Raw genomic sequence first — 288,358 nt, forward strand, 5'->3', positions numbered from 1 at the left:
CAGACATTTCTCTCAAACAGGTTTTAAACAGGACTTCATAAAATACACACTTTTACCCAGTAAAGCAGTATACCCCCATATACACATATCTGAATCAAAATTTTACAAAATATTTACTGCCACTACACATAAAGTGTGCTTATATAATGTATTTCTTTTGTTCTTAATGCTAGTATAACCTACCAGGTTTATTTTACAACCTAATGGATCATGACGCATGGCTTGACAATCTCTGTTCTAGGATGTATACAAAATGCTACAAATCTGTGCAGAACCACCACTCAAAGGAATAAAAGTTACTCTTAGCTTAGGTTTTCAGAGATAGAGATGGAAGAAAAAGGCTGTTTGTACTTATTTGGTTATGCAGCTCAGACTCTAAGATCCTTCCCCAGCCAAGTCACAAAGTGTGTTTAAGTACCTAACCTGCATCAGGTATATAATTTTCACCTGTGTCTGTCCTTTCCTTAAAGGAGACAGAAAGGCTGTGGCTTTTCATGATCCAGATCGCCAGACCAAGGGAGCTTTCTGTGAGGATAGCAACGCTCCATATCTGTGCCGTCCAACGAAATAACCATTAGCCTCATGTGACTGTTGATCACCTGAAATTTGACTAGTGTACCGAGAACCTGAATTTATTTTAACTAATTTAATTTAGCGTTCATAGACACTTGAGTCTAGTGGCTACCAAAGTGGACAGAGCAGATCCAGATTCTTCTTAAAATATTTGCCGTATTTCTGTAGCAAAAATTTTTGCCAGACAAATCAATACTGAACTTTCTGCCCTGCTATTAACTGAAAAATGTTTCCCTAAGATTCAAATCCATTCAGTTTAGGACTACACAAGTAGGCCAGGATTGTAGAGATCCAAGATCAATTTGCTCCAACAGTAAGATTTAGCTACATCATGGGATGGTCTCATTCCTTCCAGAATGTGTCTACTCTTAACCCAAAGGAGTTCTCATTCTCTCCCTGACCCTACACTAGCTGATTGCCCTGGGACAATCTCTTCACCTGTGCTCTCTTTCCTTATAAGAAACCAAGGACATGCTCAGGCTTGCCATCAAGACTAATCCACAAGCATTATCATTCACCTTTTGTTTGCACCTTTTCACAGAGTGGTAAATCGTATACACAAGGTACAGAATGGTAATAGGCAACAGAGACATATCTTCCCTGGAATTTCTACCAGGGAAATTTCCCCTTGGTCTCTTAACAGTCACAAGTGCTCTGGTGGTGGCTTTTTTATAAACTGCTTCCACACCTTCAGCCTTCGTTTCAAGGTGGCCAGGCATGTCTGCACTGTGACTCAACCCTCTGCTAGCCAGCACAACACTGGATGTCCAGGGTCCCTTTGGAATTCATGGCAAAGTCCAGGAACCATGCTTTTCTCTTGAATGCCCCAACCTCCTCTACTCGCTAGGTTTTCAGTGGGAGCCATAATCTAAGAAGACTAGACAAGATATGATTTGATTTTACTCTCAAGCAAACCATGTGTGCTGAACAACGCTGGTTTAAAGCAGGTATTAAACAAATGAAACTCATCTTCCATTATACTCATCTCCTCTACTGTCGCCCCCCGTCCCATTAAAGGTTGGTCTCTGAAGTTCCTAGTCACTTCCTACTGCTCAGAGTCTCAATGGGAGAAACAACAGTCCAGACACAACACTCTACTTTAAATGAGTGGCTCACTATTTGGAAGTTCTCACCAATCCCTGATTCTCAAAACTTACCTCTTGCAGCTGCAGTGAGTAATGAAGAACCTTGCTAGATAAAGTAATCTCATAAAGCAGCATGCCCAAGATATGAATTTAATAAAATCAGCATACACTGAAGTTCTATGACCTTACAGAAAAAATGTCTTAACTCATTTTATGATTAAAATTGCAGGCCTCCTAGCAGGTCTAGAAGATTTTTTTTTTTTAAGATTTTATTCATTCATTCATTCCTTCATTCATATGAGAGACAATGAGCAGAGGGAGGGATAGAGAGGGAAGGAGAGGCAGACTCCCTACTGAGCAGGAAGCCCAACCATGCAGGGACCCTGGGATCATGACCTGAGCTGAAGGCTGACATTTAATGGACTGAGCCACCCAAATGACCCTAGAAGATATTTTTCAACTTGGAAACATTTTAGAACTCTTCAGTCATATATAAAGAGAGTTCCTCTGCCTGTAGCTACAGCATTATCAGTAATAAATCAAAATTAACTGACTCAAGAGTCCACATAATAAATCCCTCTCTGCTACGGAGTAAATAGTGAAGGAGACTGAATTCTTCCGGGCTTCCAAGTTGTAGTCAAATATATCTGATCCAAGTCAGAGGCATGATCCTTGTTTCAGGTAAGGCATTTCCAAATCTTTGCCATATTCTATCCTGCACCCCTTTACCATTAATGTAGTTAGACTCAGGGGCCTTGAAATGTTAGAAAAAGAATAGCATCAAATCACCCAGTTCACCTTTTGAGAAGTTGTTGACAACCCATGTAAAGGTGGAAAGAAAAGTAAGCAGTAAAGCCAGATCTATCAGAATTCTTGACCCAGACACCTTCTCAACCTGTTCAAGATGAATACTAGATCATGTCTGAACTTGGACTTTCAAATGGTGAAAATGCAGGGGGTTCTCAAAAGCTTAGTAACTGGTTGCAAGCTCCAGAAGAGTTACTGGTATCATAAAGAAAGGAAAGGAAAGACCATCTACATATAAAACATTGGTATTTCCTTCTTAGAGCTATGAGTCCAAGACATTGCTTCTTAAAAGCATGTTTCTGGCGGCACCTGGGTGGCTCAGTGGGTTAAAGCCTCTGCCTTCAGCTCAGGTCATGATCCCAGGGTCCTGGGATCAAGCCCCACATCAGTCTTTCTGCTCAGCAGGGAGCCTGCCTCCCCCTCTTTCTCTGCCTGCCTCTCTGCCTACTTGTGATTTTTCTCTCTGTCAAATAAATAAATAAAATATTTGTGTTTTGTTTTTTTTTTAAAGCATGTTTCTGGGGATACACTATGCTTGCCACTCTGCTGAGGGACTTACCCTGCTCAAGGCTTTCCCCAGCATAAATTTATCTAACCAGAACTTGTAAGCAATATCAGCGACATGACATCACAAGACTTTGCATTGTCTGTTCCGTCTAAGAATTGTCAACACATTTTTTGCTTCCTTTGCTTTGATTCAAATCAAGGTATCCTCTCTCTCAGCAATCTTGCGCACACATGAGCACGCACCAGCACTTAGATGTGTAATGGGCCTCGCAAGTTGACACATTCAAGAAGGAGCCCCTCATTCTACATGTCCTTCCCAAACTTCCCCATCACAGAATATGGCAATTCTACTCTTTGAAATTCTCGGGCCAAAATCACAGGGAGCATCCTACATTTTTCTCTTCATTTCATACCCTACATCCAATCTAGCAGAAAAACTTTTGTATCTATTTTCCAATTATACACAGAATCTGACCACTACTTACCACTCGCTATGCCACCTCCTTGGCCCAAACCACCATCTTGTCTCAGTGGATTATTGCATCACCCAAGTAATCTGCCTACTTCTTCCCTGACCTCCACATTCCCAATGCAGCACCTAGAGTGTTTTTGTTCAAAATGTAGGTCTGATGACATTCCCTCAGAGCCCTGAATTAACTTCCTAGATCACATAGAACAAAAGCACAGAGTCTTACAGTAATGTATATGACCTTATCATCTCTGTTCCTGCCCCTCCTCCTCAGATCTCCTCCCTTGCTTTCCTGCTTCAGCCACCATCATGGCCTCCTGGCCATTCCTCAAACCAGCCAAGAATTCTCTTGTCTAAGGAATTTGCACTTGTTCCTTTTCTGCCTACCATTCCCTTCCCTAGATGTGTGATTCATCTCTCACCTCCTTCACCTTAGACTTGTAGCAAAGGTCACATTTTTAGTGAGGCCTTCTCTGGACTTCTAATCTAAAATTAAAGCCCTGCCATCACCACACACACACACACACACACACACACACACACACACGCTCATCTCCTATCCTCTATTCCCGCTTTATCTTTCTTTCTTTGTCTATGGCTCATATCACTTCTTACCATGCCATGTACCGCCTTTACTTATTTCTCTTCTTTATTGGATTTCTCCCTTATTTGAATATAAGCTCTGTGAAGACAGAAATTATTGTGTGCTCTATTCTACTACTCAATCCCCAGTGTCTAGAACAATACCAAGGTTAAAATAGGTACTCAGTAAATATCTGGGAGATGGGAATACATTGATTACATTGATGTGTATGTAGTTTTTACAAGCCTGTAGCCCCCTCCTGCCTTCTTTCTGGCCCTCACACTTGCTCTCCTACCTCAGGCAGCCCTGGTTGGTATCTGCTATGAGGATGTCCTTAACACAGCTCTTGTCTCTCCCCTGCTGTGCTCCAGCTCCCTCTTCATCATCACAAAGGGGGCCACGGGCTATGCTACCACTGCCCACCTCACTTTTCCTGCACTCAAGACCCCTCCTGAGCTGATGTTCACACTGGTTCTGATCACCACTACCCCCCTGGGCCCTGGCTACCAGTGCCAGTCTGGCACTAAGCCCTGCCTTCCCCTAATACTTCTGGACCAAGCATGACTGCAAGCCTTCTTCTCAATTCCTTGGGGCAACTTCTTTGCTCACTAGTGTAATACTATGCAGATGATTTAACCTCTCTGCTCCTCAGTATTCTCACCTGCAAAATGCAAATAATAGCTATCTCACTGCACCCTTAGAAGGTTGGTGCTAATATATTCAAAGCATTGAACATTCTCCTGTCTGCTGGAGAAGTACTCAATAAATAGTAGCTATCATGTTCATAAATGATGGCCATTGTTATTGACCCAATTGTGGCTTGTTATAATTCTTCTTTAGAAGAGTTCTTTTGGGAACTCACAAGCCATCATCCCCAGCCCCAGGCTCCTCTCAGAGCTGACTTCTTATGGTAAGGCAATCAGCAGCTCCGCCATGCAGGAGAACCCTGAATAATAGTATCTGGGCCTGCATGAGTCCAAACCCAAAAGAGCAAGGCCCACAGAAAGGCAGGAATGACCCCTCCTCTGAATCTAAGTTCTGCCTCTTTTCCTGGGCCCTGACTCCTCCCCACATGAGCACCAAGGTAGAAATCCAATATCTATACCTTTTAAAGGCAGCCCTTGTACCCAAACCACAAAAGCATTATCTATCACTAACTAACATACCACCCAACACCAGTACTCCAGACTCATTGCTTTTAGCTCCCCTTTCCTTTGGGGTGGGGGGGAATACTCATTAGCTCTGTGACCCTGGTCAAGTTCCTCCAATACTCTGTGCCTAGTTTTCCCAGCAAAAGGAGTAGTTAAAATGGTATCTGCCTCCTAACATCGTTGTGCGGATGAAACGAGTGACTGCATACCAAGAACTAAGAACAGTGCCTGACACACAGTGAAAACAATGAAAGATCAGCTATGACCATTCTCCACTAACAATAGTACTGAGACAAGCTCTTCCAGCATGGAACCATAAGAAGCATCACCCGGCTCAACCATCCCCTGCCTCTCCAAGCCTGGAAAGGCTAAGGGCTGGAACAAATTTACTTTCACATTCTTATTTTCCGTGTTGACCAGAAGGTCCAGCACCAGAAGGTCTAGAGTAGACCCTCTGTGCATTTTTAGTTGAGTACAGTAAAGAAAGGATAAATACATTCAAGAATGAGCGATTCTGTTATTCAGGGCCATGGGAAAGCCCAGATTACTGAAGAAAGAGAATGCCTATAAGCAGGAGACAATAAAGAAAATAAAGAGGGAAAGGAAAGCAGCATCTCAAAGAACCAGGCTATTCCTTAAGGATGTGGCAGAACATTCAACTCATGATGGATCGGGGCCCCGAGGAGGCATCCATCACTTCTAATCCTGGGCTCTGCTGGAGGAAATGAACCCCACATGCATAAATTAGTGAAAGGCATGATAGAGGTTCGTGTTCCTTTTGCAATTTCCTCTTCTACACAGCCGCTTATGCAGATTGAACAAGATGTCACTGTTACATCAGGAACAAAGTGAGATGGAAATAGATAAAAATAAAGCTTTATCCTGCGTTTGATCACCCTCTATCTAAAGACTTCCTCAAGAACGAGTCTCCACGATAAAGGAGGATTATTATTTTAAGTCTGATATTTAATGATATTGCAAAAGCCATGTGGAAGTTACTATAGAAAAGCAAAAAGGAAAAAATGTCATAATTATAAAATCAAAGGAAAGAAAGGAGAGTAGGGGCACCTGCTTGGCTCAGTTGGTTAAGTATCTGCCTTCAGCTCAGGTCATGATCCCAGGGTCCTGGGATCAAATAAAATATCAGGATCTCTGCTTAGCAAGGAGTCTGCTTCTCCCTCTGCCCGCCCCCCATTAGTGCACTCACGCACTCTTTCTCCCTCTCTCTCTAAAATAAATAAAATCTTTAAAAAAAAAAAAGAAAGAAAGAAAGAAAAGAGAATAGAGAGACAGAAGCTTAGTTGAATTCCTACAGTTTAAAGGGTACCTGAGCAAAGACAGAGGCATGAGAAGCCACAGTCTTAAGGCCAGAAAACAAACACTGCGGGGAGAAAAATGTTTTTCTTACTGTCCCAGGGAGGTATTGAGTTAATCAATGGGTGCTCCGGGTCACAATACACATCACCAGCAAAGATCCCTAAGAAACTGCGCCCCACACACCTAGACAAATACCAACAAGCAGTTTCACATAAAGGTTTGAACTTGATACTTCATTAATCCACAATATGAGTGTTTAAATTGTTCTCATTTTACAGATAAAACTAAAAGAAAGTGACTTTCTCAAGGCCATCAACAGAAAACGGCATTTGGCCTTGGCATTCTACCTTAACAACTCAGTCTTTTCTTTGTCATGAGTCCTGCGTGTCCAGGCCTCTGATTTAAGCCCCACTTAAAATGATAGACATTCACATGTGAAAAAAATGTACTTCACTCTCCAGTCAGTAAACGTAAAAGAAGAGACTAAGGGTAACTCATGGACCATGTTATAGAGAAGGCCTCCTGGTCCCAGGAACCACCCTAAACTCCTTAGTTGATATTCTTTTTGGAAAAGACAGAGAATAACAATATCTCAACAATTTTGGAGACGGTGACTCTACGTACCTTGGCCATTGTGAACCAAAACAAGACTAATTCAAGAAGCTGAGAATAAGACTTTAGAAAGAAAACCATATGCAACGTCGTCCTGAAAGTGTGAATATTGATAAATGTATCAATCTAATATGGAAAAAGTAGCCAAAATAGTCATTCTCGATTGAAGAAAACCATGTATTCAGGAACCCACCACATATTTATGTAAATTAAAGTGATTTAAATAGTTGAAATGAAAAGATGTGAGTTAAATAGAAATATTTATTATTATTTATCAGATTCAGAGAATTTAGCCTTCTGCAAAATGCTTCACAGTAATGCTTATGCTATTCCTTAAAATTTCCCCCAGATTGGCTCATATCATTGTCTGACAAAATCAGTGTTTACATTAGGTTAAAACACAGATTCAAGAATTTGTTTTTTCAGGGCTCCACTTTGAGAAGAGAGAATGGAAAAACAAACCAAATCCTGAGATGGCACAGAGGTCTCAGCAGAGACAACAGGAAGGGGACTCCACTTTGGCTTCCCCAGAAACCCAGTCAAATGGGCGGGCCCAATGGAGGCAAACTGTTCACACCTTTGCTTCCTGAGCCAGAGAGCCCAGGAAATACCCTTTGTTTTTTCTCTGTTTAAAACAAGAACAGGAAGGGATAACCACCGGAGCACCATTTCCATGACTTAATGACTTAATGACTTCCATTCTCCATGCTGTTATTGCAATAATATGGTCTCTATATCTATTGTTCCACCACGATCCCTTCCTTTGCATCAACAAAGCTGGAGTCTCTTCATCTGACCTCTAACAAAGTAAATAGAGGCTTGGAGAGCTTGATCAACTTGACTGAAGTTGTAAGGCAGGTCAATGACAGAGTTGAGATTTGAACCCAGACCTGGGCCCAGAGGTCACTGTGTTCCTTATGTCTTAACTGGATCATACCGCAGTGTCCTTGCACTGAAGGTAAGGGGCATAGAACTGGAACCAGCAACTTCAGCAGGTTTGAGATATTCTGTTTCTGTTAATTTAAAGGCAACATTCCTGAAAGCTCTTACTTCTGTAGACAATTTTTATAATTGACCCTGAGATTTCGTCTCCTAGAATTCATTCCAGCAATAAAATCATTTAGAAACTAACTACTGAGCTATCATTTCTTGAGCGAAGTGTCTTCCTGGCTCAGAATTCCTTAGGATAGTGGCTGGATGAACAACAAATGGCTCATGAGTATGATAGCTCCTGGCTAGTGGCAGGAAGGGGTGCCCCAACCCTAGAGTTAGAAGGGGTGACATGACTCCCTCATTGCTGGATGTTTCTGGGAAATGAATCATCCCAGCAGGCACCCAAAAATTTTCACAGTTCAGAAAGAATGCATTTGCAGAGAAAACAGAATGGTGTTCGCTAACCAAGTGAAGAAATATAACCCTAGGTTTAAAAGCAGGGGGGAAGAGAGGATCCCTTCCTCTTTCTTCATAACATCATAATTCAGCCTTTCAGCCATGTGCTGCCATGCTTGATCTTTTCCCTTTTAATTTATTATTTGTGCTGCTGCTGCTGCTGCAGCTGAGAAACTTTGATGTTAAGGGACTTGATAGAGGCAAGGATATCATCTTGGGGAAGCAAGGATGTGACTTCAGCACCATGATCTCTTTTTCCCTCACCTGGTTTCTTTCGAGCTTACCCCAATTGTATCATGCGAGAATTGTAAATTACAGGAGAAGAATCTTACCTCAAGGGTCTGCAAGAAACCTAGCACAAGGAGAGGCAACTGTTGAAAACAATTCCCTTAGCCTCAAAGGATTAAAACTGAGGCTATCTGCAGAGGTGCTCATTTACCATATCAGTTTGTGAATCAGTCACCATGCCATCCATTCAACCAGTCTTGAGCATCTGACAGCTGTATTTCAGAGCAATGGGGATACAGCATGTGACAGATAAGTTAATCACTTACCCATTCCTTGCACTTTCCTTGCTTAGAGAACCAACTTTATTTAAGTATCCAACCCTCAAGGAAGGTAGCCCTTTTCCCTCTCCAGGTCATTAGTCTAAGTTAGAAGTCTGCAAATTATGGCTCACAAGTCAAATCCAGCCCACTGGCTGCTTTTATAAATAAGAATATACTACAACTATACCACTCATTTACACATTGTCTATGAATGTTTTTATGATATAATAGCACAACTGAGTAGTTGCAACAGAAACCATATGGCCTGCAAAACCATAATATTTGACATCTGATTCCTTCTGGATGAAGTTTCCTGACCCTTGATGTAAGCCAGTCATAGTGATACCATTCCACCTGCTGCTGATTTAGTTTATAGGTAGGCAAGGGACCCAGTGTGGATTAATGACACTTGAGGAGAAGTCTGTTTGGGGCAATCTCCTTTTTTCCTACTGGATGTTTTCCCTAGAATGATGGTGGCCATCCTGCATTTATTAGGGAAGACAGTCTGAGGACCAAGCTGACATCCTTGGAATGGCAGAGCAGAAATAGGAAAATAACCGAGTCCTTGATGTTGTGTTAAGCTACTGAACTAGATGCCCCTGGAAGCAGATAACTCTGCATTTTCTGTCATGTGTGATAATGTGTCCTCATTGTTCAAAGTGGGTAAGTTAGAGTTATCATCTCCCCTTGATGCATCAAGGCCTTTCTGTTTAAGAAATGACCTTCTTTTATCCGGTAATATTCTTTGCTCTAATATCTCCTTTGTTTGATATTAATATAGCCAGATATTAATTAGTGTCAGCAAAGAAATCTTTTCCCATCCTTTACTTGTAACCTATCAGTGTCCTTATATTTCAAGTGTGTTTCTTGTAGGCAGAATATGGTTGGGTCTTGTTTTTTTAATCCAATCTGGTGCTATTTGTGTTTTCATCAGAGTATTTAGGCCATTCACACTTAATGCGATCATTAAGTCTAAGTTTAATTGTGAAGTTTAAATATATCATCTTGCTCTTTGTTTTTAACTTGTCTCACCTGTGCTTTGCTTCTTTTCCTTTTTTTTTTTTTTCTGCTTCTTTTGAACTATTTTACAGTTCTTAATAGCTCCTTTCTTGGCTAATTTTGGTGGTTGCTTTTGGGTTTAGAAGACATCTTGAAGTGATCTTGTACCACTTCATGTATAGGAAATGAACCTTCTAACCATAGGCTTCTATTACTCCTCTCACAACTTTTGTGCTATTTTTTAATGATTTTATTTATTTGAGATACAGAGAGAAAGCAGAAGTTGGGGGAGGAGCAGGAGAGGATAGAGAGGGACAAGCAGACTCCCCCTTCTGGGTATAGAGCTTGAGGAAGAGCTCAATTCTTGGACCCTGAGATCATGACCTGAGCGTAAGTCAGATGCTTAACTCACCAAGCTAACCAGACATCCTCTTCTGTGTTATTCTTGTTACACATTTTCTTTTACATTTTTGTTACACATTTCTTTCACATTTTTGCCAAATCCATGCTGCATTGGCATTATTTTGCTTAAACAGTGACTGGTTATTGGTTATTTTTAAAGAATAATAAGAAAAAAGTCTTGTAAACAATCAATTATCATATTAAAAATTTTAAGTAATAAGAAAACATTCTTATATATTTAGCATGTTTTCACCATTTCTGATGCTCTTATTCCTTTCTGTAGTTTCATATTTCCAAAAGGTATTATTTTCCTTTACCTGAAGACTAGCTCTAACATTTCTTAAAGTGAAGAGCTGCTGAATAAATCTTATCAATTTTTTGGTATCTTTAAAAATCTTAATTTTGCCTTTATTTTTGAGAGGTATTTTCACTGGACATTGAATTCTTAGTTGACAGCTTTTTCCCCTAGCTGCTCCATTGTCTTTTTGCTTCTATTGCTCCTTATGAGAAAACTGCTATAATCTTATCTTTGTCCGCCATTATACAACATGTCCTTTTCTTCTGGTTACCATGAAGATGATCTCTTAATCACTGGTTTTGAGCTATTTGTATATGTTGGTGTGTTTTTCATCATGTTTATTGTGCTTGAGTTTTATTGAGCTTCTTTGAATTTACAATTATCATCAAATTTGGAAACACTGTGGCCATTATTTCTTCAAACATTTTTCATATCCCCACCTCTTTCATCTTTACTTTGAGGACTCCAATTATACATATGTTAGGCAGCTAGCAGTCAATACTCCACAATTCACTAATGTTCTCTTCATTTTGGTTTTTTCTCCCTCTGTGTTCCACTTTGAATAGTCTCTTTTTCTGTGCCCTCTGTGTTAACTAACCTTTTCTTCTGAAATTTCTAATCTGCAATTAATCAAAAACAAACAATTTTTATCCTACACTGTAGTTTTCATCTTTAGAAATTCAATTTGGGCCTTTTTCATATGTTCCATGTCTCTACCTATTGTCTTGAACCATAATTATTTTAATGACCTTATCTGTTAATTCTAGCGTCTGTATCAGTTTGGAGGCAATTTCAACAGACTGGTTTAGCTCCTCATTAGAAGCTGTATTTTCTTGCTTCTTTGCATGCTTAATAATTTTTTTTCATGAATTCTAACTATTGTAAATAGTACCTTGTTAGATGTTCGATTTTTTTGTATTCTTATAAATGTACTTGAGATTCATTCCACAGAGAAGATGGGCTTCAGGAACAGTTTGTTCCTTTCAGGTTTTTCTTTTAAGATCTATTAATCAGAACCAGAGCAGTACTAACTCCAGGGCAAATCATTCCCTACAGTGAGGCAAGACCCATCTCTTTATTTTACCTAGGGCACCTTGAATTATGAGGTTTTCAGGCCTGGGTACTGGGAACAATCACTATACCCATGTCTATGCAGACATTAGACAATGATATCTCTAATACTTTTGGGTGTTTGGTGTTTTTTTTTTAACCAACCTCTGTTGGCACCTGCATGCAATGATCAAAATCATTGATTACTACTCAACTGAATACTCTGTTATCTTCTCTTCCTCATGTCTCATCAATCTGAGAGCCCCCAAAACCAAAAAATCTCTAAAATTACACCCAACCCTTTCATTTATCCAGGACTGATCTCTCTTTCAAATTGAAGTCTCCTATTTTCCACTACACTCTACCTGGATTAACCACCAACACTTTAAATACAATATATCCAAAGCAGAAGTTTACTATCTTCCTCCTCTAGCACTCTTATTTCTAACCTTCATAACCCAATGGCTCCCCAAATTCATTTCATATTGGTATCACTTCAAGTAAGCCCTAACCCTATAGTCACCTGTGAAATTTAGTATCATTTCAAGGGGACACCAAACCTTATAGTTACCTCTGACATTACCTTATTTCTCACATTCCAAATGTCTCATATATCCTTCATTTATTGCCACTATCCTGCACAGAACCTGTGCTTCAGCCAAACTTTCTAGACACTTTCTGTCAATCCTATTTCTTATACCACTCTCTCTGCCTGAAATGTCTTCCCTCTCCACTGCTGCTATAAAAATTATGTGTATCCTGAATGGAAGTGTGACCAGTACAAGCTATCTGGAGAGCAACTGTCAATAGGCTTTACAATTTCACATACACTTTAATCCAAAAATTTCACATTTGGGATTTTTATCCTACAGAAATTAGGGATATGAAGAAAAAACTTGGCTAAAAGTATGTTTACATCATTACCATTTGTAATGGGAAAAACTGGAAACACATAAATGTTTCAATAATAGGGTATTTAATTACAAAATACACAGTCATTTTAAAAACATAGAGAGATATTTGTCAATATAGAAATACGTTCTCTATATATCAAAAAATAACAGAAGGGATATAATGTAATACCAGTATTATTTTTCAAATATAGTACATAGATTGATATTATCTAGGTAACTAAACAGAAAGATAGAATAAAAAGAATATCTCTAAACTCTCAATAGCATTGTTTCTTTTTTTTTTTTTTTAATTATTTATTTATTTGACAGAGAGAGATCACAAGTAGGCAGAGAGGCAGGCAGAGAGAGGAGGAAGCAGGCTCCCTGCTGAGCAGAGAGCCCAATGTGGGACTCGATCCCAGGACCTTGAGATCATGACCTGAGCCGAAGGCAGCGGCTTAACCCACTGAGCCACCCAGGCGCCCAATAGCATTGTTTCTATGGGGCTGAATAACAGTTGTTCTTAATTATTTGTATCGGCTTGATTTTCTGTAATAAATACATACATATTATAAATACATATTATTTATGTACAACTTGCAAAGCTCTTAGCTATTATTTAAGATCCAGCTGTCAAACAATCTCCTTTCAGGATATCCATGCACTCATTTATCACTCAATGTCACCTGGATCTTATATCATAGACATCTATGTGTCTCTTTCTTCTACACAATCCTCAGCTACTTGATGGCAGAGAATATGTCCTAAAGAGTCATGGTCCTTCATCATCACCCAGACCTAGGCTGGATATAAGGTAATGATCACTAACTGAGTAAATGTTGGGCAATAGTGCAGGGCATAAAGGCTGCAGATAAAAAAGACAACAGCCAATGGTTGATGCAAATATTATATTAAGTTTATTCTTGGGTGTATAAACCCACTTCCCACTCCCTCTGAGAAAACTTTTTTTAATTTATCCTACCTTTCAATTTTTAATTAATTCTACCTTTTATTTTATTTTTTAAATTTTTATTTATTTTTTTAATTTCCTTTCAGTGTTCCAGAATTCATTGTTTATGCACCACACCCAATGCTCTAATACATGCCCTCCATAATACCTTTTAAAACTTTTTATATTATTCCTACCATTAAAAAAAAAAAAAAAATCAGGTCCGACATTTCAGTTCTCCCTTTCCAAAGGAAAAAGTCATGGAATATTTAAGGACTGTTTGATATTTTGAGACCCTGTTAACCTACAATACTGAAAATATAGTCGGTGGCTGGTATCACCATAAACTCTTTCCCTGGAAGACTGTTTACACACCTTCAAAAACACTCACAACCCCACTGCCTGGCAGACTATAGGGAAGTGAGGAGCAGAATTGATCTAATAGACTTTCCCTGGGAGAATAATTACTAAGTGACATACAGCCTGCAGGAAAAACAACTAGGTTGGAAACTATTATTTGCATGGGGACATCATCTCAGAAGGAAGATTTAAACACAATGTTCTGTAGTTCTCTTCCTGAAGGAATTAAGGCTAATATCTGCCAAGACAAGTTTGCCAAGACAAACTCAAATCAAAATCTGCATGAAATTGTCCAATGTGGACTCTTCTTCCTGACTGACCTGTGATCCAGATGTGCTTCCCCAAAATACTTGAAAATGTAGCTAAACACCCTGCTTCTTTCTGGGGGTAAAGCCCCCATCCTGTACCATGCTGTATCTCAGTAGTTAGAGGCAGAATCATCACTTTCCCTTTCAAGTGAGTACAATTGATTGCTAACAAGGTTCTTTATGGTGATGAAGTGTTCCTCCATGCCTCTGGTTAGAACTCCATCTGCATAACCAGTACAGTCTTAAGCCAGGGGTCTCAATTTTTGGTGACAATGAGATTTACCTGGGAAGCTATATTATCTAATGCTATGAAACATGTCACCTCAAAACTTAGTGGGACAAGAATTCTGAAGAGGCACGGCTGGCAGTTCTTGCTTGGACTCTTTCAAGAGTTTATAGCGAGACACTCATAAGGGCTGCAGTCATTGGAAGGCGAGACCAGGGACTTTGAAGACCAACTTCAAAGCTGGCTCATTCACATGCCTGATGCATTAGTTAGTGGTTTTGTTAGAAAGCCTGAGTTCCTCATCTCATGGCTGTTGGGCATCCACACAGCCATGGGACCAACTTCTCAGAGAGAGAGCAGGACAGACCAAGCAGAAGCCACAATGCCTTTTACAGCCTGCCCTTAGAAGTCACTCACCTCAGACATGCTGTATTCCTTTGGCCACATGGGTCAGTCTCATCCAATGCGGGAGACTACACAAAGCCATGAGTCACAGGGGAGATAAGGCTCCTGGGGACAGGCAATTTTAGAGTCTGGCCAACACAGTCTACCCTCTAACCTCGAATCCTAAGCCTGATCCTGTAATGGGGTAAGACCTGGAAGTCCCAGGGGAGGGAATGGGTGTGTTCTATACACAAAAGAATATGAATTGTTGTGACCATAGAGTAGCTGGAGACAGAGTATTCTTCAAAAATGGCCACACCTGTATATTTATCCCATCCCACAGGCTCTTCTTATAATATGATGAGTATTTCTCCTTCCAGGGCATGAAATCTAGGTTTTCTTCCTTTGATCTGGTGCAGGGAGAGGTTGACTGCCCCAACCAATAGACTAGGAGTTCTGGTCAAAGTGATGCTATTACATTTCTGAGGCCAGGACATAGATACAACTTCTGCCTAGTACTGTCCCATACCCCTCTCTGAGAATAACTGCCCTCGAGACATAGCCGCCCTATTGTAAGAAAGCCCAGGCCACATACAGAGGTCCTATCCTATATGGGTGCCATCCTGACCCTCCACAGACAATGTGCATCACTTACCAGACACGTGAGTGAATAGCCCTCAGGTGCTTCCTGCCCCAACCTGAGTCTTCTCATTGAGGCCCCAGGCATCAAGAAGTGACTAGCCATGGGCACTATACTCTGCGGGAAAAACTGAACCACAAAAATCATAAGAGATAATACTTAGGGACACCTGGGTGGCTCAGTCAGTGAAGCGTCTGCCTTTAGTCGAGGTCATGATCCCAGGGTCCCGGGATCGAGTCCCACGTCAGGCTCTCTGCTCAGTGAAGAGCCTGCTTCTCCCTCTACCTCTGCCTGCCTCTCTGCCTACTTGTGATCTCTCTCTCTCTCTCTCTCTCTCTGTGTCAAATAAATAAATGAAATATTTTTTTTAAAAAAAGAGAGAGAGAGAGATAATGCTTACTGATGATTATGTTAAGCCATGAAATTTTGAGGTAATTTGAGGTAATAATTGATAACTAATACCGTAACTTGAAGTATACTTTTAATGGCTATAAACCATCCCCTGCTCGGACCCACTGAATGAGCTCTCCTAGGCAGGGAGAAGCTTGGGAAACTGTTAGTTTACCAAGTGCCCCAGAGGTATCTTATCAGGGATATTATGGCAATTTTGATGACATATCTTCCTATTTCACAAGTCTCAATGGGATGATCTACTTGTTTTTTTACCTTTGTCTGTGTGTTTCACCTTCTTACTGAAAACTACAATTGAATTAGAAGTTGAATCTAAATATGGTTCTGGATAAGATAGAACCATATTCTATTTTGTATTTTTAACTCTCAGTTTTTATATTAAATCATCAGAAGGCCGTGCTTGAAGAAGAAATGTGAAAAATACAATATGAAAGTCTTACTGATTTTCAGATTATAGAATCCTCTTTCTTACATCTTTAACTACAGCACAGTTACTCAACTAACAGAAAAACCTAAGGATAGAGGCAAGAGTTAGCATTTTCTGTGGCAATTCTAAGTGTACTGAGATGGTATGGAATTCCCAGGTTATATTAAGACCAAAAAAATCAAGGTACATAACAGTATCTATGTGTTTTTTAAAGTAACAAATGCATAGAACCACCCCGATAAAGATACACACAAAACTGGTAATCATGTCTATCTTTGGAAAGGAGAACTGGGTGGTTCAGGTAGACATAAAGGAAAGACTTATTTTTCACTGAATTTTCTTTTGTATCCTTTTAATTTTGGACCAAGATCAGTAATACTTTGCAAGAATAAATAAAAATTTTTAAATACGATTTCTCTTTGAGGGTTTTCTCTTGGAAGTCATCCCAGAACATAGATCGTATGACCCTATATTATTACTGGTTATAGTTAATTATTTGGGGTTGGGAGGATTTAACAGGAAAGAGGAACCTGATATTCTTATGGACCAGTGATCCTGATAGATTAAAACCTAGCCAAGTTGATGGTGTTGATACAGTTGACAGACTCATTCCCATTTCTTATTGGATCTCTCATCCATCCTCCACCTCGGCTACCATACAGCCTTTAAACTCTAGATGAGTGGGATGCTTGCGTTGGGCCCCTTGCTTAGAGAACCTTGTTCTGCCCCTTCTGTGGTCCTGCCCGACAAACTCACTAGAGTTGCAGTCAAAGGGATGTGTCCACCCAGAGCCTTAGGATCCAATACTTTTTTTTTTTTGTTTAGGAATATCCTAGGAGTTGGGGTGCCTGGGTGGCTCAGTGGGTTAAGCCTCTGCCTTTGGCTCAGATCATGATCTTGGGGTCCTGTGATCAAGTCCCGCATCAGGCTCTCTGCTCAGTGGGGAGCCTGCTTCCCCCTCTCTCTCTGCCTGCCTCTCTGCCTGCATGTGATTTCTGTCTGCCAAATAAATAAATAATTTTAAAAAACTTAAAAAAAAAAAAAAAAAGGAATGTCCTAGGAGCTATTTTATTTAAAGCAACAACAACAACAACTGAGCCATCTTGTCCTCTGAAGACATGACAGAAAACAATAGTGATTTCTGTAATGCTATTCTCCCACATACTCTGTTTACCAAAGTATATTGGGCTTAAGCTAGAAAAGTCAATACTGTGTATTTATAAGATATTAATGTCTTTTTCAAAATGATATAAAGATATTACATAAAATGAAGCAAATTTCAAAACACTTTTAAAGAAATTTAAACTCTAAACTTATCTGTGGGAGTTACTTGGCATGCCTCTTGTGTTCAAAGATCATTCATAGTAAAGGCGTAACATTCTGACGCCACTAGAAATCGTCAGATAGGATTCAAATGGAAAGGAAATTAGAACCAAGGGATTGATAAAAGAGGAAGTTGATAATTTAGGGCATATTGTTTTTTAAGCTTTTTATGTAGAATTTGATGTTTAAGAAATGGAAGAGTAAATAGTAAATAGTAAATATGTACTATAGCTGGAAATGAAAGGAGTTTAAAAGGGGATTTAGATACAATTTTTTTTTTTTTAAGTAAGCTCCATGTCCTGTGCAGAGCCCGAACCCACCACTCCAAAATCAAGACCTGAGCTGAGGCTGAGATCAAGAATTGACCACCCAACAGATTAAACCACCCAGGAACCCCAAAAGGGAACTTATATATTAAAACTATATATAGTTTATATTTTTAAAGGTATTTTCATTTGTAGGTTAGCATAAAAGCTCTTTTACTAGGAAATATCTCCATTAGGATCAGATGCGAATGTGGAAATCCTCATTATTTTTCATAACAGCTGTAAACTGATAGAAATCTCTTGGAGGCGGAGACCAGGGATGGATCATCTATGCACTAAAAATGGGGAGAAGAGAAAGCCCTGTTTGACGAGACAGAGATTTGGAAAGGCTGACATTTGGACATGGCGCTTGAAACCCAAGGATGGTTAAGTCAGTAGGCACTGGAAGATACAAAGAAATGACTAGTGTGGAGTGCCACCCACCTCCGTCCCTCTGAAAAAAAACAAACAAACTAGAAAGATCTGGAACCATTCTACTGAACCTGGTATCACTTTGTATACCAAATGTATATAGATCTCTGAGAAATCTAAGATGCAAAATTCTTGCCTTTGGGCTGATAACAGATTGGGGGAAATGGTGATCTATTGGAAGAAGATGTTAATGGGGCTCTAAGATCCCACCAGACATGGTGATTCAGAAAATGTCACCAGAAGCAGGGTCCATCTTGAGAGCAGTGACACAGTATGTCCCCTGTCCCATCTATTTATTGACAGTAATTGCTGAACATTTCCCTCAACTGTTTCTGTCTCATAAAAGGAAGGAACTCTTAAGTGCCTAAGAAAACTGGCAATTATAAAGACTTTTGTCAAAGAGATTATTTTCATGTCAGTGCTTAAAATGTCTCTTTCTCCACATTGCCTTGGGAGCAAATGAAACATCTAAGAAACTGGGATCCTCCAAGCTCCTCCTTTTTTTTTTTTTTTTTCTCCTCTTAATTCTTAAGCACACAGTCCACAGAGCTGGCCAATGGGTGATTTTCATGGCATCCACCCAGCCAGTGACCGAGACCACATCCCTTGGCTTGCATACATTCTTGGACAAGCTCACTAACACGTACAGGGGAGATGCTGACATTACTGAAAGCTTCGAGAAGAGGGGGTTATGAGAATCTAGCAAGAGAAACAGCTCAAAGTAAAATACGAGACATCACAATTTCTGGTCTTCCTTGGACCCCATTTACCAAGACACTCATGAGGTTCCTGCAACATGTTTCCAATCCATATTTCAGTTCTCTCTGCCTGGTCCCATCTCAACTTTTTTCTCTCCTACCATCCAAAAGTTTATGTCCCTTGATACAAAATCATTCGGTTCTTTGTTGTCTCTTTCAGACTCATGCCTTGGGGTCTTGTCTTCCCTTCCCAAGCCCTTAGCAAAGTACTGAATACATAAATACAACTTATTTTGTAAAAGAAAACTGGTGCCCTTCACTGAAATGGTTATATTTCTTTACTTCTCAGCATGAAGCACTTTATAAAGAACCAGTGAGTGGAAGGCACTGGTGGTGACTCTTCACACCTCCACAGACAACAGGAACTCTTTGTTCAGGAGTCCCTGGATCCTACAGGGCTCCCCTCTGTGGGCATGCCTGCCCTGCTGACCTCCCCTACTGGCACATGCTTCATCCCCCAGGGGCCTGACTCTCTAGAGACCACAGCCCAGAAGTAGCAAGAATTCAGTCCTAGTGATTTCTTCTGATGTCAGGACCCTTGCTCTGGGATCCCCCCAGAAGTGAAGCCTTCTGCCTCCCAGCCATTTCTGAAAACCTCTATCTCAAGTGCCCACAAACACGCCATGTGGTCTCTGCCTCTTGCCCCTGGCCCACTGAAGGTAGGCTATCTTCTTAATCTCTGCCTCCCCTAAACATTCAAATACTGGTGCTCCTATTGGTACCCAAAGCCAGAGAGCCCCATCCTTGGGGCTCATGGAAACTCCATGTATGGGACCAGGGTTCAAAACCATGCAAAGTACACACAAACCCCGTTTCTCAAGGGGGTAGAAGGAGATGGTGCTGAGATCATCTGTTATGTCCATGTTCTTTCTTCCTTCTGACTTCATTGAGGCTTAAGTCCATGCGTTTCCTTTAACCCTGGGAGAACTTTTCCTACTATATTCTGAGAGATGAGACCACTGCTCGGCACTCCAGGGCTGAGAATTCCAAAGGTCTCTTTAAACTAGAGTCCAGGCTCTCACTCACCAGAAGGCACAATAAAAACAATACCTGGCATTTTAAGGAAGGCTTCCTATGAGCTCGGCAAAGGGTTAAGCACCCCCGCTGTCTCATTTAATTATCCTTAAAGCCCAATGCCATAGGTATAGTTATTATGTCCATTATACAGATGAAGAATCTAAGTTTCAGAGAGGTTAAACAACGTGCCCAAGATCACAGAACTAACATACCAAAGTCAAGTCTGAGCACTCTTCATCACTAGGCCATACTGCCACTGAAATCACTACATTAACAAACCCTCTGAAACCAGCCCTACTATGTTCCCTGAGCTTCTTACACATAACTGGGCCATGCTCAGATGCTCCACCACTACCACCCCCACCCAGGCAAGAGTCCAGCAGATGAAATATCATGGCCCAGTCCCAACAAGGTTTTCAAGGACTTCTAAGCAGAGCTGGAAACTCCCCTCAGAAATAGCTCCCAGGGAAAGATTTAACTGGGGCTTCATGAGCTGCTTTGCCACTCACAGTAGACACAGATTGCCCAGCGAAGTCCCCTGAAGTCAAGGTCAACCCTCGGAGTCACTGCCTATTAACTACAGTCTTCATCATGCCGACTTCCCCCTGAGGAGCCCTCAAGCTCTCAAAATAGCCAGTCTTGGCTTCTGACCAGCTTACTGAATTAACGATGTCTCCAGAGTCTTCTCCCGGATTATCTGACAGTTCAGTGGGAGTCCCCAGGTTTGCCATGCTAATTTTTAAATCTCTAGTCAGAGTAACCAAGGCAACTGATACATGTGACCTAACACTGTAACATATTGGCCAGCCTTGGGGGGCCTCCTACAGGATCACTTAAAAATTCTTAGAGATGTTATAGCTAAGTGGAGTCCCCTCAGTAGGAGCCCTAGAACCTGTGTCCCCCACCCAAACCTGGTTCCACTCAGGTTTGGGCTCCCCGGGAACCCACACCCACTTAGGAAACCCGCAGGCACACAGTCCTACTCTTGGAGTTTGGAGCTGAATGTTCTAAGCTGAATGTCTTTTCCAATACATCTTCCATCTTATACGTCTGCTTTGAAAGGAGCTGTTCTTGAACTCTGCTTCATACTCAAACCTTTGGTGGCCACCCTAAAAACACAATCCTGACCTCTGGTTTGACCTGCTCCATGGATGCCCCAAATACAATTATATTCTCCCACTTTTATTTTCCATGAGACCTTGACAAGACACCTTGATAGAAAACACAAACCAAGAAACATGAGTGGTATTCCCAAGTGTGTCACTAACTTGCCAACTCACTGAATGTTGGTGATGAATGGTCTGAGTGACTGCTAAGGTTCCTTCAGCTCTAACCTTCCAGATTCTCCACTCCCATGCTTCACTGCCATTAAAAGTACACAGCTGTGTGTTCCCTCTCTATCCCTCTCCTCATCATGTCCCAGTGGCTGGCCTTTCCAGTTTGTTCCCTCATGTCTTTATCCATGGGGACATCTTTGATTTTTTTTTTCTTTTTACCTCTGTAACTAGCCTAACAAGGCCAAATTCTCCCAAATTATAAGACTTAAGTGTATCCCTCTGCCCCCTTTTTGTCAACTTCCGTGTCATTTTTACTTGTGCATCAAATTCTCCAACCTTCTTGTGAATCTAGCCCTCCTGCTTTTCTTCCTTCCTGATCATCAACATACAATTACACAGCAGCAATCAACTCTTTCATGTGCTGTTGGATGTCTTTCCTTCTAATGAGAGGCTCCCAATTGCCTCCTGCATTGATTTTATACTTTTGATAGTTTTCAACCAGCCCCCTAAGCATACTCATCTGAGGTTACCTCCAGGATCCCACCATTTTAAATTTGTAGAAAGAAACCAAGAATGAGAAGCAACCTTGAAATAACGGCTGCAATTTCTTTCAGATGCCTAAACTCGGAAAAGGTCACAGGAAGTTAGTTGCTGCTTATTAACATCTAATAGCTTGTGTTATTCCCATGGGCAGAAACAAACAAACAAAGCAATTGCAATTTGACAGTGACATAAACACCTGTCTGGCTAATGAATTCCTTGCCAAGTACGTGTTCCAAAAGAGAAAGTAGTGTCACCTTTAATGTAAATGATTTTTTTCCTAGAATGCTGGAGTTAACACCAAGGGAAGGTCAGATGTGTGAATAGCATAAATGAGAAATTATTGGAGCTATGTCTCTGGGAACATTACAATGGAAACTATCACATCATTTTGGTTCACTCTACTGGTGAACAAACATGGTGCCAATGTTTGTTCCATTGTTGCCATTAAACCTGCACAAGAGCCCTCAGGTCCACTAATTCATGCATTCCATCAAGGCACAATAAAGTGCTCTCTTTGCTAATCCTAGGAGCAGAACTAGCCCAATAACACAAACATGCTTCTTTAAGACTGATATCACCAGAATCTCAAAGTTGCCAAGTATCACCACTAAGAATAGAGACCTCCCCAAGGCCTATGTCTGCTAAGTATCTTGCAGGTATATCATACCACATAGTGAATTTCAAGAAATATTTTAAAACACCTTATCTCACAACCCTGGTGCGGCAGTTCTTTCTGCCCATGGGTCCCTGTGCTTGAATAAACCACCATTTTGCACCAAGCAATCAATTAATCAATCAATAAAACACCATATCTAACTAAAACCCTGCTGTACATGAATTGGGATCTGGCATCAGGGCCACAATATTCTTGGCTAAAGGATGATGATGGGGACATGGAGAGTCATATTACTGAGTTAAGAATGCGATAGTTCACAGAAAGCCAATTGATACTAAAAACAAAACCAACAAACAAACCAGAGCTAACCAACACTTAAAGATCTAAGACTTGAGCATCTGTGCTGCTCTGTGAACCCCATATAGGCTGGAAGCCTTCCATAGCTCTATAGAAGCAGTCTGTGAACAATAGATCTGAAGCACCCATATTAGATCAGAGAGTAGTTCACTGTATCACCTAACTAGACTTGTACAAATTACGAAGGAAATCAAATAAGCTCATCAAATTATTCTCAATATTTCAAAAATACCAATGGAAATTATACATAAAACCATCGTGAAATTACACCAACCAATCCAAGTTTCTTTTTTCTTGCTGTTGTTATTGTTATTGCCTAGAACATCAAGCCAACAAGAGAACAATGATACTGTCAAGATATGATGAGTGCCGTCTTCCATAGATCAGCCTGGCAGATGAAGGATTTCAAAGCAAGGGTTCATAGAGAAAACATTTTAAGAAGCTCTGGCACTGAAAAATCAAAAATTAATGTGTGAATAAAAGATAACTGGCTGCATCTTTGTTCCTGTATCACCACACTGGGAGCTGGCAATGGGAGCCAACCCCTCCATCACAGGGCACCCCTCTGCTCTGCCATCTTCCTGGCCATTATCCTCCCCCAAACACATGGACCAGGATATGCATGCTAAACACACACACAAGATTAAATGGTATGATCCTGGAGATAACTGGATCACAACTGAAGACACTAGTTATTGCCTGCCTTGCCTTCTCCCCAAACTGCCCACAGGGCAAAAGGCTACAGACAGAGGCTGCTCCTAAAAGTTTCAATGAAGGCTTTGACTGTGCTCAAACCACTGCATTCTGGATGTCCCTTTGTGGTGAAGAAACCTCCAAGGGCAGTTCCACCTCTGCAGGGAATGCTATGGGTGACTCGGAACAGCAGAGATAAGAAATAGATAAACCTTCTGACAATGAGGTCTGCATTGGTGGGCCAAGAGGAGACCACTTTAGCATCAGACTCACCCTCTTACAAGCTCCTATTAGAGCAAGCCTTCAGAAATTTGAGATGTCCAACCTAATTCTTCAAAACTATATTTTGGAGAAGTGTTGTTTTCAGCGTAGAACATCTTTCCACGCAGGTAGACCAGCCACTGGAATTTTGCTGCCTTTTTACACAAACATTATTGATGGCACTCTCTGGAGAATATTTCATTTTCTTCTCACTTTGCAAAAATATCAAGAGCTAACCATAAGTGTTTCCCAGCTTGGTAAGCAGTGCGTCGCCTTCAGACTCCCCGAGAGCGTGTTCTTCAAGGGAAAGAACAGAGCCACTGCAAGATTCTCTAATCACCTGGCCTAATTACGAAGACGAGTAAATCACTCAACATTGTGCCTTAAATATAATAAAAAGAATAATTTAGCAATCCAACAGGAAGCTGCTCCCTCAGCAGGATAATGACATATGAGTTTACGTCCAGAAAATGTACCTCGTCATCACCCTGGTCACCCTTATGCATTATTTATAGGTCGTGTTAAGTGCTTCAGGGAGTTTTGCAGGACATACACACTATTCAGGCACCCACGCTGTCCTTACTCAGCTAATACTGGCCAAAGAATCATGGTACTTAAGAAAAACACCTAATGAATTCAGCTGAGCCAGGTACGTTTGTCATTCTCGAGAACAGGATGTTGTTCAGAACCCAAAACCTTTTTCAAACAAGGCTAGACCTCCCCCACTTTGGAGATCAAAGAGTCAAGTTCTTGTGGCTTCAGATTCTGTTACCTCCAAGGGAAATCCTCCTCTTTATATAACACTGACCCATGGTCCAAACCTCCCCACCACCACCCCTCCCCCCACCTCCCAGCCAACAGAGCCCAACCACCTTCATGAGCCCTGCCAGCCCCTTCCCCAGTTATGATAGAACTTCTCTGCAGTTTCTGCCTCCTCAAAACAGTGGGAGTTATCAAAACTACCTCCCATCCAATGGAGAGTTTGACCCAACTGATTAAAGCCTGGGATAGCATGGAGGGTATTAGGAGAAGGAAGGGAAAAATCAAGGGGGGAACCAGAGGGAAGATGAACCATGGGAGGCTGTGGACTCCTGGAAACAAACTGAGGGTTTCAGAGGGGAGGGGGTTGGGAGGATGGGTGAGCCCAGTGATGAGCATTAAGGAGGGCATGTGTAGCATGGAGCCCTGGGTGTTATATGCAAACAATGAGTCATGAAACACTGTATCAAAAACTAATGATGTACTGTATGGTGATTAACATAACATAATTTTTAAAATTAAATTAAAAAAATAAAAATAAAAAATAAAGCTTGGGGTTAACGAAGCCAAGGTCAAAAGTCTCATTTGAACCCATGTGTTTTTCCCCTGCCATGCTAATTGACTCAACTCCAGCCACCAGCCTACCAAACTCATGAAAATGATTGTGGGTGGGGTGGGTAGAAAGGGTAAAGTACCCTCAGAGCCATTCTGTGTCCCATCTTCATCCAACGTAGTGTTAAAAGTATAAAGACACTCTTTTTCAAGAGGAAACTTCTTCTGCTTTGTAATTCTGTCCCTGGATAGCAGCAAATAATATTGGAGGGAGCTGTATCATCACCAAACCTCAGCCTCTATCTTCTCCAAATCCTTGTAGGTCATCTCCTATAAGACCTATCCTTCAGATTCAGGCAGCCCCAAACCTGGGTCCAACACCAAATACTCAGGGCCACCCAACAGGGGTTTGATCTGCTACTAGAATTCCCATCAAGATAGCTGGGCTTTTGTTCAGCCTGCCAACTGGACCCTCCAGCCTAGGCACAGCAGGGTCAAGCCCAGACCTTTCTTTGAACCCCTCGGCCAAGCTCTGCTCAGCCCCTGATCCTGGCAGGTCACAGGCACTGCCGCCTCCTTTGAGTACACTGCTGCCCTATCTAGAGTCAAAGTCCAAACTGGGTCACAGTCCATATGGCTGGTCTGGATACTGTGCCTCTGTGTGGTCTTCTGGAGTCTTCTCCTAGGATGGGGTGCCACCCTCCAAGTAAAGGCAGAGTGCTCCTGCTGTCTGGGAACAGAAGCCACAGGCTGCCTGGTGCCCTGTTCTGCAACCACCCCAAGAATCACCTCTGCTATCCCATTCCCCATTGTGTGTCTGGGGCTGCCCAAGGCGGGGGCTCTATAACTGGACCCTACCTTCTTGCAGGCCCCTCCCATGCCTGGATTTGCCAAGGACCCACTTGCCTCACACCTGAGTTATAACAGAATGGCTAATACTACCAACTTTACTTTGCCAAACTGCAGAATTGGAGAGCAGCTGAATAAGCACATGTTTTAAAATGGTAATGAGGGGATGTTAGAAAGGGAAGTATATGGGAACAGTTGGCGAAATATTCCTTTCCATGAGGGTAAACTGTTTTTATCCCGATGCCTGATTTTACTTCTTACTCCACCTCACTTTTCTGTACTGTGCGTTCTAGGGCCTCATGATTTCTCTTCAAGCTGCTTGGGATTCTCTCTCTCCCTCTCCATTTGGCTCCCCCCAAATGATTGATTATATGGTTGATTATATACTTATATATACATACATACACATATGTATATTTTTGATACACAGCCGCAGAATACAACTGGGTTCATTTGGCTATAAATTTGGGGTGTGAGTGAAAGTGATGCAAGCAAATTTCCCCCTACCACGTAGCCCATCACCGCACTCCCATTTCTTAATGGACCCTCACCTTGGGATTTTCCTTATGACCGTTTCATTAAGAACCAAACAATAGCTTTCTGTCCCCCCGCCCCTTTTAAAAAGGTGGTCAAGGGGCGCCTAAGTGGCTCAGTGGGTTAAAGCCTCTGCCTTCAGCTCAGGTTATGATCCCGGGATCCTGGGATCAAGCCCCGCATCGGGCTCTCTGCTCACCAGGGAGCCTGCTTCCTCTTCTCTCTCTCTCTCTCTTTCTCTCTCTCTCTCTCTGCCTCTCTGCCTACTTGTGATCTCTGTCTGTCAAATAAATAAATAAAATCTTTAAAAAAAAAAAGTTAATTATATTTTGGGGCACCTGGGTGGCTCAGTGAGTTAAGCCTTTGCCTTCAGCTCAGGTCATGATCTCAGGGTCCTGGGATCGAGTCCCGCCTTGGGCTTTCTGCTCAGGAAGGAGCTTGCTTCCTCCTCTCTCTCTCTCTTTATCTCTCTCTCTCTGTGTCTCTCTGCCTGTTTCTCTGCCTACTTGTGATCTCTGTCAAATAAATAAATAAATAAAAATAAAATCTTAAAAAAAAAAAAAAAAGGTCAATTTTAGCCTTTCCCTTCCATGGAAGAGGGAAGGAGTGGCTTTATTTCTAACCATTGGCTTTAGAGCTCAAGGAATGCCAAACCGGGAGTGCAGATGTGTGGGGGATCCTCGGGGCTCCGGGGAGACTCTGCAAGCTGCAGCGGGATCATCCGTCACAGGGCCACCAGGCCTGGGGGGCGCCCTCACTGGGCCAGGTAACACAGGCGCAGCTGGACCCCTGGAAGCTGGGCCTGGGCCCGGAGGCACGCAGCCACCTGCCAGCTCCTGGCCAGCCCTTGCAACTTTCATTTACTCTTTGGGACAATTCTCCACGGGGCTCAGGAAAGCTCATGCTGCCACCACACTGGCTCTGCTTCCCCTTCCAAGCCCTAATGAGGTGCGATAATGGATGCAGGAAAGTGTGCAAATGCAAATCAATACGGAGCATATGCTCAGGCTACCTCTCTTACCTCCCAGCCAGGCTAGAGAGCAAAGGAAATGCTTCAGAAGTATGTCTAGACCTGGGCTCCTTACTGTCCCCTAAAGAATACCAAGAAACGGCGACATCCTGGCTGCCTGGCCCTCTCCGGTCCTGGCCCAGGGGCAAACTGTCAATTCTGATTTGCTCCTCAGGGATGGCTTCACCGCTCATCTGTCTTCATCCCACAACACAAAACACAGCCCACGGGACAGAATGAGAGAAATTTGGCACCAATTTCCCCATTCTACTTCTGCAAAAGTCCCCAGCTGCCCTGGGAACATGGAGAGGCTGTCCCTGGCCTGAAGAGAAAGGCTGGCCAGACCTCCCGGGGCCAGACCTCCTGACTGCTCCACTTTGGCTCAACAGCCCAGGCTCGGGGCCAGGCAGAGCAGGGCCTTCTTGCCTGAGCCATTACGTCAGTGGACTCAGCAGGCCGCACTGCTGGCCGGGGAGATCTTCGCTTTGCTTTCCGGAGTCCAGGGGACAGAGAAGCTGGCGTGATACTCCTCGCACTTGCCAGATCCCCTTCACAGGGAGCTGGCTACAGGTCCTTGCAGTGCTCATGCAAGGCTCTGAAGGAAGAGAGAGGACACCAGCGTTTCTACGGGCTGCCTGCTCTGTGCCTGTCCTCACTTCAACCCAGCAGGGACAGCATCATCCCCATTTTGCAGAGGCGAAAACCAGGAGTCCCCGGGAGGTCAAGGAAACCCGAGTCCTGCCGGTGTCCAAACACCAGTGCTCTCTCCACTGGACGGTGAAGCATTGCATTTCAACCATCCTGGTTACGGCAGAGACATACATCAGGAACAAAAGTCTCAGGAACCTAAAGTCTCCAAGCCATGAGGCAGCAAGGCTGACTGAGATCCCTGCAATGCCCGTCTCTCCCCATCCCGGATCTCAATCATTTCAGAAGTGATCACGGGGCCTTTCCCAGTCCATCTGTAGGCCCTTAGCCCAAAATGGAAATGGCACACAGGCCTGACCTGGACAAGGGTCAAAATCTTCCAATAGGCGGCCAACTCCTGCTCATCCAGAATGCTCAGGAAAGGGGAAGGGGGCACTCCCAGTCCAGCCGCTTCGGTGGACAGGATTCAAGCCTGGTACATTTTACCTGCTGCACAGCCATAGCCAACTCATTCACCCGGGAAAGCTGGGGAGCCTAGAGGGTTTGGCATCGTGTCCCCAACTCCTGAAATGCAAGGATAATGGTGTCTGCCCTGAAGGGCTCCCAGGGTGGATTCGGTATGTTAGTCCCTGGAAGCAGGCTGCCTGCAGTTTGTGCCCCCAGTTTCCCACTGGCTAGTTTATTACCCTGGACAAGATACCTACCCACTCTATGCCTCCATTTCATTGATCATAAAATGGAATTCAGCACCATGCCTACCGCGTAAGCTCGTTACCAGGACTGTATGAATGAACATTTGGAAATGCTTAGAACGGCGCTGGCTCAGAACAGAGCTCTGTGAATTTAAGTTAAGACAAGAGTGACCACGAAGTACCTAGTGGCACATAGGTGACACTCTATAATGGCAGCTACATTTACGAGCGACTCGCAAAGGTTTAGAACGTCCTATCTTTAACTCCCTACGGTAACCACAGTTCTGATTGTTAATTGAGCCATCTGCTGTTGGGAGGGTGAGTCAACAGGCATGTCTCCAATGTACGGCGGGCACCCAGACGGTGTCATGATTGAGGAGCTCTGGTTCCATGCGCCGCTCCACTGGGTCTGATAGTCTCTGAGTCAGCAGGCCTTGCTCACAGGGGGGGAGCTGCAGATAAGTCAGTGGCCTTGCTCTGGGGCAGCCATCTGTCTGGCCTGATGTGTGGGGAAGATTTCAGCAACAATGAAGGAAAGCATGTTGGATATTCCTGAGAGGACATCTACTCTACACCCACTAGCTTAAAAACAACCCACTGGCCCAGTTGATTCCTCCCCAGGGACAGGTTCTTTGACCCCTTGATAACTCTAATGACTACCCAAAATCTGAAATAATGCCCAGATACAAACATGTTTATTTTGCTAAGAATTCACCATGTGAGCAAAAGTCATGATCCTGCAGTTTGAGCTTCTGGATACGAAATGATTGGAGACAGAGACCATGGCTCACCAGAACATTCCAGGACTAAAGGTCAGCCAGTAGGTCTGCAAACATGGTTTTGAACAGACCTGCCCCTAACACTAGTGGGGCCCCAGACAAGGGTCCAAACGGAATCTCATCATTAACAAAGTATGTTCTATCTCCCTACCTTGACAATGACAAGGTGATGAACTAGAGAAGGTCAGATTGACTTACAAGTCTTAGACTCCTCAGAGTTTTGTGCAGGAATAATGTCAGATGAGAATAAACATCCATGGCTCTTGGTTTCAGCCATATCACAGGAGACCTCAAGTGCTGGAGTGGGGGCACTGCAGACCAAATGTCCAACTCCACCCACCCTCCCTTCAAATCGCCATCCCTCAGACAGAGCATCACCCTCTCGGGACAGGCCCAGCCAGGATACAGGATGGGGGCTATTTGTGTAGAAAATGCCAGGAACTTAGAACCCAGAGTATGGCCTGCAAGTAAGCAGCATGGGCTAAGTGAGAGAATGCCCCCTTGGCCCTGCAGATGCTTTGTCCTGTGGGGAGGTATGTGGCTAGAGGAGTCCAGTTCGGGGGCCTCTCTAGCCCAGGTCCAGAGACCTTGATCTCTCTCATTTAAAATGTTTAGTGATGGGGCACCAGCTGGCTCACTCAGTAGAGCATGTGACTGTTGATCTTGGGCTTGTAAGTTCAAGCCCCATACCAGGTGTACAGACTACTTAAAAATAACATCTATAAAATGCTCTGTGACTCCAGGTGAATCGTGTACTGTACAACCTCACTCTCTACCCCAGATCCACATCACCCTCTTCTCTGCCACTTCCCCAGATGTGGACCCCTTCTGCTTCTCTTCCCAAGCGTCTCTAACAATGGTACACAACTTGAAGTTCAACTTCGCTGGTCCTTGGAAAGTTTTGATTGGCTGAGCCTTCTTGAGTCCGACAGTGACATGGTCTGCAGGACATGTTTTTTTAAAGCATCCTGTGCTTCTCCATCACATCTGTCTCAGCAAAACATTGCTACTGAGGGTCTCCTGTCTCTCTTGTTTCCTGTAGTCACCTGGGCTGAGAACCAGGACCCTGGACTTCTGTCCCCCAGTTAACCAGCTCTAATTACGATAAGTCACACATTTGCCTATGGCTATGGCTCTTTTTGTTGCTGTTGTTGCTATTGTTTTCTTCTGTGTGTTCCCAAAAAGACAAGTGATGGAGATGTATATGGAAGGTTTTTTGAGTTGAGAATAACAGAGTTAAGCACTTGTTTCTGGTAAGTTGCATCATGCCATATATATTATTCAAGCTGAGAATTTCCCCTGATGACAACTGCATTTCCAGGTCATAAAAACATTCAAGAGAAGTACTCCCAACAAAGAATTGTTTGTTTGGTTGTTTTCTTGTCTGAAAGCACTTTCTTCCACACTATCTTTTATATCTTGGCAACTTATCCCAGCAATTACTAATGTTCCATCTCTCTCTGTGGTTCTCACCTCCTTTCCCCCATCATATGACTAAGTGATGGACTACAGGAACTCTCAGCCCTTTATCATCTCGGGGCCCCTTTAAACACCTAAGAATTATGGGGGAGCCCAAAATCTTTGTGTAAGTAGACTACATCAATCAATATTTAACATACTAGGATTTAAAGCAGGGAATTTTTTTAAATTAGGTCGAGTAGATCCTATGACATGTTAACCTATAAAACATCTTTTTGGAAAATAACCATCTTCTAAAACAAATTTAAAAATTAGTGAGAAGTGCCTTTAATTTTACAAATCTCTTTAATGTCTGGCTTGATGGGAGACGAGAGTCTCACATCTGTTTTTGTATTCATCTACTGTGATATGTTGTTTAAGTTGGAGTATATGAAGAAGATTCAGCCTCACAGAAATCTATAGTTGGGAAAAGGAGGGATACATTAATAGCCTTTGCAGAGAATTTCCCAGAGTCATCCATGATGCTCTACCAAACTTCATAGGTTGTAGTTCCTTGAAGGTGCAGCCCAGAAGCCCTACAACAAAATTTTTGCATCCTGTTAGATGGACATCCATGGGCCATCTTGCTCTCTGGATGTCACTTTGACTCACATATGAATTTATAAAAGCACTCTTTGGTCACTTGGAAATACTAGTTCACTGGCTTATTTCAGATTCTACAAGTATGGACACATTACTTGTACAACATCAAAAAAATCATGTTCATTAGTGTCATCGCCAGGAAATCCTTATATTATAAGATGCTATTAAGCATAGTGGTAAACACTTGTTATCCAAAATTCCAATTTTTGATTGACAGCTAACATTCTATCATTGGACACAAATACTTTCAGGAGTTTTTCTTCAGCTAGTAGGCTTACTTCTTTTATCTTCAAGAAAATGTCTACCAGCTTCCCAAGCCTGTATAACCATAATTTGTCTACCATTCTTTCAAATAAAAATGGTAAGGGATGAAAGAAAAAAAAAAAGTGGCTAGTTCAGCTTGCAACTCAAACAACTACACAAGTACTTTTCCTAGAGGTAAACTTCATACCTCAGCATGCAGCAGGAATGTTTTCTTGACTACTTCCTGTTTGGCCAAAGAGAATAGTAGAAAGCCACTTCTCAAGGGCCAAATTTTAATAAAATAATTTTCACTGTATCATCAAGAACATTCTTTAAACTGTATTGTTTTTTATTATTTTTTATGGTGGGTGTGCAATGGTGAAAAATGCAAGGACTATGGGTACAGGTTAGGGCCACTGCCCTGATCTGTGTTAAAGCAGCTATGGTTTTACCCACCATTGTTTTTGTACCTTTGATACAAAGCCAATGTGATGAAAGAGACAAATGATATGTTATATTATGGTAAGTTTGACTCTGAAGACTCCCTGAAGGTCTCAGGGACTCCCAGAGGTCTATACATCTGGGACTCACTGGTCTAGATCAATGCTGGGGTCCCTTCCAAGCCCACCATTTTATGCTGTGGACATTTGCCTTTTTATCTGCTGCTATGTGTGACTCATGATTCTAATCCATGCTGTGGATCTCATTCCCTCTCTTCTGTGTATGCTTCTTCAAACCTAATTTACCAGAAGCCTTCTTGCTCTACTTGCTTTAAGTCAACTATTTTCTCATTTCTTGTCATGTCTATTTCTCCTTTCTCAAAGAATGACTCCTCTCTGGACTTGCTTCCATAATCTCTTTGTGATAAATTAACTCATTCATCCATCAGTGAGATGTAGTAAAATCCTATCATATGACTGCCACTATTTTTGTCAACAGACACAGGGATAGGACACAGAGCTCTTCTTCTACAGGAGATACTTCATCTCCCAGCGGAAATGTACATGCAAACATAGGATCACAATGGAGAGCTTCAAGACTGGTTATACCAGTGTGTCCCAGAAAGAACAAGTGCCATTAAAATGGTAGACAACAGGGGGTGAGAAGCTGTATGCCTGATTTTGCCACATGACATGCCAGAACATTGACTATAAGTAGGTGGTGTGTATCCTGCCTAGTAACTGTAGGTAACAAAGTGAACAAGATCTAGAGGGATTTTTCAGCTCATTCATCCCTCATTTAGGGAAATGAGAAAAAGAGTCCCTAAGTATAACAGAACCCACAATCACTAACAGTAATTCTCAACGCCAGAAGTATGTTAGAACTACACATTGTGCTCTGCTTAAGTATCCTATTTAAATATCCTGAACCCTTCTCCATGATTTAGATTTAATTGTCCTGGGGCAAAGCTTTTTTAAAAGCTCCCACAATGTTTGTAATAATACATACTCAAGGTTGAAACCCACTCTACAGTGAGTGAGACTCAGATAAAATTTTTATTTGTTGAGGAAATGTTAGCTGATGTTACAAGCAAACTCAGCAAAACACCTCCTGGGCAGGCAGGTGTTATCCTCCAAGTACTGATTCAGATATGCATGCTCCTTGCATCTTGTGGTTCCACCATCTTTAATGTATGGAAAGGGAAAGAGCTTGGTGATGACACATGGGTGGTCTTAACTGTCCAGGCAGGAGCAGCACCCACCTGCTTCACCAACACTCTACTGGTCCCAACTCAGTCACTAGATCCCATGTAACTGCAAGAATGCTGGGAAATTTGGTTTAGCTGTGTGCCTGAAAGGAAAAGGAAAAGGAAGCTTGGTCAGTGACCAGTGTCTGCCACAGAGATGATCACATCCTTACAACTTAAAGAATATAGTTGTCTTCCACATACTCATTGCAAGGAATAAATAAAAATGAAAGTGAAAGGAGCCTATAGTCTTTAAAAGACCAAAGGACAGATAAACCAATCATAGTGGATGTATCTTTTTTAGATATGGGCTTAAAAAAAAACCAAAAAATTATGACATTTACTGACAATTAGAAGTTTGAATGCTGATGAGCTATTTGATCCACCTGCATTGAAATATTTACAAATAAAGGAGCACCTGGGGGGCTTGATAGATGAAGTGTCTGCCTTTGGCTCAGGTCATGATCCCAGGGTCCTGGGATCGAGTCCCGTATTGGGCTCCTTGCTCAGTGGGGAGCCTGCTTCCTCCTCTCCTTCCCTCTGCCTGCCACTCCTCCTGCATGAACTTTCTCTCTCTCTCTCTCTCTCAAATAATTAAATAAAATATTTTTAAAAATATTTATAGATAAAATAATACAATGTCTGGGCTATGCTTCAAAAATAATATGGGGGGAGAAGGAGGATACAGATGAAAATAATTGGCCATGAGTTGGTAATTGCTGAAATTGAATAATGAGTATACTAGTGTGTCTCTATTTATGGATGACTGAAAATTTCCATAACATAAGTCTCTGTAAGAAAAAGAGAAATTCCTATTGTTTCATGAACTTTGAAACTAAGTCTCGGTCTTTGCTTCTCTTTGCCCAGCTTATGGTCATTGACTCTCCAATTTCTGTTGGAGGTGCTACTTATTCAGCACTGTCTGCAGGATGCACACTGTGCCCAGGAACCCTGCAGCTCCCTGCTTCTCTCATCTGAGCCGTCCACATGAGTAAAGACAAACAAGCATTCTTCAGTGAAGGATGTCTACCCAAAGTCCCTCTTAGTAGAAAGAATCATTTCCTGCTTGAAAAATAGAAACAAAACAAAACAAAAAAACCCAAATACATACCAGTATTTCCTTCATATCATGTATAAACACACCTCAAGAAGCAGAGCTTGAAGGAAAGACTGTGCATCACTTTGTAGTTCAAGTTGAAGAAGAGAAGAGAAGGCTTTATGTGTACAATGATAAAATCCCAGCCCTGTTTCACCTTCTCACTGAAATCACTACATTAGTCAATGCAGTCTTCCATGGGTTTTCCTAATTCCTGAGATGAACCTTTAACAACTCTCCCTCGGGGGCTCTTTCCTCAAAAAGTCAGTGGATGGGCCCATGTTCCAGCTCCTCCTCTATTTAAATAAAGGCTCAAAAACCACAAGTCACACCTAGTTCTTCACATCTACTTATTCTGCGTGGCCAGAGTCTCACCAAAACACAAGCTTTCTTCTCTATCCCAAGATCTTCCCATCTTCCACACCTTAAGGGGCACATCTTTCTGCAGGATGAAAATGAATTTTCTTTAATGGCTTTTAGTTCCCCACCCTCCCAAACACTGAACATGATCCCTCTGGTTCCCTTCAACCTAATCTTACCTTCCTTACTTCTCCCCAGAGGGATGTGTTCTACCATCTCTTTCTCCAGTTCATCAGCTCTTGGGTTCTGGAGCCCTTTCTCCAACTGGGGCAATTGGACAAGAAGCAGAGCGGATTGCCCCTATGTGTCGCAGACAGCTAGTTATTCCCCCTACTTTGGAATGATGATGCTCATGCATTCTTCAGCCTTACCTCGTTGTACAACGAGGTTATCATAAGCAAAGTATAGCCTGTGCTTACATAGAGTAGCGTTAAAGGGGAAACAGCGCCACCTAGAGATAGTGGCAGAAACAATCTTTGCCAATTGAATCCATCTATCCAACCAGGAGTTTTGTGGAAGATGACCCATATTTAAGTAACCAATTTATTTTTTCCGACATGTCCAGAGAAACCTATAGACAAGATTTCTCCAAATGGTGGTCCCATAATTTCCCCTTTACCCATATTCAAACAGACTCAAACATGTCCCCCACCCAACATACCCTCCATTCCTGTCCATCATGATGTAACAAACCGCAGCACCCATGTGTTTAAGCCAGGACCCAGAAGCCATCTTTGATTCTTCCTTTGTCCTCTTTTCCACAATCAATCACTCATCAACTACAATCACTTTAACTTCTAAACTATATCTGTACTTTTTCCACCTCTCTCTGCATCTCCACAGTGTAATCTAACTTCTTACCATCACTCTGAACACTCCCATAGCCTCTGCTTAGTCTCTCAACCTCTCTTGTTCTCTTGCAGTCTAATCACCCTAGTAGTCATAGACCCTCAGAAAGCACAGATCAGGTCACTAGGTGCTTTATATTTGCCATCCTCTGTAATTTTCACAGTAATGTAAAGCACCAAGTTTTTAAATTTTTTTTTTAAGATTTTATTTATATATTTATCAGAGAGAGAGAGAGCACAGGCAGAGAGAGTGCTAGGCAGAGGCAGAGGCAGAGGGAGAAGCAGGCTTCCTGCCAAACTAGGAGCCCGATGTGGGACTCGATCCCAGGATACTGGGATCATGACCTGAGCCGAAGGCAGCCGCCTAACCAACTGAGCTACCCAGGCATCCCTGTAAACCACCAAGTTTTGACCAATATTTCTTTCTTGTTCTTCTCAGCCTGGATCTCATTTCTGATGCGGTGCCCATTTTCTCCATGTTCAGATCTTGAAGTCATGTATCTTTCTCCAACCTCTTTCTTTGTTCCAGGATCTTAACAGCCTGCACAGGCTGGAGAGGTGGGGTGAGGTTGCGTGTTAGAGTAGCTGAAGTTAGTTTACTACCTTCTGAACCACTACCTGACAGACATCAGAGAATTAGCAGCAGGAGACCAAAAGGAAGCATGGCTGTGTTTCCCTCCCTAAACAATTCTGAATCAGAATTCCTATCAGGATGCCTGACACTGTAGTTCTTCAATAAACATGAGCTGGATTCATACATGAACTAATAAATGATTGAACAAATGAATAGGGGGGAAAAACCCACCTGCTGATTGTCTTACTTAGAGCAAAGGACTGTTCACATCTCAGAGTCTATAGGTCCTCATTAGCATTAGCCATAAAATATATGTTGGAAATACTGAATGTCCCCAAGCAGAGCAGAAGCCATGTAACATGTCCAAGTCTTCCAAGAGTGTCACCAATGACAAATGTCTTCCCCAAATTATCCAGACCCCCAAGAGCTGGGTTATCATGAAAGCTCACCATAGCTACGGGTCCTGTCTCTGAACCTAAGTGTCAAAATAAAAAGCAACCTATTCTAAAACCAACAGAACAAAGACCTACTTCTCCTGCAGAACTGGAATCATCAGAGAAGAGATTCACAATAATAATAACTTATTTCATACAGAGTAATTAATAGTCTCAAAGCATTATACACATGGCAAAATGCCCATCTCAAAGGGAGAAGAGCATATGGTAACACTAAACACATTCATAACAAAGAAGCAAAGAATAAACAGAAGGCTTTGGTTCCTAACACCTGTATATTTGGACTGCCCGCTATGGTAGTCTAATTTTAATTTGGGACAGGTTTTGTAAGATAGGCCCATCTCTGAACAAGGTCAAGCTCTGCTAATGCTTATTGTTAGGACACAAGCTTTCACCTCTTCCTTCCTTCCTTCCTCTCTCCCTTCCTCTCCCCCCCCCTCCCCTCCCTTTCCTACCCTAGCCATGGCTAGAATGTGTCCAATCAACTCAGGGTTCGCCAAACTAATACTTACCAACATAAAGTGCCATTTTATAAATGAAAGATACAAGTGACAAATGGATATATTAGAAAATGTACTACCCTACTAGTTATGAAAGAAATGAAAATTGTAAACTAAGAGATACCACTTCATATCTGCTAAGAGAGTGGAACAAAAGAAGAATAACACCAAATTCCGCCAACATCGCAGTGAACCTCCCTCACACACAGGAATATGTTTGACAAACCGTTTCAAGAGCTATAAAAATATCAATACCCAATAATCTCACACACACTTGGGAATATGTTCAGCTTAAATAAAGCAGAAACAAGTAAAATATTACATACGTGAAGAAAAATGCTTAAATATTCAGCGTGGGAGAATGGTTAAAAGCAGCAAATGGACTTTGTCGTAGCCATTAAAAGTTCACAAGACTTTTTACATAATTGTTGATAACAAGTCAAAAGACTAAACTGCCAGAAGAAAACCTAGCTATAAAAGGACCATCTATGCTCAGGTGTCATAACTCGGGGACACTTAACCATAATTAGAGGGTGTGGGGGTCAACGCACTCAGGGAAGAACCTGTCAGAAGCAGGAAAAAGATTCCTTCCCAGCAGCACCAGCAGCTACAGTTCTCTGACGAGAGAGAATGGGATGAAGGACAAGTAAGGGCATTTGGGAAGCAAACTTCCACTCGGTGACACTAGCACCTATTTTTGGTCTTATTCTGTAAAAGGGCATTGCAACGAACTGACCAAAATTAGGTAGAGAACAAACATTTGCATGGAAAAACAATTTAAATGGAAAAAGGGTCACAAACAGCCTCAAATACCTCCCAAAATAGCAGACGATAAAAGAAGCATTTGTGTCCCATTTCTTCCCCTCCTCAACCCCCGCCCCCACCCCTTTCAGAATGAGACAAACTCCAGCAGGAAGTGAGTGGAATAACTCAAGGGAGCAAGAGAAAGGGGATGGCAGGGGGCACACAGGTCCAGGAGGCTGAAAGCTGCAAACACAAGTAACTGCATCTTGGGAGGACCTCTTCTCGCCCCAGAGCATCATGTGATTTTCTGCTTGAGAATCAGGTCTCTCCAGTTCTCAAAGAAGTGTGCTCTTTTATGGTGAGCTTTGCAGGCCAATGTCCTACAATTCCCCAACTCATTAATCAAATGTAATGGCAACATGTTGTCAGGAGGCCTTTCTGGGAGTCTACATTTTATTCCAGTAATTAAAAAGATGTGTTTTGGATTCTCCTTTTTTCTCTTTCACTAAATGGATTCCCTCCCTCTGAGCTTTCGATACAGGAAATAAATCACAGATCAGCATGGACCATTATCTCCGAAGGTGTAGGGGAAACAACATACTGTTTCCTCGCCCTCCCTGGTTTCTGTGCCTTCAGTGTCTGGCAGATCTTTTGCAAATGAAGTCAGGGAGAAGTTGCAGTTTAAAAAGTGATTCCTCACTTCAGCCTTTGGTTCCTTCAATCGATTAGTCATTCTTCAGTGGGGGTGTTTCTCCCTTGTGCTGCCAGAACCTTCTAATCAGTAAATAGCCACCGATAAAGAGAATGAATTCATGTAAATATCACTGTGCCTGGGACTTTCGGTCTTCTTGGAATGAAGGCAAGGAGGGGATGAGACAGACCGGGGCCACTAGTAAGGAGTCAAGTCTATAAATGAACCTGGTGTGAAGGACACAGGATTCCACGAAAAAAGCAATGGAAACACCAATCACGTTGGGATTAAAACAAAAACCCAAAAGACCAGCGGCACTGACTGCACAGAAGAGTGGGGTGAGAAGGTCGTCTTACTAGATTGGTAATTGTCATATTTCAGAAGATGGTATTTCACCCATCATATAACCCAATGTATGCATAAGTTACAGGACCTACATTTGTCGACGGTGCAAAATAAATTGGCAAAAGGACTCCCTGGTAGAAATCCTTGGGTTCATTTTTCCTAAATTATGTTTGGCTGAAAACGGAAACTGTAAAGAAGCATGGCCACGTTCACATTTCAGGTGCGTTGGGTCGCCCGAGCTGGATGTCATGCGGAGGCCGAGATGCATTCCAGAAGTGCATTAATGCAGCACTCCTGGGCTGTGGCTGGCAATCGGACCTTACACTCCCACACCTCCCAGGGGTTAATGAGAAATGGGAATTCTCGGCCGCCCCCCGAACTCCTGAATTAGAACCTCCGGGGCCTGGACCTAGGCATCTGAGAATTCACAGGCCCTCCCAGTTCTTGTTGCGAGCTGAAGTCTGGGGTGTACCAGCAAGCAATGCATGATTCACAAGCCCAACCCCACTCTCAAAAAATCGGAATTACGTCCAATTTTGCAAGACATCTAACTCTGCTCACGCAGCCTGGGGTTCCTCCTTAGACTGTGTGTGTGTCCATGGGTTTCAAAGTCATCCCGGCTCTGCACCATGGCTAGGGAAGGACCACATTTCGCCCAGATTTTGGAAGTTAATTCCTAAACACCAGAATGGCAGAAGGGTTCTTGCAGAGGGAGACCCTAACTCTCCATCCCTGACTCCGCTACCTTCCTTGGAGGGAAGCAAAGCTCCAGGCACAGAGTCACCTCGAAGTGGATTCTGCAAAGGAGGCAGTGCGGGAAAGCAGAGGAAAGGTTATCTGAGTTCCTGCACTAGAGCCACGGACTGGGGTGGGGGAGCCTGACTTCGTGGGCTACGTCAGCAGGCAGCAAGCTCAACCTAGCTTCTCAGAACTTCCATTTCTTCCGACATCAGATGGGCCAGCCGATTCATGCCCTGCAGTGTCTTTTCCAGACTTCACACTCTGTAACTGAGCCTCGGCCAAGCCACGCTGTGAATCTTGCTGTCTTCTTTCTCTCTTTCTCCCAGCATCGTTAACTCACCTGCACATAGGGGTCAAGGAAATGCCTTGTAGGGCCGCTGCGCAGACTAAGGGAAACCATCAACGTTATCTCCCCAGATCACGTCTGGTAGCTGGTGCATAAAGAATAAATATTAGTGTCAGTCTCTTCTACCTTTTTGTGCACAGGGGGTGATCACAAGAGGTACACACAAAGTGTGGTATATACATGGCATCAAGTCCCTGCCATGGGAAAATGAGCTAAAAGACCTCTGGGGCTTCCTCCATCCCCCAATCCCACAAGCACAGCTTTTCAACATGATGCATGAATTGCAAACCTGTGTCCGTACTTGCTTTTACATCAGCATGTGTTATAATTAAATAGAAAGTGATTAGCAGCAGGCCGAATAACCTTCACGTGGTTTAAAGGGCAAAGCTGAAAAACCAATTGATCTCTGTAAGCTGCCAGCTGGGTTAGCTATCCGGGTGGTATGAATTAAAATGATATTGCACATTTTGATCTAATGACGAAAGAAGTGAAATCCCCCTTGGAGGGGGTTGGGGGGTGCTTTGAAGGAAAACATGGAAATGGTGAAGAATATTTCTGCTCCGTTAGGAAGAAGGTGGTTCAGATCCGTCCTTAGGAGGCTGAGGTCTGTGTAGGGTCTTAACAGTCTTTATTAAATATTTCCTAAGATTGCTAAGTTCCCCACACTTGACCATGACTTTTGACCAATGCACCAGGTGGGAAGGGCTGCCTCTTTTGGCTGGTGTACCAAGTCCAATGGATCCTCCTGGATTAGGAAAAATGAAGACATCCAAGTTTTATTTATTCTAGGTTAAAATCAATATCAATAGAAAGCAGCTGTCCTATTCTAGGTCAGAGCTACATGCATTGCTGGGGTGCAGAGCTAACTCTGCACCAGGGCCTATGAAAAACCCCTAGGGAGGTGATATTGGGAGAACTGTTAGGGTGACCAAGTGTCTCCATGTGCCTGGGACTGGCCTGGTTTTAGCGCTGTAAGTCCCCATGTTGGGAAATTCCGCAACCCCAGGAGACCAGGAGAGCAGGTCATCCAAGACACACATGGATGTTTGGTCCAAGAACAAAGCCTCACAGGGACCCATGTACAGGCCTACCTTGGAGATATTGCAGTTCCGTCCTAGAGCACTGCCATCAAGAGAATATCACCATAAAGCAAGTGAAAGGAATTTTTTTTATTTCCTCGTGCATGTGAAAGTGATGTTTCCACCATACTATTGTCTAGGCAAGTGTGCAAGAGCATGGTGTCCAACTGTTGGGCACTGTTCCTACCTTGAAATATACTCTGTTGCCTACAGTAACACGCTAACCATGGTCTGCGCTTCTGGCGAGCCGTGATTACTATTCACAGATGACCGTAACCAACACGATCATAACGAAAACGTTGGAAATAGTGAAATCATTACCAAACGGTGCCACGGAGACATTTGGTGAGCAAGTACTGTTGGAAAATGGGCACCAAAAGTCCTGCTGAGGTTGCGTCTTATAAAACAAAACAACAACAACAACAACAACAAAAGCAAACAAAAAGAAAAAACAAAACAGAGTATGTGCAACATGGAGGAGAGCAGGGAGCGGGGTTTGCCTGTGTATCAAAATGTCTCTCTTCTGGCATTGCCATCTCATGGGCAGCATCTCCTGGGCTCCTTTCTCAATACTCAGAATTGGAACCCTATTAGGGAACTACAGCGAATAAGGAAAAACGAAGCACACCGTCTCATTGTGGAGACACTGGCCACACTGTTTAGGAGTCTCCGGAAGTGTGGGATATCACAAGGGATTCTGCCTTCAGTGGGCTCAGGTCACGTGGGGCCGGGGCTTTGCGGCATCTCATGACCCAGCAACAGTTACCCAAGAGGGACAGGGAGACAGGGCGGCCAGAAGACAGAGGTTGCCCCAGGCTGAGACAGCCTGGCCTCAGGGAGATGCAGCAGCAAAGGGTAGAGAAGCCAAGGCTCCCACAAGCAATCAATGCTGCTGGAACTCTGCCTATAGAGGTGTGGGCAGGAACCAAGAATATGTATCCTTTTTTTTTTTTTTTAAGATTTTATTTATTTATTTGCCAGAGAGAGAGAGCGCACAAGCGGGGTTGGGATAGGGGCAGAGGGAGAAGCAGGCTCCCCACTGAGCAGGAAGCCTGATGCAGGACTGGATCTCGTGTCCCTGGGATCATGACCTGAGCTAAAGGCAGCCCCTTAATGACTGAGCCACCAACGGGCCCCGAAAACAGTTTACTATTTTAAAAAATTATTTTAATTCACTTCTAATGATAAATACTATGCAAACTATAGAGAGCCAGAAAAAGAGGGGGGAAAACTGCCTTATAATTACCAGATATACATAGCATTTTTCAGCTCAGAATGAGGAAAACCTGGTTTGTTCTTTTTTTTTTTTTTTTAAAGATTTTATTTATTTGTCAGAGAGAGAATGAGCGAGAGCGAGCACAGGCAGACAGAGTGGAAGGCAGGCAGAGGGAGAAGCAGGCTCCCTGCGGAGCAAGGAGCCCGATGTGGGACTCGATCCCAGGACGCCGGGACCATGACCCGAGCCGAAGGCAGCCGCTTAACCAACTGAGCCACCCAGGCGTCCCTGGTTTGTTCTTTTTTGAGAGAGAGAGCACACGAGCGGGGGGAGGGGCAGAGGAAGAGAGAGAAGCAGACTCCCTGCTGAGCAAGGAGACCTATGTGGGACTCAATCCCAGGACCCAAGGATCATGACCTGAGCCGAGGGCAGACAGAAGGCCAACTGACTGAGCCACCCAGGCACCCGAGAAAAACCTGGTTCCAGCCAGCTGTTTTGTTAATCCTTGGGTTATGTGGTGCCCTAACTAAGGCTTTTTTCAGTTTCGACAATGTCTGTCCAAGGTTACTTTTCAGTTATCAAACCAAATCTGAGAACATGGGATCCAGAGAGACGGCAAAGATCCAGTTTCCCTGCCTGGAGGAAGATTCACCATCATCATCGTCATAATCACTATTACTGATATTTAACAGAGATCACTACTGTACATGCAGCTCATGCCCTAAGAGGGTGGTGAGGTCATTTGTTCAAGGTCACCCCAGCAGGTGTTTGGAACACAGATCGGAAAGAAGGTTTGGATGATAGCAGTGGTTACCGTTTTCCAGTGCCTTCACTAAGCAAATTCTAGCAACTACACACCTCACTCACATTCCTGTATCTTGTGGGAGAAAACATTTCCATTGCCCAAACCTGACTCATCCGCATTTCCTGGGGTGAAGAGTTACTGCACACTTCTTACTGCCCATCCCTCTCTTGCCCCTTCCTGTGTTCTGAAATAAAAGTACAATCTGGGAGCACCTGGGTGGCTCAGTGGGTTAAGCATCTGACTCTTGACCTCAGCTCAGGTCTTGATCTCAGGGTTGTGAGTTCAAGCCTCACACTGGGCTCCACGCTGGGTATGGAGCCTACTCAAAAAAAAAAAAAAAAAAATGTACAACCTGATCATCTGCGCTTATCTTTAGTTTTCGAGGCCTTCATATTACCTTTAAGAAGAATCACCAGCATGAAGCAAGAGAGAAATTAGCAACATACAAGATAGCAGAAAGGGAGGCCCAATTCTAAAGATGCACTTGGGTTCTTCCCAAGCCACTAACTGCAACCCTACAAAAATCACTTAACACTTCTGATCCTCCATCTCCCCGCTGTAGAAGAATGGACCCTAAGAGGGGCACCTCGATGGCTCAGTCAGTTAAGCCTCTGCCTTCAGCTCAGGTCATGATCCCAGGGTCCTGGAATCGAGTCCCATATTGGGTTTCCTGCTCAGCAGGGAGCCTGCTTCTCCCTCTGCCTGCTGTTCCCCTGCTTGTGCTCACTCGCTTTCAAATAAATAAATAAAATATTAAAAAAAAAAAAAAAGAATGAACCCTAAGAAAAAGAGAAGCAAAATAAAGGTACAGAAGTGTGTTGAGCGTAAAATGAGGAAGAGAAGGGAGAACAAGAAGAGGGGGGACAGGAGAGGTTGGATGGGAAGGAGGGAGAGACCACGAAAGGAAGGAAGGAAGGAAGGAGCTCAAAAATTCAGAATTCAGGTAAATTCATGTGAAATACAGAGAATGATGGGCTCTGGAGAGTGGGGAAGAGTTCCTAAATCTAGAGCTCTCATGTCCCCGTAGGAAAGGTCAGGCCAGAGGACAGAGTGACTGTCCCAGCTCTGGGAATGGCTCTGTTCAGGAGAGCGAAGCACAGCCCCGTCTCCTGCCTCCCTGCCCTCCCCCACCCCCCATCCCCCGTCCCCATCCCCCGTACCCTCTGCCACACGTTTCTCTTTTATTTCACCAAAAATTTGGTGTTGGAACAGACTTCAAGCAATCTTTGACCCAAATAACACTTCCTGAAAAAGGGGTCTTTGTTAGGCTAGAAAATCCTACCCAGGGAGTCTGTTGCCATAACACATTTTGACCTAAAATATGTAAATTTTTTTGAAAACCGATTAGAGCTCCTTCTTAGTTCAAAAAAGAAAGGAAGGTAGAGGGAGGGACAGAGATGGAAGCCCTAATACCTAACTAAATCCAGCCTAAATACTTAACACCTTCTCAGCTTCAGAGAATGGGCTGGGGGCCGAGCCCGGCAGGGTCCTGTGACCTATGGAATGAAGGTGCTGGCCGCCTTAGTGAGTGCAGGGTCCCGCTTCAGCTCAGAACAGGAGAAGCAGGAGGAAAGACACACAAGACCAGGGCCAAAGACCGGAGCCTGCAGATCCATTCGGCAAAGAGAAAACATTGTCCTTTAGGGTAAAAAGAGAGAAAAGATAGAACTTTGTTCCTGGGAACAGCTTGACCCAAAGACCATCATCTAGTGGACAAGTAATGCATGGAGGCAGCCTATACCGGTTACACATAAAATGCAGACAATGAGCGCCTTGGTGGCTTAGTCGGTTTAGCATCTGCCTTCAGCTCTGGTCACGATCCCAGGCTCCCGGGATGGAGCCCCTTGTCTGCCTACTTGTGCTTGGTTTCTCGCTCTCTCTGTCAAATAAGCAAATAAAAATTAATAGAATGAAATGCCAGTGAATAATAGCTAAAGCCTTATGTAGTACAGTAAAATTTTTTATGGTTTAGGTTTTCAGAAAACTCACGTCGTGTCTTTTGAGTTTCTCCCAGAGCTTCTCAAAGGAATGTCTCCCTCAGGGCTTGCTTCTGAGAAGTTTGTTCATTGAGCATCCGTGAAACCTCTGCATGGAACTGGCATCCCAAGCTCCCAAAGAAGCCACATAATTCTGCTCTCATACCTATATAACTCTTCTTTCACAATTCCATCCTCATTCCTCCCTTGAAGATATGTTTGAGAGAGCGAGATGTGAGCTTGGGGGTGGAGAGGTACAGCACAGAAGGAGAGGGAGAGAGAGAGAATCTCAAGCAGACTCCCCACTGAGCTGACTTGGGGCTTGATCCTACCACCCTAAGATCATGACCTGAGCTGAAATCAAAAGTCAGATGCCTAGCCAACTAAGCCACCCAGACACCCATTTGTTTTTTCTAAAATTATCCCACCATAGTTAATAGAAGCCATTCCATATACAAACATCTAAATCCTCAAAAGTTATAGGACAATCCATGGTCTGTCTTTTTGAGACACACATTTCCCCAGCCACACAGTACATTTCTATTGTCAAGCAAAGCAGCTCCTATAAGAAAATAAATCCCAGATTTCAGATGAATTCCTGCATTTTATCTGAAATCACCATATGTAACATATGTAAGTGTCGGTTTCTTTATAAAGTTAATGTTCCTCCTAAACAAAGAAGAGGAAAGAAAAAGATCTGGAAAGACATTAGCCGGTACATCTGTGTCTGGGAATTATTTCTGAGTTTTGCAACTGGTTTTATCATGCAAAGATTTTACCAAGTCCTTGTCCAAACGCGTTTCTTTCTATTCTGTAGAGAAGAGTACGTTTCCTCCTTAAAGATGCAATCCGACTTCAGTGGGCGCTGCCCTCAACTCACGTCCTACCCTGCCTTTCCTTTAACATTCTTTCTAGCTCTCTGAGAATACACAAGGAGGGAATAAATACCCTGTGGACCAACATTATTGTAGGAAAATAGTTGGAAAATGATTGCTTCAGATAGTTCAGGAGGCAGAAGGAGAAGACTTTGTATTATGGGAACTGCTTTTCATTTCTCACTATACAGGACATTCTTTTGATCAATATACTGACCTTTGACACTTTTTTCCCCTAACCTGGCTAAAATAAGGCATCTCCTACCTCCTCTCCCCTTCTCTGCAACCCAGTCAGATAAAATCTCAAGCTGGGCTACTGCCCAAGGAGTCCTTAGTTAATTGCATGTAATAATGTCACAGCCTACTTTCAAATGCTAGAGCCGATTCTCCTATCCTTGTAATACAATATGACTGAGGGCCCCCACTGTCCCGGTAGCCCTCTGAGTGGTTCGTCTCCCATCTGAGCATCTTATGATACCAGAGCACTTTGTTGAGCAGTGGTGATCTTTAAATGCAATGCAGGACACAAGGCTAAATTAGTAATAGCGGCTGCTGACAGTGCTCCCTGACCAGCTCTTTGCCAAGGGACTGCATTGCTAAACCAGTGACACTTCTCACTGAGACATTAAATTTAAATAAATGATCAGCTCTGTCAACTGGCCACCAGCATGTTCATCCTCCCTAGCAAGAAGGCTTCTAGGCTTCTATCGCAATGCAAACTTCAAAAAGAAAAAAAGAGAGAGAGAGAGAGAAAGTCATCTGGGACCAGAGACTATTTTTTAGAATTTCTTGCAGTGTTGGACTGTCTTGGGAGATTTTTCCTTTGTTTTAAGAGTTAGATTGCCTTCCAGCAGACTGGAAAACTTCTTTAGTTAGTGCAAACCTGGAGCCAGAACACTGGAGCCCATCTTAGTACTCATCATACTAAGCAAAGCCATCTCTAGACACTGAGGAGGGTTTTGATTTGGATCTGTATTTTTGGCTGGGAAACAAAAGGAAATCTATTTATCTTCAAGTGCTTTGATTCTTTTTTCTTTTTATGACCTAAGCAAAAACCTAATAATCCTAAATCATTCTGGCAAATAACTAGTAGCATCCTGAGGTCAGAAGGGACACATACTCTCTTCAATCACTCAAAAGTGTATTACTTAAATAGTATTATCTCTTTGCAAGAGGGGATTATTACCTCAACCTGGAGGAAGCCATTTAATTTTCGTGGGCAAGGGCCTCTTGGCCTGCAATTCAGGGACACTGCCAGTAGGTGGTGGTGGTTCCAGGAACTCATCAAGTGTGGTCCACACGCATTTAGAACTGCCTGGACCATCTCATTGAGAATGCAGATTCCCAGGCCCTGTGCCTACACAGTCAGACTCTCCAGAGGAAGAAAGTGAGAAACTGCCTTTTTAATAGGCCCCCAGGTAATTTTTTTTTTTCACTTCAAAGTTTCGGAACTACTTACTCAAACAGTTTTTTCCATCACTGGTTAACAGGGCCTCCCACTAGCTGGTCTTTCCCCTTAATTGTGCTCTTGCAGATCAATCTTGTGATGAAAAGGACAGAAAAATTAACCAGTTCTAAGGAGCATATCAAAATGTGAAAAACACAGCACTGGAGACTAGTGCTCTGCTCCCTCACTCAGGCAACCCCTCCTCCAGTCCCACCCCCACCCTCCAGGAAGACTGCTCTTTTGTGATGTGGCCTTCTGAACCTGAGTAGAGCTGCTCAAGAGCCAGATAGGCCCAGCATCCCTGGGTTGAGTATTTGACTCTGGGCAAGTGATGCAGCATGTCCAAGCCTCTATGTTCTCATCCATATTGTGGAGTTCGTAAGAGCACCTACCTGATTGGATGAAATGAGACACTGTCTAAAAATTCCTCAACACTCAATGACTATAGTTACGCTAGTCATCATTGACAGCCCTTTCAATTTTTAGGTCAAAAATCCTTTTCTCCAGGGGTCAATAGCATATAACCAGTTGCCTGGCTACCAGAAGCCGAAAACTTTCACTCATTTACCAAAAAACAAAAACAGAACAAAAATGACTAGCCTGGGGGTGCCTGGGTGGCTCAGTGGGTTAAAGCCTCTGCTTTCAGCTCAGGTCATGATCCCAGGGCCCTGGGATCAAGCCCCACATCGGGCTCTCTGCAAGTCAGGGAGCCTGCTTCCTCCTCTCTCTCTCTCTCTCTGCCTGCCTCTCTGCCTACTTGTGATCTCTGTCAAATAAATGGATAAAATCTTAAAAAAAAAATGGCTAGCCTGTTACAACTGACTCAAAGAGCAGGGAACAGCTTACTGCCTTTAGAGCCTCTCTGCTATAATGTTTGCTATTGACTAAAGGTTCTTCATGTCTACCTGCCACTGACTCACATAGGTTGGTCAAATTAAGTCAAATAAAGACATTTCCATGTCTGTTTTGTCTGCCTCTGGGAGCACTTCTCCAGAAGCTTATGTATATCCACGGCATCAAAAAGTGATCTGAAGGGATTTACCATCTCTATAGTCTATCGAGTACCTCCAAAGTCACTCCAAATAAAATAAAAGAGAAAATCCTGTGCTTGTTGTCCCAACAGTTTTAAGATCTGTCCTGAAGCCCTCCCGTCCAACAGGCATGGCTCCTCCAAATCCCTTCTATGTAGACGTTCTGGACTTTCCACTGCCTTCAAGAAATCTGTGCATTCTAGTTATGAACTGATTCATGGAGATGCTCCCTGGCATTGGATACAGTGTCTTCACAATTGTTTTCTAATATGCAAAAAAGGAAACAGTCATCCAGGTGTTCATCAGATTAATGGAGCACTCCCACATGTTAGGCACAGACAAGGCAGGGAGGACTCCAAGATCAGTCCCGTGCAGTCCTAAGCCCTTCTAGGAACATGCATTTTAGTGATTAGTCGTATGATACAGAAGTATCTTAGAAATAAAACAGAGCAAACCATGTGACAATACCACAGACTCAGCCCCTGCAAGAACTTAACAAACATTTGGGATGCCTGGGTGGCTCAGTGGTTTAAAGCTTCTGCCTTCAGCTTAGGTCATGATCCCAGGGTGCTGGGATCAAGCCCAACATTGGGTTCTCTACTCAGCGGGAAGCCTGCTTCCTCCTCTCTCTGCCTGACTCTCTGCCTATGTGTAATCTCTGTCAAATCAATAAATAAAATCTTTTTTAAAAAAATAACTTAACAAACATTTAATTTCTTTACTTCTCAAAAAACACAGACCTCATGGGGCATCCAGTCGCTCCATCAGTAGAGCACGTAACTTAATCTCGGGGTCATGAGTTCAAACCCCACACTGGGCATACAACTTATTTGAAACAAACAAATGCACAAAAAAAGAGACCTCTTTCAGAGAAATCTGTTTCACTGAGACTCAGACTTATCAGGGTCTGAAGAGTTCTGAGATAGCTTCAACCACACTGTGACAGCAATTTCAGATCTCCAGAAAACTCGTTTCCAAAATTTCTGCCTGAATATTTTAAGAATCCAAATGTGAAAAACAAAAAACCAAAAGTCCATGAGTCACTAAACCTAGAAACAAATATCTGAATTAGAGAAACTAAGGCAAATAGACTCCAGAGGCTGTTTGCTCTAGGTGATCGGTTAGCCTTTGCATAGATCAGTACTGACTACTAGTTTTGCAGACTCATGAGAAATGTCCTGTGCCATTCTCATTTCCATTCAATGTTATTCTCACAGCACTGGTGGAGAAACCAGGTGCCATAAGGTGCCCAGAGGTGACTCTGGTGACTCGGGGTCATCCAGAACAATCTCAGGTCTGACTGGAGGATGGGAGATGAAAGGAAGAATAGAGTCTCCTCCCCTCTTCACAGAGTTGTATGGGCTTGGCCTTTGCATGTGACCTTGAGCAAGTTCACTCTCCAATCTTGCTTTCTCCTCTCTGAAGTGGGAAAGACATCACATCTTCCCCATGACATTGATGCTAGGTTGGAATGAGGCTGAGCACTGCCTGCCACACACCTTCTTGTTGGGTGCTCTCACAACAGCCCTACTGGTGTGTCCGCCATCATTGTAAAGAGGTTCCCCAAAATGGTCCCCTTATGTCATCATCATCTCCATGCTTCACACTCAGGATTCCCTGAAAAGGGGAAAGAGCTAATTCTGAGGCTTTCTAAAGCTGATTTAAAAGTTTAATGGATAAAATTAGTAAGAAGGATAACTGGGCATTTGTCCTGTGCCTGTCACAGAGCTAAACCCTTTACCCAGTGCCTCATCCAGTCTTGCTCCCAACCATCGTAGGAGGAAGATCCTCTTACTATTCCTATTCTAGAGATTAGAAAATGAAGGACTGGAACATGAAGTCACTTATTTAATGGCCCCCAGCTAGAAATGGCTATGTCCCAAGAGCACAGTAACCTATACAGAGAGAAGAAACACCATACCTCCTTGCTTCCCCCAAATCCATACCATCACATGCAGGACAAACCAAGAAGCTCAAAGTCTGATAACTGAAGCCAGTAATTGTTGTTCTATGTAGGATCTATCCTCACCTCTCCTTTCCCCCAACAAAATGGCCTTGCCATCGTATCAGAAGATAGAGATGGTAACTACTAAAAAATAAAAGTCAGACACATTTTGAAAGGTAGTGTGGAATTATTTTAATTGTATCTCTTTCTTTGAGTTTATGGGTAAAATCCTGGCCTCAGAATAATCCTCCATCATTAAAATTCCCCTGTCTATGTTTTTTCTCTTTTGTATGGTATCAAAGACTGTAGATGATGATCTTTTTCAACAAAAGAAAGGCCCTTGGAAGAAACCAGCTATGGGTCTGTCCACAGCCTCGCTAAAGACAGTGTGTGGTGTGTGATGAAGAGAATGTCTTTCCTCCTTGATGTGTATCCTTGGGTAGAGGAGCCCATCTGGGAGAGAGGCAGAGGCCCAGGACTGCCTGGAATGGGCAATGGCGTCAGAGCAGTAGCTGAATGGTCCTCATCCTGGCAGAGGAAATGCTGCAAAGAAGACTTTTTCATCACCTCATAGCAATGGACCCCACAGAGGGCCTGCCTCTAAAAAGAGGCAAGCTCATTCAGCCGGCAGCTACTGAAGGGAGAACGTTTGTTCTTAAGTTGAAATGCGAAACAAATGTCCACTCTTTTCTCTGAGACACAATAGAGAAGATGCTGTGATCTCCCTTTCCATGCATGCGGAGAAGAAGGGAAGCAAAGGGATGGATGTTTCTTCCAAGACCCACATAACCGTCAGTGTCAGGGACACAAAAAAGTGTGGTTGCCTCTGACTGCCAGAATATCAGAATATTTGAAAGGTCACAAGGCAAAACATTTGCCTCCTATTTCATTCCTGCGAAGTTGAAAATAGAAAAATTAGTAAAACGGATTCCATCTCAATAGGATAAACAACAAATCTATTTTTCCTATTTAAATAAAAATGTGAATCAGTATTAAATTATTTAAATTCCCTACATGGATTGCCATGTGAATGGTCTATTTATAGGTACTATCCATGATATAAAGTAATTACACGTATCTCAATAGGATGAGATTATTTATTTTAGGATCAGATGCTTCCAATGGCTGTCTGTTCTACCACATATCTTAAGTATAACAAGAAATTTTAGTAAGTCATTTATTTTCATATAATTGTTTATAAAGAATATTCACTATTTACTTAGTATGCACTAGATACTGTAATGGATACCAACCTACTCTCATTCTGCTCTGAAATTTCTTGAAATTAAAAAGTGCTCAAAGTCAAATTATGTGGGGCACCTGAGTGTCTCAGTCAGTTAAGGGACTGCCTTCAGCTCAGGTCATGATCTGTCCTGGAATTGAGCCCTGTGTCGGGTTCCCTGCTCCCTCCCCCTTTGATCCTCCTTCCTGCTTCTGCTTTCTCTCTGTCTCAAATAAGTAAAAATATATTTTTTAAAAAGTTAAGTTATGGGGCACCTGGGTGACTCAGTGGGTTAAAGCCTCTGCCTTCAGCTCAGGTCATGATCTCAGGATCCTGGGATCGAGCCCCGCGTCGGGCTCTCTGCTCAGCGGGGAGCCTGCTTCCTCCTCTCTCTCTCTGCCTTCCTCTCAGTCTACTTTGATCTCTGTCTATGAAATAAATAGATAAATAAAAATCTTAAAAAAAAAAAAGGTTAAGTTATGTGATGGAAGGATCTAGAAATTACATGATTCCTACAGAGCCCCAAATGGCAAGTCACTATCCCCCAAAAGTGATGATTGTTTCACTTAGAGACAAAATGGAATCCCAAGGTCATAGTCACTAAAGAGACTGAGGAGCCTGAAGCATTTCCTTGAATAAGGCTCTAGTTTCAGGTCTTGAATTTTGAGTTCCAGTGGCTGGTAGTCATCAAACTTTCAAACAAGAGATCAGGTGGCAATGTTCTCAAGTAACAAAACACAGAAGAGGAGCATTTCAACTTTTTAAACAGTTTTTAACTGTTCTCTAAGAGCTAACTCATTTATAAATGAAAACATACATCCTTTCATTGGATGGCAATCAATGCACTTGCTATACCTTTGTGATCCTTGCTGATTCTCATAGGTTCAATGGGATGATTCCACACACAAAATAAATGTTTGGGAATTTATTTTTTTAAAGATTTTATTTATTTATTTGACAGAAAGAGATCACAAGTAGGCAGAAAGGCAGGCAGAGAGGGGGGGTGGGGAAGCAGGCTCCCTGCTGAACAGAGAGCCCAATATGGGACTGATCCCAGGACCCTGAGATCATGACCTGAGCTGAAGGCAGAGGCCCAACCCACTGAGCCACCCAGGCGCCCCTTGCTTTGGAATTTATTAATTAATCCTCCTTCTTTGGCACTGAGTCTACCCAAAGACAGCATGAGGTTTTAAAAAACTGAATGAAAGTTCACACAAACAGAAAGGAGAATGGTGGTGGCCAGAGGCTGCGGGGAGAAAGAAATGGGAAGCTGTTGTTTAATGGGGTATAGAGGTTTGGTTTTCCAAGATTAAAGTTCTGGAGGTTGGTTGCACAACAATGAGAACCTACTTAACAGCACTGAACTGTACATTTAAAAATGGTTGAGGCAGGGGCGCCTGGGTGGCTCAGTGGGTTGAAGCCTCTGCCTTCGGCTCAGGTCATGGTCCAAGGGTCCTGGGATCCAGCCCCACGTCGGGCTCTCTGTTCGGCAGGGAGCCTGCTTCCTCCTCTCTCTCTGCCTGCCTCTCTGCTTACTTGTGATCTCTCTCTCTCTGTCAAATAAATAAAAATCTAAAAAAAAAAAAAAATGGCTGAGGCATATTTGCAATGATGTGAATGGAACTAGAGGGTATTATGCTAAGCAAAATAAGTCAATCAGAGAAAGATAATTATCATGTCATCTCACTGATATGAGGAATTTGAGAAACAAGACAGAGGATAATATGGGAAGGGAGGGGGAAAAAATGAAACAAGAAACCAGAGAGGGAGACAAACCATAAGAGACTGTTAATTTCAGGAAACAGACTCAGGGTTGCTGGAGGGGAGGGGGGTGGATGGGAGGGATGGGGTGGTGGGTCATGGGCATTGGGGAGGGTAGGTGCTATGGTAAGTGCTGTGAATTGTGTAAGACTGATGAATCACAGGCCTGTACCCTTGAAACAATGCATTATATGTTAATTATAAAAAATAATTAATTAATTAAAGGCAGAAAAGATGGTTAAGGTATGCCAAGTTTATATTATGTGTATTCTACCACAATTTACATCTTTAAAAATAATTGACTGAGAGGAAGCAATGATTCTGATGTTCAAATATTCTGATGTTCAAATATTTATTTCCATCTTTTCCTATTCAGTTGGGTATTAACAATTTAGAGCATTTTCTAGTAACAAGTCCCTCCCAGCTTCCTAGCAAGTGAGATATTTGTTATAATACCTTCAACAGTAGCACTATTCAGTATATTAACATTAGAATAACATAATTTCTATTTTTCACCTAATTCTACTAGACTGTTTAGACCTGCTAAACAAGTTCCTCTCCCTTCTGTCACTCTGATAGATTCTAGACAAAGGCACCAGGTTTAGAGAAATTACCTGCATGATCCTTTGTTTTGTTAATACCACTTCTCCCTTTATAACGCAGTTCTACATACAACTTCTCATCTGTGTTTTGTAACTGCTCTGTGACAGGAGGATAGAGCAGGAGCTCAGTCCCTCTAAACCTGCTATGTGTCAGGCATTGTTTTAAGCATTCTGCACATATTCATTCATCTTCACGAGAAGCTGTGAGGTACACATAACTACAGGTGATTAAAACTGAGGCACTGGAGCTAAGGAACTTGCTCAAGTCTTAGAGGCAGGAAGGTATGGGGCCAGAATCCAAACCCAGGAAGTCTGACTCACATCTATCACAGGTGCATCACACTCTACCACTGCTGATGGGAAAACGTGGGAAAGCTGTGTAGAAAAGAGATTCAGAGACCTGGCAATTACACTAGACCGTACTTTACAGAAAATAAAAGGGAGGAAATAGAAAGTGATCTTAACTTCTGGTAGTGATTGAAAATGAGACTGAGCTTATCCTAGGAACAAGAGCATCATCAGCTCTGCCTTTCTCTTCCTGTTTCCATGCGCTTGCCCTGGTAATACTGTCCCAATCCATGGCTTATTTGAAGGAATTTTTTAAAGCCATTATGTTCTTTGTGTGGGTGTTAACTGAAACTAGCTAATGTAAATCATAAACCCAAATAACCATATGCACGTAAAGCTCCATATCTCAGGCACACCAAAAGCAACAAAATAAATTAGAATGTCATTGTCAACTACCCCCCACCACGAGATAGAATCCCCACTCATACCTTTCAGTACCTCATGATTATGACATTTGGTCACCTGATATATGGATCTGGTGAGCATTCCAATGTCAATCCAGTTATTAATTATGAAAAAAAAGAAAAATTACTGTCTTTCTAGCTTGTTTAATATATAAAGGTATGTTAGGTTGCATAAAAAATGAGATGCCTCCAAAAATGAAAATCATAAAACACAGAAATACTAAATAAAATGTCGTTTTCACCCATTAAAATGTAAAGCTCAGCTTGAAAAACTTAAGGAAAAGTTCAGAAGCAAAGGAGAAGAAGCTATGGTAAAGTAGTGGGTATTAACCACAGCCAACCTATGTATCTTTGTCAATCGTGGCAACCAAGAGCTCTGCCTTCTGACAGCCACAAAGAAGCCAGGAAGGTAAGGAATAAGTTGAAACTAAGAACCCTCTGCAAAGCCCCAGTTGTGTTAGGACTACACATTCAGTGGAAGAATAAAATAGAAAAAATTAATAAAATTGGCTTGCTGGCAAACTGAGAGAATAAGAAAATCTGTCTGTCTTAGTCTGAGCTCAAGAGGAGGGAATTCTCCTCTGAGCACTTTTAATCCCATGCATGAGTTTATGACTTGAACTTGTATGGCCAAAGTAATTTAGGGAAAAATAAGTAAGAAGTTAACTTAAAGATCTCCAAGAATAATAGCTATCCAGAGCACCAATTACAAACAAAACCAGATTGATTCTGCAGAAAAATGTAATCAACCCAAGCTCAAAAGATTCCCAGAGATAAAGCACCACAGAACACAGATTCAAAATCCAAAAGTATATGATTACCCAAGCTTTCATGAGTGAGAATCAACAGAAACAACTGCTGGCAGAATTAAAGCCCTAGGAATGATGAGGTAGGCAATACAAAATAAATATAGTAAAATGCTTACATGAAATTAAATGGAATAAAAAATATTAATAAGGAAAACTGAAACATCAAAAAGTTTCAGAGAAAAACCTAAGAGAGAATTTTTTTAAAATTCTGTGGGTGGGCAGGTGCCTGAGTGGCTCAGTGGGTTAAGCCTCTACCTTCGGCTCAGGTCATGATCTCAGGGTCCTGGGATCGAGCCCCACATTGGGCTCTCTGCTAGCAGGCAGCCTGCTTCCTCCTTTCTCTCTGCCTGCCTCTCTGCCTGCTTGTGATCTCTCTCTCTCTCTGTGTCAAATAAATAAATAAATAAATAAATAAATAAATAAATAAAATCTTTAAAAATTAAAAATTTAAAAAAATAATAAAATTCTGTAAGTGGGTTAAACCACAGATTAGACACAGGTGAAATGAGAATTCTGAAACTAGAAGGCACATCTAAAGAAGCTACGTGTAATGCAACAGAGAGACAAAGTGGGAGAAAATACAGGAGCTGGTAGAGTCTCAGAGTTGTTTGCAGAATCTTTCAGGAGATGGATGAGGCTGATTATTCAGTTTTATTTCCAGGCTGCTTTTATATTGGTTTTCTCTTAAAGTGGTAAGAAAGGAAGTAAACATGATATGGTTAAAGGAAAATTGAGGTGACTGCCATTGCTTTTTCTCTAGTAAGTTTCAGAAGCAAACCAGAAGTCGGTGCCCTTGACAGTGCTTGGTGTGAGTTCCTACCAGGTTGCAGGAGCCTAGAACTGACCTTCAAAGATTAAACCATATCCAAGTAACTTACCCATGTCTAAGAACAAAGCTCAAGAATATTTATAGGTAGGAATAAAAAAGCTACAGAACCCAACAAGGTGAAATTGAAAACACAATTTGTACACTGAGAGGAAAACGGAAAACTGTCATTATTGACAGACAACACAATTGTCTATGTAGAAAATCCAATGAAATCTATAAAATAATCTAGGAGAACTAGCAGGTGAGTTTAGCATGATGAAAAGATAACAAGTTCAATATTTAAAAATCAACCATATTTTAATATACTAGTAGTGAATACCTGGAAATTGAATTTTTTTTAATTTCATTTAAAATTGATTCAAAACCTATAATATTCTCAGGATATAATCCGACAGAGTATGTGCAAGACATTGAAAACCACAAAACATTGCTAAAGGAAGTTGAAGGAGACCTCAGTAAATGGAGAAATGTAATATGTCCATGAATCAAAAAACTTCATAATGTTAACATGTCAATTTTGCCCAAAGTAATTTACAGATTCAACATAATCCCAATCAAAATCCCAGCAGGCTTTCTTGTTGATATTGGCAAGATTATTCTAAAATTCACGTTGAAATGCCAAGTATTTACAATGGCAGAAGGACTTTGAGAAAGAACAAAATTTATTATAAAACACCAACCAAAACCTGAAACAACCCAAAAATCCATCAAAAGGTGAATGGACAAACTGCAAAAGAATGCCCTCTACTATAAAATGGTGGGAGCTATTATTAATACACACAGCAACATAAATGAATTTCAAAATAATTTTGCTGATAAAAGAAAAAAAGGGAGTTTATACTATAAGATTCCATTTACCAGTCTCCAAAATGTAAATATATAGTGACAGAAAATAGACCAGTGACAGCCTCACAGGGTGAGAGGTTGCAAGGAAAAATCATAATGGGGCATGAGACAACTCTTGGTGATGAAGGATATTGTCTTTGTAAAATGATTTGACAGGATACAGAACTAATACACAGGTATCTGTTGTTTCTACATACCAAACACTTAGTAGTAGAAAGAGAAATTAAGAAAGCAATCTTATTTACAACAGCATCAAAAAGAATAAAATACCTAGGAATAAATTTAACCAAGGAGGTGAATATTCTGAAAACTATAAGACATAGATGAAAGAAATGGAATATACAACAAATAAATAAAAAGATATATGATGCTCATGGATAGGCAGAATTAATATTGTTAAAATGTCCATATGACCGAAAGCTATGTACTACCAAAAGCAAGATTCACTGTAATTCCTATCAAGATACCAATGGCATTTTTCACAGGGCTAGAACAAATAATACTAAAATCTGTATGGAACCCAAAGCAATCTTGAAAAAGAACAAAGCTGGAATGATCACAAGGTCTAATTTCAAACTGTACTATGAAGCCTTAGTAATCAAGACAATATGGTACCACACAAAATAGAGACATAGATCAATGGAACAGAATAGAGAGCCCAGAAATAAGCCCATGATTTCATGGTCAGTTAATCTATGACAAAGGAGACAAGAATATACAATGGAGAAAGAAACATTCTCTTCAATAAATGGTGCTGGGAAAACTGGACAGCTACAGGCAAAAGAATGAAACCAGACCGATTTGTTACACCACATACAAAGGTAAGACCTAAATGTGAGACATGAGATCATAAAACTCCTTAAAGAAAAAAATGGGTGGTAAACTGTGGGATATTGGTTTTAGCAACACTTTTTCTGGATCTGTCTGCCCAAGCAAGGGAAATAAAGCAAAATTAAGCAACTGGGGCTACATAAAACTAAAGGCTTTTGCAGAGCAAGGGAAACTATCAACAGCAAAAAAAAAAGGCAACCTACTGGAAAGGAAAAGTCTGCAAATGACATATCCAATAAGGGATCAGTATCCAAAATATAGCAAGCACTCATACAACTCAAAAACAAAATAATAATAATAATTCGTCTTAAAAATGGGCAGAGAAGCTGAATAGACATTTTTCCAAGGACATCCAGATGGCCAATAGACACATGAAAAGATGTTCAGCATCTTCAAGGCAATGCAAATCAAAACCACCATGAGGTATCACCTCACTACCTATCAGCCTGGCTAAAAATCAAAAAGACAGGAAACAACAAGTGTTGGTAAGGATATTGGGGGGTGGGAAAGGATGCCTCGTGTAATGATGGTAGGAGTGTAAATTGGTACAGCCATTGTGGAAAACAGTATGGACATTCCTGAAAAAAATTAGAAATTTCTAGTTCTAAAAATAGAAATACCGTATGATGCAGGATTTCCACTTCTGGATATTAAAGAAAATGAAAAGTTCAAAAAGATATATGTGTATTGCAGCATTATTCATAATAGTCAAGATTGGAAACAATCCAAGTATCTACTCTTAAATGAATGGATAAAGAAGATATGGCATGTATACACAATGGAATTACTCAGCCATAAAAGAATGAAGGCTTACCAGTTGTGACAACCTGGGTGGACCTACAGAATATTGTGTTAAGTGAAGTCAGACAGAGAAAGACTAATACCACATGATTTCACTTATATCTAAAAAGCAGAGCAAATAAACAAAGAAACAACAATAGTGACACAGAAACAGAACATAAATACAGAGAACAAACTGTTGGTTGCCAGACAGGAAGGTGGTCAGGAGATGGGCACAACAGGTGAAGGGGATTAAGAGTACAAATTTCCAGTTATAAAATAAATAAGTCACAGGGATGAATGGTTCATTCTTGGGAATATCATCAGGAAGACTGTAATAACGTTCTATGGTGATAGACGCTAAGTATGCTCATCATGGTGAGTATTTTGTAGTGCATATAAATTCAAATTACTATGGTATATTCCTGAAACCAACATAATATTGTATGTCAACTATACTTCAATTAAAAACAAAAACAAGAACAAAATCAGAGGTGCCTGGTGACTCAGTTGGTTAAGCCTCTGACTTAGGCTCAGTTCATGATCCAAGGTTCCTGGGTTGGAGCCCTGAGTAAGGCTCCCTGCTCAGCAGTGAATCTCTTCCTCCTTCTCCCTCTGCCCCTCCACCTGATCCCTCTCTCTTTCAAATAAATAAATAAATAAAATCTTTTAAAAATGACAAAACACTAAATCACAAGGACATGCACCTATCCCTTCTGCTCGGCCTATAAAACCGGGCCCTGCTCTGAGTGGGAGTTTGCTGGGCTCCAGAGTCTCCCTGATGAAATCAGCTGATCCCTCTATCTTCATTTCAGTCACCTAAATATATATTTTGATGTGTGTGTGTGTGTGTGTGTGTGTGTGTGTGTGTGTGTGTGTGTATAAAACACATAATATATTAAATTATGTCATTTAAATATGTGCGACTTATTATTATCAAAGGAAAAAGAGCAGGTAGAAGCATCCAAACAAATCTGAGTGTTGGCAACAGACTCATGCTGGAGGCTACCATGATATTCCACAAACCCTTTTGTGGGTCCAGAGCCCATTCTGTGAGTGACTCTGTCTTCATTTTCAGCCGCACACCAGAAACCCTTTCCTTTCCCACTGGAGCAGTGTTTACATGAGCAAAAACTGACCTACACATGCAACACACAGAAGAGTTTGCTCCTTTTTTGGCTTCATGAGTCTGCTGCATAATTCCCTCAAGGCCTATAAAACCTGGCATCTCATCACCAGGCTGAAAAAAATAAGAACTCCAGTCCCCTCTTCAGATCAAATACATCTTTTGCCCTTTTATTAAAAAAAGAAGAAGGAGGAGGAGGAGGAAGAGGAGGAGGAAGAGGAGGAGGAGGAGGAGGAGGAGGAGAAGAAAGAAAAGAAAAGGAAAAAATATCTCGGAATTTCTACATGAAATCACATTTTTTTTAATTTTTTATTTTTTTTTTATAAATATGTATTTTTATCCCCAGGGGTACGGGTCTGTGAATCGCCAGGTTTACACACTTCACAGCACTCACCAAAGCACATACCCTCCCCAATGTCCATAATCCCACCCCCTTCTCCCAAACCCCCTCCCCCCAGCAACTCTCAGTTTGTTTTGTAAGATTAAGAGTCACTTATGGTTTGTCTCCCTCCCAATCCCATCTTGTGAAATCACATTTTTTATTATTTTTTTTTTAATGAACAAATGTATTGCCAACCTAGAAAACTAATGTATACAAAAGCATGGGCATGTTCTTAATTCTCACCTTTTCCTGTTGATTTCAGCCATGGTTTCTAGTTTCACAAACACAAAGTACACTGTGTTGTCTTTGGAGATAAACAAAGGAAAAAACATTTCCAGCCTTCTGCAATCCATCAGTTCTCATATGACATGAGGATCCAGGGAAAGAGGAAAAAGGCAAGGATAGGACCTGCCTCCCGTGCCTGGACTCAATGCCTTGTGCACTCACCCCACTCTAAGGAGAGTAACTAATGATCAACCACAAGTAGCCAAGGGTACACATTAATACTGTTTCCTATGGAATGAAGGAAGGTGGCAAAGATGCTGTCACAGGCTATCCTCTTGAATGACCAGGGAAAAAATGGGCAGGAAGAATCAGGATTCCTGTTGAGTTTTGCTTCAAATTGGCCACTTCATGTCCTTCCCAGGCTCAAGGTTAGGGTACCTCAGTAGTCCTGTGATAGCTTTGCACACATACAGAAATAACTGTGAGTGGAACCCAGAAGACAACATTACAATTTATACAAGTCCACAGAGCATGCACCAAATTTGCTTAAAAATTAGAATGACTCAATTCTTGAAATCTACCTGAGCAATCCAGTCCACCTCTTCCTAGGACATGTTTGCCATATCTTTCTCCTATGAGGATTAGCCTGCGGAAATTGTATTTACTCTAAGAATAGTTTAGAAGCTCCCATCTTGCAAAAACCAGGGAATCATTTTATCTTCTACAGTGTCTTCTGGTAACTTCCATCCTGGGACTCTCAACTCTATGTATTCCCAAGGTGGTGAAAAAGGATTAAACAGAACATAACCACAAATAGAGTCCACTGGTTCTTAAATAAGCCACCTGGTTCCCTATAATGTGAAAGGCAAATGACAACTGCAATACAAGCTATGTGACAACTCTTGGGGGTACCATCAGGCTAATTTTAATTGAGATTGGTCCCTGTGTCCTTTCACCTACAATAGGAGTTTGCATAATGGCCGTGACTAGAGGGAAGTTCTGGCCTAGAGGTATGGCATACTTGGGCACACCAACATTTGTTTGTGGGAAATAAAATCTCTCAGATACACCATTTTCCATTCACACCTTGTAATTTGTATATGCGAGGTTAAGGTCTTAATTTGCACTTGAGATGTTAATGAAATATTCTTTACAATTGCTAAACACAGCTTTTCATGCCATAAGCCCTTTCTGATTTCAGAAAGGAATCAGGACACACTAGAGTCCTATATTCATAATTCTGTAGTCTTTAAAATTCTCTTTATTTGCCTTTAGTAGTTAATCCTCATGACTAGCTTAAAATTCTTATTATATTTTCCCCAAATTATTTGTATGACTCTTGTCTCCTGATAGAGCATTGCACATTTCCAAGGGATATATGATTTAAATGATACTTCCTGGAGTTGCATAGTGTGCAACCTGTGCACCTGTACATGATGGCACCACACAGCATCCTGTACATTTTTTTGCAGTAGTCCTCACTTTACACATCATTCACCTCCACTAGAGCACAGGCTAACTCTATGGCAAGGACTAAGGAGGCACTCAAGCGAGTGTTAAAGGGGCTCTCTAGCCCAAATATTGGGTCCACATTGCAGTCCCAACACTTAAAAGGCAATGGTCAGAAAGTGGGGGAAATTGCCTTTCCTTATAAAACTGGCTGTGAGTGGGGCACCTGGGTGGCTCAGTGAATTAAAGCCTCTGCCTTCAGCTCAGGTCATGATCCCAGGGTCCTGGGATGGAGCCCCACATCAGGCTCTGTGCCACAGGGAGACTGCTTCTTCCTCTCTCTCTCTGCCTGCCTCTGCCTACTTGTGATCTCCATCTGTCAAATAAATGAATAAAATTTTAAAAAATCAATAAAATAAAACTGGCTGTGAAGATGAACAGAGGGGGAGAAAAATAACTGTTAAGCATTGTGCCTGGAATAGAGTATGCACACCGCAAGAGCTGGTTGCTTTTTTTCTTAAAGATTTTATGTATTTGACAGCAAGAAGGAGAGAGAGAGAGCATAAGCAAGGGGAACAGCAGGCAGAGGGAGAAGTAGGTTCCCCACTGAGCAGGGAGTCTGATGGGGGACTCAATCCCAGGACCCTGAGCCAAAGACAGATGCTTAACTAATTGAGCCAGACACCCCCAGAGTTAGCTGCTTTGACTATCATATTCATCTGCGTATTCCTAGCATTTTCAACAGTGACTGGAGCCCAGCAGGTGCTTTGTGACTGTTTAATGAGTAAACTCATGTCTATTAAGAAACAAAGAAGGTTTGCCTCTAAGACGAAAGACCAAAACTGTTGTAGAAAGACACTATCTCTCAACTGTTGGAGAGCTTGTGGCTTTGGAAATCCTTTTCCCATGTCCCATATACATTCAACAGGGGTTAGAGATGGTGGGAAGAAAAGGACAGTAGACTAAAAGTGGTGGGAAAGAACGTAAAAAGTAGAGGACCATTCAGAGTGAGGACATGAATCAAATAAGGGAAATGGAAATACATTTCAATTATATTTTTTAAAAATTATTTTAAGAAATATATTTTTTTAAAAACTGGAAAATATTTTTTGAAAAAATAATATATGTGAGGAGAAGCTGAAGGAGGAGGGAAAAATTGAAAATTGTACAGAGAAATGGCTAGCAAAAAAAAAAAAAGAAAGAAAGAAAGAAAAAGTAATACAGATCTGTAAAACCACCTCACGACTTTTTCATAATGGAGAACATTCGGTTGTTCTTCCCCTCCTTGGTTTTGGCCTCATTTGTCTCTTCCTCTTCTTCTGTCTTTATCCACTCCCTTCTTAGGGGCACTGGGAATTCAGCTCTGGAAGAGCTGCTCAAGCAGGGGGCTCTCACCCTGAGACAAGTGTCCTTGTCACTTAGCCACTAGTCTCTGCACCGGGAGCTTCACTTCTGTTCCAGCTGCTTTTTGTAGGCTTAATTTACCATGGCCAATTCTAAGGTTTGCTTGCTTTGTTTTGTGTTAGGAAAACAGAGAGGAGGGGGAAAAGATCTTTCCATTGTGAGAAGCCTGCCCTAGAAGGGGTTACCCCCTTCCCACTGGGGAATTTCCCTGTCTCAAAATGAAACTGGGTTAATTGGGAAGGGCAGGGAGAAATACTGAAGCCCAATTAACAAACTCTACAGTCTCCCAATTAACAAGATAATTGTTAAATGGCTTTGGGGCAGCATTTAGAGCTTTAGAAAAGAAACCACTGTTCTTGGCTTAGAGAGCGGCTTAAGATCTTTTCTGCCCCATAAAAGGAACCTATAAGTAAAGAAGGAGACTTCAAGAAGTTCATATAGAATATCCTTGTGGAAAGCCCTGGATGGATACCATGTGTCCTAAGGAGCCTAAGCAGAAATATTTCTTGCATGGTGGACTTTATTCCAGGGTATCACCAGTCTTAAACATTCCTTTCTGAGACGGGAACTCATAGTCCCTGGGAGCACAAGTCGCGTCCATTACCAAGTAGACACTTTGCTCACGAGGAAAGTTCAGTCCAGGCCAGGACAGACCCAGGCGTCATCTGCCTCCTTCCAGCTCTTGCAAGGTCTGTCTTCTCACCGGTAACAGGACATACGAGGGAACCAACTTTCTTGCTGGATGTCCTGAGGATGTCAAGCCATGGAACCTGTGGTGTGGCCGCCGAGCAACCTGCGGGTCTCCCTGTGCAGCGCATAGGGCAGTTCGGCATACACCTTCCGCCAGCACCCAGGACCCCATTATCAGCGGAGGGATTTCCTTTCACTCGCATGGTGTTATGCTGTTTCCCTTGAAATAGGTTTCTGATTTTGTTTTTAATGCTATTTTACTGGGAGAGGAAGGGAAAACTAAAGCATCAAGACCTGTCACTGAGGCACTGGGAGCTATTCCCTACAGGAAAGCATTGCCCGAGGTCTGAGTTGAAAACACCACGGTCCACACCTGGAGGTACCATTTTGCTACATTCTGTTTCTTCAACCCAGGCTGCTAGCATCATCTTCCCTTTGAATTATTGGGAAAGTTTTTGGAATACAAAGGATAATTTCCACTATGTGGGCAGGAAAACCCTTAACCAACTATAAACTCGGCACTGTTAATTGTTCATATTTTATTCTGCCATGTGGTCCCTGACACCCTGTAAGAAAAAGACTGAGATTTCTTCTCTCAAATCCATGGGATAGTTGCTGATGAGTCAAGTTCCACCCCACTTCCCCAACAACAACAACAAAATGTCCTATGGACTTCTATGCTTGGGGCTTTTTGGAATTTTTTTTCTTTGTTAATACTCTCTTCCCCAATGTTTTACCCCTATAAGCCTGGGAATTAATGAAGATTATTAGGATTCATATATTTGCTTTTTAAAATCTCAAGAATAGTACTCAATAGAGTTCCCACACACTACAGGAAAAGCTCAGAAGCTGAAATGCATCAAAACACGGGTGGCTAATCTGCATGAAAAAAAAATGCCTCCCCACAAGATTTCTATAGGGTCCTATAGGAATACTTTGGTCTGTCTCTTATGGAGGGAGTTTCCTACACAGGAATCTAGCAGAGCCGAAGTTTCATCGTGATCCTTGACCGGCTCTGAATTGGTGGCTTTTTCCCACGGAGTACAAAAGAAACTTGAACCAGGGCTTTGGTCCTCCTGTCACCTCTATATCAATGACAAGCTGCAGCTCAGCTGCCCAAGTGCACTTGACTGGCATGGCTGTTGGAAAGTAATAGGAGAAGTGTCAGGGAAGACTGTAGGTAGCATAAGTGATAATGAGACTGCGTGATCCCCAGCCCCCACCAAGATTAAATGTGCAAGTGTCTTTCTTCCCTAATTAGACATTTATACCGTCCACTTTCCAACCTTAAGAAACATCCAGGGACAGTGCTGAGCATGCCAATTTTTCTATTGACCTTTCACAGCTTTGCAAAGCAAAAATCCCTCTGTTAGGGGGGCGGGCATGGGAGTCCAGACTCAGCACTCCCTCCCGACGAGGCACGCACAGTCTGCCAGTCCTTCAGCAGAGCCCGCTGTCACAGGCGGGGACTCTGGGAGGGAGGGATGGTCTGTTGAGTGTTTGCAGCTTCAGTCCAAAGAATCTATCCCATATGCTACAGGCAGCCTCAGATCACGGAAGCATTTTTTTCTGAGCTTTCTGAACGGAACAGCTTGTCTCTTCCTGCTGCTTTACAAGCATAAAGAAGAGGAAATAAATACTCAAGTTTTTTGGTGAGTTATAGGCAAATGCTTAGGGCTCCACATCTTGTGACTATAAACATTCGTGCTGCCTTCTCTCTCCTCCTCTCTGGCTTTTGGAAGATTTCGAGCATTTCTGAGACACAATGGTCTTTAACAAAGTGTGTATTTTACTCGACCTAGTTCGAACCTTGCTAACCAAGACATGCCAGGTATAATAAGATGTAATGGTATAGAATTAGCGTGATACTGGGGAAGGGGCAGAGGTCAGAGACAGCAGAGACCTTTGTTCCAGAGCTGTTTTCTGCTGCTCGTTTGCTGTTTGGCTTCCAACAGACCACTGTATCTCTCTGGGCTTTGATTTTCTACTGTCCAAAATGAGATGGAAAGCAGAGAAGGGGGACGTCCCAGCTAGCAACATGCTCAAACTAGGCTTCTTCTATCAATTATTGGTACAACTTGCTCATGCCCTTCAGCCATTTATATATTTCCCATAAGACACAAACACACACACACACACACAGATAGGTGCACACACACACAAATGGGCATGCATGTGTGTGTGCACACAAATAAAGTTTAAATTAAATGAATTTTAAAATCAAGAATAGTCTTTAAATGAAGGCAGAGGATGTTAGGGTAGAAAAACTAGAAGAACTGTCAAGGGCCTCCTGAAGGTCTAGAACTGACCATCTTAATGACAGCACTACCTTAAGTTTATGTCATTCTTTCCCCAAAAGTGCAGTTTGACTTTTCCCCCCAAACTGGCTCTACCCACAGACTTTCTCCATCTCAGTGAAGAACAACTCTGGTCTTCTAATTGCCCACGCCAACGTCTGCGATTCAGCTTTGACTCTTTTCTCTGCCACCCCGCTCTGCAGTTATCAACAAATCCTGTCTGCCTCACCTGGAAATACACCTAGACTCAGAATGACCCTCCCTCGGTCTCCTAAGTATCTCCCTATTTTCACTCCTTGATAAGGCTGCCTGCAACACAAAGGCCAGAGTGACTCATTTAGAAAGTAAGACAGATCCTCTGTCATGGTGATGCAAATTCTGCAAAGGTCTCCTTTTCCCTCAGAGTGAAACCCAGCCCACCCCCCACCCCCGATTTCCCAGCAGAGTCTACCTGTTCTCAGTCAATCCCCCATGTCTTGTTCCCCCAGAAAGAGCCTCTTTCTGTTATTCTGCCAACACACCAGGTACACACCCCACCTCAAAGCCTTTGATCAGAACATTCTTTCCACCCTGCCCCTACCTTCAAGGTTTACCGCCCCTCCAAGTCTCTCATCAAATGTGAATGAGAACTCCCCCAACCCCCATCATGCCCTTGACACTACAGACCTCCTTACTATATCTCCTCTTACAGCCCTTACCACCCACTGACAGGCATTTACTAGTATATTCGTTTACACCTGCCCCAGACCAGCCCCACAGGGTATAAGCTCCAGGAGGGCAGAGGCTTTGTTTAGTTGGCATTGTGCTGATCCTCATGGCTAGAGCAGCACATAGTTCTCCCTCTCCTTCCCACTCATGCTCTCTCTCTCAATATTTCTCTTGCTATCTCTCTCTCTGAAATAAATAAAATCTTTGGGGGAAAAAAAAGATGCTTATTCCTCTTTCTCTATAGCATCATTTAAAAAAGAAAAAAGATTTAACAGAATAAAGAAAGGCCAAGGGTAGGTATGACGGGGAAAGACTTTGAGCTGAGACTTGACTGTCAATGTAAGGTTTTATAGGTGAGATAAACATGACACCAGGTGAAGTGGGTGCAAGGCAAGATTTATTAAAGGTAGCCTCCCACGAAGTTTCAGGGCTCGGGAGACGGGGAGCCAAGAAAGTTGCGCCGGGAGGAGGTGGGCACCCTCGGGCGAGGTTCCGCGACTCTGGAAAACAGAGTGGGGGAAGCTGCACTGGGAGGGAGTTGGCGGGGGTCTTCTATCTGTTTCCTGCATAGGTATCGGGTTAACCTATGGAGACGTGACCTGGGCATACATCCTTTTGGCGGGAGAGTCAGGGTGAAGGAAAATGGGGGTAGCGGGGTGGCCTGGAAGATGGTGGGACCCGGCGGTCATTTCTGTTGTTCCTCCTGCATTCCCGGAGCCCGCCGACCCAACATTCCAACCTACCAGTCAAGAAGGAGGCAACCTGGAGCAGAGAAGAATTCCAGGCAGAGCAAACATTAATGTAAAGGTCCTGAGGCTGGAACATAGGTGGGTATGTTGCAAAGAACAGACAGAACAGAGTGCTGCAGCAGAGCGTGGGAAGACGCGAGGACTGGGATGAGCAAAGGGTCAGAACAAAACATTCACACTTTACAGTAACTCTCATGGAAGCCAGTGGAGGTATTTAAGCACATGAGTGATACAGCTTAAATGACATTTTTAGAGATTACTCTGACTTCACTGTGGAGAGTGGTCTTTTTGTAAAGTAATGGTGCGGCCAGTGAGCAGGCTGTCACATGGTTACCCAGGGAGAACCAAGATAGAAGGAATGTCAGAAAGCTAAAATGGGTATTATTATCCCTGTTTACAAAGTAAGACACAGAGCCCTATAGAAAAAGTTGAGACATTCTCAAGATGGGCATGGCAAATGAGTAGCAGAAGGAAGGACAAGAACCTAATTCTCTTGATTACCAGTCTAATAATAAGAAACTAGCAAAAAAAAAAAAAAAATCCACCTATTGAATTAATTAGTCCTAACAGCTAAATAAATGCCTTCATTCCTAACATAATGCCTCCCATAAAATAATTTCTCAGGCTCCTCTCCTCCGGAGCTTCCAGCTTCTCTTCTCAAGAAATCCAATCAGAGACACCTCTGAAATGGACAGACAGGGGGCCACTGAAGGGTGTCCCCTCCCTCCTGGTCATTCACACAGTTTGGCACTGAGCAGTCTGGAAGAGCTAGTTCACCGACAACTGCTTCTGGAAAAGGAAATAACAGATGGAGTTTAACTGACAAGACCCCACATCCTAATCTCCTGGATGAGTCTCCTGGAGGAAGGATGGCAGCTCAATCATGGATGCCCAAGGAGTCACCATAGGGCAGAGAGGCTGGGGGAAACTCGGGCACGGCCATTTGAGTAGTGATGGTAATAATCAGCAGGAGGGACCTTGACAATAACAAATGAGAGGTATGAAGACTCTTGAGGGGGAATGTTGTGAACTTGGGAAGAGTCTACTCAGGAGACCCAGATTCTCATCCAGGCTCTGATATGTGCTGGGCCCCCACTGGGGCAGTCAGTGGAGGGCGGGAGTACGGGGCAGATCAGATGAGTGGCTTGCTCACTGGGGTTCCCAGAAGGATTCTGTGAAGCTAGCTTCATCACCCTCTTCTCTCTTTTCAAGAGTTAAGTAGAAGCAACACGAAAGACAGAAACCTCACATCAACAACGCTGATGGAAGTTTCGTTTTTAGTCAATTAAAGAAATGGAAATTATTTATGTCTCATAGAGCAATTTGGAAGAAATCTTTGTAAAAGGATGTTTTGGAACAGAGATGAAGAAGGAAAGTAGCAGAAGGGATCCTTATGGGTAGATAGGTTCGAAACCACAGGACTTGATGTCCTCTTTGATTCCAACCAGCTTTAACAGCCTAGAGACTCTCTACTACTGAAAATCCCAGGGCTGGGAGAAGAGGGGGGCATTCACAATTCAGTTCTCTAAGTTCAGATATCTCAAAGGTCTTTTGGTGTTAACCTGGGTTTCCTAGAAACCAGATGCTAAGGCAAAGTGGCCATGCTAACATTTTAGTGGGAGCGTATGCTCCCAAGGAAAAGAAAGGAAGAGCAATGAAGCAGAGAAGAGAGTATGTACAAGGGGTTGTGGGGCCAAGTACCTTTGCAACAGAAGGAGGGTATGCCTCATTCTCGTGAACTGCATTTCAGAACCATCCAGAGAGGGGAGCAAACAAGACAGGAGTGTGGCCACCTGAGAGCCCTTGGCTGAGGCCCTCCATGGGAAGGGAAGTCAAACAGAGGGGCCACCCCACCCAAGGCCATACCCCCTGCCAAGGACAACCCACATCCAGTGACCAGTGGATAAGGAGTTCCAAAGGCTCGGCCCCATGACATCAGTATGGGACAGCTTTGAAGGGCCATCCTAATGGCAGACCCCCTTGCATTGGCAGAGGCCTTTCTTGTAAAAGCATCACACTTTGTCCTCACCCTCTGTCCAGCCCCACTCTGCTAGAGAAAATTAGCCTGACCCTAACTAAATGAGGAACAGATAGCAATAATTTTAAGTAAATACAAGGAAGAATCCAAAACCTTATCATTCCTCTCTTCCCTACCACTGTTTTTGGGAGTGAACAAATGTTTTGTGTCATTCTGCTTTAAATTCAAAATCACTATCGAGGACAGAGGACCGTTTGTTTTGCCAGAGAAGTTCCCGCCCAACAAATGACTAGTTATGAATATGCATGTCAAGTAGATGCATTAAATTTCTGAGTATTTACATGGAATATCCATAATAATTTGTTTTTAAATTCCTAATGTTCCTGAGAATCCTGGCCTTCTTCTCAGACTTCTCTAACTCTCCCAGAGTAAAGGCCTAAGAACCTATAAATAAGTATATTTTCTGTATTTCGGGAAAATCCCAGGAGAAGTTCACCTTCTACCATTTTTCAGACCACTAACATATTCTTTGAGCACATGATGGTGGCTAAGAATCCTTAATGTTCTTTACACAAGCCAGGCATGAGTACTTGCTAGCCAAAAACCCTTGCTTTCTCTGCCTCCTCAGGCCAATGTCCCTGCTTACCTGCCAGCAGAATTGAGAGATTTCTAGTATTCTATCCAGTCTACATTACACTAAGGGGAGAAAGGAAATCACATCCAAGCTTCAACATTCAGGACAAAAGATTCACTTTGGAATCTGGATGATCTCTGTTCATTGTTGACACTGATCAAATACACTACTAGCTAACTGTCCATTTTTCCCTTCTCATTCTGCTTTAGGTGGCATTAATCAGAGTGCAGTGCCCATAGGAGAGTCATTAAACCTCTCCTTCTTGTCTGTCATCCAGATCATGCCATGTTGAACTGGCAAAGTACTGGTCTGACTCAGTCTAACACTCTTGAAAAGGGATGGAGAGAACTATTGGATGGTCCAAAAGAAAACATGAGAGTGTGGAAACAAAAAGTATCCTCCAGGGGCACCTGGGTGGCTCAGTAGGTTAAAGCCTCTGCCTTCAGCTCAAGTCATGATCCCAGGGTCCTGGGATCAAGCCTCACATCGGGCTCTCTGCTCAGTGGGGAGCGTGCTTCCCTTCCTCTCTTTCTCTGCCTGCCTCTCTGTCTACTTATGATCTCTCTCTGTCAAATAAATAAATAAAATCTTAAAAAAAAAAAAAAAGCATGCTCTACAAAGAACCAATGAAAGAAGTAGGGAACTGGATCTGTATGAATGAATCAACATTGCCTTTATGGAACTGTGTGCTACGGTCAAGAGAGCAAGTGTGTATTTTGTAGTTCTATCTTTGTTCAGGTTTTTGGTGGCAAGAAGTAGAAACTAATGCATTAGCATAAAAAGGGCGAGGAAGAAAAGGAGGAGATAGGAGAAGAAGATGAAGTAGAACCAGAAGAAAAGCCATCACTTATTTGGAGGATAGGAGATAGTTCAAAGAATAAATGGAAAATTTGAGTATTAGATTAAGAAGCCACTGCAGGAGGGCAGCCCCATGGACCTAGGTAGCAGCTGTGATCAATGGGACAATGAATGGAGCTCCTCTTTCTTTCTCCCCTGTTTCAAATTCTCCAAAGTCAACCTCCCATTGGCCCACCTTGCGTCACACGCCCACCCGTTGGCTGGTAGGTGGTGGAGAGGATTGGCTGGCAGTCTGCCTGCAGTAAGAAACAAGCTAGTCCCCCAAAGGAAAAGGCAGGTGCAGTTCCCAAAAGAAGAGGGAAAGATCTTGGGTAGTCTAAATTAGATGCTCAGTGGTAATCCGGTAATGCACAGCACTGGAGAGCTTATTAGAAATGCAAATATGCTGGCAGGGCCTCGGGCCTACTGAGTCAGAATGTCTGGGGGTGGGCCCCAGGAAGCTGTAAAGCAACAATTTCTCAAGCAAGCTCAAGTTTGAGAAGCCCCGGGCTCAACAATCAGATGCTAATCTTGGCTCCAAAGTGTATGACTAGAACAAACAGGTTGAAGGTTAAAAGAAGAGATGTTAGACAGAAATAAGGAGAGCAATGTCTGGGTGTCCTGACAAGTGTAGTCACTCCCCAGGGAACCAGAAAGCTCCCCACTAGAGAAAGGATTAAAGTGGGAACTCTCAGAATGTTGTGGAAGAGATTCAATGCCAGGTGACCTTTGAAGTCCCTTGTAATACTGAGAGTTGACCTTGTAATGCTGAGTGTTTTGACCATGACTTTCTTTATCTATTTGTCAGTGATCATGACATTAAAGTTTCTCTAGAAGAAACTTTGAATTGTGCCTTGATAGAGAAACCTTGTCTGCCCTTGAGAGGACAAAGAAGAGCTCAGAGTCTCATAGCCCAGGGGCAGGAGGAGACTTTTTTTCCTGACATGTGCCACCATTAGATTTCCCAGGGAGAGGCTGGGCCTTCCTTCATTGGACAGGCTAAAAAGAAGCCTGGACTCTGGAATTTTCCAAGTGGGCATAGGACACAACAGCCACCAGTCCTAATAAACATTCTCTTTCGTGGTCCATTATCCAGTGATAAACCTCACAGGATTCACAAATCCTGTCCAAATGATCCACTGGATCATAGAGCCCAAAAGCCAAAACAATACAATAAACATTTATTTAAAAGACAAATAAAGAAAAATCAAAAAAGGAAAAAAAAATACCTTGGGATCATACACAGACGTATGGCCACACTGGGACATCAGTAGGAGTCCTTTTTTAGATCAGATTAGCATTTCCCCCAATCAAAAATAAGCCTGGAGAGGGTAGAAAGGAAACAGGCACTTCTCTTTGAGCTCGTTGTGCTTGCCTAGAAGGATGACTTGTAGAAGATTTTCCAACCACTCAGTTGGGAAACCTCTTTCACAGAAATAACACATTTCTTCAAAATACGCTCTAAATCACTTGATGAGAGTGACCTTTTATAAAAACCAAGCCAATCCTGATGTTTCCCGTGTTCTCAGAATGGCTGGTGCTGCTTCCAAGCACTGAAATGTTGTTTCCCCCTTGCTTCTCTGCTTACATCCAGTGATAGAGAAAAAGAATTAAAATGCCCCTGACAAAACAGCTATACAAGCCTTCCTTCTTAGGGGAAGGCAATTTTCACTCATAAAGTTTTTCTCTTTTCATTTAGACCTGTAAATGTAGGCACTGACTCTTTGGGGGTGACTATGAATCTCCCACGTTTGTTCATAAATGTCCTGAATGCAGAAATGCAAGCAGTGAGTGACAGAACATAAAAGGCATTTGCAGAAGTCTGTATGCCTTGGTGTTTTTATTCTTGACAGATACATTATGTTGTAAACACCTAAGTGCTAGCTTTATTTCTCTTCTGTAAAAATGAGGCCCAAATCTTGGCAAATTTGAAATCTGTATGGGATACAGATAGTCATTCAATGTTATAAGGCAGAGATCTTAAAAAAAAAAAAAACTTCAGTGGAATATTTAAATGGAAAAGAAAAAAAAATCCTTAATGATATACAGAAAAATAACATGACGGATATAACTCATTTCAGCTGACGTGGCTTGATTTTTTTTTTTTCAAAGAAGAATTGTTCTCATGATTTTTTACTTTGACTGTTTGATTGTCATTCAGCTGTCTTTCCCATAAAAGGGGGCAGCTATGTTATCTTTTAGGTGGCAACAAAGGATGTTATATATTCACCCCTGGGGAGGTAAAAAAGGTGGTTGATGATTAATTCAGACAACCCACTAACAACTGATGCAGGTCCTTGTCCTCACTGATTCAGGAAGCGTGTCTTGGCAGACCGGTTGGTTTGGCTCACTCTCTTAGTCACGTCTATCAGTCCATGACCAACTTCAAACACAATAGTGTGGCATTCAAAGGCCTGATGGGCCTCTGGCTGGCCATCCCCGACTCTCGCACTTTATTTCACCATTCCTCATCTCCCCATATCTCTATATCCTCTTGTCCTACTTCACACTACTCACTCTAACCAGGACTACTTCTCTCTTCACAGTTCATTCAGACTCTGTCTCTAGAGTGGAGTGTGAACATTCTTTCTTGGTTTTTGTGGTGGATACCACAATATGAAGCTTTCTTAACAAATCTATTTCCCTCACCAAACTCTGAGCTTTGAGGACAGAGCCGACCCTTATTCTTCTTTGTAATTCTGTAATTCTGTGCCATGCAAAGTCTTCAATAAAGGTATAGTGATGAATCGGTGATTTAATAAATAAATGAATGTCATGAATGTCTTATTAGAGGTCCAAAAAATACAGAAACACAGTAGTCCAATCTAGAAAGTAGGTTATTCACCAGCAAATGTTATTAATGCAACTGGAATCCTTAGAAATCAACCTACCACTAACTATCTCTTATAATGAACATATATTAATGGCAAATGTCTACAAATTACCCAAGTGACAAATATCCATTGTCATGATAAAAGAGTTAAGTAACATAATCCCTGCCCTTCAAGTCTTTCCAATACACACTCTTACATATTTACCCTCTGGAAGTCAATCTTCCAAAGTTGTAGAAACTTCCACTTTATGCCCATAATTAGTTTTCCATAGGAAGTTACCAGAATTCATGCCTTCCTGGCAGTCTGCTGAAGGCAACAGAAAGTAGACCAGGGCTTCAGCCAGACAACAAGTACCTGCCAACCTCCTCTTTTTTCTCTTTCTCTAGAAGTAAACATTTCACCTCAGACCTGAAGGATGAAATGAAGTTTCAGGCATAGTTAGGGCAGAAGCATTCCAAGAAGAGGGAACAAAAGAATGAAGATCTTGATATTAGAAAGGAGCTTGAGGTGCTCAAGGTGCGGGGGAATACCTGGTGTAAAGTCAGAAAGGGTCCAATGGCCTGAGGTAATGGTCAAACACCCAACTACTGACCAGGGAAACTCAGAGAACACCAACCAGGTTAAATGCCAAGAAAACTATACCTTGGCATATCATACTCAGATTAGAAAATCAAGAATTTTTTTAAATTCTTGAAAGAACCCAGGGGACAAAAAAATTTTACTTATAGATGATCAAAGGTAAGAATCATATCCAACTTCTCTTCAGAAACGACACAAGCAGGACAAGTGTGAAGTAAAATATTTAAGATGTTGTAAAGAAAAACCTCAGCAATCAAGATTTCCATACCCAGGGAAATTATCCTTCAAGAATTAAGGAAAAATATTTTTCTATGACAAAAAAACTTTTTTTGTTATTGCAGTGCAAACTGACTAAGATAAGGGATCAACAAATAGATACATAGAGAACTCCTACAACTCAACAACGACAATAAAAATCCAATTTAAAAAAGTAGGCAAAGGACTTGAACAGACATTTCTTCAAAGAGGATTTGCAAATGGCAGTAAGCACTTAAAAAGATGCTCAGCACTAATAATCATTAGGGAAATACAAATCAAAACCACAGTGAGATACCACCTTACACCCACGAGGATGGCTAGTGCTATGAAGACAGAAAATAACAAGTGTTGACGAGGATGTGGAGAAATCGGAACTAGTGTGCACTCTCAGTTGGACTGTAAAATGGTACGGCCACTATAGAGATTAACATGGTACTTCCTCAAAAAATTAAATGTAGAGGGGTACCTGGGTGGCTCAGTTAGTTAAGCATCCAACTTTTAATTTCAACTTGGGTCATGATCTCAGGTTCATGAGATCAGGGCCTGCCTTGGGCTCTGTGCTGGGCATGAATCCTGCTTAAGATTCTCTCTCTCCCTCTGCCCATCCCCACCTGTGCATTTTCCATTTTGAAGGAAGGAAGGAAGGAAGGAAGGAAGGAAGGAAGGGAGGGAGGGAGGGAGAAATTAAGCACAGAATTACCAACTGATCTTGCTAGACTACCTTTGTGTATATTCTCAAAAGAGTTGAAACCAGGGATTAGGAGGACTCTGCGCATCCATATTTTTAATGGTTCGAGATTGTAAACAATCCAAATGTCCGTCAACAGATAAATAGGTAAGAAAATCCAGGATGGAGATATAGGGAACTAAGACTCAGCCTTACAAAGAGAAAACTCTGACACATGCTACAAATGGATAAATCTGGAAGACATTACGCTCCTTTCACTAAATGAAAAATATTGTATAGTTCCACTTGTAGGAGATCTCTAGACCAGTCAAACTCACAGAGAGTAAGTAGAATGGTGGTTTCCAGGGACTGAGGGGAGAGAAAGCAGGGAGTGTTTAATGGGTCTAATGAGTTTTGCAGGATGGAAAGAATTCTGTGGATGGATGGTTGGTGAGGGCAGCACCAAAAAGTGAATATGCATAACACCGCTGAGAAGTACACTTAAAAATGGCCAAAATGGTAAATTTTACATTGTGTCTCTTTACCACAATAAAAAATACAAGCAAATACATGAAGTGAATGTATAAAGATAAAAATTCTATACACAGAATTATTTAAATTATAACAATAAGAAAAAATAAAATCCTAGGGAATTTTTTTTTTCTAAGTTTGACATCAAATCTTTTTGAAGAGTAGAGTTATGGTCACTTTTTAAAGATTCCATGTACAGAGTTTAAAGTTGGTTTGTAATAACTGTGTATTAATTTTACAGTAAAACAATTTTAGAGAAGTTATGTGACTGAGGGACAATATATTTGGCAGAAACCAAGGAATCAGTAATGCTCGTAGAGAGTTAAATGTCCGTGAGAAAAACAATGTGGACACTAACTTAAGATTGATAAGGTAACTAAAAATCAGTTTATATGTTTGAGCTATGTAAATGCAAACAGAAACCTGATTCTGGTTTTAACAAGAATACCAGACCTATTAAAATAGGGGCAGAGGGAATAAACCAAAGTTGTCAACATCACTTAGGTAAGAAAACTCAAGACAGAGTGTACAAAAAGTGGGAACATCATTTCTATTTCCTTTTACTCTAAAAAAGGCCTGTAATTGGGGTAACTAGGTGGCTCAGGCATTTACGTGACCAACTCTTGATTTCAGCTCAGGTCGTGATCTTTGTATCATGAGACTGAACCCGGCATGGGGCTCTGCACTTAGTTTGAGACTCTCTCTTTCTCTGCCCTTCCCTATTGCACTCTTACTCTCTGCTGCTGTCTTTCTCTCAAATAAGTTTAAAAAAATAAATAAATAAACAAAACAAAACAAAAAAGCCCTGTACCTTTACCATCTTAGCATTTCTAAGAAATCATTAACTATGATAGGAGTGGAACTACCAATGGTAGCCTAGGACCTCCAGCAGGGAGTTGACAAAGTCATTACAAATTACACAAGGCGAGAGGACCACCAAGAGAAAAATGATTCAGTAAAGAAACAGAGAGCCAGAGCAGACCAATAGGAAGGTTATGAGAGTCAGAGACAATCTTCTCAAGGTCCATATGGACTCATGATTTGAAATTGGATTAGGAAAACAAATCAAATTGCTTTTTTAATATTTGGGAAGCAATTTTAGAACAGCTTGAGTAATAACAAATTCAATATTCCCCTCTCTATTTATAAATGCAAACGCGAGTGCCAAGCAGGAAAACTGGCTGGCTGACTCTCCTTTATACAGCAGTCTATCCTCAGACACCCTAGCTTCAAGCATGGCCCTGGCACACTATTATAGATCCATTCTTTTATGGGGTGGGGGAGAGAGAAAAGAGACAAGGATGTTCTTCCATATTTCTATGGTGCTATCCTTGGTATCTATCAAAATTTTAAATGTGCTTAACCTTTGACACAGCAACCTACTTGTAGGAATATGTCCTAAAGAAATTCTTGTACAAGTATCTCCCAGCCATATTCATGTAGTATTTTATTAAGGCAGCCCCCTACGTCAACTAAATGTCCACACATTCGAGAATGGTTAAATAAACCATGAAATGTTCCAACTGGGAATAGCACAAGTCATTAGGCAGAATCAGTTATATCTGTCTGACATGAAAGGATGTCTATGGTATGTTGTTAAATTTTTAAAAAGTCAAGTTTTAATAACATATACAATGGAATCTCATGCACTTCAAAAACACATGCATGTATTTGTGTGAGAGTATGCGTGAACATGTACATGTGTATATATACATGACTGTATAGGAAGAGATAATAATAGCTAACACACATAGTCTTAGTGATTATCAGCAATCACAAATTATTACCAATAACACTCAAGGGAACAAGAATAAATAAGTAAGGATGGGGAGAAACTATCCCTTTTAATTTGTCGCCTTATGCATTGATGAAAACTTTTTATAATTCTGAATATTAATTAAAAGTATTTAAACTTATTTTAAATTTGGCTTTTCTTCTACATCTTTCTAACAGTGTTCAGAAATAAAGCTCAGAAGCCAAGCCTATTACAAAATTAAGAAGCCACCAAGAAGCACATTATTCTAAAATATGCAGTGCATGAGAGCACTTCAGGCTCTTCTTTCATCATGAAAATCTGTCCTCGGGACAACTACAGTATTGCTTTTGTCAAGTCTCCTGAGACCTCTAAAAAGAGGCAGAATCTTCACTCAAAAAGTGAGCATGAGTTAAATAGCATTCCCATGTTCAGCAGAGCCATCCTGCAAAGCCAGGTCATGGGCTGAGCTAGCTCACTACTGCCCTGAACAAAGGACAAAACACTATCCCAGTTCTCCTGGTCCTGACAATAGCCTTTGCGATCTGCAAAGAATGCCACCATTCCCCAGTCTCTGCCTTTGTTACGTGTACATCTCCCTTAGTGTAAACCCTTCATTCCCTGTGTGTATGTGTGCACGTGCCCGTGTGTGAGCAATTTGGTATCTACCCAACCTTCCTACGTCCATGTCATTCTGAGGCTGCTGTCCTAAGTATTTTACATTCCTATGTGATTTTTTTTTTCATTGAAGTGTAGTTGACACCATCTATGAATATTTTGAATCCTTCTGGCAAAATTTGGAATCATTATTAAAGCTGGCACAGCGGGAGAATGAGTCAAACCAATTTACCCCCAAAATCACTGTGCTTGAGGTCATATTTCACCCAGTCCAGCCCTACACTTGTGCCCCCCATGTTCTCCCAGCCACTGGCTTCAGAGTAGACCAGGACCAAGGATCTAGGCAGCCCCCGCAGTCTCAGGAAGAGCCAGGATAAGAATAGGGGAGTAAAAACAAGACTTGGTTACTAAAAAGTTAACTGAAAAATTTACTGAAAAGTTACTTCAGTAATGGCACATTAATACAAAGAAACCTGAAAGCATGAGAGGTCACCTCAGCACTCCCACTGCTGGGAATATTAGCAGTTTCCAAAGAGAAAAGGGAAAAGGTTTCAGCCTCTCTGAAACAAAAACTGAACAACAATGACCATTTTCTCTTACCTCTAAAAGTGCATTTGTTCTTTCCTCTCCTTCCCGCTGTTACTTAGTTAACAGCGGGATTCATCCCTCACATTCAGATCAAGTGTGAGATCTCCAGGCAAGCTTCTCCGAAACTCAGGCATTGGCCCTATGATAGGTTCTCCATGCTTTGTACTGCTTTGATGATAGCATACACCAACAGCACACCTTCTTCTTTATTCATGTGATTGTTTCATTATGATGATGCCTGCCTCCTCATTAACCTCTCAGCTCCGTGAGGACTTAGTCTTCTAGCCGTGTACATAAATCAGTCCTCAAAAATTTATTGAATAGAAAGGCATAAAATAATAACAATAATAAGGAAGAAGAAACAGATGATGCCAATTCATCTCAAGCTGCCAGCCCACCTTCCACTCGATACCACCAAGTTCAGGCTTGACTCCTTCATCAGTACATGGACTAATCATCAATAGCAAATGTAGTGAGGTTGAGGTTCATCTATAAAGTATGTGTATAAGGGGCGCCTGGGTGGCTCAGTCGGTTAAGCGTGCATTCAGCGCAGGTCATGCTCCCAGGAACCTGGGATCAAGTCCCACGTCGGGTTCTCTGCTCAGCAGGGATTCGGTTTCTCCTTCTGTGCTCTCCCTCTCTTTCTCTCTCTTGTTCTGTCAAATAAATAAATAAATAAAATTTTAAAAAATACAATATGTGTATAAGTCATTATGGCCTATGCAAGAGAGAAGACTAAGCTTTATAGGGCTCCTACCTCAGTTTCTCTAGCTTATCATGAGGCTGAAATTAAGAGCAAAATCAGGGGTGCCTGGGTGGCTCAGTGGCTTGGGCCTCTGCCTTCAGCTCGGGTCATGATCCCAGGGTCCTGGAATCAAGCTCCGCATCGGGCTCTCTGCTCAGCGGGGAGTCTGCTTTGTGCCTCGCCCTCCGCCTGCCTCTCTGCCTGCTTGTGATCTCTGTCAAGTAAATAAATAAAATCTTTAAAAAAAAAAAAAAGTAAAATCAGAAAATGTGCTGGTGGAAGAATAGACAGGTGGTAGAGAAAACCATCTGAAAGTAGGAAAAGCCAACCTAGGGACAGTCTAGTGGTAATAATGATGGTCTAGCCTCAGGAAGACAGTTCAGCAGGGATTCAGTGTCAAAAAAAATCCAACCCTTTGGAGGCCTTAATAGTAGACATGAGCTCAACATGCTGGGGGCAGCGGGGTGTAGACTATGTTCCTACAACAAGATGTCCTTCATTAATCATGGTCCCTAACACTGCCAAGAAAGCATTAAGATGACAAAGGACTAATTCGTCTTGCAATAACTTGGGAGATTTTATTGCCCCTATAAAGCCAATGGCAATTCAATGAATCAAACCCATTTTAAAGAATACTTTGACAAATTATGTATCATTTTTAAAACCCTTTCTGTTATTAACATATTACATTCCTTTCCAATTTCAAGTAACATCCCTTCACCATAACAACCTGCGTCCCATGACAAGCAGAGAGATATTATCAGCAGAGAGAGGAGCATTCCCAGTTTAGGTATATCTGCCTTCTTTCTGAAAGATCTCAGCCTTGTAGAATATTTCAAATTTCTTCTGCATTTATACTAATCACGGAAAGCTTTAGAATTGGAAAAATAAAGATTCCTAAGAAAATGTTCTGCTGACATGAAAATAGAACTGGAATATATTTTAAAGTGACAAACATATCAGTCAATTCATGTGCCAGAGAAAATAAATCAGTAATACAAAGGGTAAGGTCTTAAATATACAACACATCCTCTTTTTTTTTTTTTTCAGTAAGTCGGTATTTGTTGAACACCTATAATGTGCTGGATAGTGTGTTAGATGATGAAATACAGACCAAGACACATTGTAACAAAGATGATTAACTGAAGAGGAAAAACAAAAAAAAAAAAAAACAAGCCTTTCCTAGGTACCATGAGCAAAGGATACAGACAATTCCCAAAAGAGGGCATCGTCTGGAACTTGATCTGATTTTATCTTACTTCTCCAAAACAATCATTTTGTTGTGTTGCTTTCAATGTTCAGAGGCTGCTGTTTTTTCCAGAATGCTCAAGCATGTGCCTACTTTCTCACTCTGTAAATAAATGCCTCCCAGTGGACTTCGGAATTAAACGGGAGTATGGGTTTCTGGAGCTACAGCCAGCTAAACTGCCTCAGTGAATAACTCAAAGTGCTTCTTACCTTGAATTATCTCCCCGGTAAAGTTAAGTCATTTAACATAACCATTATAAATTAAGGCTTGTCCCTTTTCAAGTAAGCACAGCCCACGAGACTATTCTTTGGCACTGTTTATAGATCTAGAGACGAAGTAGCAGGGGCAACATTGTCATTCATGCCGCAGAACTGCACTCCCAGGAATGAGAGTGCCAGACGCCGGGTGGGAGGCTGAAGAGAAGAAGATCAGACCAGAACGCATCTGTCTCTCAGGCCTCCAGCAGCTTGATATGGGAGAGCACGCACTCTGTTTTGTTTTGTTTTAAGTTTCGGAATATCATGTCATATGTTTCCTAAGCTCGTTCTCTTTATCTAGAGCAGTAATTCTCCAGGTGTGTGTGGAAGGGATATTCCTAAGGGAGGCGGTACACACCCGCATGATGGGACTGGAGAACGTGTAGCTCGAAAAGACATGGGATACACCTTCTTGAGTAGGAGAAGTAGCGGCCAAGAAGCAGAGAGTGAGCCACAACTTAAGGTATATTCTGTGCAAGAAGCAGCTTGGGTGCAGAGCAGCAAAGCAAGTTGAAGAATACCGCTCTTGATGGTTGAAACCATCTAATGGAGATGTTTATGTGGGGAGACATTGCAAACATGTCCCCCCAAGCCAGGGCTGCTCCTTTTTCTGAGTTATCAGCTCCATGGGATGCTCTAGGCTAGAGCTGACTCTGGGCATAATCATAAATTATGACTTTTGTACAATCCCACCTCTTCTGATGTTAGCCATTTTAACCGACTTGCTGTCTTGTCTCTTCTGGCTCTGATACTGGAGGCCCAGTGCTCCTTTGTGGTACATGCTTGCCCAAACTCTTCCTCACATCCCAGATCCAAGGACAACTTTTCCAAGACACCCACCAAACTTGTTGACCCCATCTTCCCCGTCTATCGCTGAGATGCATACCCTTCTCCAAGACTCTCATTTCTTGGTGCCTCTTGAGCAGGTAATTCACAGTGAATTTAAATGACTGGTTAAATATAACAAAATTGTTTATGATTTCATATCCTCACAGTCATAATTTTCTTTAGACTCACGCATCCTATGTATAATTGAGCTGAAGACAGAATGGCATCCTAAGATAAACCTGATTTGAAATATGACAGGTAACAAAGAGGACCTAGGTAGGTGGATTCCTGGACAGATGTATGTTGACACGAGACATTACATGGTAAGATGGAATGGTAGCAAGCATACTTAGGGCAACAAAGAGGATAAAGTGTACGAGAAAAGATCTAAGAACGTTTCCTAAGCAAGAAAAGCAGACGTGATGATCCACTGCAGAGCTAAAGCAGAAATTCCAGAGCCCAAAACGAGGTCGCTATTGATTTCCACAATATTGACACCAACATTCAACCCAAGTAGGCATTTGCGGCAGTATGCTCTCACCAAATAACAGTTGACAAAACAGTGTGGATCCTGGTCACTGTATCAAACTCCCTGGCCTTGTCTCTTGCTAGCCGTAGGTCCTTGGGCAATTTTACATCTTCGTTCTGCCAAGTTTCTCATTTGTAAAAATGTGTTGACAATACTATCCACCACAAATGTGTTCCATAGTGACTCCATGTAGTGGTAAAAGTAAAGAACTAAATACAGCATCTAGAACATAGTAAGCACTCAAAAACCATGCCACTATTCATGCCAGCACTGGAAATTATCTTTAATTTTCATGCCTTTATATCTCTTTGATCTTTCTCAATTCAATTTTATCTTCAAAGCAATTATCTTAATCGCCAATTCCCTTATAAGTGTAAGTGAGCTTTATCATGTACATTAGCATTTACTGTGTTTGCCCTGGAAATTATTCATATACCTTGCCTATTTTCTCTTTTCTTTCTTTCTTTTTTTTTTTAATTGATTTGTAGATATTTTCCCAAGGTTGATATCTGGTTTTTAAGATTTTTTTTTTTTTTTTAAGGATTAGTCTCATAAAAAGGAATTCTAACAGTACCTTTTCAGACATGAAACCTATTTGAAGTCTCTCCAGATGCCATGATCTTAGGGTCATTTTAAATAAAAAGAAACTTAAAACTGAGGTTTTATGGCTATAACATAAAACCTTATATATGTGTGTGTGTGTGTGTGCATATATATACACATATATATAGATATTTGTGTATATACATTTGTATACACATATGCACATACCAAGGGATTTTGTTAAGAAATGTTTCCAAGCCCTTGTTTATAGAACTCCTATAAACAAGAGCTTAGAAGTACTTCCCGAGTACGGGCTTAGAAGTACTTCCCGAGTACCGGATGTTATAGAAATGTATAACATCACACTGCCCTTTGGTACCCTGCTCAGTGTAGCTGGCTTTTCTTCAACAAGACTCCTCTCCATGAAATGCACAAAGACTATATACTTCAAAACCAACACACATCATCCAAAGAGCCTGGAAGACAGACAGCACCAGAACAGGCAGTTACAGCTTCCTCCCTGTGTTTACAGAGCAAGAAGACCCAGAAAGTTGCCCTCTCTATAAATAGCTGAGCCAAGGCAACTGTTTCAGAGGGGCTATTTCTTTCTTTCTTTCTTTCTTTTCAATTAAAAAAAAAAAAGGCAAAACTTCAATTTAAACAATGCTACCTTGGACTTTATCTTAAATCAATAAACACCAATTAAGCTAATATACCCATCAGGCTGAGTCTCAAATAGGTTTTGAAGCTCCCAGTTAATTGTCCATAAAAGCCTTGTCATTACTTTTACTATTTCCCAGTAAAATGTAAAGTGTTTTGACATCACACACACACACACACACACACACACACAAAAAGCAAGAGCCAGACAGAATCAACCTAACCTCTAGTACACCTCTGTCAGCATAAAGATACTTAGATGTTCTCCTCACTACTTGTTTATAACTTCGTTCAGTGACAGTCATCGCTGTTGGGTCAAACAGTTAATGGTTGCCTGCTATGTACGGGGACTGGAAATCTGCAACACAGATAATAGTTCTTATCTCAATCAATCACAGAATTAGGGAACAATGGGGGGGAAATGACAATGACAACACATTAAGAGGAATTAAGACATTAAGACTCCTAAGCAGCTTCCTAGAGGAAGTGACTTTTTTTTCTCTTTCTCTTCTTTCTTTTTTTTTTTCTTTTCTTTTTTAAGGAAGTGATTTCTAAGAAGAGACTTTAAGAATATGAATAAAAGGGGCACCTGGGTGGCTCAGTGGGTTAAAGCATCTGCCTTTGGCTCAGATCATGATCCCAGTGACCTGGGACAGAGCCCCACAGTGGGCTCTCTGCTCAGCAGGGAGCCTGCTTCCTCCTCTCTCTCTGCCTGCCTCTCTGCCTACTTGTGGTCTCTATCAAATAAATAAATAAAATCTTTAAAAAAAAAAAAAAAAAAAGAATATGAATAGAAGTTGGGGCACCTGACTGGCTCAGTAGGAAGAGCCTTTAGCTCTTGATCTTGGGTTTGTGAGTCTGGGACCCACATTGGATAAAGAGATTAGTTAAACAAATAACTTAAGGAATATGAATATGAAAGTAATCAAAGGGGGAAACAAGGTCCAAGTATAGGGAAATGTAATTGCAAAGGTGAAGGGGAAAAAAACACAAGCTTTGTTTATTATATCTCAGTAAAATGGGGGAGGAGGGAAGCCATGAACAAAGCACTCTGCTTATCCTTGAGGAGTTTACAATGCCAATGGAGAGAAAGATAAGCAGTCAGGTTACATCCCTTAGTGAATAACTCACAAATCATGAACCATGTAAAGCTCTCTAAGAGAACAAAGTTTGTTTTTTGGGGGATTTTTGGGGGGTTTTTTTTGTGTGGATGGCGCATATTCCAATGCTTTTAAATTTAAAGTTATTTTAAATTAAAAATCATTTAAAATATACTTGGCCCTTGAACAAAAGAGGAGTAAGGGGCACCAAGCCCCTTCCAACAGCCAAAAATCCATGAATAACTTTTGACCTCCCAAAAATTCAGCCACTAATAGCGTACTATTAATTATTATGTTATATTATATTATATTATATTATATTATATTATATTATATTATAACTAAGCTGGAAGCCTTACTGGTAATGTAAATAATACATTAACACATACTCTGTATGTTATATGTATTATATACTGTATTCTTATAATAAAGTAAGCTAAAGAAAAGAAAATCTTATTAAGGAAATCATGAAGAAGAGAAAATACAGTTACAGTACTGTATTTATGGGGTTAAAAACTACATATCAGTGGACCCATGCAGCTCAAGCCTGTTCAAGTGTCAACTGTAATCGATTTGGGGGGAAGTTAAACTAGAAATTTTGGAATCAGACCCCTGAGTTAAAAATTCCTGCTTCAGGGAAGGGTATTCTGGCCATCTGGCTGCCCTCAGGAGCCCCAGGATGCTAGCCCTCTTCGGCCTCAGCAATCCCCCCACAGAAGTCCCTCACACCTGTGCCTACTAGAGCTACAGCAGCCCCACCAAGGCAACCCCAGTACAGCACACACTGAAAACGCTCCCAGGCAGTGCACATTACAGCTCCAGCATCTTGCAAAGGATACACGGGCACAAAGCATCCTGGGACACATGAGATTAGAACCCACTTTAGCTCCAGTTGACTGACCAGACCAACCACTGCAAAGAACACCTCAGGACACTCCACCTCAGCATGTACCTGCTTCACCTTCAGCTGTGCTGCCAGGCTGCCCTCTGCAGAGAGCACCCCAAGACCTCCCAGCCCATGCCCATGTTAGCTGCAGACATCTCCCCAAGGCAGCCTCAGCAGAAGTACCCTGAGACACCCAGCCTATGCCCACTACAGCTCCAGCCATCGAGCCCAAACTGCCAAGCACATACAGTCTACACAGGGGATGTTCCTACATAGGCCATTCCTTCAAGTCTAGGGAAAGTAGCTGTTCCATTGAATTAGCAGAAACAAATGCAGAAATCCAAACAAAAGGAGGAGACAGAGGAATACCCTGCGAACAAAAGAACAAGACAAAACTTAAGGAAAATATTAAATGAAACAGAGATAAGCAATCTACCTGATAAAGAGTTCAAAGGAATGGTCAAAAAGATGTTCACATGCCAACTAACTGAACAACCTAAAGAAAGATAAATCTCCCAAGGCTGAATCAGGAAGAAATAAAAAATTTTGAATATACCAATTATTAGCAATCAAACTGAATCAGCCATCAAAAAACCCAATAAGGAAAAGGCCAGAAACAGGTGGTTTTACACACGAATTCTATCAAACATTTAAAGAAGAGTTAATACTTATTCTTCTCAAGCCATTCCAAAAAATAGAAGAGACAAGAAAATTTCCAAATTCATTCCACAAGGCCAACAGCATTCTGATACCAAAGCCAGATAAAGATACTACAAAAAACAAAAGGTACAGGCCCAATATATCTGATGAACATAGATGTAAAACCCCCAAGACAATACCGGAAAACACCTGACTAACTCAATGAGTAGAGCATCTGACTCTTGACCTCGGGACTGTGAGTTTGAGTCCTACATGGGTGCAGAGATTATTTTTAAAAAAAGTTTTTAAACGATAAAAAAAGAAAATATTGGAAAACATATTTCAACAATACATTAAAAGATCATTCACTATGAATAAGCAAGCTTTACTCTAAGAGTGCAAAGGTGATCAATATTCACAAGTCAATCCACACCATATATCCCATTAACACAACAAAGGATAGAAACCATATGATCACCTTGGTAGATTCAGAAAGTGTTTCATAAATTTCAACATCTGTTCATGACAAAAACTCCACAAAAGGGTTCAGAAGGCCTCTACCACAACATAATAAAGGCTATATATGACAAACCCATAGCTAACATCATACTCGACAGTGCAAAAAAGAAAGCTTTCCCTCCAAAATCAGGAATAAGACAAGAATGCCCACTATTGCCACTTTCTTCAACATATTAACCGCACAAGAAAAAGAAATAAAAGGCATCCAAATTGGGAAGGAAGAAGTAAAACTGTCACTTTTACAAATGACATGACACTATATAGAAAACTCTAAAGACTCCACCAAAAAAAAAAAAAAAAAAGAAAGAAAAAAGAAAAAAAAACTACACCGGCGGATAAGTGAGTTCAGTAAAGTCACAAGATACAAAATTAAAATACAGAAATCAGTTGCAATTCTATACACTAATAAAGAAGTAGCAAAAAGAGAAGAAGAAAATAATCCCATTTATAGCTGCACCAAAAAGAATAAATTATTTAGAAATAAACTTAACCAAGAAGATAAAAGACCTCAACTCTGAAAACTCTAAGATACTGATGAAAGAAATTGAATATGACACCAACAAAAGCAAAGATACTCCATCCATGCTCATGGAATGTAAGAATTAATATTGTTAAAATGTCCATACTGCCCAAAGCATTCTATATATTCAAAGCAATCCCCATCAAAATTTCATAATATTTTTTACAAAACTAGGAAAAAATGATCCTAAAATTTGTATCGAACCACAAAAGACCCCAAATAGCCAAAGCAATCTTGAGAAAGAACAAAGCTGCATAACCCAGATTTCAAGATATACTACAAAATCATAGTAATCAAAACAGTATGATATCAGCACAAAAATAGTCACACAGATGAATAGAACAGGAGAGAGCCCAGAAATAAACCAATTATTTATATGGTCAATTAATATACGACAAAGGAGGCAAGACTATACAATGGGGAAAAGACAGTCTCTTCAATAAATTATGTTGGGAAAATTGGACAGTTAGATACAAAAGAATATAACTGGCCCATTTTCTTACAGCATACACAAAAATAAAGTCCAAATGGATTAAAGACCTAATTGTGAGATATGTTCACACCTCACATAAAACTCCTAAAAGGAAACATAGGCAGTAATCTCTTAGATATTTGCCTTACCAGTATATTTATAGATCTGTCTCCTCAAGCAAGGGAAACAAAAGCAAAAATAAACAAGTGGAACTACACAAAAAATAAAAAGCTTTTGCACAGCAAAGGAAACCATCAACAAAACAAAAAGGCAACCTAATGAATGGGAAAATAATTAAATGAAACAGAGATAAGCAATCTACCTGATAAAGAGTTCAAAGGAATGGTCAAAAAGATGCTCACATGCCAACTAATTGAACAACCTAAAGAAAGATAAATCTCCCAAGGCTGAATCAGGAAGAAATAAAAAATTTTGAATATACCAATTATTAGCAATCAAACTGAATCAGCCATCAAAAAACCCAATAAGGAAAGGGCCAGAAACAGGTGGTTTCACACATGAATTGTGTTAATGGGGTTAATATCCAAAATACAGAAAGAACTCTTTGAACTCAATAGCAAAACAAAACAAAACAATGAATCTGATTTTTAAAAAATGGGCAGGGGATCTGAAGAGACATTTTTCTGAAGAAGGCGGATGGTCAACAGACACACAAAAATGCTTAACATCATTAATCATCAGGAAAAGACAAATCAAAACTACAATGACATATCACCTCACATAGTTGTATCAAACAGACAAGAAGTAACAAGTGTTGGTGAAGATGTAGAGAAAAGGGAACCCTCTTGCATTATTCGTGGTCATGTAAATTGGTGTGTCTGCACTGGAAAACAGTACAGAGTTTACTTAAAAAATTAAAAATAGAACTACCATACAATCCAGCAATTCCACTATTGGATATCTACCCAAAGAAAACAAAAACACTAATTCAAAAAGATACATGTACCTCTTTACTTATTGCAGCATTATTTATAATAGCCAAGATATGGAACACCCTAAGTGTTCATCAATAGATGAATGGATAAAGACAATGAGTGTGTGTCTGTATACACACACACATATATGTATATGTATATATATGTATACATATATAATGGAATATTATATATATATATAAATGGAATATACAGTATTAACCATACCAAATATTAGCCATAAAAAAGAGTGAGATCTTGCCATTTATAACGAGATTGATCGACCTAGAAGGTATCATGCTAAGAGAAAGAGGTCAGACAGTGAAGAGAAATACCATATTATTTCACTTGTATATGGAATCTAAGAAATAAAACAAATGAACAGATAAATAAACAAACACAGAAACAGACTGATAAATACAGAGAACAAAATGGTGGTTGCCGGAGAGGAGTCGGTGGGAGATGGGCAAAATAGGTAAAGGGGACTGAAATGTACAAACTTCCAGTTATAAAAATAAAGAAGCCATTGGGATGAAATAGGGAATACAGGGAATATAGTCAACAACATTGTAATAACTTCGGAAGGTCACAGATGGTGACTACACTTATCTTGGTGAGCATAGCATAATGAATAAATTGTTGAATCACTATGTTGTACACCTGAAATTGCTATAACATGGTGTATCAATTATATTTCAATAATAATTTTTTTAATTCCGGCTCCACACACTCAAGGTCTCACAAAATTCCATTTTGCTTCCCATACCTCTTTACACAGATACATCAGAGCCTCACTGGGCCTCAATGAAGGAGGTCCTGGAATAACATATTGAACAAGATGTGCTTCCCAGACTTCAAAGAGCTTACAGTTTGTTAGTAAAGGCTGATCATAAATCCAGGCTATTTCAATATATTTAGCTAGTTGCTAAAAATGAGGCAAACTGAATGGGGTAAGGAGCATGAACAAAATAAAAATAAGAAACCTTCATAGGACAAAAAGGGCAGAAGCACTGGTGGGTGGCAAAAGGTAAATAAAGAATTATAGGAAAGGGTTCGAGAAAGAAATGTGAGCTTTAGATGCTCCTTAAAGCTACAAGATAAACTGATATTTACCAAAGAAAATGTATATAGTAAGAAGAGACAAGGATCTAAGATAGTATCAAAGAAATGCAGATTTTAACAATGGCCAGAGAAAAGACACCCACAAAGAAACCCGAGAAAGGTGGGGAGAGAGACAGAGAAGAGATCTAGAAGAGTATGCTGTTACAAAATTCAAGAAAAGATGAGAAGGTAATGCTTAATGTACAGAGCTTCTGTTTGGAGTGATAAAAATTTTGGAAAGAGACCATGGTAATTGTTGACCAACACTGGGAAAATTATTCAGTAGCTAGTGGTGATGGTTGAACAACATTATAAATATAATTAATGTCATGCAATTGTACACTTAAAATGGTTAAAATGGCAAATTTTATGCTATATATATATTTAACCACAAAAAAAAGCAACCAAAAACTCTGAAGAAAAGAGTGTTTCAGAAAGAGGGTATGGTCAAGTGCTGTTTGCTCCTTAAAGTTTTAGTAAGACAAGGGGGCGCCTCACTGACTCAGTTGGTGGAGCATGTGAATTTGATCTCCGGGTTGTGGGGCTGAGCCCCATGTTGGGTATAGAGGTTAGTTAAAAATAATGTATTTTGGGGGCACCGGGGTGGCTCAGTGGGTTAAAGCCTCTGCCTTCGACTCAAGTCATGATCTCAGGGTCTTGAGATTGAGCCCCACATCGTGGTCTCTGCTCAGCAGGGAGACCACTCTCCAACCCCCCCGCCTCTCTGTCTACTTGTAATCTCTGTCAAATAAATAAATAAAATCTTTTAAAAATAAAAATAATAATGTAATTTTAAAAATTAAAATAAAGATGGTTTTAGTAAGATAAGGAATAAAAATTGTACTTTCTTGAGTGCACTAATGAGGATGTCATTAATAGCCTTTTTAAGTGCTTGTGAGTGCTATAGAGAAGAGGGGAGGGAAGGAGTCAGAGAACGAATGGAGAAGTGTGGTCAACAAACATTGACAAATCTTAGAAGAACTTTGGCAGGAGGAGAAGAGAGATAAGACGGCAGCTAAAGGGGACCCTGCAGCTGGAAGACAAATTATTTCCCTTCCAAAATAAAAATAGATGAGAGGTCCTTTACCTCCAGTCCTTTATTCTCAGATAAAATTCTTGCCTTTCCGAGCAGATTCCAGCAGAAAGGGTGGGGAAGAGTTTGTTAGGGAGAAAGCCAGTAATTACAAAAACACAAAGGAGTTAAGAGTGAGATTGGTTTATCACCTGCCTTTGTTCCAGATAAGTGGCTCTCGCTTCCATTCCTAAAGGATTTCCAAATCAGAGTCATGGGCCTCCCAGTTAGTCCTTTCCAGGATGCAACCATCCATAAAGACAGGAAGAACTTCCTTTCTCAAACAGAACTCCCTGGGTGCCATTCCATCCTGTTTTCTCTTGCTCTGATCGGCACAGTGGGACATTAAGGGCAATTGGTAAGTGACACCTCAGATTAAATAAACCCAGGGTTACCACCAGACTCTGTCTCTAATCTGTTCCTCAGCTCTCCCTCCAGGCTCCCTCTAACTTCTCAACATTGCTCTTGTTGATCAATATCTGTCTTTTTATTTCTGCTTTCCTTCCTCTTTTCTTTGAAATATCTGTCAAACTCGATGTTTGGTTCTGTTTCAATCCATTTTTAAAGAGGTGCTGAGAAAAGCTTCCCAACCAGTTCCTCACTTATGTAACCTGTTCTTGGGGTTAAAAAAAAAAAAATGTTTTAAAACAATATTCCCAATGAATTTCTTCCCTTGGCAAATACTGCAGCCTCTGTCTCCTCCTTGTGCTCCAGCCTTACAACCCAGTATGAATCCATCCATTTACTGAGAAAATATTTACTGACCATGAGAGGCACTGGTTTTACAAGAGAGAGAAACAGCATTTCTGCCCTTAAGTCTAATGAAGAAGTCAAACATTAACCCAGTGATCAAACAAAGACACATAAAACTGCCATGCTAATAGTAAGTGTGATGAGATAGAGTCAAGGCAATAGAACTGAAAATAAATCAATTCAACCCAGTTGTTGAAGTTAGTTGCCAGACGGGAGGAGAGTAGGAAGATGAGTGAAATGGGTGGAGGGAATTAAGTGGTAGAAACTTCTGATTATAAGATAAATAAATCACAGAGATGAAAAACAAAATACAAGGAATATAGTCAATAGTATTATAATATCTTGGTATGTTAACAGATGGTAACTACCCACCATGGTGAGAATTTTACTGTATATAATTGTCACTTCACCAAATCATACACATGAAACTAAGATAATATTATATGTCAACCAAACTCTGATTTAAAAGAAAAAAAAAAAAGTTTCCCTGAGGAGGCACTCAATGAGCTATCACCCAGAAAAAGAGCAGAAAGTAACTGGGCTACAGCAAGCATAAAAGAGAGAAGAGGTTAGAAGGGAGAGGAATCAGCATGTGAAAATGCCCTGTGGTTGATCAGTATAAGGTAGAATGGGGATAGAGAGCCCAGTAGGAAGAGCCCCAGGTAAAACTAGGCAAGAGGTGCCAGAGGGTCTAACAATTATGTTATTTGAAATGAGCACTCTGGTTACAGGAGTTAATGCCCATTGTTAGATGACTAAAATATCACTAAACACTGGTCAGGAAGCAATTGTAGTGGGGTAGGACTCAGACAATGTTTTTTCAGACTAGAATGGTTTCAAGAAGTAAATTTTTTTTTTTAAGATTTTATTTATTTATTTGACAGAGAGAGATCACAAGTAGGCAGAGAGGCAGGCAGAGAGAGAGAGAGGAGGAAGCAGGCTCCCTGCTGAGCAGAGAGCCTGATGTGGGACTCGATCCCAGGACCCTGAGATCATGACCTGAGCCGAAGGCAGCGGCTTAACCCACTGAGCCACCCAGGCGCCCCAAGAAGTAAATTTTGAGGAGGTAAAATTGACAAGATTTGACAATGAATTAGATATAGTGAAGCCCAAGGTTGGGGGTGGGTGATCACTGGGTTTCTAGCTTGTGTAGCTGTGTGGAGGCTGGTGCTATTCACTAAGATGAGGGGACCTGGGAAAGTTTCAGGGGGATGGTTGAAATTAGTGTGAGCTGAGTTTTGAGTTGAGATTAAGGTATTTTTACAGCAAGTAGGAGATGTTAGTGAGCAAATGGAGAAGAAAGGTCTGATATGCATTCCTCTGGAGGTCCATAAGGTCATTTTAGGTCATACAGAAATTTTATTTTTATTTATATGACTTAAATGTTACAAACAAGTGATTTCAGAACTGTCAAGTATAATTTAGTGAATCCACTTAAAATCAGGTCTTTAAAAAATTAACTTAAAAAAAATAATAGTGGGGCGCCTGGGTGGCTCAGTGGGTTAAGCCGCTGCCTTCGGCTCAGGTCATGATCTCAGGGTCCTGGGATCGAGTCCCGCATCAGGCTCTCTGCTCAGCAGGGAGCCTGCTTCCTTCTCTCTCTCTCTGCCTGCCTCTCAGTGTACTTGTAATTTCTCTCTGTCAAATAAATAAATAAAATCTTTAAAAAAAAAATAGTACAGCACAGGGAATACTGGATATTGGGGTGATACTGGACTGGATAAAATCTTGTATGGTATGAAAATATTACGGAAATAAATAAATAAGAGAAAAGATTCCTTCCTTCTCAACCTTTTCATAAAAACTGAAGAAGAAGGAATACTCCCAAGCTTATTTTATGTGGCCAATATTATATAATACCAAAGCCAGATAAGGACACTAAAAAGAAAACTGAGACCAACATCAATGATGAATATAAATGCAAAAACTCTTAGGGTGCCTGGGTGGCTCAGTTGGTTAAGCAACTGCCTTTGGCTCAGGTCATGATCCTGGAGTCCCAGGATCGAGTCCTAGGATCGAGTCCTACATTGGGCTCCCAGCTCTGCAGGGAGACTGCTTCTCCCTCTGACCCTCTCCCCTCTCATGCTTGCTCTCTCTCTTTCTCTGTCTTTGCATTTAAAAAAATAAAATTAAATAAAATGAATCTTTAAAATAGAATAAAATCTTAAAAAAAAAAAAAAACAGCCGAACAAAATAATAATAAACCAAATTCAACAGCACATGAAAAGGATCATACACCACAATCGAGTAGGATTTATCCCTGGGATGCAAGGATGGTTCAAGGTACACCTCAATAAATGTCACCACACCAATAATATGAAAGATAAACATTGTATGATTATTTCAAAAAATACAGGAAAAGAATTTGACAAAATAAAACATCCTTTCATGACTAAAACCCTCAACAGATTGGGTGTAGAAAGAATGTACCTCAACACAATAAAGACCATGTATGACAAGCCCACAGCTAACATCATACTCAATGGTGAAAGACTGAAAGCTTTTACTCTAAGATCAGGAACAAGATATTCAATATCAATATTCAATATAAATATTGATATTGATATTCAATCAACATTCAATATAACTGAAAGTCATAGCCACAGAAATCTATCAAGACAGAAAAATAAAAGGCCACCAAATCAGAAAGGAAGAAGTCTTTGTAATTAGTATTTGACAAGGGAGCCAAGAACACTCAATAGGGAAAGGCCAGTCTCTTCAATAAATGGCACTGGGGAAACTGCATAACCACATGCAGAAAAACAAAATGGGGCCCTACCATACACCGCTCACAAAAATTAACTCAAAATGAATTAAAGACTTAAACATCAGCCTCAAAACTATAAATTCCTCTAGGAAAACATACAGGAAAAGCACTTTGACACAAGTCTTGACAGCAATTTCCCAGCTATGACACCAAAAGCACAAGCAACAAAAAAAAATGTCACTAGATCAAATTAAGAAGACACAGCAAAAGAAACAAGTGGGGGAAAAAGGCAACCTATGAAATGGGAGAAAATATTTGCAAACTATATATCTAATAAGGGATTCATATCCAAAATATATAAAGAACTCATGCAACTCAATGATAAAAAAAAATCACAATCCAATTTAAAAATGGTCAGGGATCTAAAAAGACATGTTTCTAAATAAGACACATAGACAATAAGTACATGAAAATATGCACTTAACATCACTAATGATCAGAGAAATGCAAATCAAGCCACAATGAGATCGCACTACACACCTGTTAGAATGGCTATCATCAAAAAGACAAGACATAATGAGTATCAGTGAGAATGTGGAATAAAGGAAACTCTCACACACTAGTCCTGAGAGTGTAAATTGTTACAGCCACCACAGCAAACATATGGAGGTTCCTCAAGAAGTTAAAAATAGAACTACCATATGATCCAGCAATCCAACTTCTGGATATAGATCCAAAGGAAATAAAAATAGTATATCAAAGAGACAAAGGGACAAGAGCACCTCCTTGTTTATTGCAACATTATTTGTAATAGCTAAGACATGGAGACAACCTAAGTATTCACTGATGGATGAATGGATAAGGAAGACATTATATATATATATATATATATATATATATATATATATATATATATACACATATATATATATATACCACATTTATTATATTAGTATATACAGACATACTAACATAATAATTATAATATAATACAATATAATAAATATAAATATATATGATGGAATATTATCCAGCCATATGAAAGAAGGAAATCTTGCCATTTATGACATGGATGGGTTTGAGGGCATTGTGCTAAGTGAAGTAAGTCACACAGAGAAAGACAAATACATGATCTCACTTATACGTGGAATCTAATAGAAGTCAGACTCAGAGAAGCAGAGTAGAATTATAGTAAACAGGGGAATGAAGAGATGTTGGTCAAAGGGTACAAACTTCCAGTTGAAGAGGAGTAAGCTGTAGGGCTCCAATGTATAGAACTGTGATTATAGTTAACAACAATGTGTTATATACTTGAAAGCTGTTAAAAGTTTAGGTCTTAAATGTTCTCACTATATGAAAGAAATAGTAATTATGCAACATGATGGAGATGTTCATTAATGCTACAGTCATAATTGTTATGCAATTCAGAAGTGTATTAAGTATACTAAGTCAACCTATTGTACAAGTTAAACTTACGCAATGTTATATGTCAATTATATCTGAATAAAGACAGGGGTTTCAGAAAAATAACAAGTGTTGACAGGATGTGGAAAATTGAAAATCCTGTGCCTTATTGTTGGAAATGCAAAATGTTACAGCTGCTATGGAAAACAGGTAATAGAGTCCAAAACTGCATAAAATGCAAAATTATAAAACTCCTGGAACGTAACAAAGGAGAAACCCTAGATGACCTTGGGTATGACAATTACTTTTTAGATGCAATGCCATAGGTGTGATCCATGAAAGAAATGCTTAAAAAGCTGGACTTCGTTGAAGTCCATTGTCTCCATGAGAGGCAATGTCAAGACAATGAAAAGACAAGCCACAGACTGAGAGAAAATATCTGTAAAAGACACATCTCATAAAGGGCTATTTCTTTTTTTTTTTTTTTAAGATTATTTATTTATTTATTTGACAAACAGTATCACAAGTAGGCAGAGAGGCAGGCAGAGAGAGAGAGGAGGAGGAAGCAGGCTCCCTGCTGAGCAGAGAGCCTGATGCAGAGCTGGATCCCAGGACCCCGAGAGCACCACCTGAGCCAAAGGCAGAGGCTTTAACCCACTGAACCAGTCAGGTGCCCCAAGGGCTATTCCTAAAATACACAAATAACACTTAAAACTCAGCAATAAGAAAGGAAACCACCAGATTAAAAATGGGCCACCAACTTTAACAGACATCTCACCAAAGAACACATAGATTCCAAATAAGTATATGAAAATATTCCACATCATACTTCACCGGGGAAATATAATTAAAATAATGAGCAAACGTTGGTAAAGAGGTAAAGTAAGGAACTCCCATTCACTCTCAAAAAGAAAGTAAAATGTACAACCACACTGGAGGGTATTTTGGAGATTCCTTAGAAAACGAAACATGTATCTACAGCCATACCACCCTGAATGCGCCCGATCTCGTCTGATCTTGGAAGCTAAGCAGGGTGGGGCCTGGTTAGTACTTGGATGGGAGAAAACGAAACACATTCAGTAGTCATGCTCCTTGATATTTACCCAAAGGAGTTAAAAACTTACAGCCACACGGAAACCCTCACACTGATGTTTATTTACCACAGCTGTATTCATAATTGCCAAAACCTGGAAGCCACCAAGATGTCCTTCAGTAGGTGAATGGATTAATAAATGGTGGTACACCTAGACAGTAGAGTATTCGTGAGCTATCGAGCCACGAAAAAAGACGGAGGAACCCTAAATACATATTACTCAGTGAAAGAAGGCAAACTGAAAAGGCCACATTACTGTGAGACTCCAAACATGTGATCTTCTGAAAAAGGCAAAAGTATGGAGAGGGTAATGATATCATCAGCCGCCAGGGGTTTGGAGGGAGAGGTGAACAGAGAGAGCACAGAGGATTTTTACATCAATGAAAATGCTCTGTGTGATGCTATCATGGTGGATACATTACATTATAAATTTGTTCAAACCTATAAATTGGACAACACCAAGCTTGAATCGTAATTGCATTATGAACTATGGATGGCAATGTGGTGTCAATGTAGGTTCACAAACTTAAACAAACCCATCACTCTGGTGGGAGATGTTGATGGGGGGGAGGCTGTGTATGTGTGGAGACAGGGGATACAGGAAATCTCTGTACCTCAATTTTGTTGAGAACCTAAAAACTTCTCTTAAAAGGTAAAGCCTTGGGACGCCTGGGTGGCTCAGTTGGTTAAGCGGCTGCCTTCGGCTCAGGTCATGATCCCGGCTTCCTGGGATCGAGTCCCGCATCGGGCTCCTTGCTCAGCGGGGAGCCTGCTTCTCCCTCTGCCTCTGCCTGCCATTCTGTCTGCCTGCGCTCGCTCTCTCTCTGATAAATAAATAAATAAATCTTTTAAAAAAAAAAAAAAAGGTAAAGCCTTAATTAAAAAAAAAAAATCAAAACAAAAACACATGAGGTAAACCACAGTTACCGTAAGAAAATATAACTAGCTCCTTAACATAAATTGTGGAAGCCAGAAAACACTGGAATGACTTACTTACTTACTTATTTAGAGTAAGTGAGGGATAGGGAGGAGTAGAGGGAGAGGGAGAGAATCTTAAGCAGGTTCCATGCCCAGCATGCAGCCTGACTTGGGGCTCAATCTCTTGACCCTGAGATCATGACATGAGGCGAAATCAAGAGTCAGTTGCTTAACTGACTGAGCCACTCAGGCACTCCTAGAATGACATATTTAAATGGGTAAAAGAGAATTTCTGACAACCTGGAAATCTGAAATCAGAGGAAATGGACAACAGAAACTTTTTTGAGAAACCAAAAGAATTCATCACCATCAGATCCATTCCCAAATGAATATTTAAGAGACTTCTTTAGGCATAAGGAAAATAATCCCAGACAGAAATGCTATAATGGAAGAATGAATAGAGAACAAAGGAAAGGTAACTATGTGGGAAAATTAAAATAAATAATAAGTTCACAAAACAATAATTGTGGGATATTAAACATATGTAGGGTAAAATTCATAACAGCAAAGCACAAAGGGCAACCTAAAGGAAACTCCCATCTCAAACCCACATAAAGTCATGCTCTATTATGTTACTTCTTGTATTATCTTAATTGCTTTTATCAATATCAGGAATCTTTTTTTTTAAGATTTTATTTATTTATTTGACAGAGAGAGATCACAAGTAGGCAGGGAGGCAGGCAGAGAGAGAGGAGGAAGCAGGCTCCCTGCTGAGCAGAGAGCCCGATGTGGGGCTCAATCCCAGGACCCTGAGATCATGACCTGAGCCAAAGGCAGAGGCTTTAACCCACTGAGCCACCCAGGCGCCCCATCAGGAATCATTTTTTTAATGTTTGGTCTCCCTAGACTAAATATGATCTCAATGAAAGTAGACACAGTAACTCACCTGGAATAGGAAGAAATATTTTACAAATATGTTAATGTACTCTGCTGTTCTTCTTCCTTATAGGCAAGCTCCCCTCCATTCATTCTGAGGCATATAATACTTGAGGGAACATTAGAATTGCTAGAGTAGATATGCAGTGAAAGGAAAAAACATTTAGATTTTTTCCTCTCGAATACGTTTCTGAGGCCAGTGTGACACAATCATTTAAAAAGCCAGGTTTTATCCCATGTAAAAAGACTTTTCTAATTCACAGAAGTGTCTTCTTATATACCAAGAAGAAAGCTTAGAGTTCTAACACAGAAGTTCGCCACAAGCCATAGAGAGAGAGAATTCAGGATATGATAATCAGGAGGCTCCCGTTTGTCCACAGAAGGAAAGAAGTAGAGAGCTCTTCTTGTTGGAAAGAAGGAGCCAGTTAGGAAGGGATTAGGATTAAGATGCTGCCTGGTACCCTCAGCCACGGAGAATGGGTCAAGAAGATCGGAATATCAGGTAGGAATATATAGAAAGAATGTAAAGTTCAATTAATACTCCAAGGGGGAAGAGGGGAATAGGGCAAGGAAGTGGGCAAGGAAGTGGCTAAGGGTAGAGACAGAGCTTGGACAGGTGAAGGATTGAAAGGTCCACATAGCAAAGGGTGAAAAGTCACAATCTAGAGGAGTCATGACTTGGAAGGTTTAGAAGTAGACCTCAGATGCTGCATACCCCCAGTGAGAGCTAAGATGACACCTATTAGCAAAAGGGAATACTCTAGCTCGTAAGCCATGATCTTCACACATATTCTGTGCCAAGATCAAATTCTACATGTTGTATCTGTGCTAAAAGAAGCGATGACAGAAGTCAATTCCTAGAAAGGAGGGGAGATGAGCTGAGGTCAGTAGAAATCAACAGAGAAGGGTCACCCCTCAGACTAGACTCACTTTCCACCTCATCCTCCATTCCAGTAAGTTCAATAAACCCCCCACCCCCCCGTGCCCAGATGCTTTGCGGCAAGAATGGAAAGACAAGGTAAGGGGAGAGGAGCTCCCAAAGGCTGATCAGGTACCCAAAGAGATGGTGTGTCTCCAGAAGACTGTTTGGGATGGAAAGAAAGGCAGACTTTAACCGGCACGTTTACTCTCCACCTTCCACTCCTGCCAGTCCAGAGCAGGGTATTTCGGAGCAAGAATGGAATAATTTCAGAATTTAAAGCACATTCCTTGTCACTGGTTCTTCTGTCGGCATGCCTGGGCTGGTCCTACAACACCGGTTCTTTGCTGCATCTCTCCAGCTCCCAACCATGATGTGTTGAGTAGGTGTTAAATAGATATTTGATGAACGAATGAATAGGATGCCCTCTTCCTTACCCTTCGGGAGCATTCCCTTCATGCATCATCCCCTCCAGGTCCAAAGCCATCCTGATCCTTTTATATGGTCTCCTGGCTGGAGAGAGCCTCACTCCTCCGGGTGTCCTTGGCATTCCGTGCACACCCTGCACAGAGCATGCATCACCCTCTGCTGTGGTTGTACGGTTGCTGCTCTTGACTAAGAACGTCTTGGCTCATTTGTCTTTATCTCCCCCAGATGTCATAAAAACATATCTTTATTGAATTAATTCCTTAAATTATGGATGAACCTCTTGTGCGTGGAGCAAGAGGCTTAAGAAATGGGCAAGTGAGGCCAAAATAAAAAGGAAAAAGAGGAAAGAACTGAAGAATGGCCAGGGCAGAGAGAGGGCTGATCACCGGCTGACCATAGCTTTATCCTCACCCTGACAAGGGATCACCTTCAGAGCACCCTAAGGGCCCATGGCAAGTTCTGGGGCAGGGGGAGCTTGGCAGCATCCCATTCTAACTACTCATACTGTACTAGACATCATGGAATTAGGGGACCAAATGAAAAGCCGTCCCAGAACTCAGGACACTAAAGCACCTGAAATTCTGGATGATTTCTACATGTGTGCACATGTACAAAGGAGCAAGGGGCACTCACAAAATAACTACAGTTCTCCAACCACCTCCCACGTGGCAGGCTTCTAATCTCCTTGGCAGAGGTGGGGCCAACAGATACTGCTCTGAAAGGAATAAAATTGTGTCAGGAAGCTGCCTTCTCTTCTACATTTCTTGCATCACAGTCATTATCTTAAAATGCTGACAATTATTATTAATCAGTTTCATCCAGTTGGAGATCCACATGACTAAGCTCTTCTTGAAGCCAGCTTGAATTAATTTGGCAAGTATTCCTTCACCAAGCATGTGCTGAACAAAATCTAAATTTATCAGCCAAGGAGGTAAGCAGCCATGGCTCTTTAGCAGTAAAGACATGTGGCGAAGATTTCATTTGGGGGTGAGGAGACTCTCTGTAGAGCCATATCCAGGTTTCTACTGCTGTTCGAAGATTGATGTATTTCGGATTGTCATTTTTTTGTCTAATGACCGACACAGTGCTATTTTTCCAGATGAGCCGTTGCCAAAAGCTGCTTCTCAGTTCTTCATAAATGGAATACTGTGGAATGGAAATCTTTGCTTTACCCAAGCCTGCTGCGTTCCTGACTTTCTTTCTGCTGTGTTCACACTCTGTGATGCCTTGAAATTAACACACGGGGCTGATGGATGTCCATTCAGTGTTCTGGGCCAAGGTGTGCGGTCATGAGCCTGCCTTAAGACCTCCTTAAGTCTCCCTTCATTGTTCTGGGTTTGCACCAGATTTCACACATTCTCATGGCATTTGCACCGTGTGGATGGTGAGAGGGTACATATTTGCTACGGAAAGCTCCTCCCACAGATGTGCCCTGAGAATCCACGAAGTAGGAGCTCGTGTTCTCTGAGAAAACCGTCTCAGATGCCAGGGAGGCCCTGTGAAGTATCTGTCATTGCCTCCCAGGCTCTTCCTGTTCAACTAAGAAATTCATGCGTGTACAATGCTTTGCATTTGCTGGGGTGTCACAAAAGCTGGAGAACAGAAGGGAAGCTCTGAAACCACATATTCCCTTGGCTCATTTGCTGAGAAGGGAAACACTTTAGGGGGAAAAAAAAAAAAAAACCCACAACGGCCCTTCACCCTTCGCATTTTTCACACTCCTCTGTACAGGCTGAGCTCATGAGTCTCTGGATTCTCCGGCTGTCGCTTTGGCTCTCATCAAACCCAACATTCTCCTTTGTGGAGGCATCTTTAATGACTCTCCAGCACGACAGGCATCCTCTCCATTTCCTTACACTCTGGTGCGTTTGAAACTCAAGAAGTTTCTTAACCCTGTAGTGTTACCCTGCCCCAACTTTCACTGAATCTTTCCTGCAGAACTTAATATGTCAGCAATCACTTCCACTCTCAAAACAGCCCCCAAACCTTTAACAGATCAGCAGACATCCCAGGCACTGGGAAAAATACAAAAGGAACATAAAACACAGTCCCATCTTCTGAGAATATACAGTTTTCAGAAGAGATAAATAAGAAATAATACGGTAGGCCATCCACTACTCATTGATGAGCGCTGGCATTACAGTAGGTGAAGAGGAGGGGGAGAAGCCTGAGCCAGTGGGAATGTTGACGCTGGAGAAGGCTTCATGGTGGCAAGCATCACAGGAAGCCTTCAAGGAGATAAGGGATTGGCCTGAGCAGAGAAGAGGCCAGACGGGCATAGAGGTTGTGAGAACACCTCGGAGAACAGCCCAGAAGCAGCGATGAACATCACCCTGGGGGGGCCAGGGGGTCAGCTGGACTAAATACTATTTCTATTAACTCTTGCGAACACCATCTGGTCTTCATCAGTGGGCGTTTTTATAAACTCATGCCTTAGTTTGTGATGTTGTTACCTTCCAGAGAGATTATAAGATTAAGATTTTATTTATTTAGAGAGACAGAGAGGGAAGGAACACAAGCAAGGGGAGTAGGAGAGGGAGAAGCAAGCTTCCCTCAGAGCAGGGAGCCTGATGCAGGCCTCAATCCCAGGATGTTGGGATCATGACGTGAGCCAAAGGCAGACACTTAACAACTACGCCACCCAGGTGACCCTAACCTATGAGTTTTAAAGTCAGAAAAACCCCGGGCTCAGTTCCCAGTTCCATCACTTACCCTGTGTGACTGTGGTTAATTTAATCAATGTCCTAACAGTGAAGTAGAAATAATAATAGCACACGTTCGTAAGTTTGTTGTGAAAACTAAATGATATACATGTACACAACACAAAGCTTACCACAATGAGCACCCTAAAAAAAAAAAAAAAAAAGTTATCCATTTTATTTTTTTTAAGATTTTATTTATTTATTTGACAGAGATCACAAGTAGGCAGAGAGGCAGGCAGAGAAAGCGGGGGAAGCAGGCTCCCCACTCAGCTGAGAGCCCGATGCGGGGCTCGATCCTAGGACCCTGAGATCATGACCTGAGCCGAAAGCATGATTAACCCACTGAGCCACCCAGGCGCCCCTATCCATTTTATTGATGAGCTGACTTCCTCTAACCCTTGCTCCTAGTTTTCATTAAGAACCCCTACTTTAGCTCAACCAATCTTCCTCTTGTTGAAGGAAAAACACTACCTCTTCTGTAACACCTTCACTGATGCCCTGAGCTGAAAACCATTTCTCTTTCTCTCTTCTGAATTTTCATAGCATATTTGCTATACCTTTGAATATTGTATTTTGGGTATTCATGTCAAGGTTTTACCTTTGCTACCCTCTAGCCTTTAAACTCATTGACTGCATGGTTTAAAAGCAAACTCCTCTTTCCTTTCTTATCAGTACTTAGCACACTGCAGACAGTCCATGTGGGGGCGTAGTAAACTTGGGGGGAATATTGATGAGTCAGCAAGTAGAGGCAGATGCATGGACAGTCCGACTACTGAGGTTGCCTTTGGGGGTGACAACACTCAATGCTGGTGACAATACTCCTGTTGTCTCCTCAGAGTTTCAACTGAGACCCCAAAGTTGAGGACAGTGACTGATGAGTGATGGCAATTTCTAAGCAGAGGTATCTTGCGTGTCCTTATAGATCTTGCCAAGATATGGCCAAACAGACTCAGCAGCTGTCACCCCTTCCTATGAACAAAAGAAGGCTAGAGATGCTTTGGGACAGGAAGAGCTTGTTTTTCACAAGAATGCAAAACAAGGAGAGAGGGATGGTACTTTCCCCTCCTTTCAATTGTCCTTTCTAATGAGGAGCTCTGCGGCTTTGATGTTTGCCACGCAGATAGAGAAGGAGGAGCTCAGAATGATCCCAGGGATATTTGATAGCTGCTTCTGGGATTTGGGGAGGGAAGCACAATGGAGACAGGAGCCTGGCTGTTCCCAAAATAAGTCTGCTGGAAAGCCTGGCTCTGCTGAAGCTACAGGATGCCAGTGTGGTTCCCACAGACTAAGTGGATCTAGATGGTGAGTGGGCTTAAGTCATTTTGAAAGGAGATCACCCAGGAGGGCTGCATGCTGGAAGGGTCACCCCCAGGAGAAAACAGCCTGGAGGTAGGAATGATATTTAAAGTACTTACTACTACTAAGCCAGCAGCACCAAGCAATGAGGATGGTCTCCAGCAAACAATGAAATATCCAGCACAGATCCATAATGCCTGAATATCAGTCTGGCCAAGAGTGTTCCCCAAGGAGCAAGACCTGGGCAAATGGGGGTGGCGTGAAATAGGTCAGCCACTAGGGAAAGACCGTGTGGAAGCCCACAGTGGGAAGGTGTAGAAAGGGCCAATCCAAGAATCCATAAGTGAGAACCAGCGTTTTGACAATACAATGAAGACTTTGTATTTCCCCACCCCCACTCCCCCCACACACACACCCAGGCTGCTCTCCCTCTGTACCTATCAGCCACGAGCAGGAGAAAAAGCAGAGGAAGGACGGTACACGGACAGACTCTGTGTGCCCTTTCCCTTCTGCTGGTTGGGAAAAGCCTGAATAAAGGCCTGCACTGAAGAGACACAAGAAGCGTTTGTGAGGTGGAGCTCTGATGTTCATTTTATATGAGATCATTCAAAAATTCAAAAGCAAATGGAAAACTATGGAATGTAGCTCCCATGTTACCTAGAAACAGAAAAGAGAGATGGGCTTAAAGGCAAGAATCAGAGAAAAATTGATTCATGTGCCTACCTTTTCCAAAAACTGATGATGAAGCATCAAGACCTTCAGAAGTTGTCATGCAAGGATTCTGGCATTAAAAAGATCTCCCATTTTGCACCCAATTAGACTCTAAGAGTGTGTCTCTGACATGGGCAATTTCCTGCAGGACCCATGAGAGGACCTCTCGATGCCACCAAGAGCAGGTTACAACGGACATGGAGTGGGAAGGAAAACTATGCTCTTGACAGTGGCCGAGCCAGAGACAAATAATGATGTCAGTCCTTGGATACAATTCATTACCTTTCATGGCATCTAATTTTCACTATGGAGAAAAGATACTCTTGGCAGGTACTTAGGTGGAGGTAGGAGGGCAAAACCAAACATCCCACAGTTTCAATGAAAAGCATTGGCTCATAAGCTAATTCTACTTTTAATTTTTTTGAGGAACCTCCATGCTGTTTTCCACCGTGGCTGCACCAGTTGGCATTCCCACCCATAGAGCATGAGGGTTCTTTTTTTTCCCACATCCTCGACAACACTGGAGTTTTTGTCTTTGATTTTTAGCCATTTTGACAGGTGTGAAGTGGTATCTCATTGTGGTTTTGATTTGCATTTCCTTGATGATTAGGGATGTCGAATATCTTTTCATGTGTCTGTTGGCCATCTGGATGTCTTCTTTAGAAAAATGTTTATTTAAGTCCTCTGCCCATTTTCTAATCAGATTATTTGGGGTTTTTTGGTGTTGTCTACATTCTTTACACATTTGGGGTATTTACCCAAAGAAAACAAAAACGCTAATAATAAAAGATATATGCACCCCTGTGTTTTTTGCAGCATTATTTCCAGTAGGTAAGATAAGGAAGGAGCCTAAGTCCCCATCAAAAGGTGAATACATAAAGATGTGGCATATATATACACTGGAATATCACCTAGCCCTAAAAAAAGAATGAACTCTTACCATTTGTAACAACATGGTTGGAGATGGAAGGTGTAATGTTAAGTGAAATAAGCCAGTCAGAGAAAGACAAGTACTGTATTTATTTCACTAACTTGTGGAATTTAAGAAACAAAACAAAGAAAGAAAGAAAAAAAGAGACAAAAAAAGCCAACTCTTAAATACAGAGAACTGCTGTTTGCCAAAGGGGAGGTTGGTGGGGGGGAGGGGGTGAAATAAAGGGGATTCAGAGTACACTCCTCTGGATGAGCACTGATTAATGTATAGAATTTGGGTCACTATATTGTATATTTGAAACGTAACACTGTATAGAGAGAATCCGTTTCCCCCTACCAGCCACCCCTGATTGTCTGAGGGTAGGAATGGAGACCACACAGGAGATGAAAACAGGAAAGGGGAAAAGTGGCAAGGGCGTTTCCGTTGATCTCATTACGTATGGCACGACCAGGGTCAAAAGAATTAAAAATTCCAAGTAAACCGTGAACCAGAAACAGTGTCAACCAAATGACTTATATGAACATTTGTACTTGGAAAGATTCGTTTATATTCAAGTGATGACAGTAAACTCTTCAAGACATTTTTCTTCCCAATAAGAGTACGACCCTGTCCAATTAGGAGTCCAACATCCAAAACTAGGAGAGGTCCCAGTGGGCCTAAAAGCAAAATTATCTCATTATTATAAAACAAGAGAAGTTATAATAGGCATAATGTTGGCCTACCTAGAAGATTAATACCCCCAAAATGCCCACAGCCCAGTTCCTGGAACCTGTGAATGTGTTACATTACATGAGGGAGGACTGAAGTCTGCAGAAGCAATTAAGACTGCTAATCCGCTGGCTTGGTATGGCAAGATTAGCCTGGATTGTCCAGGTCGCACAGTCTTTAAAGATTTTTTTTTTTAATTTATTTGACAGATCACAAGTAGGCAGAGAGGCAGGCAGAGAGAGACAGGAGAAGGAGGCAGGCTCCCTGCTGAGCAGAAAGCCCGACGCGGGACTCGATCCCAGGACCCTGAGATCATGACCTGAGCCGAAGGCAGCGGCTTAACCCACTGAGCCACCCAGGCGCCCCCAGGTCACACAGTCTTAGCTCATAAACCCTTAAAAGTAGAGGGTCTTTCCTGGTTACCCCACGAAAGACACTCGAGGATGGAAGGAAGTTCAGAGAGACGCCCTGTTGCGGGTTTTGAAGACAGAAGAAGGGAGCACAAGCGGAGGAATATGTGTGGCTTCTAGAAGCTGGAAAAGACAAGGAAACAGATTTTTTTTTTCTTACAGCTTCCAGAAAGAAAGGCAGCCCTGCTGACATTTTGATTTTAGCCTGAAATCTGTGTTGAACTTGTGATCTTCAAAACTATAAGGTCATGCCCTCTGTTTGTGTTCGGTTTTTACAACAGCAATAGAAACCAGAGGTATCTGGGGCAGGTTATAGCCCATTTCTAGAAAGCTCGCAGCTAATACTAGAGATCAGAATAGGAACTATCCCTAAATCCAAAATCAAAGAAATACTATGGTAGGGGAGAAGGTAATAATCATTTTAACTGACACTACAAAAGATGATTCTGTTCAAATTGAGGTCTCCAAGCAAGCCAGGAAGACAAGAGATAGGACAAAAAGGAGGTAAAAAGCAGAGGAATAAAGATGTAAATAAAATAAAATTCCACAATAATGAGTATTTGATAACAAGTGTAATTAATTGCTTTTTCTCTTTTCCTTCCCCTCTCTAGCTCTCTATGGTACTTTTTTTTTTTTTTTAAGATTTTATTTACTTACCTGACAGACAGAGATCACAAGTAGGCAGAGAGGCAGGCAAAGAGAGAGGGGGAAGCAGCCCCCCTGTCGAGCAGAGAGCCCGATGCGGGGCTCGATCCCAGGACCCTGCAATCATGACCTGAGCCGAAGGCAGAGGCTTTAACCCACTGAGCCAGCCAGGCACCCCACCTATGGCACTTTTATATATAATACATGCTCTCTATCCTCACTTACTAATGTGTAATAGAAAATTCAAGAACACCTTTATTAAACGTTGCATTTATCAGTCCTGTTTCCTGTTCTTAGTTGTTAAGGCGAATGACCAAACTCTCAGTCCTTTCCATGAACGTAGGCCTCAGTTCATTTTCTTCTGAGAGCCCATGTTCCTCATGCTTCAAGGGCTACCTCCTTCGTGACATCAGGACAAAGGATAAGTGGTGTTCACTGGAATGACCCCAGGCTGATTCTACACAAAACCATTCGAGGGCAACCTTGTTTGTATTTTCCAGAGAACAGAAAGTGATGAATTGATGTGGTCACTGATCTGCGTAGAAATCTTGCAATTAAATGTTTGCTCAGAGGGGAAGATATTCCACCTGAGAGAGGAGGCAATGAAACCCTTCCCTTCCCACCATCAACCTGCACAAGCAGAAGGCCACAAAGACTCAGTCCGTTGCCCACGAGCTGTGTTCCTGGGTCTCGGCTGCCCTGCCATCATTTCAGATCAGCCCCATCAAATAGCAGATGGACCACCCGGATACATGCTCATTAGTCATATGTTTTAAAATGAGCCCAGTTCTTACACCCACCGGATGGTAGCAACGGAAATGATTACTCTGGGCACCATCACTGTGTGACTGTGAAAGCAAGTGTTTGCTGCTAACTGATTTGCATAATGGTGGAGAACTCCCAGAGTCCTGTTTTGGGGAAGTCTTTCCTGTTTCTGCTGTTCCGTAGGCAGCGCCAGTTCCAGAGGAGGGGGGAGCCAGATACTGAAGCCACTCACCTCCTCCCCCTCCGTCTGAGACAACAGTGCCCTCGTCACCCTGTATGACCTCAGCCTAGTCACACAAGCCCTTAAAAGCAGAGGAAGTGTGATGTTTCCATATCATGGGTAACGTACTAAGACCCCAGGACAAGATCCGAGAGCCCCACTCAGCTTTAAGTGAGAATAATCTGACTGAAAAATATCTCGATAGCCTCATCATGACCACGTATAAAGTCCTATTCTCTTCCCGTCACCCAAGCAGTGTTGGTTTGTGTTTGTTTTGTTTTGTTTTATCTTCCAGATTTAATTCATGGAAAGAATGGAAGCTATCTGTTTCCAAAGTATATGCTCATTGGAATAAACAGTTAAAATAGGCTTCTTCTCAATTTCAAGCGAAGGAGGATTTGGAAGAGACATGGAAGGTTGAAAGGCAGACAGGTGCTGCAAGTCGAACCCAGTGCGCCGGGAGATACCGGGACCTTCTCGTAAAGCTGGGAAATAGAATCCCAAAGACCAAACCTGGAGACAAAAGCCTTCATGGGACAGGACTGGGGTGAAACAAAGAGAATTTTAAGCAGAATAACTGCCTGACTTCAAATGAAACACCATCTAAATAAACAATGAACCAGTAAGCAGTTTATCACCAAATATTATTCAGAAGGCTTTCCCCAACTTTCTTAAACTTCCCTTAAACTTACCCTAGAGAGTAGAAGGGCATCACCAAACATGCCTAAAATTTCATTTCTTATCAGATACAGAGAGGAAGACTCAAAGCCAAGTATGATTTAATAGAGAAAAATAAAATAAATATTATATATTTCTTGCACCCAAATATGGTGGATCCAATTCATGTCCCTTTAGAAAACGGTCAGGATGAATCCTATCATGAATCAAATCCCAGTACCAGCCTCCCTGGTTACTTTGACTGAAACGCTTGTGCCCGCACTTCTCTATCCCCAATCTGAACAAATTCCCCTCCGATCTCTCTCTCTCTCTCTCCCAACTCATGCTGGTGATCAGCAAACAATCCTACATACTCAACGTCTTGCACTGTGCATTTACCTTCTCATTTAATTGAAATCCAGATGTCCCTCGGGAACAAAACATTCCTGCATAGTCTTCCCAATAAAAGCTGCGCTTTGTCTCAAGTCTCATGCTGTGGTGGGCTGGCTGACCTCCTTATCTCCCGCTGCCGTGTCCTTTCTGTTGCACGTCTACCCTCTCACCAGGCCCCCGTTCTCTGAGGCTCTGTCATCGTCTATACCACCTTGCTTCTGGCTCAGAACCTTCCTTCCTCTCCACCTCACCTCTTTTTATCACTTTGAATAAAGTCAACATACCTATAGGGAAGACCTCCTGGAGGCTCTGTCCTCCTGGAGGACATTCAAATTCTTGACCTCCTTATGATTTCACTTACTTCAGCCCCCTGATCTCAAGATCACATCACTGTTGGAACCTGTTATCACCAAAAACTGCACAACTTGGACATCCCAAATGCAAATATTTCACTCTCAAGACACTCTCTTCTTCCACAAGGGCCACTTGCCAATGTTCCAGCCCCATCATGACTTCTGATCTACTGGTCCTGTAACTTTTCTTTTTCTTTTTTTTTTTTTTAAGATTTTTTTTTTAAATTTATTTATTTGACAGACAGAGATCACACGTAGGCAGAGAGGCAGGCAGAGAGAGAGAGAAAGGAGGAAGCAGGGGCTCGATCCTAGGACCCTGAGATCATGACCTGAGCCGAAGGCAGCGGCTTAACCCACTGAGCCACCCAAGTGCCCCATAACTTTTTTTTCTATATCCAGACCCTCATCATCCACTTACTTCCCTCCTTGTTCAGCTTAGATAACAGGGTCCATCACTACAATCAGACCTTTGCAAACACGATCAGTTCTCTTGTCTCTTCTCTCCTTCCATCATACCCACCTGGAAAATCCCCGACTCTGGAAGCAAAGCAGCCACTTGCCATTTCTCTGCCTGCACCCAAAGCAGTTTAATATTGCTAGAGGTAAGTCCATCAGAGAAAGACAATTATCATATGATTTCACTAAGATGTGGAATTTAAGAAACGAAACAGAGAATCACGGGGGAAGGAAGGAAAAATAAAATAAGATGAAAGCAGAGAGGAAGACAAACCAAAAGAGACTCTTAACTCTAGGAAACAAACTTGAGGGTTGCTGGAGGAGAAGGGAGGTAGGGGATGGGGTAAATGGGGGATGGGGTTTAAGGAGGGCACATGATGGAATGAACACTGGGTGTTACACACAACTGATGCATCACCAAACTCTGCCTCTGGAACTAATAATACGCTACACATTAATTAATTGAATTTATAATGATGTACTATATGTGTTGGCTAATTGAATTTAAACTTTAAAAAAGGAAAAAAATAATTGATTTTTAATAAAATTAAATTTATACATATATTGCTAGAGAAATTCTAACAAGCAACCAGGAAGAATCGTTTCATTTTTCATTCATATTCTTTTTTTTTTAAAGATTTTATTTATTTATTTTATTTTATATATTTGACAGACAGATCACAAGTAGGCAGAGAGGCAGGCAGAGAGAGAGAGGAGGAAGCAGGCTCCCTGCTGAGCAGAGAGCCTGACGTGGGGCTCGATCCCAGGACCCTGGGATCATGACCTGAGCCGAAGGCAGAGGCTTTAACCCACTGAGCCACCCAGGTGCCCCTTTTCATTCATATTCTTATACCACAAGGAGAATCTCGATTACCTGGTAATTCTACTAATTTCTAAAGTACACTTGCTTTTCAATTCTCTAAGAGTACTCTTTCACATATTCGCCTGTCTGAAATCCCCCACTCTACTCTCAGCCTCAGTTGCTAACTTTGCCCCACAGGTCACAACATTCCTGCATCTTTATACCATCACATCACAAGATCTTCACAAGCAAAATTTTTCAAAGAATAGCCAGCATACACTATCTCTATAACCTTCTTCCCATTCACTCCTGAGTTCCGCACAAACTGGCACCTTCTCCCATCTCCTTGTATATTCTAATTGTTTGTTGATGGCACGTATTGGAAAGCTGAATGGCATATATTCCTTATGATTTACTCTTAGAAGTACAGCTGATGTCACTAGATTCTGTTTTTAATCTTCAAATAGACAAACAACATCTGCAATTATATGTGATTTCTCTTCCCACATTAATGCATATTATGTATTTTGTTCTCTAGATTGCATATGTTAAGACTTCTGGTGCAAAGCAAAATAGCAGGAATGAAACTCATGAGGATAGGCACCAATGACTGATTTCTGACTTTAAAGAGAAGCCTGTTGTATTATTTTTAAGTGTTTATTCTGAAATTATTTCAGACTCTAAAAGCTGTTAAAAAAAAAACAGCGTAAGAAATATATAATACATTATATATTTTGATGTACTTAATTTTATATGTATGTATAGTATATAGAAATAGAGTGGGAAACAAACATTTGTTCTGAAAGTCAGAAATACACAAACAGGTATACTCCGAGATGTGGCATTCTCTCCATCCCGTCTACCGCATTTCCATCCCCCATTCATTCCCTTCTCTTCCACCTACCCTTCCTAAGTTTATTCTTTTACACAAATGAGCAGACACACATGTATTTTATTTCCTCTCTTACATGAAAGACAACATACTATCCATATTCTTCTGCATTTTCTCTTCATTTACAATATGCCTCCAGAAATTATATCATACTTTTTCTTTATCATGTTCAGTTAGCTATTAGATAGTATACCTAAGTTATTGATGTAGTGCTCAATTCATTAGCTGTGTATAAGCATACTTTCATTCATAAAGCTCCTCCCCATTGACCCTCCGCTATGTGTTTGTACCATAGTTCACTCAATTAACCTCTTGTATGTATTTGCTTCCTGCATTTTGAAACTTTTAAAATGCTGTCATGAATAACTGTGTGTATTTTAAGATTTGGGGAAATAGATCTTCAGGGTAAATTTCTAGACAAGCGATTGCCGCCGAGTCAAAAGTAAACACATTTAATTTTGTTAGATTTGGCTAAGTCGTGTTGCAAATGGGATGTGTCAATTTGCATTTTCACCAGTAATGTATGAAGGTGGCTGTTTGCCCACAGCCTCACCAACAGCATTTCTAGTCATACTGTTTTTAATTTGCACCAATGGAATAGGTGAGAAATGGTATCACAGTGTAGTTTTAATTTGCATTTCCATAATCATGAGTGAAGTTGAAGAGCTTTCCATTGATTTAAGAGCAATCTTTATCTTTTTTTGTTAATCAGTTAATATCACTGGTTTGCATTCCTATCAAGTTTGGGGTTTTATTCTTTCAATGTTTAAGAGTTGCATTTTTATAGAGATACTGCTTTTTATCCACAATATATGTTAAAATCTGCCAGTTTGTAATTTGTCATTTATCCTTTGACTTTGTTTATGGTGCTTTTTGACACATACATTTTTATTTTTATAGAGTAGAATTTATCAATCTTTTCTTTCGTAGCCTCTGGATTTTCTTTTCTTTTTTTAAGATCTTATTTATTTATTTGTGAGAGAATGAGTGAGAGAGAGCACGAGAGAGGAGAAGGCCAGAGGGAGAAGCAGACTCCCCAAAGAGCTGGGAGCCCGATGCGGGGACTGGATCCTGGAAGTCCGGGATCATGACCTCAGCTGAAGGCAGTCACTCAACCAACTGAGCCACCCAGGCACCCCTGGATTTTCAATCATAGGAAACCTCTCCTTATACCCAAGTTACAGAGGGATTTGTCCACTTTTCTTCGACCACTTGGCTGGTTTCATTTTTATGTTTAAAACACACATGCATATGGAGTTTATTCTTATGTATAGTGTGAGGGAATAGCCTAATTTTATCTTTTCCAAAAGATAAACAGGTTTTTTTAGAACTATTTATTAAAAAACCTCACCTTAGACTTGATAACTCAGGTGTTGCCTTTATCACGTGTTTAATTTCCTTATGTATTTAAGTCTTTTACTGCAGCTTATATGTCACTAGTCTGTTTACTCATGTAAACATGACTTAATTAAAGAGAATTTCTATTATGTGTTCATGACTGATAAGACTAGTCTCCTGTATGTTTTTTACATGTTTGCTGCTTGCCTGGATATTCACGTGTGTTTGCTTTACCAAATAATATTAAAGTCAACTTGTCTATCTCCAGAAAAAAAAAAATATTGGTATCTTTATAGGGATTGCATTAAACTCCTGCATGAATTCAGGTAGTCAACCAAGTATGTGTGTGTCTTTCCATATGCTCAACCAAAGTTTTGAGTCTTCCAAGAGATGTTAAATTTCCTCCAAATAGGTTTACACATTTGTAGTTAAGTTTATTTCTAGATATTTAAACTGTATGTTGAGTTTTCTCTACATTAATAACCTCTAACTCATTTTGTGCATGTGTATGTGTGTGTAAGAAAGCTGTCAATTTTTGTATATTAATTTTATAATCTGGTACTTTACTACAATTTTATTGTTTGAGTTAATTTTGTCATGGATTCTCTAGGACTTCCCAGGTATGCTGTCACATCATCTGCATATTGAAATAGCTTTACCTCTTCTTCACTAATTCTTATTCTGTAATTGATTTTGCTTGTCTAATTGCATTGGCCCATAGCGCCAATATAATATTGACTAGTAGTAGACATAATGGGAATTCCCTAAGTTGCCCCTAGGTTGCTCCATGTTTGAAGTTGATATTGATATCTTTGATACTTGAAGGAGATATAAATTTTCAGTTCAATGTTTTTTTGTTTGGTTTGGTTTTACCTTATTGAAACACTGCTCTCTTGTTGCCTTTTTATATTATTTTTTAAAAATCTGATGCCAGTCTTACTTCTTTGTTTCATTATTTGATCTTTGTGTCTGGAGGCATTGAGGATTTCTTATCTCTTAAATACGTTTTTTCTCAGATATGTCATACAGCTGATTTTTCTGGATTAATTTCCATATGTATCCAGTGCCTCTTTTAATATGTAAATCTAGATCTTTTATTTCTGAAACAATTTTCTTGAATTGAGGTTTTAAAGTATTAGCTCTGGTCTATTGTTCTGTTTCTTCTTCAAAGGCTTTAATCAAACATTTGTCCTATTTCTTCTGTCTTCCATTTCAACCACTTCCTCTTGAACCCTTTTCACTTTTAATTTTACCCGATTTTTATTCTCTTGGTTGTTTTCCATTTTTCTTGAATGTTCCTCATTAAATTTCCTTTTGAGTCTATTTTCCTTTGAACAACTTGTAATTTAGTCTTTATTTGTAAGATGATTTGGTCTTTTTTCTTTTATTTCTTTTGTAAGTTTAATCAACTCTCTTCATTTCTTTATGTAGTTCAGTCTATTTCTGTTTTTAATTTTTGTATTTCTGATTCAAGATCAGCTAACATATCCCCAAATGCTTATTTCAGTATATCTCACCATCTTGGAGGGATGCCTGACAGCTTTCTTACACTTCTTGGTTGCTGTGTTTGTTTCTTTGGATGGGGAAATATTCATTAGTTGAGGTAGAATTATTCTCATTTTCTGACATAGTAATTTCATACAGATTTATCCTGGGTTTTTTTTTTCCTATTCATTTTGTGAATTTGAGGTGGCTTTCTAGATACCTAATTCAAAGACACTATCCTCTATCAGTGAGCAAAGTCCGGTTTCTCTATTCGACAGGTTTGGGTGTTTTGTTCATTTACACATTCTTACTTCAGAATAATTTTACGATTATAGAGAAATAGCAAAGAGCACAGAAAGCTCTTGTGTACTCCCCAGTTTCCCCTAGCACCAATTATAAAATCCAAGAAAACATACAGATATATTACTTTTAGTTGAACACTAGACTTTATTTGGATTTCACCAGTTTTTCCATTATGTGCTTTTCTGTTCGCAGATCCAATTCAGGTTACCACATGCCCTCTAGTTGTCTTTCCTGGGGTCTGTGCATTTTCCCAATCTTACCTAAACCTTCATGACCTTGACCATTTTTAAAAGTACCAGTTAGATGTGGGGCACTTGGGTGACAGGAGGTTGAGTGTCTGACTCTTGGTTTCAACCCGAATCGTGATCTCAGGGTCATGAGATGAAGCCCCACATCAGGCTCTGCACTCAGCATAGAGTCTATGTGAGACCCTCTCTCCCTTTCCCTCTGCTCCTCCTGTCCCTCTCTGCAGCATGCCCACCACCCTCTCTCTAAAATAAATAAACCTCTTTTTATTTAAAAAAGTACTGGTCAGATAAATTGCAGAATATCCCTCAGTTTGGGTTTGTCCAGTGTTTTTCTCAGATTAGACTAGGTTTAGGTTTTGAAAGAACCAGGACATGGTTTGGAAATAACACCACAAAACTGAAGTGACTTTCTCATCACATCATGAGGATATCCTCATGATATCGTGAGTGATGGGAAATTTGATCACTTGCGTAAGGTAATGTTCACCTTATGTCTCTACTGTAAAGTTACTGTTTTTCCTTTTCCATAGACTAGTCTTTGGAGGCAAGTCACAGAATCCAGCCAACAGTCCAAAGGGGAGGTCTAAGCTCTACGCCCTGGAAGGGGGAGTGCTAACATAAACTATGTGGAATTCTTCTATAGAAAAAGTTGTCTTTAGTCCCCAATTTATTTTTTTCCTTGATCATTTATTTATGTCAGTATGGGCTCATCTATAGTTATTTTATACTTTGGTGCATAATCCAATACAGTATCATTATTTTTTTGCTCAAAATACTTCAGCTTTGACCAATGGTCATTCTTTCATATTGACTGCTGTCTCTTTGACAAGTCTTCATGCTTTCTTTTTTTCCAGAAACTCCTTACTTCCTAGTACTATGTGTGTTTGTTTGGGGATGTTTTGTTTGCTTCTGTTTTTGAATGAGGAATTATAGTCATGCTTTCTATTTTCCTTCTTCTTTCTCTTGAACAACTCTAACTTTTCCCCTTTTCTTCTCCTTTATCACACCAGTTACTGTGTTGCCTTTCCCTTCTTTTTGCTTCTTCACCAAGAAACTATGCTTTTTAAAGACTGCAACTTCTTATCATGCATATCTTTTTTTAAAGATTTTATTTATTATTTATTTGACAGACAGAGATCACAAGTAGGCAGAGAGGCAGCCAGAGAGAGGAAGGGAAGCAGGCTCCCCACCGAGCAGAGAGCCCAACGTGGGGCTCAATACCAGGACCCTGGGATCACGACACAAGCCGAAGGCAGAGGCCCCAACCAACTGAGCCACCTAGGCACCCCATGATGCATATCTTTAACTCTTCCCTGTAATCAGTGCTCTGAGCTAACAGGACCCTTTCTTATTGCTTAGGTTTCAAGTGAACTTTCTTCTCCTGGTAGTTAAGCAGTACCAAGTCCATCCTTGGCTCTCCACTTCTCTCTTCCTCACTGTTTTTCTTTGAGCTGCATTTACTTGCCATAAACACACCAGAAGTATGAGCACTCACTCACAGGATTAGATGATTTTTCATTTTTTTATTAACAGGTAATTTAAAGTTTGTTATATCTGTCCTTTACTTATCCTGCAGATACGATCTTCTGTATTGTTCCATGTTGTTTCTCGAAGGATATGGAGATACAGATTGAAGCTGCTGCCATAAGTTTTCATCTAACCTCTGAATAATGTTTGACGTTGATGCCTGCTTTAACTTTAAGAAATTTCATTTAATCCTAGTTTTTTCATTAAAATGAGTTGAGTATTTATTTTTGCCAACTGTCTTTCCAATTTAGTGAGATGATAAAATGAGAAAACTGATATTTTCTTTTAAGTTCTTTACTGCAGTCATTACATGAATGGATTTTTAAAAGTTGGCCTTTCTTCCATCACTATAATTACCTCTAACTTGACGATGATCTATTGGTCTTTGAATTCAAATTACGCTTGTAAATATTTTATTTCAGATTTTTGCACCCATGTCCATAAATGAAATTGTCTATACTTACTTTTACAGGTTGGATATCCTTGTCCAGTTTTTGGGATCAGGGAAGTATTAGGTTCTTGAAATGAGTTGAATATCATACCATCTTTGTTTTGTTTTGCTTTTTTCTAGAACATAGGGAATCTCTTCTCTTTGAAGCTCTGAGGTACTTTACTCATAAAACTGCTTGAGCCTCAAGAAATACTGCAAATTTTAATTTTTTTATTGGCTTTAGATTTATTCAGGTTTTGTATTTCCTTATCCAATTTTAACATTTTATACAAAAAGTATTCTAATTCACTTACTCTTCAAATTTTTCATATTTTTAGAATATTTTTGTAATATTTATATTTATTTTTAAAATTTGTTATATGTACAATTATGTTCTCTTTCACATTCTTATTAATGTTATATGTTCCTCCTCTCTATTGTCTAGATTAACCTGCCAATTTTATATGTCTTTTGTTTTTAAGTTTTTGCTGTTATTGGTCTACTCCAGTGGCTTTGTGTTTATTTCCTATGGTGCTCATGTCTATATCTTTTTTAGTCCTTCCATCTAACTGTTTCTATTTTGTTCTTTGTCTAAGTTCTTATATTGAAGACTCAGTTTGATTAATTTCTGTTTTATTTATTTGCTGATATATGCATCTAAAGCCACATGTCTCCTTCTGCCTACCACTTTCAGCCATAACCCAAAGCACAGAATTTTTTATGTACTATTGTTAGTGTAGTTCATTTGTAAATACTTTACCACTTTTGTTTTTAAGCCAATAATTACTTACAAGGGTGTTTATGTGAACATTTTAAGGAGTGCAAACTGACTCTTGTTCAGAATAACTTTTTGGACTGTGTTGTACAGAGATGGTGGCTTGTGTCCTTTTCTCTTTTTTATGTTGGTTTAGGTTTCTTTATGACCTAATACATGGTCTGTTTAGTAATGTCTCATACACACACACATATATATACACACACATGCTGTTCTATAAACTGCTTCCTATTCTTTCTACACGCACAGATAGAAAACGTTTCCCAGCCTCCCCTCTAGATAGTTATGGCCAAATAATGAGAGAAGAAGTGTTCACATCCAGGTCTTGACAATAAAAATCTGCCACCTTGATCCACCAGATTCTTTTCTCTTAAGGCTTGAGCTGATGAATGCAGTGACCTTGGAAGCCACGTGTTGAAGTCACAAGACAGAAGGAACCAGGTTGCTAAATCACTTCCTGGAGGAGACCCACTAGGTCATCACAAACATGCATTTCGAATTTTACATGAAAAAGAAATAAAATTCTGTGATGTGGAATCACCTTGTTTGGGGTTTGTTAAACCAGCTAGTGTTGTCTATATAATACATTGACTTAACAGGTTTCTCTATTGTTTTCAAAGGCTGAGGTTGGCATTGACTAGAATATCTCAACCTGATCCAATCTCCCAATTTCATCTTCCTGCATTCTTACAGCCAGTTAGCTACCTGCTTGGCATTTGTCATAACGTGTACTGCTGGATGTCAATCTCTCCTGATGGATTATGCCTAACATGTTTTTCTCCGAAGTTCATTCACCTAAAGGCAAAGGATAGCCTAGGTTAAACATCAATCTATATCCAATATCAAGTACAGTGCCTCATACCTAATAGATTACTCCACAACACTTCCTGACTGGATGAATAAATAGAGAATGACCACTAGACAAAGTCCTCTGTAGGGGAAACCTCTGTTACTTCCCTGGTGGTACCTAGGAAGCCCAGTGTATATATTTGTGTTTAAGTGTATGCTAGAAGAATCAACTGTTAGAGGCTGAGGGGATGTGTATAGTGGGAAAAGGAAGAATTCCAAGCAGATTGTTAAAATGGTCATTTAAATGCACAGTGAATCTTCACCACTTTGGCTATCTACTTTTGCCACAGAATAGGCTAGAGACTTAGGCAAAGGAGCCATACTTTCCAAACCTTAATTCTCAAAAACTGAACTGTGCCAGAGAACCACTCACAAATATATCACCTACTCTAAGAAAGCAAGTGAAACAGGAGTAGCCTTCAATTATTTAACCAAGCAATTCACAGACACGAAGGGCCTCTACCATATAGTCTTTCCTTTGTCTCTCTTCTACTGTAACAACTACTACACTGCAGGCAAAAATATATTTCACTCTCCTATCTCTCTGGATTTATGGCTTGCTCCTGCTTTTTCCTCAAACTGGGATGTCCCTCCCCACCCTTACCCCATCCTACTCTGCCTTCTGATTTCTTGCTGTCCAACAAGGTCAAGAATGAATGTTCAGTCATCTAGAGTTCCTTCTCTGATTCTTTCAGCTGGAAATGATTCTCTCTATCTTCTGCTTTGCAAGATAATTACTTTATTATTTGGTTCAGATGTGGTGTGGGCCATGTGAAGAAATCAGTATTTAATACACAGCAACATGTAGGGTATTCAGGTGGGAGTCTTATGCTATATAGTTCAAGGGTTCAAAAAATTATATTGAGATTTTTGTACCTGAATACAAAAAAAACTTAAAATTACGTGTAATGGTTGCAAGCTTGTTATATAAAAACAAAAAGTGAAGCCTCATCTAGTTTGTTGGGTGGGGAAACTCTAACTACATGCTTGGAGAAGACTTTCGGAAAACTTGATCCAAGATGGGAAAGAGAAGAAACGGCTAATGCTCAAACAAGAGGGCATGTGGGGGGAAAGGGGGCTGGTGATAGCTTTTAAAGGATGTTTCCAAGCCTAGGGTTGAGAAATCAGCTGATGGTAATACAGTTGAAAGAAGCTCTAAAATAACAGCGGAGAACCATGTCAGGAAATGGGACAAGACAGGAGCTGTCCACAGTACTACATAGGAATACAGATTGCTGGGAATAAGCCCAGGCATAGGGACCTGGGAGAAACTGAATGTTGACTTCTTTCAGAACTGGAGTTGTATGTAGAGCTGCTCTGCTGCTGAATCCCTTAGATATACTTAGATAAAATGGGAACAAAGTACCCCGAGACACACCGTTACCTCTTTTCACACATTGTCCACGAGACCAGAGTTACGTGGTCTCAGCTGACAATCTGAGCAAAACTGGTCTAACTTAAACAGGGTGGTAAAACTGCCTCATTTGGAGTTACTTGTATGTATCCTTTTCTCTCTTTGAGACACGGTCTTCTTCATCACTGTATCTGTCACAGTCCACGCACAGCTATGTTGTACCCACTGCACATTTAACATTGTTCCGTGATTCTTCAAATATTTCTAACATGACTTCCACAAGCACTTTAGCAACTCTTTAAGAACTTGGGTAAATCGCTTAGATTATAGAGATATTAAATTTTAACACTGGAAGTAACAGTAGACATGTTCAAGGTCTGCGAAGACAAAAAATGATTTTGTCATTATGGCCAAGTCTGATTGATTGCTCCTGACTGCTGGGAGTTCTGCTCTCAGGACTCTAAGGTCATTTCCTGCAGAAAGAGAGCTACAATTCATTAGTGATGCCTTCAGGGGAAGAAAGCGGCTTTCCTGTTGCATACTTGTCATCCTTTACCTGGGATAATACCTCATTTTACAGATATAAGAAGTGAGTTTTAGAGAATAAGCAATTTGTTCAAAATACAATAGCTATTTACTGTCAAAGCCAAGACCACTTGGGTTTCCTTTATCAGTGCTCATTCCATTATACAATATTGGGACAGAGTTTTGCTTGTTTGTTTTTTCTTATGGACAATTCAATTTTCCTGTAGTACTACCTCCACTTGTTTAGACATTTGGGGGTTTTTGTTGTTGGTTTGTTGTTGGTGGTGGTAGGGGTTTTTTTTGTTGTTTTTGTTTTAAGTAGCTGAAGACACAAGAGTAAAACCTTGAAAACCTGACAAAGATTTAGGCATATTATTGTGTCCCTATCTCTAAAAAGACAAACAAACAAATAAAAGAAAGTCTACTTATTTTAAACACTATTAGACAAGATGTTAACCTGAAAAATGGTGTTATTAATCTTCTCCCAAACTAGTGTCTATCAGCTATCTGTGGCTGTATAACTCATCAACCCAAAACAAAAGTCATTTATTAACTCCCATATTTCTATGGGTTAGAAATGTGGGTGGCAGTGACTTGGCTGGGCAAATTCAGCTTGGACTTCCATGAGGTTGGCGTCAAACGGTGGTTAACTCTAGGGTCATCTCAAAGCTGAGACAATCTAACAGAGAAGACATGAACCGCCAGAGGCTGGAATCCTTGGGCACCTCAGGACTCCTCACTGTCTTTGTGTGACCTTGCCACATGGTTCTCCAGCCTGGTGGCTTCAGGGTAGTCAAATTTCTTACAGGTCAGCTCAGGACTCCCACAGCACATGTACCGAGAGGAAGAGAGCCCACTGGAAGCTGTCCTACCTTCAATAATCCAGCCTCAGAGGTCATGGAGTATCACTCTGTCATGTTCTTTTTGTCAAGGCAGTTCCAAATCCCACCCAGATCCCGCCTCTCAGTGAAGGAGTGTTCATGTCACATTCCCAGAAGACAATATGGGATGGGATATATGATATAACCTGCCATGAAGGATGAGTGAGAGTCCAATGTTGGCATTTCAGGGAAGAGTTCAAAAGCAAGTGTATCGTAATGTTCTGGGTATCAGGGTATCTTTAATTATCCCAGATTAAGATTGCCACAGAGGACCTACTTAAATCCGAACTTCAGATAAGCAATGAATAATTTTTCATCTAACTAAGATCTATGCAACATTTAGGACATACTTATCCCCCCTCCAAAAAAATTCATTTATCTGAAATTCAAATTTACTTAGACATCCTATATTTTTATTTGCTAAACCTGGCAACCCTATCCCAGATTTACTCATATGGTCAAGGAAGCAATGTTTTCAACTGGTGTCATGGCTGGGAATGAGACGGTCTTAGGGCTAGTGTTACTGTTAGTCTCCAAGTTTGCCTGGATTTGGTGACTCAAGTGCCTTATCTGATGCTGTTTCCATCTCTGGAGTGGAAAATTGACTTCCATGCTCTAAGACGAGAGTGAATTCGGGATCATTGTGTTTTTAGCTCTCTGATTTCCCAGCGTTTTCTTTTTCAATCTTTCAGCTGTGCATAAGCTGATCTCCTGGCACTGGTTTTGTTTCCTGACAGGCAACATTAATTCATTTTCACATTCACACTCAAATCACTTCCCTCTCTAACAACAACAATAATGGTGAAAGCCCATTTGGAAAACAGCTTGATGGAACAGCTGCTTCGTACTCATTATGAGTCTAACACTTTCTCTAATTTGGGGGAAGGGATGCCCACAACTATAAGTACATTGCACTTCAGGTATCCAGTAAACACTGCACTTCTTTTTCTGATGTATTTTTCTACCCAAGCAATTAATATATAAAAATGTTTACTCAATTTTTATACCATCTCAAGTGACTTACTAAAATTTTCACCATAATCTCCAGGCCTATCCAACCAGATGTCTTGCAACGGCTCCCTCATTATTCTAGAAGTTCCAAAGCTGCCTTACATTCCCAAAACCAAACAAACACTTGCTTAGACGGTCCCCTTTATGTAGTGTCATTACCTGTTATGAACCTATTCTAGGTGTTCAAATTAAGATCAGAGATTTAAGATGTTTGTTAACAAACTAATAGCATAAATGTCATTATGTTCTTCCTTTGCTACCAGCAAAACCAGTAGTGATGACTCACCAGGATGCATGTTGCCATGGGAATCATCAGAGTGATGTACTGTTACTTGCAGGAAATGGCCTTGGTAGCAAGATATTAGGCCCCTCCATTTAAGTCATAGGTAGATCCCAGTTTCCTCTTTCATTGCTACAACAGAGTGTTAGTGGACACTGCTGATGCCAACCCAACACTGACTGTCTCTTTTTCCTTAATAACAGAACTTTAATTTTATACAACTGGACATTCCCTCCCACCATGTGTCTAAAGGGACAAGTGAAAGGCTTAGACACCCAACCTGAGACCAATCATCATGTACCTTGATGAATACCCAACTCAGCTCCTGAGTAATCGAAGTCCAAGAGAAAAACGGGATGGCCCTGGCCACAGTCATTGGTCCAGGGATAGCAGGTTGACATGGAAAGACAAGGGTGTAGCCCCAGTTACACTGAAGCCCACCCTGAGGTAATGTCAGAATTACTTTTGGAATTAAGACAATACTAATACCAATGAAATTGAGAGACAGAAAAGCCTGGGTCCTTGACATTACTGAGCGACTACTTTGTGCCACACCTAAAGCAAACACAGGAGATAACAAATTCCTTTACTGATTAATCATCATGAGTCAGGATTTTCCTAATCTAGCAGCCAAAAGCTTCCTCACTAATACTAGATATAGAATGGGGGATCCAGCCAAAAGTAAAACAATTTTAATCTTTTTCTCCAGAAGTTAAAAAAAAAGTTAATTTTAAGTAACAGTTGATATGCTGAGATATGTTGTTGGTGGTAGACCTTTTCCTAAAAATATAATATGACTGCATTTCCTAGCCATCATCTCAGATAGCCTGGAGTCTGTGTGACTGGGTTAGGCCAATGAAATGGAAGGTGAGTGGATTCTAAGGTCCTGGCCCTTAAAATCATCTCCCCACATCCTCTAGTTCTTTCTTCCCTTCACTAGAAACTTCGGAAGCGACATATCTGAATGCTATAGCTGGAAAGGGGAAGCAGGCAGGTTTCCTGATGTCCTGCTTGGAAACAAGTTTCTCAATTGATATGAACCTGGGATGTAAGCAAGAAAACAGCTTCATGTTAAGTGACTGAGATTTCAGGATTTGTGTGTCATTGTACAGCTGAGCCTAGCCTAGTTAATACACCAGGAAGCAACTCAACTACTAGACAACAGTAAGAGTAAGAGGGAAAGTCAGTTCTAAAGTCTGTGCCTTGTTTGGAAGAACAGCGGCTATCCTGAGGATGTGTGTTTAAAACAATTAGAATTTGAATGTAATTTCAAGCAAGTAGAGGAAAAAATAAAATTCAATCATTCATACTTAAGGTGAAATGTCATGATATCTGTGATTTGCTTTAAAATCCTTCAGGCAGGGGTGCCTAGCTGACTCAGTTGGTAGAGCATCTCACTCTGATCTCGGGGTCAGGAGTTTGAGCCCCACATTGGGGGTAGAGATTACTTTTTAAAAAATGGCTTAAATCAATACACCAAGGAAGGAAGAAAGACAAAGAGAACGGACGAAAGGAAGGAAAGAGAAGGAAGGAAGAAGGAGAAAGAAAGAAAAAAGGAGAGAGAAGGGAGGGAGGGAGGAAACACCTGTGTAACTCCCACCCTTTAAATAAATAAAAATAAAATCCTTCTGCCAAAAAGGAAAGGGAAGGGTTAAATAAAATCTATGTGGCAAATATTGATCATTGTCACATCTATGGGAGAAGAATATAAGGATTTATCACATTATTTATTTATTGTATGTATGTTTAAATGTTTTTAATGAAAAGTAAAAACAAAAACCCACAATAAACAGAAAGCAGAAAAATCATATGGCAGAAATAAATTCAATTAGATTGATAACCCTTATAAGTGTAAGGTAAAATAATAAAAAATAAATAAATACAAATAAATAAATTGCGATCTGCTCCTCCATTTTACACCATCTTGGTTTATAAAAGTTTCCATAGGAACGCTCCAGTTTTGGGGAGCGGAAGAATCCTGTACTGGCTAATCCCAATCAAAATATAAAATATACACACTTTTTTCAGCACAATACATGTGTTGGGAAACCTACAAAATAATATATAAGATTTGTGCCAAAAAGCAAACACAAGAGCAACTTTCTTCACCTCCCTTTGTGACCCAGGGCAACCTCTTAACTACTCCTGTTTTTTTGTTCTACTCCCCATGGTTGTTACTTCTGTAGCTCTAGGCAATGTGCTGTTCCTCTCTTCCTTGCTTTATCAAGTTCACTAAACTGTAAACTACTCAACTTTGAAAACAGTCTCCTGTTTCCCTAAGTAACTTGCAAGGATACTTAGGTATGGATACAGACATAGACATCTAGAGACAAGTATTAGGTAGATGACTGATACATTCTCTTGGTAGTTATTAATACTTTGTTATCTAGCATATTTCATTTAGGCCTTATTTTCTATTCCATTAACTTGACTCAGTGCCCCGTGATTCTCTTTCTGAAGATGAAGATACCTCCTTAGCCATTCCTTCCTTTCCTCACTCTCCACATACCCCAACCACCATCATGTGCACTTGCACTTTCAAATCATCAAAATTTTTACCTGTTGCACTTTTTAACTACAACACCAAAGAGAAAACAAGTCTTAGTTCCTTTTATCAGAGATGTGTTATGAAAACTAGCTTCCATAATATAGGAAGCTGTCTCCAAAATTAAAGGGACAGGTAAGATAAGGACGTAAGAGGGAAAGCATAGTAATCATGGGATCTGCGTTCTCCAACTACCTCTATCTCTAACTAACCATCACTATTGGGTTAGGGTAAGTCACTTCTCTGGCCCCATTTCTTCATCTGCAAAACAAAGGACATGGCCTAGGCTGCTCATCTAGAATCTTTCAGCAACAGAAGGATAAATGAAAATAGAATAAAATTACTTGATTCAAGTGCCAGAAAGGAAAGTACACCCATAGTTTAAGAAATCAGCAGGGGCTAAGGTCGGGAGTACGTCAACACTGACCTCTCTTCATACCACTGGAGTCTGATGTGATTTGCTCCAGTGGTAGGCAGAGATGGCATATTTATTCAATTCTTCCCGTTAGAAAAATTAAAATGCAAATATATGTAAATTATGGACATTATAAATGAGAACAAGAAAGAAACACAAAATCCTGATTACTGGTTGGCTGAAGGGACATCAGCAGGATCCTGAAATGAAACCCAAAATCTATGCTTGGAGAACCACAGCCAGGATAATCCCTGCTCGCGCCCCTGCATTTCTAAAGTCACCACCTGGGCTCTCTGTCATCAGTCAGTGTTCAGTGCTCCTGGCTACATTAACATTTCACATAATGTAGGAGGTATAGAATCTCAACCCACAAAACTCAAGGATGCCAACATTCAACTGTGTCTTCCATATATGACATTACTTCCTCTCTCAAACTTTCTATTTCTTCTTTTGGTAGAAACTTCAATCAGACACTTCTGGGTAAAGGCAATCAAGTCAAAGTTCTCTTGTCTCAACCTTTATCTCTAAGCTTGCAGTTAAGTTCCAAGGACAAAGAAGGGGCACAGAATGTAAAATTTAGCATCAGAGCAAGGGAAATGGCCTAGGATCATGATCTCTTCTGTCTACACTGACATCTACTATGGCATCCTGGCTCCCTCCAGTCAGTAATCGGCACCATACCCCCAATGTTGTCTGCAGAGTCTTGTACACCTGCTATGGTTGCTGGTCAGTTGCAATCTCCTCCCAATGATAGGCTTCCCCAGGTCCTGGGGTCTCCTTCAGCTACTCCTCTCAGCAGGTATGTGGAAAAGATTTAGATGCTCTCCCCTGTTAGTCTCCGATTATAAGAAACCTGCTGGCTGTGTCAGGACCTCCATCTGGTCACAACATGTCCACATTTCCTATTCTGTTCTCACCCTGCAGTGAGGGGTGCCATATCTTCTGTAACTTGTCCTTCCTGATCACTCAGTATGAAGGACACATCTCCCCTGCCTTTGGATCACATACTCTCTCACTCCTCACCAGGTACCTTCTCAGAGGTACCCAATACCACTTCCAACCCTCTTGATTCCATCTGCTTTGCCCATACCCTCAGGCCACAGGTGCAAAGTGTGAAACCCAAGGAAGTTAACACACAGCCCAAGACCACAAAGCTTATTACATCCTCTGATTCATGTCCTCATTGACTTATGCATCTGTTCATTCATTAAATAAATGCTTGTCTGATTCCAACAACTGCCATTCACCAAGAATAGGACAATATCCCTCTTTGTGCAAATCACACAGGTAAATAACCGGCCAAACAGGTGTGTGAACAAATGAGATGATGACTATTAAGGGAGGCTTTCTAGAAATTTCCCTACCAGAACCTGAACACCCACCCATTCTGAACTTATCTTCCAATAGGAAACAGAGAGGGTTAGCAGACTGATCATTCCCTACTATTCCCTAAGTCGTCCTTAAAATCACAGCAACTTTTTTCAGAAAATAGTTCGCATAAATTCAGCAAGGGGAGAAAAACAGTATTGCCTAAATATCCCTCAATGGAAGTTTTTCTCTGTCTATGCATTCATGCATACTTGTTATATTTTCATAAAAGAATAAAGAAGCTGGCCCACAGTATCCAAAACCACATTAAGAGCACAGTGATTGAAAATATGTGCAGATCCTCATTTCTGCCATCAAGAAGATAACTTAGCAAGTCAGAACCCCACTACACTCCGAATGCATAAGAACAGCCCAGTTAGATCAGCAGAGGATTTACCACTCTCCATGGCAGCTCACAACATCAGTGCTGGGGCTCAGAAGAGTTCAGGCAGTGGAGTAGAAGTCTACTTCTACATTATTCAGTCCAGGTTCCAGTTCCTCGGAATTTCTGACTCATTAAGATCAAAAGATTGAAAATATAGTCTACCCCAGAGAAAGAAGACAGCCCCAGTGTTCTGACAACCAGGAAACAGTAGGCCAGAAGGAGAGTGATACCCTGTCATCAGAAAGGCAGAAGGAGTAAGCAAGTAAGTCACTCCGTATGCTGGAAGTGAAACAGCCATGGAGGGAGCCCTATGGAAGGAAAAGCTATCATCTTAGCCCAGCAGCTCCGAAAAGCAGCTCTAGATGTACAAGACACTGGGAAACTGTTGTGAACAGAAGTCATGGGGCACATCGAATCAAAAAATAAAGGGCTGCTAGCAGGAAAGTTCAGAAACTGTGTCACAGGCAGAACCCCAAATCAGGCCCAGATTATAGATAGGAAGAAGGCATCTCCTAGGCCACTTCGAAGAAGCAAGAAAAAATGGATAAGCTATAGTCAAATAACTCCCCCTGGTTATGGATCCCAAAGGATGTGGGAATGCTTCCCAGTATGGTAAAAAATAATAATAATAATAAAAATTAAAAAGCATGGAAGTGAAAAGTGCTTCAGAAAGGAGACATGGGTGAAAGTAAAGAATTGATTGGGACCGATAGAAGAAAAGGTCAAGAAAAATGGCAGGGGGTGGAGGAACCTGAGGTCAACAAACAGGAAAAGACAAAAGAGAAGCTATTCTCTCAAGAGAATATATAGGTCCTATAGGACCAGCTTTAGAGAAATGGCCGTGAAGTCAAAGAAACCAAGGTAGGAAGGATGAGAAAGAAGAGTGGCAGAGAAACCAAGGAGAGAAAAGAAATTCAGTATGTTCAGAAGACTCCAGAAAGGACCCAAAGGAAACAGACTAGAATTATGAAAAGAAGGGGGAAAAAAGGATTTGGGGCAAAATGAACAGAGGCATGTAGCCCCAAAAGTCATTCAGTGCAGGAAATAGGAAAAGTGGAATGTGGTCATAGATCTGAAAACCTGAGAAGAAGGGGAGAGTTTCAACACCTACTACTTGAGTCTGTGAAGAACAAAGTAGATCATGGATGTCAACAGGCCACCAAATACACACATATAGTTGTTATATAAATTCTTGCTTTTGGATTGTATTATTTACCATAATAATATGAATAAATTAGATCCATTACCGAGAAGCTAAACAAAAATTAATTTCAGCACAGAAACTCAAGAACAGCTTCCGTTGTGCTTCTAGCACTTAGTGCTAAAGTGAAGAAGCCATTAGGATAGGGCCAGACATGAGCTCATTCGGGAAGTCAGAAGTTAAATGGCCCAGGCGGTGGAGGGTCCACCCATGGATTAGTAGTAGAAATCAAGCTCTCATTCCCAAAGGACACGTTGTTCAATGCAGGAACACCTCATGCTCTCCACACTACTTAGGTTTCAAAACCTCACCCAGTCCCCCAAGGCCCCAAGAGCATTGAGTGCCAGGTACAGCCAACTGTCTTCCAAAATAGGTTTTCTCTCTTTCTCTCTCTCTTTTTTTTCCTTTAGTAATATCTCCCCCAAAATTGTAGCTTCACATATGTCAGACCAGCTCAAGGGTACATAACTCGGGCTCCCTTGTAGCTATCTTGCCCTGTTCTGGTCCATGGGATGAAAGAGAAAGGGGTGCTTACAAATTCCCAGGTTGTGCTCTCCACATTACTAGCCTTCCCATTAGGCAAAATATGCTGTGATGACAAGAACCAAAGCATCCGTCTTAGACTATGCCATGGAAGGAGTGCCCTGACGATGGCAGAGCAAGAAGACAGGATCCCTGGTATTACGAAGCCACATGATTGGTCTTGTATTGGCTTATGTTCGGCCTGTTATTTGAGAGGAAAGTCTATTTATAGCTTTTTCTATTATTATTTTTAAAGATTTTAAAGTAAACTCTATACCCCTGTGGCGCTTGAACCTACAACTCCAAGATCAAGTGTCCCATGTTCTACCAACTGAGCCAGCCAGGCCCGCCTACATCTTCTTTAAGTTGCTGATATTTGGGTCGTTGCTAGCAGCCATACCAATATCATAACTCAAACAAACAGTATTGTTTACATAACAGGTATGAATTTTTGAATCCAATATGTAAATGTGGGGGAAGCATGAGTTAATTTTTTATTATGTCACCTTAATCTCTATTTCAAGCTCCATTTAATGGGATGATGAAAAAAAAAAAAAAAAGCCACCTTCATCCAGTCTTTTCTTTACCAGTTGAAGCTTTCCTCCCCTTGCTGGTCTTTTGACTGTCTCTAGTGTCCATAGGAGGGAGGTGGGACTTGTCAACTGATGGTGATAAAGATATGCTGGCATCTTCCAGGTTATAAATACTTCTGCTTTACCTGGGCTCCTGACATGGTTACACCTGAACTAGGCCATCACTGGCCTCTGACCTTCTTCACAAACACCAGTCTTAAACCTGCCATTCTCTTATCATGACCTTATCTCTCCAGAAGAGCTTCTCAGCTATCCCTAGTGCCAAACTTTCTGACCTCTTAATGACCTCAAAAACACTTCTTGATTATCCATTAGCAAATGACCCATCAGCTTTCTCTTTGTTCTTAACCATGCTTGATCCTATAGCTTAGCATTATAATCATTTCCTCCGTAATACCCTCAACTCCCTGGCAGTTCTCTATCATCATTCCCCAGGAAAACACTAGTCCTCTCACCTTCTGCATTCTGAGTGCCTAATGAGCAACTGAATATTACCAGAGAAAGTTAACGAGTGAGCTCATCCTCTCATTCATTTATTTAACTAGTATTGCTTGATACTGATGTACCAGGCTCCAAGGAGAGAGTGGTAAAGAAAGCAGACAAGACTTTTCCTCTCTGGAGCCTATATTCCAATGGACAGGCTTCACCTGAAATTGATTCATTCGAATGAACACTTAGGAAAGACATTTTTCCAAAGACAATGAACAGATGGCCCAAAGACCCAGGAAAAGATGCTCAACATCACTAACCATCATGGAAATGCAAATCAGAACCACAGTGAGGTATCACCTCACCCCTGTCGGGATAGCCAGTATCAAAAAGACAAGAAATAATTAGTGTTCATGAGGATGTAGAGAAAAGAGAACCCTTGTGCACTGTGGTGGGAATGTAAATTGGTGCAGCCACTACAGAAAACAGTGTGGAGTTTCCTCAAAAAAATTAAAAATAGAAATACCGTATGATCTGGCAATTGCCCTTCTTGATATTTATATGAAGAAAATGAAAACACTATTTTAAAAAACATATGCATCCCAATATCCATGACATAAAATAGCCAAGGTAAAAAATAAAGCTAAATGTCCATCAACAGATGAAAGGATAAAGAAGACATGGTATATATATACAATGGAATATTACTCGGCCATAAAAATACATGAGATTGTGCCATTTACAACAACACAATGGACCTAGACTGTATTATGCTAAGCTAAGTATTATGCTAAGTGAAATCAGACTGATTTTTTCACAATCTACAGTTATTTTTAATAATTGTTTCTTTCTCAAGAGCATTTGCTTGTATTTCCCATTCAAATGCTAAAGCCATATAAGCAAGCACATGTCTGCCTTGCTCATCATGGTATTTCCAGCATCTATTCCAATGCCTGATACCAACTAAGAATTAAATTAGACATTTGCAAAATGAGTGAACAGAAGATTGAGTGAATAAAGTATGGGGGTTATAAGTGTATACTGCATTTTCATAGCTATTAAAACCATTATGTGGCAGCAGCCTCATAATAACTTATGAATCAGTGCTAGCTGTTGCTTTGTGTTCTTTTGGATATGAGAGTATGGGGATTTTTTGTTGTTGTTTTGGGTTTTTATTTTTATTTTTATTTTTTTATATTTTATTTTCTTGTTTATTTTTATTTATTATTTTAATATTTAATATTTACTTAATATTTACAATATATTATATAAGAAATATATTTATTATTTTTATTCTATTACTATTTTATTTATTTATTTTTATTTTTATTATTTTTTTCAGTTAGCCACTGTACATCATTGGTCTTTGATGTAGTGTTCAGTGATTCATTAGTGGCATTTAACATCCAGTGCTCATCACAACACATGCCCTCCTTAATGCCCATCACCCTTCTACCGCATCCCCCTAACCGTCTCCCCTCTGAAACCCTCAGATTGTTTACTGGAGTCCTTGACCATCATCAGAAAGAATGAATTCCCACCATTTGCATTGCCATGGATGGGACTGGAGGGGATTATGCTGAGTGAAATAAGTCAAGCAGAGAAAGACAATGATCATACGGTTTCACTCACATGTGGAACATAAGGAACAGCACAGAGGACCACAGGGGAAGGAAGGGAAAACTGAAGGGAGAGAAATCAGAGAGGGAGACAAACCATGAGAGTTTGAGGGTTTCTTAAGATTTTGTTTATTTTATTTATTTACTTTAGAGAGAAAGAGAGAATCGAGAGAGAGACCAAGAGCACTGGGAAGGGCAGTGAGAGAATCCCAAGCCAACTCCAAGTCAAGCAGAGAGCCCGACCCAGGGCTTGACCCCATGACCCCGAGATCATGACCTGAGCTGCAAACAAGAGCCCAACACTTAACCAACTGAACCACCTAGTTTTTGGTTGTTGTTTTTTTTTAACGTAGCTTGTGAGGTATGTAGTATCCTGGGTTTTCAATATATTTTGCTGTGCATAGAACGCCATTCCTGAAAATCCCAATTAATATTTTCTTCCTCATAAACAAGGAGATCAGAACATTCAGAATCCACTCTCAAGTCTCTGATGTAAAAGATCCAGATGCCTTGATGGACAAGACTGTGGAGGCCAAGAAAAACAAGGCTGTACCCACCACGAGTCTAGCCCTGACATAAGTACAGCCATCTTGACAAAGCAAAAGCTGGCACCTTGTACCCCCTCTCCGTCCGCTCCCCTCCCTCAGTAGTATGTGTGAACAAATAGTTAACTTGCAGAAATCACAATCCTGCGAGACAGGAATCTCCCTCGGTAAATTTACAAATGTCCCAGTGCTAAATCTCACTAACAAGGATGCTTGACATTCCACCAGGAAACTCCCAACTGTCTTCATGTTAGTGCCTCGTTAGAGAGGAAAACGGCCTTGGCTTGATAATAACCAGGCCTCCAATATCCTGACAGTCTTCTTTACCCTGATAGCCCTTCTGAACACCCTCTTTGTCCTCGCCCACCACCGAGTCCACCCCTACTCTGCCTTTAAAAACTCTGACTGTAATCTGGTTCGGGGTCCACATCCCTACTCTGCTGTGTTGGGTATACTTGGGCCCAAGCTTAAGCTTGTCAAATAAACCCTCGTGGGATGACATTGGTGTTGGCTCCTGGGTGGTTTCTCAGACGCAAAAACTCGGGCATAACAAAGACCACATGCACAGCACACGCTATTTTGAACGCACACCCTACAGCGCATACAACCAACGCAACCCGTTACTGAACTCTTACTATTTGTCAGGCGTTGAAGTCAACCCTTGCCACGCAGAGTACATTTAGCTGTCACAACAATCCAGTGAGAGGGACCAGGACCTCCCCCATTTTAGAGATGAGGAATCCAAGCCATCAGGACTCGGCTACTGTGACCAGGTTCACTGTGACCAGGGATAACTAGTTAAGCCATACTCTTACTCTCTTTGCTGGTCTTCCGCCCCAGGTCTGCAGAGATACAGATGAGACAGAGGTGGGGACAGAATTTCCAACTCTTTTCAGATCAGATAATAGGAGCTAATGCAGAAAAAAAAAAAAAAAAAAAGAAAGGACCCGAGAATCCAGCCTTCTGTCTTGCAGTGATCCTGTCCATTAGCAAGAGTGGGTCTTCCACCGTAAAATGGTTTTCCCACCACCCACCCCCTCCCCCGCCCCAATTTACCTCGACTATTTTTATGCAAACCTTATATCCCCACAGGCACAGAAATCCTGAGGGGCTTTCTAGTGTATCTTTAGGTCTTTAGAGTTACTCTTTCCTTTTCCAGAAGGCTTGAAAATGATAGGCTAACGACAGCTGCATTCCTGCAGCCTGGAAATGTGTTCACTGGGTCATTTTTCAGAATACCCCCCACAGAGAACACATGGGGCCAAGAGCCAGGGAAGCAGATGGGCTCCCTACAAACCCCGCCTCTCAGCCCCAAACTCTACAAAGAGGAAGCCTGGCAATTAATAGGCACTAATGAGGCTAGAATTACAATTAGCTTTAAGCAGATTCTCTTTGGCCTGGATTTTACCATCTAGAAGCCCATTTGTTGTTTGCTATTGCTCCTTCATTTTACAGTCCATGCACATCAGAGCCAGCAAGCTAAGAGTTAAGCTGAGCAATGGCAACTGACAGAGACTTGGCTCCTGGCAGAAAGGAGACAAGAAGTCACTGATTATTGCCTATGGCAAACTAAATGTAAGTATGAGGGAAGTGTTAAGATTCAAAGGCTGATTTCCTCCTTTGTCGCCTGTTCTATTTACAAGTATTAAGAGTGAGAGCTCCATTTATTGGGTACATTTTTTGAAAGTACTCTTTCACACCTTTTATATGCATTAATTTATTTAATTCTCACAATAACCATAGGAGATACTATTATTATTCCCGTTTTACTGTTTTGAAAACTGAGATCCAAAAAGTTAAAAGAATCTGCCCAAGGTCACCCAGCCAGAAATGGGCAGAATTACACCTGGGGAGTCTGACCCCAAAGCCTGAGCTCTTTACCCCAAACACTGACCTGCCTTGCCCAGATACATAATCAAATATCTATAACTATCAAACAAGGGGCCCTTACTTCTAATCATGGAGTTTTTTTTTGAAATGGCATTCTGAGCTCAGCTTTGAAATCGAGGGTATCTGGAGTTAGAAAGGGCTCTAAAAGGGCACATGGAGGAAGAGATAGGCATATCCAATCTACTTTAGACACATAACCTATGATTAGCAGAGAGCCTTGACAGGGATATGGATTTTTACTTAGCTGGAGGACTGTTCTAGCAAATGTCACAGGTGGTTCTGTGGGTCATACCTGGAAGTGTACACGTCTTTTTTGCTCTCATTCCCGCAGAGAGGACTTTGTGACACGACCAAGCTTAATTGCCAGGGAGGACGGGGCAGGGCGTGGTCCACCTACCCTGGAAGAAGGGAAAGTCAGGTTTGGAGCACAGGCATGTTCCTTGCAGCTCTACCACATTTTTTTCCTTCCCTTGTGCCTATTTTCTACAGTCAAGGAAAGTCCAATAAGCACTTTTGGTTCTGCATGCTTTCATCAAGTGTACTGTCATTCTCCAACTTCCAGATGACCTTAGTAACAAAGAGAATCTGAAAATAATGCAGGATTTCTAAACGTTGTGAGGCGGGGCACGGTAACTGCTGGGGCACCAAACAAATGTCTCAGAGAATCTAAAAGAAAGAAGGAGCATGTGATCACAGCTACATTCTTTTAATGGAAAGCTAATCAACTTCCAACTCAATGCTTGAAGTCCCAAGGCCCCTGAACCCAGCAATACTTTCCAAGTTGTGCTTACATGTGTGCTTTTCTGAGCTCTTAACCAAAAATAGAGAAGACAGTAGGTGAAAAACCCATTTCAGCTGCTTGCCAGTGAAAAATGGCACCATGCAGCCCATGGTTATTTCTGGAAAATCCACTCACCTCTAGAAATGAAAACCAAATCAGACGGTTTTCCACTCAATCAATTTTCAAGTGTAGAAGTCGGGGGAGGTGTGTCTCCATAATAGATTCTAAGTAGGACTTCATTAAAAATTTACAATTTAATAAGATAAATATAAAGATCACAAAGATCTGTACAATCTTAATCAAAGTACTCAGTGCACCACTTTCCACTGCCCCAAAGACCCAACTCCTGACATGCAAGGGCTTCTTCTCTACTCCTTTTTATTTCTCACTCTTCTCTCTTTCTCTCAGAGTCCTTCCAAGTAGCCAATTTTTTTCCTGACCATAAATGGAATGGATAATAGCGCTCTCCCTTTTTCTGGGATGCTCTATACAACCAAAAACGAGAACCTGTCTTTTCCTTCCTTGTGTCTAGAACAGTGACTTATCCAAATTGCTTATGAACTCCTGACTAATGATAGAGTTTTATCTGGGGAGAGAGTTTTGAGTCTGAGGAAAGAGCCCAAGCTGGGGTACTGGCCAGCGAGAGAAACAAGTAATGCTTCTTCTCTAAAATGGAAAATGAGTCATTTTAAAAATCATATTTTCAAAGAATTATTGATGAGAGCTAAAAGTAATAAGTACTCATAGGAACATTTTTAAGATGACTAGTCAGAAAAATACAATTTGCTTTATAATTTGCAGTTAAAGAACAGTAAGCTTGGCATCCCTTAGTGATTCACATGCAAAAGAACTGTAAGGATTCTTCCGTTGAAACATCCCATGCTTTTGATTGTCGTTGAGAAGAAAGGCCATATTCATGAGGGTAGTTTCCTAGCACTCAATGGTTATTTGCTTTGTGAAGATACTAATCTACTACACCCCTGCTCATTATTTTGTGAATTAAATTGCACAGTGAAAAAAAGTACAACTGCTATACAATGTGTTCCAAGTAGATTGATAATTGTATGTGGGAAGAATTCTACCTAGTTTTATTAATAGCATTTCTACTCTCTCCTTCCATTTGCCTATCTCGTGACATGACCGAGATTCTTACTATAATCTTTGCTTATGTGAAAATTTGGGGAAATTGAAGCAAGGATCTAAAGAGTACTGGCAGGGATGCCTGGGTGGCTTAGTCATTAAGCATCTGCCTTTAGCTTAGGTCATGATCCTAGGGTCCTGGGATCGAGCCCCACATTAGGCTCCTTGCTCTACGGTAAGCATACTTCTCTCTCTCCCTCTCCCCCTGCTTGTGTTCTCTCTCTCACTGTGTCTCTCTGTCAAATAAATAAGTAAAGTCTTAAAAAAATAATAAAAATAAAAATAAATAAAAATTTAAAAATAAAAATAAAGAGTACTGGCAATAATGAGAATAAAAACATAAGTATTATTTGAATATGTCCATGAACTGTGCCAACAGCTTCATGTATCTTTCCACACTTGATTAATGTATCAACTCCTATTTTAGAGATGAGAAAACTGAGTCACTGGCTCAGATATAGCTCCCAAAATCTTACACATGAGAACCAGTGACTCTGGGGTTTGAACTGAGGGAGTCTGAGTCCACTGCCCATGCTACTCATAGGGGCTTATAGGGGCACCTGGCTGGCTCAGTCATTGGAATGTTTCACTCCTGACCCTAGGGTTATGAGTTCAAGCCCCACATGGGGCATGGAGCTTATCTTTTAAATAAATTAATTAATTAATGTCTTATGTTCCTGTAGGTCTTTTCACTTAAGAACATAAGAGGAATTTTGCCAAAAATCAAATCTCATCTTTACACTAATTCTAGACCACATTCCCAGTGGCCATTTGAAATGTGTTCACTGACTGACAAACACCGGTTTACCTTTAGAAATAGAAGACACTTCCAGTTCAGCACACAAAAGAAATTCCAAAGCATAATGTAATTTCAGATGTTCCCAAGCATGATTATGACCACTTCTCTGGTGGTATCTTTCTTGCAAAGAAGAAAATTAGAAAAGTAAATAGAAAAACCATGGCCATAAATTCCAGCTGATTCCAATTAAAATAGCTCTTGGAAAAAAATGTGGTAAAATAGGTCACAAGCTCAAATTAGAGATAGCAAGTCTTGGAAAGCATTCACATTTTCAATGAAAAGACAAATTAAGCATAAAATAAACACTAGTCCAATGGTTCAAACTCAAGAAGAAATAAAAATGGGTCAAGACCAATCAACTGTAAGCACATGTCACCTAGACTGATGGGGGAAAAATGGAACAAATGGGAGAATCATGCTGAAAAGCATGATCTACCACAAAGGGAGATAATGCATAGAACAATAAAAGAAGACAGCATAGAACTCAAGGGCAAAGCGAATAACCTGCTAACACTGCCCTATTTCCCTGATTTCACCGCATTTACTCAGAAAACAGTTATCCAAGAAGCAACACTGCACTTGATCTGAAGGTCCGTAAAAATAAGAATACTCCAAGAAGTTGAAGTCCATGTCTGCCCGAGGAGACAGGAAGAGTTAGGACAGACAGGTGGCTGGAAAGAAAGGATCCATGAACATCATCTAATATTCAGAGGTCATGGAGCATGGGACTAAGGGGGAAAGGAGAAGGTCTGTGGTGGATTCCAACCACTGTTCTGCCCCCAAACCTGGGGGTTGGGGGGATGGGTAAACATTATCCATCCCAGAACAGTCAGCCACTAGGAGTCATGTCCTCCTTACCAAGGGCCAGGGGTCCTTTAAGAAAAAGAAGACACTCGCCATACCACACAAGGAAGGATCTTGGTTGAACAAGAAAAAAGAGCTTTTTTCTTTTCTTTAAGGAGGTCCAACATGGGGCTTGAACTCAACCTTGAGATCAAGACCAGAGCTGAGACCAAGAGTCAGACACTCAACCAACTGAGCCACCCAAGTGCCCCAAAGAGTGAGTTCTTTCTACATGAGGTGAAGGACAGGCTGGCTTCATCCATTTGCTAACTTCAGCTCTTTATAATGGAAATAAACAGAAGGGGGTAAGTTCTTTTTCTGGTGAAACCTCAAAATATTGCCTTGGAGGCTGAGGCACACCCTCCCTTACATTCATTGGCGTGTTAGGTCCATCAACAGATCCTGGGTGACTGGTATGGTGACAAGGATCTGGAAAGTTCAAACAGCCAGAGTTCATCCAAAGAAACTTAAATGTGTTGCAAGTGTTGAGTCATCATCTGAATAACTGCCCCATACCTCCAGGTATAATGTGCCAAATGCTGATGAGGAAGGAAAGGATCATGATTTGTCAAGGGGAGAGTGTCAACCAGTGGCAGAGGAGAACCTGAGCCAGTTTCTGAAGGGAACAGTTGTCCGAGACACAGCTTCAGGGAGGAATACAATTTCTACAAACAGACAGGAAAGAAAAGCATCCTGAGGAGAAAGAGAGCCTGAAGGAAGACTCAAGATGAAAAAGGAATGCTAATTAGGGAATGATTAAAGAGTAAGGGGTGATTTGCTTCAGCTACAGGTGACCCAACAAAGGGTGATGGAAAGCAGGAAAGGGGAAATGAAGCTAAAAAGGTAGAATTCCTAGGAAATTAATCCAAGTGAATTTGATGGGGACTTCAAGGTCTTTAGCTGTGGGATGGATAGATCAGAGTTCCACCATACAGAAAATGTACCCAGGAGTTTGCAGGAATAGAGGCTGACCTCAAACAGTAAAAGCTGTACCTTCAGAAGCAACAGCAACAGAGGGAGATGGCTGGAGAGAGGAAAGGACAGAGAATCTCCTGGATTTGGTGACTCCTGGAAGGAACCCATTAATAGTCCAGACACTTTACCTCTTCCTGTATCCAGACTCTCTGCCATATGAAATGGCAGTGATTCCCACCAAAAAGCTTGGGTGTATTGACTCATCTCTCTAATCTAGACTCATCCAATGGAAGGAGGCAGAAGGAAGAGTGTGCCTATTTGAGCCCAGCCTTGGAGAAGGCTTGCAGGATTGTGTTGGTGCTCTGTACCTTCACTTAGCCCAGCTGATCTGCTGGGGCCAGCCATCCACCACCTCAGCCCACGTAACACAGGCGGGGAGATGAGCCCAGCCAAGATCAGCAGAGTCACCTGGCCAGCCCCTAGCTGATCCCAGATTTAGGAGCAAGGAACTTACTACTGGGACCGTCTCAAGTTTTTGGTTTGTTGTGACTGTTTATTGTGCAGCATGATGGAGGCACTGGATAATTGACACAGTGACCATGAAGAGAAAAAAGAAGAATGGCAGGCTTGAGGAGGTTGGCAGAGAAAGAGGGCACTCCCAGAAGGAATGTATGAGATCAGAAGCATTTGTACTTGGGACAGTAATGGCATCTAATAGGGAGAGAGGATAGAAAACCCCACCCCAGGAACAACAAACGTCCTTTTATTTTATTTTTTATTTTGTTTTAAAGATTTTATTTATTTATTTGACAGAGATCACAAGTAGGCAGAGAGGCAGGCAGAGAGAGGGGGAAGCAGGCTCCCCGCGAGCAGATAGCCCGATGCAGGGCTCGATCCCAGGGCCCTGGGATCATGACCTGAGCCAAAGGCAGAGGCTGTAACCCACTGAGCCACTCAGGCACCCCAAACGTCCTTTTAGACAGTTGACAAATTGGCTAAAGAAGTGTGATCAAATATATAAGACAGGGGGGTGGCAAACCATAGCCTGTGAGGCAAATTTAGCTTGCTACCTCTTCCTATAAATACAGTTTTATCGGAACAAAACCCTGTTCCTTTGCTTACCTACTGACTAGGCCTGCTTCAGCACTACGACAGAACATATTTACCATCTGGTCCCATACAGAAAAATATCTGCTGACCCCTGATACAAACAATTATATTTGTTAACAGTTTTTTTCCTCAACATATGTCAGAAAGCATTTCTTACATAAGAAGAGAGACCACACCTTCAACAAAGGCAAACTGTGTCATTTTTTTTTCTCTTTACTATGTTTACAGTGTAGCAATATCCTCCTGGTATTAACAACATGATGTGTTTCAAGGGGAGCGATAATGAGTAATTCAGATGATGAAAAAGTGGTCCAGCAACACTCCCAAGAGAGTTAGCTTTCTTACCTGTCTCTCGGCTTCTCGTCAGTAGTTTTATGGCAATGTTAATTGGACTAGTGCTGAGAGGAGCTGGCTTCATATCACGCATGGAGAAGGAAGTTTTGCAGTAACTTTAAGAAATTAAAAAAAGAAACAGGTAAACCTTCAATTCATTGATTATACAGCTGACGGTCAAATGCATAATAACAAATACTTCAATTAGAAGTAAATATTATTTAGGTATACATTAGGTGTTTTGTTCCATGATGAAATAACTTCTGACTTATTTTTAAAAGGTTCCAGAATCCATTTGCATTTTGTAATCATGAAGGATTACATGGCCTTCTGTGTCAGTCGGGGGCTGGCCAGGAGAAAATAAATGTGAGCTGATTCAGAGGGCATTCACAAGAGGGGTCAGAAATCAAAGCCACACTGTGGGGTTTAAGAGAGGTGGAGGGCCCTCCCCTGGTAGAAGCACCTGGCATAATGGGAGATATATGGGATTTGGAGACTCAAACTCCAGCTCCAAGTGTGATACACCCTCCCCCTCCAACACTCCAGGGTCCCCATCTGGAAATGACTGACGTGGAAACATCTATGCCCAACTTATTTTGGAGGGCATTCACAAGAATCAAAGCCCAGAGCATATGCAACATACATTATAAAAAACAAAGTGCTGTTCTGATGTTAAAGTATCTTTAGAGGTATTTATAAATGTGTGAGCAAATAGTATCAGGAATTAACTATGCGGAGTAAAACCTTAAATACGAGAAGACACTTGTGACATGACATTTTAATAAACAGAAGGCTTCTTTCGGCACATTCCAACAAAAGGGAAAAATGTCTAAAAGAATCTCAACCTTAGTAAGCGGGATTTCTGAAGCTGGTGTCTCATTTATATGCAAATCACCGAAAACATCTGCCAGTTGTTTAACCCAGTTGATGGTGATCACGTTTCTAATTGTGGTTTCTGGGTGAAACAGTTGACTCATACAAGCACATCAATAAACTGACCTCTATAGGAAGTAATTTGGAAATAGTTTGGGAACTGCTGTGTGATGGATACCCCTCAAAAGTTTCTGATGAGCTTTTAGAACTCTCCCTGCGGTATTGCAATGTCACCTAAAAGGTTGGTTGTTTATTCTAGAGGACCAGCCGTATGAGTAGGAATAATACCTTTGGGCAGGGTTTTTAGCTCTGTGGTGAAAAAGATTGTGACTTAATTCCTGGGATGAGTTTGTAGAAACACACATTAAGAACAGCCCTTATGAAAAGGGTCTCAGAAGGCCAACTTGATGAAAATTCCTGGGAATCAGGTTATCTCAGTGTAGTCGCTAATTAGTCGTATGACTTGGAGAAACCGACCACCTCTCTGGCCTGTTTTCTCATTTAGGAACGGGGGCTCCTGGATCCACTTCCATCCTCAGACCTGGCAAGATGGACCTTGCTCTGGGTCCAACTCTCTGGCCAAATGCTCCCTTTTTCCAACTTCCAGGGAAGTATGGAAACCATGGGGTCAAGGCAATCTGCCCATCTAGACCCTACACTCTGCACTTGCTCTGGACCCCTGGGACCCTCAAATTCTCTGCCCAGATGACCATAATCCTATCTCGAGGGCCAGTATAGACCTCTTCCTGGGTCCATCCTCCCAACAGAAGGACACACCCCCTTATGTACATCCTAGGCATGAAGCGCCCAGGGATAGCTGTGGATAGAATTTGCAAGGCCCCTTGCTGTGCAGGACTGAAGGAAGACATGGGGTATGGTTTCAGGGGGTATTAAGGCAATTTCTCCCATGCTGCCACATTCTGGCACTGAACTCTGAGCAGGTGGAAATTCAAACTGGGATCTGTAGGTTGTTTTAAAGGTGGTTCTTGTCAAGGTAGGAGGACAGAACATCTTTTTTACAGTTTGTTGGTTTGATCTAGGGCTTTTAAACATTTAGACAATTGGTTTGTGTGGGCCTTCGTTTCTATTCTTGCCCTAGGTCCCATAAATGCTTGTGATGAGTCTGCTCAGAGAAAACCTGAGGTTTAGGTTTAGAAACCTAAGTTTTTTAGGTTAAAAAACCTAAACCTCAGGTTTAGGTCCTTTCCAGCTCTGGGTGCTTGGGTGACTCAGTCACTTAAGGGTCTGCCTTCAGCTGGGGTCATGATCTCAGTGTCCTGGCATTGAGCCCTGCACTGAGCCCCTTATTAGGCTCCCTGCTCAGCAAGGATTCTCCTTCTCCCTCTCCTTCCGACCCTCCCCCCTGGTCGGGCTCCCTCTAGCTGTCTCTCAAATAAATAAATAAAACCTTTTTTTAAAAAACTTTTAACAAGGTCCCTTCTGGATCTAACTTATTACAGAGACCACTGAAAAACACTGAGACTAGAAGTTCTCTGCTTAAGTGTTCCCTTTGTTCAAATGTCTCCATAAGCAAATTATTCAACTTTTCTAAGTATCAGAGTTTTTTTCTTGTATTAAAAAATTAGGTTGCAAGGTAATAGGGAAGATGAAATGACACAATTTACTGAAAATCCTGATGCATAGTAGGCTTTCAACATATCCTAGCTCTCTACTGTGGGAGAATTCGAGATTTACGAAGGGATGAAGCGGTCCAACAGTCATTCTCCTTGGGATCTACCCAAAGGACTTGAAAATGTCCACATATCGGCACACAGATGTCGATCACAGCTTTGCACAGAATTTCCCAAACTTGAAAGCAACCAAGACATCAGTCAGGAGGTAAAAGGATAAACTCAGGTTACTGAGCCAAGAAAAGACATGGATGAAACTTTAACTCATTTTACTAAGTGAAAAGTAGCCAATATGAAAAGGCAACATGTTTCCAACTATACGGTATTCTGGAAAATGCAAAATGATGGAGATGGTTAAAAAAAAAAAAAAAACAACTCGGGTTGGGGAGAGAGAGGGATGAGTAGATGAGTAGGAGGAACACAGAGGATTTTTAGGGCAGTAAATAAACTCTGTATGGTGCTATAATGGTGGGCATGTCATTATACATTTGTCAAAACCCATAGAAAGTGGAACATGCAGAACAAACTACACTGTAAACTATGGGCTTCGTAAGGTAATGATATGTCAGTGCAGGTCATCAGTTATGAAACACAGACCACTCTGGTACGGTGTGTTGACAGTTGGGGGAGGAGGGGTTGTGCAGGTGTGGGAACAGGGAGTGTATGGAAATCTCTGTACCTTCCCTCAGTTTTGCTGTGAACCTAAAACTGCTCTAAAATATAGTCTATTTTGGGGGGCACCTGGGTGGCTCAGTAGGTTAAAGCCTCTGCCTTCGGCTTTGGTCGTGATCCCAGGGTCCTGGGATTGAGCCCTGCATGGGGGTGGGGGGTGTCTCTGCTCAGCGGGGAGCCTGCTTCCCACTCTCTCTCTGCCTGCCTCTCTGCCTACTTGTGATCTCTGTCTGTCAAATAAATAAATAAAATCTTTAAAAAAAAAAGTCTCTTTTTTAAAAAAGGGATGAAGAAATTAAATTCTATCCTAACACATACTCACTGCCACTCACTTCTCCCTCAACAATGAGCCTCTGCTAAAAGAACTATTCCAAAGATCAATAACAAGGCTTTTATCTGAAATGAGGAACTTTAGCTCATCAAAAAAAAAAAAAAAAAAAAAAGGAAAGTCATTAAAATTACGAAGCAGCTGTTCTTTACCAGCTGTTTGTAGATCATCTCACCAGCAGTGTCAGACATGGAGTTCCAGAAATACAAAGATGCTAAAACAGCAGTAACTCAGAGCGTCGTTTACTGCAAGGAATTTAACGCTTGGAGGAGATGGAGGACTGAGCCATTGCTCTGGATAGGGGTGTACATCCGTTTTGAACTTGAGCTAACAGAGTCAAGGGTCTTCCCCCCCCCCAATAAATCTAGTGACCAGTGTCTGCATACTATTTTGATGAACAAGTGGTTTTATGTTTAAAAGCCATCAGGATAGAGAATGCATCAGTTAGTGAAGGCTAATGGAATTATATTTGTGTCCAGTTCACACTGCCCTGGAGGAGCCGGAGTGAGTAATGCTCTGCGGAGAATATGCTGACCACAGAGGGAACAGAATTAACGCAGCCACTTCAGGCCTCTCTTCTGAAGAAATGATAATAGAGAATGTTCTGTTCGTCAGGTTGTCCAGGACCCCAGTATTCATGGAAAACCCCCAAGTTTTCCCAGATCCATTGATGAGAAAGAAAGAAGGAAAGAAAGAAAGAAAGAAAGAAAGAAAGAAAGAAAGAAAGAAAGAAAGAAAGAAAAGGAAGAAAAGGAAAGGAAAGAATAGTTCAACTGCCCTATAAGACTCCCCATCGCCGGATGCATTACTCAGAGGAGGAGGATGCCTAAACACACAGGCACAGAAAAGAGACCAATATCTGCAGTACACAGGGGCCAAAATAAGTAAACAGAGACACACCTAAGCAAACCAGATACACATAAGAATTCAGCTAAAGCAATGCAATGCTTCAAGGATGAACCCAAAAGGAAATCAACCCGAAATACTTTGCTCACTTTCACTGGAAAAACTCAGACTTCCTAAAAGAAACAGTCATTGTTTTAATGCTAAATTGTTGAGTTAATCCAGTGGGGGTGTTTTTTAAGCCTCTGAAGAAATAAATGAAATTTTTTGGATGCTTAGAACTAGATTATTCCTCATGGGGAATAGGTCCTTCGTGATAGCACAGGATCTATAATTAGCCACGCAAGTAATAACCATGGGTCAGCCTCTCTTCCCACTCAGCACTGGTCAAACTTTCATTAATGGGCCAGTTTTTGGATCAACAACTGGGTATTTGGATGTGGTCCAAGAAAGAACAATGGAAATGATTAGGAAACATTTCCCTGTGAGGAAAATATAAAGAAACGGGGCTTATTTAACCTAGAAAAAAAAAAAAAAAGGCTCAAGGGAAACTTAGTAATTTCCTTTGAATAGATGAAAGGCTAATATAAGAATGACATGAACATGATTAGTTTTACTGATAAGAGTTTTTCTGCCACAGAAAAAAATTAACTGAGATATTACAGGAGCTGGTAAGCTCTGTGATATATTGAAAATTAAGGGAATAATTTTTTTACATACATTTAAAAAATAATCCTCTAGTGATGTTTTTTCCCCTTTGGGGGGTAGGAATGGATAAAGTGGGTTTTTAGAAGTCCTTTCTCTAGAACATAAAGTATTTTTAGAACACATAATTCAATACAACCTCATGGGTATCCTCTATATCAAAACCTATTCATAGAGATCCCAAAGATTAAGAAAAGTAGACCAGAAAAATAAAAAAAAGCAAACAGTAGGGCACCTGGGCGGCTCAGTCATTAGGTGGCTGCCTTCAGCTCAGGTCATGATCCCAGGGTCCAGGGATCAAGGCCCACATTGGGCTCCCTGCTCAGCGAGAAGCCTGCTTCTCCCTCTGCCACTCCTCCTGCTTGTGTTCCCTCTCTCGCTGTGTCTCTCTCTGTCAAATAAATGAGTAAAATCTTTAAAAAAAAAAAAAAACTTAAAAAAAAAAGAAACAGTAACTTTGAATGACCTGTTAGACCAGATGGACCTAACACATATATTCGGAATGTTCCATCCAAAAACATGGGATACACATTCTTCTCAAGTGCACATGGAACATTCTCCAGAATAGATCACGTGTTTGGCCACAAAATAAGTCTACAATAGCATCTCACTCCTGTCAAAAGGACTAAAATCAAAAAGACAAGAAACAACAAGTGTTGGAGAGGATGTGGAGACAATCCTCATGTGCTGCTGGTAGGAAAGCAAACTGGTGCAGCTCTTGAGGGAAATGGTATAGAAATTCCTCAAAAAATTAAAAATACAGGGGTGCCTGGGTGGCTCAGTTGGTTAAGCATCTGCCTTCAGCTCAGTTCATGATCCTGGGGTCCTGGGATTGAGCCCCACATCAGCCTCCCTAATCAGCGGGAGCCTGCTTCTCCTTCACACTTGTGCTCTTTCTCACTATCTGTCATTATCTCCGTCTCACTCCCTCTCTTAAATAAATAAAATCTTTTTTAAAAAATTAAAAATACAATTACTATATGATCTAGTAATTCCACTACTTTTTATCAAAAAAAAAAAAGAAAGAAAAAGGAAATGAAAATGCTAATTCAAAAAGATACTTGCATGTTTATGCAGCATTATTTACAATAGCCGGGATATGGAAACAACCCAATTGTCCATTGATTTATGAATGGAAAAAAAAGATGTGAGATATATATCTCACATCTTTTGTACTTATTTAGTAATATTCCTGGATGTATCCAGGAATATTACTCAGCCATGAATAAGAATGAGACCTTTCCATTTGCAACAACGTGGATAGACCCAGAAGATATAAGACTAAGTGAATTAAGTCAGACAGAGAAAGACACACATCACGTGATTTCACTCACATGTGGAATTTAAGAAACAAAACCAAACAAATAAACAAGGAAAGAGACAAACTAAAAAGAGTCTTAAATACAGAGAACAAACTCCTCAATGCCAGAGGGGAGGTGGTGGGGGATGAGAGAAATAGGTGAAGGGGATTAAGAGTATACTTATCATGATGAGCGCTGAGTCACATTTATACATTTTGAATCATTATAGTGTACAACTGAAGCTGATATAATACTATACGTTAATTAAACTTCAATTTTTAAAAGGTACACCGCTTTCATCAATAAAGCAAATCAAGTAAATAAACAACAAAAGATTAAGCAAAGCAATTAAAAGAAAATATGCATTGTGGTGGTTTCTTACTAATGCCCTAAAAATGACAAACATGATTTTAAAAATTCATTACTGGGGCATCTGGGTGGCTCAATGGGTTAAGCCTCTGCCTTTGGCTCAGGACATGATCTCAGGGTCCTGGGATCGAGCCCCACATTGAGCTCTCTGCTCTGCGGGGAGCCTGCTTCCTCCTCTCTCTCTCTGCCTGCCTGTCTGCCTACTTGTAATCTCTGTCTGTCAAATAAATAAATAAAATCTTTAAAAATGCATTACTAGTCCTCAGTCAAGCTAACTCTCTATTTTTATTACCTCCAGTATTCATTTCCTCAGCTCAGAAAATTTAAGGTCAAAGACTCGTGCATAACTCATCCTGAAATAAATTTGTCCTTGACCTTACTACCCTGTCAAACCTGAGCCTATGCCTGCTGCTTAGCTCCCCCTTTCTTTCCACCCTCATCCCTCATCACAGTGGAAATACAGGAAAATAAAGGCAAAGATCCTAAAAGCAGTCAGAAAAAGAGACAATTTACCTTTATTTTTTTTTTAAAGATTTTATTTATTTATTTGACAGAGAGACATCACAAGTAGGCAGAGAGACAGGCAGAGAGAGAGAGAGGAGGAAGCAGGCTCCCTGCTGAGCAGAGAGCCCGATGCGGGACTCGATCCCAGGACCCTGAGATCATGACCTGAGCCGAAGGCAGCGGCTTAACCCACTGAGCCACCCAGGCGCCCGACAATTTACCTTTAAAAAAAAAAAATGACAGACAGATGGCTGACTTCTGGAGAGCAACAATAAGAGATAGAGGCCAGTGGAATAACATCCCAAAGGGGCCAACCTATAATTGACTTAGCTAACTATAAAGATATTATTTAGATAAACTAATATTGACCAAGCCTATCACCAATATTATCTCATTAAAACTTACCAAGAATACTTTTTAAAAATGTCATCAAATCCCAAAGGACCATACGGTAATGAAAACTAGGTGCTTTCCACATATCTGGGATGATTAGACCTGGAGGTTCTGGACGACACCCAGAAAGAGCCTGCCCAAGAGTGAAATTAACAGGAAAAAGCAGAGATAAGAAATGGAGAAAGAACTCATCCTAGAGACCTGAGGCCAGCCATTTCCTTTGGAGTTTGTAAGAATGTGAGATAATAAATTATATCTTGTGTTTATTTTTTTGAAGATTTTATTTACTTATTTGAGAGCAAAAAAGCACAAGTAGTAGGAGTGGCAGACAGAGGAAGGGGGAGAAGCAGGCTCCCTGTGAAGCAGGGAGCCTGATGTGGGATTTGATCCCAGGATCCTGGGATCATGACCTGAGCCAAAGGCAGTCGCTTAACCAACTGAGTCACCCAGGCACCCTATATCTTGCGTTTAAAACAAAAGGAGAGATTGTAGGACATTAAATGATACATGAACTATACCAATTGTAATTTATAAAGTCAGAGGTTCCCAGCTGCCTTAGGTAGTAGAGCACACTTCAGGGTCACAAGTTCAAGCCCCACAGTGGGCATAGAGCTTATATTTTTAAAAACATAATTTTTAAAGTGAAGGATACAACATAAAAATTAAACAGAAATGTAAACATACTTTTGTTTGGCTCATTAGATCTTTTTTAAATGTTCTCTGTTGCCTAAGGAAGACAAGGGGAGGACAGGAAAATGAGCAAGAGGAGAAGCAGGAGAAGAATCCAATAAAAAAAATTCCAGAATGGAAGACTTACATGTGTAGCAGTGGTAAGGCAGGAAAGAAAAAAACAGAACTCACATTTCTGGCTTCAGCAATAGTGGCTTGACTTGTTATATTTATAGAGATGGGAAAAAAGTAAAGGATAAGCAGCTTTTGAAAACCAAGAGTTGAGATTTAGAAGTATAAAGTCTTGGGGCACCTCGGTGGCTCAGTTGGTTAAGTGTCTGACTCTTGATCTCAGCTCAGGGTCAGGGTCATGAGATTGAGTCTCATGTCAGGCTTTGTACAAAGGTGGAGCCTGCTTAAGATTCTCTCTCTCAAGGGAGGAGAAGGGACCTAAATATCATCAGGTTCCAGGAATTCAGCTGGATAGTTATCAAACCATTCCAAACACCCACAAACTCAACAGGAGATGAAAGAAAAGAAGAGCAACAATTCTAGGAACAAAAAAGCAACCATTTTCCAGAAGGTAGGACATACGGAGTAGTGAATCCGAGGTGACAGGAAGAGAGAACCAGGAGGAGGTGCCGGCTCCCAGCAAGCAGTGGAGCAGTGGAGCACAAAATCAGAACTTTAAGAAGTCTGCTCCACTGAGGGACATTGCTCCAGAGGCTAAGCGGGAATGAAGCCCTCACAGGGACAGTGTGGTGGTCTCAGGTCCCATGGGGTCACATAAAGATCAGGGGTGTCTGAGTGTGGCAGAGCTTGCAGTCCGGGCCGGGGAAGCCAGCTACAGAGAAAGAGCTGAGAAGTGAGCTTTCAGATCAGGGTTACCTTAAACCATGATCCAAGTCATTCAGACCACTGCTCCTTGAGCAGGGACCCCACAAGTGGCAGGTCTGGGAGACTTTGGAGACTCCAAACAGGGCTGTGCACCAGAGACAGAAATGCTCAATCACAGGCCGGGTGAGCTCAGGGTGCAGCCAGAGACCAGGGAGACAGGAGGGATTAACTGCTTTTCTCTGAAGGCACACTGAGGAGTGGGGCCCTGAGCTCCAGGCTCCTCCAGCTGGAGACTAGGAGGCCACCATCTTCATTCCCATCCTACAGAGCTCTACAGAAAGTGTTCAGGGAACAAAAGCTCCAAGAGCAAATGTGAACAGATTACTTAGCCCAGCCCCTGGCAAGGGCAGTACAATTCTGCCTCAGGCAAAGACATTTGAGGATTATGGCAACAGGCCCCACCCCCACATCCAGCCAAGAACAAGTTTACCCATCAATGGGAACTATAAAACATCAGAGCTATGGGAATTCAGCACATAGAAATCATGGCTTTTTTCCCCATGATTCTTTAGTCTTTCGAAGTTAAATTTCTTAAATTTTATTTTTTTCTGATTTTATTTTTTTAATTTTTCCTCTTTCTATTTTAACTTTAACTTTTATCTTATTGATACCTTTTTTTAAATCTTTTTTTTAATTTTCATTGTTATAGTCATATTCTATCCCTTCATTGTATTTAACCTTGTTTTTTGTATACATATAAATTTTTCTCTCTTGAAAGTTTATATTTCCTTTAACAGATCAAAACATACCCTAAATCTAGCGTATTGCTTTGTTCTAGTCTCCAGCCTGATCACATTCTCTCCTTTTTTTTTCTTATCTTATCAGTTCCTTTTTTAAAATCTTTTTTAAATTCTCACATTCACGGGTGCCTGGGTGGCTCTGCCAAAGGCAGAGGCTTTAACCCACTCAGCCACCCAGGTACCCCGAACTGAATCTTCTTTTAAAAAATACCAAACAACACCCTCCTTGCCTAGATATGATGTTTGGGATGAGGTGGAGCTGGGCTTTCATTTTATACTTTGCGTATATTAAGATATATAGTTTAAAAAAAAAACAAGTCATGGGGAGGTACTATACAGCATAGGAAACAGACTCCATTATACTGTAATAGGTCTGTATGGTGACTGATGGTAACTAGACTTACTGTGGGGATCAGCTCACAATATATAAAAATACTGAATCACTATATACACCAAAAACTAATAGGATATTATATCCCAATTATGTTAAGGTTTTAAAAATTAAAGAAAAGAAGAAGATACATCTCACTTTTATAATTTGAAGAATCATTCAAGATCCCAAAAAGATTTTCAATTGTGGGGCACCTGGGTGGCTCAGTTGGTTAGACGTGTGACTTCAGCTCAGGTCGAGCCCCAAGTCAGGCTTCCTGCTCAGTGGGAAGTCTGCTTCTCCCTCTCCCTCTGCCTGCTGCTCCCGCTGCTTGTGCTCTCTGTCTGTCTCACTCTCAAATAAATAAAATCTTAAAAAAAAAAAAAAATCTTCAATTGTATCTAAAACATTTATTTGCTTCAGATAATATTCTAATATAAATAACTAGTGATTGATTTATTAAACTTACAACTTTATAGGTCCTGTTGTGTTCCCCTTCCAATCCCACTTTAGCACAGACAATTCCCCAGCTGCAGTTGGTCTGTGGCCATTATACATAGTGATCCCAGCAGTTATTTCTGGTTAATAGTTTTGCTCGTTTCAATCTCTATGACGTATCGTACTTGGGCTTAGAGCAGTCCCCTCTTATTGTCTGACATTATTAATTCAACTTGGTCAAATCTCAACCTCATATACAATACTCAATCAGTGGGTTAGAGTTGGTGGGGCTTTGCCAGAAGCAGCCCTTTCCTGGAAGGCAGGTGAGCAGACTTTGGACAGTGGTTTTTCTCAATTCTCCGAGGACTTGTCTTCAGGTTTTAAGCATTCTTTGGAAGGCTTTGCTTCCAGGTATCACTCACAAACCCTTTATTTCCATTCACACACAGACTCCAGTTTCTGATTTAAGACTAACAGAGAACATGATTTTGGGTGGATGCCTCTTTCTAGGTGACATCCGCAGATATTGCCAGGACTTCATTCCCACAGGCATTAAAGACCTCTCTGCTGGGTCACTAGAATGTTCTTCATCCACGGGCGCTCACACAAAATCACATAACATTTTCAGATCTTTCAAATTCGAAGACAATATCAAAATAGGCTCCTGGACCCCGTCAAGTCTTCAGCGTCAAGAAACATCAGAAAAGGCTCTGAACCTGTCCCTATGACAAGCAGAGATCTGAATGTCAGATCACTGATTCTCAAAGTCGGATACCCAGGGCAGCAATAGCAGCAGCATCTGGAAACTTGGTAGAAATGCAGACTCTCTGGTCTTGCCCCAAACCTACTGAAGGAGACTCTCGGGAGGTGGGGCCAGACATCTGTGTTTTAAAACATTCCACCCTCCCCCACTCTAGGGAACTCTGCTGCTCCATACGGTTGGACAGACACCAAATTCCATTTAGATAGCACGTCAGTGGATTATCCTACTTGAGAAGCAAAAGCTGTGAATTTGAGTTGGGATGATTCAGGACCACACCTCAGGAAACTGTTCTATAAAACCAAGGGCAGAATGCCCCTTGTTCACTTGTGTGGGAGAGAGCTGGTTGACTTCTGGATGGAGTTGTAGCCTTACTCAAAGACTACATAGCAAGTCTGGCAAGGCGGTGAACAATCCCCGTCATGGTAGGCATCCCACAAACCCCTCATTCCTGGGGAAGGATGAGTAATGGCTCTTCTTGCTGAAATGGGAGGCTTTGAAAAGCAGTGGTGATTAATGCTACCGGCAGAAACTATATAAAGGGTAAGAAGAAGCAGCTCAAAGTACAGACTGCAGATTTTATTTTGTCTGTTTGCTCCCTTCTGAAGGGACACCAAGAAACTTGTGTTTTTTGTTTGTTTGTTTGTTTGCTTGTTTGTTTTACCTTAAGTGGACAGGAGCTGTGTTGAAGGGGAAGATGGGGCCATAAAGAAAAGAAATGAACCATTTCTGGGGTCTTCTGCCTCCCATCTGAAGGAGATGCAAGCTGAACCCCAGTGGTGACTCACGGCTCTTGGAGAGCACCCCCTGTTGCTTCAACTCTGACTGGCAGGAGGATCAGGCTCTGACCAACGAAGTCTGAAAATCAAATGATTAACATAGGGATGAAAGGTACAGCATAGGGAATATAGTTCATGGCATTGTAATTGCACTGTATGGTGCCAGATAGTAGCTAGCTATACTTAGAGTGAGCACAGCCTAACGTATCAAGAAGTTGAATCACTATGTTGTACACCTGCAACTGATGTATCGTGTGTCAGCTACTCTGAAATTAAAAGAAAAAGAAAGAAAGGGAGTTTATGCAATTCTGTCCAAAGATAATGGATATGTAATAACTGGAACATCTTCTTTATTAAAAAAATAAATACAAATAAACACCCACTGGTTTTTCTCCCCGCTAAGTAAGCTATTTTCAGATAGTCTAAAACAAACAAAAGGGGTAAAAGAGGATGATAAATAATAAGCATCGTAATGAGGATGATTAATAATAATAAACAATATGGGATAAAATATGAAATCACTCTGAGTCCAGCAGCAAACTCATCTCCTTTATTGATACACTTACAAGGCTCTTACAAAGAGTCAGCACCTAGACAGAGAAAAAGGGAGCTTCCCAGGAACATATTAATGATAAACTACGTTGGAACATTTCTACCCATTTTCATTTGTCAAAGGCTCAAATCCAAACATACACGCTGTCTCACATTTTACTACATTTTCCCTCTTTTTCTTAGCCTTTCAAAGACTGCTTGACCTGTTCATATTCATGGTCCTGGGCTATTGATTAAAGTTAACGTATTTAAATAAAGAAAATCTTTAAAAAAAAAAAAAAAAACGTTGGGGGAGGGGCACCTGGGTGGCTCAGTCGGTTAAGCGTCTGCCTTCAGCTCAGGTCATGATCTTGGGGTCCTGAAATCAAGCCCCACATTGGGCTCCCTGTTAAGCAGGGAGCCTGCTTCTCCCTCTCCCACTCCCCCTGCTTGTGTTCCCTCTCTCCTTATGTGTCTCTCTGTCAAAACGCCTGGGTGGCTCAGTTGGTTAAGCCGCTGCCTTCGGCTCAGGTCATGATCCCGGCGTCCTGGGATCGAGTCCCACGTCGGGCTCCTTGCTCGGCGGGGAGCCTGCTTCTCCCTCTGCCTCTGCCTTCCACTCTGTCTGCCTGTGCTCGCTCTCGCTCGCTCTCTCTCTGACAAATAAATAAATAAATAAATAATCTTTAAAAAGAAAATAAATAAATAAATAAATAAATAAATAAACAAAATCTTTAAAGTTAATGTATTTAACCTTGGTCCTAATCTCAGATACCTTTTTGTCATCAACCGTCATGATTCCAATCTTTTTCCCACTTTCTGACCCAAGGTAAATCCTCTTCCTTAAATGCACTCCAGAATGATCTCACCTCTGACCTTGGAGTAGCCACCATCCACCTAGTTCACTTGACCCTTACTTGTGTACTTGTCCTCTCTCATTGATTCATTGATTTCTCTATATTCCAGGACGTTCAGACCCAACCTTCAAGAACTCCAAACTGTTTAGGATATAATGTGGGTCTCACCAGGCTTCGAGTTTCTCAAAGAACTTTTCAGGTGTGCCTATGTGCACAAATTCAAAAACTGTGACTGCAATCATTACTCGTTTCATTCCAACGTGTCCATTTAATCTTTTGTTTTAAATCAAGCTCTGTGGATTAAGCTTTGGTTTCCATTCCATCCAACATCAGATGAGGCAGTGACACAAAGACAAATTTGTCACAAAGACAAGCAAAACAGTGTCTGCATATAAGCAGCTTACCATTCACTGAATGAATTCGTCTAAAGCCAGCTCTGCTGTGAAAAATGCAGAAGCGCTCTGCATGGCCAGGGACGATAAATAAATGCCAGTGCCTAGAAGCTCTCTGTACAGAGTGTACCATGCTGGGAGAAAGAGCAAATAAAGTGAAGGGTCCTTGAAGGTGGGAGAGAAGAACCGTAATTATGGACTGGGGCCAGTGCTTCCCAGAACGTGGCACAGAGTCAGAAACTGAGCATCATCTTGTGTACTGAAGTCAGAAACAGCTACTCTGCCCTCTGAAAAACTGGTCCTGTGCTTGAGGGAGTGCAAGCTTGGATTATTCCGATAGTCTCCTAGAAGCTCCTCCTCTGCTTTCTATTTCTAGCTTATAACTGGTTCAAAATGCAGCTGCAGTGCTAACTCCCTGTCCATCTCCAGGGCTGCTCACGTGACGCAATTTCTGATAAGCATCATTCCCTTTTACTTTATGAAATGGGCTTCTGGTATTAATTTTGATATTCCCTACCATGCACCCATCGAAAGAAACGAAATCTTGCCATTTGCAATGACGTCGATGGAACGAGAGGGTATTACACTAAACGAAATAAGTCAATCAGAGAAAGACAATTATCATATGATCTCTCTGATAAGAGAAATTTGAGAAGCAGGGCAGGGGGTTGTGGGGGGAAGGGAGGGAAAGATGCAACAAGATGGGACTAGAAGGGAGACAAACCATAAGAGACTCTTAATCTCATGAAACAAACAGGGTTGCTGGGGGGTGGGAGGGAGTAGGGATAGGGTGGCTGGGTTATAAAAAAAAATTGTTTAATAATAATAATAATTTTGATATTCCAAGTCCTCCTGTAACTGCCTTCAAAGTATTTAAATGGCTTTGTGCCCATTCCACTGCCAAGCCCAGAGGGGAGGTCCAGTTGTGTTTCCTGTGAAAGATTTGCATCTGAGGTTAGGGCTCTACCCAGTCAGTTCTTCTTCACCAGCTTTGCAAGCAGAATACAACATCATTTAAGATCAAGTCAAGAGGGATGGTTGGGTGGCTCAGTCAGTTAAGCATCTGCCTTTAGCTCAGGTCGTGATCTCAGGGTCCTGACATAGAGCCCCACATTGGGCTTCCTGTTCAGCGGGGAACCTGCTTCTCCCTCTCCTTCTGCTGCTCCCCCTGTTTGTGCTCTCTCTCTCTGTGTCAAATAAATAAAATCTTAAGAAGAAAGAAAGAAGGAGAAAGAGAGAGGAAGCAAGGAAGGAAGAAAGAAAACATATAGATTCCAAAGGCAGGCTGACCTGGTTTTATTCTGACATGTTGGATGCACTCATTCATGAGTACCTTTACTGAGCACATACTATACACCAGGATCAACACCTTCCCACTTTTGGGGAGCTCAGAGCATGGAAGGACACATGAAACTGGACCTGACTTGTTACCCGCCCCCGTGTGTGGAATGTGTGCTGATAATCGTGGATACCTACTGAGTGAAAGAGGACAAGACGGTTATCTGAGTTTTGTGTTTGGAGGGCTTAACCTCAAGGTTCGTGGAGAAGGAACAGCAAAACCGGTCACCATAATTGTGCTGATAAATGTGAGGAGCCTCCTCTAAGGCCACGGCAGAAGACAAAGAGAGGAGAGGGCGTGCAAGGGAGAGAGTTAGGGACCAGAATCCACAGAGCCTGGAGACGGATTGCATGTGGGGGGCAAGAAAGGAGGAGAAAAGAAGAACTTCCAGTTTCTGACACACCAGAAACGTCCTTCCTAAAAGAGGGATTCTTAGGGATTCTGGGAGCCTCGGCCTGCCTTGGAAAGACCATGAGTATTATTTGGGATGTGTTCAATTTGAGGTGCCCGTTGCATAGACAACTGCAGGGGACGAGTGGACACTGGGCTAACTCGTGTGGAGCTCAGAACAGAGATCCAGGCAGAACACGTGGACATGAGAATCACTGAAACATAGCAGGGGAAGGCTTGTAGCAGGTGAAAGTGCTCAGAGAAGGTGCTCACAGAGAGAAAAGAAGAAAGAACTGGGAATCATCTGTCATTCCCAGAGGGAGATGCGCCCATCAAAGATCTCATGAAAGAGTTTCTGGAAAGGTACGAAGAGGAAAAATTTCCTTCATAAAATGCAAATAACAGGGATGCCTGGGTGGCTCAGTCAGTTAAGCATCTGCCTTCAGCTCAGGTCATGATCCCAGGGTCCTGCAATCAAACCCTTGGTCAGGCTCCCTGCGCAATAGGGAATCTACTACTTCTTCTCCCTCTGCCCCTCCCCCCACTGGCATCACCCCCCACCAATAAATAAGTAAAATCTTTTAAAAAATGCAAATAACAATATATACCCCAGAAGATACATGCATACATAATGTACGCATGTAAACCAAATATAATGTTCCCGATAGACCAAGTACATAATAAGTACACAATAAATGGTAACTTTCATCATCATTAATGTTGCTATTTATAATAAAAATAATGCATGACTGTTCCTTAGGGGTTTAAGCAAATGTCCATTTTTTATAATACCCCTTCACAACACAGATGAACTCTGAAAATTTGTAATATCATTTATAATAGTCTGGGATAAAAGCCTTGAAGTGAAAAATGCACATATCTATTCCAGATGATATGTTTGAAACAAATGAAAACATGACAGTTCTGATGTAAAAAAATACGTAGTTTAACAGATGTTTATTCCATGTCTTCTGTAACTGTTTGTCGTCCGTTTGTGAAAACAGCAAGGTGAATGTATGAAGTTGAGAATAAAATTGGGGGAAAATGAAATATGTAAAGGACATTACTTTAGCCACCTAAGGAATGGTTAGAAGGAGAGAAAGAATCGCCTATAGTGCCTGAGGGGTTTTGGAAGCACCTCATTTAATCCAAGATACAGAGCACATAGCACACAATAAATATTCACCGAAAGAATGAGTTCATTTGAGTCAGGCACACAGCCAACTGCTGGATCTCTCCACCATGACTTCCCACAGACACCCCACATTCCATCAATAAAGCAGACCTATCTTTCCCCCCCCCAAATCTGCCCTCCGTCTTACTTCCTTAAGCTGGTTAATGCCATTATCACCCAGCCTGATGAAGACTTTGGTCTCTGCTCCCTCCCTCACCCCCAAGTCACCACATCCCACCCATGCAACACCCATGCTCCATTCTCCATCTGAAGTCAAAGTGATTCCCCTGAAACCTAAACATCTCCCAAACCAGCCCCGTGCTTAATGAATGCCTCCAGTGGCTCCACATTGTTGCAGGAAAAATTTCCAGCTCTTTGATGGCATAAAAGACCCTCTACAGTCTGACCCCAGCTTATCCCCAGTGAGCCCACCCATTCCCCAGTCTTGCTAATGCCCACGAGGCTCCCAGGAACCTCCATACTATTTCACACAGCCCTACCCTTGGTAAGGGGTTTCCTTCCCACCAAACCTTCCAGAACTCCACCTCAGACACTCCTCTTCTCTGAAGACTTCCTGACAACCATCCTTTCACATCATCACAGGTAGAAAGAACTCCCAGTGTGCACTACTCCTATTCTTTTTTTTTTTTTTAAAGATTATTTATTTATTTATTTGACAGACAGAGATCACAAGTAGATGGAGAGGCAGGCAGAGAGAGAGGGAAGCAGGCCCCCCGCTGAGCAGAGAGCAAGATGCGGGACTCGATCCCAGGACCCTGAGATCATGACCTGAGCCGAAGGCAGTGGCTTAACCCACTGAGCCACCCAGGCGCCCCCACTACTCCTATTCTAACACTTACAGTATCCCACGGTAATTACGTGTATCAATGTGTATCTCTTCCTCAGCTCTTTGAGAGTAGAGTCACTTCTTTTGTGAGTCACTTCTTTTTTTGTTTATTTAAAGTAGGTTTCATGCCCAACGTGAAGCCCAACGTGCAGCTTGAACTCACAACGCCAAGATCAAGAACTGAACTGAGATCGAGGGTCAGATGCTTAGCCTAATGGGCCACCCTCTGGGGGCCCCTGAAAGCAGAGTCACTTCCCAGCCATGTTTGTATCTTCCATAACTGGCACAGTGCCTGGTATACAGTAGGTGTTCAATAAATGCTTGCTTGCCTTTACATCTTGTTATTTATGTATTAGTACTTGTTATTTCTCATAGTAGGTTTTTTATCTGATGTTCTAGTTTATTCAGTAGACCTTTGTGAGTGGAGCTTGGATAAAGCACTTCTAAAGAACAGACACCTTTTCGTTCATTGAAAAAATCATGATTCTGGACCTCAAAAAAAAAAAAAGGCAGAAATTCCTGGAGCCCATCTCTTGAAATATGATAACCCCATCAAGACAAATTGATCCAGTGATGGGATGCTGGGGTGGCTCAGTCATTAAGCATCTGCCTTCAGCTCAGTTCATGATCCCGGGGTCCTGGGATCAAGCCCTGCATCGAGTTCCCCACTCAGCAGGAAGCCTGCTTCTCCCTCTCCTTCTACCCCTGCTTGTGTTCCCTCTCTTGCTGTCTCTCTTTCTTTGTGAAATAAATAAATAAAATCTTAAAAAAAAAAAAAGAAAGAAAGAAAAACAGACACCTTCTCATGCATTGAAAAAAATCATGATTCTGGACTTTGGGGGAAAAAAAATGCAGAAATTCCTGGAGCCCATCTCTTGAAATATGATAACCCCATCAAGACAAATTGATCCTGTGAGAACCATCTGGTTTCTATAGAACACCTGAATTATAATAATCTAGAGTGTGCTTAGGGACATTTAAAGGAGTTCTTTGGGAGCTAAACCTAACATTATATTGGAGCTTTTATGAAGAAAACAAAAGTCTACTGAGGAACATTAACAGAAATGTGAACTACCTAAAAGCAAAATGGGCATTGGATATGCACCAGCAATTCACAAAAGAAATAGAACTGCCCACGAGAGAGTCCAAAGATTGTAGTCTGACAAGGATTTTTTTTTATTTATTTGAGTGAGAGAGAGAATGCACAAGCAGGGGGAGCGAGAGAGGGAGAAGCAGGCTCCCCACTGAGCAGGATGTTGATGCGGGACTCAACCCCAGAACCCCGGGATCATGACCTGAGCCGAAGGCAGATGCTTAACCAAATGAGCCACCCAGGCACTCCAGTCTGATCATGTCTAGTGGTCAGTCAGATGGAGAGAAACACTCTCAGGCACTATAAGTAGGAGGGTCGATCATATGGCACCTTTAAAAGGAAACTGACATTGTCCCAAAAAAAAGTAAATGTTTATATCCTTTATGACTCTTACTTCTATGAATTAACCCTGCAGAAACACACTTGTATGAATGCACAAAGTACATTCATCCAGCACACATTCACGGCAGCCCTGATTAAGATGGTCAAACCTTGGGAATAATCATATGACCACCACATATTGCCAGGTAAGTACCTTTCAAAGCATCTATGAACAGAATTGTATATACCTGTTAAAACAACCAAAATGAGTATATACTGACACAGAAACAAGCCCAGTATGCTTTGTCAATAGCCATTAGAGGAAAATACCATTAAATACTATATCATATTTCATTCAATGATATTATTTGTAAAAATGTGTCAACTTGAGACACCTGGGTGGCTCAGTGAGTTAAGTCTCTGCCTTCGGCTCAGGTCATGACCTCAGGGTCCTGGAATCAAGCCCCACATCGGGCTCCCTGCTCAGCAGGGAGTCTGCTTCTCTCTCTGTCTTCCCTCCAGGCCACTCATGTGCTCTGTCTCTCAAATAAAGTCTTAAAAAAATCAACCAAACATTTAGATAAATGAAAGTATTATTAAAGTGAAAATATCCATGAAATCCTGAATTCAGGGTGGATGTGTTTCTGATACACCTGAAAAGTAGAGAATATTAAGAATTTTAAAATAAGATGTGTTTGCCTCTATGCCACCTAAAATCATCTCTTGTGCGTCCACTGGTATTTTGCGTATCACACTCCAGGAGCCAATATGGGGACTGGCCAAGACCAGCCCAAATTGGTACAACTGGGATCTCTCAGGGAATTTTATTTTATCTTATTTCATGTTATTTTGCTATGTTATAAGGAACTTTCATTTATTCCAGTACAGAGGCCTGGGGTGTTGGGGTTTCCATAATGAGTACCCAGCACCTTTGCACTCAGAAATTAATAAATATTTATTTTGCGGTTTCTCTGTCGTGGATTCCCAGAGCAACCAATATCCCACTAACTAGACAGAACACAACAGGATAGACTGGCAGATGGATCCTCTTGTAAAGGAAGCCCGAGCACGGCTCCAGCTGCAAGGTGATTGCTGCCATCTAAATGTCAAAGGCGGGACTGATCTGTGAGCATGAAGGATGCATCCGTGTGTGCAGACCGCTTGGCAAGGAAGTGACAGCCACGCCACCACCGGCAGCACCAGCACCTATTCCAGGCCCAGAAGTCATTGGGAAAATAAACCCATGCCCCGTGGGGTGAGGATCCACTGCCCAGCGCTGGTGCACATACAGCCGGCGCTGCCTTACAGATGCGGAGAGAAGCTCGAAGCCAGACAAGGATCAGAAATCTTGGCAGACAGAGTCTGTGCAGGGTCTTGCCTGGCCCTGCATGGGGACACCCTCACAGAAGAATGGAGCCACTGGCATTCTCCATTAACACCAGCCCTGTCTCTTGCCCACACAGACAACTGCCCTGGGTTCTGTAACTCTAACCCTATATATCACAGTAAAGGACAGTAAATATGGCGGGGAAAGGGGTTGTATATAGAATCACTGTATTACACACAAGAAACTAATATTACACTGCATGTTAACTAACTGGAATTTAAATTAAAACTTAAAAAGAAACAGAAAAAAAAAAAACCTTGTATCTTTAAGAAAAAAAAACCTTAGGGTGACTAATTTACAAGTTAAACTTTAGCGTAGGTATGCTTGTGCAGGAAAAAACACAGTATATGTAAGTGTCAGTAGTAGCCACAGTTTCAGGCATCCCCTGGGAGACTTGGAACACGGCCCCTGTGGATAAGGTGGGGAGTGGGGGGAGATGATGTAATTAATGGAGACAGGAAAAGAACAGGGAGAACTCTGGAGGCAAGGGAAGAAGAACCAGTTCATTCTGGACACGCTGGACTTAAACCATGTGGAACGGAGTGGACACATCCAGCAGACAAGTGGAGATCTCCCTCGGGAACCGAGTAGCACGCTCTGTTTAAAGATGAGCTGAGGACTCGCTTGCTCGCCAGCAGAATGATTAAAGCCACAACGAGGCACAGGGAATCCTCTTCTGCTCTCACCCCCTCACTTCCTTTCTCTCTGACTTTCCCCCGTTTTGCTGGGTGGTGGGCCAGATAATGTCCCTCACCCCAAGATAGCCACATCCTAACCTCCAGAACCTGTGAATCTGTGTACCTTGGACAGCAAAGGGAACTTTGCCTAAGCGAGTCAATGAAGGTTTTGAGATGGGATGTTATTCTGGATCATCTGGGTCCATCCATCAAATCGTAAGGTCCTTATTAGAGGGAGAGAGGAGCAGAGTCAGAGAGACAGAGGTCGGAAGGTGCTCTAGGGCTGGTTTTGAAGCTGGAGGAAAGAACTGCAAGCGAAGGAATGCAAACAGCCTCTGGGAGTTGGTAAAGGTCAGGAAACAGCTTCTGCCCCCGAGCCTCCAGGAGGACACAGCTCAGCTGAGGGGTCGACTTGGCCCCAGTGAGACTGGTTTTGGACTTGGGATCATCAGAACTGGGAGATGGAACAAGTGTATTGTGTTTAGCCATGAAGTTTGTGGAGATTTGTTACAGGTAATACAAGAACCATATAAGTCATATACTGTATATAAGCCAATATTAGAACTAACCTATTTTTTAGTTATTCATTGGACAGCATTTTGTGGGCCTGTTATTATTTTCTCAAGTACACGAATAGAATGTTAGGTAGAAGAAGATAAATAGATGGGTTTATATGTTTCTCCCTCAATTTATTTTTCTTAATCCATGGACTGTGGGGTGCCTGGGTGGCTCCGTCGGTTAAGTGTCCGACTCTTGGTTTCAGATCAGGTCATGATCCCAGTATCATGAGATCAAGCCCCATGTCCCGCTCTGTTCTCAGCACGGAGTCTGCTTGTCCCTCTCCCTCTACTCCTCCTCTGCTTGTGCATGTGCCCTTGCTCTCTCTAAGTAAATAAACAAAATCTTTTTTAAAAATAAATAAATCCATGAACCACGATATGAAAATTCCCTTTGGATTCCCTCAAGCAAATATTGCCTCTAAGGCACCGGATCTCAATCTTGGCTGCAAATTCAAATCACCTGAGATACTTTTTAAACTGGGTATCGGTTCTTGAAGGGCAGTCCCTGGACCAGCAGCATCAATACCCAGGAACATGGTAAAGATGCAAAGTCTCAGTCCCAAACCCAAACATACAGATTTAGTGATCCGTGTTTTTACAAGCACTCCAAGTGACTGGGATCCGTACTAAGGTCTGCTGCAGCAAAAGGAGTCCCAAGGCTTATCTCTCTCCCCATCCTCGTGTCCGCTATAGCTCCCCACCTGGTCTCTACATCCCCAGAAGGCGGGAGCCGGTGGGGACGTGTCAGACATGGGAACATTGGGTGAACCCATGAAAGTCAGTGCACAGAGTCCCTTTGCTCCAACAGCTCAGCTCCTGGACATGGCTTTCTCCTTCTGTCTCTTACACCCATGGGTCCAGTGTAGTGATTCTCCTGACCGAAGGAGCCCTGCCGTCACCACCCCCGGGGAGGTGCTCCCCCTTCTCTCCAAGAGAGGCAGAACATCTTGGCAGAAACGAGATCTCTAAAGACCTAAACACTAAAAATGTTAAGCCATGCCCTGTGACAAAAATAAACTTTAAAAAAAAATTTTCTAAATGAAACGACTATATGCTTATGAATTTCTTTCTGGATTTTTCTAGAAATACTCCGCCAAAAGTGAGTGTTCCTCTCTCTGAGCCTCGACTTCACAGGGGTCCTAGGCATATGCTCAACCTTCCTATAGAGTTCCTCAACCCAGCCCTCCAGAGAGCAGCTGGGCTGATATTACCAATCACCTCTCCTAATTCCACTCCAAGCCCAACGGACAAGAAATGTGTGTGTCAGATGGTCTTTGGGTGGCAACACTGAAGGTTAAAGGGTGAGCTGCAGGAGACATGACCGAAAATGCTCACTAGCTTTGGAAACATGAGCTCCTTCCACATGGTCTTGTGGCCCTTCCCAGAAGTCAGGGTTTGGTTCCGGAGCTGGAGCCAACCATCAGGGGACTACTTTATTTCCTCGTTATAGATCACTGCCTCCTTGAGTAGTCTATTTATTTCATTCCAACACACAATGGGGAGAAGCAACTGCTGATGGACGTTCTTGGATCCCGGCACATTGTTCCAACCCCTTTGTTACTTCTAACCAGCAAGTAGCAAACTGGATGCTCCAGACGTCAATATAAAGGAATCTGGGATGTGATTTACATGAAAGAGCCTAACTTGAGCTCTTTCAGAAGCAAGCCATACACACATACCCAAGGGATCCTCCTGATAACACATACTAAAAGTAGAGTTTTCACAAAGCCGCCAGTGGAAACCGGTGACTTCTGCCCTCTCCACTCTTTGCGGAAAGATTGAGCAGCAATGAGCTCTTCCTATCTACCAACATGCTTTGTCATTACATTCTTTAGGCTAGCCCCCGGAAGGAGACATATGTCTCAGAAGCTGCCATGATGTTTGCCAGGTGCAGAGTCAAAAACGACTCTTGGAAGCTGCTGAGAACTTTCATGGGTAACTACCCCCACTGAGCTGCTTCCCTAAGGGGAGTCTCTCTGTTCACCAAGCCACTGTCGTGTATGCGGTGATGTCACCCAAGGACAAGCAGACCACAGGACTATGTCCAGTGTGCCCACAGGCACTTCTCAGATTCTGGGGCCGTTTTGCTTCTCACAAGAGGGGACACTAGCTCTGAAGCAGAAGAGATGACCGATCGATCAGGTGTATAAGAATTGGCCGTGAGCCTGGGAGCTATTGGATTTCTCCAGGGCTTTAGTTGAAGGATTCTGCAGGAATGTTCTTTCATGGCACTTGCTGCCATCTGAGGTTGTGTAAGAGTGAGCATCCAAGTAAGTGGTGATCTGAATTTCCTGCCAAACCGTCAAAGCCGATTCCTGGTTTGGGAGAAGGGAGAGCATGAAAGGATTTGACGTTTCTGTCCGTGACAGCTGACAGCTTATTATTAAGAAAGGCAAAGTGTTGAAGATGTGACCTTTTTTTGGTTATCCCTTTCACTGACTCCACACACAAGCAAATGTATTTGGCAGCTTATGTCGGAGCGCCGGGACACCTGTCTGTAAGGAGAAACCAGTGCAGGAAATGGATTTACCTCCAGACCCGGATGAACCTGAGCTCGTCTCAGAGGTGAAGCCGGCGACCTAGAAGGGGATGAAATGGAAGTGAACGCTCTCATGCTAGTAATCAGAGGTGGGCCCTAGGCAAAGTGGGGTGGGTGGAATCTATCGAGGATACATTGTGCGGGATAGGCAATAGGGTGGGGCTGAAGAGTCGAGGTTCCCTGACAAGTTCATGGTAGGCCAAACACAGAGCCACTATGTCCAGAGGCATCTGAGGCAGCCACAGGGCCATCTCCACTGGAGGAGCTTCCAAAAGTAATCCAAGATCTCTGTCTTCGTTTGTGGACTCAGATGCAGAATATATAAGTGAGGTCCTCTTCCAGAACGTTCTCTGATCAGTCAGAAGTGTAGCTACTCCCACCCATTTCCTTGGTTTTCCAGCATCATGAAAAGGATTTTTCAGGGATCTTACTAACACATAAAAAGAAATTTGCAGGGGAGGCTGGGTGGCTCAGTGGGTTAAAGCCTTTGCCTTCAGCTCAGATCATGATCTCAGGGTCCTGGAATCGAGTCCCGCATCAGGCTCTCCACTCAGCGGGGAGCCTGCTTCCCCTTCTCTCTCTCTGCCTGCCTCTCTGCCTACTTGTGATTTCTCTCTGTCAAATAAATAAATAAAATCTTAAAAATAAATAAATAAATATAAATAAAATCTTTTAAAAAAAGAAATTTGCAGAGAAAAACCCCTGAAGGTCTTAGTTGTTCTCAAGAGCAACGGGTACCAAATGTGTGATGGAGTTATGAATGAAAGAATGAAAAAACATGTCTCAGAGTGAATCCCCATTTCCAGAAGCACACAGTATAAAATATCAGAGGTGGTATTTCCACCATTCTGGTGCTGTGTTCTCTTCCAAGTGCCTTACTTGAAGAGTCCCCCTATCAGTTAGGATACCTTCCGTTGCTAGAAACTGAAATCTCTAACAGAAACCCCCACAGATGACAGTGAAATGTGTTCACTTTCCAAACAAGAAGTTCAGGAATTTGGCCGCCCCGCTCCTGGGATTCGCTTGGCTTTGTTTTTTGCCACGTGCGGGCTTCACCCTCCAGATGGCTTGAGAGTTAGAGAGTTCACATCCAGACATAGTAAAGGGCCCAGGCAGAAAGGTTTCACTTCTCCTAGTGTCTCCTCCTTTGGAGAAAGGAAACATCTTCCAGAAGGTCCTCTCCCCCAGGATACCCCCCCTCCTGTCTCATTAACCAGACCTGGGTTACAACCCCATACCTAAAGCATCCCCTTGCCGCAGGACGAGGATGCCCAGTGTTTTTAGAGACTAGCTTAGATCCGCCCCTAGAGCTGGAAGTAGGGATGGCTTCTCTGGAAGTTCAGGGACATCTGATAAGAGGGCTGGAGGCCTCAACAGACACGGGCTCTGTCAGCAAGAAGAAAGAAGGGACTGGCTACCTACCAGCGATGCTTGCGATAAAGTCTTCTTTTGTGTAATAAACAAAGGAGGGTGATAGAGTTGGGCTCTGAGGGGTAAACCCTTTATTCCACATAGAGTGACTTCTAAGGGAACGCTTACAACTAATGGTCTCTGAAAGTTAAGGGTCTCCTCATCAGACACTGCTGACCAGATGATCACAGAACAGAGAGACCCTCAAGTCATGTCAAAGCCTCTGCCACCATCAGAATCTACAAGGTCATTCATCACCACCCCCTTCCCCAGCAACAAGCATGAGCCCCCACAGACACAAGAAGCAACAGCCTGCAAAGAGTCCCAGAGACGAAGTCATACAAAAGCAGTGGTTGTAGACAAGAGTTCTTTGGCTCAAACAAAGAAGATAAGCAGGGACAGCTGCTGCCTCCCAGACCCTAGAAGACTAATGTGCCTTGTGTATTTCTGAGGTTAAAAAGTGGTTACTCTGGGGTGCCCGGCTGGCTCAGTCTGTAGAGTATGTAACTCTTGATCTCAGGGCTCTAAGTTCTAGCCCCACGTTGGGTAAAGAGATTACTTAAAAATTAAATCCAAAAAAAAAAAAAAAAAAAAAAACCCCCCCCACACACACACAAACAAAAACTGGTTACTCTGAGTAGAAGTTTGAAGAAAACAACTTTTAGCTCAAAATAAAATGGAAGCGATCAACAACTAGAACTCCCCAACAGTAGCACACGCTTCCATCGAAAGCAGAGCGGTCCTTTTCACTGAAAGAACTCAAGCCAGTCTGGTGACAAAGAAACCTTTCCCAGGAGAAACACACTCAAGACACTTTAATAACAATAGGACCCACTGTAAACAACCAGCCTAACGCTAGTAACTCATAATGCTCAACAAATAATTCATTGATTGCCATGTATTTATTTTGAATTTCTCAAGCCTTAAAATATTTTTCAATAAAATTTATAGCCAAGACACTCCTGTCCATTAATGAAGTTAGGACATGGGTTCATTTCCTCTATGTGAGTGGACAAGGTAGAAAATAATGGTTAAAACCAAAGTCATCTCCCCCCAAATCAGGACCGACTCTTGACTTCCCTGCATCAACATCATTGTCCTTGTCAGCCAGGGGCAAGGCCTTAGAGTCAGATCTCCTTTCCTGCTTTGTCACCCTCACCCAACCAGTTAGCAAGGCCCTGGAATGTGGCTTTCAACGTGTCTGTGGCATTCACCACTTCCTCCTATTCTGACTGACCCCAAGGGTTCTTAACTCTTGAATTTCTGCAATAACTTCCTTTTTTCTCAGACCCAAATTCATTTCCCAAAGTGCAGCCCCAATGACATCACTCATCTGCTCAAAAGGCTCCACCAGGTAAGAGCAGCCAGGCCCCCAGAGGCACCCAGTATCCAAAACTAGCAGAGTCTAATGAACATCTACCCTATCCCCGGAGTGATGGGGGCCTGCACCACATCTATCCAGTGGGGTTTCAGACCTGCCACGGACCCACGATTGCTGAAGATCTGCTGTTCTTCCCCCTTCTGAACGGGAATATGAAACAACTCCACAATTACATATGGGGGAAGGGAGCAAACACATCCTTTCTTTAGTTCAAAGGACCAAGGAGGAGCCCTCCTGAACGAAGAGAAACTTTTGTAAGTTACCTAGAGATCCCGGATTGAAAGCTGGGTGAAGTACCGGGATTTGTGTTCTGTTCAGCTCCCTTGGGGATATAGTGAGTGTTCTCTATTGCAAAAAGATCACTGGAAAAAAAGACTAGGCAGAGGCCATCCCACGTAGTAACAAAATCCTCACTTTATATCCTTTTTCCAGAGTACCCAGTAAGACCACTTTTCCCATCATTCCTTGCAATTGGTTGGGGCAATCAGCCCAGATTCTAGCAAGCAGCATGTTTGTAAATGTCAATCCTTCTGAGCCTGGCTCTTAAAAACATCTTGCACGACCCTCCATTCGATCTTCCTATCTACAGCAACCTACGACTGTTCCAGCAGGCCAGTCTCCAGAACGGGAGAGCCACCATCAGCCTGATTCTCAGAGGAACTACAGAGTGGAGATTTCCACTCCATTTGTCCTTGTTGGGTAGAGATCATGCTTGAGAAAGCACCCTTTTGATGCTTGACAACAATTGACATTTCAGCCAGGACTAACTACTTACTACACTAACCCCACATGGACATCTAACAAAACATACTTTTGGTCAAAAAAGACTCAGAATATAGAGTACGCTGTAAGTGACTCAAGTTCATCTATATTTCATAAAAATCACTCTCAGTGGCTTCTTACTCTTCAAAGTTAGTACACGTCCATCATCATCTCCATATTTTACCTTAATCACCAAAATCCCATTCTTGGCCAAAATTAAATTCCACCAAGCTAGAATGTTAAGCTTTTCCTTATTTCACCAAATATGAAAAAGGTTGGGGGGGGGGGACTACTTTCCTTTAAATATCTGAGCAGATTTTGACTTTGTTGAACAACTGGAAAAAAAAAAGTTCAAGCTGTTAGAATAAAAATATTTTTTAAGCTGCTCAACTGTAAAATTCATAGGCAAAATGAAATGAGAAGACTTGTTCATGTTTTAGGTCATCTTAATTTTCCTTTTTTTTTTTAAAAAGATTATTTATTTATTTGACAGACAGAGATCACAAGTAGGCAAAGAGGCAGGCAGAGAGAGTGGGGGAAGCAGGCTCCCTACTGAGCAGAGAGCTTGATGAGGGGCTCGATCCCAGGACCCTGAGATCATGACCTGAACCAAAGACAGAGGCTTTAACCCACTGAGCCCCTTAATTTTTCATTTAAAAAGAATGTGTTCCTTTTTCTTCTTCATCTTCTTAACAGTTTTTAATGTTTTTTCTTTAAAGTCGTATGTAAGATTACTTTATTTCTGCATCTTCTCAGTTGGTTCTTCCTTATATCTGCCTGAAAGGATGTACTTTTCCCCTTTGTAAAATAGCCAATCTGATTATGAGTAGTGGGAAGTCTCACTATCCTGAGAGATGAGTACAACTTGAATCATAGCACTGATCTATCTGTTCTCAAAGAAAGACCACTGTTAAAGATCTTCAAGTAAATCCTAAAGCCAAAGGAAGCCAGTTATTTAAAGCACAAAGGTAGCAAATTTTAGACTGAAGCATCAGGCAATCGTAATTTAAATCCCCAGAAATTCCTCTCTGCTCATGTGTGGTCCAGCGAGGCCTCTTGGTATTGCCTTTGGAATCGTGACCCTCCTGTGTCCCCAGAATTTACTACTTTGATTCCATCATTGAACCACTGCCAACTTTCAATAGAGAGAGACCTCATTTACATAGGCAAAGACAGACCCAAGCAAACCACCTGTGTCACAAAAAAAGAAAAGAGCCAAGCAGAGAGAAAGCCCCGAGAACAGAGAAAAAGGCAGAAACTGGAGAAAGAACACAGCAGGGAAAGGTGGATAATCAGAGACACACATTGTCAACATCCCTGAAAAGTATGCCAGAAAAAGGAACAGGAGAAAAAATAAACAACTGAGAACAGCCTCCTGAAGTCAGCTGGGCAAGAACGTAACCAGAGTCTGACGTTCTTTTTTCTTTTTTTAATTTATTTGACAGACAGAGATCACAAGTAGGCAGAGAGCCCGATGTGGGGCTCGACTCCAGGACTCTGGGATCATGACCTGAGATGAAGGCAGAGACTTTAACCCACTGAGCCACCCAGGTGCCCCAGGAATCTGATGTTCTAAGAAAACTACCATCTCAGGCTTTCGTTTCTACCAGAATACCCGTAGAATCCCACAATTTGTGAATAAAATATCCCCGACCTTATACCTACCCTCTAAGGCAGAAATCTTAAACTTGCCTGAAATATTTTCCTTCGGAACTAGAAAGTGGGCGTCCTAGCATCCTTGAACAGATGAAATTTCTCAGGAGCCAGAATAAGACTGATAATGCCAGCCAGGTGCTGTTTTGGATCCTGGCAGGGGATTTGGGGTTTTTTGTGGGTGATGATTTTTGCCTGAATCCCAAGATGTAGCAGCAGCAGGAAAATGTACACTTCCTTTTATGCAGGAGGTTTCTTAGCAAAGTTAAGGAACTTCAAACTTGGGAGAAGAAGTTGAGCATGGTCAAAGAGGGGAGGATTCCTGAAGAGAAAGGGAAGGGTTAGCAAAATTCCCTGGAAAATGAAAAATAAAGATGGGTTTAGGTTTTTATTTGAATTCCAGCGAGTTAACATACCATGTTGTGTTGGCTTCACATGTACAATACAGTGATTCACACTGCTCACCATGGCAAGTGATTTCCTTAAACCCTATCACCTGTTTTACCCTTCTCCCTGCCCACTTCCCCTGCCAGTAGCCACCCATTGGTTCTCTAGAGCTAAGAGTCTGTTTCTTGATTTGTCACTTTTTCTTTTTCCCTTTGCTCATTTGTTTCTTCAATTCCACATAGGAGCGAAATCATTTGGTCTTTGTCTTTCTCAAACTGATTTCTTTTGCTTAGCCTAATACTCTCTAGCTCCATCCACATTGTTGCAAATGCCAAGATTTCATTCTTTTTCATGGCTGAGTAATAGTCCATTGGTTATTATATACCACTTCTTTATCCATTCATCAGTCAACTGACACTTGTCCTGCTTCTGTTTCTTGCTTATTGTAAATAATGTTGCTATAAACATTGGGGTGCATGTATTCCTTTGAATGAGTGCTTTTGTATTCTTTGGGTAGATACCTACTACTAGTCTATTTTTTACTTTTTGAGGAACTTCCACACTATTTTCCACAGAGGCTGCACCAGTTTGCATTACAACCAACAGGGGCACAACATTGCTCACCGACACCTGTTGTTTCTTCTGTTTTTTTTTTTTAATTTTAGCCATTCTGGCATATCTCACTATAGTTTTGGTTTGCGTTTTTCTAATGAAAGTGACGTTGGGCATCTTTTCACATGTCTGTTGGCCATCTGGATGTCTTCTTCAGAGAAATGTCTGTTGATGTCTTCTACCCACTTTTTAATCAGATTACCTGTTTTCTGGGGATTGAGTTGTAGAACAGCTTTATATATTTCGGATGCTAACCCTTCACTGGATATGTCATTTGCAAAAATCTTCTCCCCTTCTACAGGTTGTCTTTTAGTCAAGATTTTCTTTTCGTTGAGTTGTAATTGATGCATAGCACACACTGCCTAAGCTTATGGCGTACAACATGTTGGTGGTTTGATACATTTAGGTACTGCAATATGATTACTACAGTAGCATTAGTTAACAAGATGGCTTTAATGGAAAACTAGGTCTAGAGCAAGAGGTGGTCCCACCATGAAGAAAAGCTTTACATCTGAGGTCCTGACAATGATTCCCCAGGGAACCCAGGAGATCCAGGCTTGGGTTCTTCTGTTCTCACTCTACACTCTCCATGTTGACTCTAAGCTACTGGTCCTCACTCCACAAGGAAGGCTCAACCCTCCTTAGGGGTAACAAGGAAGAGAGAGACAATTGTCATTGATCCAAACAAATTCACAAAGGTTACCACATCAGGGAAATGACTCTACATTCTCCTAGTCTTGGGGTTTCATTCCATGCAACAATGATCACCAGGGAGAAAGGTATGGCAACACAGATACACAAAGACATTGATCTTACTTTCACTGATATCAAGCCAGCAAGAGACAGGACCCAAGAAGGTTACATAAGAAGTTCCAACAGTGAAAGCTCCATCCTGTCCTGTGTCTCCAGCTCCAAGACCACCACCCCTGTAATCCACTCCAACCACACCTCACAACTCTCCCATATCCCTTTCCAGACCCTCCTCTAAGTCAACTGGACCAAATTCTGTCCTTTCTTAATTATTATTTGATTTATTTACAAATGACTTGTCTCGTCAAAATAGAATTTAGTTTGCTTGTTTAGAAAGAGAGAGCAGCAGGGGCGCCTGGGTAGCTCAGTGGGTTAAAGCCTCTGCCTTCAGCTCAGGTCATGATCCCAGGGTCCTGGGATCAAGTCCCACATCAGGCTCTCTGCTCAGCAGGGAGCCTGCTTCCTCCTCTCTCTCTGCCTGTCTCTCTGCCTACTTATGATCTCTCTGTGTTAAATAAATAAATAAAATCTTTAAAAAAAAATAAAATAAAGTGAGAGCAGGCACGAGTGGAGGTGGAGAAACCGGGGTAGAGAAAGAGGTACAGAGAGGATATTAAGCAGGTTCCACACTGAGCATGGAGCCCAATGCGGGACTCGATCTCACGACCCTGGGGTCATGGCCAGAGCAGAGAAATCAAGAGTCAGACACTTAAGTGACTGAGCCACCCAGATGCCCCTGAAATAGAATTTTTAAGGAAGAGACCTCTAATCATGATAACCAGGATCCCAGCAGGTACCACTTCCTCTATAGTAAAACCTTTGTCCTATCTGGCCCCATTTCACCTGTGTTCCTTGTTTACCCTACCCTTAGAATCACAAGAATTCACATATTCCTTAGCCTCTTCATCATCTTGGGGAACTAAGCATTGCAAATTAATCTTTTTTTTAACCTTTTTTTTTTAAGATTTTATTTATTTATTTGACAGAGAGAAAGTGAAAGATCACAAGCTGGCAGGCAGGCAGAGAGAGGGGAAGGCAGGCTCCCTGCTGAGCAGAGAGCCCGATGCGGGGTTTGATCCCAGGACCCTGAGATCATGACCTGAGCTGAAGGCAGAGGCTTAACCCACTGAGCCACCCAGGTGCCCCTCAAATTAATCTTAAAAACCACAAGGACTAAGGTCTACAAGATTACCTTGCCCCCTGTTTATAAGACATCTTACCAAATACCAAACAGCAACATCTATAGATTCACATACTAATATTTGTTCTCTTCTAATACAACAGACATCCTCGTTCTCTTTCTCAGAATCCATCACTCTCCCAGAGCCTTCCTATCCAAGCACGGTTTCACTATTGTCTTTAGATGGATGGTGGCCCAGTCAATATCTGCAGCACAGATCTTTCTTCTAAATGCCAGCCTCTATTTTCAGCTCTTGATCGGACATGTCTCTCAGCTATCTTGCTGAGCCCGCCTTCCCTGGGAAGCAGATCCAGAGACGGAGATTTGTGTGTGGCTGGTATATTGGGAGCGCTCTCAGGAACACCACCAGTGACTCTGCTGTCCAGAGTGATGGCAACAGGGCTGGACCAGGGTGGGTTCAACTCTAATGCGGCCACAACCAAGTCTGAGTCAATCCCACACCAACTGGGGTGATCGTCCAAATCTATTCCAAGTTGGGTCAAAGAGGCTTAGATATCGTTTCCCCAGATCCATAAGCCATTGGTTGTAGGATCCTCCTGGGGGGCATAAGGGACATAGTCTTGAGTCAGACAGCTCTCTTCAGCCCAGGGCAGGGGGATTCAGCTGGGAGCCATGGGACTAGACTTCTCCAGAAGCTGAGAAAATGAATACCTAGCAGTCCTACCCCCTCCTCATGCTCAGATGCAACTGCTCCAGCCAGGCTGGTGACTGCTTCCCTTGCCTCATGCTCTTATGGCCAGAGGATCCTGATGTAACTAAATGGTCATCAATCAGAGCTTGGACTATAACTAGAGACTCTTCTTGGGCTTCCTGGTAGAAACATGCCCTTCTGAGAACCAGGACTTCTAAAGCCATGGAATCCAGAGTGGTAGAGACAAGAAACACCAATGCCCCCAAGTGGGTCACTGGGAGTAAGGAAAGGCAAGAGGAGCAACCTTCTGCTTCCACCCTTTGATTTCCAGACTCATATATTCTACCATCTAAAGACTTAGCACCATATATTGATGGTTGATGTAGAGCCCACGCTGTCCATCTGCATGGGGTATTATCTGGAAGCTAGTGCCACAGCTGTGTCCTTGAAAGGCCATTCTGTTATTCTCTGTAGCTACAGCTTCTAGGGCATGGTTTGTAGGACCAGAGGGGTGGTTTATGATGAGAACAGTGGTTCCCATGGTCAGGGGCCTGTCACTGTACTTCTTTTGCAGCAAAGTAGGACCAACGGGCACATCACAACAATATATTCAAAACTGAACTCATCATCTCCATCCCCAACCCCAAGCCATTCCATATCCTGGTTCTTCTATCTTGTAACAAGCAGATTGTCATTCTGCTCAAATGGGATATGCACAGGCAGAGGAAGCCGGCACATAGTTCCATCATCCCAGAATACACCCAAAGCACCCTTCTAGAGTAGCAATCTTACTTCATGGTAAGGATTTTTAATAGCATTACTATACTATATTACAGAAATAACAAATATATTATACAGCAGAACAAGCTATTGGATGAATTTTCAAAATACACAAACAACTTTAAACAAGTGTGGCATTTATACCAGACTGATTCAGACCGACTGCCCAGAATCCCAGGGCCATGTGCACACTGTCCTTTAACCTTAGAAAGTATTTAAGAGAAAGAAGCATTGGTCAGGGAATGAGCACTGCAGTAGGAATTATGAGATCTGAAATCTTGCATTGGATTTTCCAATGATAGTTAAGATACTTGGCAATTTGAGTTCCTCCATTTCCTCATCTATAACTCTATGTGAAAGTATCTATGCAACGTCTTCTACATGTCTTAAAGGCACCTCAGACTCAACATGTCCAAAATCTACTCTGTGACCTGGGTCACAACCCAGTCCTTTCCTGGTATTTCTAGACCCTACTAAGGCCACCACCACCCACTCTGTTGGTCAGGCCAAAAATCTAAGAATTCTCTCTGACACTTACTTCTTCTGCAACCCCAAACTAAGTCCACACCACGCCCTCCTGATTTCACTTCCTAAATGGCTCTTGGATCCATTCTGCTATCCATCTCCTCCATTCCCACTCCCACCCCCACGGGTAACTTAGTCCCAGCCACTTGTCCTCTGGACCATTGAAGGATGCTCCCAGTGGTTCTACCTGCATTCATTCTATCCCCACACTTCTCTCCTGGAATTCTAGGCAGTTAATCCAATGTCCACAAACAGACAGGCAGTGTCTCCATCATCACCACAGCAACCTTTTGAAAAGCAAATCCCATCCCTCCACCAGCACCCCCTTGTTGAGCACAACCTACAAAACAGGACATGGCCTGGCCCCTGCCTCCCTCTCCAGCCTTGACTGAAATCAGGCTCTGGCTCATTCTCACTAAGCACGTCAGCCTCCTTTCAGGCTTTCATTTCCCTTTACTCTGTCCACTCACCCTCCTACCACAGAGACTTTGCACATACCTTTCCTCTCCATTTGGAGCTCCTTTTCTGTTCTCTTCACCTAGTAAATACCTACTCATCTGTCACTTCCTCAGAGAAACTTCCCTGACTACCTTGTTACAGACGCTCAGAGCACCATGTACCCTCCTTCCAATGCTTTCAGATATGCAAATTTTCGTTTATTTGGGTGATTATATGATCAGTGTTCCTTCCCCAAATGAGACCATGGGTTCCATGAGGAAATCAATGGCATCTGGTTTTGCTTACCATTATATCCCCACCGCTGGTACAGCCCTAGCAGACAGAGGGAGGGAGGGACAGACATATGGAGAAAGGACTAACTTAGTTGGTTTCTAGCACCCTTCTGTCTCTAAACCTCAGTGGTGGCCTTGTCTCACCCCACCTCTGCCAGCACTGAGAGCATGTGAATTCCACTTTCTCTTCCATGAATTCTTATCAAGGGAGTCCCCACCTCAGGGACGAGACCCCACTGTAACTTCAGCTATCCTTCTCAGTCCCTGAAGATATAGGGACCACACTGTCCTCAGCTTCAGCTTTCTTCCCTTTTTTTTTTTTTTTTTCCTCAGCTTTCCTCTTGATAAATAGGGAGAATGATTCTGCTTCTTTCTCTCTGTTGTGCAGGGAAGTATTCAGTTCTGGGGGAACATTATGTTCATGGCAAGCAGAACTGTCCTTGTTGCTAAGTGACCTTCCTATTTCCCCTTGACCTTACCCATGAAGCCCCCACACATCCTGAAGGTGGCTACATGTCGGGGCTGTGATATTCTGAAAAGGCAGCCTTAAACTCTTTTTCAGACCACGGGGGCAATTAAAACACAAAGTACTATTTCATGTGGCTGAGTGCCTGCCACTCCCACCACTGCTTCCAAAGGGAAGGAAGACGGCTTTGGAGGAAGAGTGGGGTGGGGGCACATTTCCCATGGATCCACTTCTATGTGCTCCCAAGACCCGGTTCCTTGACTCTGCAGGGCTTGGTTCCTGGGCGTATCTGGAACAGCCTCCAAGCAATGATCATAAGAAACAACTCTCCCTTTGTAAGAAACATCATACCAGCTGTTTAAAAACAAATAAACTTGGTGAAAAAAGAGACAGTCTTTTTTTCTCCCTCATCCTCCTCCCATTTTCTAGTGGTTTCCACCCCAAGCACTGTAAGAGGCCAAGGCTGCCCCACAGTTCCTCAGAGGCAGAGAATCCTGCCATATCCAGAAGAGTGTCTACCAAGAAGAGGGATTACATCAAGAAAGTTGGAAAACAGAGGTACCCCCAAGAAGCAGCAGACTCAAGTACCTCTGGGACCTCTCTCTCAACAAAACAAGAAACATCAATGTTGGCAAAAAAAAATTTGGGGTACACAGCCCCTGATGTGTCTATCTTAAGCCAGTCGAGCCTTCCAGAAGCTCTGATGGAGGGGCTGAATTGCGTCCCCTCCCCCAAATTCTTATGTCCAAGTCTTAACCCCCAGGATCTAAGAATGAGATTGTTTTTGGAAATAGGACCTTTAGAGAGGCACTTAAGGTAAAATGAGGTCCTGTGGCTGGGCCCCACCCCATATAATGAGTGTCTTTATAAGACAAAATGAGACACACAGAAGATATGTGAAGAGGCAGGGAGAAGATGGCCACCTACAAACCAAGGTAAGCAGCTTTCAGAGAAAACCAATCCTGCTGACTCCTTTGTCTCCAAACTCACAGCCTCCAGAACTATAAGAAAATAGGTTGTTGTTGCTTAAGCCACCCAATCTATGATACTCTCTTACGGCAGCCCAAGCAAACGTCCTCCCTAAACAAAATTCCTAAACCATATCCAAAAGTAACAGCCAGCAGTTTCCGGCCACCTGCCCGGTGCCAGGCTCTCACACACGTGATCCTGTGTTATCTTATCTCACTCATCTCTGCCAAGAACCATCGTCACGTAAGATGGGCCTGAGAAGTTCATGTTCTAGAACCTCTGCCCTCTGGTACCCGTCGTGGCTTCCCAAGAAAAACTCGCATTATTTCTGGAATTCTCTCAGGTCATCTGCAATACTGCTTAAAGCGTGCGTGCTATAAAAAGCCAAGTCTTCTTTCCACGTGGAAGGCAAAGAGCGGTTCTCAGCCCCATTTGGAAGAACCCACCACAGATCTCCACCATGATGGCTGGGGAGGGAAAGAAAGAGGGAAGAAGGCAGGAGGGACAGTGCCAGGGGTCTTGCCTCTGGGAGCTCTGTGATCGAGGAATCCCCTTTCAGTCCTCCCTCCACCCTGTTTATCCAAAACCAGGCCCTCAGCGAACCGACAGCTAGAGGATCATGTCAAGCCATCCAAGGAGCAAGATGCCGTGTTGAAGCTGACCCTTTGGAGCTTCACTTAGGATTATCCTTGTCCTTCTGAATTGCCCTGGAAAAGTAACGACTGCTGTAAGGTGTTGCTTTCAAGGGTGGAGTTGAGCATCATAAGGAGCCTGAGTCTGAATCCGCCCCTGCTACCTCTATCTGGAGAATTCGGGTGAGCCATTTAAATTCGTTTGAACCGCGGTGTCCCCATCCAAAATAAATAAATAAAGTAATTATGACAACATTATTATGGGGATACCAGAAGAATTAAATGAGATAATATGCGTCACGCATTTACACAACACCTAGCATTGAAGAGGGTTACATAAATAGTCGCTATGATGAGAACTGATTTCATGAGAAAACACATTTTCGGGTGGGGTCTGTCTATACTAGTTTAGCCTAATTTCTTCCCAGTTTTGGTTATAATCTTCGAATGGCCACTGCTGGCTCTTCTACCACATTCCCTCTGCTTTCTCTTACTTTTTTGAGCACCCATCCTCTGGCTCCACTGCTCTTTGGCCTCTGATCCTCTATGCCTGTGCTTCTGGGGCTGGAAGGGTCAAGGAGGTCCCTTAGCTGATGGATGACAGGTGCAGGAATCTGAAAGCCCAGCTCGCATGCATTGGGTGGGGACAAACTGAGTTATTATACCTGGTGGGATCAAGAGGAAGATGACACTTTGCCTAAAACATCCTCCTTGCCTGGCTCTTTTCCCTGCCCTGTCCTGCTCATGCACCACCACCTCCCTGGTTTCTCCTGGGATCATCTTCCCAAGAAATCTCTTGCACTTGGGCCCCTGTCTCAGGGTCTGCTGCTGGGGAATGCAGCCCAGGAAAGGTCTGTCCTCCTGGGTCCTTAGGAGGAAGATGTGCAAAGGTCCAGTTCTAATCCCTGCCTAAGAGGTTGGGGGGCTGGTGCTTAATGAGATGGGGTCCTGGATCTCAGCCCCTCCAGCTTCAGGCTGCTGGTCTTTTACCACCACAGCTAGTGAATAAAAAGGACATGGGATCAAAGCACTCTTCTGAGATCATCTCATTGGAAATTTGTGAAATAGGTGTGCTTAACCCTTAACCCTTTGAACTTATTTTTCTGAGCTCACTGGCCAATATTTTCAGCTCACAAGTTTCAAAAGGACTTTAGGGAGATGGTTGTAATCATGGCTTAAAATATTTTTAAGTCAGTGTATTTTCCCTCTATTACCATATCACCTTCTCGCCTTTGGCCCACAGGTCTCAAAGATGCTATGCACAGGCAGCTCATGGTTGGCTCAGGCAGGGAGGAACTCATGCCCTGGAAAAGGTACAGGGATCTCTGCATGCTAGCCTCCAACCTCCACAAGAACCACAACAACCAAGGTCAATACTGTCACAGACACCATGACCATGGAAGAGAACCTCCTTGCCTCCGTGATCCAATCAAGTTCAGTAAATGCTTAGTGAACATTCCCTACACACCAAGCACTCTGCTGTCTGAAGTCATCACTGAAATGGACAGTCTTCGCCCTGGACTTAAATGGAATTTAGACAATTGAAATTGGACAAAATTCCACTGGCAATAAAGACATAAATTAAAAACCAAATGCATAAACACATAACTGCTAACTGCTGGAAATGCCAAGAGGGAAAAAGCACAGAGGGCCAGGACGGTATATAATAGAAGACCTGCCCTACAGAAATGCAGATACAGAAGGAGGTCCAGAGAAAGCTATCACGAGAGGGGTAGGAGAGAAGGAACCATATGCAAAGGTCCTGCAGCAGAGACACAAGTGACCTTTAATGGCACTGAAAGAAAATCACCAAGTCAAGGGAAGGCAGTGGGAAGTGGTACTGCAGAGGCCAAATGAAGCCAGATTCATGGAGCCCAAGATCACCAAGCACCTTCTCAGTCACCACCTCCTGCCTAAAAAGACCCTCCTCTCCTCTTCTGGGATGCATGGCCCACCCTTCCCTAGAAGGCCTGTTTGGTCCCTGAAACCCAGTCTCTCCACCTGGGCCCCTCTTGGTAGCAGCCACATCCCATTTCTAGAATTACCGAAGACTCTTACTTTCTTATGAACTGATACAAAGTGTGTGCAGTGTGTCGGGGTGCCAAGTACAGATCGGAATCAGAGAGGGCAAAGGACTTGAGCATCACGGGTCATAGTCAAACGCCAGACAACCCCTCTCCAGGGACAGCGATGAGGGGGTCTATGTGCAGGGGATGGTGACTCGTGTCCCTCCTTTCCTAGGAGAAATACCACAGATGCTCCCAAAAGACTCTTCTGCTTCACTGGTAAACCCGTATCAGACCAGCTTTGCCAACAATCAACAAAATAAATGTGAAGGACTCTCTCTTTTCAGTGAATGACGTCTGCAACGATGAAAAAAGTCCAAGGGCAAAGAGGCTCAGATGGAGTCCTTTGGAGATAAGAGCTCTGGAAGAGGAGCAGGACTTCAGAGTCGGGGCTTGAAAACGCAGCCTCGGGACGCCTGGGTGGCTCAGTTGGTTAAGCAGCTGCCTTCGGCTCAGGTCATGATCCCAGGGTCCTGGGATCGAGTCCCACATCGGGCTCCTTGCTCGGCGGGGAGCCTGCTTCTCCCTCTGCCTCTGCCTGCCTCTCTGTCTGCCTGTGCTCGCTCGCGCTCTCTCCCTCTGTCTCTGAAAAATAAATAAAATCTTAAAAAAAAAAAAAAAAAAAAAAAAAAAAAAAGAAAACGCAGCCTTATCTGCTCGCTTGAGTAAGTTTAAAATCCGCACACTGTGTTTCAGGGACAGGGACACCGGGGAAGCCAGCAAGGCAAATTTTAAAAACATGGAACGGAAGCCAGGCAGCCCCTTGTCCAGTCCCCAGGGTCCCCGTCCCTCAGCGGGGCTGCACCCCGCTGACCTCAGGCCGGTGGGTGTTCTGCTGCTGGAATTCCGCCAGCCCACCTGGCTGGACCCAGACCACCAGAGGGGAACGTCAAGGTCACCTATGGGGTCTACTATGCACAATACAAAGCCTGCTTGAGAGGCAGGGAAAGAAATGGGGCAAAGCAGAAACTGTACGTAACTACTCCTTTGTTAAATCCATCGGAAGTGAAAACACGAACTAAAATAGGTGAAGGTCAGAGGCTTGTTCACTGCTCCAAAGAAAGGTGGAAGAAATTGGGGGTAGGTTTAGAGGGCTTCACTTTTCTTGTGGCTTTTTTTTTTTCCTATCATTAAAAAAAAAAAAAAAAAAAAAAACCTCACAAAGGGAGAGAACACATATTCCCAACTCATCCTGAGTTATATGGGGTAACCCCAGGATGAGGCATGTACGCCACAGTTCACCCTGGGGTCTGCAACAGAGGGAAATTTCCAGGCCCCTTGACTACCCATGCGCTCAGATTCTAACTGAGCCCTTTTTTTCATTCACGGCAACAGGTTAAACAACCGTGAAGCAGTCAGTCCAGGAAATACACAAGGTTACGATTTCAAGGGCTCTGCCGGGATCACTAAGTCACTTACCAGACAACCCAGACTCACAATGGAGAAATGGGCTCCCGGGGGATCCAGTGAAAACAAGCATGGTACTGTGCATGTCCGGGATTTAAGAGAAATCTGGCAGTGGGTCAAAAAGGAATCCCATGCTTCCTCATTCTCTTTGATCTTAACTGGAGCTCTAGGTTCCTGGGGGCAGAGGGAAAATAAAACTAGGAGGAATCTTCTATTTTCTTGACCTGATAATAGGGAAATTAGTAGGAGAAAAGCACATAGAACAGCAGAAAGATGTCAGAGCAAACTCAGGGGACTGATGGTTCAAAACAAAACCTGGAAAAAAACAGGACAAGTAACTCTGCTTCACCTGAGGCCAGGCTTCTGGGCTCCAACCAGACCTTGTGGAGGTCTAGAAAGAGCAGACTTGGAAACCCAGGACGGCCTGCCCCCAGACAAGGGCCATGTCTCGTTCCTCTGGGCCACCCGGCCACCACAGGAGAACGTCAGGAAATCATCTTGAGCTCCAACGGGACAACCCACACTGGCCCTGGGTCGCATCTCAAGAGCCTCAGGTGACCTGACAATTCCCACCTGCTATAGTTTGTGACAATAAACGGGGTAGGGAAGCACATAAGACCCCCCCCCTGCTCAAAGAGTGAGCAGGCCTACACCAAGTAATCTCCAGACCCTTCAGGGGAGCAGAAAGAAAGACTCCCTCTGGGGCACATGGGTGGCTCAGTCGGTGAAGGGTCTGCCCTTAGCTCAGGTCATGATCTCAGAGCCCTCAGATGGAGTCCCGTGTTGGGTCCCCTACTCAGCGGGGAGTCTGTCCCTCCCTCCCCCACTCGTGTGCTCTCTCGCTCTCTCAAAAATAAATAAAATCTTTTTTTTTTTTTTTAATTTAAAGGCAGCTGAGGTAACAAGAGATAAATGGCAGGAGACCTTAACTCTGGCCACCACTTAGTGCCAAGAGCCTCTGGTAGAAGCAGACTATTGGGTAGCACAGAGTGGACCCCTGAATGATAGAGGCAGACACAGCAGTGGCAGCAAAGGCCCCAGCCAAGGGAGAGCTCCACAGAGGCCTGAGGAGAAAGTGAACAAGGAGCCAACGAGACCTCGGACCCAGACGTGTCAGCCTCACAACCCCTTATGAGGTTGACCATTGAAATTCTTGGGGCCTACAACAGAAATGTGGGGCCAGGTTTCCAGATGGGGATGGGACCCAGAACATGGCGGCATGTTCTGGAAAGTGGGGGATAGATAGGGAAAATGAGGTGCCTCACCCAAGCTTATACAGGGCAGGGAGAGAAACACGGAAACATGGTAAGAAGGCCATCTGCCAGGCGCCTCCTGCATGGCATTCCCACCCAAAAACGGGGTCCACGTTTGCCTAAGACCTGTGTCCCTGGGCCACATGTTTTTGAAAAAACACAGATTTCTGGCCCTCACTCAACTTTGACCAAATCGGAGTCTCCAAAGGCCTGAGCACTTTTTCTAAGGCCTGTGGGTCCTTTTTAACAGCAGACAGGTCTGGGAAACCCAGCAGTAGCGAGAGGCCTTCTCACCATGCCTCTGACACTGGAGATGCATGGAATTTGTAAGCTCCAAAGAATGACCGGCAGTTTCAGATCTTGAAGAAAAAAAGAAAAGAATACACAATGGGAAATTTGAGAGAACAGCGATCCCATTAAAATAGGACTACTTAGCAATGATTTTTCACAAAAGCCAGATGATTTTGAATAAAACCACTAGCAAGACAGGAAGCCCAGTTCCTGCTCCCTTGCCTCAAGGTGCTTATAAGGGTGCTCATAGAGAAGGCTTTGATGGAATTCAAATCAAGAGAAGAGAACACGCTCACTTGAGACCTGGCTATATTTTTATTTCTTTTTTAAAGATTTTATTTATTGATTTGAGAAAGAGCTTGAGCCCTGAGGAAGGAGAGAAGGAGAAGCAGACTCCCCATTGAGCAGAGAGCCCAATGCAGGGCTCGATCCCAGGACCCCGGGATCATGACCCGAGCTGAAGGCAGACGCTTAACCAACTGAACCACGCAGGTGCCAAAGATCTGGCTATATTTTTAGAGGCTCTGCTCTCCTAGGAACTTCAGGCCTGCAATTAGGAAAAGGAAGTGAATCCTCTGAGTAAATCACTGAGAAAGGTCTTGCTCCCAGCCCACCGTGGGGAACGGGACATTCTCCGGCCCTGAGAAGATGGTACATATTAGATTCTCCCCTTTGTTTCTGCCCACAGACCTGCAGGAAGGTGGATGGGGGGCTGGGGGGCCGGGCAGGTATAGACTAAGCACACCAGCTTTGGAAAGAGGCCATTCTCTTTCCAGGTTCAAGTCCCACCGCCATTACTACATGTCCTTGGGCAGGTAATTTAAACTCTCCAGATCTTGACTTCACCCCTATAAAAGCCCTAATAATGAAAGCTCATTTTTAGGGCTGCTTTGAGTACAAACTGGGGTGGGGGGGAGGTAGCTCAGCGTCTACACACCAGGGAGGCTCCGTAAGTGTCAACCAATCTCATTACTATTTTTCCTGCGGCGTCGTAACTCAGCACTTTAATAAGCACTGGTCTTGCCTGGGCAATCACTGCTCAAACCGTTCGCTATTCCTGCTTTCCAGATTGGCTCGCCGCACACCTGACAGCCGAATTTTCACCCAGAGCTAGCCCCAGCCTCCACTTTGGCGCCACAACTAAAAATCTCTAAGTGGCTCTAAGTCATCCCGTGACAAGTACGTGGCCCTTCAGGGAAACGGCCTGGATTTTCCTGTGTTGACCTTTCAACTTTGCTGAAAGGTCAGATTTTTCTAGATGTATTGATATTCCTGGGATGGGTTTCCTTTATTCTGCATTTAGCCAACTCTTCCTTTAAAGCCTCCTATATGAGGCTTTTCTCCCCAGCAGACTTAAGCCACCGTGCAGTGGCATCTCACTGGTGACCAAAATTCATTGTTTCATTCAACAAGAACTTAACAAATACCTAATATCTGCAACATTTTTTCTGTCTGGCACTTGTCATTATAATTTTTATTTTTATTACCATTATTATTATTATTCCTTCTCTATACTAACTGGTACCCTCCTTACCTTCAGAGACCATGCTGAATTCTTCTCTAAATTCTTAGTGCCCAGCCAGTATTTGCCACACAGCAGACTTCTAGAAGTTTCCTTGTTGACCATCATGCTGACTCCTTATCCATAGGCGCAGTTTCCCCCAAGGTCAAAAAGATAATGGCGCTAAGCCAGCTTGTTTGGACTTACTAATGAGTTACATGACCTTCAGTGAGTCACTTTGATTCTGGGAGAGTTGTAAGAGTTGATGTGTAAGACTGTAAGAGTTGATGTGACTGGAATTCATGCACTTCTAAACCTCAGCTAGTCTATCCAGGGCCTCCAAATTTCCATTAAGGAATGCCTTTCTCTGGGGATCCCAACTTCGAGGAAAACCGAGTACCAGGTAGACCTGCATATACTCATAGAATGGTTTCTGCATTTTTCCCAGTGAAGTCACATACTGTTTTGTTTTGGTTTGGTTTTTTGTTTTAAGTAGGCTCCATGATGGGAATGGAGCCTGATGCCAGGCTTGAACTCACAACCCTGAGATCAAGATCTGAGCTGTGAGCAAGAGTCGGACACTTCCACACTTAACCAACTAAGCCACCCAGGCACCCCTCTTTTGTTTTCTTTTCTTTTAAAACTTAAAAACATCCTGCCGAAATCTGATCTACCTCCTAACTCACCCTTGGCCTTGCCCTTTCCCCCACACGAAGCAAAAGACAAAAACATATTGAAAACAGTGTGGAGATACCTCAAGAAATTAAAAATAGAGCTTCCCTATGACCCTGCAATTGCACTACTGGGTATTTACCCCAAAGATACAGATGTAGTGAAAAGAAGGGCCATCTGTACCCCAATGTTTATAGCAGCAATGGCCACGGTCGTCAAACTGTGGAAAGAACCAAGATGCCCTTCAACAGACAAATGGATAAGGAAGATGTGGTCCATATACACTATGGAGTATTGTGCCTCCATCAGAAAGGATGAATACCCAACTTTTGTAGCAACATGGACGGGACTGGAAGAGATTATGCTGAGTGAAATAAGTCAAGCAGAGAGAGTCAATTATCATATGGTTTCACTTATTTGTGGAGCATAACAAATATGCTCCACAAATATGGAGGACAAGGGGAGTTAGAGAGGAGAAGGGAGTTGAGGGAAATTGGAAGGGGAGATGAACCATGAGAGACTATGGACTCTGAAAAACAATCTGAGGGTTTTGAAGGGGTGGGGGGTGGGAGGTTGGGGGAACCAGGTGGTTACTAGAGAGGACACAGATTGCATGGAGCACTGGGTGTGGTGCAAAAACAATGAATACTGGTACGCTGAAAATAAATTTTAAAAAATGAAAAAAATATATATTAAATATAAAAAAAATTGAGATCAACTTGACTCCACTCAACCCCACTTTTCTGCATTCTCTGAAGAACAGTGAACTCAGAAGTTGACCAGCTACCAAAAATAAGAAAATCACAAAGGAAAAGAGTCCAATGCCTGTCCTGAAACAGCCTGAAAATCCGCTGTCCTTCTGAGCTTTCACTTCCATTCAAACGATGTGACATCATGGGAATGTCATCTTTTACTCCATTTATATTCTCTTCTTTCAAAAGCAATTCATTAAAAATAAAATAAAAATTTTAAGAAGAAATTCATAAGCCTCAGATGATGAGAATTTTGTTAAGACATTATTGGTGAACCCAGATTTGGCATCATAAATTCCATGTGGATCTGGTATTTGAATACTACCATCAATTTTCCTAGACCCTTAAGATGCAGGGGTTTCATGCTACTTCTTTCTTCACTCATAGATAACTTCCAATGCATTTTAAGTTGGTGAATCACTTATTTAAAAGGTTGTGTGAAATATGAAATTTCTAGAAGACCAAGGCCACGGGTATTCATGATGCCCTTTGAGGGCATGCTGGACCCACTCCCATGCTCACAGCCCTGTCCTTGAGACCTACCCATCCCAAGGCAGAGTGGACAAGGGTGTGCATGAATCTCTTCAAAGCCATCGACTTGACTAAAGAAGCAAACTACAGGTTATGCTCCAAGTGAGTGACAACCAACTTTGGACTCTAAGGGCAACACACTTCACCTTCCGAAGACACCACTGGGATGTCCTCAGACAACCAATAACACATTTGATTCGCAGAAGGAATGATCTTGGAGTCACCTAGTTGCTTCTGAGCCTCTTTCTGCTTCGGTTAAATTCTTGTTGCAGGGCTGGAGTGGATCAGAAAACCCACTGCACCATGATGGAAATAACCACACAGTGGCTCTAAAAAGGACTCTTGGTCATTTTTCTAGAACCTAAATGAGAACTTGATGCTGGAAGTTGATTATCAAATTCTTACTGCTCTATCCCAATTAATGGACCCTAGTCTTGCATGGTAGTGAAATTTGCTATATGATTTTTAAAGCCATCAACCAGATCTATCATCTGTTCCTAAATTTAATAACTGAGCTCTATGAACAAAAACAGTCAGGGAAATAATAATGAAAATCAATTTAAAAAACAAAACTCTGCTACACTTAGAGTCTGATCTTTTCACCAGTTCTGTCTGGCCAGAGACAGATGCTGGATAGACTGGCTTTTTAGGTACCATGAGGCAAATTCTTTCTTCCAGCCCCAGACAGCCCAGACCCCCATACCAAAAGTTAGTTCATTCATCTGGTTTAAAGAACACATGTATCTCTCATAAGGTCAAAGTCATCTGAAACTCTTCCACTTCCTTCTTTTTAAGGCTTTATTTAGAAAGAGTGAGTGAGCAAGTGGGGAGAGGGGGAGAGGGAGAAAGAGAGACTCTCAAGTAGAATTCACATTGAGTGCAGAGCCTGATGCAGGGGTCAATCTCACAACCCTGTTATCATGACTGGAGCCAAAATCAAGAGTCAGATACTTAACAGACCGACTGAGTCACCCAGGAGCCCATTCCATTTCTTTTTCCAAATAAGTAAGCCCAGTTGGCTCAAGGAGTGAAGAAGTGATGTCTTTGAAGAATTAAGAATTCACTTCTCAGGGCACCTGGGTGTCTCCATCAGTTTAGCATTGGACTCTTGATATCCACTCAGGTCTTGATCTCAGGGTCATGAGTTCAAAGCCTTCACTTGGCTTGACAGTGGGTGTGGAGCCTACTTCATATATATAAATTATTCTTAATAGCATCTCTCCATATTATATAGAAATAAAGTTAGTATAGTTATTTATTTTTTTATTTTTGTTTATTATTTATTATTGAATTTATATATATATTTATGTTATTCTTCTTCAATAACATCTTTCACTCTCTCTCCTTCCCCTCCCAACATTCCCTCCTGGACCCTTCGGTTTCCCATTCTCATGCACAAAAGACCCAGAGTCCCTTAGGACGAAGAGGAAGTTCATGAAGAAGTGGGATAAATTGGGCCACAAAAGAAGACAGCCACAACTCAATCCTTCAGGCAGCCACATGACCTAATTTACCTTACAAACACAGATGGGAGGCAAAGGAGGACTATAACCCAAAGTAAGAAGCCACTGGATTTCATGTAAGCATAATTTCATGACTGTTGAGAATCATCTGGGGTTCCATATTGCTGTTCTGACCCTTCTTTCTGAGTAGCAAATAAATTCTGTCAAGGGAATGGGATCATAGCAGTCCTCTCGGGGAGAAAAGAGATAGTTCCATCTTCCCAGTGAGGAAGTCCTTATGTCAAAGGTAGGTAGGTAGATACACAGACAGAAGGAAAGAATGATAGATTGATAGATTCAGATCACCATTCCTATCAGTAGAGAACTAATCAGGAGAAAAAGAGTTACTGCTAGTTTGATCACAAAGAAGAAGAAACAGATGAAGCCTGATCTTAGACAACACTCAGGGCTTCCTCAAAGTTTTCAAGGAAAATATTTTTTCTTCTCAAATATTATCAGGTGGAGAACACTTCAAGCCAAACCAAATAACAGAGATCCTTCCCAGAGGTTTTCACAGAGAACTCTTTTCCTTCTCAGATATTAACTGATGGAAAATCCAAGAGCCACACAAGGAAGATCACAGCAGTTTATAGCAACCCCATTTCCCATCCACAGGCTTTTGGTATCCTCACTGCACGGCTTCGTAAACCAATGGCCCCCACACAACTGGGACTTCTCAGCTTCTGTTTATAGAGTACCAGTACCGTGGAGTAAATGAAGCAGGACCTACACAGACACAGACCTGGGCTCCACTTCCTCCACTTCCTAACAGTGGGACTAAGGGCTCAGTTTCCTCTTTGGGCAAATTAAGCTGTTATCCACTTCACAGTATTGTTACAACATGCAAGATTTAGTGGCTGGGAAGGACTTAGTCCAGTGTCTGGGCCATAATCCATTCCCAACAAAACTAGCAATAACTCTGGGTATTTTATCAATAAATGGATTCTAAGACTTATGGTTAAGATGCTGTACATCTTGATATTGTCAAGACCATGTGTCTAAGAACTTCCAGGAAAATTTCGATTTCTGCTATCTTATCCTGTAGTCATACATCCCAAATGTTGGGTTTGATAACTAGGGTACTCATGGATAGGTATCACAGGTTATTTAGAAGGGAGGGAGAGAAAGAAAGATGTTTATTGATAGAAAAGTTAGCAACCATCATTTCAGATCAAGTTCTTCTGCAGCCTCGGGGGACTAGACAGCAAACCAAGGCAGGTGGCTACCTAGGAATGTTCTGGCCTATCCGAAACTTGCCATCTGTGCTTTTGATCCAAAGAACAAAAGAAATGCCACCCTCACAAATCCTCTCCAAGCTTCTCTTACATCAATTCAGCAATTGCCTTCTTTTCCAGCCAGAAATAGAAAGTGAGACTTTCACAGAACTGGACCCAATAAAGATCACATTTTAAAAGTAAATAGGAAATGTAAAACTGAATTTTAACTGATGGTGCTGGCTTTTGTGTCAATAGATACCATGACTGACATGTCTGGGATGGGATGGTGATTCCAACAGTTACTTTTCAGTGAGACCTGTGTTCACCTCCCATGTTTTCATCCTCAGGCTCCTTATGATCAAACCACACACCTCTGTTGTCTGGATTCACTTGGATCCTGCAGCTGTTGGGTAGAGTTTGCCTCTGTGGGGGCATAAGTCTTCATCTCCAGCTCATCTGTGCCTACCTGTCATATTCCACAGACCCTCTCAGCACAAGACCTGGAAGGAGAAGACGACCACAAGCAACTATATAAACTTACAGGTTGGCCATTACTACCAGCTCTTAAGTGAAGAGCACAAGTCAGAGCACAGTCAAATTAAAGCATGAGATTTCAAACCAGAATGTCTGTATCCCACATGTGACACTCAACACACTTGCACACGAAGCAAATTCCATCCACTGAGATATCTGAACCTTTCCACAGATTAGGCTGATGTGCGGGTCTGAGCAGGGACACTGTTCACCCCCAGAAGAGAAGAATTGGAAGGGAAGCCAAGGAGGAGGAAGGAAGCAATATCCCTGTTCCTGGTGTCTGCTCTCTGCTATGTGGCTTCATTATTACATTTAAAAGTACAGGGGATACCTTGGTGGCTCAGTGGGTTAAGCCTCTGCCTTTAGCTCAGGTTGTGATCTCCAGATCCTGGAATTGAGCCCCGCATTGGGCTCCCTGCTCAGCAGGGGGCCTGCTTCTCCCCCTGCCAGCTGCTCCTCCTGCTTGTGCATGCTTTTTTTTTAATGACAAATAAATAACATCTTTATAAATAAATAAATGTGCATTTGCAAATGCTCTGGACATACTCCTCTCTTTTGTTCTTGAGTAAGGCTACTGGCGGAGGGACAAGAAAATACTGTACTGTGACCATCTGAATAGAAATCAGACAAATTAAGAGTGAATACAGAAGAGTGTACATCCTCATGTTTTTATTGTCGCCCTCCAGGCACAGTGCTGAGATGTGCTCAGGACGTTCCCAGCCATCACCAAGATATACTGCACTGTCTTCAGGAAGACAGGAAGATGGAACTCACCCTCCCAGGGCAGGACAGGTGCACAGAGTGCTATTTTCCCAGATTTATTTCCCATTGTGACCAAAGATTATATTTATGACATGCCTCCCTTTTATTCTTCCTTCTCGTTAGGCTTTAATGAAAGACTAACAGCACTACAAGACACCATTTATAAAGCACCTCTTTGACTCCAGGGACGGTAGTAAGTCCTTTGCACCTGCCATGGACTGCTCCCCTGGAATCTTATGGCCACATTCCCAGGAGGAGAAGTAAAGGCTCAGAGTGTGTAATATGTTCCAACTCATGGTCCAGGGAGCTCCCAGAGCCCGAGTTAGAACTCATGTCTCTCTGACCCCAACTCCTAACTTCTTGCTACCTCAGGAGGCACAGCTGTCAAGAGGCAGATGGGCTGGCCCAGGGTTAACTGGATTACAGGGCTGGTGCCGTGGGCACCCCCAGACCCAGCCCTTCTGGACGGTCATGGCCAGTCTGAGCGCCCGCACCACCGGACTCCTGTCCTTGATGGAGTCCCGGCGTTGACTTGGTGAGGTGACCCCAGTCTCGCTGCTTCTGGCTTCAGTGCCTGATCTGCTTTATCCCAGATCCTGGCCTCTCACCGGAGCTGAATCCACCCCTCGGAGGACTTCCATCAGTCCAGCCCGCAAACCCTTGGGCCAGCTGCGGGCTCATCAGGTTTCCCTATGAAAGACTGGGAGAAAGCGAACCGCTGACCCGTTCGGAAACACAGGGAACGGTGCGAGGACCCTCTGTCTCGCCCGAGCAGACACCTGCTAGCGGTCCTGGCGCTTCCTGCGGAGAATTCTTCCCAGCGCGCCTGCAAGATCTGACCAGCCCCACACAGCCCACAGCTCCTGGCGGGGTTTATTTCTCTTTTTCTGCCAGGCCTCGCTTGCCACCTACTGGCAAGAAGCAGGAGCAAGACTCCAGGAGCAAGGACACAAGAAAGGCCAGGAGCTGAACCGGACCCCGGCCCTCCACTGAACGCCAGCAGCCCCCAGATCCTCCAAAGCCCTGATGGGCCGCCGGGCAAAGCTGGGACAGTCTGGAGGTGGGGCTCCTCCCCTCCCCCCACCCAACCCCAGCTGGTATGATGTCTAGGTCTCCCTTAGGAAACAATAGGAGCAAGGGAATGGTCTCTCTGCACTTTCCGGGCAGAACATTCCCTTCCATTAAGATCCTGCACATAAAGGAAAAGCATCAGAGAGAGAGGGCAGCTCTGAACTTCCAGAAGAGGCTTCACCTTCTGAAGCAAACGGAATCCAGAATGCAAGGAGCCCACAGTGGTGGGGGGGTGGGGGCCGGGGGGGTGAGGCAGGGGACCATCAATCCTCACTGCTCAATCCTCACTGCTCAAACCTGAACTTGCCAGTCCCAACTTGAAAGCACGCCAAGAACGTGCCAGAGCCCATACCATACCCTCATGTTGGCACTTCTACTGACCTTCCAATTTTTTTCTAAAAAGAAAAAAAAAATAGTAATACCCTTACCCAAGTCCTGTAAAATGGTAAGTTTCTAAATCTATCAAAATCATCAAAAACATAGCATGCAAATTGGGTTTCAGCGTGTTCTCACTGTCACACCCACACCCTCGAGACATCATGAACATCTTACTCACAGCGAGTCCTTCCAAAAACGACTTTTTTCAAGCTTTAATCCTGTACCCTAATTTCCTCCGCATCCTGAGAAAAGCGGAGAACAAGGAAGAAAGACTGCCCTGCCCTTCCCATTTCCCTTTGCTCCCACTGGTAAGAAGTCGGCAAAAATGCCCGATGGGTCTTCAGTAAAATGTCAAGGTTGGGGTCTTTGCTCCATTTCAGGTGCGTGTGGATCTCAAGGAAGTCGTGACAGACTGACCACGCGTATTGGATTCCTTTCCCTCCCTACACACCACCAGAACAACGGTGACAAAATGTAAAAGCTATCATCCGCAGGACAAAGAAAGAGGAGACAAGGGATTAGTACATGTGTGGGAAAATGAGGACCTAGATTTTATAGACCACTGGCATTCTCTCCTAACTGCGCTATAGGGAACAGCACCGTGAGGAGCACAGAAATTCTCTCTGTAGAGCCTGTGTGCAGTGAGACTTCTGGAATCAAAGGTGAGGTACAGCAAGGAGCCAGAGACAAAGGAATGGGGTGAAAGTCTAGAGACAGAGCGTTTGGGAGCCAGGTCCCAGCCCCGACCCGAAAGCCACAAACCCCAGGGACTCTGGTCCTTCTTCAACCTTGTTTCCCTGCCCCTTCCACCCTGGAGATTTCTCTCTGGGGAAATCAAACCTTAGAGACTCAAAATTCTGGAATACCAAGCATATTAGAGCAGAGGGCCCAATGGGGTTCTAGACAAAAAAAAAAAAAAAGTTAAATAAAAACTTCAGAGTAACTCACTCTTTCTCCTTCACCTGCACCGAGAAAGCAAGCAACCAGATTTTTTAAGTTACTATGAGCTCAAAGAGTAGAAACATTAGTTATAAACTAAACCAAAATGATGTCACAACTATTATAGATTTAACCAAAAATTGTAGAACCACTGTAGGAAGGCCCGAGAAGGAAGATGATAGAGAGAAGGAAGCCAGAGCTGAAACTCCTGTTCTGGGAGTCTGTGGACAAGGTCAAAGTGATATGTTCACAAATATCGGTACACCTGAAACTAAGAGAACACAGCGGGTTAACTAACTGGAATTAAAATAAAAACTTAAAATCAAAACAAAATAAATGAAAAGAGCAATAAATGTGTATCAACGATACTTCAGCAAAAAGGTTGTAAAAAGTATACTGAAATTAAAACAGCAGTAAAACCTTAGTATTTATAAATATGGAGACAAATATCAAAAGAAACTATTAAAAGAGTAGAATGTAATGGTCTCTAGGTTGAGTCCAGGAGATGGTGTGATGTCTAGGTCTCCCTTACGAAACAATAGGAGCAAGGGAATGGTCTCTCTGCACTTCCAGGAGCGGGAAACTGATCTTTTTTTTTTTTTTTTAAGGTTTCATTTATTTGAGAGAGAGAGAGAGAGAATATGTAGGCACACACATGCAAGAGGAGGGGGAAAGGCAGAGGGAGAGGGAGAGGCAGACTCCCCACCAAGCAGGGAGCCCAGTGTAGGGCTCGATCCCAAGACCCCAGGATCATGACCTGAGCAAAAGGCAGACACTTAACTGACTGGGCTGCCCAGAGACCCTGATCTTTTTCTTTATAAAACTGACTGTTCTATATTATTCTTTTTTTTAAGTAACATATAATGTATTATTTGTTTCAATGGTACAGGTCTATACCATATCATTCTTAAGTTATGTGCACATGTTACTACTTTGGTAAGTATTTTTTCAAGTTTGTTTTTGTTTTTGTTTTTGTTTTAATTTGAGAGAGAGTGCACCAGCAGAGGAAGGAGCAGGGCTCCGGGCTGGGGTGGGTGGGGAGGAGGTGGCCAGACTCCCCACCTAGCACAAAGCCTCAAGGACATAGGGCTCATTCTCATGACCCTGAAATCATGACCAAAGAGTCAGTTGCTTAACCAACTGAGCCACCCAGGCACCCCTGATAAATATTTTTAAAACTGAAATAGACAAGGAATGGAGGGGGGGATTAAAAAAAAATAAAATAGATACGGAGTTTCAATGTGGAGAGATAAATATCTGGAGATGGACGGTGGTGATGGTTGTCCAAAAATGTGAGCATACTTAATGACACTGTGCTTATGCCTCTTACCTAAAAATGGTTAAAAAGATTAATTTTAGGGGTGCCTGGGTAGCTCAGTGGGTTAAGCTGCTGCCTTTGGCTTGGGTCATGATATTGGGGTCCTGGGATCGGGCCCCACATCGGGCTCTCTGCTCAGCAGGGAACCTGCTTCCCCCCCACCCCGCCGCCTGACTCTTTGCCTACTTGTGATCTCTCTCTCTGTCAAATAAATTAAATATATAAATAAATAGATTAACTTTAGGTTTTGTATGCTTTCCCACAATAAAAAAAAAAATTTTAATCAAAATAGCATTTGACAATGATGTCGGGGATCACTAAAGAGTCAACCATGAGTTGCCACATATCCTGTGTGACAAGGCAAAGTGGTTTCTCTTCTATCCATAGACTCACAGGTTCAAGCTGGCTGGTCTGTAACATTTGTTAATTTCATTCAAACGTTGTCCCATGATGGGACACGTCCAGAACCGAAAACGACAAGGGCAACAGAACATGATTTTGACCTTAGAGAGTGTCAAACTGAGCGGAGACGGAAAGGATATCAAGGATTCAGATGGAAGAATCTAAGAAAGAGTGTGAGAACACACGTAGGCTGTGCCTTACAGCAACCGCTCCCCAAGTGCTTGTCCATGCTGAGTCAGAACAGCAAGCCCATAACCACTCTAGTCTTAGTGGCTCCCGATTCATGCAAGCTTAATTCACCCAAAGCACAGGAGCAGACCTTCTCAAGAAGACGCCTTTTGAACAGAGGTTTACAGAGCATTCCAGGAGAAGCCAATGGGAGTGCAGCAGTCCAAACGCATCCCACGCCCTAGAATTGGGTAAAGCTGGCTTAAAGCTATAACAGCTTTACAGTAAAGTCTTGGAAATAAAGTCAACAGCCAATGATTTTATGGAGCAAAGAGGGCATTCCCTGAATGAGGCTGGAGGTAAGATGGCAGAGAAGTAGCAGACTGAGATTCAGGTCCCAGAAGTTCAGCTAGATAGTTATCAAACCATTATGAAACCTACAAACCCAACAGAAGATCGAAGGGAACAAGAGCAGCAACTCTAGAAACAGAAAACCGACCACTTTCTTGAAGGTAGGACGTTTGGAGAAGTGAATCGCGGGGACGGGAAGATAGACCATAGGGGGAGGGGCTGTCTCCCAGCAAGCAGTGGAGCAGCAGAGCACAAAATCAGAACTTTTAGAAGTCTATTACACCAAGGGACATCGCTCCAGAGGCTAAGCAGCTGTGAAGCCCTTGCAGGGACAGTGTGGTCTCAGGTCCTGCAGGGTCATAGAAATACTCGGGATGTCTGAGTATAGCAGAGCCCGCAGGTATTAGAGCAGGGAAGCCAGCTACAGAGTCAGAGCTGAGGAGTGAGCTCTAAGCTTGGGGTTGCCTTAAACCGTGATCTGTGGGACAGTCGGGCCACTGCTCTTCCAGCAGGGTCACCAGAAGCAGCAGATCTGGGAGACTCACCTTCCTCTCTGGGAGGAGCTGCGCTACCACATGGCAGGAATCTGCTGGGTTTGGAGACTCTAGACGGGGCATGCGGCAGAGACAGAAACACAAGGTTACAGGCCAAGTGAGCTCAGAGCGCGGCCAGAGACAAGGGCAATGGGAGAGCGTGACTGCTTTTCTCCGAGGGCACCCTGAGGGGTGGGGCCCTGAGCTCTCAACTCCATGGGCTGGAGACTGGGAGGCCGCCATCTTCATTCCCGGCCTCCATAGCTCTACCGAAAGCATTCAGGGAACAAAAGCTCCCCAGAGCAAACCCAAGCAGATTACGTAGCCTGGCCCCTGGCAAGGACAGTGCAATACCGCCTCCGGCAAAGACATTTGAGAATCACTGCAAAAGACCCCCCTCCCAGAAGATCAGCAAGAACATCCAGCCAAGACCAAGTTCACCGATCAATGAGAACTGCAAAACTTCAGAGATACAGGAATACAGCAGGTAGAAATCATGGCTTTTTCTCCATAATTCTTTAGTCTTGCAAATTAAATTTTTTTAATTTTTTTATTCTTTTTAATTTTTCCCCTATCCTATTTTAAAGTTTTTTAACTAGTTTATCTTAACAATACCTTTCTAAAAAAGAAATCTTTCTAAACCTTCATTATTAGAGTCATATTTTATCCTTCATTACATTTGACCTTATTTTTTGTATACATATAGGGGTTTTATTCTAAAAAATTTTGAGATAAAATTTCTTCTAATAGGTCAAAATATACCCTAAATCTAGCACATGGCTTTGTTCTAGTCTCCAGCCTGAATGCATTCTCTCCACCTTTTTTCCTTTCTTTTTCCAACCAACTTATCTTAACAATTCCTTTTTTTTAGAATTTTTTTTAAATTTCATCTTTACAGTCATATTCCATCCCTTCTGATTGTTTGCTCTTATTTTTTTTGTGTGTGTGTGTGTATGTATATATTTTTTTTTCTTTCTTTAAAATTTTGGGAGTTAAATTCTTCTAAGAGATCAAAATACACCCAAAATCAAGTAGGTGGCTCTGTTCTAGTCTATATATTTTTTTTCCCTTTCTTTTTACCACCTTTCTTCTCCCCCCAATTTGGGGTCTCTTCTGACTTGGTTAACATACATTTTTCTGGGGTCTTTGCCACCCTTTTGGTATTTTATTCTCTTGTTCATATATTCTTATCTGGATAAAATGACAAGGTGGAAAAACTCACCACAAAAAAGAGAACAAGCAGCAGTACCAAAGGCTAGGGACCTAATCAATACAGACATTTGGCATATGTCAGATCTAGAGTTCAGAATGACGATTCTCAGGGTGCTGGCTGGGCTCAAAAAAGGCATAGGAGATATTAGAGAAACCCTGTCTGGAGAAATAAAATCCCTTTCTGGAAAAATAAAAGAACTAGAATCTAACCAAGCTGAAATAAAAAAGTTATTAATGAGGTGCAATCAAAAATGGAGGCTCTTGGGGTGCCTGGGTGGCTCAGTGGGTTAAAACCTCTGCCTTTGGCTCAGGTCATGGTCTCAGGGTCCTGGGATCAAGCCCCGAGTTGGGCTGTCTGCTCAGCAGGGAGACTGCTGAGCCTCTCTCTGCCTTCCTCTTTGCCTACTTATGATCTCTGTTTGTCAAATAAATAAATAAAATCTTTTTTTAAAAATGCAGACTCTTACTGCTAGGGTAAATGAGGCAGAAGAGAGAATTAGTGATATAGAAGACCAAATGATGGAGAATAAAGGAGCTGAGCAAAAGAGAGACAACCAACTACTGGATCACGAGGGGAGAATTTGAGAGATAAATGATACCATAAGATGAAACAACATTAGAATAATTGGGATCCCTGAAGAAGAAGAAAGGGGGGGGTGCAGAAGATATATTGGAGCAAATTATAGTAGAGAATTTCCTAATATGGTGAAGGGAACAAGCATCGAATTCCAGGAGGCACAGAGAACGCCCCTCAAAAATCAATAAAAATAGGTCCACACCCTGTTATCTAATAGTAAAATTTACAAGTCTTAGTGATAAAAAGAATATCCTGAAAGTAGCTTGGGACAAGAAGTCTGTAACATACAGTGGTAAAAATATTAGACTGGCAGCAGACTTATCCACAGAGACCTGGAAGGCCAGAAAGAACTGCCATGATATATTCAGAGCACTAAATGAGAAAAATATGCAGCCAAGAATACTATACCCAGCTAGGCTGTTGTTGAAAATACAAGAAGAGATTTAAAAAAAAAAAAAAAAAAAAACTTCCAGGACAAACAAAAACTAAAAGAATTTGAAAATACCAAACCAGCCCTAGGAAATATTGAAAAGGGTCCTCTAAGCAAAGAGAGAGCCTAAATGTGACAGACCACGAAGGAACAGAGACAATATACAGTGACAGTCACCTTACAGGCAATACAGTGACACTAAATTCATATCTCTCAATAGTTACCCTGAATGTAAAAGGGTGAAATGCCCCAATCAAAAGACAAAGGGTATCAGAATGGATAAAAAACAAAACCTGTCAATATATTGTCTGCAAGAAACTCATTTTAGACCCAAAGTCACCTCCAGATTTAAAGTGATGGGGTGGAGAACAATTTACCATGCTAATGAACATCAAAAGAAAGTTGGGGTGGCAATCCTTCTATCAGATAAATTAGATTTTAAGCCAAAGACTATAATAAGAGATGGAAAAGGATACTATATCATACTTAAAGGGTCTGTCCAACAAGAAGATCTAGCAATTTTAAATATCTATGCCCCTAACATGGGAACAGCCAACTATATAAACCAATTAATAACAAAATCAAAGAAACACATGGACAGTAATACAATAATAGTAGGGAGCTTTAACAACCCCCCTCACTGAAATGGACAAATCATCCAAGCAAAAGATCAACAAGGAAATAAAAGCCTTAAGTGACACACTGGACCCAATGGACATCATAGATATATTCAGAAAATTCCAACCCAAAGCAACAGAACACGCATTCTTCTCTAGTGCACATGGAACATTCTCCAGAATAGATCACATCCTGGGTCACATATCAGGTCTCAGCCGGTACCAAAAGACTGGGATCATTCCCTGCATATTTTCAGACCACAATGTTCTGAAGCTAGAACTCAATCACAAGAGGAAAGTTGAAAAAAACTCAAATACATGGAGACTAAATAGCAACCCTCTAAAGAATGAATGGGTCAATCAGGAAATTAAAGAAGAATTGAAAAAATTCATGGAAACAAATGAAAATGAAAACACAACTGTTCAAAATATGTGAGACACAGCAAAGGCAGTCCTGAGAGGAAAGTATATAGCCAAATAAGCCTTTCTTAAGAAACGAGAAAGGTCTCAAATACTCAACCTATCCCTATACCTAAAGGAGCTAGTGAAAGAACAAAGAAAGCCTAAACCCAGCAGAAGAAGAGAAATCATAAAGATCATAGCAGAAGTCAATGAAATAGAAATCAAAAAAATAGTAGAACAAATCAACAAAACTAGGAGTTGGTTCTTTGAAAGAATTAATAAGATTGATAAATCCCTGGCCAGACTTACCAAAAGAAAAGAGAAAGGACCCAAATAAATAAAATCATGAATGAAATAGGAGAGATCACAATCAACACCAACAAAATACAGTTATAAGAACATATTATGAGAAACTATACACCAGCAAATTTGACAATCTGGAAGAAATAGATGCATTCCTAGAGATATATAAACTACCAAAACTGAACCAGGAAGAAATAGAAAACCTGAACAGACCCATAACCAGTAAGGAGATTAAAGCAGTCATCAAAAATCTCCCAACAAACAAGAGCCCAGAGCCAGAAGGCTTCCCAAGGGAATCCTACCAAACATTTAAAGAAGAAATAATGCCTATTCTCCTGAAACTGTTCCAAAAAATAGAAATGGAAGGAAAACTTCCAAACTCATTTTATGAGGCCAGCATTACCTTGATCCCAAAAACAGACAAGGATCCCATCAAAAAAGAGAATTACAGACCAATATCCTTGACGAATGCAGATGCAAAAATTCTCACCAAAATACTAGCCAATAGGATCCAACAGTTCATTAAAAGGATCATTCACCATGACCAAGTAGGATTTATTCCTGGGCTACAAGGTTGGTTCAACATCTGCAAATCAATCAATGTGATACAATACATTAATAAAAGAAAGAACAAGAACTATATGATACTTCCCATAGATGCTGAAAAAGAATTTGACAAAGTACAGCATCCTTTCTTAATCAAAACTCTTCAAAGTGTAGGGGTAGAGGGCACATACCTCAATACCACCAAAGCCATCTATGAAAAACCCACAGCCAGTATCATTCTCAATGGAGAAAAACTGAGAGCTTTTCCGCTAAGGTCAGGAACACGGCAGGGATGTCCATTATCACCACTGCTATTCAACATAGTATTGGAAGTCCTAGCCTCAGCAGTCAGACAACAAAAAGAAACAAAAGGCATCCAAATAGGCAAAGAAAAAGTCAAACTGTCATTCTTTGCAGATGATATGATACTTTATGTGGAAAACTCAAAAGAATCCACTCCAAAACTGCTAGAAGTAAAGTGTCAGGATATAAAAATCAATGCACAGAAATCAGTTGCATTTCTATACACCAAAAGCAAGACAGAGGAAAGAGATCCCATTTACAATTGCACCTAAAACCATAAGATACCTAGGAAAAAACCTAACCAAAGAGGCAAAGAATCTGTACTCAGAAAGCTATAAAGCACTCATGAAAGAAATTGAGGAAGACACAAAGAAATGGAAAAATGTTCCATGCTCATGGATTGGAAGAACAAACATTGTGAAAATGTCTATGCTACCTAAATCAATCTACACATTTAATGCAATCCCTATCAAAATACCATCAACTTTCTTTCAAAGAAATGGAAAAAATAATCCTAAAATTTATATGGAGAAAATACCCCGAATACACAGAGGAATGTTGGAAAAGAAAGCCAAAGTTGGTGGCATCACAATTCCAGACTTCAAGCTCTATTACAAAGCTGTCATCATCAAGACAGTATGGTACTGGCACAAAAACAGACACATAGATCAACGGAACAGAACAGAGACCCCAGAAATGGACCCTCAAGTCTATGGTCAACTAATCTTTTACAAATCAGGAAAGAATGTCCAATGGGAAAAAGACAGTCTCTTCAACAAATGGTGTTGGGAAAATTGGACAGCTACATGCAGAAAAATGAAACTGGACCATTCCCTTATGCCACACAAAAACAGACTCAAATGGATGAAAGACCTCAATGTGAGAAAGGAATCCAATAAAATCCTTGAGGAGAACGCAGGTAGCAACCTCTTTGACCTCAGCCACAGCAACTTCTTCCTAGAAACATCGCCAAAGGCAAGGGAAGCAGGGGCAAAAATGAACTATTGGGACTTCATCAAGATAAAAAGCTTTTGCACAGCAAAGAAAACAGTCAACAAAACCAAAAGACAACTGACAGAATGGGAGAAGATATTTGCAAATGACATATCAGATAAAGGACTCGTGTCCAAAATCTAGAAAGAACTTATCAAACTCAACACCCAAAGAACAAATAATCCAATCATGAAATGGGCAGAGGCCATGAACAGATATTTCTGCAAAGAAGACATCCAGGTGGCCAACAGACACATGAAAACTCGGCATCAGGGAAATACAAATCAAAACCACAGTGAGATATCACCTCATACCAGTCAGAACGGCTAAAATTAACAAGTCAGGAAATGACAGATGTTGGAGAGGATGCAGAAAAAGGGGAACCCTCTTATACTATTGGTGGGAATGCAAGCTGGTGCAACCACTCTGGAAAATAGCATGGAGGTTCCTCAAAAAGTTGGAAATAGAGCTACCCTATGACCCAGCAATCGCACTACTGGGTATTTACCCTAAAGATACAAATGTAGTGATCCGAAGGGGCATGTGCACCCAAATGTTTCTAGCAGCAATGTCCATAATAGCCAAACTACGGAAAGAGCCTAGATGTCCATCAACAGATGAATGGATAAAGAATGTGTGGTATATATATACAATGGAATATTATGCAGCCATCAAAAGAAATGAAATCTTGCCATTTGCAACAGTGCAAATAGAACTAGAGAGTATTAAACTGAGTGAAATAAGTAGATCAGAGAAAGACAAATATTGTAAGATCTCCCTGATACCAGGAATTTGAGAGGCAGAGTGGGGAGTTTGGGGGATAGGGAAGGAAAAAATGAAACAAGATGGGATCAGGAGGGAAACAAACCATAAGAGACTCTTTTTTTTTTTTTTAAAGATTTTATTTATTTATTTGTCAGAGAGAGTGAGCACAGGCAGACAGAGTGGCAGGCAGAGGCAGAGGGAGAAACAGGCTCCCTGCTGAGCAGGGAGCCTGATGTGGGACTCAATCCCAGGACGCTGGGATCATGACCTGAGCCGAAGGCAGCTGCTTAACCAACTGAGCCACCCAGGCGTCCCCATAAGAGACTCTCAATCTCAGGAACAAACTAAGGGTTGCTGAGGGGAGGGGAGTATGGAGAGGGTGGTTGGGCTATGGACATAGGGAGGGTATGTGCTATGGTGAGTGCTGTGAAGTGTGTAAGCCTGATGATTCACAGACCTGTATCCCTGGGGCAAACAATACATTATATGTTAATAAAAATTTTTAAAAAAATTTTTAAGGATAAAAAAAAAATTCAAAACCCTCAAAATTCAAAAGCCAAACAGTAAACTGGGGTGGGGGTGGGGGGAACCCTTGTACTATATGGCAAAAGAGTTAATATCCTTAACAAATTTAAAAAATGAAAAAAACAGGAGCCAGGTGGTAATTCATTTTTATTCAAAACCTTCACCAACATATTGGCCCTGAAAGAGATCATCAACTCTCAGCAGACATTTGGAACCCTATGCTGATTGAAGAGAAAAACTCAAATGTTCTGCTTGTTAAAAAGAAGTAAGCGTTTATCAACAGCGGCTGAACCTCTAGAAATTGTGGAATGACTCACTGTGGAAGAACCCAGAAAAGGTGAGGGCTCACTTGCATGGTTTTAAACCGAGCATATAAGGAAAAGGAAGTGTCGTATTGGGGCCCAAAAGCAGCATATTTCAACCAGAGAACAAGGACTCCCCAGAAGGTAACAAAAATCCTAGTAAGCTGTTGGGAAAACAAATAATGGGGAAATCATTCAATAAAAGCTCAATTTTTCAGTGCCCTTCAACAGACGAATGGATAAGGAAGATGTGGTCCATATACACAATGGGATATTAGTCAGCCATCAGAAAGGATGAATACCTACCATTTGCATCAACATGGATGGGACTGGAGGAGATTATGCTGAGTGAAAGAAGTCAAGCAGAGAGAGTCAATTATCATATGGTTTCATTTACTTGTGGAGCATAACAAATAGCATGGAGGACATGGGGAGAGAGAGAGGAGAAGGGAGTTGCGGGAAATTGGAAGGGGAGGTGAACCATGAGAGACTGTGGACTCTGAAAAACAATCTGAGGGTTTTGAAGGGGTGGTGGGGGGAGGTTGGGGTACCAGGTGGTGGGTATTATGGAGGGCACGGATTGCATGGAGCACTGGGTGTGGTGCAAAAATAATGAATACTGTTATGCTGAAAATAAATAAAAAATAAATTAAAAAAAAAAATACTGGTCATCAATGGTATCCAGACCCACAGTGGCAATCATTCTGTAATGTGTATTAATATCAAGAAACTCCACCAGACACCTAAAAGGAACCCAACACTGCATGCCAATTATTTTTCAATAAAAAATAAATAAAATTAAACTTAGAAAGTACAAATGAAAACACATAAAACCCCAAGATTTAAACACACACACACACACACACACACACACACACAAAACCCAAGGTGTCCCATAGCACAGAGAAAATCAATAGTTTGTGTTTCTCAGGGACTGGTAACCACACAGAAGTAGATTGTCAGAAGCTGTCATCTGAGGGACCTGAGGAAGGTTCCAGCAGAGATAATTTCCCTCATCTCCTCCCCTGATATTCAACCTTTGAATTTTTTTAATTAATTTTTTTATTTTTGTATAAACATATAATGTATTTTTATCCCCAGGGGTACAGGTCTGTGAATCGCCAAGTTTACACATTTCGCAGCACTTATCATAGCACATACCCTCCCCAATGTCCATATCCCCACCCCCCTCTCCTGATCCCCCTCCCCCCAGCAACCCTCAGTTTGTTTTGTGAAATTAAGAGTCTCATGGTTTGTCTCCCTCCCCATCCCATCTTGTTTCATTTATTCTTTTCCTACCCTCCAAAACCCCCACATTGCATCTCCACTTCCTCATATCAGGGAGATCATATGATAGTTGTCTTTCTTCGACTGACTTATTTCACTCAGCATAATACCCTCTAGTTCCATCCATGTAGTTGCAAATGGCAAGATTTCAAATTTTTGATGGCTGCATAGTATTCCATTGTATATATTTGTGTGTGTATATATACCACATCTTCTTTATCCATTCATCTTTTGATGGACATCTAGGTTCTTTCCATAGTTTGGCTATTGTGGACATTGCTGCTATAAACATTCAGGTGCACATGCCTCTTCAGATCACTACATTTGAATCTTTAGAGTAAATACCCAGTAGTACAATTGCTGGGTCATAGGGTAGCTCTATTTCCAACTTTTTGAGGAACCTCCATGCACTTTTCCAGAATGTCAACCTTTGAATTTTAATTCATGGAGATCTGAAAGGCCTTCGGTTCCTTATGCAAACAGCAACGGGACTTTCTATGGGCCTTGCCAACTATCACCTTGCCTTTCAGGAAAGAAGCTTTCCAATGTAGGGTCAGGCCCCAAGGACAGAACTGGGACCAGAGGGGAGAGGAGACTCCCAGGAGGGCAAATACACATTCCTAGCCAGGCACCTCAGTGGTGCCTGGAGGCATTCCTCTTGGACCTAAAGCTGGGTAGAAAATTCCAGAATCCAGAGTAAGCTGACTGCTGAAATGGGACTTGCCGGCTAGGACCAGGTCCACCTGAGGAGACAAAGTATGAACAGGAACAGAAGATCTAAACAGACCCCCTCCTTTGCAACCTATCAGCCTTCGGGGCCTCTATGGAATTTCAGGAATATACCTTTTTATTTTATTTTTTTAAAAGATTTTACTTATTTATGTGTCAGAGAGAGAGAGCACAAGCAGGGAGAGCAGCAGACAGGGAGAGGCAGACTCCCTGCTGAGCAGAGAGCCCGATGCGAGACTCGATCCCAGGACCCTGAGACCATGACCTGAGCTGAAGGCAGACGCTTAACTGACTGAGCCACCCAGGCGTCCCAATAACTAAATTTGCAAAAAAAGAAAAATACCATTGACTATATTCTTGTGACTCATTCATTCCATAACTGGAAGACTGGAAGGCTGTATCTCCGAACATACTTGTTTGTTTGTTTGTTTGTTTGGAGATGCTCATGAGACAGGCAACCAAGGGAAGAGCAGATGAGTAATTTACACGTCTAAGGCTTGGGGAGAGGTCTAAGCTAGGGGCATAGATTTGGGAGAACATCAGTTTATAACCAGCATGTACAAGGACGAGGCAGGACAGGATCACTACTGAGTGAGTTGAAACAAGAAACCCAAGGACAGAGCCCGGTCGCACAGAGGAGACAGAAAAGGAATAGCCAGCAACAAAAGCAAAGCCCAGGAGAACAGGAAGCTGTGGAAAGCAAGAGAAAATGGGTTTCCCTGAGAAGGGAGCAACCCAGCCCTGAGAGGTAAAAGCAGGACCTGTCCACGCTCTGTGGATTTGGCATCCTGCACCTTGAACAGTCAGGCAGCAGAAAAGAGAGGAGGTTGGAAATATACAGATCAAGAAACTCTTCGAGGCAAAACTCATAATTATAAGCAGGCTCTTCGTTCTTATCAACACGTCATCAATGATGAAAGTTCTCTCCTGTCAAAAATAGATTCAATAATGCTGTGAATACAACTATTAATATATGCTTTTTATTTCTTTTGGTTAAGCAGATGATGCAAAATAGCATCCCTGAGAGGTCCTCCGTTTTTCAGGCAAAAACCTGTAGCAGTAAGACAAAGAACACCCAAACCTTGGGTAAGGCTGTAGGTCTTATGTATCCCCATTATCAACAGTAAAAAAAAAAAAAAGAAGTGATCAACTATGTTAGAGGCAAGACTAAATTATCCTTATATTCCCTCTTCAATTTATTTTTATGTTTTTAGAGAGGGGGGCAGAGAAGGGGAGAGGGAGAGAGAGAATCTCCAGATTTCCAGCAGGCTCCACGCCCAGCAAGGAGACCCACTCCAGATTCAGCTCATGACCCAGAGATCATGACCTGAGCGGAAGTCAAGAGTCGGTCGCTTAACCAGCTGAACCACCCAAGCACCCCTATATTCCCTCTTTAGAAGATAACAACATTTTGGTAGACGAGGAAACAAAGAGCATGCCAAACCCAGAAATGCGGGGTAAGTCATATAAAAGTATATCATGGGACACAATAGACCACTGTTTTCCTGGACTTTGCAGTATTTACCAGCTTTTATTTTTTTACGATTTTATTTATTTATTTGACAGAGAGAGAGAGATCACAAGTAGGCAGAGAGAGGGGGAAGCAGGCTCCCCGCTGAGCAGAGAGCTCGATGCAGGGCTCCATCCCAGGACCCTGAGACCATGACCAGAGCCGAAGGCAGAGTCTTAACCCACTGAGCCACCCAGGCGCCCGTATTTACCAGCTTTTTGAAATTCGTAAGTTGTCACCACTCACTTTCTCATCCCAATCACGTCTTTCCATGCCTACTTTTGCTTCCTAATTTGATATTCATTTTCCTACAGAGGCTACCCCACCCAAAAAACAAAACAAGCAAACAAACAAACAAACAAACAAAAACTATAGAAGCTTCAGGTCCACAATGTCCACACCAGCCCTGAATGGAGGGGATGAAAGCCAGAATGGATCACATTCAAGAAACAGGGGGGAGAACCAAGGAAATAGCAAGTAGGGGAGCTCCTTAGTGGTTTGTTCCAGAAGTAAGAGAAAGGGTGGAAAAGTTCAAAGAGGGGCGCGGGAAATGAGACCAGAGCGTGTTTCACGTAACTGGCTGCACATCCTCAGCTGTCCCATCTGGCGGGATTCTGTGATGGGTGAGGCAGCAGGGAGGAGCTTGGGGAACGCACCAAACACAACAGAACCACACAGAGGAACCTGTATCTCAGCATCTCTCCCGGTGCCAGCCCTTCCACTCTGCTCCCGTGTGGGCACCAGAGATAAAGAGAGGTTTGCATTTTTTTTAAGATGCATTTATTTATTTTAAGAGAGAGAAAGAGAGCACAAGCAGGAGGAGCAGAGGGAGAGGGAGAGAGAATCCCAAGCAGACTCCAGACTGAATTGGAGCCCGGCGCCGGACTCAATCTCAGGAGGATCCTGAGATCAGGACCTGAGCTGAAGCCAAGAGTTGGGGGCTTAAGTGAGGGTACCACCCAGGGTTTCTGAGGGAGGCCCGCATTTTAATGACCTATTCACCTATACGCTTTCCGTTAAATGACATTTGTCTTTTAGGTGGAAGAGGCTGTTCAATCAAAATCCGATCAGCATACCCAGTGTGTACCACAGATACATACCTAGATTTGGTGTCTAGGGAGAGCTGGTTCCTGGTTCCTAAACAGCCCAGCTGTGTCTTCCCATGAAGGAGAGAGGGAGCTGGGGCGGCGGGGGTGGGGGGTGCGGAGGGTCACGGCGGCGGGGGGGGGGGTCTAGTCAATGAAAGCACTCCTATCATCCATGAAGTTTCTGTCCTCATGACCTAGTCACCTCCCAAAGGCTCTTCCTGCTCATCTGCTAATGCCATCATCAATGATGCATCTTGGGGGTGAGGGGAGACCACAAATTCAGTCTAGAGCAATCCCTTTCCTACATCATGCCCTCTAGCCTTAGTGAAGTCATCATTCCCCAAATAATTTTAATTTCCTACACCTCCTATGTCTTCCCCATATCCCAAAGAGTTTCCCACACCCTGTCTCCACCAGGGGACTCCCGTGGCCAAGGTTACTGATTCGTCCCATGAACTAGGAGGTAGATGTCCCAGAATGCTTTATTCACGGTGAGTCCTCGGTGCCCAGCACCCACAGCTTAGCAGCGACAAGGACAGTGGTTATATTGGCAGATAGTGGATCCCTCTGAATGCTCTGTACTTTTGAAAGGCATAGAAAACATAGTGGGTCTGTAGCCAACTTATGGACCCAGGAATCCCAACCGCTGCCCCGTCCACCACCCGCACCACCAAGAGAGAAAGGGAGCTGTGTTTCGCCTTTGCCTGCTGACACAGTGTTAAAGTCTGTCAGTAGAGGGCGTGGGAGGAACGCTGGCTGAGGAAGAGTTTTCTTCCAGGCTCCTCCGTGCTCCCCAGCAATCTCCTTAATGGACCCACAGCTGCCAGGACTCCCTGCTCAGGGGGGATAGGGGGCAGGGGGCAGTCAGACAACAGCAGCTCCCTGTCGGCTTCCTTGGACACCCTCTTTGGTTGGCAAGCAAGGCACCTCCTTTGGAACAGCTTCCCTGAGCACCCCTAGAAGACCTATTTCTAGCAAGTTCCACCAAGGTGGCCCTTCAGTGATTTCTCCACCAGGGAATGGGTCATAGCTGCACACTCTCCGATGAGGTCTGGAACTCGTCCCAGAGACCAGACAAAGAGGAGGGCGGGGTAAGGGGTTTAGGGGGGGTCTCTTTGATTTGCTCTCCCCTTGAGTGCTCTCTCGGCCCTGGAGGCACCAGCTGTTCCCTAGAGCTGCTATTCCTGTATCCTTTAACATTTGCTTTAGTCCTACTAGCCAAGTTTCCTGTTACCTTGCTCCCTGGTAAGAGTTAATATTTAGGCTTAACATTTCCTTTTCAAATTACAGTCTCCTGGTCTCCTGGTTGGACCCTGACTGATAAGACGGAGATCTTTTAACATACTCCCTCTTCCTGTTAATAAAACCCAGATACACCTTTTGTCTGCCTTGTTTACCAAGTTAAAAACACTGAATCCAATATCCTGAGCTTGTATACAGAATAGAATACCAACAATATTTAATACAAGGAACATAAAGATTATAAGATTATCTTCCAAGAAGGACAAAAGGTTCTAGATTCTAGAGGCGAGATTCACATAGCCATCAAGCGCTTATCCCAAACGTGGAAAAAAAAAAAAAGTCCTGTGAGTCAAAACCTGTCACGGAAATGAGCGGCTACATCTAAAGGTGCCCCCATCTCCACCTTATACTTACAGAAAATTACAGTCCCTGGAACTGCTCATGTTTGCTTTCCAACCAGTACCCAAAAGGGCAACAGTTACTGGTAATTGCAGGTTTCTATGATACTGTGTAACTACCATTAATTCTTTTAAGAACCCACAAACAGATGGCACATCAGGGTAAGAGTCTAGCTCTTCTGGTCAAAATGTTCAACTGAGGTTCTGAGCTGGGACATGCTCCTGGCTAAGCCACATTCCAGCACTGGGGGGCGATGTCCTCATTGAAAATCTACTTGCCACAGACCCGTAACCAATTGTTGCTGTTGCGCTAGTCCTCCCAATGACATCTACCCCATTAAAGAATCCAAAGAGTACATAAAAGAAAATGACATGCCGTTCGAAATTAATCGGGGCACTGGGTGCGAAGGACCTGCTCTCCAGCTGTCTTAAAAACCCCAGGAATAGTCACTTAATTAATTTGATTTTTTTACCTGCACTTTTAAAACTCGCGATGTCCCATGTGAAGGACTCTGTAAGCAAAAAATCTGAGGTCCCTGTCAGCCTCTGCTGTCACTGGCTGATCACCTAGCCATTAAAACAAAACTGGTTTGTTTGCTTTTTCCCCCAAGCGCGAATTTCACCCAGGCACTGTGAATTCAAAAACTGGGAGGTAGAGTGAAGTGAAATTTCTCCCTGACTTCGTTAAATAGAATCACTCCGCAGTAGAGAAGGATGGAAGTCAGGGAGTCTATTAGCTAAGCTTCCTTACAGGAAGTGCAGGAGATCAAGTAAGCCTACATGCTCCCATTGTTTGGGGAACACGGTCCCCTTTCTCCGGAGCAGCGGACCCTCCCTCAAGTCTAAAACTGCATAAAATACGGGTTACTGGGCATGGAAAAGGCAAAAATTCATGATACCAGGACCTACCCAGTTCTCCAGTAAAATGATTAACATTTCTTCAGCATTTATGTTTCTGCAAAACGTGTCACTCATTTTACTGTCAAAACCACCCAAAATTCCTGAACGTAGTAACTTGTTCAAGGTCCATTCAAGGGAAGGGAGTAGTGCTAAGCCTGCCACCCAAACTCACATGTTGATCTCTGTATTGGACTCCAATCAGGACAGCTTAAGAGTCAGAAAATGTTCCAAGAAGAAGAGCTTTAGAGTGTCACCCCGCCCGGTGGAAAACCCTGTCTTCAAATGAATTCTCATACAGAATTTATATATATATATATATATATATATATATATATATATATACACACACACACACATAAATATATAAAAGTGTGTGTATATATATAATATATATATTATATATTCTCTTGCTCAGTCTCTCTGTCAAATAAAATCTTAAAAAATGCATTATATATATTATATATATACACATATATAATGCATTTTTAAGATTCTATTATATTATATTATATTTTTATTATATACATATATAATGCATTTTTTAAAGGTTTTATTTATTTATTTGACAGAGAGAGTGAGCGAGAGAAGAGAGAGCACAAGCTAGGGGAGGGGCAGAGCAGGGAGCCAGATGCAGGGCTTGATCCCAGGATCATGACCAGAGCGGATCATGACCAGAGCTGAAGGCAGATGCTTAGCTGACCGAGCCACCCAGGCACCCCCAGAATTTTGTATTTTCGAAAAAATTTAGAAGGTAATGTCTTTCGTGGGGTGAAGTGAGCGGGTTGGGGCAGGGGGACTTCAGCACGGCCCCAACCTCATCACGGCCCATCCCGCTAACAGAAGCACCCGCGTTCCCACACAGCAAAGCACACACACACAGGTCCAGTTCCACTCTGATTTGAAAGATGAGGAAACTGTGCGGCCCCGGGGTGGCTTTGCTAAGCACCCAACTCTTGGTTTTGGCTCAGGTCATGATTTTGGGGTCATGAGATAGAGTCCCATGAGGGCTCTGCTCTCAACAGGAAGTCTGCTTGACAGTCTCTCTCCCTCTGCCTCTGCCCCTCCCCTCTCTGTGCTCTCTAAATAAATAAATATATTTAAAAACAAAAAAAGGAGGAAGCTGAGAAACAGAGATCTGCTATTCCCATCCTCCAGATCCGACTTGGAGACTGAAGCCAGGGATTGATCGGAAGGGTCCCCATTCATCACTCTTTCCAGTAACACTGCATTTTAAAACACAGTAGGAGGGGCACCTGGCTGGCTCAGTCAGTAGAGCACGTGAGTTTGAGCCCCACATTGGGTGGTTATTTAAATTTTTTTTTAATTTTTTAATTTTTTAAAATACCACCACAATAGGGTCAAGCAAAGATGTTTCCTGTGGGTGATGTAAAAAGAACTTCTCTGGGGACGCCTGGGTGGCTCAATCGGTTAAGTGCCTTCCTCAGGCCATGGTCCCAGGGTCCCGGAATCAAGTCCCCTGTCGGGCTCTTTCCCCAGCGTGGAGCCTGCTTCTCCCTCTCCCTCTGCCTGCTGCTCCCCTGCTTGCTCACATTCTCTCTCTCTCTCACTCTCTGGCAAATAAAATCTTTTAAAAATTTTAAAATTAAAAAGCTTCTTGGGCTGAGGGGGCACCGTTAGTTAAGGACCTGCCTCGGGTTCAGGTCATGATTCCGGGTTCCTGGGATCGAGCCCCCCATCGGGCTTCTTGCTCAGCAGGTGTCTCCTTGACCCTCTCCCTCTCTCTTCCTACCCCTGCTTGTCAGCATGCTCTCTCAAATCTTTTTTTCAAAAATATAAAATAAAATAAAAGAATTAAAACTCAAAGAGGAAGAGTTGAGCTCTGCTCAAGGGCTGCCTAGCTTGTCTTTCCAGAGGATTTCCAGGGATTTGGGTCTGCATCGTGGCAGTCACAGGAAACATCTACTACATGCCAACCCCCAAGTTGGAGGCAGAGTTCCCCAACTTATCTACAGAAGAGAGGTACTCAGAGGTGGGGCCAGAACTCAGCCACTGAGTATACGTGACACACAGTATGATGCCGGTTTGGGGCACACAGCACTGGGACTCAGCATTTCTAGATGTGACAAAGTGATCATCACAGTAATTCATTACCAGCGATCAGCACATGAAGTCATTACGGTATGAACTATATTCCCCAGGCTGCCTCATGCATCCCCATGTCTTATTTATTTTATAACTAAAAATTTGTATGTTTTAATCCCCTTCCCGTTTCACCCATCCCTGCTCCCCCTCCCCCCACGCCTCTTCCTAAATCAACACAATGCGGCCATTGCTCACCCGGCTGGGTACCCTGCCCCTGCAGGGTCTGTGAGGAGGATGCCTTTTCTCACTCACACAAAAGCACCACATGGGCGAGCTGAGCCCTGGCGGTGAACATGAATTATACATGGCTTATCTTGTTTAATCCTCGTTTAATCTCTCCCACCCTGTGAAGTGACTCCTTTCATGCCCACTTTACAGCTGAGGAAACTGTCTACGTCCAGATTACCCTTATGGCACAGCCAGTGGGTGTTAAAGAAGGAACCCAACTGGGGCGCCTGGGTGGCTCAGTCATTAAGCATCTGCCTCCGGCTCAGGTCATGATCTCAGGGTCCTGGGATCGAGCCCCACATCTGGCTCCCTGCTCGGCAGGAAGTCGGCTTCTCCCTCTGCCTCTGCTGCTCTCCCTGCTTGTCCTCTCTCTGTCCCCACCTGTCCCTTTCTCTCACCCGTGCTCCAAAACAAGGATATAAAAAGGAAACCAAATAAACTCGAAGACTGTCACATTAGTTCTTTCACTATGAAATATTACCTATGAGAAACACACATAAAACAGAAGTACAGAGGCGCCTGGGTGGCTCAGTGGGTTAAAGCCTCTGCCTTCAGCTCAGGTCATGGTCCCAGGGTCCTGGGATCCAGCCCCGCATCGGGCTCTCTGCTCAGCAGGGAGCCTGTTTCCCCCTCTCTCTCTCTGCCTGCCTCTCTGCCTGCTTGTGATCTCTGTCTGTCAAATAAATAAAATCTTTTTTAAAAAAACAAAAAACAGAAGTACAGTTTAAGGAGTGAACTCAAGGGGGCGCTCCTAAAACCACCACCCCCTTGGAGAAATTTCCAGCCCTTCCGAAGACATCTCCCTTACCATCCCTTCCCCCTCCTAACTTCCTCCCTCATCCTTGCGGGGAACCCTCTCCCCAAGTTTATGGTAATGGTTTCTCTGTATCTTTTGTAACCACATATGTATCCTTACACAACAAAGTCAAGGTTATCCAATATTCACTAGCATCTGATATGTCCTCCTCTCTGTTCTAAGCCCTTGAAAAAACAGTAATAAAGATCCTTTCCCTCATGTAGTTATGTTCTGGTAGACGCAGGTTGAATCTGGTTTTGAACTTGATACAAACGTCAGACAGACACAGAGCACCGTATTTCTTTGGCCCAATGTAAGATTCGTTTACTTCGTTGCATGTAGTCCAAGTTAATTTCCACGACTCTCTGTAGTATTCCATTGTACAAATGTTTCTTTATTTATTAATTCTGTTCCTGAGGAACATCTGGGTTGTTTCCAGGTCAGGACGATGAGCTTTGTTTTTCTTTTTGGTTTTCCTGAAGATTTACTTATTTATTTGAGAGAGAAAGAGCTTGTGCATATGTGGGGGAGGAAGAATCTCAAGCAGACGCCCCACTGGGCACAGAGCCCCACATGGGGACTGATCCCAGGACGCGGAGATCATGACCTGAGCTGAAACCAAGAGTCAGATGCTTAACCAACTGAGCCACCCAGGCACCCCACGATGAGCTTTCCAGTACCTGTATCCAGACAGACATGAGCACAAAATCTTTAGGACATATACTAGCAATGTACAAGTTCCTACTGGTCCATAGACTTGCAAATACTTTTTATTATCAGACTTTTTTTTTTTTAAGATTTTATTTTTTTTACTGGACAGAGAGAGAGAGCTCAAGCAGGGAGAGGCAGAGGGAAAAGAAGAAACAGAATCTCTGCTAAGTAAGGAGCCCAACATGGGACTTGATCCCAGGACCCTAGGATCATGACCTCAGCCGAAGGCAGACGCTTAACCGACTAAGCCCCCCAGGTGTCCCTATTATCAGACTTCAAGTTTTTGGTCAATCTGATGTGTGATGTATCAGTGTGATGTTGTTTTTCCCTATCCCCAAACATGTACGGGTCTCTTGGATTTTCTCTCTCATAACATGTCTATTCAAGTCTTCCTTGCACTGACAGCAGAGGGAGTCTGCTGTCAGATCCTGAGTCTCTGTCTGATACTTTCAGGGGCTGCCAGGCTCTAAGTCTGGAGTTGCTGCCACGCAGATGTTAACGTGAGCGTGGGGATCTGACCAGGCCGGGAATTTGCTGAGCACCTACTGTATGCCCATGCCAGGCAAGCTACGGAAGGAACTCATCTCAACACGTCCTTCAAGGTCACTGTTTGTAAAAGCAACACAGCAATCTAAGAGCGACTTTCTACCACCCCATCCCATAGACTGGTCCAGCTCAAAAAATAAAATGGTTCAATGACCAGAAGAAAAAAAATCCTTTTTATCCTTCAAACATATTCTGTATTAACACAACACTTAGCACCAGACAAGAAGCGAAACAGGAGGAAGAAAAAAAAATCTTATCTCCCAAACCTACCAAGATCAAAGGAACGCCCATGTCAGTGAATAGAGCTGCGTTGTGAATTCTACTGGGTGACAGAACTGGAAAGAATCTTCTAGAGAAACTGGGGCTTTGTGAAGCTAACACTCATCGAGGACTTACATACACTAGGCAGACATTACTTCAAAACCCTACCCATTTTTGGATGAGGAATCCAGCTTCGAGGGGTCATGAAATTGCGCCAAGGTCACCCCCCGGGGTGGCAACATGTCTGCTGTTTGAGCTCAAGCCTCCTTCACTCCAGACAGAGCACCTTACAGGGCCCCAGGATCCCGAGGGGGTGGATCCAAAATGTGCCCCAAATGAAAACTCAGTTGGCAAAAATCCAGGAGAGCAACTGAGGCAGGAGTTAAGTGGCACTGAGTTAGGAGGGTGGAGAGAATTTGCCAGAGAAGCCATCAACCTTTATCTATAACTTACTAGGCTTCCAGAAGTGGTATAGAGATTTGCGGACAAAAGCTTCTGGTGCACTTGGGAGGAGGGATTGAAGACAGCAAATGGATGTTCTAGATAAGCTCTCTGATACACTAGTCTCTCTCTTTTTTTTTTTTAAGAGTTTATTCATTCACTTGACAGAGACAGAGCATGCACAAGCAGAGGGAACAGTATGAAGAGAGAGAAAAGCTGAGCAGAGAGCTAGACATGGGGCTCGATCCCAGAACCCGGGACCATGACCTGAGCCAGACACTTGACCAACTGAGGCACATAGGCACCCCTGCACTATTCTATCTTGTAAAAGATTTGTAATAGGGGCACGTGGGTGGCTCAGTCAGCCAAGCCTCCAACTCTTGATCTCAGCTCAGGTCTTGATCCCAGGAATGTGAGGTCAAGCCCCCACATTGGGCCCTGCATCGGAGCCTACTTAAAAATAATAAAAGATTTTTCATAGCTTATCTTTTGATAAGAATCGCCTACTTGGCATGGGTTAAAAGCCCTGAGATAATGCACTTTGTGAGGTCCCACTGAGCCTACACACATGTCCATGAAAGGGTCTACACCCAATTCCAGTGTGGGGGGAGGGGCTCTTCACACATCCAAGAGATTCTCTGGATTATAGCTGGGTAGCTGGGTATCCTCCAGTTCCACTCAATTCTGACACTACCCCCCAGACAAAGCATCAAATTCCAGAGTTGAAGGCGATAAAAACAAAACAATTAAAAAAAAAAAAAAAGAGGTCCAAAGTGGTGTCACTTACACCCAAGTTCCCATAATGTAATTGCATTTTTTACCTCCCCCAGAAATGTAGTCTTAATGTGTCCAAGTCAGGAATTATCTTTAACCAGTGTCACTGAGTCTGCCCCTCAGGCCCTCTCCGTGTCCCCGGAAGAAAAGAAGAGGTCATCTGTGGGGGCAGGAGCCCCTGCTCCTCCCCCTAGAATCTTCCCCCTAGAAAGCAGCCTCACCTAGAACATTCCTTCTCTTCTGTGAATAATTTCCATGCCTCATGCTCCTTCCATAAAACCTTTCCATTCTGGGGGCGCCTGAGTGGCTCAGTTGGTTAAGGCTCTGCCTTTGGCTCAGGTCATGATCCCAGGGTCCTGGGATCAAACCCTGCATTGGTCTCTCTGCTCAGCGGGAAGCCTGCTTGCCTTCCTCTCTCTCTCTGCCTGCCTCTGCCTTCTTGTGATCTGTCAAATGAAAAAACAAAAATATTTAAAAACCTTCCCATTCTGTACAACTCCTCAGAGCTCTCCTCTACTTGCTGGGTGGAATGTCTCCCAATTGGTGAATCATTCAGTCAGGCTAATTAGATCTTCAAATGTGCTTGGCTGAATTTTTTTATTTAACAAAGGGCTCAGTCCTGGAAGGCTGCCTCCTCCCCATTTCGGAGGCCCATCGCTAGTCCAGGCAGTCTCCTGTGGTTCTGACCCACTTGGCTATCCAGCAGAGATTCCCACAACCCCTTCCTTGGGATGATGAATTTGATAGAGCAGCTCACAGAACTCAGAGAAACTATATTTACTGGGTCACAGGTTTGTTCGCCAGATGGAAGAGGTGCACAGGGCATGGTATAGGGTAAGGGGCATGGAGCTTCCAACCTCTCTGAACATGCCACTCTCTCGAAAGTCCCATGTGTTCACCAACTCAGAAGCTCTCCAACCCCCTCGTTTTGGGTTCTTATGAATTCTTTATTACATTGACATGTTTGATTAAATCATTGGCCACTGGTGGTTTAACTCAATTTCCAGCCCTTCTTCCCTCCCTAGAGGTGTGTTGGGGAGGGGCTCAAAGTTCCAACCCTCCCATTACCTGGCCTGGGTCCACTGGCAATGACCTCCCATCCTCGGGGAGAATCCCAAAGTCACCTCATTGACCTAATGGAGGGCATCTTTGGTGAGCTCTTCCCTTAGGAAGTTCCAAAGGTTTAAGAGCTCCATACCAGGACCAGGGACAAAGACCCAATGTGTATGTATCATAAACGACAATGTCACGCCACACCAAACGGGTGGTTGTATAAATGGGGGTTGGGTCTCAGGGGTCTAGGCTGGAGACAGACTATGGAACCCTTGGCCAAGAGGTGGCTACTGAAGTGCCAAGATGAGAAGATCTAAGGGCTGGGATAATGTGAGTTAGAGCTCCATTAGGTCGATAATGGAACTGCTGAATCCTGAAACCCTAGGAGCAAGTACAGATGGTCTAAAATTACTCAAAATTCTCTCCCAGAATGTCAGCATGAGAAAAAAAAAAAATGAAACGATCTAGATTCTCTAGCCTTTCTCTAAAGACTCAGCTCATCTGTGTAGAAGCGATCCAACCTGTAACACATTTCCTCACATGGGCCATCCAAGCTCCCTAGTAAAGGATGGTCTTGACTCAATCAGGTCAGCCTAATTTCAGATGCTATTTTTACAGCACATGTAAGTACCTACTGCTTCAGTCTGAGCTTGTCATCGGCACGCAGCCTCTTCTATTCATGTAAGAGCAGATTCCCCAGATGTCTAGGTCCAAATGCATAGTCACCTGAAAGCCGAAGATAGCCTATTGTCCTTATATCACAGGGAAACTAGCTTGGAAAGACTCAGAAAAATGACGAGTTGAAGAACAAACTGGGGAGGTGGGTCAGGGGATGGGTGAAACAGGTGATGGGTACTAAGGAGGACACTTGTGATGAGCACTGGGGGTTTGACGTTAGTGATGAATCACTAAATTTTGCTCCTGAAACCAGCATTACACATTAATGTTAACTACCTAGAATTTAAATTTTTTTTTTTAAAAAAGGCCAGTTTGGAGAAAGGAGTCAATATCACGGATCACCATAATCTAAAAATATTAAAGCCCATAAATTAAGTCTATGTCAGTGAACTACATTCCTAGATTAATTTGGAACTTATATAATGGACTCCAATAATTGAACTTTATTTCATGTTATCTCTTTCATCAAAACATTTTGGACTAGGGAAGCTGGCTGACTCAGTGCATAGAGCATGCGACTCTTCGATCTCGGGGTTCTGAGTTCGAGCCCCATGTTGGATGGAGAGATTACTAAAAAATAAAATCTTAAAAAAAAGATTTTTGGGACCATGTTCAGTGTGATTTTTTCCTATGGCCCCTAAATCACTTATGGAGGTTAATATAGACTTTCTTTTTCATTTCCATAAATAACCTTCTCAAGTATCAAGTAACGTCAGCGGTCAAACTACTTACAAATAAACTGTGGATAGGTTGAAAACGTGAAGAGAGGTTTTTGTGTCTTTGGGCTGAATTAAAATGGATGAAGCAAAAAAATTTTGCAGGGGGAGATTTCTCCAACAGAGCTCTGACGAGACTATTTGAGATAGGCAAGCTGAAGAGACTCCATTTTAGAGAGATTCTATGTCCGCTGTTTTCCTGGTAGACCAGTGTACTCCTGATCCGTATTCTGCCTCTGAATAAGCCAAAGAAACTATCAAGAAAGCTCGTCATGGTCTTCTGAGTTTCGTCCAAGGCCCCAAGCACCTGATAACACCTCAGAAGAACCAGATGTCCAAATATGTTCCAGAACATTCCCTCCAAATTTTGGCTCAACTGGCATCAAGACCCCTACCTTCAGTAATGTACCAAGTAAACCCCATTGTTCACCTGACACTTACCTGTGATCAGAGCTTACCCTGACTTTCTGAAGGAATGCATTTCCTGGACCCTTTTCTAATATAATCCCCCTAACCCCGGGCTATGATAACACTTAGTCTTCTCTTGGTTCCCGAGTACCCCAGACACTGCCTATTCTCTCTCTCCCATGCCATTAGATAAACTCCATTTTCCCTTTTCTGGTTCATGTTGGAGTTCTATCCTGGGGGAAGCCAAGAAGGCTCTTGGCTGGTCCTGTGGGACCCTCCCCTGGTTCCCCATCCTGCCTGCCTCATATTCACACATAAAAATCTTTTTCAAAGAGGGCTTCAACCACCTCCCTTTAGACTCGAACTTTTTCCTTTTTTGGGGGGGGGTTTGTTTTTTTAATTTTATTTGACCTCAAATTTTCTAATGGATTAAGGTCTTCTTTCCAGCTTATTTCTTAATTCTGCCCAAAGACCCTGCGGTGAGGCGTCCCCTGATGGGAACAAAACTCCTCCGGCAAGCACTTAGGACTGTCCTGAGCCAGCAAGACCCCCACGTGACACACCCCAAGACAAGGGTCGAAGTGACCTTCACAACCCACCTGCATGCACCTGACCTTTTTTTTTTTTTTAACGATTTTATTTATTTACTTACTTATCAGAGAGAGAGAGAGATCACAAGCAGGGGGCGCAGAGGCAGTAGCAGCAGCAGACACCCGGCTCATCAGGGAACCCAATCTGAAACTCGATCCCGGATCCTGGGATCATGACCTAAGCCACCCAGGAGTCTCTCATGCACCTGATCTTTGTCCCACATTTTCCTTATAAAAACCTTGTAGTATTCTCAGCGCTTTGCACACAGTCCTAGAGAGGTCACCCGCCGTCTTCCTTTTTTTGGTGTTGACCTCCCTGCAATAAATTCCTTTGTTTCCCCCACTCCTCTCTGCCTTTCATCAGCAGCGAGCCGCGTTTTTTCCTTTTCTTTTTTAAGCAAGCGCTATGCCCAACATGGGACTCAGAATCCCAACCCGAGATCAAGAGTCATGTGCTCTACCCAGCCAGGCGCCCCCTGGCGACACTTTCCAGAGCAGTTTATATTTGAGGGGAAAGGAAAAGCATGAATTAAGACAGATTTGGGGATAACATCACCAAAGTACATACATCTCTGCTACCTAACAGTAATTCTAGGTAAAACAAACAAACAAAAAACCCATAACTCCATCCATTTCAGAATCCGTCATCTAGATCTGAAAATGGCCTGAGTATTTCTTACCACCCCAAATCCTCAACACTCGCATTACCAACTTCAGAGTACTGGTTCCTTTGAAAATACCTAATATGCTGAGTCCACTAAAGAACTCGAAAAAACTGAGAAATTCTCATCTTCCCAAGTCACTATACCTCCCTTTCAAAACTCCGAGCCCTGGGACACCCGCCTGGCTCTGTCGGTGGCAGAGGACACTCCCCATCTCGGGGTGGTGAGTTTGAGCCCCACACTGGGTACAGAGCTTATTTAAAAAACGAAAACTGTCAACCTTGAAAACCTCAAAGTCTTTCCGCGGCAGGGCAAATAATAATGGTGTGACAAAGAAAACCATTCAAGTTTTCCTTGTTTTGTACGACACTGTTATTTGTACACACAAGGAAGCAAAACATATGCAGACACATTCCTCCTGGGAGTGGCCACTCTGAAACCCCTCTGCCTTGGCTCACTTTATAAAAGGAGGGGCACTGTGTGGTTCAGCGGGTTAAGCCTCTGCCTTCGGCTCAGGTCATGATCTCAGGGTCCCCGCGATGTGGGGGAAAAAGGCAAAAGAAAAATTAATATTGATTCCTTTACTACCTACAGCCCATTGACAGGACCCTGAACAGGCAGAGTGACATTCCTCTAGGGACTCAACTGCTTAATGTTGACACTCTGCTTAGGGCAAAAGGCAATCCTGGCCGGACCCTCCCTGTCTCCCAGATCCTTGAAGTCTACTTTAATGTATAAAAATGCCTCTGGGAACTTCCTTTATCTCTACCACTGCCGCCACCGCCCCCCACAACCCAGGACAGGTGTTGGCGGTCACCGCCCAGGCATATGACCCACTGATATACATCTGAAGGGTCTCGGGACTAAGGTTTTATTAGTTGGTAATAAACAACCTTTTCCCAACAGCAGCTAGCCCCAAGGTCCTGGAAACCTTGCTTCCAAAATTCCTTAGAGATTCACTCTATCCCTAAGCCCCTCCCAACTTGAAAATGTATAAGGGGGCACTCCTCAGGACCCCAGTGCAGCTCTTTCTGCCAGGGATCCTATCCCCATGCTTTAATAAAACCACCTTCGTGCACCAAAGACATCTCAAGAATTCTCTCTGGGCTGGGGGCTTTGAATCCGAAGGTTCTTTCCTACATCAGTGGGATGGAGCCCCACATCCCATCGGGCTCCCTGCTCAGTGGGGAGTCAGCTTCCCCCTCTCCCCCCTCCTCCCGCCACCCCCCCCCAGCCTCCCTGGCTTTAACTCTGTTTCTCTTACATGAATAAATAGAATCTTTAAAAAAAAAAAAAAAAAAAGAAAAAAGTATAAGACTAGAAAATCTATCCATCCAACAGTGAAATTCTATGCTGTCCTTAAAAAACTGTTTTTTTTTTTAAATTTAATGATGGAAATGATAGTTTCCGTTGTCATTTTAAGGGGTTTAATACCCAATGAAACTGCTTTTCAGCCTCCCCCAGAAAGGTCTAACCCCATCAGTCATTCAGGAATGTTTCAATCCATGCCTGAGAGTCTGCCATTCAGGGGATCCCTCTCCAACCCCCCAAAGGATGATGAGGTCATCTACATGACAAGACCTCTTGCTTTCCTCCCCGATGGGAAAGCAGTCCTACTGGTAAAAACCCTTTTCTTCCGCTAGAAACTTTCTCAGCCAGCCTTCCTGCTATAAAAGCCTTCTATTGCCCACCATCAGGCTCACCCAAATCCCCACACCCCCCTCCCCTCCAAAACCCTTAGTGCAGGGAGCACTGGGTGTGGTGCATAAACAATGAATCTTGGAACACTGAAAAACTTAGATTAAAAATAAAAGCCTTCTATTGTTTGATAAAAGCTGCGATCCCCAAACTTACTTGGCTGGATTTTGTTCTTTTTTTTTTTTTTTTTTTTCAAGATTTTATTTAATTGTCAGAGAGCATAAGCAGGGGAAGCGACAGACAAGGGGAGAAGCAGGCTCTCTCCTGAGCAGAGAGCCCGATGCAGGACTCCATCCTAGGACCCCAGGATCATGACCTGAGCTAATAAAGGCAGAAGCTTAACTGACTGAGCCCCCCAGGTACCCCTGGATTTTGTTTTTTAACAAGGGATACACTCTCCTTAGCCATGTTGGGAGAATTCAAATAAGGTCTCCGATATGCAATTAGCCGTTTCTGGAGCGTAGCAGTCAATACACAGCCAACTTCCAGAATCACTGATGCTTATCTAGGCAAGTCTTTTAGCTGTAGGTATGTTTTGCAACTAACACCCTCTAGTATCATGGGGGACCACGGGTCAGGATCAAGCAAATTCTATTCACATTTCTCAAAGATACCTGCTGGGAGTGGCTGATTTCCTTAAATATCTGGTGACCCCTATAGCCTCCGCATTCTTTTTGAAGCCTCAACATTGAGTACCATTCGAGACAGTATCTGGGGAGTTTCAATTAAAGTGTTTGCCTAAATGCGCAAGCCTTCAAAACGGCGTAAAAAGAAAATCGGACCTTACCTGTAAATCTCAGGAGGCCCACTTTGGAGTACAGCGCTCATTCCAGTCGAGCCGGCCACGTTTTCACTGCAAACTAGTCCTGTCTTAGTGCCTCACATCCCAGAACCCTCTGGTGTCTGAAAGTCCAACTGATGCCTCCCATGCGCCTGAGAGCCTGAGCCCCGGATCAGCCCTTGGCCTCGCCTGGAGCTGGTTAGCAATGCACACCCCCCAGTCCCCACTCAGCCCTCCTCAATTTTAGCAAGATCCCCAGGTGAGTCGCTTGCCTTTTCACACTCACTGTGTGGCTTTTTAATTAGAAGTCCACCCTCCACTCCTGGGGCGCCAGAGAAATCTAGCCTGAGCTAAGTGTCCCCGAGAAGTCCAAGCTTGACTCGGACTACCCAAGACCTTTTCCTCTGCGTTTCCTGAGCGCGTCTTCCTTGTTAAGTGATAACAAAGACAGACGCTTGGGCTGTCGGATCTCGGTGGCTCAGAATCTAGACTTTATTTTTATCTGTCTGAATTCTACCCCAAGGGATTCATCTACCTCTTTCTAGGTTCGCTCTGGGCGTTAGACACAATTAAGAGCAGGTGAACAGACTAGTTATGACTCCCCTAATACCATCGTGTATTCGAAGGTGTTCTGATCATTCGTAAAAGATATTAGAGAGTTAAATAACGTTTTTGGGAATGCTGCTGAAAAGCAGAACGTGTGAGCATCTGCCTTGGGCTCAGATCATGATCCCAGGGTTCTGCGATGGAGCCCCACAGCGGGCTCCCTGCTCAGCGGGGAGTCCACTTCTCCCTCTCTCAACTAAATAATTAAAAAATAAATAAAATCACACAGGTATTAAATGACAAAACTCACGTATGAATCCAAAACTCACCACTGCTTTGGACACGTGTTCCACAGAATCATACAGAATCATACAGGCCGTGAGAATTCCTGGCGTCAAATATAAAACATCTAACTCTAACAAGCTAGCATGCCAACTTATTCTCTTTTCCTTCAACCTATAAACTGCACCTAGATCACTGCTTAGGCTCCTACTACAACGTACTGACCTCTACAGCATTTCATGAATGTCTTCATGCTTTCTCATCACCCAACAATGTGAAGGAATTAGGCACATTTAAGAAGGAATTCAAATGTCACACGTGAGGGGCGCCTGGTGGGCTCAGCCTGCGACTTTTTTTCTTTGAAAGATTTTATTTATTTAACAAGTAGGCAGAGAGTCGGGCAGAGAAAGAGGAGGCGGCAGGCTCCCTGCGGAGCAGAGAGCCCGATGTGGGGCTCGATCCCAGGACCCTGGGATCATGACCTGAGCTGAAGGCAGAGGCTTTAACCCACTGAGCCACCCACGCGCCCGTCTGTGACTCTTGAGCTCAGGGTTCAGAGTTCAAGCCCCACCTTGGGGGTAGGAGTTACTGAAAAAAAAAAAAAAATTTTTTTTTTTAATTTCACATGTTAAAGTTACAAGCAGAACTGACAACTCAAGAAATTTTACCAAGATCATCATTTCTGGGCTACACATAGTTCCTGATCGTCAGACGTGCTTTACCTGAAAGTGGAGAGATCATTTAGGGCAAACAAAATCGAAATGGGGAAACAAATTAAAGATGACAAAGTATCTTAAAACTCTCAAATCTCAAATCATATTGAATCTACTCACCATATACAATAAAAGTTCAATTTATAAGAGATTTTCCAAGACAGCGTCCTCAGCCAAGCACATACACATTACAATCCCATTAGGAAAAAAAAAACACACTTGTGTTATAAAATTAAGATCTGAAAAAAATACTCCTTTTATGATCCATCATTGCAAAAATACTTTTTCTAGTTCCAAGATGGCAACGTCCTACCTGCCTCTTCTTCTTGAAAATCGTACCCCCTCCCAAAGAAAAAAACCATCCTAAAACAAAAATATACAGGAAACTGAAAAGCCAACTCCAAGCGCTACCAGTTGACCTGTGTAACCGTTAACGACACGGACATGAGAGCAGATGGAGGGATGGTAAATGACCTGGTGGAGGAAAAGTCAAATCGGAGCTTGTACTGGGAAGACCCCACGAGCTGCATTTACCCTCGCCAATCTCCAGGCAGGCTCAGAAACCACAGGAACCATGTAAGGGAAAGCAACAGAGGGTCCTAGGGCTGGTTAAGCAGGAGAGATTCAATGTGCTGTGATCCAGAAGTGATTAAAAACTGGGTACCACTCCTGTCTTGGGGCACTAATATTTTAGGAAATGCAGACAAAAGTGAAATGTCTAAGAGCGTCAAGCAAACAACTCAAGCAGGAAAAAGGGGATTACGGTGTGTTGGGGGGCGGAAGACACAATTTAAAGAGGAGTTATGGACACCTGAGCGTCTCCAACCCAGGAAAATCATCTTCACTGTCTGCATCTTCAGAGAGCCCTTGCTGGGTGGTTGCCAGTAGGGTTTGGCCAATAAGTAGCACCAACAGACCCAGTGAAGGATATTCCTACTCCCTCCGTGTCCTGGCACCACTCTCAAGGGTCAGGTGAGCCCAACTCCCAGCAAGCAACCCTTCCTTAATGTCTCTCTGTCCCCAACATCTTGGAACACAATTTCCCCTTCCCTTCCTTGTTCTAGACACAGTAATGGCTTTGAGTGGTGACTCATCTTTCCAGGGCCTCACCAGTTTCTCCAGGGTGGCTCACATCTCCAAGTAATCTTTTCATTACCGTTTCAACAGGTCCCTCTATTGTGAAGGCTACTTTCTGCCAGAACCCAGGCTTCATCAGCTTGCCATCTCAAAGCCTCCTTGAGCTCCCTTATTCTCTACCCAGCATACTCATCACTTGGCTCTTTGTAGGGCCAGCTCCTTCGGGGTGAGGTGTCAAACTTCTAAAGGGGCATCCCTGACCGCCCAATCTAACAGCCCCTTCCTCACTCTTCTAGCACTCCATTTCCTCAAAAGGAAGCTCCTAAGACCTGGCTGGGCGGTCTTGGTCACCTTATAACCAGTACACAGCTCCATGTCTCAGAAAGAGCGGGAGTCGAGTCCCAGGAGAAACTTCAATTCTCAGGATGTTCATCGCCGTGAACAAGCTGGTGAAGTTCTTCTAAAATGAAGGCAGGCCTGTCTTGTCTTTAACATTTGGTTCTCCAGTTTCTGTAGCCATGCCAGGATTGATGGTATTCCCACATGGGACACACTCTAATCCGATGATGACCGGAGTTGTGTTCAATGCCCAGGAGATAACTCTGACTCCTCTTACTTTTCTGAAAGCAACTGCAACTATGAGAATTAAATTATACAGGATCGTGGGAATAGCCTGGAATCAACTTAAAAAAAAAAGAAAAAAAAAGGAAGACCCATCAAACATGAACAACAATGCGTTCACAACCAGAGCCCAATGACCCTAGGATATGAATATGAACTAAAGAGTCTTCTGATCAAAATCTGATTACGGAGCAGAAAAGGAACTGTCTCCTGACAATCTGATCAGTTAGCTGAAGTAAACTAGTTTCATGTTAAGCTTTTCTAATGACCGCTTGGACAAGAATTAGAGCTAGTAAGTACACGCCCAAAAACCTTACATAAAAACCTTAGCTCTAAGTTAATATACTCAGCTGAACTTCTCTTATCAGTGATTTGTTTCCATTTTCCATGTAAACAGACTGAGGATTCCCAGGATGTGGTCCAACAGTTACATGTATTTCAATTTTTATTGAAAATGAAAAAATCCAGGAGAATGATTTTTATACAACTCTACAAGGTTTTATGCACCTTTCCTATTCCTCTTAAAGCTTTTAAAGTGTCTACACGGTATGTGCTTACACAGTCTTGAGACTCAAACCTCACCACACACAGGGCTTTAGCAGCCCGAATGCACAATGACGCACGAACGCTGCGGAAATTTAGTTAGCCTATGTCATAAAGTGCTAATCATCAGTGGCAACGGAACAAGGCCTGCTCAATTCTGGACTTCACCATGAGAGCTCCCACTTGCGCTGGTGACGAAAAAGCTAATTTGATATACTACCCGCCTGAGGGACGGATTCCCATTTAAAAATATGTATTAAAGACAAACAAACAAGGAAACCAGGTAAGGCCGAAGATTTGGGTTGGTCTATCAAAACAGGACAAGAGCATTTCAAAACCATGAGTGCTAAAGTGTACAACAGTCTAGCTTCTGAATATTTTAATGTCTAAAAAATACACAGTTTAAATTAAAAAGGCATCTAGGTAAGAGACAGCTTTTAAAAATGAACATAAAATTTCAATTAAAATATTAATTCTTCAAACGAAGAGCTGTTAAAAGGGTACACAGTGACTATGATTTTTGTTATTATTCCTAAACAAACAGATTTGTCTTTTACTTACTTTTACAGATGCTTACTGCTAAACAATCGGCCACAGAAAACATCCAACTGACCAGTTACTTCACATTTTAGAATAATTTAATGACTTTAAAAATAAGTCGTGAACTTTCCAAACATGTAAACATAAACCAGGACAATCTAATATACAGTATCAGTGCCAAAAAGAAGAAAATCATAAAATCACAGGACACGATAGGAGGGCAAAAGAAATAATATGCCAAATATCAGTGAATCTTCACTAATATTTGTAAAAAAATAAATTATTTGATATAACTCATTTCACAGAGTAAGAAAAACTGAAGACAAATTTTACATGAAGTGACAAGTTTCAAGTGTTAGCCAAGAACTTTGTTTCCTGCAAACAGACAGACAAACAATGTTTAACTACACACGAAGGTATGGGCATTACAGCTAAGGAACTCTTCAAAATATCCTTAAAAATACAAGTTGTAATCTTAAAAGAAAAAAAAAAGCAGTATTCACTTTGCAGGGAATATACTCTGAAAATCCGTTATACACCTCAAAATACATAATTTTCCATTTAAATATACTACCATTTCTCTGACCTTTTTAACCTATCTATACTTTCGTTCTCCTATGAAAAACATATGTGAGACACAAGCTAAGTACTAATTTCCACCCATAAGGCATCTAAAAAATATCTTAAGACATGAACATGATACAAAATGAAAAAATCAACCACCAAAGAAAGGTAATAATAAATACTTTTGTATCCCTTCCCTCCCCCCCAAAAAAGAAATTTAAGTATCAGCAACAGGGCTGACATAAATAAATTAGATTTCCTGTTCATAAAAAAAGACAGACAGTCCAGTTAGAGAGTTAACCATTTCAGAGTTAATTAACCAGGAGTGTCTTTACTCCCATGGCTTGTGAAAGGCAGGATGACGACAGGAAGAGGCAGAACTGTTTAGGTTTTCCGATTTAAGAGGAAACACGCACAAAAACCACTGTGATCACAGACTACTTAGATGATATGTAATTAGTTACGAAGGTTAACACCAAGGCATTATTCTGCTCCCCTTTCCTACCCTAAGTCACGTCAGATGCTTAAACTACATGTGCTCTTGGTATTCTAGGTATTTTGCCGTGATGGGTTCCTCCAGCTGGACTCCCCCACTGCCCATTAAGGCAAATGCTGGGTACATGGTGTGCGAGCAGTCCACCTGGCGCTCGTAAAGGCATTTCATGTGATCCATGTCATAGAAAGCCACTCTGCCTTTGTCGTAGTCAAGGAAAATCCCTATACTCGTGGGCATGGGGAGAACTCTGTTCTCAGGCTCGTTGGCAGAAGTGGCTGACTTGGGTATGAAAAACTTCTTCATGCCAATGGTGACCAGTGTGAATGGCTGTGAGGAGTCAAAGCAGGCGTCTTCACTTCCGCTGTCATGGCCGCTGTCTTGCTCATATCTGGAACACAACGGATGGAGTCTTAGCGGGGGTGCCAAGCCACAGGCCTTCGGGGGGCCTCCAAACGGTTTCATGCAATGATATACATCGCTTTCAAATTAAACAGTACATCAAAAACTTTTATTAAGATATAAATCAGTTAAAAACATGACGACTACACATGGCCATTTAGAGTGATACCAGAGACTCAGCCCCAAATTCTTTGTCATGAACTATCATAAAATATCTATATATATACCTGCAGATGAGAAAAATAATAAAACCCCATAAAATAATTCCGGACTCTGGCTTCTCAGAACTGAAGTGGGGGAGGAGTGCCTAGCTGGCTCAGACTCTTGTTTCCAGCTCATGAGTTCAAGCCCCACACTGGGTGTAGAGATTGCTTAAAATAAGTAATAATAACGGAAGGAAAAAACTGAAGGGAACGGTCAGATTAAATATTCATAGCACATAATCATACGTTAAAAAAAAAAAAAAATATATATATATATATATAAAACCAAGATGTGTGCCCTAATGCAAGGAATTGGCAAATTAAAGTAAAATACACAGGCAATGCAAAACAATGCAGGAGAAAAAGTCATGTTTCATGGTCCTAAGAACCCTCATTCAGCACTGGGATTTCTACACGGTTCTATGAGGCAAGCAAGCAAGAATGAGAGGGTCCCCCCACCGCAACAAATATAAATTTTGGATACAAAGGTCCTTCCATTTTCTTCCTGGGCAGAGTTCACTTCTTACGTATTTGTGATTATGGTACATTGACACTTTTTTTTTTTTTACGTTGACACTTTTAATCAGATTTTTTCACTTCTAATATTTCTGATATTATAAGCTTTTTAAACATTATGAATGCCAATTTTCTATCAATATTCGAGGTCTATGGCATTATGTTTAACTGACCATGTCCCAATTACTGTTTTCATCATTTTGTCTTTTTTTCACCCTAGAGCAAAATGCTCTTCCTATCAACTCCGATTATTAATTTGGGATTCTATCAAAAATGGACTATGTGGGCCAGTAGACCTTATCCCATCTAAAACAAAGAAACCATACAATCTCGGTTCAATCACCCATCTCTTAAGACACTGGAAGCCTCTGATATGGAAACCCATGTCCCATCACTCAATGTTGTAAAATCCTCACAGGGGACTTTGAAGAAAACTGTGCCCCATAACAAAAGAACGACTTCATATCTGTTCTGAAGTATGGCCATAAGAAGCATTTCACCATGCACTTGAGTAGCACTGACCACAGAAGCAAAGCAGCAAGGTAGCTGAGATGAAAACCTTTTCAAATTTCAAAGTGCAAAGCACAGTCAAGAGGTATCCAGAACAGACTGACTTCCTCGCAGCTCCAAAGGGAACTGCTGAGTCGCAATTCTCACTGTGGAAATACAAGACAAGCCCGACCCCTTTCCTCAGCCAGCAACCTAACCGCAGCCAAAGCACCAGGGTCTAAGGAAAGCACTCGGACCGTGGTAAGTAAACCCAGGTGGACTTCCTGGCTTGCCTTGCGCATGAACAAGGCTGTTTATCTACAGAAGGATTCTCAAGTCCTAGACCGGTAAGAGAACCTACCTTGGACTAACTGCATCCCGGGGAGAACGGAGCCACTCCTGCAGTTTATCACTGGAAGCGACGCCCGCCTTGACCAGGTAGGAATACGGCTCCACACGGAAGGCCCAGAAGTGCTTCCCCTTGGTAATTCCAACGTCTCCAATGATGTAGTCCAGGCTCGTGTAATAACCCACTTGGATGCGATCTGCTGCGAGCAGGAGATTAAACCCGGCTCGGCTCTCCACGCGGTCTCTCTTCAAGTTCAGCAGGAGGTGTTCATTATTGTAGCCACATTTTTCATCAAAGAGGAAACTGAAAACTGTGGAGAGAGCTTGGAATTAGTCTGATGACTACGTGTTAGGGTTTCTGTAATTGGCGGTTCGATCTGATCTGGTCTTGAACCAGAAAGGCCTGAAAGGAGCCGTGAGAGGGAAGAGTTCACACTGCCCTCGACAAACTGGACAAACCAACATCCTGACCAGGAGATCACCTCCAGGAGAATCTCTCTATCCAAAGATGCTCTGAAATGTTGGACGGCAGAAGCAAGCATTTTAAGTTATGAGAAAACCTACCGATGGGGTTCCTTGCAACAGACAGAGCAGATCTCTTCTAAATGTTTTACACTACTGGGATCTGTCCCTTTGCTCAAAATAAGGGACTGTTCATTTTCATAATTATCTGTACATTTTTCTAAACATGCATTCCACACTCTATAGATTTGGAAAACCTTACCTACTCTACTGGGGGCTTTTCCTTATCAACCAACATGGCAGAGATAAGACAGAGCATGATGTTTTTAAAAAAAAAAAAAAAAAAAAAGGCAAAGGTCTGGGGTTTAAAGAGATGAATGAGTTTTAATCCCTGCTTAAGGGGCGCCTGGGTGGCTCAGTGGGTTAAGCCACTGCCTTCGGCTCAGGTCATGATCTCAGGGTCCTGGGATCGAGTCCCACATCGGGCTCTCTGCTCAGCAGGGAGCCTGCTTCCTCCTCTCTCTCTGCCTGCCTCTCTGCCTACTTGTGACCTCTGTCAAATAAATAAATAAAATCTTAAAAAAAAAATAATCCCTGCTTAAGGATTTTTTTTTTAAGATCTGCTTTTTTTTTTTTTTAAGATTTTATTTATTTATTTGACAGAGAGAGAGATCACAAGTAGGCAGAGAGGCAGGCAGAGAGAGAGAGAGGAGGAAGCAGGCTCCCCGCGGAGCAGAGAGCCCGATGCGGGACTCGATCCCAAGACCCTGAGATCATGACCCGATCCGAAGGCAGTGGCTTAACCCACTGAGCCACCCAGGCGCCCCCCTGCTTAAGGACTTAAACCTTTAATTTCCTCCAGTAAGGGATGGACATAATGCCACTCTTCTAAGTCTATATCAACTCAAATATATGAAGCAGGACATTGGCTGTTAGCCCCAAGTAGAAACAACTCAAATATCCATCAACACAGGAATGGATAAAGAAACATACAATGGAATAGTATTCCACCTAAAAAAAACCAAAAGGGAATTCTGCTACATGCTGCAACACAGATGAAGCCCCAAATACACCAGGAACAGAAGGATTAGATCATTCCCTTCTATGAGGTACAGGCAAATTCACAGAGGCAGAGAGTGGAAAAAGGGTTCCCAGGCTCTGTCGGAAAAAGGAATGGCAAGTTGGTGTTTAATGAGCAGAGAGTTCTGTGTGGAAAAAAATAAAGCTGTTCTAGAGACGTGAGTGGTGGTGGCCACCCAACAGGGTAATGTACTTAGTGTCACTGACCTATACCCTTAAAAATGGTTAAAATCGTCATTTTTAACTATATCACATACCACAATTTTTTTTTAAAGATTTTATTTATTGGGTGCCTGGGTGGCTCAGTGGGTTAAAGCCTCTGCCTTCGGCTCTGGTCATGATCCCAGGGTCCTGGGATTGAGCCCCGCATCCGGCTCTCTGCTCAGCAGGGAACCTGCTTCCCTTCCTCTCTCTCTGCCTGCCTCTCTGCCTACTTGTGATCTCTGTCAAATAAATAAATAAAATCTTAAAAAAAAAAAAAAAGAGGCAGGCAGAGAGAGAGGAAGGGAAGCAGGCTCCCTGCTGAGCAGAGAGCCTGATGCGGAGCTCCATCCCAGGACTCTGGGATCATGACCTGAGCCAAAGGCAGAGGCTTTAACCCACTGAGCCACCGAGGTGCCCAATTTAAAAAAAAAAAAAAAAATGTCTACTAGCAAGCTAAACCCTTTCTCCATTTACAGGCTGACCAATTTTCCTGGTAATGCCTACTGTCCCGCCGTGACCATTCCTGCTTCCAGTCCATCTCAAGTGTCTCCTGGTTTACAAAAAATGTATTTGATTGGTCACCCCATTCACACGGCTTCTCTCAGAGAAAAGCAAGTCAGCTTGGGAGCACCCAGCTGGCTCAGTTAGCAGAGTATGTGACTCTCAATCTAGGGGTTAGGAGTTCAAACCCCACACTGGGTGTCAATATTACTTAAAAATAAAAGGGCGTCTGGGTGACTCAGTGGGTTAATACCTCTGCCTTTGGCTCAGGTCATAATCTCAGGGTTCTGGAATTGAACCCATATCTCCCCCTCTCTCTCTGCTTGCCTCTCTGCCTAACTGTGATCTCTGTCAAATAAATATCTGACAAATATTTGTTTTAAGTAGTAGACAAATATTTGACAATATTTGTCAAAAAAATTTTTTTAATAAAAAAAAAAAGAAGTTGGGACATGTCATTTCTTCCTTCCCTGTCCACCACATACATCCCCCAAAATAGCAGCTACTTCCAGGTTTCTTTCTAATTCCACTTTCAGTCAGAGAGCAGAGAAAAGAAAGGGGAAACTACATAAATGGTAAAATATCACTTAATACTTGCAAATCCATCCTCAAACTCTCTTATTGGATTTTATTCAAATTCAAGATGAACAATGTCAGCCAACCCTGATCTGTATTTGTATTCTAATTTTTTTTTTTTAAACTGGCCACAATGGGCATGAAATACATGCATGTCCTCTTGGACAAAAGAGGAAGGAAAGATAAGGGTGTATAAAATACGGGCTCATGAGCCACTGAAGTGGGGCGGGGGGCAACGGGGTCTAAAAACCAACTGGAGGAAGCTCCAAGGCAGGGATCAACCTCTTGCTACACACAGGAGCACAACTTTGCTTCTGAGGACCACTCGTCCACGGAGATGCTGCAGGCAGCACCAGATGTGGTGATTCTCATTCTGGAAAAATCTACAGGAGCTCCATGAGCAGTAGCAGTTTCTGACTCTGAAGGTAGGAGAGGGGGCTGTGAAAGGGGAGCTTTTGGGGGGCAGGGGGAGGGGCAGTTTCTATTTGGTTCTAACATTTGTCCTCCAACCCCACGCATGCAGGGAATCACTGAGTTACTGAGAAAAAATCCGGGGACCCCTGGGTGGTTCCGTGGGTGAAAGCCTCTGCCTTCAGCTCAGGTCATGATCCCAGGGTCCTGGAATCAAGCCCCGCATCAGGTTCTCTGCTCAGCAGGGAGCCTGCTTCCTCTCCCCCACCCACCTCTCTACCTGCTTGTGATTTCTGTCAGTCAAATAAATAAATAAAATCCTAAAAAAAAAAAAAGAAGAAGAAGAAAAGAAATAAAGAAAAAATCCGTAGAAGTCAGAAGGAGCTTAATCACAACAGTATTTTATAACATATTTCATAACATAATTTTTTTAAAAATCTACCTAGATCTATGTCGTAGAGATTCCTATACACTCACCAAAAATACAGAACTCTACTACTTAAAACTCGTGAGGTAGCATCTATGTGCTTTTAATCTCAAATTAGTAGCCCTGCTCACTCGAAGTTCTTCATGTTCTCTATCTGTGTCAGGCCAAATTCTAATCCTGTTCCCAGCCTACCTGGTGAAATTCACGCATGCGATTTCTTCCTAAACCCACGTGGGGATGGAATCAGTTTTCTAGAATTTTTTTTTTTTTTTAAACAAACGAATGCTTATTTTAGTGTGGATCTAGACATAGAGCTGGCGGTTATTTTTTATCCAGGTATCCTCGGACTCCAAGGCTTTCTGATCCCCCACATTCACACTACCTGGAGCCGGCGGGGTATGAAGGATCAGCTCCCTGCTGCAAGGACTGCAGATGGAGCCCTTGTAGGCTCTCACTCTGAAAGCATAGTTACAATTGCTTTCCAGGTCTGAGATCACTTTGCTGGTGCCACAGACTTCTATCTCGTTCCAAGACAGCATTTCTTCATCTCTATTAATCTTCCGATACTCAAGGACATAGCTATCCGCTTTATCCTTTTCGGGATGGTACCAGTTGATCAGAACATTGTTATACACTTTGCTCTGTTCCTCGTTGATCTCTGGCACGTCTATGCCTGAAAGCAGCAAGATACAAAACGTGGTAAAATCACGGTGTTTCACAACCTGCATGCCCCTCCGTAAAAATGACAGACTGACAAATAACTTCAATCGTTCTGCATGGTCCGAGAATTTTCCTCTTTTTTTTTCTCTAAGCTTTTATTTCTTTATTTGTCAGCAGGAGAGGGAGAAGAGCACAAGCAGGGGGAGCGGCAGGCAAAGGGAGAATCAAGGCTCCCCACTGAGCAGGGAGCCGGATGCGAACCCATCACAGGATCCTGGGATCAAGACCAGAGCCAAAGTCAGATGCTTATCCAGGTGCCCTGGTCCAAGAATTTTCTGAATCTGTAATGCTGTGTATAAGAAAAGGACCAATTCTGGCAATGTATTGACAACTGTGGACACGCAAACTGAAATACGCCAGACAAAGAGACCTACGCTGACCACATGATCCCTCTTCTATGAGGAATCTCAAAGAGCCCAATTCACAAAATCGAAGACTGGAATGCAGGCTGCTGGGGGCTGGAGGAGGGAGCAACAAGCAGTTATCAATCAAGAGGCATAAATTAATCAGTTAAGCAAGACGAAGATGCTCTAGCGAGAACTCAGTACAACATCGTACTCAGAGTCAATGACGCTGTGTTCCACACTTAAAACTTGTTAAAATAACAATCTCAAGGTATGTGCTCTTACCACAACACTGAAAATGAAAAAGAATAAGCACAAAAGACTTTTAAAGGTATATTTAGGTTTATACTTGAAAGGAAGGAGAACGACAGAGAAGACGAAAAAAGATTCAGTAGCAGCTTTACGGGTTACATTCATTCTGAAACACTGTAAATTAAAGTTTTTCAACCATCTGCATTTCCATTTCCACCTACTAAGTAACAACACTGGACTTGAAATTGTTAATCTATGTCCTCCTAGAATTATTTTAATAAATAGTTTTAACTCTAAGTTTGGCCAGTCCGACGAAGTTCAATGAAACTTCCATGATTTTCTTCCAGATTGTGTTCCAAAGAGTTGCAAAGCAATTTAAATTAATCTTTCTTGGTATAAACAGGATAGTTTTTTTTATTTAAAAAATCAGGAACTACATGTAACACACTTGAAGTGACTCAAAGATAATCAGTGTAATACTTTCGTGCAGATCCTGTGCAGATTCTCCCACTGGCATCCCACGCCATGGCTGTATCAACATGTAACAATGATCAAAACTCGGTTTCCAGTTTTTCATGAAAAATACGATACAAAAGTATCGCAGCTAAACCTTCATGCATATGCAGGATTCCGTCCATAGAAGAATTCCAGTAAGCTTAACAGCTTAGGATAAGTTAGTAAAGTCCCTCTCTCTCTCTCTCTCTTACACACACACACACACTTCTATCAAATCAGAGCCTCTCCCAGAAACATACGAGCTATGCAGAAGCCCATCTGGGTATGGAATGTTCGTGCAACCAGAAGTTACAGAGCCATAATGACATCTAGAAAGTCATTCAAAATACATTTGGGGTGGGGAGCAAAATAACATGAGCAGGACATACCCCGACCCCCACCCCCCCTTTTTTTGAACCAGAGCTTACTAAAAAAAAATGTGCATGCAGGAAACAATGAGACCATTGAGTAGTCAGGGGCTGGGGAATGACCTTCCCGTCACCCATCCACTACCCTGGATCGTTGTCAGACCTTGGTACAACCCAAGATTGTCAACCATCAACATCCTCTTTCCAAGGACTGTTCTGGGACCCCCAGGGCAGAGAGGACCTTATTCTCCTAAGTAAACCAGTTCGTGTATGAAAGACAATTCAAGTCTACCTTCTGGAAAAAGGGAGACTACAGTACCTGAAGCAGAATTAGCATTTGAAAGAGTAACAAATATGTATTTAAAAAAAGAAGAGCCTTATAATGAAAATAAACACATATCCAGGGTGCCTGGGGATCTCAGTCAGTTGAGTGTCTGACTCTTGATTTTGGCTCAGATCATGGTCTCGGGGTCCTGGGACCAAGCCCTGCATTGGGCTCCACACACAGCAAAAAGTCTACTTGAGGGTTCTTTCTCTCTCCCTCTCCCATCCCCCCCAATCCCCGCTTACATGTGCTCTAAAAATAAATAAATCTTAAAAAAAAAAAAAAGATAAGCACATATCTGAAAGGAGATTCAAATATAGCTTTGAAAGAAATGAGGTCACAGTAATCATCCTTCAGTTTTTAACTTTAAAACTTTTTCTCTTTTAGGTAGGCTCCATGCCCAGTGTATGGCTTGAACTGAAGTGAAGACCTAAGTTCAAGAGCCAGATGCCCTACTGACTAAGCCACCCACCCCGGCACCCCTAGAATTTCTAACTTTTTTTTTTAAGGTTTTTTTTGTTGTTGTTATTTATTTGACAGAGAGAGAGAGGGAGAAGCCGGCTCCTTGCTGACTGAGCAGGGAGCTCAAAGCAGGGCTTGATCCCAGGACTCTGAAATCATGACTGGAGCCGAAGGCAGAGGCCCAACCTACTGAGCCACCAGGCGCCCCTAGAATTTGTAACTTTAAACAAGACAAACTTCCTTCAGGTGACTGTCCAAATCCACACATCTGTAACTACACAGTCATCAACCTGTAAGTATTCCACTAGGGACCGTAACTGTTCACTGTCACTAGAAGAGAAGTCGTGGAGGAGATACGAACAAGGCAAGGAGGGGAAAGGAAAGGAAGACCTCCCCACTGGAGATCAACAAAACAGCATCATAAGAGTGTGTTACAGCCTCAAAATGCGGATGCCCCAGTTCTAATCCCCACTACTTCAGAATGTGACTTTATTTGGAGAAAGAGTCTTTATAGAAGTAATTTAAGTTAAAGTGAAGTCATGAAGATGCGAACTAATCCACCAGGACTAGCATGACTGGAGTCCTTATGCGCAGAAATTGAGACAGACACGTAGACGAAGACAGCGGAAGGCCGCCATTGGCAAGCCCAGGAGAGCAGCCTCAGAAGGAACCAACTCTGCAACACATTGACCTCGGACTCCGAGCCTCCAGAACTGAAAAAAATACCTTTCTACTGCTCAAGGCACGCAGTCCAAGCTGTTTTGTTTCAGCAGACCTCATGAGCTGATACAGCTAATACTTAAAACCTCTCAAGAGTCAGTTTTCGGGACGCCTGGGTGGCTCAGTTGGTTAGGCGGCTGCCTTCGGCTCAGGTCATGATCCCAGCGTTCTGGGATCGAGTCCCACATCGGGCTCCTTGCTCGGCAGGGAGCCTGCTTCTCCCTCTGCCTCTAGCCTGCCACTCTGTCTGCCTGTGCTTGCGCTCTGTATCTCTCTCTCTAACAAATAAATAAAATCTTTAAAAAAAAAAAAAAAAAGAGTCAGTTTTCACCTGGAGACACCATTTCTAGGTTTCTGCCCTAGAGAAACTCATACAGGTGTGCGCAAGTGAACATGACAAAGACGTTCAACACAGCAACAGGGAAAAAACAAACAGTCTCTCTCGCTAGGGAAATGATTTCTGTAATGAAATACTATAAGCAGCTAAAATACAACTTTAAACCAGAACTCTTTGAGCATCAAACATCTTAAACTTCATTTTTTGGAAAAACAATTCACAAAAAGGATACATATGCAATCTGATGCCATTTATTCAATGTGGTTTTTTTAAAAGATTTTAATGATTTATTTGAGAGAACATGCACACACGCAAACTTCAGAGGAAGGAGGGGCAGAGGGAGAGGGAGAAGCAGACTCTCCGCTGAGCAGGGAAGGGAGCCCGATGCGGAACTCGAACTCAGGACCCCCAGCTTACGACCTCAGCCAAAGGCAGAGGTTTCACCAACTGAGCCACCCAGGCACCCCATACAATACAATACAAACTGAAAGAATACACTCTGTGCATTAAAAACACATTCTTCATGCTGCCAAAGCGAAGAGTGGGTTTTTCCCGTGTATTGCGAATTCCCATAACAAGAGTAAGCAGCTCTGGCCATCACTGAAACTTACCACTAGAGAAAAAGGACAATTCTCCAAGAAGTTCTGTTTGTTTCGATGTGTTCACAACATAGTCTTCAAAGGACGTCTGAGCCGCGGGTCTAAAGCTCTTCAGAGATTCTGTGGCTTTCTGTATTCTGCGGGCAGATAGTTTATACAAAAACAACTCTGTAAAAGGTCCATCAGACTAAACATCTGTGATGTGATTAGCCAAAAAAAAAGGCGGCTCAGTGTTTGGGTTTTAAGAGTGCGGTGAGGGTGTCTGCACAGAGCACAGCATCCGGAAGCCCCGAGAGCTCCAGCTGGAACAGAGCAGCCGGGAAGGCCACTGCCAATAAGATTCTAAACTCAAACATACCTGAGGTGGAGCTGTTTGGCCGTCTGTACAAAACAGGACTGATCCGTCTCCTTAAGCACTTCTTGGGCGTATCCCACAAGCCCATTGTTCTCTAGAAGTCCCTGGTATTCCTCCACTTGAGTCTGAAATTTGTCTAATCTTAGTTTCTTAGATGCATCAATCGCTTTCAAAACAGATGATTTCCTCTCTTCTAGAATTTCAAAGAGCTTTTCAAAATGTGTGACTGCTTCTTCTTTGGCTCTCTCTCCATTACACTATTATAAAACAGGCACAAGGGTTATATTACCTCACCTGCTAAATCCACATGTCTTTTCTCCAAATAACCAAAATTTAATCAGGTCCAACTCTGGCATTTTCAGAACAGTAGTCTGGCACTGAACGCGCTGCGCAAGGAACGATCGCCAACTTTTGGTGAGACGTACTTTGTAACCGCATGACACTTTTCCCCAGCTTTCATCTCCCTAGTGCACCAATCAACAATTAAATAAGGAAACAACCTTCAACATGGACACAGAGGAACCTGAGGCAGGAATTAACTGATATAACCCAAGACACTGTACCACACAATTCTGGAGTTTTTCATTCATTTCTAATTTGGGCAACGTTTGACCCTTTCTACCCTCTTCCAATTTTTTTAAGAAAACTTAAATCACAGCATGAAACTCAGAAAAATGACATCTTTTACTGAGATATAAAAATGTAACTCTTCTCTTCAAATTAATATAACTTAATTAGAATTAAATCCTTTGTGACTTTAGGCAAATTATTTAACTTCTGTTACGTCTGAGTTTTTCTCTTCTGAAAGCTGGGGTAAGAGGATCCACTCGGGTTTTTTTAAGATTGGTCAAGATTATTTACATAAAATGCCCACAACAAGGGCATAGACTCTGTACACAGAACGATTATACTCACTGCACATGCAGCCCTTCGTCTACTTGGTCATAAAATGATCCTATCCGTAGAGCTTATGGAACATTTCTGAACATCCATAAAATCAGAGACCAACACGACTTTGAAAGTAGGACCAGCAGAGCACACACATGCATTCATCATTACAGACCCATAAGCAGCAGCCAAAAGAAAAAAAAAAGTCTTCAAACACATTCTTAAAAGCTGACAACATATGGAAGAGCAGCATTGTGTACTTTCCAATGGCTTCTGGCCAACATTTCTAATGAAAGGCAATTTTTTGCAGACTCCCCTCTGTTTCCTAAACCCAACAGGCAGAAATTTTTGTAAAGGGTGGGCAGGAGGGAAGAAAGAAGGGGGACAGAGGGTGGTGGCATTTTGGTAGTATTTCAGTGATAAATTACAGCATTAAACTCAAAATGATCATTACAGGTAGGTAAAAAGGGGGGATTTTTTTTTTTTCCAGCTAAGCATAATTACAGAATAAAAGGACGGTGTCATAGTCCTCACTGAGTCAAAGTGAAGAATGCAGACCATTTCTCCAAAGTGGTGGAGATTCTTACTGATAAGCTCAGGAATGTAGCTTCAGGGAAAGGGACACAAAGAAGCTAAGTACTTTCTCTAGGATCCCAAAGACTCAGTGTCTGCAAGAACAGCTCATGTGAAATCACCAGCTCTGCAACCAGTCCTGGGGCTCACTTATTTCAGAAGTCGGGGCAGCAGAACTGAGGACCAGAAGTGAAACAAATTCAATGACCCAAGATACGATCTCCTGGAACAGCGGATGATACCGCCCCGGTAGAGTAGGTCATTAGACAATGAGAAAAACAAAATTCCACTTTTCAAGCACATGGAAAAACAACTTACTTAGGGTGGTTAATGCAATCGGTGAGTATCAGAAAAAGAGTATTAAAAACAAAAGGAGTGCTGGTGATCTGGTACTAATTTGCAGAACATCTCAATTTCTTTAACCCATTTCGGAAAATGAAATTAATTTCTTGAAATAAAATTTCAAGAAAGTCTCTTACTAGCCCAGATATTTTTCTATTTCATTGTAACTTCTAAAAGTGATCAGGAGTAATGGCTCTTCAATTTATTTCCAACACAGAAGAGAAATCACATGTCCTAATCAATGAAGAGTATTTGGAATTTTAAAACAACCCAGTACTATCGTCTTCTACCTCATTTTTTAAAATGCTATAGATTTTCTTTTTTTTTTTTTAACTGAAGTATAATATACACACAGAAAAATGTATATGTGAGTGTGGAGACGGACTAATCTTTGCAAACACACATCACTTAACGTTCATCCAGATTAAGGAAAAGGAACGTTACCCAGATCGCAGACACCAACCTTTCCAGACACCCTCCCTAGCCTTCAGTGACACCCGACCTAAACAGAACCCCGCTCCACCTTTGTTGTTACTTTTCATAAAGGAGATCACAGAGTTCGCGCTCCTTTGCTCTGGCATCTTTCTTTCAACATTCTCCCAAGATTTAGCTACACTGTTGCCCCTTTGCAGATCATCATTCTTAAGTGATTATATTGTGGGGCTAAGGGATAGCTGGGTAGTTTCCACGCCATGGCTATTAGATTCCAGCCATGAACATTCTAATGTGTGTCTTTTGGTGACCCTGTCTCAGATATATTCTTGAGAACAGCGCATTTTAAGTCAACACCTAGTACATACTTCAAAGGCAATCTGTTAATCTCGTAAAAGAGAGGTAATTGTCAAGAATTCCAAACTTCACCTGATGTTACTACTTCTGAGATCAATACGCCCAGGTCAAGGGCCAGTCATTCATTCCCCTGTGCTTCCACAGCATTTCATCACCACCTCTCCTGGGTACAGATCACACATTATAGCTTAAACCTCTGGTTTCTCTAAGCCCGGAGAAGCAGGGATGAAACCTACCCCAACTTTGTCCTCCAAGCTCATTTACTGCCCTCCGGATGTTATGAGTGAATGAATTCCCTAGATGGAGAAATAAAAGCATGCAAACCAGCTCATCACTTACCTCTGTTTCTTTCATTAACAAGTTTAGTTCAGAAATTTGGCTCTTCACCTGGCTCTCCTTGCCAATAAGATAATCAATATCCTTTGAAAGCTTTTCCTGTCAGAACATACCAGTAACACAAATGAGAAGTGTAACAAAGGCCTTGCAGATCTACCTTCCTTCCTCTTTTATCTTTTTACACACAATTTTTTAGCCTATGAGGAACACGCAGTAAAGTCAACCCTGACCACTCTCATTATTCACCCAGGGTACACAGTTACTGGCCTTGCACACAGGGCCCCATGGACCTATAAGAGATGAGAAGCAGGCCGAATAAAAGAACAAGGCAGTGATGCTTAGATTAGCCAAAAAGACACAATACATAAGTAATACATCTTTGCTGTCTCTTCATTGTTCCCAGGTCTTCCTCTTCAAGTTTCTAAGTGACCGCAAGGACGGCGATTCAAATAGGATCGTCTTCCATCAGATTTTGTAATTTATTTTCTCGCTTTTGCTCTCTCTCCTCTCTCTCTCTCTCACACACACACAAGCACGCACACACGCGCACACACACACACACAGACCCTCAAAGAGCAACTCTTCCAAAATGACCTTCACAGCCTAGCCCGGACTAGATATCCATTAAATAATTACACCTACATAATAACAAAGAGATTTATACAAACAGCTCATTAAGCTCCCAGAGTGTACTGAAGGAAGAAATTCAGTAGCTACTGAAGTAATACCTCCATCAGGAGATATTTATGAAGTAGTTACTTTGGCTGGTCTCCTTAATGTAGAGGTAACATCATTAGGTTTTGGGGAGAGCCCCAGTTTTGTTTTGTTTTGTTTTTATTTTTTTATTTATTTATTTTTTTTTTTAAAGATTTTATTTATTTATTTATTTGTCAGAGAGAGCGAGAGCGAGCACAGGCAGACAGAGTGGAAGGCAGAGTCAGAGGGAGAAGCAGGCTCCCTGCGGAGCAAGGAGCCCGATGTGGGACTCGATCCCAGGACGCTGGGATCATGACCTGAGCCGAAGGCAGCTGCTCAACCAACTGAGCCACCCAGGCGTCCCTGTTTTGTTTTTAAAGATTTTATTTATTTATTTGACAGAGAGAGATCACAAGCAGGCAGAGAGGCAGGCAGAGAGAGAGAGGGAAGCAGGCTCCCTGCCGAGCAGAGAGCCCGATGCGGGACTCGATCCCAGGACTCTGAGATCATGACCTGAGCCGAAGGCAGCGGCTTAACCCACTGAGCCACCCAGATGCCCCATGGGGAGAGCCCCCGTTTAACCCAAAGAAAAACAGTATGTATGACAAGTATATTCAAAAGCTAACAAACCGACCCTTGAAGCCCCACAGGGTACGAAGTTGTAAGAGACGAATGTATGCAGAGTCTAAGTAAGAGGGATGTCATCCAGAAAATGCCACCCCAGCCACAGCAGTGACAAGAGGACCTGAGCATTTCTCAGTCGTCGCTGCTGCCCTGAATGAGGCTGGGTATGAAAAGAGGACCAGGACCTGCAGCCAAGTCAAGAAGTCAGTCTCCTGCCTGTATCATTTGCCCCTTTCCTCACTTAGACCATGTAACAGGGTAAGAGAACGTATGTTGAAATTAATATGGGAGGCCCCGTCTTTAATTCTCCAGAGCATCCAGCCAACAGAAACACTGAGTTTCCTTGAGGGCTCACCAGAGGGACAGAAGGACGACCCATGAGCTAGAGGAGTAAGATTTCGGAGACCTGAGGACAGGATGGGACCAGAAAGAACCTGTAGGGAGTCAAGGACATGAAATGTGTCTTGACCCAACGTTTTACAGATCAGGAAACTGAAGCTCACTGACAGCAAATACCACAGTGTCAGTGCTGAGCTAGAAGCTTCCTCAGTGCCCAGTACGCTGACCACTATTCCACAGGCTGTCAGGCGCTTCCTCAGCACCAAGCTGCAATGGAGAGAAGAGCTCCTCCAGTGCCGTCCCGTCAGGCCTGTGCTGGGACTACACAGGAGGGGTGCAGCACTCCTTGTCGCTACAGCGGCGACATTTACATGGACATGGGGCCTCATGGTAAGACCGCTTACACTGGGAGTGCAAGACAGGCTGGAGGAGAAAGGATGACAGAATTCAGGAACCCAGTGGCAAGTCAGAGAGCACCAGACTTCGCTCCCAGGGAGGACTGCTCAGCCAGTCTCTAGCCAACTACAGCCTTTATCTCCCATCCTCTGGGGCCCCTCACAATAAGGCAGTCTGGGTTAAGATGACGTGTGTGTGTCCATTTATTCACAGGCCTCCAAAAAGTGTAAGCATCAGACACTCACCCTAGACGCTGAAAAGTGCAATGTAAAAAGACATGGCTCCTACCCTCAGCAAAGACATCTAATGGAGGAATACGTTTTAAATCCTTTAGCTACATTAGGGCCCCAATTCTCTAGGAACTGACCAGAGGCTAACTGCTCAAGGATGCTGAATTTGCTCCAAAACCTTCCCCTGGACCAGTGGTTCTCAAAAGCTGATGTGCATCAGTCTCCACAGGACTGAGACATACCATGGAGCCCCTCAAGGAGGAAAGACTTTGCCCTCTGCAGTTTTAAACCAAGTGTTCCAGGTGATCCTAACACCCATGCAAGTCTGAGAACCACTGCATCCGGCCTTTAATCAGGTCACAGGTCAAAGGTACCCAGAGAAACAGGAGTCCACAAAACAAGGGAGAAGAGAGAGAAATTCATTCCACAATCACACTGAGTATCTTTCATGGGAGCAGGCTAGGAGAATATTATATAATCAATACTTCCTGCCCCCCTTAGGGCTTATCATTTAAAAGGCGTTCTCAGCTTTGCCCCATGTCTGAAAATATAGGATAAAATGATGGGAAGAAACAGCCCAGAATGATACATTTTAGTCAACTGCCAAATGACTTCAGAGAACAGGGCATTATGTACTCCACAAATTGCACACACCCCCAAAATACAGAAGCCGTATTACCTTCTCAATCAACAGGGACTCGCTACAGGGATGTGTACATTTTCTACCTTTTTTTTTTTTTTTTAAAGATTTTATTTATTTATTTGACAGAGGGAGATCACAAGTAGACAGAGAGGCAGGCAGAGAGAGAGAGAGAGAGAGAGAGAGGGAAGCAGGCCCTCTGCTGAGCAGAGAGCCCGATGCGGGACTCGATCCCAGGACCCTGAGATCATGACCTGAGCCGAAGGCAGCGGCTTAAACCACTGAGCCACCCAGGCGCCCCCATTTTCTACCTTTTTAAGTCCTATTTCCAGTCATTTCAATTATGATTAAAATCACAAAGCCACCCTTTAGAGAAGACATAACTGCACATGAACAAGATCACTGACCTTCCTCTAGAAATTTATGGAAATAAAGAAAAAATGAAAAGTAGGGAAACAGTCCTCAGAAAACCATCCAACTGTAAGAAAGTGGACAAATGAAGGAAGATGAGCTAACAACCAACCCTCCTTTAAAAAAAAAAAAAAAAAAAAGATTCTTTTTTTTTTTTATTTATTTAAGAGAAAGAGAGTGTGGGCACAAGAAAGACAATGAGCAGGGAGGGAGGGGCAGAGAGAGAGGGAGAAGCAGACTACCTGCCAAGCAGTGAGCCTGACGTGGGGCTCCATCCCTTATGACCTGAGCCGAAGGCAGACACTTAACCCACTGAGTCACCCAGGTGCCCCTCAACAAAGTGGGTTTAGAAAACCCACTAGCACCCATAGTTGGGAGAATCAGGCTGCTGAGAGGAGGCCAGAGTGAGGGAGAGACAATGAACACCCAACTGTGGGGGCCTGGTTCAGGGCAGAGCAGGATTCTGAAGCCTTCGCAGTCCAAACTGGCCAGAGGAGAGCGTAACATGGTTCCCTGTGTTGCAAGGTGGGAAGGACTCCATATTGCTGGGAAAGCGAGGTCACTAAACAAAGGCAAGTAACAGGAGATGAAACCAGGCAGGTGTCTTTCTGTCCAGGGAGAACGAGGTTATGTGGAAGCAAAAACCAGACTAAAAAAACGTATCCCACCCCAAGAGTAGAAGAGAAGACCGCCAGGAACAGACGGGCCCGTTCCTCTCCATTACTCACTATTTAGGCCAGTTCACCTGAAAGCGCTAGCGAAGCACTTTCCATCAGCGGAAGGGAACCCTCAATTCCAAGGACAGGTCAGACACACAGTCCACTGGTATCAGAAGCCAGATAACAGGGGCAGATGGGAAGCCTGGCCCCAGCTTCAGCCATCTCAACAAACAGCAGTAATGAGATGGACAAGGTCATACCACCGTGATGCTCATTTTTCTTCTGTCTTTCCAATACTTGAGTGTGTAAAAATGAAAATAGTAGAGGGGCGCCTCGGTGGTGCAGCTGGTCAGGCATCCATCTCTTGGTTTCAGCTCAGGAAGCGATCTTAAGATCATGAGATCAAGCCCTGTGTCCGGCTCCACACTCAGTGAGGAGTCAGCTTGAGTTTCTCTCTCTCTCCCTCTGCCCCTCCCCCGCATGTTCTCCCTCCAAAATAAATGCATCTTTTAAAACATGTAAATAATATAAACTTGTATCATGTAGCCCTCCTGCTTAAAGCCCAGAAGTAAGTAAAAAGAAAGATCTGAGGAGATCTGTTTGCTATTTTTGGCAAAGGGGTCAATCTAAAGTTTATCCTCATTAAAAAGTGAGTAAATTGAAAAACCCATGATGGGAGTCTATTGGAAGAAAAAAAAAGTCTGAAACATTAGGAGAAAAGCTAACAATGGAGCAAAGAGTTAACTTAAAGGGATGCTACTATCGAAGATTTATTCCAGGTTACAGAAAAAAATTTTCGGACAGCTTGTTTAAGACCAAAACACTAAAAAACAAAAAAAAAAGAGGTGTCAAAAGTTAAATTTAGGGGCACCTGGATGGCTCAGGCAGTTAAGCATCTGCCTTTGTCTCAGAGGTCATGATCCTAGGGTTGGGCAGCCCCAGACATCAGGCTTCCTGCTCAGCGGGGAGTCTGCTTTTCCCTCCCCCACCACCCCCGCTTGTGCTCTCTCGCCATCAATCTGTCAAATAAATAAATATTTTTTAAAAAGTTCTATTTAATTAGCAAACAATGGTAATGCCACTGGGGGGCACAAATGAGTAACAAAGATTGGATCTACTATCCCATTAAAAAAAAAACAAACTTGAAACCTAACAGAGTATCTGAAAGGGCTCTCAAGACACTGGACATCAAGAAAGAGAGTCCTGTGAGAGGGAAACAAGATGGACCCAACCCACCATCCTGTCTAGACCCAGCGTCCTCCAAGGCCAAGGGCAGAGGGGAACTCAGGGGACCAGAGTCTCCCAGGAGATGAAGAGACAAAGCTGAGAAGTCCAGGGAGACCAGAGCCTGTAAAGCAAAATCCTCAAGAACAGAAGTGCCAGAAAGAACTCTGGAAGAGTGTACCAAGGGTCCCTGTGGCTTATTCAGCAGAATACTGACCAATTTCCATGTGCTAGGAAACTTTCAAAGGCCAGGGAAAGGATCACCTAAAAGGATGACAAAGAACAACTCCAGGAGCTCATACCCGGCTGAAATAGGGCCTGTGATGCACCAAACAAATTAAACAACAAACCAAAAACCCCTCGAAACTCAAAAACCAAAAGGCATTGAGAAGAGTAAAGAAGAAGAGAAGTCTGGTAAAATCGGCCCCAGAACTGAATGGTGCTTTGTCCTAACTTAAAGTAAGATCCAAAAGCAGCCAGCAGTTCTGAGGGAAATGAATCACACGTTAGAAGAAAACTCAAGAATGTCTGCAGGTCATGAAGTATCCACTGCCCAACAAGGTAAAATTTACAAAACTGACCAGCAATGACAGATGACAGAATCAGTAGACCAGGACAATAAAACGGTTATGCCCGTAATCCACGCAGTCAAAGCAGGAGGAGCACTGAGCATGATAGACATATCAAATGCAGAAGAGAAAGCCATGTGAATAAGTTAGAATTTGATCTAGGCCCCAAAAGGCATGTAGATACCATTAAAGGTAGAAAGAAACTCACTAAAATGAGAGGTGGATTTATGAATGAAGATCTCATTTTAAAAGAAAAAAAGAATAAAACAAACAAAAAATAGCATTATACCACTGCCTCCCTTGCTGTAGCTTATCAAACAAATCTGAAAGTTTTCAAACGTCTGTGTATAAGGTTCCGATAGAGAAACAGGAAGTGACTCAGTTTTAGGTGGTAAGGGTCCTAACCAGACCCTTACTGTAAATGAAGTTTCCACTATTTCTATAGGGAAGCAACAAGAATTAAGGGCCTTAACATAGCTACTATCCCTCAAGGTATGGCAATCCCACACACACATTCAACATGCGTGTCATTTCCACACACACTCAACAGGTGTGTCATTCCCACACACACACTCAACAGGCCTATCTTTTATACACACACTCACACATACATATTCAACAGATGTGGCATTTCCACACATGGACTCAACAGGCTTATCTTTTACACACACACACACTCAACAGGAGTGGCATTCCCATACACATATTCAATAGGTGTGCCATTTCCACACACACTCAACAGGTGTGGCATTCCCACATACATACTCTACAGGCCTATCTTTTCCATACACACACACAGACACACATTCAACAGGCTTGTCATTTCCAAACACACTCAATAGGAGTGCCATTTCCAAACACTCAACAGGTGTGGCATTCCCACACACACATTCGACAAGTTTGTCATTTCCAGAGAAATGAAGATCTTCCAGAAGATCTTCATTCATAAATCCATCTCTCATTTTAGTGAGATATATATACACGCACACCCTCAAAAGGGTTGTCAGTTCCACACACACTCAAGAGTGTCATTTCTACACACACTCAACCACAAGCGCTGGGCTCATGTGGGGATCTTCATGGAGTGGTCTTCACCCCCTCCTTCTCCAGAACCAGCCCAAGTCAAACACGCTAACAACCTCACATTACATCACTGAGGGACCCTCTACACTGATGACTCACTGCAGTAAAACAAGACCATACTCAGCCATGATTTTATAAAGAAAAAGCTAAATGCATTCAAGTAAAACCAACGTTGTAAAAAGACTCAACATTTAGTTCCCCAAACGCACAAATCCTACCTTTAATGTTTTGTAGGCGCTGCTCATGGTGGTCACCCGGTGATTGGAATGATTACCGCCCAACTTACAGAGATGACACACCGGCCTCCGACACAACTCACAGTACATGTTTATTCTCTCCGTCTCGTGTTCTGGGCACATTAAAATCTATTGAGTACAGCACAAAGGTGTAATTACAGGTTTTCAGAGCTTCCAGGATACTCAAAGTCCCCAAACACAAAGACGTGCTTTGCAAAAATCACTAAATAAAACCACTTAAAGGAATAAAAGTGTGAAAAAAATACAATAAAAGTGTAAAAGCATTTGGTGTATTAGAATTACTATTTCTCAATTTGAGGGTTCAAATGGTCAGTTAAATCTGTAGATGCCATTGCCCCTAAATTTGGCAGTTAAGGTGGTGGAAATTTCACTATCAGGCTTTCTCGCTGAATCCAGCCTTCCAGAAAGGCCATGGGCTGCACTGATCAGGCAACCCTGAATGACACGACCAGTATTTTTGCAAGGTACCACAGCAAATAACTAACTGATGGGAACCCAGGCCCTCACTGTCCTAGTAGGAAATCAGCTACTAAGGAAGGGGGCACCTGGATGGCTCAGTCCACGAAGCACAACTTGATCTGGGGCTTGTGAGCTTGAGCCTTTGAACATGAGGCAGAGGCATTACTTAAAAATGAAACAAACAAACAAACAAAAAGCAACCTGGTATTAAGGAGCCTTGGAACACTTTCTGATACATGGTTCCAGATGTTTGCTTTTACATATTAAACATGCACACAATGGCCAAATTTAGAACTGTTGTGTTGTTGTTGTTGTTTTTCCAAACTCAGTTTTTCTCATCTAAGTTGCTACCTTCTTATTTACTCTGTAAACTATCACCATAGGTATGTCTGAAATTGTACACGAAGTAACAAGAGATTACTTTAGACTAATGTGTCCATGAAATCAAAAAGCTGTCTGTGGCTCCTCGAGTTCCCATTTTCATCAACGGCTGATTTGATAATATCAAGACACAAAGAAACATTCAGTATGAAAACTCCTACACCAACGGGCAGGACCAGGAGAAAAACAACTGGAAACAAATTTAAAATCTCCAGCATGTCCAAGCTCCTACATTTTCAAAACCACTACATGTATTTGTTATTAGCATAGTTAACACACAATGTTGCATTAAGTTTTCAAAACCAGTTATGTTTCAAGCATAAATATAAAATCTGGCTCTCTACAAGGATGGATGATAAGAACTCCAAGTCATAGGCAAATAAATATTCCACAAGGGGCAACTTTGTAGAATTTTACTGTATGGCATAACACTGTAATTTAAGGAAAATAAAATTTTCCTCAATGTAACCTATCCTACCTTTTCAGTTCTCTCTTACCAATCTTTTACTGTATTTGTTAAGTACAGTTAAGTCTGCAATGTAGGCGCAAAAGAATTTTACTTGAGATTTCATGTGTTTTAAATTGTAACAACCCAAGTCTAATATAATTCATTTAATCATCATAGGTTCTTTCATAATGGAACAGTATTAATCAATTTAATTAATCTTCTAAAAAAGGCATTAAAGCACCAAGTTGAAGTCATAAATTATTAAGAGTCTGTGACCTGGTGAATTTAAAATGAGATAAGGAACAGAATAGGGGATTAAAAACTCTTTGGTAAATCTACTGCCACATGGACAGTTTTGAAAACAGAGTCAAAGGGTGGAAGCACAGACTGCTTTTGTTTAACTGACCAGTTCTGCCCCACAGAGAATGATGTCACAGGGGTGCGGGGATGGCTCAGTCGGGAGAACATGTGACCCGTGAGCCCATGCTTAGTGAGCCTGAGCCCCACAATGGGCACAGTGCTTACTTTTTACAAAAAAATTTCCCATATAGATATATGATGTTAGACATACTCAGCTCATAGTTTCAAGATAACTTCAGGATTTTTTTGTCCCATTTAAAAAAAATTTTTTTAAGTAGGCTCCACACCCACCATGGAGCCCAATGCAGGGCTCAAGCTCATGACCCTGCAGTCAAGACCTGGGCTGAGATCAAGGGTCAGACGCTTAACCAACTGAGTCACCCAGGTGTGCCCCATTTTTCTACTACAAATTAATGTGAGGGCAAAGTTTTATGCTCAAGAATGTAAACAGATTTTCACACACAAGTTACTAAGGTAGAAGGAATAAGAACTTTAATCAAAAGAACCTATTAGGTTTTTTCTTTTTAAATCTATCTCAATCAGAAAGCAGTAAAAATGAGCATATCCAAACATCATTCTGCTTTTCAATCACTGAGCAGGGCAAACAACAGTGCGTAAGGGTCCTGTGAGCATTATCAGAGAAATTACCCAGAATATTTAAGAAATGCGAATTCCATTTCAGATTATTATATGAACAAGCTTCAGAACCCTAGGCTGTACTTACTGTCATTTATCCCTAGCACAAGGTTAGCTAATTGAATGCATCAGAAAAATGCTTCCCAATCAAATCTTTTAGACAACTAGGGGTTTACCACTTAAAGCACAAGAAGCCTTTGAACTTCACACCCTTCTCAATATCCGAGTACCTCTGAGACAAGGCTGCGTTGTCAGAGGTATCATGACAAACATTCGAGCTTCGTGCTCCATTACCTTGGGTTGTGACATGGAGATCCAGAATTCTGCCTTCAGGCTGTGTGGAGGCATTTGGCCACCTACGAAAGAACTCCAGATACCAGGCCTCAATTTCTTGTACAGGCTGTGTGTGTGTGTGTGTGTGTGTGTGTGTGTGTGCGCACGCGCGCGCGTGCTCATTTCTTTTTAACATACAGGTTTCTACGTTCATGACCACCATCTTATTCCTAGCTAGCTCTTTATAGTAAGCTCTACGCTCCACACGGGGGCTTGAACTCACAATTTCAAGATCGAGTCACACACTCTACCGACCAGGTGCCCCTCTTACACAGGTTTTTTAAGCTCTTCCCATTCTTGTTGTCAAACTCTGGACGCGTTTCAATTCCTTTTGCAATACTAATATTCTAACGCAGTCAAAACTGCTCTTACCTTGGGCCTGAAGTTGGTAGTTGGACCCACGTACTCGTGCTGAGCTTTCACTGTACCCCACGGGTGGTAAATTTTGAAGCACTCATTGCAGTAGCTCGCGCTACAGTCCATGCAACTCTTGGTGGACTCCTGGGGTGGTGGTTTACAGAGGTCACACATGATGGCCGTGGCCGCCCTAGCTGCCTGCCGGTACCTCTCCACGATAGTTTCCAAAGTGAAATTGCGAAACAGACCACTGATTCCTCGTTCTCCGAGATCCACGTCGTGCTCACAGCCGGGGCAAGGGAAAGTGGTTGTCCTAGGGGTCAGGGAACCGCGCTTCCAGCCTGTGTGATTGGAAGTCCTTGTTTAGTTACGTCAGTAGGAAAACGAACAGAATGAAGAAGAAAGGAGTGATGATTTGGAAAGAGACAGATCAACATACATAGCTCCTTCCCCTCCACTCCCTCCCTCCTGCCCAGAAATAATACTCAAAGTGATTCCACTGGAATCAGTATTCTAAAAAGGCTTAATGCTTGTTTTTGTATACAAAAGACAAGCCCCACTTACTAGAGCCATATCAAAGAGGAAAGGAAAAGCTATACTAAAGCCCATAAAAAAGCCACATCAAACCAGATATATGGACTAAACACAGAATACAATACTACACAGGGTCACAATTTTTTAATTGTATCATTAATATTTGTAGTTATTTCTGTATCTCATATCCACTAATTTGGTTTTAAATGAATACAGCCTTGGCTGACGGATAAAATGAGTTCATATGTAAATGACAGGCGTCCCTAACCCGTGCCCCATGGATAGGCTCCAAAAAGATCCAAACAGTTCCGTACACTATTTGAAACTGTATGCAAAATTTTCCATCTATATACCTATGGTTATTTTCCAGTTCAACAACTCATAGCTTTGACAGGATTGATAAAACAGTTAAGAATCGCTGTGAGAGAGTTTCCCACGGTAGTATTGTTTTATCTGGGTAGGCTAAGTCATTCGTTAACTGAGTACAAGCTCTCAAAGAATGAAAAGCTCATCCATAGACCTAGACTCTAGTGACTTTATGAGGGACCAACCATTTAGTATCTTCTTATGACCTGAAAAAAAGAATCATTAAAATTACTTAATTCAGTAAACCACAAGTTGATCCAGAAAGTTTTATAAACAATTTTCCAATATATACGTAACACAGTCAATGACCATACATGGCACACTTCTGTTCAATATTACCCTGATTTGAACAGGGCAAGAAATCAAGACATGACCGTCCTTACCTACATGTTCACAGGAATCTGGGGCTGTCCCTTTAGCCTAAGTACATGCCTGTCACATTCACTGCTCTCTGTCGTGAATCTACCCTGCCAGGACGAGTGAGTCTTGGTTGCCCACCAAGTTAACTACCTAATTTATAAACACAAAACTTCTTCACCTAAAGCCTTCCTTCATTCTGCCAGTGATCCAGTACCAAAAACGAATGGCTGAAGTCAGCATACCACATTTAGAAAAGGTCTTTCAACAGCTATGTTAATAGTGCCTTGGCACATTACCGTCATCACTGAACAGACTGTCTTCAAATAGGTCTGGCATGATGTCACTGAAGGTACAATTCAGCCATCAGCCCAGAATATTGTTCATTTGAAGTGACTCTACAGCATGCTAAGGGGCCCTGGGTCCCCAAAACTACTTGTGCAGAAAACATGCAGAGTATTGTTAAAATCTTCGTTTACCTTGACATTTCTAAACCTATAAAAAAAAAAAAAAGGCATGACAAAAAAACTGCCCCATAAAAATGAGAAAACTCTACATAAAATGTATTCTTATAATAATTCTCAAAACATGCAACGCAAGTCCAAGATATTCCACAACATGGCAGGCATAGAACAAAATAAGCCACAAAGCTACTTTTCAGACACATGCCAATGAACGTTTCATTCCATGAAAAGACAAGCCGAGAATTCTGGAAGTGACAGAGTGCAGTGGTCAAGTTGAAACAAATGGAAAGTCACATTTCACTGCATGCTTCCCCACATGACCCAGATGATAGAAATCAAAATGGAGACTATTTTAAAAAAAAAGAAAAAAAAGTGGGTTATTACTGGTTTTATTCATTGAAGGTGGCGATCAATTTAAGGAACAGGATCAAACCAAACTAAATCACAACAACAAAGTCATGCTTTACTATATACTGGTGACACCCAGATTGTGGCCTTCAGGTTCAGAAATTTGAAAAAAAAGACAGTTCGTCCCTTTTCTGTAAACCTTTTATTTTTGTTCCAAAAATAAGGTGTAAAGCATCTCACTAGCTTAATGAGACAAAATATTGAGACAATGTATCTTAGCTGTTTTCCTAAACAGATCTCTAAAAAAAAGTCTCCCATTTTTCTACGAATGCCAAAGCATTTATGTTTTTTAGTTAATCTGTCTTAGACTTCTATCGCTGTTTTCAAAAGCAAATGACAGAGTGTATGTTCTGGGCAATAAGGAAACAGAAGAGACCTAAGGATATTCTGGGAAGTCAGTCTAGTGAAAAAAAAAAAAAAAAAAATCAAGATGGTGGAACTAAGAATGAAACACACCAGAGTCAACTTTTTACTCCCTGTAGCTTTGCTGTCCACTACAGTAACCATGAGCCAAATGTCACTATCTAAATTTAATTTAAAGATTCAGTTCCTTGGTCGCACTGGCCACATTTCAAATTCTCAAGAGCCATCTGTAACCAATGACTCCCATATTCTAGAACACAGGGTCAAACAAACATTCCCATGATCACAGAATGTTCCACTGGATGATACTACTCTATAGTATGACATAATGAGAAAGAAAAGTAATGACGACTTTGGAAGGTAAGGAAGGCCAAGCGGAAGGTCAATGTAGGCCAAGCAATGCAACTGTGTACGTTAAACTGCATTTATGGGGCCGATAATATGGGGCTGAAACTGTCACCTTGCAGCATCAGTTCTTTCCCCCCATATTCCCTGACCTCAAAGACAGATTAATAAACAAGTGTAACTCATGATACAATTTTAAAAAGACGACTCCGGAAAAAAAAATCTTCCAACTGGTTTATAGCAAATCTCCCCCCAAAATGAGCTTTCAGGCATTATTAAGTTCTGTCATTTAAATATCAAAGAGACAATCAAGTATTTCAAAACTGAGTCAATTCAGAACAGGTTCAACACCTCAGATAGCTCTATCCTCCCCCATGTTCTGACTACAAGCTACTTCCCCCTCTGTTACCTCCCGGGCAGAGGTGAGTGTCTCCCCAAATGCTGGATATTCAGGTCGGGCTTCTAGGTGCCTGGCAATGGGCTAATGCCTCTTTTATACCAGCATGACCGCCCAATGCCTAAAAGTTACTATTACCTTCGAGTACTACGGTCATGTTCAACCTGCAAACCCTTTTTCTCAACTACCATCTGAATAAAGAAATCGGAAACAAGCAATGAACGTTTTTAAAGCCAACTGCTCCTACCTTTCCTATTTACTAAATCTCAACGCTGAAAATTCTCAGGGATTCGCTAAAGCCTGTGTGCGAAAGGATGACCCGTGGCTTTTAGAACCATTAAGATCTGTAAACTGAGGCACACAGAGAGGAAGGTAAGGAAGACAGAAAAGGGATAACACTTCAGGTGTTTATTTTCTCCATTAAAATATAAGGTATCACCAGCATTCTACAAAAAAGTAGTCAATTTTATTTTAAAGGTCAACTGGAATATTAAAAAAAAAAAAATTCCTTTTAATAAGGTAGGGTTGGCCCATCATTTGCCAGGAGTCAAATACTCTGGAAAGCCTGAAAAAGCAGTGTACATTCTTTACCCACAAATGGGTAAGACCTCAGTGTTAAAACTCAAACATTTTAGACCATTAACAGAGGAAAGACACCTTATGCACAAAACAAGTGAAGGTCATTCCTATTAAATACAAAAAAACTGCCAACGCCTTTAGGCCCATTTTTAAATGCAGAACAAAGTCCTGGCTCATTTAACCTCCCCAAGGTAGCAAGATGGCCGTGGATAGAAGCTTTGTTCCACTAAGGAAATGGAAAGGATTTTAAAGGTTATTTTTTAAAAAGCTCCCAACATGGGTATGTCAATTTTCTTCAAAAATACCTTGTCATGAGGATGGACAAAAGGGAGGCATTCCTGATCGGAGCCCCCTTTAAAATCACCAGCCCTCACTTGTAATTTAGTCCTGTTGACCTTTAAGTCATTCAGCCAATTTGTCCCCTTTCGAGAAAATTTTGAACACTTGACCACTGATGTTTAAGAACTTTATGATAAACAAGGTTATTAGAGTCAACTCTAATACTATGCTGCCTGCGGCCACACGAGCAATGAAGCATTTTCTACCTCTCCACCCCAAAGATCTCCGTTGTGATGCTGTGAACAATGAACAGAAAGCTGGATTTAGAATTTAATTTCAAAGAGAAGATTCACAACTTGTTAACAAAAGATAAAGCAGCAACTGTGTCCTGTGCACAATTCTTGAGTTAACAGTAAGAAAATGTTTTTTTTTTTTTCCTCCAGCACATGTGGTTATTTATGAAACCCTCGCTGTAAAGCATTCAGAGCGGACCTTGGCGCTCAGAATTAATCACTGTTGGGGCCCGTTAGAGGTCCAAACCCTATCTTATAGATTCGTATTTTTAAACAGTCGTTATCTCCGATAACTGCTGAAAATACACAGCCACAGCAATGATTTTTTTTTCTTTTCTTTTTTTTTTTTTCTTACTGACATGTATCAAGCTTGTAAATAAACGTTGCTAAAATGGGCTGTATCTTCCTGACAAAAAGAAACACAAAATGGGGGGAAAGCTTGCACAGGTGACCCCAAATGTACAGTTAAGATGGCTATTTTTCTGTAACTGAATGTGGTACTGTGTTGTACACACAAACCCGACCCGCCTTTCCAGGCACCCTTTTATTGTAAAAAATCTGTCAAATTTCCCAGGCAATGATATTCAAAAAGAGCTGCATGAGCCAACAGCGTCGGCCACATCTGCCACTTTCAATTTTCCAGGAGCCAGATTAATGAAAAGAAAACAAGTGAAATTAATTTTAATAACAGCTCTTATTTCTTTAACCCAATATATCCAAAATACCATCACCTCAAAAGGTAGAAGAGTTACAAACTACTGGAGGTAGTTCCTAGCTGATCATCATTCTAAGTGTTTGGAATTCGGAGGGTGTTTTTTGCTTCCCAGCACCATCTCAGCTCAGATGAGCACATCTCAACTGCTCAAGAACCACATGTGGCTGGCTAGTGGCTACTGTTCTGGGCAGTCCTTCTAATCAATCCCTTTATTAAACCAGTGGCAAAACTAATTTTTAGAATTCTACTCTTCCCACACCAATTGCTCAGAATAGGACTTCCTTCCCAAGTGCGTCTAAATGAGGAAAAATAGAAAAAGAAAGCTGCCAAGAAAAAAGGGGGGGGGAGCATTACTTCCCTATGAATTTCTTTTTGAATCTCTGCAAAGAAAAATCAGAGGCAAATGCCCCATACATGGAGGGCAGCATCGTATCTGTCATGCTATCACCTCTACTCATTTAAAGCTGTTTTCACGAGGAGGAGGGCAATCCTAAAATCCACCTTCATTTGATAAAAGCCTCCAGGAATGATTACTACACTTAGGGCATCCCCACCCTCTGACTGCTTTCTTTGTACTCGTTCATTCTCCCTACTGCTCTTCTTAATGAATGACTGGGTTCCGTACAGGGTCAGGCTATATACTTCTCAGAAAGGAGGGACAGATCTATCTTGTTCATTCCTCTTCAGCATTTAGCAGCATCCGGCAATCAGCAGGTCAATGACATGTGTGTTGACGGAATGAAAGCAAATGAACACAAGGTAGGGAACTTCAGAGTGGGAGAAGATACAGCAGCTGACATACAAGGACAGACCACCCAAGGCAGAAATCCCCTCTACAATGTCTGCAAAGGGCGGTCACTCGTCCACTGCTTAAAACAAGGACTTCAAATTTGGGCAGCCCCAGTGCTGGGTGGGTCTTAGTTGAAGATGTGTTTTGGCTGCCCTATCCTGTGCTGAGCCGGCATGGAGTTTTTGAATAATTGGAATTAACTGCCAAGGCTTAAGACAGATGACACATCAAAACCACTGTCAGGGGTTTTTTGGGGGGTGGAGGGTTAGTAATCTGACAATCTGGCATCTCCATACCCCTATGATAATGAAATAGTGCGAAGTGGCTCCTGCCTGGTGAGACAAGGCATCCATTCTAGTCCACAGAACCAGGCGCCGCTGTCTCTTAACAGGGGAGGCCTGGAGTCAGCTGGCTGCTGCTACCTGGGCTGCTGGTTTTCTTATGGCAGCTAAGTAGGAAAATCAACTATTTACAGTCTCTGTACTGAAGAAGTATGACGAAAGAGGTTCCTGTATTTATTATGCCTGCGGTCAGCTTCCTCAATGTATCTGGTCCCTGCAGCATCATAAATCTGAGCCCGCACTGGAACACTTCTATGGACAGGGGGCTAACAGTCCCATCTTAGGAAAGCCTGTCGTGTTTGTTTTCTTTTCCCCGCTGAGCCTGAGATCTGCATTTCTCCTTCACTCACTGATCTGGAACCTCTGCTGTGAAGACACCCAGTTTACTTTCTCTTTCTCTAGACAGTCTTCATGTTCTGCAGTCTCTCCCTCTCCAAGCTAAATATACTCTCTTATTTCTTGTAACTGCCTTTCGAAGTTTTCTAACTCCCTGCCCTCTCAGGACATGATAAAACTTGACAGGGTTCTTCCTAACGGAGAGCCAGGACTTCTCAGTAATTTCATTTCTGATCTTGAAGGTGTAAAGTGCAGTGGAATGGATCTCTTGTTTTTGGGGAGGAAAAGGGCCACTATTACTGAGTAAAAGCCATCCGAGTAGGCTTTATAGAAATCTTGTAGTTGAAGTCTGTCATGCAACAACCACTCCACGTGCATTTACTAAACATCCACCAAGCACTATCTAGGTGAGCTCCTAAATTAATTATTCATCTGTATTTCACCCAAACTTTGTAAGGATCACATATAAACACCAATCAAATGTTAAGATTAAGCCCACATAAGATACAGGATTTCACAGAATTAAAGAAGTATTAGTACATAACTAAAATTCCTTTGAATGCTCTGTGCTCAATGTTAATATACAATAAATGAATTTCCTTGGTCAACCAACTGGGGTTCTGTCCCTAACTAGCCAATAAGGATCTACCAGCACGTTATCTGTTTTCTCTGGAAGGCAATTTCAATCTATTGAAACCTGTCTTTCCCCTCCTCCCAGGGACAGCTAGCTCCTAGCAGGGAGGGAAACCTACAAGTGATGACTTCATAATAACCATGACCCTCTCTGACCTCACACTCCCTGCATCCCCAGTCACTTTATGCTCTTTTTCTTTTTTTAAATATATGCTTGTAATTTTTTATACATGCAAAACAGCTTCTAAGTGACTCATGATTACCATTTAAAGAAAAATACGTGTTTTTAAAATAGCATAATACTGCTCTTAGACCAAATCCACTCTTATCCACTGTCTGAGGGAGCACAAAGACAAGACAAGATTCCATGTCACATGGGGGCGCCTGGGTGGCTCAGTGGGTTAAGCCGCTGCCTTCGGCTCAGGTCATGATCTCAGGGTCCTGGGATCGAGTCCCGCATCGGGCTCTCTGCTCAGCAGGGAGCCTGCTTCCCTCTCTCACTCTCTGCCTGCCTCTCTGCCTACTTGTGATCTCTGTCTGTCAAATAAATAAATAAAATCTAAAAAAAAAAAAAAAAAAAAAAAAAGATTCCATGTCACAGCGGGGATCAAGAGAGACAGCACTGGCTAAATGCAAATGAGGGGAAGGAGATTCTAACAGGTTTTTTTTTTTTTTTACATGTAAGATTAAAAATTTATTCCTGTACTACAACAGGAAGAAATAAACAGAGTGGCCTAAAAGATCAAGCTTAAAACCTCCAAGCCTAACCTGGGCAGAAATGAAGGCCTGAAGTCTGGGGCTTATGGCCATTCGCGTCCTCTCCTAATATCCCTAACATGACACTGAAGTATTTCTACCCAAACCTCTGCCTCTGGTTGGTCCTCACTGATGCTGTTGGCCCTGACATTCCCAGTGGCCCTCTTCCCTGGGATTTCAAATTCATTTTACTCTATCTAACTCCTGCAGCGGATATCCAGAAAGAAGTAATACCACCCCAACCGGAAACAATTTAAACTCGAGCTGTGTAAGGTACAGGGTGGGGCACCTGGGTGGCTCAGTGGGTTAAAGCCTCTGCCTTTGGCTCAGGTCATGATCTCAGGGTCCTGGGAATGAGCCCTGCATCAGGCTCTCTGCTCAGCAGGGAGCCTGCTTCCCCCCCTCATCTCTGCCTGCTGTTCTTCCTACTTGTGATCTCTCTCTCTGTCAAATAAAATCTTAAAAAAAGAGAAGAAAGGTACAGTGTATGTGATCTACATGTGGATCTACTCCCATCACTCCAGAATTCTACCCCTACAGAATATTCTACGCAATATTCAAAATCCTGATTTCAAACAATGGATTTAAAGTGGCTGAAGAAGAAAAAATCCTCAGGTAGAACAAAATGACACCAAATAACTCATCTCAAAAGCCTTCTACAAATAGTCATTATGGCATATTCATTTACACAGTACCATAGACAGAGGATTCCCTAGTAAGTACTTCTGTGGTCCATTATTTCATCCCTCATATAAAGGACCCCAGAGGATCAGAACACCCCCTAAGATACAAACGATTATTAAGGGGTCTAAAAAAAAAAAAGCTGGTGTTCAATAACCCACTTTAACAAGAGACAACAGGAGACAAGAGAAGTTCATTTTGACATGGGAAAAAAGGGAACGGCTCCTTTACAACTAGTTTTAATTTACCCACCCAGAAAGACTAACCAACATAATGGCAAAAGTAATTTCCCCTCCACAGATACTGCTGGAACTCCCAGGCCCCAAGCTTCTACCACATACCTGGTCTGCTAATTCTGTCAATTTTGTCCATGCTAGGGGACGGGAGCCGAAGTCGAGGACTGCTCTGATTGGAGTTGTCCGATCCCACGTCATTGAATGAGTCATCATGGGTCAGTAAGAGTTCTTTTACACACTTATGACAGATACTGTGTTGACAAGGGAGAATCAGCGGGTGGGTGAACAGCTCCTTGCATGCTGGGCAAATGAGCTCTCTTTCGATATTCTTAATGGTAACCTTGAGGAAAAGAAATCGAATCAAAAGCTCTTAGTGGGGGGAATACATTAACAGAAGGCTGAATATACCTCTTGGTAAGTACGTGTGTGTACCATGCCAAGAGGAATGAAGAAACAGTGTATAATCTGAAATTCCTTTCCGGTAATGAAATTCCCAGACCACTGCCCCCCCCCCCACCCCAACACCCACAGCTTAGAACTGAAGGGACACAGACATGGGAAACACTGAAGTCAGAGAAAAATCAGCATGAAATATGAGGGGACCGTAATATTCCACTGATTACGGAGTTACTCAAATCATTGTGAACTCACTAATTTAGGAAATCTCAGACATCCAAAAAGTAGATTACTTCAGTAAGAGTTAAGAGGCCAGCACACTAAGAATGAGACCATGTTCCTTCCAAGCACAGTTAACTCTGTGCCCAGACAAGAGGGGGCAAAAACCGGGTTAGCCAGAATGTTCATAGAAGCCTCCTTGAAATCTATTTACAAGCTGAATCATCAGCAATCTTCTATTAAATGTGACCAATTTTCATACGCTGCAACTGTAATATAGCTAAAATGCTTGAGGTTCTCTTGCTGCCTAGCGAAGTGGTTATCTTAAAAGCACTCGATGAATACTGAAAAGGATGGAGAGGACTGGAAAGCACCATTTTAAGGGCTCTCAGTACTACCGGCTTGCATTATTTTCCAGGAGAAACATTCAGTCTCTTGTAACAACCAAAAAGGTTTGATGACCTCATACTCGTTTTACCACCCTTTCCATATGCTGTTCCTCTGCCCCCACCCCCAAAAGACAGGTGCTATGAATCTATATTCAGCCTTCTTGTAGCTTTACAGTCCGATTTTAAAGTACTCCTAACCCTGTACAATCATTTCAATTACTGGAGCTCCACAGAAAATGAGAACTGAATTAATTCACTTATTTTAATTAAATAAAAATGTATGCTCTCCTATTCCCCCCTCCAGTGACACTATGGGCTTAATCATCCTTCACAACAGCACTACATCCAACTAGCTTTTCTCACGGTCTATGGTCTTTTCTGTGTTTCTTGCTGCATCATCCAATAAATATTTCATAGAAGCCCGCATCATCTCAGGATTTTATTAAATTTGGAAGACCGCCACGCCTCACAATTCACGGCAAAGAAAATAGAACGTTCACATCCCATCTCGTTTCACCGAGAATCTGACACCTGATTCAAAGGAAAAAATATCGTTCTGAAGGTCCAAAATAGGTTCAAAGAAAAATTCTGTTCTGAAGGTCCGAGACAGATTCCCGTTTGATGGAAGGTGTACCTCCCAGAAGAAGATCCCGAGTCATTTCCACCTCTCTGGTAAAAGCAGCGCATACGCTTTCTAACCACAGCAGATACGAAGTCATTCTGGCCCAGAAGAAAAATGAGTTTTCATTTCAGAGCCATTAAGAGAAAGGGGCGGCGGCGGCGGCTCCCACAATCAGGCTGTCTCAGAATCCACCGGGTTCGACGGCAAACGAGGAACTCGGAAAGAACCGCAGATCGGAGCCTTTCCAACAAAACCCCTTGCACCCCGACAGCGGCCAGGGCCCGCCCGCCTCCCGCGCGCGAGCCGCCGAAGCCAGGGAGGAGCCTGCGCTCGCGGCGACGGCCGGCCGGGCTGGGCCGCGCCCGCGGGGGTCCGAGGGGGACCCCAGCGCCGGCCCCACGACACTCCGGGACAAAGGGGCGGCCGGACGCGCGCCCCCAGCCGCGACCGGCGGCCGACTCCCCGAACCCAGGCAATCCGACAGCGCGGACCCCACGCAAGAGCCCCGCCCCGACGCCCCGAGGAGCTCAGGTGTGCGATCGCCGCCCCGGGTCGGCGCCCCCTCGCGGGGCCAGGGGCCCCGGGGTCCAACCCTCCGTGGGGCGGAGAGGGGGCGCCCGGATTTGCGGAACCCGGGGCGCGGAAGGCGAAGAGGAAGCGGGGCCACCACACGCCCGCCCTCGCTCCTCCGGAGAAGAGGCTCCCTCCGGCTCAGAGCGGAGGAGCGCGCGCGGGGGGCCCCCGGGGAGGCGCCATGGGAGCGTGAGGCGGCGGCCCCCGTCGCCCACTCACTCACCAGCGAGTCGGAACCGTCCCCTTCCATGGTAGCCTTCTGCCAGGTGTCATCAACGGCGGGGTTCCAACAGGCGGCCGTGCGGCCCGGGCAGGGTCTGGTGGGCGGGTCCCCGCGGCGGCCGTGGAGCCTGGGCTCGGAGCTGGTGAGCCGGACCCGGCCAGCGGACCGACGCGGCGAGGAGCGGGGCGGGCGAAACACAGGCGCGGAGAGCCGAGCGCGCTCCCTGCGACGGCCCCGGAATCCCGCCCCGCGGCCGGCTGCGGCGGCGGCTCCTGCGGACTGCGGCTGGGCGGGCGGCCGCGCGGAGAGACCGGGGCGCCGACGCCGCGGAGGGGCGGGGCCGGGGCGGGGCGGCGCCGTCGCTCGGGCAACAGCGCCCACCGCACAAAGGGGGCGGGGCGGCGCGCGGCGGCCGGGCGACCGGGCGGGGCGGCGGCGCGCGCGCTGGGGTCCCGGCTCTTGCCGCCGCCGCCGCCGCCGCCGCCGCCGCCGCCCGGGCCCCGCCCCCTCCGCCGCCGCGGTCGCCGCCCGCCGCCGCTGGCAGCCTCGGAGGGGCGGAAGCGAGGGAGCCGGGAAGCGGAGGGCGGTGCCGGGGCGGGACCGGGGTGGAGCGGCCCGCGGGGCTGCGGCTGACTGCGGGCCTGGAGGCCGGCCCGGCGCGGCCCCTCGGCCAGTCTTCTGGCTTTCCCTGCGCTTCGGCCAAGCACCCCCTTCAAGCCGCATTTCCTGACTCGAGACGGCCGGCGGGGGCAGGAGAGCCGCGCGCAGGGGAGGTGAGGACCGCCGCGAGACCCCGCCCGCCGCACCCCTTCCCGGGCCGGGGCTTCCCCTAGCGGGTCCCCGTCTCCGCCCGGCTCTTCTTCCTCCTCCTCCTCTGGCCCAGTGCGTCGGGAGAACTTCACGTCTCTAACGGGTCCCCAACCACTCGTATTCGGCTTCTGCTTTGACACCCCAGGGCGCGGCGCTGTCACGCACGACACGTTCTCGCCAGGTGGCGCGGGCTTGGGGACCCGAGCCGGCCACGCGGGAGCGCCCTCCCCGCCCCGCCCCCTGCAGCCGGGACAGCCGCCCTGGGGTGCCCCCTTGGGGACGGAGGGCGCGGGGCCAAGGGGCGCCGCGGGTCCTGGGCTGCTGTGACACCCGCGCACCCACGCGGTGCTTGGCGGGCTCGGGGACCAGCTGCGCCAGATGCACCTGCCGCGACTCAAGCACCTTTCTTGTGTCTCGTTTCACCGCGACCCGAAAACAAATCACCAGGGACGGCTGGACGCCGAATATGGGACCCCGCCACTGCCTTTCCGGCTGGCTGACTCCACCCTTTCCCAGAGACCGAGAAAACGGGAGCTCTCAGCAGCTGGGGGAAGGGACCTCAGCGGCAGCCCAGGAATCCCGGTCAGGTGTGAAACGCTGCCCACTTTTATGTTCTACTTGGGAGACGTGTGTCGTAGGGAAAAGTTCCCACCGTCTTCCCACAGCACAGTCAGCCCGGTAGCCTCTTCTCCAACCTGGCAGTGAAGGGACCATGGCAATGGTCTTGAACGGAATGCCCTCAGTTCACCCGGGAGGTGTAGAGAGGACGTCCGTGCGCCTTGCCGAGCGAGGACTGGACTATTCTGATCCGGATTAATGCCCGCTCTGCGGCCCCACATGCTGGAGTTGAGGCTGTTTCCTTCCCACGGGTTCAGAAACATCCTAATCTAGAGAGAAATGTTAAAAATAATGCCTGCATCATTTGGTTACTTGTATTAGGTACCACACCATGTTCCCATATAGTTTTTAAGAGACTCAACCATTAAAAAGCATTACATATCAGTCTTGGGTTTTTTTAATTTATTTAATTTCATGGTTTTTTTAAATTAACATATAATGTATTATTTGTTTCCAGGGTACAAGTCTTGTGATTCATCAGTCTTACACAATTCACAGCGCTCACCATAGCACATACGCTCCCCAGTGTCCATCACCCTCCCACACCCACTGCCCCTCCAGCAACCCTCAGTTTGTTCCCAAGAACAAATAGAAGATATTAAGTCTTCTACGGTTTATTTCCCTCTCTGGTTTCGTCTTGTTACATTTTTCCCTTCCCTTCTCCTGTAATCTTCTGTCTTGTTTCCCAAATTCCTCTGATCAGTGAGATCATATAACAATTGTGTTTTTCTGACTGACTGACTTCGTTCAGCATAATATCCCTAGTTCATCCACGTCGTTGCAAATGGCAAGATTTCAAATTTTGATGGCTGCATAATATTCCATTGTGTATGTATACCACATCTTTATTCATCTGTGGATGGACTTCTAGGCTCTTTCCATAGTTTGGCTATTGTGGACATTGCTGCTATAAACATTCGGTGCACATGCCCCTTTGGATCACTACATTTGTATCTTTGGTATAAATACCCAGTTATTTTAATTACTGGGTTGTAGGGTAGCTCCATTTTCAACTTTTTGAGGAACCTCCATGCTGTTTTCCAGAGTGGCTGCACCAGCTTGCATTCTCTCCAACAGTGTAGGAGGGTTCCCCTTTCTCCACATCCTTGCCAACACCCAGTGTTTCTTGACTTGTTAATTTTAGCCATTCTGACCAGTGTGAGGTATCTCATTGTGGTTTTGATTTGTATTTCCCTGATGCCGAGTGATGTGGAGCACTTTTTCCTGTGTTGGTTGACCATCTGATGTCTCCTCTGCAGAAATATCTGTTCAGGTCTTCTGCCCATTTCTTGATTGGATTATTTGTTCTTTGGTTTTGGGTGCTGAATTTGATAAGTTCTTTATCGATTTTGGATACTAGAAATGGTCCAATTTCATTCTTCTGTGCTTGGCTGTCCAATTTTCCCAACACCATTTGTTGAAGAGACTGTCTTTTTTCCACTGGGCTGATATGTTATTGCAAATATCTTCTCCCATTCTGTCTGTTGTCTTTACATGGAAAAACCAAAACACTCCACCCCAAAACTGTTAGAACTTATAAAGGAATTCGGTCAAGTGCCAGGATATAAAATCAATGCACAGAAATCAATTGCATTTCTATACAACAAGGAGACAGAAGAAAGAGAAATTAAAGAGCTGATCCCATTTACAACTGCACCCAAAACCGTAAGATACCTAGGAATAAATCTAACCAAAGCAGCAAAGAATTTGTACTCAAAAAACTATAAAGTCCTCATGACAGAAATTGAGGAAGACACAAAGAAATGGAAAAATGCTCTGTGCTCATGGATTGGAAGAACAAATATTGTGAAAATGTCTACGCTACCTAGAGCAATCTACACATTCAATGCAATCCTTATCAAAATACATCAACTTTTTTTCAAAGAAATGGAACAAATAATCCCAAAATTTGTATGAAACCAGAAAGGACCCCGAATAGCCCAGAACGACGACGAAAAAAAAAAAACCAAAGCTGACAGCATCACAATTCCAGACTTCAAGCTCTATTACAACGCTGTCATCATCAAGACAGTATGGTGTGGGCACAGAAACAGACACATAAGTCAGTGGAACAGAAGAGAGATCCCAGAAATGGACCCTCAACTCTATAGTCAACTCATCTTCCGCAAAACAGGAAAGAATGCCCAGTGGAAAAAAGACAGTCTCTTCAACAAATGGTGTTGGGAAAATTGGACAGCCACGCACAGAAGAATGAAATTGGACCATTTCTTTACTCCACACACAAAAATAAGACTCAAAATGGATGAAGGACCTCAACGTGAGAAAGGAATCCATCAAAATCCTTGAGGAGAACACAGGCAGCAACCTCTTCGACCTCAGCTGCAGCAACTTCTTCTTAGAAACATCACCAAAGCAAGGGAAGCAAGGGCAAAAATGAACTATTGGACTGCATCAAGATAAAAAGCTTTTGCACAGCAAAGGAAACAGTCAACAAAACCAAAAGATATCAGTGTTTGTTTTTAATACTGGTCTTTGGGTTAAATTATTCCCCTCTGGCTGTAATCCCACATCAACCCACCTGCATCAGCCCACCTGAATAGGGCTTTGGTCCAAAACCAACCAGTTAATTGATTAAAAGAGATTAGATGGCTTCATTAACATGAGCTAAAGATTAAACGTGTACAGACAACATTTGGCTGAAAATAAATTCCAAAGCCCTCCTTCCATTATGCAAATCAGATGTCACTGAGACACCATTTTCCACCTGATTCTCCAGGTTCAAAAAATATCTTAGCACACTTGGCCAGAATGTGGGGAGCTAGGCACATTCAAGCTTTTTCACAACACTGTAGCTTGGTAGAGTTAATTGGAAGGGAAATTTTGCAAATCCTATCAAAAACTTTAAATGAGTGTACCTTTGACTAAGCACTTCCACTTCTAAGAATTCTCCTACTGAAAGGCTTGCATGTGTGCACAAAAACCTGTGCAAAGATCTTGTTGGGACCTTATTTATAGAAACTGTCATCCATGATGTCCAACCATACCATGAAATACTGTGCAGCAGTTAAAATGAAGGTACTGATGAGTAAGGATTTTTAAAACATCGCGTTAGAAAAGGTGAAAAGCCACAGATTCTCTATGTTACCACTTCGGCCAAAAAAAACATGAGACAAGTATATTAGCTTATATTGGAAAATTAGTAAAATAAGTCTCCAACATAGAACACAAAAAAATAGCAAAAGGACTATAGAGAAAGGGCTAGAATCAGGTGTGGAAGACACTTTTCACTCACTTTCTTGTATTGTGTACTTTATATGTGCATGTTTTCCTTCTGGAACATTTTTAATGCAATTTACATAATTAACCCATAAATGCTTTAATACCTGGTCATTTAAACTCTTAGCCCAAGAAGTTTTAAAAGCAAAAGGGGGGAGGGGCATATTGCCAGGAAGAGAGCAAAACATGTAAGCCACCATTCTAAACCATTCTGCCACCCCTAGTCATTTCTACCTCACCCTCCGCCCTCCTCCCCCACCCCTTTGGTTACAGGGGTTTGAGTCATCTATCTCATCAACTTCTCTCAGCATGCATACAGACCAGCTTCCCAGTTATCCAAGATACCAAGATCTTTCCCAGTTCCTCAAGTTAAAATCCTGTGGGTTGGGGGTTTTTTGGTTTTGGGGAGGCTTTTGCTGTTTTTTTTTTTTTTAATCCTCTTCTCTCCTTCCCCTCTACCTCTGGCTAGTCTTCAGAGCTTATCCTTTCCCATCCTTACAGCTAATCCCCTGCTCAGGTCCGCTCCCCATGCCTAGATTACAAGAACAGCCTACCAATTAGGTATTTACAGATGACTTTCCATATAGGTGTTACTATCCCTGTAGCTCTATTTGCGACAGGGGCAGGGTAAGCTAAGGTCCTAGACTACAAGGAGCTTAGTGTGGGGCGATAGCAAAGAGGGCTCTACATGCATGTGAATGACTATCTAAATGCTGGCATGTTGGGGTGCAAGAGACAGAAGGGGTGGTGAACTTATAGTAACAATGACTCTCGGATAGTACGGAGGGCCTGGAATGCCACGCTTCTCTTCTGAAGACTGGAGGAAGCTTCTGAAGGCTTTTAAGTGGAAATGATGTGAGCGATCTGTATTGTTGGGTTTCTTAAATCATTATTCTCCCAATCTGCATTGCTAGGTACCCTAGGTACCTGGGTGATATCCCTGGGTACCTACCTGGTACCTATTCCTAGTTTGGAGTATCCTAGCATCTCCTCTTCCAAGACTTTCTTTTTAAAAATATGGGTCAAGGGGGGTGCCTGGGTGGCTTAGTGGATTAAGCCGCTGCCTTCAACTCAGGTCATGGTCTCAGGGTCCTGGGATTGAGCCCCACATCCTGCTCTCTGCTCAGTGGGGAGCTTAGTTCCCCCTCTCTCTCTGCCTGCCTCTCTGCCTACTTGTGATTATCTCTCTCTCTCTGTCAAATAAATAAATCTTTAAAAAAATAAAATACAGGTCACGATTCAACACAAGGAAGCCTTACTCCACACCTGTGAGCGCTCCCGGCAAGTCCATGACCTTCAGCACGCTCGCCTACATTATCTCATGCCCTTGTTGCTTAATTGCTCCTCCCTCATCAGGGAGGCCTGAGCTGGCTTGCATCTGTCTATCTCATCAAGTCCAAAAGGTCAGGGAAGGATGTTGTCAATTTCCCCCTACTTCAACTGCCAACAACCAGCCACTCCCCCGACACACACACACACACACACACACACACACACACACACACACACACCCTCTCCCTCTCCCCTCCCCCTCCCCTCTCCCTCTCCCTTCGTCCCCCCCCCCCCCCATTCAGGTTTGGTAAAGGAATGGCTCACAAAGTGTTTTGTACCGGACATTTAAAATGTAAGCCTGTTACCCTTTAGGCTACCCACTACTCACTCAACTGACCTGGTCTCTTCTCATACTGACTCCTGATACCCACCAAGTGACTAAGTTCCTGGCAAAGTCAGCTCCTCCCAAGCATGATACAAGATTTCAGTCTCTGCTCAGCACCACCACTGGCTCTTAATCTGTTTCGTCTGAGATCAAACAGCCAGGGTACCTTTCTGTGGGTAGGTCTTCAATAAGAAGACGCAACAAGGGGACGGGGACACATCCTCCTACATGTTTCCCCCATGCTGGGGACTCCTAGTCACTGGACAGCCCAGGGACAAAATGAAGAGTGCCCTTGGAGTTAGGGGGAACAAGGGAGCCGGAAAGGAAATCAATCACAGGATTCCCCAGCAGATTGACACAGGCACTGTCTACATGCTGGGCATCAGGAGGTCAGAGGTGAAGGACAAGGAATGGCAGTTATCAGTTGCTGACCCAAACCTCCAACAGTTCAAGCTTACCTGTCATAAAGTGTTTCTATGGGAACCACCTCAGGGGAGAGGAGTCCGGCAACGCAGGAAGTTCAGATGTCCATTGCCTCACCAAAGCCTACTCATCTTCCAGACCTAGGGCCTCCTCCCTCAATGGTCTTATTTTCACTGATGAGCTCCCCTGACTCTGAACTCCTTGGGCACTTGGGAGTCTTTCCGCTCAGTTGAACACGATTACATACTCTCATTTCGTACATGAATGTTTGATGTCTTGTAAGCCTTACCTTTCCAGCCACTGAAGATTGTTTGTTTGTTTGTTTGTTTAAGAGAAAATTTGGGGCACCTGGGTAGCTCAGTTGTTAAGGGTCTGCTTTTAGCTCTGGTCATGATCCCTGGGGCCTGGGATCCACCCTGCATTGGGTTCCCTGCTGGGCAGGAAGCCTATTTCTCCTCTCCCACTCTCCCAGATTGCATTCCCTCTCTTGTTGTGTCTCTGTCAAATAAATAAATACTTTTTGAAAAAGAGAGAGAGAGAGAGAGAGAAATCTGATAGACATTTACTTACTAAACAGCACCATAAGACTGGTAATTTGAAATCTGATGAGAAGAATACAGTACTGCTCTAGCAGATATTTTTCCATTAATGGCAGGAATGTACTGGCTTTATCACTGGTGGCAAAGGGGTCCCTTGTCCAGCTTGAGGTGAACCACAGTGGCAATATTTAGAGATTGTCTGTGGGTCCCTTTTGACTATGTTATTCGTTCACTTGGGGTTGCTAGGTTTAGCAAAAACACAGGACGCCCAGATTAAGTCTGAATTTCAGACACATAATGAATTTTTTTTTAGTATAAGTATGCCCCATACCTGCATCCCAATGTTTATAGCAGCAATGTCTACCATAGCCAAACTACGGGAAGAGCCTAGATGCCCATCAATGGATGAATGGATAAAGAAGATGTGGTATATATACACAATGGAATATTACGCAGCCATCAGAAAATGAAATCTTACGGTTTGCAATGACGTGGATGGAACTAGAGGGTATTATGCTAAGTGAAATAAGTCAATCAGAGGAAAACAATTATATGGTTTCACTGATATGAGGAATTTAAGAAACAAGACATAGGAGCAGAGGAGAAGGGAGGGGAAAATAAAACAAGATGAAATCAGAGAGGGAGACAAACAATGAGAGACTCTTAATCACAGAAACAAACGGAGGGTTGCTGGAGGACGGGCATTAAAGAGGGCACTGGATGGAATGAGCACTGGCTTTTCTATGCAACTGATTAATCACTGAACTCTCCCCCTGAAACTAGTAACACACTCTATGTTAACTAACTGAATTTAAATAAAATTAAAAAGTGTACCCCATATATTGCAAGGGACCTACTTACAGTAACACAACTATGTGCTGTTTATCTGAAATTCAAATGTAATTCTACATCCTGTATTTTATCTGGCAACTCTCTCTGTCCTCTTGTTAATAATCACAGTTTGGAAAGACGTGTCTCAAAACCTAACACTGTTGTCATAGCAGCTAAATGTAACAACTTTCATGCACTAAAGACCTACTGTGTGCCAATACCAGGATGAGGAACTTTAAATAAAATATTCATTTAATCCTGGCAATAACCCTGTGAGTAGGTATGATTCCCTTCAGTGGGGCCATGGGCCAACCATAAGGGCTCTCCACCTCCACCCAGAGGTTAAAAAATACCCTCAAGGTCACATGACTAGATACCAAAAAGCCTTGACATTCAAACTTGGGTCTCCCTCCAGCATCCCTATTGCAATGCCTGCCCACAGGTGGAAATACAACATTTATAGTTGCATAAAAAAATATGATTTAAGCATTATTTGACTAAGTAATTTAAGATACTCTTTTTCAAATTATCTTTTTACAGTATGGTTAAAAAAAAGGTCAGAGGAAAATTATATTTATGAAACTAGCTAGTTTCAAATGATATTGCTAAAGTCTACATCTTCTGTGTGCCTTTCCTACCCCCCACCATGCACACATTTCGTCCAATCCCAAGATATAAAAAAATATTTTAAAGAATACTTTGCAGTGGACCCAACCTTAGTATTACCACCCAGTTTAGAGTTCAGCTGTGTGAGCAACTACCTATTGAGCCCTGTGAAACAGATCATTTGGTGGTATTTTTGTTTTGGTCCCAGGAGACGCTTAAAGACTTTCCATTAGTCTAGATTTGAGGATCTTCTCAATCTAATTCATTCAGAGTACAAGTATCTTCTTGCTTTACAGTAAATTTTGTGGAAGTTCTTGAACTTTTTATGCCCCAGACATGTTCAAAGTTGGACCTAATAATTCACCAGATTATGGAATCACTGCCTGTTTCTCTACCAGAGTTAAAGGAAAACTTTCCAAAGACTCTCTCATTTTGCTGAAACTACTGCACTCCTTGGAGGTGTCCAAACAGTTAACTACTGAACTATGGGGAACAAGTGCTTTCTGGCTATCTTTATATAAATATAAGTATGTTAAATTGTCTAAATGTAAAGGGGTATACTAAATTTAAATTCTTCTATGTCCCTCGTCATCAAATCTTCATTGGATGATTCCAGAGGAAGGTATAATGGTGTGAAGAGAAAAGGTGAATAAAGAGAATTTTTTAAAAAAAATTAATAAGCCAAAACCTTCTAGGGTCCAAAAGTTTGAAAACACAGCTTTCAGTAATCCTAGGTACTGACCACAGATTTGGAAAGGTCTCTTTCAGTCCAAAGAGGTGAGCTACAAAAGAAACAAAACATCCAAAAAGTATCTTCAAGAAACCGTACAAATTTCCCTGATAGGGAAAGACAAGGAAGTCCATTTAGGTTGATTTTTTTAAACCACTTGAGAATTATCCTAGGCATTCACTATACTAACAGGGTATTGTCTGAGGAGCAGAAAGACCACAATGGTTGAGATCCCCCTTGGACTTTAAATATTAAAGTTCATCATCACAATAGAGTAAAAGAAGCTGATCAAGTAGGTTGATCAAGTTTGCCATTTGGGTTTAAGGTTACGCTAAGATGAAAGGCTCACTCCCCACATTCAGAAAACACACAATAAGCTAATTTATTTGAAATACACACACACAAGAAAACTGCGGCCACTGGGGAAGGCAACGTTTTGGAGCTGGGAGTAAAACTCCATTTTTTACTCTGTAAGACCTTCTGTAAAGTCTGGCTGTAAATTCTGCAAAAAGCACATGTTAATTTTGTCAAGTTTTAAAGCCCTCAGAGAAAAGTGAAAGAAGTCAGGGTGGTCTCGACTTCTAAGAACGAGAAAGGAGGGAAGCAGAGGAGGAGGGAAGAGAGGACCGGAGGGGAGGGGGTGCAGGACGATTCTGGGCTTCTGCTCTCCTAATTTAACTCGGGGGCCCTGGCATCCTTCGAGCTGTTTCACATTATCCTTTATATTACGAACGAACCTGAACTATGGAAGCGGAACCTAACTTCTCAAAGGAAAATAAAGCGAGTCAGTCTCAAAGCTCTGCTACTCCCTAGGTAATATGGGGAGAGGTTCTCAGCGATCAAATCCTGGACACTCACACACACAAGGAGGGTATTTAAAGGAGTCAGGGCGAACGTATGAGGAGTGTGGCCAGGGGATAAGCTGGAGCGGAAAGGGTTAGGAGGCTACTCCACATCTCTGGCCCGCACCCCATCAAAAAGGGCAGAGGGAGGAACTCACTTCTTACGGGGAGAGAGCCTACTTTCCAGCCTGAGATTTCAGAGGGACACCTGGCTCTCTCAGCTGACGATGCTCCTGTATTTGCTGCAGGTCCATCGCTGAAGCCCCAGCAAAGTGTGTCTACCCAGCCAGCCCACCAGTGAGTGCGTGTTCAGTGAGAGAAATTCCACGGAGGAAGCCAGGTGAATCTGCAAATTGTTGTTTCATTACACTAAGTATATGGCGAACACAGAGGTAATTCTGAGAGGTCTGGTTTGGGTGTTGCTTACCTGATTTTATCCAAAGTTTTAAGGATTCACTAATGGTTCTGCCCTAGCTGCCCACTTAGTGTTTACGGGAAGTTCATCTGTCTGCTTAATAAAATCACCTGCGGTGAACACTGCCGATTCCTGGATCTCACCCCTGAACCATTCTCAAAGAATTTCAAGTTTTGCCTGTCTGAAAGGAAACTCTTAGCCAATTAGTGCAATTCTGACTGACTTTGAAGGCTGACCACGGCAAGCCTGAACTCGCCTCCCAGTCACCCCATTCCTGGCCCCACGGAGAGTGGTCCATTTATTCTGTAGTCAACAAAAGGCATCCTCTTTCCTCCCCACCCCTCCCGCACCCCCCAGAGCTCCTGTACAGCCAGGGTCCTGCTGATCGCTTTAGAAGGTCTTCCCATGAACCACCGCTTCCTTCTGGCCTTCTCCTTTCCTCGGGGTTAGTCCTCCCGAGGGTGGACCAGGTTATGGCACGCACCCCAGGCCCGGGCGGGTGGGGAGTGGGGGTGGGAAGCTGCTCAGGGCGATGAGGAGCTTGGATGTGGTGGCCCGGGTGTCCCCATGCCTGTGCGATCAGCCCCTCCAGGGTCGGAAGAAAAGTGGTAAGCGGGTCCTCCACGTGTCCTTCTGGTCTCGGGGTGCAAATGGCAGGGGTGGTCCAAAGCACAACCGGCATCTTCAAAGAGCGAAAAGAAGCCTTCTATTTCCGCCGAGGGTATCCCGGTTTGCAGAACAGGAGAGAGCATTCTGGCGGGCGCACAGCTCTCCAGGACACTGGAGTCCGGGAGTGCCTTAACCGCTCCCCAGCTCCGGGAGCCGCGGGAATGCCCGCTCTGAATCTAAAACCCAGCGGAGTTGGAGTTGGTGAGGTGTGAGCCTCAAGTTTCAGATGCTCACACCGGGGCTGCAGAAGCACCCTTCTTTCTGACGACCGCACGCAGGAAGTCCTTTCCTCCCGCGCCAGCACTACCTTAAAACCCCGGGGACACGGGGCAAACGCAGACGCCGTTTCTAGCTTTCCCGCGGGCTGCGAATCCTGGCTGAGGGCGCCCGGTGCAGCCTGCGCATTTCCTGACACCTCCCGCCCGCACTCCACTCAGAAGCCTCCCTGGGGCAGTTTCTCGGATGCAGCGCTGAGGCCGGCCTCCCGCCAGGCTTTCGGTCTGCCTAGGCGCCGCGCCACCCGGACCCGCCGAGGGCGTGGTCGCGAGGCGCCACGGACCGCGCCAGCCGCGGCTTCGAACCCGCTCCCGGACAGGTGCCGGGCTGAAATCCCGTTCCTTGGCATTCCCCGTCCCCTCCGAAGGCAGGCTGCTGGCTCTGTTCTGGGCCTCGGGCAGTGGCTAGGGACCTGGAAGGAGGGCTGGAAACGCCAAGGCCGTGGTACCTGGGGTTCTGCCCCTGTTTACCCGGCATGCGGTCACCCTGCGAGCTGAACCCGACTCCGCCCGCCTGACGAATCATCCGCTATCCGAGCCCTGCTCCCCGCTTCGCGCCTGGACGCTCGAGATCACCCACTCGAAGTCACCACGCGTGGGCAGCCCTGGGGGCGTCGGAGAGTGCCCCCACGGCCACCGCCCTGCCCTCCTGTCCATCCCCGCGAGCTGAGCTGAGGCCCCCCGCAGTCGCCCAGCTCGCCAAGTCCCCTCGGCTCATTTCAGAGATGCCGCGCGATAAAGAAAAGGCGGCCACTTTGCATCCTGCAGCTGCTGGGACGCCCTGGCTGGGAGCGCGGACCCGGGACCGGGACGCCCACAGCGACAGGCCAGGTAGCGCCCGGGGTGGGGGCCCAGCCCGCGACGCCGCGCGCGCCCCGGCACTTACCTTGCCTCTAGCCAGCAGTTCCATGATGTAGCCAAACTCACTTATCTCCTCCGACTCAGACATGGTTGCGACCCTTCACCGACTCTGCAGGACCCGGGCGGGTGCATCGAATTGTTCTTTTCCCGCACCGCCCCCCCCCCCCGTCTTTGCTTTATTCTGAGTTTTGCCAAGCGCCGCTGCAGGAGGCGGTTCACGAGGAAAAGTGAGCAAGCTGCGGGCTTAGCCCAGAGCGCGGCTGGGTGGGCTGGAGGCCAGAGAGCGCTCCGAGGCAGCGGCGTCGCGTCCTGGACTCCGGGTGCGGCGGTGGGGCCGGGCCGCTGGGTAGCGGAACAAACCAGGGCGGCGGCGGTCGCGGCGGTGAAATGCACACCAGGCGGAGTCCGCGGGCGAGGCCCCGCCTCCTCGGGGGTCGCGGCCCGCGCGCCTCCCGCCCGGGGTCGGGCGGCTGCAGAGACAAACAGCGACACAAAAGCGGGTGGGCTGCCGGCCCGGGCACCACCCCCGCCGCTCCACCCCTGGAAGGGTTAACGCGCTCCCTCCGCGGTTGCTGGGGAAGGTGGCCCTCCGGAGCTCCGGGCGCGAGGACCGGGGGAAAACCCCATCCCACTGTCTGGAGGTGCGAGGCCGGGCAGCCTGAATGCAGAGGAGGCAAACAACAAAGGATCTGGCTGCCGGCGCCAGGGGGGAAAAAATATGCGAGGGCCCAGGAAATGGCAACGCCGCATCTCAAGTCAGCCTTCCTGAAATCCAATAGGTAACAAAGCCCAAGCCCAGCGCCTCTGAGATGAGAACAAATACAAGGATTGTATTTTTAACACTCTGCGTGTGTAAGGGCGATTGTATCTCCGTATCCTCCTGATACTCGACTTTCCCTTAATTAAAGGAAAAAGCAAGCACCATTTCGGCCAGCAAGGCTCCTGCCCAAACACTGTCACCCTTAGGGACGACGAACTAAGTCACTTTTCCAACGACTCGGTTCATTAATTGAGTTACGCATTCGGGGCATGTCTCTCCCATTTTCTACTTCTTTTTCAAATAGCAGCTCCCCTAGGAGGCTGCTGCCGTCAGGGTCTGTCCGTCTTCTCCCTGCTCCATTCATACCTGACAATCTTAGCTCCCCTTGAAAAGAAAACCTGGGGACACCTGGGTGGCTCAGTGAGTTAAGCCTCTGCCTTTGGCTCAGGTCGTGGTGTCAGGGTCTTGGAATCGTGCCCCACATCGGGGGTCCTCTGCTTTGTGGGAAGCCTGCTCTCTCTGCCTGCTTGTGATCTTTCTGTGTCAAATAAATAAATAAAATCTTTTTAAAAAAACAAATAAAAGAAAAGAAAACTTGACTTCTCCAGTCTGCCCCCAGGCCTATTACCCCGCTGTAGGCTGTCTCTTATCTCTAGAAAAGGAGGAAAGTATAAGGGCTTGAGATTCCCCCCCCCCAAAAAAAAAACAAACAAAATCTGCCAGCCATCATTGGGTGAGACATGAATAGGAGACTGACTGCAGAAGCAAAAGTACTCTCCTTCCTGGGTTGGCAGAGGCAGACGCTGGGCCCAGCACTGGTGGGCAGGATGGTGTATGCAAATGAGCCATTGTGCTGACACACAGCAGTTTGGGACATTTGATAAGACAGGGGCTTTTCCCCTTTTGCCTCTTTTTTTCCTGGGTCATTTTCCAATTTCTCTCTTCTGGCTCAGCTGTGTAACAATTTCCTCCATGCACATCTCCTCAAAGCTCCAGTAATGTTGGTCTTGACTATTCACCTCCCAGACTTTTGCTATTTCTTCCCTGTGTTCCATTCTTTTTTTTTTTTTTTTAAATATTTTATTTATTTATTTGTCAGAGAGAGGGGGAGAGAGAGCGAGCACAGGCGGACAGAATGGCAGACAGAGGCAGAGGGAGAAGCAGGCTCCCTGCCAAGCAAGGAGCCAGATGTGGGACTCGATCCCAGGACGCTGGGATCATGACCTGAGCCGAAGGCAGCGGCTTAACCCACTGAGCCACCCAGGCGTCCCCTTGTGTTCCATTCTTCTAAGAGTGGCTGGCAGATAGCCTCAGAGCAAAGCAGCAGAAGATAAGGTGCAGGATATTCCTAGCTGGGGCTCAGTGGGACGTAAGACACCTTCGTAATACTTCCTGCTTGGAAGCTTCTTGTCCTTTTCAAGTTCTGTAGAACCTCCTGTGTGCTCTTTGCTTCTAGAAGAAAACTAGGAGCACTGAGAGTTGAAATTAGGCGGGTAGCATTTATGAATGGCTTCTTCTCTAATATTAGCAATAGCCCACAGAGGACCAGAAAGAAATACTGCTCTCAAAGTGAAAGTTCTTCATGCCCAGAATGGATGGTGGCACATGATAAAAACCAGCGTTCAAACTGAACTAATCTTAATGTCTGCTCTACAATGAGAAGGAGGAAAGAGACGAGGGCTTACAAGCGCCGTGTTCCCTCTTAAAAAGCTTTCCCTCACACCCCATCCCATGACTTCCACCTGTCCCTTGTGAGAACTGGGTCATATGTCCAGCCCTAGATTTAAGGAAGGCTAGGATGGTAATGATTTCACTCTGGGAATAAGTAAACAAAATCAAGGACTTGTTAGTGAAGAAGAAACAGATATTGGGTAGGAAACTGTTAGTTCCTGCTCTCTCTCGGGTAAGTCCTTTTGACTTTCTGAGCTTCCGTTTTCTCTGCTGTCAAATGACTCGTTTTGAACCAACTGCTCTCCAACCCATCCTGCTCTTAATGCTGGGATCTCTGATCTAAGGATCCCTGTGCCATCTGGCAACACTAGCTGCCACTCTTTTCCCTGAAAACAGTTGCTATTATAAAATTTCTGTCCACCAGATCATTTGCTACGAGGAGATATTTCAGCGAAAACATCCCTCTCAGTTTCCTGGATTCCTGCCCAAGACCAAGACCTAGGGGGTTAGGGAGTTGGGGGTAGACATGAATAGGAGACTGACTGCAGTCAGAAGGGGCAAGGGTCTTTGAATCACTTGCTGCAGTGAGCTCAAACCGACTTGCCCTTGAGAATTCAGAAGTTACAACCTGGCAGGTACTCAGATATGGGGTGGCATTTACCTCTCTGGATTGTCGATAGCAGGGGAGGCACTGCAGAGCATTAAAGAGCTTTCAGAGATGCCAGGCATACAAAATGAAGACCACACTGAAATCATTCCTGAAATTCTATGCGTGGACTTCAAAGGCACAGGGACAGACAGTCAACAGGTACTAAGCACAAACCTACTTTATCACTTCTTTTCTAAGAACAAGTGAAGGTTAATACCATACACACTGTTACCAGTTAAGCCTCTTTCCCCCAAAGGAACTAAAATTAAGGAAAAGGTTAATTCACAGTTCTCAAATAGAATACAACTCACAGGACAGATGCTGCTACCTGAGAGAAAGACGTTTAACAGAGGGATCATGTGATGTATGAAGTTTTTGAGCACGGAGAAGACAAGACGGGCAGTATGAAAGGGTCCCTTGCTGGGGGAAACCCTCCTCTAATTGCCAACTTCCACCTAATGGAGAAGTTTTCAATTCAACTGCTCCATTGCCAGGCCAGTTATCAAAATAAGTCTAACTCACAGAGATCCACAGTCTTGACTTCATTTTCATCCACAATGTTCTATTTCTCCTCCTGACGGAAAACAACATAACACCTAATAGTTTTAACAAATACTGACAGAATACTCGTTTCAAGTTTGTTACGACTGTGGACACAAGTATCAGAAAGCTTAAGAAACAGAAATCTATAAGGATGACCAGTTGGCAGTTTAACCATGAGAGGCTAGAATAAGAAATCTACAAAGGTCTTGGTTTTCGTAAGCCCTCATATTAAAAAAAAAAGTTTTGGGACACCTGGGTGGCTCAGTCAGTTCAGCGTCTGCCTTTGGATCAGGTCATGACCCTGGGGTCCTGGGATCAAGTCCCATATCTGCAGGGAGACTGCTTCTCCCTCTGTCCCTCCGCCCCTGCTCATGCTCTCTCCCCCCACCCCTCTCTCTCAAATAAATAAAATCTTTTAAAAAAAAGTTTTTATTTCAGTATTTATTTCAGTGGCCTCTTTAATACCCATCCCCCATCTAGCCCATCTCCCACCCACCAACCTCCATCGACCCTGTTTGTTCTCTATCATTAAGAGGCACTTATGGCTTATTTCTTCCCTCTCTCCTTTTTTTCTTTTGCCCCTTAGAAATGTTTTCTAAATTACCTTTGGCATGTCTTCACAAGGGTCCATGGGTTATTGAGAAATATGTTGTTTAATTTTCAGATAATTCTGAATTTCTAAATATTTTATATTTCCCACATTTCTGTGATTTCTAATCTAATTCTGTTTTGAAAAACCATGCCTTATATGGTTTCAGTGTTTTTATTTTAAAGATTTATTTATTTATTCCAGAGATTGAGAAAGAGAGAGAGAGGTGTGAGCAGGGGGAAGGGCAAAGGGTGAGGGAGACAAGCAGACTCCCAGTTGATCGAGGAGCCCGACACAGGGCTCCACCCCAAGACCCCGAGATCATAACCTGAGCTAAAACCAAAATTTGGACCCTCAACCAACAGAGCCACCCACACAAATCTGATTTCAGTGTTTTTAAAATATACTGAGGTTTTTTAGCAGTCTACCATGGGAGTTAGCAAATTTTTTCTTAATGGGTGAGATATCAGTTAAACATTTTACACTTGCAGCCCTACAGTCTTTTTGACTTCTTACCGCTGCAGTTACAGGATGTAAGCTGCCATCTGTAGGTAAACCCGTGCATGAGGTCACGTTCCCATCAAGATTTCTTCACAAAAACAGGCAGCTTAATGACCACACGAAATGATTTCAACATCATCAGCCATTGGGGAAATACAAATCAAAACTGCAATTGATTCCAACTCATGTACCTATTAGGAGGGCTGTAATTGAAACAAACAAAAATGGAAAATAAGTGCTGGCGATGATTTGGAGCAACTGGAACCCATAGCAAGTGGAAATGTGAAATGAAGGAGCCATCCTGGGAAACAGTTTAAGGGTCCCTCCGAAAGTTAAATACTGAATTATCATATAACCCAGCAATCCCATTTCTACGTATGTAACCCAAAGCATTGCAAACAGGGACTCAAACAGACACTTAAAAAAGCAAGCAAACAAAAACAAAACCCAGATACTTATTCACAGACATTCACTGCTGCATTTTTTTTTTACAATAATCAAAACATAAAAACAACCCAAGTGTTGATCATAGGTGAATGGTAAACAAAATGTGGCATATATATAGAACAGAATATTACTTGGTTATAAAGTGGGAATGAACTCCTGATAAATGCTACAGTATGAGTAGACCCTGAAAACTTTATGCCAAGTGAAATACGACGGACACAGAAGCACAAATGTGGTACGATTTCACATATATGAGATATCTAGACTGGGCCAATTCATAGGGATACAAAGTCAGAGGGGCTGGAGGGAGTGGGGAATAAGGAGTTACTCTTAAATGGGGACAGCGTTTATGCCGGGGATGATGAAAGAGTTTTGGGTGTGGCTAATGGTGATGGTTGTTCATTATGAATGTAATTAATGACACTGAATTGTATGCTTTAAAATGGCCTTAAAAGGGCACCTGGGTGGCTCAGTGGGTGAAATCCTCTGCCTTCGGCTCAGGGATTAAGCCAAAGGGTCCTGGGATGGAGCCCCACATCGGGCTCTCTGCTCAGCGGGGAGCATGCTTCCCTTCCTCTCTTTCTTCCTGCCTCTCTCCCTACTTGTGATCTCTGTCTGTCAGATAAATAAATAAATAAATGAATAAATAAATAAATAAATAAAGTTTTAAATATTTAGGTGGCTCGCTCTGGGCCTGTAGCTTATTGACCCCCACCCTAGAATATCATCTAGTTGAGGCAATATTCCACATGTGCCTCCAAAGAATGTGTGTTCTGTATCTGGTAGAGTGTTCATGGATCGGTCACATGAAGTTGGCTTCTTTTGTCTTTGTTCTGCTGTTCCTTCTTTCCTGTCTTCTTTTGTGTGCCTGTCGCATTCTTCCGGTGATTTTTAACATTTTTATTTCTTACTAGTTACTGTATGAATTTAATATAAATATTAACTGATCACAGGGCACCTGCATGGCTCAGTTGGTTAAGCATCTGTCTCCTGGCTTCAGTTCAGTCATGCTCTCAGGTTGGTAGGATCAGGCCCGCGACGGGCTGCACACTCAGTGGGGAGTCTGCTTGGGACTCTCTCTCCCCCTCTCTCTTCCCCCCTCTCAAATAAGTAAATAAATCTTTAAAAAAATATATTAATTGATCACAATCTACACTAGATTAATACTGACTTAAATTCTGGTAAAACATAGTAAGTTTCCAGTATGGTTCTAACCCTCCTCCCTTCGTTAAATGTCACTTATCACATCTATATATGTTATAAACCCAACAGAACAGTGTTACAAGTATCACTTACACAACCTAACAAAAGACTCTGTGTTCTTTAAAGAAATTAAGAGAAGAGAAACAATTAGTTTACTCACAAGTTTATAACTTCCAGTGCTAATCATTTCTTGTTATCTGTAAGCATTTCCTTTTACCTTGAAGACTTCCTGTAGCATGACTTGTAAGACAGCTATTAGCCATGAACACCTTCAATCTCTTAGTGAAGCTGTAAATCCAATAATGCCAATAAAAATCTTAAGAATCGTCCAAAGCAATGGCATTTACATGGATATTGCTACCATGTTGGAAAGGTATGAATTTCTTTTTCTTTTTCTTTCTTTTTTTTTTTTGGAAGGCTATGAATTTTTTTCTGTTATCTTGTTTCTGGTTACCTTAATTGTGTTCTCTAGTTATTTCAAAGAATTGGTTAGTTGATTCTCCTGGAATTCTTTAAAAAGACAATAGTACTTCCTGAATATATCTCTAGGTCATTTTTTTCTATTCTTTGATAATATTTAGAGGTTTTTTCCCCCTTGTCTTATTTTGTTAGAACTTCCAGCATAATGTTGGGTAACGAAGTGGTGACATCCTTTCTTGTCTTATTTCTGACTTTAATGGAAACAATTCTCTGTATCTGAAGATTTGTTGGCTTAAGGATTTTGGATTGATATTCTGTATTAGGTTAAAAGGGTTCTTTCTATTCCTAGTAAATGCCGAAAAAAATTTTGTATTATATATGCTGAATTTTATCAAATGTTTTCTGGGACATCTATTTACATGATTACAGGGTTTCCATTTTTAATCTAGTAATAGAGTTAATTACATTAGTCTAGTTTTTCAATATGGTACCTCTCTTGGCATAAATCCTGCTTGGTTAGCATATATAATTCTATTAACACATTACTGAATCTGATGCACTAACATGTTCTTCAGCATTTTTGCTTTAATGTTCACGTTCATCATATCTAATCCCTTTCTGGTAGCCTAGGGCTCTTCCTGTTCATTGTATCTGCCCTTTCTAAGCCAGGAGCACATTTGAAGTAATCCCCATCTGTAGGTAGTAGACTTTCTCTGTTAATAAGATTGCATCTGCTTAGCATATTTCAGGGACTCCTTCTAATAATTTCTGGCCCCCTCAGGATATCTGTTTCTGTTTTCTTGTACTGTTATGAATTTAAAAAATAATAATAACCCCTGGCATTTCCAGGAATTTGGGATAGGAGGGACAGAGGCCTTGGTATGGGCTCTACCTTTCATCTTCTCTAAAATCTAAGAGTGATGCCGTTTGTAGGCTCTTGCTGGAACCTGATTATTTCTAGTACTCTCTTGATTGATTTAAATACTGTCAGAAAACTTGGCATGCCTACCTAACATTTCCATCTCTTCTAATAATGTGCTTTTTTATTTACTCTCATAAAATGTTGACTATTAGGAAGAAAGGTAATTACCTTTTTTTTTTTTTTAAGATTTTATTTGTTTACTTGAGACACAGAGAGAGCAACAGACAGCACAAGTGGGAAGGAGAGGGAGAAGCAGGGTCCCCACTGAGTAGGGAGCCCTATGTGGACTCCATCCCAGGACCCTGGGATCATGACCTGAGCTGATGGCAGATGTTATTGACTGAGCCACCCAAGCGCCCCAGAAAGGTAGTACCTTGACCAAAGTTGTCTGTAATGGATATGTCACCATATGCCTTTCCTAGATGGCTTTCAATACTGATCTGGGACAAATCTTTAGAATTTCTTCTTGCAATGAACCAGTTTGGTCAGCTACCAATTTTTTTTCTCCTCTATATTAGAACTGGATTTTTTTTTTTTAAATGAAGTGCTGCGTACCTCAGCAGCATTAAGAATGGTATTCTTGGGGTGCCTAGCTGGCTCAGAGAGACATGCAACTGTTGATTTCACAGTTGTGAGTTCGAGCCCTACATTAGGTGTAGATATTACCTGAAAAAAAAAAAAATCTTAAAACAAAAAACAAAAACAGCAAAAAAACCCAAAACAGAGCTCTTTTTAAGTCCCTTTTCCCTGAGGTGAAAAGGATATTATATCTTCTAATATTTTCTTTTTTTTTTTTCCAGAAGTTTATCACACCTAAACTTTGGCCCAAAGAGTGGGGCAAATTGCCTTGGGATTGTCTGTTTAAGGACAAAGGATGAATCCTCATCTTAGAGATTCCCAAATGGCAAAGTTGGAACTGTGTGCACATATGAATTTACACCCTCAATCTCAGATGGCAGTAAGTAGGACTTCACCCAGGGGGAAGCCTAGAATGGCCCACCCATGCTATCTGGGGAGCCAACGACTCCCTCCCACACGCGGCTGGGCAACCGGCCTCCATTGCCTGAATCCTGATACACCGACAACACTCACTCCCTAACCACGACTGAGCACCTACTGTGTGCCTGGCAGTGTTCTGGCCACGTGGACTCAGCAGCCAACACGGTAAACAAGGTTCTTAAGACTGCAATTGCCCTCTTGTTTTGAAAGCTTCAATTTCGTATTAGGCTTGTGGAGGCTGAGGTAATGTGATCTGATCAGGGAGGGCAGAACCTTTTTTTCCTGCAGGCTCCACTGCGAAAGGAGACACCATTTCTCTCCTAGGAAATGAGATATGCGAAGAGATCGTTGGCTTGTTTGTCATGAGATAGGAGATACTCAACTGGATAACCAGTCTTCTCTTGACCAAGGTCCTGACCAGTAGTAACCCACCCCGCCCTGCCACGCATCCACGTTGCAATGTCATGCTTTGGGGAGCAGGTGGCCGCTTCTGGAGTACAGGGAAGGTGAGGTTGAGAGAGGAAACTGCCTCTGATCAATACAGCTGCGGCACCGTCATAAATAATTGAGGCACATATTCCGTTTTTAGTTTCTTTGTTCTGCTTCCCTCATCGTGCGGTGTGACTGCCACAAAAGTGTACTCTTTGCGAGGCTGAAGAACTTTTCCCGGCACTTCAGTCATCTTCCTGGGGCAAAGGTCCACTTTGGGTCAGTCCTTCAGCTTCATAGCCCAACATCGATGTTTCTGCCGTCCTGAAGGCTCTCAGGTGCGTTGCTGCTTTGAGATGTCACGAACCAAAGATGGTGCTGGTGATGAGCTAAATGGAGGGTCTCTGGGATCTCTTCCTGGTGTCCTTCATTTGTTGGAGAAGGTGGTTTTGCTCTGTGAGTGTTGGCTCAGGAGGGAAGATACGGGGAGGGAGGAAGAGGAATGATTTATAGGATCCCAGATTCTGATCTGGTATTGTTTTTGATGGCAGTGAGCTGAGGAGACAGGGTATATGAAGAGGTATCAGTCAGTATAGGATTGGCCCCTAATTATCAGACAAGGGGTTGACTGGCTCTGGTGAAAGATGGCAAGGCGTGTCTCTTGTTCTATTTTGCCACCAACGTATATATTAAAAATCTCCTTATTGTCCTGGGGTTCCTCAACTAAGAGCATGGTTCCTACCTCTGTTGTTTTTTTTTTTTTTTAAAGATTTTTTTTTTTTAATTTTTTTTTTTTTTTAAAGATTTTATTTATTTATTTGACAGAGAGAAATCACAAGTAGATGGAGAGGCAGGCAGAGAGGGAGAGAGGGAAGCAGGCTCCCTGCAGCAGAGAGCCCGATGCGGGACTCGATCCCAGGACTCTGAGATCATGACCTGAGCCGAAGGCAGCGGCTTAACCCACTGAGCCACCCAGGCGCCCTTTTTTAAAGATTTTATTTATTTATTTGACAGAGAGAAATTACAAGTACACTGAGAGGCAAGCAGAGAGAGAGAGAGAGAAGGAAGCAGGCTCCCTGCTGAGCAGAGAGCCCGATGCGGGACTCGATCCCAGGACGCTGAGATCATGACCTGAGCCGAAGGCAGCGGCTTAACCCACTGAGCCACCCAGGCGCCCCTCTACCTCTGTTGTTTTGAAACGAGGAATATGAACACAATACAGGCTGATTTGTGGGTTGAAGTATTTGCTGGGGCTCAAGCTTGCTGTTCTGTCATAGGGGAGGGAAATAGCTGGGAAGGAATTTGCAGAGTAGAAACAAATATTAAGGAAGGGACATGATAAAAATAACACTGACTTTGAAGAGCAGGAAGGAGAACCTTTTGGCCAAGAGGGAGGCACATTTTCAGCTCTCTCCAAACTATAAGCCAAGGCAAGGGGAGGAGCTATGGTACAGATTTAAAATAATGTATCACCTTTGTCTGGGTAAGATCAAGGGCATCACAGGGAAAGCATGTTGAGAAGTATATTTATGAACCTGTTGGCTGCATTCTTGTATCTGCCATACTGCCTCCCTTTCAACAGAAAGACAGGTCTCTAACGGGTACACCAATGCTCCTCCGGGCTCTGAGGCTCCTCCCACCAGGCTGTGCCGTGGCACACAAAAGGGGAACAATTCAAGGTCTGAAGGGCTTGTCTAGGGTCAGGAGGTAATCAGAATTTGCAACCAAGTGAAGACAACCCAGGACATCGCAGCCACGGCCTGAGGCTCTGACTCTGAACTCATATGTCTCTTAATTTACTGAGACATGCACAATTCTGAATTCTATCAGGGGAAACATTTTTATAATATTTTCCATCATAATGGAGTCTTCCGCTCTGATTTTCTTCCTAATACGTTTGCGGAACACAGGAGTAATATTTATAAATATTTCCTTAGAGAAGCAATACGACTACATTCATATAAATGAGAAGAACGTTTTCTGCAAATATATCCATTGTAGAGTTACACCAGCCTGCTAGAGAGAAAGCACTAAAGGCATCTCAGAGCATATCATTTACTCTTACCAAAGAAAATCGTTGACTGAAAACAAATAAATGAAAAAAAGGCAAAAAAAAAAAAAAGAAAGAAAGAAAGAAAAAAAAGAAAAGAAAAGAATGTTAAAGCACAAAACATTGTTAATATTTATCTTCCTGGATACTTACATACAAAGATTCCTAATATGTTTTGCTATGCCTAATGTATACATAGTTGAAATAGTTGCACCTCATGATTCCAAAAACAGAGTTTAAAGTTTTTTTTTTTTGTAATGTCACAAATTTGGTTTATCTGTATGAAAAGGCATACCTTAAAAAAAAAAACTTAACCATAAAAGCTCTCATTGAGAAACTTTAATTATTTTAAGATTTTTATTTATTTATTTGAAAGAGAAGAGAGAGAGAGCACAAGTGGGGTGGGGGAGGGGGAGCTGCAGAGGAAGGAGAACTAGACCCCCTGTTAAGCAGGGAGCCCGATGTGGGGCTCAATCCCAGGACCCTGCGATCATGACCTGAGCCAGACGCAGATGCTTAACTGACTGAGCCACCGAGGCATCCTGAGAAACAAACTTTAAACCACCTGTTCCATATTAATCCATTATTTTGTTAACGATGACAGGACAATGATCATCACATATAAAGCATCCAACACATGTATTACTTCACGGAACAAATGACTTTATCTACAATTGGAGGAATTGAGGTCAGATGAAAGGTTTGGACCATTTATCAAGTATTGTATCTAATCTGATTATGAAATCCTCTAAACAGCTAATTCAAATATTCTTGTCCTTTCTTTCCTTGAAAGACAAATGAAAGCTTTGATACTGGACATTTACTCTTTGAAAGGGAAATCTGAGAGTAATGTCTTGAGGGGGGGAAAAAAAAGCCTTCAGGTTAAAATTTCAGAATAAAAAGGGAAGTGGGGGTGGGTCAGTCAAAGGAGTGGCCAACTCCTGATTTCTGCTCAGGTCATGATCTCAGGGTCTAGAGATCAAGCCCCAGGTCGGTCTGGGTCTGGGCTGCACACTCAGCAGGGAGTCTGCTTCAGACTCTCTTTCTCCTCTGCCCCTCCCCTGCTCTTTCTCTCTCTCAAATAAATAAATAAATCTTTAACAAAATTTTCAGAATAACAATACAGAAGGAAATTATTTTGTGGAAATACCACTCTGTCTTGCTTTTAATCTTAATTGTTAAGAGCCTACACAACATGCAAATACTATGAGATTACAAAAGCTTATTTATAAAAAAAAAAATCTCATTCATTATAACTCTAAACTGGGGACAAGGGGAAACTGGAAATCTTAGTCAAGTTTCGACTTTTTTCTTCTAACGTGGACATCGCCTTTGGTTTTCTAAGTGACTGCCACAAGTGGGAAATAAAAACTGTAACTCAGCCCTTTCTTTACCTGCCAACCGACACCACAGTTCCAGTGTAAGAAATTATGATTTCTTTAAAAAATTAAAAAAAATTAAAAAATAATTATGATTTCTTAATCATATGATTAAGATGATTAATCTTATGATTAATGATTATGATTATGATACAGGTGTGAAATTTTTTCTCTCCCCCTTTTTTTGGTTACAGAACCTTGATGAACGTGCCCTGCCTAAAAATCAAAACGAATTTCCCAGCATTATTTGCAGGTAGGTATGGCCAGTGAGATGTCAACAGAAGTTGTTAGGTGGAGC

At 42.7% G+C, this 288,358-nt stretch overlaps 1 protein-coding gene and 1 long non-coding RNA gene across 3 annotated transcripts; both read right to left on the minus strand.

Moving 5' to 3' along the window:
* Positions 1 to 35,236: 35,236 nt before the first annotated feature.
* On the minus strand, positions 35,237 to 153,523 carry LOC116585557. Of its 2 annotated transcripts, none has more exons than XR_004283687.1 (3): positions 153,351 to 153,523; positions 141,206 to 141,309; positions 35,237 to 35,321 (listed from the first exon to the last, which is right to left on the minus strand). It is a non-coding gene; the product is annotated as an uncharacterized LOC116585557 (long non-coding RNA). The 2 variants fall into 2 exon arrangements; XR_004283688.1 differs by lacking the exon at positions 35,237 to 35,321 and adding an exon at positions 130,056 to 130,068.
* Positions 153,524 to 227,772: 74,249 nt separating this feature from the next.
* Positions 227,773 to 263,278, minus strand: TRIM36 (tripartite motif containing 36). Its single transcript, XM_032335388.1, has 10 exons — positions 262,986 to 263,278; positions 260,669 to 260,903; positions 251,706 to 252,031; positions 248,678 to 248,824; positions 241,592 to 241,687; positions 238,664 to 238,917; positions 238,318 to 238,442; positions 234,066 to 234,356; positions 230,036 to 230,333; positions 227,773 to 228,455 (listed from the first exon to the last, which is right to left on the minus strand). Exons 1-10 carry the CDS (start codon positions 263,010 to 263,012, stop codon positions 228,101 to 228,103), a joined length of 2,154 nt encoding a protein of 717 aa, XP_032191279.1. The 5' UTR covers positions 263,013 to 263,278; the 3' UTR covers positions 227,773 to 228,100.
* Positions 263,279 to 288,358: the final 25,080 nt, after the last annotated feature.

Source organism: Mustela erminea, chromosome 3 (genome assembly GCF_009829155.1).
Source record: "Mustela erminea isolate mMusErm1 chromosome 3, mMusErm1.Pri, whole genome shotgun sequence".
NCBI lineage: Eukaryota > Metazoa > Chordata > Mammalia > Carnivora > Mustelidae > Mustela > Mustela erminea.

Bases quoted from the DNA above. Each gene is read 5' to 3' on its own strand.
- TRIM36 (XM_032335388.1), bottom strand. From the start codon at position 263,012: ATGGAAGGGGACGGTTCCGACTCGCTG. The intron at 260,904-262,985 runs GTGAGTGAGTGG...CTTTTCCTCAAG, and splicing joins GGGACGGTTCCGACTCGCTG to GTTACCATTAAGAATATCGA. The intron at 248,825-251,705 runs GTAAGAGCAGTT...TGTACTCAATAG, and splicing joins CTACCAACTTCAGGCCCAAG to ATTTTAATGTGCCCAGAACA.